This window comes from Pecten maximus, chromosome 6 (assembly GCF_902652985.1).
Source record: "Pecten maximus chromosome 6, xPecMax1.1, whole genome shotgun sequence".
Classification (NCBI taxonomy): Eukaryota; Metazoa; Mollusca; class Bivalvia; order Pectinida; family Pectinidae; genus Pecten; species Pecten maximus.
Genome location: NC_047020.1, coordinates 17,777,303 through 18,025,509, shown reverse-complemented (window position 1 = coordinate 18,025,509; position 248,207 = coordinate 17,777,303). Strand labels below are relative to the sequence as shown.

Below are 248,207 nucleotides of genomic sequence, written 5' to 3'. Positions count from 1 at the left end.
TACACAGTACATTCTAGAACAAAAACGTAAATACTAAAAAAAATTTAATGCATTCTTCACAAGGGTAGCCACAATTAATACAATTTGAGTTCTGAACCAGGTTTGCACACTAAAGATCATGTTTGAAAGCACTGCAATTGTGTCTCAAGTTAGTATGGATAATATTTAGCTTTCGTTCTCTACTTAAATAGTAAGTGGGGACTGAATGATGTACGTTTAAAATTACAGCGGACTTGCAAGACGAGAAGGACAAGGATCTAATATCGTCGCCAAGATAGAAAAGATTATTTTATAAGAGATCATTTGAAATTGGGAATTCCATAATTTTCACTATCTCTAAGACCGCGTCTGTTTTCTCCAACGATAATTGAAATTAGATTTGTTATGAAATTTAGAGTATGATTTATAAGTATCCATTTTATCAATCAATTGTAGTTTTCGTCTTTTCTTCTATCTGAGAGTAATTATTAACCCGTTTCTATATATAATGACTCATTTCTAGCATATGACGGTAACCCAGTAATTATTCTAGCAGCTTCACGCTGAGCCTTCTCCAACTTTTTCTGAATCACATAAAGTACACCCATCCCAAACTTCACATGCATATTCTTAAACTGGTAATATGTAAGTTTTGTATATTCTTAAAAGAGCATTCCGCTTCCGCACTAATTTTCTTCATTATCGACTTATAGATTTCATTCATATGATCAACCCATTTTGCATCTGAATTTAAAGTGACTCCGAGGTGCCTGTGCATGCTACTAAAGTTTAAGAAGTGGCCATCAAAATTAATTCAAGATCTTCATCAATATCATTTGAATTTTGATATGAAAATAGCTTGTTTTATTTGGATTGAAAGTAACAAGCCATGTGTTAGCCCATCTATTTAAAGATTCCAGGTCCCTATTTAAAAGCGATTGTATTTCTAGACAGGAAGATGAAGAGACTTTAAGAGAGGCGTCATCAGCAAAGAGACGTGTTGTAGATACATATTGGGGAAAATAGAGGTCCAAGAATTGACCCTTGAGGAACACCGGCATGTATCCAGCAAACATCAGAAGAACAATTATTGATAAAAATTTTCAATCCAAGATAGAAAGTTTCCGGAGATACCAAATGATTTGAATTTGACTAGTAAACGTTTGTGCCAGGCTCTGTCTAAAGCTGTGGAAATATCACAAAGAACTAAGCAAGTATGTTTTTTTTTCTTCTAGGTCAAGACAAATATTGTGGTGTACATGTAGTTCGATTAATTGGTACACAGCTTCCGGTATCGTCAAATTTGTGTTTAACACCGTTGGTTTACCGTTTCCGTTGCCTGTTACTGACGTGCGGTTTCCTACGGTGGCAAATCGTCAAAAATATTATTGCGTTCGGACGAAATGTCATTGCGTGTGATCGAAATATTTTTTCGTGCGAACGAAATATTTTGCGTGGGAACGAAATATTATTGCGTAATCACTTCTTCATAGTATTTGAAGATCATATCATTCAAGAACGTTTGACAGGATGGATGTGTATGGTGTTATTAGATACTTATTTGAAATGGACTTGAAACAAAGGGAAATGGTGTCGTTATTAAAAGGCATGGGCTTTATGATATCAGAAAGACACCTTAGGCGTATACTTGCTCAAAGTCTCCTTTGGAGAAGGAAAAACTATTTGGATTGTGTTTAAGTAACAGACTTTATTCGTATGAAATTACAAGCGTCAGGTAAACTTCACGGGTATCGCTTAAAACGGTTAAGGACAATGATTTCCCAAACGTTTCTGTTATACTCACAAAACTAAACACAAACGACAAGTAAACTTAATCGTTAAATAAATTGAACTGTCGTCACTTCTGTATATACGACGGAATTTATACTCATTCGTTTCGATATTGCTGTCACTGAATGCAAACTAAATATTCGTAAAGTAACACTGTGTTAATACCTAAAACTTGTGTTAGATTTGAAAGTTATTACAACCATGAAACATAAAAAATATTCATTTTATTTTGATGATATTTCCCTACATTAACATTTACCTGTTCCTGCAGTAGTCGAATGATGGTCTGTTCAGTCAGGATTTGCTAAAGCCGTGTAATAATGTTACAAAAAACAGCGTTTAATTTGAAGGACATGTCCGATACCCGATATATACAAAGTCCGTTTATCAGTTCAACAGTTTAAAATGTTTAATTGTGTATTCTGTTTGTAGGCAATCTTAAGTTCGCACGCAATAATATTTCGTTCCCACGCAATAATCTTTTTTTTATATGATGTCCGTTCCCAGTCACCGTAGTTTCCTTTTGATGTTTTCTAGAAATATTTAAATGCAGAAACAACTAAAATATCTGAAAATGTACCTGCCGCTTAAGATTATAAAGGAAACACTTCGTACTATGTAGACATACCCAATATCGATAATACTATTAGAATCATTCACCTGATGTTTGATATTCCTCAGTCTCACTACCATCGGGATGAATAATTTTACCCTATTTACCCTCTTATGTATATAATATGGACGTTACATCAATACAAGGAAATGTTGACGTGACGTGATTGAATTCACAATGTAACGGTTTGACTGCAATCTGTTTTGAACGAAATATCCTTGGAATATCGTTTTCACCTACTGTCAAGACGACTTTCATTTATAATTTAAGAGCTGATATTCTTCTGATCATAACGTAAATCCAGTCGATAGAAACATAAGTATTTCCGAGGAATCGAGTCTGTCCTGTGCAGTACCCGTTCAACGCCGCGTCACTTCTAAATGTTAACCGTATATCATTGCGCAGAAAAACGGCTTTGATTTTAAATAATCAGAAATTATGACCATTTTATGTGTTTGCTATTAATAACGTCATGAGGGACTATTATTCCTTCTGAAATTTCGGCTGTTCCGGTATTTGAACTTGATGACGTCAGTGATAGGGTAAGCGGCAAATTTAAACGCGTCATAAAAATTTGGGTGACAGATACTTATTTCATAACGCCCGAACGGGCGAATTCTATTTAACTGTCACCCAGATTGTGTTCATATCGACTGTACTATCATTTGGTAACAGTTCAATGCTTAACTAATCAACGACCGCATCTATTTTTTGTTCTTTGTGTATAGGCACATTGAGCGTGCGACACAGGGACCAGGCTCAGTAAGTTTATTATATAGCATATTTTTGTAAGGTCTTCCACTGTTCGCTGTTGGTCGCCCCAAATCGCTTGTATGTTGATTTGTTAATTTGAATATCGCATTGCAGAAATCATTTTACAGCCAAATTACTCCACAACGTGTGCGGTATGTACTCGATGCATCGAAACATCAATTATATGCACAAATATGATCGCCTACTTTGAATATTCCACGAAAAAGTCAACGCGACAGGTCATTCATATCGGACTATATTAGATAAGATATCAAAATCCTATCTAAGCAAATTCCATTCTGTATGTACAAAACAGCTAGGGTATGGATGACAAAATTTGGGTATCGTTCAGTAACCGATATACGCAGCCCTTTAAATTATGTTTTCTCTCGGGTTACGTAACACGCAATTTGTAATATAAAATGTTTCTCCAATAAATACTTACCACATGTACGGTGATACCTGAGAGGTTCCTCTTTGTCCAAGTTTGTGTTGATGACATTACACCAGTACAACTAAGTTCGGGTGTATAGGGGTCTACATACCACTATTGAGATCTGCTCAGAAACAAACAAAAAATTAAAAAAACAAAAGTCGTGTATGACGTCGGAACACGGAAAACAATGTCTGGGTGAGTAAAACGCTATATTTCTGTAACAAAAATAATTACATTACTACTTTACTGTGATATGATTAACAGATTTCAGAGACTGATATCAAAACTTTTGTTAGATGTAAGTGAATATATCGAGACCAATACAAAGAAGGATGTAATCAAACATGAAATCCTAAAAAATGTGTTAAACTTAAAAAATAATCGAGATGTAAATATAAATCTAATATTCTTCAAACCTAATTTAAGTGCGTATAATTATTACTTCATGTTTTATCTATGCATCGTTTAGATTTATACTCGTTAACATATAAAGAAGCGGCTAATATTAGTTATTTGGTCTGTTCACCTATTTCCGCGGTATCTCATTCATTTTCAAATGGCGGTAAATGTTAAAATGAAATTAAAACAATGGGCTTTGCTGTAGGTTTTATTTACTTGTGTACGTATCTTTATGCTATGCTATAGTATAGGGTATAATATATCATGGCATATTATACATAAAGGATAAAGATCTGACAATAAAGCCGCCGTGATAAATAATGCCAAAATATTCACGCTTCAGGTCAAACCCTCAAGTATGAAAAGCGGTCACAAGATGGCAACAAGTTTTGTCCATATCTAAATTTTTCAAAATATGGTATGAGAAAATTCAATGAACATTTAAGGTTAAACAAAATGTTGACCTCAAGGAAAATAAACGTTTATACTATCATATACATGTCATTTACTTGAATGTAATAAATATTGATAAATAATGTAATAAATAAAAACAAAATGCTTTTTTTATTACCCAAACAGTATGAAATATTTGTGAACATTATAAAATCGTTAATAAGCAATGAAGTTGTGATCGAAGCAGAAATAATGTGTACCCAATGCTTGCATGAATTCGATCACCTAGTGAGCCTTCAGTCCCGCATCTCCAAATGTGCTTTATTTAGTCGGTCAGTGAAATTTTTACTCGTGTTAAGTGTCCTCGTCAAACTTTGGGTTAATCTGACCTCCCCTGAGTCTGGCTCCTTTTAAGAGGGTTACCTTTGTGTCAACCTGAAATTAGATGAGGGCACTACACGTACATGGATTAAATGTACACAGGCAGGCGAATGAGTGGTCACCTATCTTTCAATCACACTAGTATTAATTATATAACATATTTTTCTTTCCCGTGATAAACCGGGCAAATTAAAACGACATTTAAACAGTATTCAAATCTGAATTATAAATGATAACATCAAAAAATTGCATCGTCAAGTGTTTATAGTAAGTTACGAGGGCTGATTGGTATGTTCTGAGCCTCATATTGAAGGTTTTCGAATTTTGCCGGAAATTTTGTATCATTTTTCAACAAAATCCATTTCAGTATCTATACACTTTTGCAAGCGGTGTTTAAGGGCCTCAATGCCACTTTTATAGGACGCCTTTCCTTGGCTATTCAGAAAGTCATCCACTGCATATATGACGTCATCATCGGACTGAACGTGGGTGCCTGAAATAGCTGCATTCAGTTTTGGAAATAGATGAAAGTCTGATGGAGCGAGATCTGGTGAATAAGGCGGATGTTCAATCAATTTAAAGCCACAATCATGAAATGACAGACTTGTGAACAGGAGCATTGTCCTGATGTGATAACTCACTTTCAGTGAGCTTTCCGCGGCGCTTAAGTTTAATATTTTTCTATAACTGCCTCAGAAATGAAGCATAATATGTGCCATTAATTGTTTGTGCCTTTTGGAGATAATCTATCTGCATCACAGAAAACCGAGGCCATAACCTTCCCAGCTGATGGAACAGTCTTTGCCTTCTTTGGCGGGGGAGAGCCAGGATGCTTCCATTGTTTCGATTATTATTTTGCATCTTGAGTAAAATGATGGACCCATGTTTCATCCATAGTGACAAATCTCTGAAGAAAGTTGGCAAGACCTTCCTCAAAAAGGTTCAGATTAGCACGCGATAATGTGCGCCTGGTGTGCTTCTGATCAACTGTCAGAAAGTACCCATTGGGCCGAAAGCTTTCTCATGGCAAGATCCTCGGTCATAATAGAATGTACTCTTTCCTGTGAAATGCCAACTTTCCTGGCTGTTTATTTTGCTGTGACTTGTCTGTAAATCATAACAATATGGTGAACTTTATTGACCATTTCTGGGGTCGCAACATTGACAGGCCTTCCAGGCTCTGTCAATCGCGCTAAAATTCCGCCACCCACCTTTTCACTGTATCATATGGAGGGACATCTTTCCATAGTCTTGCTACCATATCATTATGGTTATCCTTTTTTAAATCTTTTTTTGTGCAAAAATTAGATCACTGTTCTTTCACTGATTTTGTCTTATTTACTTGAGAGAGCTACCTCGTCGATATAAACTAACCAAATGAGACCAGTCCTTGGGTACACGGCCCTTTATAGTCAGAGAATAGTAGGACTTAAACAGAAACATACTTGAGTACCTATAGAGACCAACCAACCAATTGTTTTCCCATAGACTTTAGTGTTAACGTTTTGGAGTATTTCATTCAAATTCATGAATTCAATATGACAATTATGGTTTATAACAAAAGTTTAGGGTCTGATATAACACCTAATCAAAAAAAAAAGTTGAGTCCTTCGGCTCAAATTTTCTCCAGGGTAGCCATTTTGAAAATGGGCGAATTTCGCAGTAAACATTCTTAAAAATCTTAAATGTTTACCTGTTAATTGTTATTACGTGAACTTTTGGGAAAAAAATCAATCGGACTTACGAAATTAATATCAACATTTCTTATTGATAGCTACCTATCAGGCTACATATCTATATTCTCGCTTCATAACATACTGGCCAATCAGTGGCTGTCAGATATTTTATCCTTGGCTCAACGTTCTATACACAGGGGCTGTTTCAAAAATCTATTTTTTCAATTGGTTGGTTGTTCCCTATAGCTTTACTTTCATGTACTCTCCAACTCTGTATAATGTCTACTTCAGAAAGACGCTAATGTCCGTACATGATGTCAACCAACTGACGTCCGATGATTTCATTGCTGTGTTTGGTAACATGGTGGAGCACTTTTCACTGTGTGCGGCCGTTGTGTGGCAGCACCGCCCATTCACGGACGTTCATCACATGCACCGAGGCGTGTGTGACTTTCTTGACCATCTCTCACACGACAGTAAGTCATAGCAAAAAAGTACTTATTCGTTTTCCACACATTAAACTATAAATCGGATCACGGAAAATGATGACAAGTACGTGACATCGATAAATCCAGCCCAAATCGATAAAAGGTCAAATATGAACAAAACATTGATAAACATGGAGACAGTTAAGTCAAACGAATTCATGTGATCCTTGAGCGTTTTCTGCTTCATCGATAACACATGCCATCTTGAATATGGTATATCAACAAATAATGAAATAATGACAAATTCTATCATTATCTCTCCCACTAAAGCTTGGTTATGGTATTCACCAACTTGACGTGGACATAAAAGGAACTAAACTGAGAAGGGAAAAGTGTGACTTATCAATAAAGATGACGTAATAGAAGATAGTGTAAGGAGGGAAAAAGTGTGACGTATCAGTAAAGATGACGTAATAGAAAATAGTGTAAGGAAGGAGAAAGTGTGACGTAGCAGGTAAGAATGTAAGGAGGGATGACGAAGTAGGAAAGCATGTGAGAAAGCAAAACGTAGCAGGAAAGGAAAGTGTTGAGGGATCACGGTATCGAAGAGAGTGTGAGGAGGGAGAAAGTGTGGATGGATGAACTAATCGAAAAGAGTGTGAGGAGGGAATGTCTATAACGGTTTGTTTGGAGGGGTAATGCAATAGACAGAATATGAGAAGGGAAATATTTCATCTAACGCAATCTGTGGAGGAAAAATGTCATTATGTACAGAGATGTGTGAGGGGATGGCGCAATGATGCTTTATTTAAACAGCGGAAGATATGGAGCGTGACCTACAAAGGTATATAAACAAACTTGAAAACCACACTTAAAGCCGACATCGAGTATATAATAAAGTTGAGTCTGCGAATGTGTTTAACGCTTTCTTCAAAGGTGTGTTCTGTACGGAAAATGATTGCAGTCTTCCTGAAGTAAATGTAAATAAAAAAAATATGACTGTCCACTAAATAAAATTGTTTAAAAATGCATTGATATTCAAAAAGCGCTCAAACAATCAAATGTTAAAAAAGCTTGTGGTTACGACAACATTTCTGGTATCGTTTTTAAAGAGTACGCTGAAGAGCTACTCAGTATGTGTTCCACTGTATAATATTTTAAGCGTTCTTTGAAGGATGGTATCTTTCCAAATATTTTTAAAAGAACGAATGTCATTCCAATTTTTAAATCTGGGAAACGTAGTTTCTAATTACAGACAAGTGCCTTTACTGCCCATTTTATCTAAAGTTTTCGAAAAACTTGTAGACGCTCATTTCTCAAATTTCATAAACACGCTTATCTGCGATGAGCAACATGGTTTTATGCCAAGAAGGTCTACGGTTTCCAACCATGCATGTTTTACTGATCAAATGTCCAAAGCCTTTGATATTAAAGCAGAATTGCATGCTAAATATATACTGACTTTTCAAAGGCCTTTGATAAAGTAAACCATAGATTGTTATTGCATAAGTTGAAATCGTATGATGTAGCAGGCAGCCTTTTTAAATGGTTTTCTTCTTATCTGCAAGACAGATTCCAACGTGTTACTGTCAATGGGGCAACATCCGGTTGGTGTGATGTAACTTCCGGTGTGCCCCAAGGCTCGATTCTTGGACCAAAACTTTTTCTTGTCTTTATAAATGAATTGCCAAGTCTTGCAAAATGTTCTAATACCCTAATGATTGCAGACGACAGTAAGTTTTTTTAAGTGTGTAAGAACGTTGTCCGAGTGTGAGCAGTTACAGAGTGATATAGATATAGTGGATGAATGGTGTAAGTTGTGGAAAATGGAGGTAAATGTGAAAAAGTGCTGCCAGGTCATTTTTACAAACAAACAGAAATGTATCGATTTTAGTTATAGTATGAATGGAGAGAACCTGAAGAATGAAACGTGCGTGAAAGATCTTGGTGTATGGTTGTTCTCTACAATGAGTTTTAACACACATATTAGGCATACTGTTGCCAAGTCCATGCGAATGCTCGGTTTTATCAATCGTACATGTAAACATTAAACTCAAGTGTCTGTTTTAAGGTCTTTATATATAAGTCTCGTGAGGAGCCAGCTAGAATATTGTTGTCAGATCTGGTCTCCTCACCAAACCTCTCTTATCCACCAGATCGCAGCTGTTCAGCGCAAATTTTTGAAATTTGTTTGTTTTAAGTCACACGTCGATTTTAATTATATGTCTTACGCTGAAACTTGTAAGTATTTTAAACTTCCAAGCCTCGAACAAAGGCGAGCATATTTAGACTGTGTTTTTCTTTTCAAATGTGTAAATAGTGTATTTGACTGTCCTTATTTAGTTGAGCAAATGTGTCTTTTAGTACCCGGTCGTAATCTACGATCATCCCGTTTTATTCAGTTTTACTGTCAGAAAAGTTGCATTAATATTATAAAGCATAATGTTTTAAACATGATTCAATGTAATTTTAATACTTTTGATCTTGTCACAGACTGTGATATGTTTTATTTGTCTCTCACTGGGTTCAAAGTTCGATTACAGCATATTTTTTCTACTAGTTCAATACTTGTGTACATATATGTCTGTGTTACAGTCATAACGAACTGTGATATTTTATACTTATGTTGTATTTGTTATCCATTCTGTAAGTGGACCCCCGGGTCTGTTGAATTGGAAATAAATAGATATATTTACTTCACTCTTACAAGCATATTACACAGAAAGCAAACTTTCATCTTGATAGATCTGTTGGTAGATTTTCTTTTCCACTATTATTTTTTATTCTTTAACTGTATTTAAATGAAACTTTGGCAAAACTATTATCATATCAATTTTTTTCCTAAAAATGTTCAACGAACTATGGTTTTTATTGTAATTAAATAAAGTATGAGAACTGTTTTACTATCTCATATTCCGTACACCATAAGGAAATATTTGAAACAGCATTTTGGCATCACATAACTTGTGTCATATCATTTTAAGTAAATAAAGTGTGAGAACTGTTTTAAACTTCTACCTCGCTTTTTTAATATCTTGTGAATAAAACTCATATATGTTCATTGCATTATCTAACAGATGATTTGTTGTAAATAAATAGCATAGGTCACTTTCCTATCTAAACAGATGTGTGTATACATATTGTTTTTGCTTCACGGTATAGTTTAATGATTCTTTTTTTTCTTTAAAAGATGTAATTTTGAAAATATTATAAGATGTGTGTCAGATATCTATTGAAATAATGTAAGTTTGTTGAACACTGTCACTATATCTCACGAAAAAAAAATATATATTTGTGAAATGTTTAAAAAAAATCTCCTATAAAGAAAAACACAACACCATATATGCGATTGCCTGCATCGCAGCAGCACTGCTAGAAATAGCAAAAAACGGAAGGTAGTTTGAAGAGTAAAGTGTTGATCAAAATTTATAAAGCTGAACTCAATTAATCAATCAAAGACAGTATATATATATATATATATATATATATATATGTATATGTATATGTGTGTATATATATATAGGTCTATTTCAAATAAGTGAAAACTACATAATCGCGTGTAAAAGCCAAAGCTTTGGTAACCTCCAAGCGCTTCTCCAGACTGTCTTCTACGTAGCCATCTTTAGATCGATGGCTTCCCCAGCGACTATGTCTCCTCCAACACCTCTCATTGACCGATGATCTTGTTACGGTAGAAGCGCCTGAGGCTCTCATTGTATGCAGGCCCAAATTTGCCAGTGAACCACACACTACGCTGAGTTTTGCGAGGATTGTCTCCCTTGCTCTGGTATAACTCTTGTTCCTGACCTGTAAGTGTGAGGAGGTGACACCCCTATTTCACCCCTTTTAACCCGAATCTCTTAAAACCCTATGCTATGCTCGTCTGATATTTTTTATGAGGAAATGGTATTATTTAAATCATTTTTAAAACACATGTTAACGCCAAAGGTAGGGAAATTTACCACCAAACATCATATAGTTCAGCTGCAAGCTGCCCATTTGGTCACGTTTTAGGTTATCATCGAGGTAAAATATTAATGTTTAAGAACCCCCAATGGTCTGGATAAACGTTTTTATGGTAAAAATTCCATGGAAAATAAACTGTTAATGTGAAATTGAAGAACAGAGGGACACAGTTTGTTCCCATGGGTATGTCAATAATCTGTTGATAGAGCGTGTACCAAATATCAAAAAAGGTTTCGTTGCTATTTCATTGCGTTTCATGCTATATTTTCAATTATTCTCCCGATTCCATCATTGGTGTACTTAGTATTGGCCTAATCACAACCATATACTTGAAACATCGATCGTTTCCTTTGAAGAGGAAACGAAAGCGTTCGAAGCGGGTATAATTTCTTTAAAGAGTGGAAATATAAAATATTTTGATAAAAAGAGAAGGAGGTTTTGTGGACTTGCATTCTTATATAAGCCCATGCTAATACGAAATCTTCTATCTTTAACAATGGTAGTGATTTCAATATTCCATGAAAACACAGTAGACAAATGCGAAGACAGAGAGTAGCATAATAATACCTTTATATTTTTGATATAAAGCATTTCGGTACTTTCAGGTAAGCAAGGGGTACTCCGCTTGTTTCGTGACCTTGCCTGGGAGGTCGAATGGGGCCTATCTTTGGAGTCACAGATTTAGCAGAAGGCTGCTGGGATAGATAGTCTAACTCCGGCTGAAAAAGAGACCATCCGAGAGAGAAATAAAAGATACAGAGACAAGTTTGGTTTTCCGTTTGTCATCTGTGCCCGTAAAAACAAAAAGGAAGCCATTTTAGATGGACTGAGTCTTCGATTACAAAACGACGTTACAGAAGAAGTGACGAATGGGTTGGAGCAAGTGAAACAGATAGCGTTGTTGAGACTGTTAGATATTGTGGAGGAATGAGTTCGTTACGGACCTACATGAGCATTGCTTTGACATGACGTATCCAATCGCTATTTAGATTTCAAATGTGGCATGCCGTGTAAATAAAAAAAAAGTCCTAACGGCAGAGCTTATCAATTTAAAGATCAAGTTAGCTTTGATATTAAAAGAATACGTTTTATGTATATCAAAATATAAATGTTGTGTTACAAGCACCCAGGCAATATATGCCTTGAAACATCAAACAGATACATGTTCTTTTTTTAACAACTGCACGAAAACAACAAAAACACAATTAAATAAATATTTATTATCTATGCGATAAAATTAACCACCTTGTCGTCCTTCTACGTCTACTTAACGGTTGCGTCGTCCTTCTACGTCTACTTAACGGTTGCGTCGTCCTTTTACGCCTACTTAACGGTTGTGTCGTTCTTTTACGCCAACTTAACGGTTGGGTCGTCCTTGTACGCCTACTTAACGGTTGTGTCGTTCTTTTACGCCAACTTAACGGTTGTGTCGTTTAGGTTAACCTAGCAGTTATATCGTTCTTCTATGCCAACCATGCGTTTGTGTCGTCCTTCTAGGCCTCCCTAGCGGTTGTGTCGTAATTCTAGACCTACCTAGCGGTTGTGTCGTCCTTCAATGTCAAACATGCGGTTGTAACGTCCTTCTAGGCCTACCTAGCGGTTGTAACGTCCTTCTAAGCCTACCTAGCGGTTATGTCGTCCTTCTATGCCTACCTAGCGGTTATGTAGTACTTATAGGCCTACCTAGCGGTTGTGTCGTCCTTCTAGGCCTACCTAGCGGTTGTGTCGTCCTTCTAGGCCAACTTAGCGGTTGTGTCGTCCTTCTTGGCCTACCTAGCGGTTGTGTCGTCCTTTAAGACATAGCTAACGGTTGTGTCGTCCTTCTATGCCTACCTAGCGGTTATGTGGTACTTATAGGCCTACCTAGCGGTTGTGTCGTCCTTCTAGGCCTACTTAGCGGTTGTGTCGTCCTTCTAGGCCAACTTAGCGGTTGTGTCGTCCTTCTTGGCCTACCTAGCGGTTGTGTCGTCCTTTAAGACATAGCTAACGGTTATGTCGTCCTTCTAGGCCTACCTAGCGGTTGTGTCGTCCTTCAATGTCAAACATGCGGTTGTAACGTCCTTCTAGGCCTACCTAGCGGTTGTAACGTCCTTCTAAGCCTACCTAGCGGTTATGTCGTCCTTGTAGGCCTACCTAGCGGTTATGTAGTACTTTTAGGCCTACCTAGCGGTTGTGTCGTCCTTCTAGGCCTACCTAGCGGTTGTGTCGTCCTTCTAGGCCAACTTAGCGGTTGTGTCGTCCTTCTTGGCCTACCTAGCGGTTGTGTCGTCCTTTAAGACATAGCTAACGGTTGTGTCGTCCTTCTAGGTCTACCTAGCGGTTGTGTCGTCCTTCTAGGTCTACCTAGCGGTTGTGTCGTCCTTCTAGGCCTACCTAGCGGTTTTGTCGTCCTTCTGTGCCTACCTAACGGCTGTGTTGTCCTTCTAAGCCTACCTAGCAGTACGGTTGTCCGTAAAACCTAACGTGAAGAAGTCCTGAAGGGAAAAATCGCTGAATATGGCTAATAAGGAAAATGTTCTCTAGATGACAATGGTAAATTATGTACACAAAGCACTTTTTTCAGAACACCAAGCATAGATTATACATGTACCTCTAGAAACTCGATTTTTTATTTAGCAATAGGAAGATTTGGGTTATAAAATCAATGTTTTAAAATTTGAACAAAATATGAATTTCAGCGGTATTTTATGATATTACATCATTACGTAATTCTCAACATATGTAAAAAAAACAAAACAAAAAAACAAAAAAACTGCACGCTGCATTCGCATTTACTACAAGTGGAATGGGTGTGACCTCCACCCACTTATCAAGGTGAAATTGTATAAGAGAATTATCTCTCGATTCTCTACAGCTGTAAACACTGGTCCCAGTTGACTTTTTTCGGACATCAAGTCTATTCGACAGTTTTAACACTGTGTAGTGAAACATATACCAACGTCTATAAATCTACACGCTCGATATGGTTGAAAGTAATCTTGGCCTCGCAAGAATTGATGTTGAAATTTCCAAAAAAGAGCTTATTTCCCTACAGAAGCTGATATCACTTGATAGAAAGTACGCTGTAAGGCACTTATTTCCTCCGCGTTCGTATCAATATTTTTGCACCCGAAGGCTTAAGAATGAAACAACTAAAAGGACGTATTCCCGATATTGCTACTATTCTGAACAAATACAAACTTACAAGCCACCTTGAAAAGTATATTTTTGGCATCAGATGATTCCGAAAAAGATAGAATTGACCATTTCGTGGTGCTTCCCAATATGGGTAGTGAAGATTTCGTACAGACTACCCTTGGCGCTGATTGGCTCCAGTTTGACAGCTCAACCAGTAAGCATGACTACCCTTGGCGCTGATTGGCTCCAGTTTGACAGCTAAACCAGTAAGCGTGACTACCCTTGGCGCTGATTGGCTCCAGTTTGACAGCTCAACCAGTAAGCGTGACTACCCTTGGCGCTGATTGGCTCCAGTTTGACAGCTCAACCAGTAAGCGTGAGTTTCTGCTCATGTGCGTAGCTTTTCTCGGTAAAGCTTCTCGTGTCTCACAAGAGCTGGTAACTTTTGATCACATGTAACATGTTTCTCTGAAATAACTATACATGAACTGACATCCAGGCGGGCAGAAACAAACAAGATTGTTAATTACCAGTTATTGACTAGTAATTATGTACTCGCGTCGCTTGTGTCGAATTCGTAATCTGTATACAGGCTGTGCTAACAAAATCTCAAATTGCTAGTAAATATATTGCCAATGTCCATGTAACATTAAATTCCGTGAAATAAAGATTGATGATGAGTATAGGTACATGGGTACCATGCTGGTATAATAGTATATCTATACCGCGGTAAAGCATCACTAAATATCACGCATATATATTACTCTCTGTCCTAGATAGTGGCGTTCTCGGGCGTCACCCGTGTACAGACGACAGTGCGTAGCTAGGTCAAGGTGTATCGGGGCTAACCCACGATCTGACGTATTAGAGATCTGTACAGTATCAAAACGATCTCGTATAGGACGTCGGGACACGGAAAACAATGTCCGAGTGAGTACTATAACATTCTGTGTAACTTTACCGAGGTTAAACTGGCCGGACACACCGCCTTAGTACTGTGATAAAATATACCTTACAGTTGATGAGATAGGTCGGTCTACCCGGTGAATATATGTAAGCCATATCATGAGTGAGTGTTGAATAGGGTATTGCCGAGTACAATGGCCGACACCGTCAGGTGAAACTTATTATTTAGAAAACATCCATAAAAAACGTTTTCACACAAAATTAGTTATTCACTGACGTTAATAGATGATAAAATAATGGCGGACTGTTGGCAAAAGTGTTTGTCCTTTTCATTTTAAGTTATTACACATTTAGTCAATGTTCATGGGGCTGCTTCCTAACCATTTCCCCAATATTTTATCTTCTATGACGTTTGTGAATTTTTTCACCTGATGGTGTCGGTCATTGCGCTCGGCAAAAATCCTTAAAGTCAATAAGTTAAATAGAGAAGGTCCAATCTATAGAATTGGAAATGATTTAATGACATGTATGTTTACAGGGTATATCATTGCTACCATGCTAGTATATTTACGCAATGTTTCAATGCATACTCGTTTACATAAATGAAATGTAATAACACACATTCACCACACGCACGTATCTCGTACATACAGGATAGGTCGTCCTTAAATAACCTTGGCTGTTGATAGAAGTAAACAATGCAAAACAAAACCTGTATAAGGGTAATTTCAAAACCGAATAGATACCACAAGATTTGCACAGTCATGTAATATACCTTAATGTTTGTCTGGACATGTAGTTTCTCAGAATTACAAATACCTTGCTGTGCATGCTAACAGTTTCTTCTATAGAGTTACTTTGTGGTAAGATGGAATAAGTTAGACAAATGATCAAACCCGAAAAATAACCATGCCGTTATGCTCACAAGTGTCTATCGCACAGAATAGGAGCATTTTTTCTACAGAATTATGTTGTTCTGACCTTGAAATGCAAATGGCGTCTGTGAGTAATGTTACATAAATATGACCTAAAGAGCGGCATTTCAAACAATACAAATATACTCTATTTGGTACTATTAAGACATCTGATTGTAGTAAGAAGGATGTTTACAAGGCAAATAGTTCAACTGTGGCGTTTAGGACCTATTCAAAAATTTGCATCTTTCACTTCAAACTCAGAGGTTGATCAATATTTCCTAAAAAAAAAACAGTCTGCTTGCCATGTTCACAGTTGTAAATAGAGTCTAATAAGATTTGTAATGTTGATAATGCCTCCTTACGGCTATATTTGAGAGATATCTATATATAGCTACATATTATCCACAACCGCCATTTGCATTTCAATGTCAAAATAGATTCAGTGTTTATACCATCGTCAAACCAGGTCAAGCCTATTGTGTGCTTGTGAGCAAATCGGCAAAGCTATTTTGTACAGTACACATACAAGCTAACTGTGTTACCTGAAACATGTGTGAGGTTCTTATTTTCATTTATTTGGATTTTTCTGTTTCCTATTTTTAAGGTGAGTAAAAAGTAAGAGGTTAATTGTAGATGGTCAGTTTAGTGGTAATATGGAAATGGCCTCTAATTGGCCTTGACGACTGTCGAGATCAGAGATAAGGTTTTAAGTAGTAATTAATAGAGTTAAAACCAGTGGAGGTTGTTTAGAGTCATGGTGTAATTATTAGGTCTTAAGTATATTAGATGTGAATAGTTGTCGGCCCCTTCTGGGGATGATATATTTTACCTTGGTGGTCATTCTCAGAGGCTGGTGTATATATGTTATCAGAGGCTGGGTTAGGTCCATATGGGTGGTTTATAAATAGACATGTGGTCATTCTCCAGAACTGGTTTATGCATAGCCGCCTGGTCAGTCTGGTCAGTCTGGGAGACTGGTTTATAAATAGGTATGCGATCATCCAGGGGGCTGCATTGAAATAGATTCTCAGCTCTGGTATAAATAGGTATGTGGTCATTGGGTGGACTGCCTTAAAATAACTTCCCAGGCTGTGGTATACATAGGTATGTGGTCATTGGATGGGCGTCCTTAATATGGAGTTAGTTTTAGAGAGTGTTTAGGGTTAGTGTTTGGAGTTGGTCTTATTAACAGGGAGACTTTGGATTTTATTATATTTACTTTCTAGGCCTACCTAGCGGTTGTCTCGTCCTTCTATGTCAACCATGCGGTGGTGTCGTCCTTCTACGTCTACCTAGCAGGTCTGTTATATGCTGTCACTAACGTTCTTACCCGTCAACCAGTTACTTCCTCTGAACAGTGCTAAAAAACCCTATAAAGAAAAACACAACACCATATCTGTGATTGCCTGTCTCGCAGCAGCACTGCTAGAAATATCAAAGAACGGGAAGTTGTTTGAAGAATAAAGTGTTGATACAAATGAATCAATCCAAGACCTTATATGTATATATATAGGTATATTTCAAATGTGTGAAACTACATAATCGCGTGAAAAATTCAAAGCTTTGGTAACCTCCAAGCGCTTCTCCAGACTGTCTTCTACGAAGCCATCTTCAGATCGATCGCTTCCCCAGCGACTATGTCTCCTCCAACACCTCTCATTGACCGATGATCTTGTTACGGCAGAAGCGCCTGAGACTTGACATTTTTCAAGGATATCCAAAGCAATATCATGTAAACTTGGCTTTTTACTGCCTTTCTGTATAATCTTGACAACATTCTAGTTGTCCATGTGCCACTGTACCCTATGGTCTTCCAGGCATACTCCTTTAGAGTTCAACGTTCGCCTAACTGCCACCAGTTCTCTCCAGGTTGAGCTTTCCAAGCTCTCGGTCGCTGTCCAATCGCAAAAAAAATGAAGGAATTTGCTTCCTTGACAATATATCCCCAATATCCTTCACCTGAAGCGTCTGTGAAAGCACTCAAACTTGACTCAAAAACACAACTGATGTCCCTGCCATAAACATCCCAAATTTTCCTTTTCCAAAATCTTAATTCCTTTTTGCAATCTCACTCAATATCACTGGATCCTTCCAGCTGGCGTTACTGTTTATACACTTGAATATTTTCTTGGTTTTAAATTCTACCAGATTACCTACTGCAGGTTTCATTGAAATCACCTGCCCTGCAACGCCTGTCAACTCTTTAACTCTTTAACTGCAACAAAATTCCCATTACATGCTTTGACCTCTAAATGCGCAATGCTGTATACCAATGTCCTCATGCTTTTTTCTGTGATATAAAATACTTTACCTTCAATATTGGCCATCTTAATCCTAACCAAATTAATTCTTTTTGAGGTTCCCACTTACACTTTTCCTGAGCACTTGAAAATCCAGCACTCTCTAAATCATGTTTGCTTTCTCTCTAGTACTTGCGCCCCGAGCCTATCTTTAAAAACATTACAATGCTCACCCCTTGAGTTCTTCATATCTTACTATCGCTTTTGTCACTTTTGTAAAAATGTATCCTGCCGTTGATATTCCAAATGATAAAACATTGAAACAAAAATATTTCCTCCTTGTCGTAAAATCCTATGCAAACCCCAGAAAAGATCTGTGCTCCCTAAACATCTCTATGTGGTGGTAGGCGGCTTTGAAATTGAAACCAAAAACAAAATCCCCTTTTGAAAAATACGTCTTTAGCAACCACGTTTTTCGTACTTGAATTTTGACAGTCCAAAACCAATTTTAGTTTCTCTTTATTATCTGCAACTGTTAAAGGATTCACAACGTGCGGTTTCTCTTTGTTAGCTAGCCCAAAAACACATCCTTGCGGTTGTGTCGTCCTTCTATGTCAACCATGCGGTTGTGTCGTCCTTCTATGCCTACCTAACGGTTATATCGTCCTTCTAGGCCTACCTAGCGGTTGTGTCGTCCTTCTAGTCTTAACTAGCGGTTGTGTCGTTTAGGGCTACCTAGCGGTTGTGTCGTCCTTCTAGTCTTACCTAGCGGTTGTGTTATCCTTCTATACCTATCTAGCGGTTGTGTCGTCCTTCTAGACCTACTTAGCGGTTGTGTCGTCCTTCTCCACCTACCTGGCGGTTGTGTAGTCCTTCTAGGCCTACCTAGCAGTTGTGTTGTCCTTCTAGGCCTACCTAGCAGTACAGTCGTCCTCTTGACGACCGTAAAACCTAACGTGGAGAAGTCTTGAAGGGAAAGTCGGAAAATTAAAATGTATATAAACAAATGTTAAAATGGGTGATACGTACTACCCCAATAATTTTTTAAATAGAATTTCAAGGAACATGAATTTATTTTGCATAATGTCTGATTTGATAGATTACCTCCTGCATAACGGACACGACATTGCGATATGCACGAGCTAACCTACCAAATCAGACATTTTACGAAAGAAATAAGATGATACATGTATGTAGCTGCAGTATGTTTTTTTCTGGGTCCCGTGAAGTCTGTCTTTTCACACCAATTATCGCTGAATATGACTAATATGGAAAACTTCCTCTAGATGACAATGGTAAATTATGTACACAAAGCACTTTTTTTCAGAACGCCAAGCATAGACTATACATGTACCTCTTGAAGATTTGGGTTATAAAATAAATGTTTTAAAATTTGAAAAAAATTTAAATTTCAGCGGTAATTTATGATATTACATCATTACGTAATTCTCAACACATGTAAAAAAAGAAGTCAAAGTTTACTGCACGCTGCATTCGCATTTACTGGAATGCGCGTGACCTCCACAGGTTTTTCTGTGTTTAATTCCGTTTCCTCGACCCATTAAGGAGGTCTGTCCGTGAATTAATTGTAACGTATTGCATAAATGCAAAACATACATCAACAAAAATCATCAAAAGGCCAACTCTGGTAATTTTTACATCACTACCATGTCAGCAAATTGCGGCGCCCGGGTGTAAAGCTCAAGAGCGTCTTGCCACATGTATAAAATACGGAAATGTTTAATTTTCCTATTTAACTATTACCAATCAATCCAATATGACTTGATGATGTCAAAATAATGAATTCCGATAAACTGTGAGATTGACAGTCATTTCGATCGCGGAATTGGCTGTATATGTTGCATAAGTCGTGGATTGCGGCATAATTTGGTCATACCCGCCTACACTGTTGGCGAATTAGCAAAAAATGAGAGGTGTTTTTCCTGTCCCTTATCCTTGCAAGTTATAGCCAATTTATCATTTTGTTCCGTGGTCGGGTTATTTTTCTTGGAGGACAGCATTATCACATCAAAAACGAGCAAAAATATCTCAACCGTTCTTCCGATCCCGTCTTCGGCGTTCATTTTCTACAGAAATTATCGTTGCCCGGGTGTAAAATTCATCGACGCCCAGGTGTAAGCACCAGCGCCCGGTCAGTACGATTGAACCCGGTGTTGATAGTAAGTACGCTGTAAAGCACTTATTTCTCACGCGTATGTATCAATATTTTTTTTGTACCTGAAGGTTTAATGAAACCACAACAAAAAGATTTATTCCCGATAGTGTAACTATTTTGACTAAATTCAGACTTATTGGCCATCTTTTGAAAATTATCTTAGGTATCAGAGGTTTCCGAAAAATGGAAAAGACTGGTCAATAGAGCGATTCTTTCCGTTGAAAATAACTTTCTTTGAGAGAGAATAGATAGTGACCTGGATTTAAGTCGGTTTAAACAAATCCATGATAGCTACCGCGTCATTGACATTCTTAAGATCCCTGTAAATGTAAAGCAGTTACAGAATGGATACCTTGTCATCAAGCACTTAACTGTTATTCTATAATAGTATTGTGGACATACTGTGTCATGTAATGATGACACATTGCATTATATTTACAGTTTCACTTCGCTCCGCCTCAATGAACATAGTTCACTCAGATCACTTCATTTCCCGTTGAAGATTTTGGGTCGCGTGCTTCTGTTCTGAGAGACGAATCACTTTCTTGTCGGCGTGTGACTTTACAATGGCGATCGAGTTTTGTACCGCCTCAGACCTGAATGCACTTTCACTTTGTGAATTGTGTAACATTGTTATAAATGTATATGAACACAAGTGGAATAGCCGCTTTATGTGCTAATAAAAATGCCAGTATAATGCAGACAGTTTAGAAAACAGGATCTGACAGAACACTGACACTCCCGATAGCACCGAGCTCAAGACCTACGTAGCGCAGTAGGTCTAACGTTAGCTGTATCTCGAATGCCATGCCTGATACCATTTCAGTGGTCACAGAAAATAAACCTTAATTTAAACACTATTTAACAACACAAAACAGACTGGTAGCAGAAGTATGCTATATCGAGAACAGGGACACATTATTGTCGTAATTTGACTCAATCTAAACATATGGAGGACACAAGTTTCCGGGAGTCGAATACCGCCAATTTTCAAATCAATGTTTCTTTATTTATTATTATCAGAATTTACATCCCAAAACGCCAGTGCGACAATGAAATCAAATATTTCAAGAACACCATGTACATCATCAGCTAACCTGCTACTAAAATCCACATTGTTACACTTTTTCTCGAGCTCTGAATATCCCGGCTATTAGACTGCATCACAGGGTTCGGCGTTATGAGTAAACATATAACATCTATAAATAATCGAAAGACTGAAAATCCATCCATCATTTAAATTATAAAACAAAATCTATTTTTTTCAAGGCTTTAGAGAGTATATAAACACTGTTTTTAATGTTGTGATATTTCACTGAACTGTCGTCACGTTAACCTTTTTTTCTAGCTCACTTTTTTAACCGAGTCCCTGTGGTCGCGAGTGACCAAATCACACACATACTATACTGTCAACACTGCACTTTAAATTCGTATTTATATGGGTATTGCATACAATATCATAAATATTTGTTATAAATGAATATTTTACCTTGAAAATATCGTATTTATGTGTATCAACATCGTAATAATCAAAACGTGTATGGCACTATATTTTGTGTTGCCTTGGCGACGAGAATAGCTGACTGTCTGCTGTTCCACTACTGTGCACACATGTACGATAAGTATAACAATGTTACAAAATGACGCATTTACGTCACACTGCCTGCGACCGAATTTTGAAATCAGTGGCGAAGTTTTTAATTTGGTTAACGTAAATATAAGGATTGATTGTCAATTTTGTTGCTTGCATGGACTGATGAAGGGAAGTGAATCTCGTACAAATGGTACATGAACTGCTTACATGAACTGCTTCGCAGTTCACTTCATTTGCACGAGGTTCACTTCCCTTCATCAGTCCATGCAAGCAACAAAATTGACAATCAATTATTAAGTATAGCTACTCGGATGGACTTTATTAGTAGTGTAATGGCAACATATGGCATTGACCATTTCATGGTGCTTCCCAATATGGGTAGTGAGGATTTCGTACAGACTACCATTGGCGCTGATTGGCTCCAGTTTGACAGCTCAACCAGTAAGCGTGAGTTTCTGCTGATGTGCGTAGCTTTTCTCGGTAAAGCTTCTCGTGTCTCACAAGAGCTGGTAACTTGTGATCACATGTAACAAGTCGGGAAGAAACAAACAAGATTGTTAATTACCAGTTATTGACTAGTAATTCAATACTCACGTCGCTTGTATCGAATTGGTAATCTGTATACAGGCTGTGCTAACAAAATCTCAAATTGCTAATAAATCAATATGTTTTAAGAAAATTTCAATATAGTAAATATATTGCCAATTTTCATGTAACATTAAATTCCGTGAAATAAAGATTGATGATGAGTATAGGTACATGGGTACCATGCTGGTATAATAGTATATCTATACCGCGGTAAAGCATCACTAAATATCACGCATATATATTACTCTCTGTCCTAGATAGTGGCGTTCTCGGGCGTCACCCGTGTACAGACGACAGTGCATAGCTAGGTCAAGGTGTATCGGGGCTAACCCACGATCTGACTTATTAGAGATCTGTACAGTAACAAAACGATCTCGTATAGGACGTCGGGACACGGAAAACAATGTCTGAGTGAGTACTATAACATTCTGTGTAACTTTACCGATGTTAAACTGGCCGGACACACCGCCTTAGTACTGTGATAAAATATACCTTACAGTTGATGAGATAGGTCGGTCTACCCGGTGTATATATGTAAGCCATATCATGAGTGAGTGTTAAATAGGGTATTGCCGAGTACAATGGCCGACACCGTCAGGTGAAACTTATTATTTAGAAAACATCCATAAAAATGTTTTCACAGAAAATTAGTTATTCACTGACGTTAATAGATGATAAAATAATGGCGGACTGTTGGCAAAAGTGTTTGTCCTTTTCATTTTAAGTTATTACACATTTAGTCAATGTTCATGGGGCTGCTTATCTTCTATGACGTTTGTGAATTTTTTCACCTGATGGTGTCGGTCATTGCGCTCGGCAAAAATCCTTAAAGTCAATAAGTTAAATAGAGAAGGTGCAATCTATAGAATTAGAAATAATGTAATGACATGTATGTGTACATGGTATATCATTGCTACCATGCTAGTATAATGACGCAATGTTTCAATGCATACTCGTTTACATAAATGAAATGTAATAACACACATACATCACACGCACGTATCTCGTACATACAGGATAGGTCATCCTTAAATAACCTTAGCTGTTGATAGAAGTAAACAATGCAAAACAAAACCTGTATAAGGGTAATTTCAAAACCGAATAGATACCACAAGATTTGCACAAAACCAGTCATGTAATATACCTTAATGTTTGTCTGGACATGTAGTTTCTCAGAATTACAAATACCTTGCTGTGCATGCTAACAGTTTCTTCTATAGAGTTACTTTGTGGTAAGATGGAATAATTTTAAGTCAGACAAATGATCAAACCCGAAAAATAACCATGCCGTTATGCTCACAAGTGTCTATCGCACAGATTAGGAGCATTGTTTCTACAGAATTATGTTGTTTTGACCTTGAAATGCAAATGGCGTCTGTGAGTAATGTTACATAAATATGACCTAAAGAGCGGCATTTCAAACAATACAAATATACTCCTATTTGGTACTATTTAAGACATTTAAGACAAGGCGTTTGGGACCTATTCAAAAATTTGCATCTTTCACTTCAAACTCAGAGGTTGATCAATATTTCCTTAAAAAAACAGTCTGCTTGCCATGTTCACAGTTATAAATAGAGTCTAATAAGATTTGTGATGTTTATAATGTCTCCTTACGACTATATTTGAGATATATTATCTACATATTATCCACAGCCGCCATTTGCATTTCAATGTCAAAATAGATTCAGTGTTTATACCATCGTCAAACCAGGTCTAACCTATTGTGTGCTTGTGAGCAAATCGGCAAAGCTATTTTGTACAGTACACATACAAGCTAACTGTGTTACCTGAAACATGCATTTCCCCCATGGTTTGTTGAAATTTTCAAACAGCTTAACAAATAACATTTCAACAGCATTGCCCATGGTTATCCATAATGCATACTAACAATTGCTAAAGCTACTTTTATTAAATAGCACCATGGAAGTTGTGTATGCTTGTAAAATACCACTGATATCAATGCATTTTTAACTGCATTTAAGACGTAGTGTATAATCTATTAGATTTTACCTGTGTTGTCCCACGGCTTGTTATCATCGGTGTCTTTATTGATTGTAAAGAGAGCAGAAATGATATTCTGCGTCATGCAAGATATCTATATAGATATGTAATTGTGAGCATTCGCATAGTGCAATATAATGATTTTCTATATAATTGATATAATTGTAAACTTCTCCAAAGTAAAAGTAACTGAACATAAAAGTGTATATCTATGTAAATTTCGCCCTTAGGTTCATTTGTATCTCAATCTTGTGTTTTAGATTTTGTAAGTGGTTGACCAATACAAATTAATTAGATTATCGTGTGTGAGGTTACATACGGGGTTACGGCTTACATTGATTATATATCATCCTGTTTACCTACTTTCTGCGGTATCTCTCTTATTATTTGTCTTCAAATGACGTAAATGTTAAAATGACATCCAAAACAGGTTTGGTTTACTTGTGTATCATCTTCCTCGTCCCCGGTACATGTACATTGTCCTTGAGTTGATATAGAACACACTGGCTTATTAAGGTATCCATGTCTTATAATTGTCAACAACGACACCTCCTCTAAGCTACAGACTCGTCATCGCCGACACCCCCTCTAAGTCTTAAGGATGCTACCGACTCGTCAACATTAGTCTATAATCTTAATCTTTAGTCAAAGGTAATCAATAGGAACAGCTAATCATCAAAATATATGATAAATGTAATGTATGCAATTGTCCTATTGTTTTATTGTCATTTTCTGATACGAACATCGCTGCTTCCCCATTTTTATATATTCAATCTACGTCATGGATTCCGTAAACGACGCCGATCTACTGATGGAGATATAATGTTGGGCATCACTGGACACTATGATAGACATTCTAATTCAAATTACGAAGTGGGGTTCAGTGTGTTAGACTCTCGTTAGTGTCCTTGCTGCCGCAGTTCTCAATTTGAGAATGTGACATTTCTCTGACTTGACATAGAGCAGAACATTTTATTTCAAAATAGTTATACAAAATTGATAGTGTTTAATGGGCGTTTGGCCAAAGGCTATATGATTACAAGCTACCGTATCAACCTTTCGTTAACAATTCCTCTTTACATGGCACCGTATTAACGAAACCATACTTGATATCTGAATTATTATTTTTTCAAAAATTTGAATAAATTTTGGAAAGGCTTCAAGTGAGATATTATTTTCGCGTATAAGTTTTGCTATTTCTTGATTTAAGCGAGTTTACAGAAAGTTGGATTAAGCACAGATATGATGTTTGAACACGAGTTTCACCGCGTTTGAGTAAGATTACAATTTTGTTTACTTGGTGTTCTGTTCTTATTTTTGTGTCACTATATATTAATAAAGTATCTTAATAACAATCTTGATAATGCAAATAAGAAGCACATTACCAAAGCCTTTATAGTTCACTTATAACCTATAAAAATGCATTTGTAATCTGCAATAAAGCTTGTATTGCGACTGTATTTGTGCAGTCGTTATGAAACTATCTCGACTAAGTCTGTTGATTGGGCTAGGTACGGAGGTTGGGGTTTTGGAATGGAGGTTGGGGGTCGGGTATGGAGGTTGGGGTTTTGGTACGGAGGTTGGGGTTTTGGTATGGAGGTTTGGGTATGGAGGTTGGGGTCGGGTTTGGAGGTTGGGGTTTTGGTACGGAGGTTGGGGTTTGGGTATGGAGGTTGGGGTCGGGTATTGAGGTTGGAGTTTTGGTATGGAGGTTGGGGTCGGGTATTGAGGTTGGAGTTTTGGTATTGAGGTTGGAGTTTTGGTATGGAGGTTGGGGTCGGGTTTGGAGGTTGGGGGTCGGGTTTGGAGGTTGGGGTTTGTGTATGGAGGTTGGGGGTCGGGTTTGGACGTTGGGGTTTGTATATGGAGGTTGAGTTTATTAACGGAGATTTGGGTTTCGGGGTTTGGTGTTGAGTTTGGAGGCTGTGTATAGAGGTTGGGGTTCGGGGTTTGAGGTTCGCGATTAGGAATGGAGGCTGGGAGTTGGTATGTAGGATGAGGTTTGTATATGGAGGTTGAGATTTGGATATGGGGATTCCGGTTTCGGGGTTGGGTATTGATTTTGGGGTTCGGGTATGGAGGTTGGGGTTCGGGGTTCGGGTTCGGGGTTGGGTTTGGAGGTTGGGGTTGGTATGGAGGTTGAGGTTTGTATATGGAGGTTGATGTTTGGGTATGGAGTTTGGGGGTTCGGGTTTGGTATGGAGGTTGAGGGTTGGTATGGAGGTTGAGGGTTGGTATGGAGGTTGGGTTGGTATGGAGGGTGGGGTTTGGGTGTGAAGGTTGGGGGTTCGGGTTTGGTATGGAGGTTGAGGGTTGGTATGGAGGTTGGGGTTGGTATGGAGGTTGGGGTTGGTATGGAGGTTGAGGTTTGTATATGGAGGTTGGGGTTTGGGTGTGAAGGTTGGGATTTCGGGGTTCGGGGTTGGATATGGGGTTGGGGTTTGGGTATAGATGTTGGGGTTTGAGCGAGAGTGGCGGGCAGGGGTAAGTCCTATCTTACACATATGTTACTGAAGAGTGATTGCATCAACATATGTACTATTTCACTCCGTATAACTTCTATTTCAGAAAGACGTTACTGTCCGTACATGACGTCAACCAATTGACGTCCGATGATTTCATTGATGTGTTTGGTAACGTGGTGGAACACTGTTCACTGTGTGCGGCCGCTGTGTGGCAGCACCGTCCGTTCACGGACGTACATCACATACACAAGCTCGTGTGTGACTTCCTAGATAATATTCCTTATGATGGTAAGTCATGGTGGAAATATTGATGTTTTGATAACTTTATGTCAAACATTTGTGTCATTTAGGTAAGGCGAACTCATCATTATCCAGATAACCCTGAGTTAAAGAGAAAAGTATGTATGCTCGTCATCCATGTTACCCATAAAACATTACAAACCACGATCCCGCCATGTAATTCTAGGTGACATCAGACCACGTAAGGTTCTCTTAATGGCAGAATAGATGTGGTGGCATCGGACCACTAGGGACAAACACCTATTACTTCATGTCACACAAAAAATACGGATAATTTCAAATAGATAATTTTGTCCACCATTAAATATCCACGTGGTATTTATCAACCCGCATCTCACGAATCCCTTTGTTAGTTTTCTCTGCCATCTGTTGAGGAATCAAATGACAGATGTAAACACCACTGAAAGTTGATATTACTTTCTCTCATCACTCACAGATTTGTCTACCGTTTTACTTGTCAAATATTTCTCTGTCAGCCCCTAGGGTGTGATATCTCTGCCATCCCCTAGGGTGTGATTTCTCTGTCAACCCATAGTGTGTGATTTCTCTGTCACCCCCTAGGTTAGGATATCGCTGTCATTCCCTAGGGTGTGATTTCTCTGTCATCCCTAGGTGTGATATCTCTGTCACCCCCTAGGGTGTGATTTCTCTGTCACCCCTAGGGTATGAAGAATAGCACGTGCTAGCAATAACACAATGAAGTCACGTCGACAATTCAATGATATCAAGTCAACAATGGTTTTCATTACATTTATTCATTTTTACATTTAGACAACTGAACCATATGAAAATAAAACAGTATGACGGGAGGAAAGTAATCATCCCTTGCCTTGAGGACGTGGCAGAAAGCGCTGGCTATCTCTCTGTCACTTCCTCAAGGAAGGGGAAGATTTGTATTAATTTAGAAATTGAAAATTAACAATAAAGAATTTAATAAATTGTTAAACTTATCTGACATTTTAGTTGTACTCCGTCTCTCCGGGTTATCGAATAAGATCGAGGTAACAGGGTGGTGTTTGTAGTGTCCTTGATTTGAATATCCGATCAACATACCTGTAATTAATAAATTCATTTAAAGACAATGCGTCGCCAATACATTCTACAGGTAAAATTAGAGAATCTGCAACGGTCGTGTTATCTACTCTCTGATATGAAGCATCGAGTGAAACAAAAACAAGTCGGCAAAGAGGTGGCACTGTTCTCGTGGTCATACTAATAGTCGATCTAGTCACAAAAGTCAACAAAGATTCCAACGATTTCATCCTCTTTGTATTTTAAGTCATATGCTTAACGAAGTACATTTAAGCATTGAACGGCTTTCAGTAGCGCGCTTCATGGAATTTGCCTCTGTCCAGTTGGCATTCATATTGACTATGAATGCCAACTGAAAGCCGTTCAATGCTTATATTTACCATCTGCAATTTTTTATTTGTCGTGCGATTTTTTTTTGAAATTTTCAAATTCAAATTTCAGTTGGCAGTTCATAAGCTGGTGAACTCGCAACTGAATTGGTAGGGTTATATAGTGGCAGTGCCATACAATGGTAAATATTCCAATATAATTCACAACCATGTATTAGAAACGGCGTTCGTATTTCTTGGAAAAGAAAGCTCTCGTCACAAGAAAACGAATACGTTCCTTGAACATGCAACAACGCTGACAAAAGAGTGTTTTTTATTGATTAAAAACAAGAATTGAATGTTGTGTACTTTTATAATATACCAAAGGTTAAATAAATTTAGATATTAGGCCTCTTTGAGATCGTTTTTTAATAAGAACAAATTGCGTCTCGAAGAAAAGTGATCATTTTAGGACGCCTTTATTTCCGGTTTATTTATTTGTTTGTGTTCATTAGATATTTGCATATACCATGGGTGTCATTTTAAGCATTTCAGTAGCGAGCAATGCTATCGTCTTCATGTTAAAATGGAGTAGCGTAGTGTAAAGAGTGGAGAAGGTTAGTGTAAACAGTGTAAAGGGTGGAGAGTGTAAAGAATGGAGAGTGTAAAGAGTGTAAAGAATGGAGAATGTAGAGAAAAGGGAGTCACAGAATGGAAAGAGTAAAGAGGGGAGAGTGTAAATAGTGTAAAGACTTGAGAGTGTAAAGAGTGGAGAGTGTAAAGAGTGGAGAGTGTAAAGAGTGGAGAGTGTAAAGAATTGAGAGTGTAAAGAGTGGAGAGTGTAAAGAGTGTAAAGAGTGGGGAGTGTAAATAGTGTAAAGAGTGGGGAGTGTAAATAGTGGAGAGTGTAAAGAATTGAGAGTGTAAAGACTTGAAAGTGTAAAGAGTGGAGAGTGTAAAGGGTGGAGAGTGTAAAGAGTGGAGAATGTAGAGAGTGTAAAGAGTGGGGAGTGTAAATAGTGTAAAGAGTGGGGAGTGTAAATAGTGGAGAGTGTAAAGAATTGAGAGTGTAAAGACTTGAAAGTGTAAAGAGTGGAGAGTGTAAAGGGTGGAGAGTGTAAATAGTGGAGAGTGTAAAGGGTGGAGAGTGTAAAGAGTAGACAGTGTAAATAGTGGAGAGTGTAAAGACTTGAGAGTGTAAAGAGTGGAGAGTGTAAAGAGTAGACAGTGTAAATAGTGGAGAGTGTAAAGGGTGGAGAGTGTAAAGAGTGGAGAGTGTAAAGAGTGTAAAGAGTGGGGAGTGTAAATAGTGTAAAGAGTGGGGAGTGTAAATAGTGGAGAGTGTAAAGAATTGAGAGTGTAAAGACTTGAAAGTGTAAAGAGTGGAGAGTGTAAATAGTGGAGAGTGTAAAGAGTAGACAGTGTAAATAGTGGAGAGTGTAAAGGGTGGAGAGTGTAAAGAGTGGAGAATGTAAAGAGTGGAGAGTGTAAAGAGTGGAGAATATATAGAGTGGAGAGTGTAAAGACTTGAGAGTGTAAAGACTTGAGAGTGTAAAGAGTGGAGAGTGTAAAGAGTGGAGAAGAATAGTGTAAAGAATGAAGAGTGTGAATAGTGTAAAAAAACGGAGAGTGTATAGAATAAAGAGTGTGAAGAGTAAAGAGTGCAAAGACCGGAAAGTGTATAGAAGGAAGAGTGTATAGAATAAAGAGTGTAAAGACCGGAGAGTGTATAGAATAAAGAGTGTGAAGAGTAAAGAGTGTAAAAACGGAGAGTGTTAAGAGTGTAGAGTTGAAAGCGTAATAAATGGAGAGTATAAAGAGTAGAGAGTGTAAAAAGTAGAGTGGAGAGTGTAAAGAGTGGATAGTGTAAAAAGTAGAGTGGAGAGTGTAAAGAGTGGATAGTGTAAAAGTAGAGTGGAGAGTAGAGAGTGTAAAGTGTAAAGAATGAAGAGTGTAAAGAGTGGAGAATGTAAAGAATGAAGAGTGTAAAGAGTGGAGAGTGTAAAGAGTGGAGAGTGTAAATAGTGTAAAGAGTGTAAATAGTGTAAAGAGTGGAGAGTGTAAAGAGTGGAGAGTGTAAAGATTTGAGATTGTAAAGAGTGGAGAGTGTAAATAGTGTAAAGAGTGGAGAGTGTAAAGAGTGGAGAGTGTAAAGATTTGAGATTGTAAAGAGTGGAGAGTGTAAATAGTGGAGAGTGTAAATAGTGTAAAGAGTGGAGAGTGTAAAGAGTGGAGAGTGTAAATAGTGGAGAGTGTAAAGAGTGGAGAGTGTAAAGAGTGGAGAGTGTAAAGATTTGAGATTGTAAAGAGTGGAGAGTGTAAATAGTGTAAAGAGTGGAGAGTGTAAAGAGTGCAGAGTGTAAAGATTTGAGATTGTAAAGAGTGGAGAGTGTAAATAGTGGAGAGTGTAAATAGTGTAAAGAGTGGAGAGTGTAAAGAGTGGAGAGTGTAAATAGTGTAAAGAGTGGAGAGTGTAAAGAATTGAGAGTGTAAGGAGTGGAGAGTGTAAATAGTGTAAAGAGTGGAGAGTGTAAAGAGTGGAGAGTGTAAAGAGTGGAGAGTGTAAATAGCGGAGAGTGTAAAGAGTGGAGAGTGTAAAGAGTGGAGAGTGTAAATAGTGTAAAGAGTGGAGAGTGTAAATAGCGGAGAGTGTAAAGAGTGGAGAGTGTAAAGAGTGGAGAGTGTAAAGAGTGGAGAGTGTAAAGATTTGAGATTGTAAAGAGTGGAGAGTGTAAATAGTGGAGAGTGTAAATAGTGTAAAGAGTGGAGAGTGTAAGAGTGGAGAGTGTAAATAGTGTAAAGAGTGGAGAGTGTAAAGAGTAGAGAGTGTAAAGAGTGGAGAGTGTAAATAGCGGAGAGTGTAAAGAGTGGAGAGTGTAAAGAGTGGAGAGTGTAAATAGTGTAAAGAGTGGAGAGTGTAAAGAGTGGAGAGTGTAAAGAGTGGAGAGTGTAAAGAGTGGAGAGTGTAAAGAGTGGAGAGTGTAAAGAGTGGAGAGTGTAAAGAGTGGAGAGTGTAAAGAGTGGAGAGTGTAAATAGTGGAGAGTGTAAATAGTGTAAAGAGTGGAGAGTGTAAAGAGTGGAGAGTGTAGAGAGTGTAAAGAGTGGAGAGTGTAAAGAGTGGAGAGTGTAAAGAGTGGAGAGTGTAAAGAGTGGAGAGTGTAAAGAGTGGAGAGTGTAAATAGTGGAGAGTGTAAATAGTGTAAAGAGTGGAGAGTGTAAAGAGTGGAGAGTGTAAAGAGTGGAGAGTGTAAATAGTGTAAAGAGTGGAGAGTGTAAATAGTGTAAAGAGTGGAGAGTGTAAATAGTGGAGAGTGTAAATAGTGTAAAGAGTGGAGAGTGTAAAGAGTGGAGAGTGTAAATAGTGTAAAGAGTGGAGAGTGTAAAGAGTGGAGAGTGTAGAGATTTGAGAGTGTAAATAGTGGAGAGTGTAAAGAGTGGAGAGTGTAAAGAATGAAGAGCGTAAAGACTTGAGAGTTTAAAGAGTGGAGAATGTAAAGGGTGTAAAGTGAAATGTTTTGATACATATAAATCAGAACAAACACACACTTGAATTACGGACTTAATCCTATTATTAGTCCGTGTTCAAATAGAATACTTCTAACTTGTAGACAAATAAGAAGATATAGAGAAAAAAACAACTTACATTAGTGATGAAATATTCCGTACTTTCAGGTAAACAAGGGGTCCTCCGCTTGCATCCAGATCTTGCCGGGAAGGTCGCAGGCCTAGGAGGCCTAACGGTGGAATCACAGAACGAGCAGAAGGCTGCTGGGATTGATAGTCTAACTCCGGCTGAAAAAGAAACCATCCGAGAGAGAAACAAAAGCTACAGGAACAAATTTGGTTTCCCGTTTGTCATATGTGCTCGTAAAAACAAAAAGGAGGCCATTTTGGGTGGTCTGAAGCTTCGGTTGCAGAATGATATTACAGAAGAAGTGCTGAACGGGGTGGAACAAGTAAAACTGATTGCGTTGTTGAGGCTGTTGAGCATTGTGGAGGAATGAGTTTGTTACGGTCATTGTTGAACATTGATAACATTACGGAAACAATTACCATTAATATAGAAGTCAAACGTAGGATGTATGGTTACGACAAAATTGTTCCATAGTTAGAGTTTACCAATTAAAAAGCCAGCTTACTAACAACTGATCGTGACCTAAATGTATGTTGTCGATGATATATTTTAACAAGGGTCTTATAACAGGAGGTCGGATAACACAAAAGTAACACGCTTACCTATATGGCCGGGGTTAGATTTCCCGATCAATATGGACAAGTATTGGTCATCTATCTCATCGCTTGGGTTGTCTCCGGGTACCTGATTTCTTCCCAATGAAAGGACCCTCATGTGCTTACAGCCGGGCCAATCAGGGTGATCAATATACGTTGATGTAACTTGTTCCGCAATTGAATAAAGTTTACAGTTATAAAAGTAAACTATATTGTTTGGCGAGACTTCCTGTCAATATTAAATTCAAATTCCTAAAGATTGGTTTGGTTTGTTTTTGTTTAACGTCCTATTATAACAGCCAGGGTCATTTAAGGATGTGCCAGGTTTGGAGGTGGAGGAAAGCCGGAGTACCCGGAGAAAAAACACCGGCCTACGGTCAGTACCTGGCAACTGCCCCACGTAGGTTTCGAACTCGCAGCCCAGAGGTGGAGGGCTAGTGATAAAGTATTGGGACTCATTAACCACTCGGCCACCGCGGTCCCTGAAATTTCCTAAGGAGGTTGTTTTAAATTCGTAAGGAGATTCAGTTGTATGGGGTGTCTGGGGCCCTGACTTCCGTTATCGAAATGTTGTTCTTAAACAAAGCGGGATGAATCCCATTCATTGTTACAGGTTTGTTATAGGGTTAACAAGCCATGTTATTAATAGTTCTCTACGGTTATCATTCCTCACGTTCAGATTCGGCGACTCTATCGAGATATACATGTATACATGTACAGGAACATGTATATGTAATTTATAGAGTAATGTACATTTTATATGTACCTAAACGCGACCCCTGGTGAATTCCTGCTGTGAGGCTAAATGAGAACCAGATGAACAGACTTACTGTAAGAAAGCCTCAATGCCCTATCCGGTCAAACCTCTTGCTGATATCACGGAAGACCATTCTAATTTCTTTATCTTTACCAGAGCAGAGAACATGTCATAAGAAGTCGATATTAGTTGATTTATAGTGGAATCGCCCGATCTGAAGCGAGACAAACACTGATGCAGATGGTTTCTGCAAAGGACGTTAATGAAACTCCTATATTTACATGTAACAGTCGACGGGAAAAGACCCCAATATCTTGTTTACAATGCCAATACACTTTGAAAGCTGTCCGTCTTCATTTTAATCAACCTCGATTAGATTTAGATACATCTTTTTTTTTTTTTTTAAATTTAAAATCAAACCATGTTCATTTTCAAACCATACTGAACTGGGAAGATATTCTCTTAGAGCCAGTAGAGTAGGCATTTCACATGAAAGAGTACATTCTATTCTGACCGAGGATCTTGCAATGAGAAAACTTTCGGCCTGATGGGTGCCAAGACTTCCGACAGTTGATCAGAAGCACATCAGCCGCACATCAGCCGCACATCATCGCGTGCTAATCTTAACCTTTTTGAGGAAGATCCTACCAACGTTCTTTTGTCACTATGGATCAAACATGGGTCCATTATTTTACCCCGGAGGCCAAACAACAATCGATACAATAGAAGCACCATTGCTCTCCACGCCAAAGAAGGCAAAGACTGTTCCATCAGCTGGGAAGGTTATGGCCTCGGTATTCTTGGATGCAGATGGTATTCTGCTGACAGATTATCTCCAAAAGGGACAAACAATTAATGGCACATATTATGCTTCTTTTCTGAGGCAGTAACGGGAAAATATTAAACTTAAGCGCCGCGATAAGCTCAATAAAGGTGTGTTATTTCATCAGGACAATGCTCCTGTTCACAAGTCTCTCATTGCCACCATGGCTACCATTCACGATTGTGGCTTTAAATTGATTGAGCATCAGTCTTATTCACTGATTTCGATCCATCAGACTTTCATCTATTTCCAAAACTGAAAACAGCTATTTCAGGCACCCGCTTTCAGTCTGATGATGACGTCATACATGCAGTGGTTGACTTTCTGAAGAGCCAAGAAAAGGAGTTCTATAAAAGTGGCATTGAGGCCCTTAAACACCGCTGGTAAAAGTGTATAGATAATGCAGGGGATTATGTTGAAAAATAATACAATATGTTCGGCAAAATTAAAATTCTTCAATATGAGGCTCACAACGTATCAATCAGCCCTCGTATATTCAACTAAACGAAATGTCACTAAGAAATATACAACTATTTAAGGACATATTACAATGTGTAAATAAAAGATGTCAATGTGTGGATTTGAGCTAAATTAAATTAATATCTAATATATGTAAAAAATCGATTCACATCTTACCTTCTAAAACATCCCTTCAGTCCACTTAGAAACAAATTATTCTACTGATGGTAGTTGTTGTCTCCAGGACAACTCCTTAAAGTTCTGCGATTTCCTCATCCTTTGGTTAACAAAACTTGACCCTTCCTAAACTTTAGAAGGGAATCTTAAAATATAAACCTTGGTATGGTGTGGTGTTATGAATTTTCTCACAGTGAATAGCACAGGGACCTGAGAATGTGTTACAGTCTGTGTAATTGGGTCTACCTTAGTGTGCATCAAACATTTTGAGAAGTTTTTGAGAGGCTAGATTAAATTCTGGTAAAAATGACACACTTGGTGTTTAGAAGATATAATTGGACAATATTATACACCTATATACAACTATACACAGGAGGGTAAGGCCTAAATACACTGACTGCAACAAAATTCTCTGGACTCTGTAGTGGTGAATGACTGGACATTTTTCCAGTGTGAGATTCCCTTGTCATGTCATGGTTAAAATTAAAAGATTTCCCAGTCACAAAACAACTCCAGGTATTGGCCCAAGAGGGAATGTTAAAATTGATTTAGTAAAATCATTATTCCAGACATTGTGATGACATCTCGACCCTATGGGGCCAAAGTTAATACATTCATCCTTAATTTGAACATCTGTTTTTAACAAACCTTGATTGGATATCTGAATTTAGTTGTGGATATTCCTGTCGCAATTCATAATTTCTTTCATATATTTTCCTTCTAATATTCAAAACCTTATTCTTCCTTCAATCATTCCAGACATCAACTAATCAAAATTAGTGTTTTCTTCTTTCTAACATCTTCAGTGATTTTTTTTTGATTTTTTTTATAGTTCTCAAAATCACATTTCCTAATTAGTTTGAGTTTTCATGATAACAAAGACAAGATATATATTTGAGAGCATATTTATTAAGTCAATATATAGAGTTGTTTAGTAAATGAATCAATGACGTTTATGTCACCATAATAATAGCATACAATAACATGGTACAAGGAATTATGTAGAGCCGACACTGAGGTACACACCAATATTACATCTGGCAACAATATATATATATATATAAGTAATGAATGTAGATAACATCAATATCAGTGACTATATACTGGCAATATATAACACATAAACAGGGTGTACCATATCCAACCTACTTAGCGCCCATGTCATTACACATAACTCTCCTTTTCACTCCTCTCATGTGTAAAATAACTGCTCAGATGTGTGGAAATAAATGCTCGAGTCAAATTTGTATTTAAACTTTGAATCCAAATACATGCATTTCATATCAAACTCCGTCCCTTCAATATGAGTTTATTAAATGTGAAGCGTGACCAACTAACAAAACTGCAGTTAATTTAAATGTCCACCTTTGTTGAATGATCCAAAGATTCCTGGTAGGAGTAGCTTTAGTGAGAAGAAAACCCAATGAATCTTCAAGCTTCAAAAATGCAGAGTAAAAGTTTCATATTCGAAACATGGACTATGGCTTTAATATTTTGATAATGCTCAATTAACAATCCATCTAAAGCAATAACATTTACATCCTAAAGGTACAGTATTTTGGGTTTTTTTTATGGATTTTGCTATGTAATGACATAGGTGCTAGTGCAGTAGGACAGGTACAGGGATTACTTTCTATACTTCCAGATCTTGGTAAGTCTCCACCTTTTAATATTATAGCCCAACTTAATAAACATGGTTGGTTGCCTCAGATGCTGTGTAATACACTGGATATCACCTGGTAATCACTTTATACTCTAGCTTGTAATGGATAAAGAGACACGGACAGGAACAGGACTTTTTTCACCTAAAATTATTTAATTTTGTATTCGTAAATTGACAGGTTCCCACTTTTTCTCTTTCTTGAAATTTCAAAGTTTCATTGAAGAAAATTCTACAGAATAAACCTCTTTTTTGGCCCACTTAGAAAATGCACGTTAAACCACAGAAGAGGTGTTTTAAAATATCAGATTGACGTTTTTTTTGTGCGTTGTGAAACATCAGATCCAAACTATTTCGGTTTTCGCTCATATTTCCAGAAAGGTTCTCCTGTATGTTAATATGATATCCCTAAAAAGATTGAAAAATATTCCAAACGAAATTGCTTGGAACCGGGAAAACAGCACATGACAATTCAAGGACTGGGACTAAGGAAATTACACAATGCTCCGACATCATACCACACAATACACAGATACATAAACAAACTGTGACTAGCACCAAAGTTCAAAGGAAAAACAAATCTCCACCAAGTGGAAATCTGAGCTGCTGAACTGAAAATAAAAATAACTAGTAATGCTAATTTCACCTCCTCACTCAAACCCAGCACTATATTGCATGAGCTAAGATTCTCCACAATAGGCTGTACATCTCTGATATACATACAAACATACAAACTCTGACAGAATCTCCCACTTCTCTCAGAATCAATTCTTGGTCCCCCAATAATCATACAGAATACATATCTCTATAAAATACCTTTAATATCTCCTTTAGTTTTGTTTTGGTCCCAGCCCCTCTCAAGTTGTTAAATTCAACTGTCAGAGCTATGTATACCAATATCTTTAACCAAGCAAGACCATAATCTCTTGATCCGAGTTATCTAACTAACCACAGTTATTTCCCCTTGTACTCAATATTATTCTACAATACTAATATCTAATTACACCTGAGTGTTCCCTTTCTGATAAATTTCAGACAAAATATCGAAGACAATTTTCTACATTGGCAGTGATCATTACTAAATCTTCACTTTGTACAGTCTTTAACAAGTGATTTGTGGATGTATATTTTTTGGCAAGTTAAGGGACTCTCTTGTATGCTACAAAAACATGTTTCAATTTTACACTAAAACTTCAATACTTGTTTAAATATTCTGCTGATATCGAAGTAAAGACATCTCGCACAGTACTTGCCATTTCATTTAAACCTGAGGTTTTCATTACATTGAAAATAAATAAATGAAATGCTACAAGTTCTACAAAAAAGTAGCTTTTCTAAACAATTACCTATAAAAAAGGGGAAAAAACAATGAAAAAAAAATATCACTGTGTCCACTGCAAACTGTTTATATCCCAATCTGTTCCAATTTCTGATCCCTACGGATCTATGAGTATATGTTTAAGTCTGGCCCCTAACTGAGCCATTGGACTATACCATGTGAAACTTGTCAGGGGTAGACAGGATGGTAATGCAGACCGTTCCATCTACTGGGTACGATCATTAGAATGCTACTCTGGTTATTGGTACACCATTTTACCTCTCAGTTCAGGGTTAAACTTCTTTTGACATTAAATGCAAATTCTTTTGAGCTCCTCTTCTACACAATATTAATGATGGATAAAAAGACAAAAAGACACTGTTTTAACAATATTTGGAGAAAAAAATACACAATTACAGAAAAAATATGTTCATGAAAAATGAAAGAGAAAGTGGCACATTACAATATTTAAATAATGGATCTCATAAAATATTTTGTAGATCTTATTTCCAGTAGATTTGATTGTACATTTAAATAACATCCCTAAATGTTACATACTATGCTGCTGTTTTGTTAAAACCTTTTGTAGTGTAGATGTTTGAATACTTCACATCACACATGAATCACCATGATGGTATCATGTGAACATTTATTTATGACAATAAGTGAAAATCTAATTCTTTTGAAAACAAATATAGAACAGCTAGTTTTTAGATTTGATTTAACACATAAAAAAGCTGTCTTGTGGACTTATCAAAATACATGACTTCCTAGTTGAATTAAATTTCATTTTCTTTGGTCTGTTACTAAAGGTACAATGAAAACTACTGTACACTTTGTAGATGTACAAGCCAATCTTCTTCCAGAAAAAACAACATATCCTGTGTATAGTAAACCTAAGTTCCCCCTATACTCACAACATATACTCTGTATTAGAATTTCTGTTTCTGTATCTTCAATATTTGAATATGTCTTTTTTTTTTCTCGAATTCCTGGTTAAAATGTACCATACAACTTATTGAGATAACATCCAATTCAACAACCGAGTATATTTCTAAAATATCTCTTGCTCAGCTTAAAGATTTTTAATATTTTGAACAATCTTTAATATATTCCTGAACAGATGTTCACTTTGTAATAAAACGCCCTTGTTCCATATTTTAACAACTTCAGATAAAAGATATATCTGTCATAAAATAACAACACAGACATATCTGTGACCTAATATCATAAATGCAATGACTTAAAAATATCATAATACAACAAATGAGGATTATCAGATTTTCACCTGCTTTCAGACCCGTCCCCCGCTACGCTCTGTCCATATGGTCAGTCTGTTACCATGAAAACCACTTAAAGTGATTTGATTTAAATAGTACACACTTTTTATTGAGGCAGTCTTTGTGCCAGCACCTTGAATGCCAACAGATGTAAAATTTACCCTCACTGTATAGATTATATTACAAGCTTTGTTTGAACCTCCTTCACAAAGAACCTGTCTTTCATCTCACTCTGTGATGATTCCAGATAAGCACTAATTGAATTTCCTTGAGATTGACATCACTTCACCAGAGATCTGCCATCCTCTTCATGGCCCCAGGCTATAGCAGATAATAGTGTGAAACTGCTCTGAAGGAATGTGTGAAGATCTCCAATGAAATGGTAACTCAAGTGTGTTGGCATCAATGTGGTATGTCACCATGGCAATCACTTCTAGTCCATCACAATTTGGTCATGTGATCTGTTGCCATGGTGATCTTGCTACACCGTTGACTCACGGTCAGGTCCTTCTGAAGTCTGTTTAAATGAGTCTCTTATTCTTTCTAACATCCCACAAGTGATGTGACCGAAAGACCTCTTGTACCACTCGGACGTTCGCCCTCTGTCAACATAAGGATTCAATATTAATATAAAGCATATAGACCACAACACAGAGTTACAGAGAACAAGTCATCTGGTACAAGGTTCAGTTCCATCACACTGACACTACAGTACTATCAGCTGATAATGACTATTTCAGTGAAGTATGAACCCCACAGGAGGACTACAAAACTAACGAATGTATATAATGCCTTGTGGGTTCTGGCGAAAATGCAGCTTAATATGAATCACTTATTTTGGTAGTTCCTGTTTGGTAAATCTGGAGTCCTCCCATTAGGTAAACTTTTACTGGAATAGCCCCAGGTTATAGGTTTTCATCATTAATTCTTAGCCTTGAAAATGAGCTACACTTGTATCAGGACCATTTTCCGAATAATTCATCAACTGAATTAGCTATGCTTTAATTTGAGGTAGATATGACCAAGATAATAATAATGAAATTCAGATTTGTGACTAAAGACGTTAAAAAAGAAAGTGAGATCCTGTCCTCAAATGTAACAAGATAACTGTCTGCTATACACACCTGAGGTCGACCCTGGTGATGTGGGTTATACGTGATTTGCCGGTGCCGCATGGTTCCATTAGGAAATGTGAAGCCAGCTCCACTGACCGAACACCTCCAAGCAGCTCTGCTTTTGGATGTTCCACAGAAAACGACACCAGACAGCATGCACCCTTGGGAAGATCTGTTCTCCACGACCTTTGTAATCAAAATAATTATTCTGATTAATCATTTTGTTTAGACGTTTTCAAATGAGGTTAATTTGCAATATCAAAGTACTTCCTTGTTTTCATTAATAATAAGAATGAATTTAATACTTGAATACTCAATTATCAGAATTTGATTCATCATAATAAAACATTCAATGAAAATACAAAAGAACACCTCTTTATTCTAAAATCCTATTTACAACTCATCCAAAGAGTATTAGATTAGACTTTATTTTGAAAAAAAAAACCAAAAAAAAACAACTCATTATCAATGAATATCTATAATATCACTAAAGGTATGTTTCATACTATTAGTAACAGTAATTCTATGAGCCATCTAAGGGGAGATAACTAACCTAAGGACAACAATGTCCCGACTGGGATGTGGCGGCATGGAATTACGAGAGCATTGGAACACATCAGTCTGTTGGTCGAGTTTCTCAATACATCGCCACTTCAGTAGATCTTCATCCCATTGTTGTCTGAGGAAATAGAGAGTACAAATGTTAAAGCTACCCTTCAATCATTTTCAAAATTATCTATTTAGAATTACTTTTACTAGGAAAAACTGAAATTTTGTGCCATTGATATTGAAGATTTTCCTTAAATGCAGTGAACAAAACCCTGGAGCACTGTTTAAGTGACCCTTACCTCTCATTCTTGAGCTTGTCCAGAACAACATCTGGGGGAGCTTCCACATCTACTTGGAACTTCCACAGACGTAGTGGATGACCATCCGCTACTTTCTTGTAGGACACGTCAATGCTATGACTACAAGATGTGGAAACCCAGCCACGGAACTTATCATGAGATTCCTGAACAGACAAAATGAAATCCTATTTCAAAATTCAGCACTTAACAGCAGTTGTATGAACTAGTTTGTTTGAGTATAATATAAAGAATAAATTGAATTATACAACACTTTGGATAATCAAATTTGAAACCAATTTAATGTCCTGTTTTAGAAATTGGTGAAAGTGGTATCAGTACCGTAACCATAACATCTCAAAAATATCTATTTAATGTAATCGAAGCGAAATATGAAAAGGCATGAGAGAAGTTTAACTTAGTGGTTTATTCCTAGGTGAATTTTTTTGTCTAATGAATCTGCTGTGATTACCTTCTGTAAGCCCTGTATACAGGTCTCTACGTCAGATTGATACCCGGGGACGTCCTCAGTCGATCTCATTTTGTACTCCTCCATAGTTACAGGGTTGCCCTGTTCTATGTAGGAGAACCGACACTTGCTCAAGGTGCTTGTAGATATCTGTAAAATAAGGACAAATTCTGTTACTGAAATAGATACTATAAATCTCTTCAGCAACTGTCATCAGGCAAATACAGAAATACTTTAACTGAATTTATCATTAGAGTACTTTTTGAATGATGCACTTAATTAGTGTTTACACAATGACTTTTCCACAGTTAACACAATGTTTTTATTCACTTTACATATGTCAAACACAGTAACTTGCAGATATTTTTAACTTTCACTTTACATATGTTTAACACAGTAACCTGTAGACATTTTAAACTTTCACTTTACATATGTTTAACACACACCTGTAGACATTTGTAACTTTCATGTATCTGTACTTACTGTGAAGATCTTTTTACATTCCACAATCATCATGGTGAGACACTCGTGGGCAGCTTTCTGTTCCAACAGTTCACGGGTATCAGGAACACCAAGGTTTTTCCTTGGGCGGCGAGGGCTGGGACTCTGGCTCCCAATCTTATAGCCACCCATCATGAACAGTGAAGGTGCAAGGCATACTGCCAAGTTACTTGCTGTCATCTGTTCCGATCATCAAGATAATAAGTTAGTTGTGACAATAATGAAGATGAAATAAAACAACAAAAAAAACCAAAAAGATTCCCTTGTATAATCATGAATTCTTAAAATTTATCTCATTTCATAAAGTAACTATATAGTCTGGAATCTTACCTGGTGTTCTGATGCATGCTGGGAGATATCAGACAAGAAGAGGAGGAGAGATTCTAGCACCTCACGATTCTCGTCAGGGAGAAGGAGTACAGATGACTGCAGAGCTTCCACCCTCTGCTCAGCTGGTAAGTCTATAGATAGGAGAAAACCGATATCCGATTAAAAAGGAGAAAACCGATATCCCATTAAAAAGGGGAAAACCGATATCCGATTAAAAAGGAGAAAACCGATATCCCATTAAAAAGGAGAAAACTGATATCCCATTAAAAATAATTACAAAGGTTATATTATTTATACCTCATTGACATCAATATTTTTTTTTTCCTTTTTTATTTTTTTTACCTAGAAAGGATTTTTTTTGTTTGTTGGTAAAACTAAGTACAAAGATCATAAATTTATAATTGTCTTACATCAATTCAATAAGCAGAGCAACAAGAATTCACACATTCACAAAGAAAACTAAATTTGTTTTGTTCATGTTTCAATTGCTTCAAGCAGCTTGTGAATGGAGTATTTGTGATATTTTCTAGTATAAATACTATAAATTATTTGACATTTCATAAAACAATAATACTAAAACCAGAAAAGTGATATTGACTTACAGATGAAGATGTTTATGAAGATCTCGGAGAGTTTGTTGGTGAGTAAACACTCAGGGAGGTCTCGGAAATACTGTTTTAGGAGATCAGCAACATCAAAGTCCTGTACATCCTCAAAACACACCATTTCTGTGAGAAAAGAAAGATCATCTATCAATATGGAAGGCAAATCAAATATACATATTAACTTAATCTCCCTAACAAGTCTTTATTTTGACAGGTCCTGTTTTTTATAACACGATATATACATATATATATATATAGCTACTACACTGTACATCTATCATCCTTCTCTTTGTGTTAAATAGATAAATGGGAGTTGCTTCCCCTTGATTGGTTTTCAAACACTACAATTCGTCACACCTAGTCTCTATAAATCAGACTGACCCTCCAGTAAAGTTTGAAAAAAAATATTTCAAAAGAGGAACAATAATTTTATGTCTAGGATTGGTTGACAAGCTGACTTTGTATACTGGCTGTGAGGCAATCACAGTTATTCTAAAGTACTGGTCACAGATGTGTATAACAGCTTGTTGGAAGGAAGTCCACACCCATTGTATATGTAGAATCACACATTTACCTACAACTTATCCTTATTGATCAGTGTGGTTATGTGGGGGAAATCAATATCTTCCTGAACCAAAGAGAACATATTGAGGTTGTTCACACTGGATTATTGTTAAACAGAAACAAAAACAGATTTAAAATAGATTTCTGTAAAACAACTGTACCACCACTTTAAACACTAGCAGTTACTGCCAAATTGAGTACAGAGACATTTCCCTTGCCAACAAGAAATGACGACCACATTTAACAAAATATATATATCTTAAGCCCTACTGCTATACAATGCATGTTTCATGTAGAGGAGAATTAATGTTGGTTTCTTTCTTTGAATTTGACTCAGATACCTTTTTAACTTTTTCAAACATACCTGGATTTGCCTCAAGTTCATTCTTCAGCTTCTGTATACGGGACCTGACACCAGGTTTACGGAAGATACCAATAGCTTCCGGAGATGTTTTGCGGAGGTAGCGCATTGCATGGAGTATACATTGGGGAAGGGGCTGCCCTGTTCTCTGTAGAGTCACTAACAGGGGCACGCCGAAAACCACCTTGTCCTTGTAGTCGGGCACTTTGTGCCTCTTCATGAAGCGAGGGACCGTCCAGTTCCAGCCGGGCCGGTTGGGAGAGTATTTTTCTATGAGTGCTGTGAGCTTGATGAGTGAAAGTTTCTGTAGGACCATCAGTTGACAGATTGACAGACACGTTAGCTGAATGTTTTCATTTCCATAGCTCGGTCGATGTGACTTTTGGAAACTATGCCAGCGTATCCGATATCGTCTTCTGTCACTGTGATGAAAATAAAGAAAGGATTCAATCAGAAGTGAATTTTACATTCAGGCACATTGTCTGATATGAAAATTTAACATTATTATAAAACTTGTCAAAGAGGATCCTAAATAATGATAGCAGGTCTTAGATCAGTTGAAAACTGCAAGAAGAGACCTCTTAACAAACCAATGTGATTCAATATTTTTTTTTTACATTCCTGCCAAAGAAGATAGGATTATAATTAGTCACATGAACTAATAGTATAGCAATATATCTTACCTGGGGGTTCGGGTGAGGGAAGATCCAACCCCAGAGTCCCGCCTCTCTCGGTAGATGACCTGTTCTGTGGAATCGTCGTGGGACATATCTTCACCTGGAATGTCATGGTCGCTGCTCTCGGGGGAGGACACTGTTCCACCAGTGACATCATTATCGGGATCAAAGTCACTGGAATTGATGCCACTAATCACCTGGCCATCCTCAATGTCAAGGCTATTCAGATTTAAACTATTTTGGAGTGAAGGAGGGAGTTCTACATCAGCTGCAATTCAAAGGTCAAAAGGTTACAATTGGAAGTTTTTTTAGGTCAGGGGTCAGGAGGTCATCAAGAATAAATATTTGTCTTGTTATCACACCTACAATATGGAAATAGATGATTTTGCCAAAATGTAGCATAGATATACTGAATTCAGTATTAATAATGAAAACTTTTACCTCGATACCTACAATTGTTTAAATTTACCAATCACATGAGAAAGAACATTAAGAACAATATCTGACAATACAACTATTTTATACGGAGGTCATATGGGTGCAAACAGATTGCATGATAATAAAACATGACATTCATACATTTTTTCCACACCAAGGAAATTTTCAACACTCTCTTGAACTGTGACCTCTGTGAACCGATTAAAGAACAGGTTAACTTGGTGCTTAAACTAGTTGTTTGAAATTTAACCTATAAACAGCATCTTAACACCCGACAGGGTTACATGTAACTCCCTAAAATAGTGCCAAGGGGACCTTTGTGAGCAGATGTTTTATCGAATATAACTTGATGGTCATAGACGACTGGATTTATGGACAACGCCCAGTAACATAGGCATGTATTGGATGACAAGGGTCCAGGACATGCAGGAAGGAGGGGTCACATATCCTGTACATAGAACATTACAGCTATTAGGGCCATTACCGTGTCCACTTGGTGATTTTAATGATGTCTCTCTTTGATATAATGTTTTCTCTAACATGTACCATTAGGTAAACAAATATATATATCACTGTAGATATTTTTTATATAATTTCTGGCATTTTCCCCGTAGTATTCTGACTATCTATCTCACTGAAAAACTCTTTTTATCTTGAAATATCATTTATTCCTAAATATGAAAAAAAATGTCTAACAGTTAAAATGAAAGTACATGTATCCACAAACCGTCACTGAGAGACAAAATTAAGAGAGTGTATCAGTTTCAGGACAAAACAACTATTACCCGATACAAATACTTTCTGAAGATATGTTTGTCATGGCTAAGAATTTTATACCCAGTTTGTTATAAACAGCTATCAACTTATCTGATCATTTCCGATAATACTAGAACAAGTGGCCACTCTCCCCTTCAGACGTCTGACAAAAATGTTTTGTATGTCTTCTTGGAGAAGCCAGCTAACATTACGAGGAACTGGAGACATTTCGAGTGGGTTTCGAGTGCCCCTCTATACATATATGTGACTAAACAGTTTGTGATACATCACGACATATTTACTTGTATTTCATTCCTCACTATCTATTTTTGTCTGCTATAAAAAAAATGTCGTTAACATTTTAATTAGGATATAGTATTCTGAACATGACCGTAATCTCTTCCAAAGAATTTAATCAAATATTGAGTTTGTGATGTCAAAAAAGATTTCCTAAGGACAGTGTATAAGGTGCCTCTACCATTTTGAAAGGCCGTTGGGGTCAACCTGATGATGATTTACACCTGGTTTTATTGCAGTTCTTATCTACATAAGAAGTAGGTCCCTTTCATGTGTGTCTTATCTAGCAAAACAATATGTGATCAAAGATATGTTGAAGGATTCAAGATAAATTCCATCAACATAACTTAGAAACAGGTCAACTTGAAATCTGCCAAATACACAAGTAAAAAACTCGAAACAATTTTAATTGATAAATTCTACAAGAAATTATGGGGTAAAAAGGGTCAAGAAAAAGTCGTGACAAAAATTGTAAATCAACTGGAAAACACATGTTGTTAAAATGTGTGTATACCATAGAGTAAGTATAGTACGACACTGAAGTATGTCTAACGTGACATAATACAATACACTAAATCCAACAAGTCCACATACTACAAGGGCTCTATAGTTATCAACCACCATATTTACTTAAACAGCTAAACACCTCAGCTCATGCAAAATACAGATTAAAATTTCCGGTGAATGGTTCACACCAGGACTATATCCTGACTTTTCTACCTAGTTTTTAAAAGAGGCTAGCCTGTGAATGGCTGATAAATCACATTAGCTTTCACACATATAATTTGTCAGGATTTTCTAAACACTTTCCATTCTATAATATGGTTAAAAAAAATTGACGACCTAACTAAAATTGACAACCTGTCTGCCATATTTCTTTCAATTCAGGATTTTTTTTTACATTGCTAACCTATAATATGGTTAACGTTATGGTATATCAATAGAGAAATTTGAGTTATAAATGCCATCACTGATATTTATCATATTTACAGATCATTTTTGATGTATTTACATTTATGAGGTTACAACAATGGATAATCTCTAACATTTCATTTTAATAATTTATGAAAATAGCTTATAATGGTCACCAAAAGTAGGTTGCAGATTAAGAAAAAGAAATAAAGCAGATACCATTTGTAACTTTGAATATTAGAAGGCGACCCACACAACTATTTTACATTATAACATATCAATGCAGCAAAAAAACAACATCAACTTTTAATTGGGGTGTAATGTCAATCCATATATCAGACCTACAGAAATGGAGTAAGTTGGCATGCCCTTCAAACTGGGATTCATTTTTGTTTGTTTGTATCAACAACAATTTTTTTGAAAATATAAACAAAGTGAATGTAGGCTGATACAGATAGTATGATCTTGACTGGTGACAAATAAAATGTATGATACCAAACAATAGTATCAATATAAATAATCTGTTGTATTATAACCAATATTGACAGGTACTACATATATACTACCATCTACAGGTGATGGTGAGGGAACATGGGAGTTGGAGGAAGTTTTGATTTTGGTCTGAACTCTCCTAATCCTATTAAAACTTTAACGATGATGATATTTAGATACTTTAAGATTATAAAACAGTTTGAACAGAATTGGCTGCTTGATCTAAAAGAAACTTAAATGATGTATATTGAGAATAAAATTCTTTTCAAGGGACTTGCATACATTTCAAACAAGGGGGTTATAAATCATAAACAGCTACAAAAATGATAAAAACAACCAAAAAAGCCAGCCATGCGACTGTTGAGCTTACAAAAATGTCACATTTGTCTCATATTAATTGCCTAGAAAACGAAAAAAGAAAAAAACTAAAACAAAAGTGTAGTCTACACATAAAATAGTGATCTTATAAATCAATTAAAAATAAATCAATCCACATCAACTGAAGTAAACTTGAACTGATATTCCAAAGAAATGAAAATACATTGTAGTTAGAGATATGATATATGCATATAATTGTGAGAAACAAAATACAAAATAAATTCTGTCTAAAATTTGAATTTTTGAATTATTGGTTGTAAATTATCTTAAGAATTATTTCATTCATATGTAGTCAACAAACATAATATCGATAATAATCATAAATGATAATGAAAGAATGTAAATTGAGTTTATTCAGAAAATATTTTTTGAAATACATACCAGCATCTTCTCCATAGATGGCTTTGTTCAAGCCATTAATATCTTGAAACAGACGATGGAGAATCAAATCAAGCTCCTTTTGTGTTGATTGCAGATCCTCCTCCTCCTTCACGTTGTCATAGTAACTGGTCCGGTGTCCGGCCAGTCTCGGATCAGCTGACCCCCGTCGACGTCTGACCATTGGAGTACAAGAGTCTGAGTTACTTAACTTATCACTACCCAAATTACAACTACCTGTCCGGTGCTTTACACCATGTCCACTATAACTAGAGCTCAACTCTTTAGGAAATCGTCCAGGTCGACTTGGCGGTAAATCATAATTATTACCCTCCGTTAAATTATTTTCACTGTGATTTCTCCGTACTGAGAAATGTTTCCTGGGCGAACTCCCAAGCAAAGGTTCATCACTGTCTGTACTAGATGTTGAAAATGTTGATGTTGTCTGTAAGACACTTTCAATGTCTGAGAGTTCCTGCAGTGACAAGGACCCAGAGGGAGATTTAGTATTTACATTTGGCACCTTGTAGTTTGTCGTTTCATCTGACCATGGTTCTGGTGATGTTGGAGTTACATCACCTGAATTTAGTATTGCCGTTTCCCGGTCTAACCCACTTTCTGGGGAACTTGGTCCATTTTCTGAAGAAGGACTCAAGTCCTTACAATTCAAATGCCTTATTTTTTCCTTCATATTAGCACTGTCCATGATAACAGGTTCACTAATTTCTACAGCGGTTCCATTCTTGTTTCCGATCCGTTTTGTTTTCCGGTTATTTTTCAAGCTCTCAACTCGCTTGAGGAAGTTTTTAGCACCTTTAATTCTTTCACTGGCTGCTCGTCTCAAACTTGGACTCGTCACTGACGATGACATATTGTCCCTGTTGTTTACCGGGGTTGACGTCTTTACACCAAAATAGTCGTCATTGGTCTGACCTTTGGTGTGGTAGACTTTGGTGTCCAGAACTGGACTGTTGTCTGTTTCACTATTACTATTTTGATCAGTCAGTAGACTGTCATTACTAGAACTAGACTTTACCAGTGTGTTCTGGTCTTCTGAGGTCGGGCTGTTAAAGTCCTTCCTTGACCATCGTCGAATATTGTATTGGTACTTCCATTTATCACTCAAGGCACATTGGTCCTCGTCGTCAGAATCTTCACCCTGAAATCAACAAACAAAAGTTGTATGTTCCTGAATTAAATATTAATTAAAACATTTCTTTCCACCTAATGTTCTTAAGAATACAATCCCATTGGAATAAACCTGCCAAGAAAAAAAAAGAAGATTTTTCAGGTACATACACAGAACCTGTTACTTCTACTGACAAAATTTGCTGAACTTATTGTACAAATTATTTTTTCATGATCAGACAACTTGATGATTCAGACTTGCACAAAAAAGGCCTTAAATCCCTCAAATTAAATTTGCAAGCCATTCACTCAGTTAGTTAAGACCCTTCGTAAACTCTGCACGCTTCCGAGGATTTTGGCAGAAGTCTTGTAACGGAAGGTCAGATTTATTTCCCAACAGGGGTGCCCCATGAACAAATATGATAGTCTTCACATTTCCTGTGGTATAAACTGGTATCTTGTTCGAGGATACCTGAAGGCTATACATCTAATGTGTAAACAATAACATTAATTAACTTGACCTGGAGATCGGATGATACCAGAGGAAGGAGGCAATATCCAATGGAAATAGACTAATATAGTTTTTACAGGTGTCACTACACATCAAGATACACTAAACAGAGGTCAAGAGGATTTTTTTATTTTGTAAATGATTTTATCTGTCTCCGCATGGTCTAGCATCCCACGAAGCTCTAGAAGGGGAGATAAATAGTAGGTGTTGATCAAGGTTTAAAAAACTGATAAAAACTGCTGTAATAGGTGGATGTTTCCGCTGCTGAGTGGCAGATAAGGTACCTCCCACATCTATACCCTCACAACCACTGTAAGTCATGTGGAAGAAAATCGTAACTGTTTCCGCTGTTTGTGGTTCTCAGTTGTGGTCCTCCTACCCCTCAAATATCAGCTCATACTTGTGGTTGACCTGGGTATATAACTAGGGTTTACCGCTATATTTCACCGATATTATAATCTCGTTTGCCAAACCTTCATCCATCACACAGTTAGTATCCTACTCCGACAGGTTGTGTCTGTGATTACAGACAGAAATCCATCATAAAGCTTAGTACATCCACATCCATAACCGTAATATAAATATCATCAATATCACCATTGCTGACCTTTACAATTTGTATATATATTTGATAAACCACATTGCTCCTGTTTTGGAAAGTGTCACAATCCGTTTTATAATAACAATGGATAATTTATGTATAAAATATCATTCATACTCTTCATGTATACATGTTGAGCCGTTCATGATGAAACCATGGTAAAATATTCAAACAATTTTGTTTGAATCCCAATACCTTCAAATTACACATATCTGTATATTCAATCCACAATGATTGAGAGAGAAATCCATATAAAATAAAGTCCAGATTGCCATGGAAACTGGTGCAGAATACGGAGGACATATCTCACCTTGACATGACGACATTGCAGATAAATTACGACATCTGCTGGTCCTGAGGGAAACTGAATCCTTCAGTCATGTATCTTACACATAATATCTATTACTGATGTTTTGGTCAGAATCTGTTAATATTTTTCAAAAGGTGTGATCACACACAGGAATACTGTGCCACGATTCATCACAATATTATTGATCCTCCCTTACATCTGGGTGCGCTAATCCCTCAAAGTGATTCAGCCAGATTAGATCCCGAAGAATAAGCCAGTCGTTCACCTTAACGCAACATGTATATCACACTAACAGATACTCTAGTCATCTTTTGTAGATATTGCTTCAAACCATGAACAGTAACACCCGCAATAATTTTGCGGATTTTTTTCCTTCTGTTTGAAAGGTAATGGGGTTGACTGGAGACCTGAAGACCTACAATGTAGGAAGGTCATAGCCCCTGGAAAATATGTTATTTATGTCTATACTGTCGAGGTAAACAGAAAATTCAATAATGTGACAGAGCAGGCCTAACAACATTCATATAAAATGTAAATGTAATTCTGCGACAATTATTGACTGTAGTGAAAATGACTAGCTGCTTGCAGGTTACGTGGTCGGAGTATGTTTTCCAGTTCAGTCAGGGCGCTGCATTGTTACACACCACCTTACTTTGTACACAGTGACAAATAAAACCTGTCGGGGACGGTTTTTTTCCTCGGGAAATTGTAAGATAGAGATAGCCTAAAGTAAACATGTGTGTCACTTCAGAAAGCATTTAACAGTTAAATATCCTTAAAAATATATAAAGAGTCACCTTCACTGTAACATTCTCCAGCTTACCAAGGCCATACAATTATGTACATAATAATTTCTGTATGACAGGCTTTGACTAAAGTTCTCATCAAAAGTTAATTTAAATAAGTAGAAAAAAGTAATACTGTCTTGCTCCAACAACTTAGAATTGTTATATACAATCCTATTTTAAGGCTCTTTGCATATACAATAGCAATAAATATGTTTACATATAGAAACTTTAGATTAAAATAACTTCAAACTTTTAAACATAAAACCTACGGTATTTAACCTCCCAAGGACCCCAATATCGTACCCATATATTATGTTATTCTATTCAAATTTCAAGATAACAAATCAGAGTAAATTAATCCAATGAATTGTGAAGTTGTGAACTTGTTCTCCACAGTATGTCTGGTCAAGCAAGATACAAACTTTCTTTTTAAACCCCAATAAAGGTACTTTTACAAGTACAGAGATCTTCAAATTGGTAGGTCCCTATATTTTACCTGTATAACAAGCCTGAAGAGCTAAGTCCATAGAACCAAGGACTAATTGCTTGTAATTCAGCCAAGACACAGAAATGTCTTTTTCCAGTAATTTTGTCTTTTTGTCCAATTTCTACAGCATTGGCTTATTACAGGGCATACTGTGTTTACAGAACTCCATGTTGTGTTCTATAGAAACCACTGTCATATTGACACGAGTCCAACCACAACCACCATCACAGGTCAAAACATAGAGAATTAATTATTGTCACATTTATAGTGAATCTTTCCAGGTTTCACACCTGACATCCTCTCACTGGGCCTCCTTGACAAATTTGGAAGAGATTCAGAGCCACCTGACATTTTACTTCCAATACTAATGAGGTCCTTCACCTTTTGTAGCACACAGCCTCAACAATGGTTAGAAACCTGTCAAAGTGAACCTGTTGACAAAATTCATATCGAAAACATCCATGTCAAAGATTCTCTGGAATGACACGACAAACCACATATAATGAATTTCAAATCCTATCATGATCAAAAACCAGGTGTATGGTCAGTGTATACCTGTTGACTATAACGACCTGGGAACTTTCTTACCTGTAGACACAGATACAGAACGAGGTGTACCATCACTCCAACTTCAGAAACAACTTTCAAAGTATTTCCTTTTAAAACATGTATACACAAAAGTCTTCTGAGAAAATTCTTTATAAATCCACTGTGGTATCAAAAGGGAAGTCAAAAGTCGTGGACATCCATTAGCATGGTGTTATCACTGGACATGTTCTGATCAGTAATTTATACAGAGGCAAGGTGAGTGACTTCTGCTTCACAGCAGTAGTTCTGTCCGTCTCCACCCACACGTCAGATAACTATTATTTTCACATAAAGTTCACTGCCCGAAATTACAAGACACTATAACTGTCCTTATACATCTAATCAACAATTAGTTTGATATGGAGACCCCATGTTTTCAATGAATCAAACAAAAAGTTCAAATATTGTCCTATCTATCTCTGTGTACAGTGAACGAGAGGTGATGTCTTTGTGGTCTGACAGGTCTGTACCATCGAACAATCGGGGTTCATCAGAGACATGAACATTAGGTCAGAACCTCCTCTCTTGAGTTTTTCTAACTTTTCTAACATTTCAACCGTGACTTAATTTGTTGAAGTCACACTCATATTAACGACAACTGCCTTCTTGCACGCGTGTCAAATCAGCCAATAGAATGACTCCTATTCACAGTCGGTGATTTCCGCAGTAAACAAATAACTTGAATGGTTGAAAATTGAAATAGACATGTCCATTTTTTTTTGGTGTATACGTATAGGGCTGACAAGGTCATACAATACGGGGTAAAAATGGAAAAAAGTTTTATTTTTTCAACACCACTGACCCATGACTCTAAATTGTAAACCTCATTCATTCATAACTATCTTTGTATTTTGTGAATGAAAGCATTTCATCAATGGATTTCGGGACGTAAACATTAAAAGAAAGTTTCCAATTGGGCCTACCATTATTATGGCTATCTCTCTTACCCATTAGACAGATACTGCCATAATTAAGCTATCTGTTACAGGGTCCCAAACCAATTTACAACAGTTCTACAAAGTTCAATTGGTGTGGTCATGCAAAGCACCGATTTTGTGAAACATAAGTTGAGTACATTGGCTGGTCATATAAATACCTACCACTGGGTATATCACCAATGATAATGTATACCTACCGCTGGGTACATGAAATTATAATGTATACTTTTAGTAACTTACCCCTTTTTTAGTAGTTGGGGTGCTCACTCGCATTATTGCACACTTGTTCAAGGTATTCAGCCTCCTGCAAAGACATACAAAATTTCAAGCATTATTAAAAAAATATAAGGAACTTAATATGCTTTGACCTTATTTGGTCGTTAAACTGATACCAATAGTGATCTTTGATTCACTATACCTAGTTACAAATATCATATACTTTGTATGAAAAGTTTTCCTGTGGCCAAATGTTTAAATACAGAACCTATTGGAAAGGAATGTTTTTGATTTGGCCCTGATTTGAACCTGGGACCTCCAAGCACTAGACTAATTATATAACCAAACTACCCACACCATCGGTAGTCATCCTTCTCTCCTGCAGCTCCTTCATTTCCATCAATGTTTGAAAATTAAACTGTCACAATATCCTTTAGATTATTCTCACAAACAAGTGATAATCCTACTGTCCCATTCAACCACTGTCATACATATGGTTAATTAATTTCCTCTAGAATGACAGAGTGACCTCTAACAACACTCATAAGGTCTTCATCAATGTCACACCTCATGTCACTGGTATGTATCTTAAATAAAAATATTAACAAAAAATTAATGCAATTTACATGCAATGTGCACTGAATTACCATACATATTGGCATGTTAACGTAAGTGTACTGTGACATACCCACAAGCGCTTCTACCTAGGTGTTACCTTTTCACAAAACATCAACATGAGATTAAAAGGTCTGGGACATACACTTAGAATTGTACAGTACACCAGACATCAGTTCTATTTTAAATCTGGTTCTTTACCATGAGGTCGTAATTATATATCTGTACATTGTCAAAAGTTAATTGTCACAAGATTAAGGAGAATGCATCTTGATATCAGTGTGTTGAATCAGACCTTGATATCAGTGTGTTGAATCAGACCTTGATATCAGTGTGTTGAATCAGACCTTGATATCAGTGTGTTGAATCAGATCTTGATATCAGTGTGTTGAATCAGATCTTGATATCAGTGTGTTGAATCAGACCTTGATATCAGTGTGTTGAATCATATCTTGATATATAAGTGTGTTGAATCAGAAAGTCATAAATACCACGAATCTGTAAAATTAGTCATTTCTTAAGTGTCGACCATGACATAATTGACCAATGAAAACAGAAATGTAAGTCCCAAGCATGAATTTCCTGATCAATAACACCAAGTCACAGCTAGAGCCTGATATGTGCCACTTCTTCAATGCATTCCTTACATTTCTTATGCTTTTATTGAACTTTTGGTTAACCTTTGAACTTAAGATATTTTTTTACATCTCAGATGAAATCCAGGATAATCTAACAAGCAATTACTCAAAATGCCAAGGCTGTTCTGCTTTTAAAAGGCAGATAAATGTTCTAAATCATTTTCTAATGGATTTTAAATGTTATCAAAACAGTTCTGCAAGTATCCATTACACGCTAGTTAAAATCACATTAGCATAAGGTAAAATACTCGGTATGATATAATTACGTCTTTATTTAACATTTGTGACCCGTTAAGTCATTATAAGTGAAAACTTTAGGGTGATAAATTATAGGGATAGATGCTATTGGCTTCAACAAATGAAACTTATCTGAATCTTGTAATGTAAAAAAAAAAGAACAATGCTAAAAACACTTTCCCAAAATACTTTAAACTGCATCATTGGTTTGATTGTAAAATGAAATCAATAATCATCTATTATCAATTATAACATGTAATTAAGTTGTACTATGAAGCTACCTGTATTGAAGATTTAAGAGGGTAATTAAGTCAATAATTATTTGAAATGATATATATATGTCAAACATATACATTATACTGGGTGAAAATAATCAAACCTTGGAATGATACCTTGGTAAAGTAATTCGAAAAATTAAATTATCTGAATCATGCAACACAAATTAAGAAAACATACAAAACCTGCTTCATTATCAACTTACAGCTTGTTAACACAAGAAAACAGAATGTCCAGCATGCTGACGTGCCTTTTCTCCATCAGTGTTCACAGTCTCTTCTAAATTACTTATATACAAGTCTAGATCGAGAATACCATCTGTCCAGCTTATAACCCAAGCTGATAGATGTTCTCTAACATGTCACAAATATGATGATTTCTCAGGACTTAAATCTCCAAACCACTCCATCTGCCAGTGTTTTTATAAATCCAGGTATATAAGCTTGTGATGACAGTCTTGGTATGGGATATCACTGCTATCCCTGATACACTCTGGTCACTCTAATTGACCATATAGATGGACACCAGGTATCAATTTTTTACCTGAGCAAGGTGAAAACAAAACCTGTCTATCATACCACAATAGAGTGTGGGGATGCATCATTAGACCTATTGTTGAGGGTGTGATAAGGCTTTGTTGTGGCCCAGGGGGACTGGCCTAATCCTTACTGCCAGCTTTAGAGATTAATGGATCCCTTTGACCTCTTAACAAAGGCAGCTGAAACTGTACAGTTTTACAGGTAAACTATGTAGTTTCACACCTGGGAATGGACAGTGGTCAAACAGGTAGGGCCTACTAAATCTTTCATCCATTGGACAGGGGGTTAAAATTCACAGGACATCAAAAGACATGGATATGATGATGGTCATGAGATCCAATATGTTTGTATACACTTACCTGATGGGAAGGTCTAACTGACCTCACACCTGTCAGACCACACTCGTCACAGGTAACATATCAAGCCAAACACCTCTGTACATGCACCCATATCAAAATATTTCCATCTCAATTTTAGATGGCTGAATAGGAGATCAAAACAATGGCTTCATGAAAATTAATTCTTATCCCAACATTAATCCAGCATTTAGACAAATTCTTCGGTCTACATGCATATATACACTGAGAAACCCTATATAGATATCACTACAAAAAGTATCTGTCAATCTGAAGAACAAAGATCAAATTAATATCTCTTCATATAAATGTGATAAATCCAAACATTTTTCATAAACAATAATTGTTTTGATTATGATTTTTATACCTATAGCTATAATTCAATAACAGTAACTTGACGATCAGTCAGAAATCCCTGCCTTTTGAATCAAGAAGTTTCGATCATCACAGCTATGTTCTTGACCAACATCTTCCATCCAAACCACAGAAGGTAATAAATATGTAACAATATTTCTACTACAGGAAGATATTTATAATCAAAATAGGGTTGTATCCAATGAACTAATGAAACGTACCAGACCACCTATGAAGACACTTACCCAAGTTTATAGCGACCTACTCAAGCTTTACAGTGACAATGATTACTACATCCTCCGATTTACACAAGTACGACCAAGTACACAACCTGGTGGTAAGGGTGATTCAGCAGGGACAAAAACAGAATCCCCAAAGTGTCTGTGTGTATACAAGACACTCGTGATCATTACTTCCTATATCTAGTTTCCGATTTCTAGTTGTCCTCTCGACAATGAAGAGACAGGTGCCCCCTCAATGTACCTGGAACCGCTAATAACTGTTGCGTGTTAGGAATTTACCAGAAATCACTCATACGCACTTAATAACACATAATTTACATACATAGAATTATCCTCAAGCATTGGTCTAAATATCAAATATCTACGACTGATTTGCATAATGACGATGCAGTATTAACCTTGTCCTTACATACAGGAAATATTGTTCTTTCGTAAAATTTGATTGATGTGTGGTATTTTGGTGATTTTATTAACAGTTTTGTGTGAATTCAGTATGTATCAATTCCTCCCCTTCCTCCCTACACCTTCAAAACCAGAATGACTCATGCAGAAAATAATGAAGGTTAATTATCAATGAACCGATTAATGATTCATCAGTATTCAAAAAGATTAATTCAATTTTTTTTTTTTATTCAATCATATTGATTTGTTCAAAAGTATCAAAAGAAACTAACAGGCCTAACAAAATAATTTTTATTCCTATGATTAAACATTTAATTTAAAATTTGATTGATGAAAAAAATACCTTCCACAAAGGGGAAAACTAATACAAGAATTACTTTTGATCAATTTGGCCTCTTAAAAAGAGATGGGAATGTTTGATAATAAGCCTGCTGTCATAGCAACAGGGTTCTGGTACTTGTAGAAAATGTCATCCCCATTACTGAAACTACAGCTAGGGACCCATATCAGATTGAGTTACCATGGCAATCCATCATCCACACTACACCAGATATTATTTATGAAAATGAAAGGAAATATTGGTGTTATACTGTCCCAGTTCTGATAACCTGCCATTTCCACAGAACTTGTAGTAAATCACAATTCCATAATAATGTCTATGTGTGAAAAACTATAGGACTGACACCTTCCCACCTGTAGATTTATTCTGCCTTGTTACTACAGAACTACTTCAATTTTAATTCTCTCAATGGTAGAAGACATTTTCATTAAGTACCGGAATATATATCCAATTAACTTTCTAGAAATAGAAAGATAAACATATTATGTTATATACTGTTTATATACAGAAAACCTGTCTAATACGACCACTTGACCATGTAGCGCCATGATAACAGTGGTATATGATATCTACCATGGTTGTGGTCTAATTAAGTGACCATCCAGAAAGACCACAGTCTATAATCAAGTTAAACATACCTGTCTATAAAGTAAGATCTCACACATCAAGGAGATCTACAGACATGATAACCACATGCTGGGTATTGTATCTTCTGCACTGATTAAGTGAAGTAAATTTTCATCCTAAATACTTAATATTCTTAGACAAGCTGGTATCATTCAATATACAATGGCCAATATGACACAGATAATGACAATGGATTTCTTATATGTTTACCCTTTTTATGCAAGTTCACTATGAGTAACGATAAGTGAGTACATTGAAGATTTTTGAGTTTCACCACAAAAATGTCTGATCTAGAATTAATGGTCGAGTTATGTCACAGTACAAAACCACAGGAGGGGGAGGTAACCCCTAGCCACAAATGTTTTCATACATTGTTATGAATTTGAAAAAGAGAAGTTTAAATGTATACAAAAACTCAACAAAACCTCACTAAATATCATGTGACTCACGTAAAAATCCACCTCCAACTAGGTATACCTTCTTTTGATGCACAGGTTACACTACAAAAGTAAAGCTTTCAGCTTTCCACTGGAACGTTTGTCAACAAATCTCGGCAATGCAGCGTACAGATATACACACACGCATGCCAAAAAAACACACCAGTTACATGATCCAGAAAACCATTTCATGCTCAATTAAACAAGGAAAATATAAAATCTTATTGTCAAAACAGAAATTCTGATTCAAGTCTGAATGATTTTTATTTGAAAATGTAGATAGCCAATCTGATTGAAGATAAAGTGATATTATCACAACCAATCGGAATATATACCCAACAGACCACTCCTTCTGTTGAAATGGATAGGTGCCGCATTATACAGAGGACATAATATTGTCAACATGAGAGTTGACAATCCCCTAAGTAGGTCAATGTGGGTTTTTATAACAGCAAGACCAGAAAATTATAAAGAGCTATAGACTGCTGGGGCCATCCAATCTTGAATTTAAATAGCACATGCACCCTGTTGATTACTTAAATGAATTGCATTCAACGGAGTCTAGATATGATAAATTTTGCTTCTTTTTCTAAATTTTCCATTCAAGATGAAATTCAAATTTACATTCAGAAATCCCTTGCAAAATGTGCAATCTTTGTAATAAGAATATCATTTCTTTAAATCTTGCAATCCAATTCTACTGATTTTGTCCTGAAAATAACTGTCAAAACCAGAAAAATAATAGGTTGTTTAGTTTTGATTATTACAAGTAATCCTAACTGTGACCTTAACAGAACATTGTAATAAAAGTGTAGTTTTTGCCGATGAGAACAATAATTCATTGACAACATCTGAATCACACAGAAAATGGTCTACACTGGCATTAAAGAGGCTATTGTGTAAGTTAAACTCATGTAAATAAAGCTTCAAAGTTGATGAATGTCACATCACCAAATATGGGCATTTGCTCAATTAAACAAGATTTCCGGTAATATTCTCAAATGAAAGCAAACACTTTTAGATTGAAGGTGTGTCTGCATTCGACTGATTTCCTAAATACAATGTCTGTCTATTACAGGACGATATATTGCCATCGTATTCATTGTTAATACAACCTTAATCTTATTAAAACACATCCATGACCTGAACCAAATCTGGCATTAAATATCAACTAAAAATTCAAAAGGTCCAGGATTAAATATCAACTTAAAATTCAGAAGATTTACTGTCAGTTTCTCACAATTTGCGTTTTAGTTATGAAATGACAGGTTTCCTTCTGAGTAATTTGATTCAAGTACTCTGACTAATCATGCTTCAGTCTCGTCAACATTTTAAATATGTGCAAAGTACATGGGTGAAAGTGTCAGATTCTTAAAATACTGAAATACACAGCTGTTTTAACAAAAAAATAACACATACATTTAAATAGGGAAAAACAATTTTTTTTACAAAAAACTGAATCCAGTATTAGTACAGAGAGCTTTAGCCATGAATGTATATAAGGATCAATATCAGTAAGCTTTTCATAAGAAATATCCAGTAAAACACCAAAACCACATCATTAATTTCCTCATACATCTTAGTTCAAAAAATTCAAACAGTTTTTCCGCTGTTAAATGGACATTCCTATTATACTATTTTTTATGGTGTTTACCATGGCAGTGTCAAATAGTCTTAGCATCATAATAACCCTAGTTGTCACTAAATGTCATATAACCCTAGTTGTCACTAAATGTCATATAACCCTAGTTGTTACTAAATGTCATATAACCCTAGTTGTCACTGAATGTCATATAACCCTAGTTGTCACTAAACGTCATATAACCCTAGTTGTCACTAAACGTCATATAACCCTAGTTGTCACTAAACGTCATATAACCCTAGTTGTCACTAAATGTCATATAACCCTAGTTGTCACTAAATGTCATATAACCCTAGTTGTCACTGAGCACTCATCAAAAAGATACAATGATGCTTCATCAACCATTTTATAAGGATATTATATTCTGTTTAGAAATTGAAAGCAGTTTTACAATATTCAATATATAGAATATAAATAGATATCAATGCACTTCACTTTAATAGTGGAGAGTATAGGCCATCTTACTAGGTGAGTCTTGGGTCGGCTGTTGAATGAGAGGTTACAGGTTCGAGCCCCAGCTCAGGCAAGGCATCATCCACGACTCCTTCCTATTACACAATCACATGTTTAACACTCACCTTACTAGAGGCTGCAGTGAGTCCTTCTCCAGGAAATCATGTTCCTTCTCAACTGAAGCAATGTTCACAGGATAATGACCATCTACAAACGAAACAAAGTACAAAATTAATATACAAACATCTGTTCAAACAGAAATCTATCATCAGGTGAACCTGAATCAAGCTCAAAACACCTCAAATAATTACCATAGGAGACATTTTATACAAAAAAAAAAATTCTGTAAAGAGGCTTAATAAAATGAAATGAATGAATAAGAGGTGATAAATGATCTATTCCCCCCTCAGACACATAATTCATAGTTACCTACTTGATCAATGTATATGTACTGTATAATTCATCAACATTTCTTACATTAACATGGCATTGTGAATGAGTACTCTCAATTAATATTTTCCCCCAAAAATCTGTGAAATTCAAAACAACTCCTCCCATCCTTTATCAACTTTCCAGTATATAGATATTATGCAGCAAAGAACACGCCTATTTGTAATTAGATGAATTGGACATGCAAACATGCAAACAACCTCACCAATAACCTGCTAGTTTAATCATCTACTCATTCTATAAGAGTTTTTATACATTTTCTACAAACCATGTTGTACTACATCATCCTTTCCTCCCACTCTATCATAAATGGGTTCCATTTCAGTAAGTTTCCATACTCATTCATTCTAGATATTTATGAATCAAAATGTAAAGTCTCATTATGTAAAATCGGTGGTAATATTGTGATTCAGTTTTCAATTGGTTTTTATCACACATTTAGTAATATGTTGTATTTTCCTACATTGAGTTACCCAAGAATTGGTAGAAATAGTTGCTGTCTTTTTTGAAGTTCCAATACATCAGCTGGCTGTAACATGTCACATTAACCTGAATACCATGCAAACTATTCCAAAGTTCACAATGCTGTGTGCTTGTTAAGAATTCCAAATCCTAAGAAATAGTAAACTGAGTTCCTCCTTTGTTTGAACAACGCAACTGGATAAAAGTTTGAATTGTAAAACAAATTCAGTCTGTTCAGAATTCCTGATCAGAGAACTTAGCGAGCTAGTTCAGCCTGCATATTTTTCAAAGGTACCAATTAGAAGACGTCATACGTCAGCAAGTTCTCAAACGTACGATCAGGTGAGCTGGATTTTAGTTCAGCAACCTCAACACCAACTGATGAGTTGCTGGGTATCCTAATGTACAGTGTATTAGTAGGTCTATATATAAATGACTGAAGTAATACTAGGGGTGTTGACATGACCTGGGTGGAGTGCTGGTTGATCCTAAAGTCAAGACAGTAATCCCCGGGTCATTTAGTGATGCCTCTCCTATCAACTATGTCCATCTAAAGGCTTAGAAACAAGCCTATAATGAACTAAATACCGGTATAATTCTTAATATAATCATAGGTTTTCATGTAATAAATACAATCTGTTAATGGATTAATTTTTCTTCAATGTAAACACACCAACCATCAATGATCTCTATTATTGCTTGGCAAATACAAAATCTAAGGTGAGTATACTGTATTGTCTGCTTTTACCCCCAAAATAATTTAGATTCTACAAGGTTGGCATAACACCATATTAACCTTACTAAAAGTCCATAACTGACAATCATCTGCCTTTACAAAGATAAATAGTTTATTGTATCATCTCCTTTTTAACGGAAATCAATATATTATATTACTTCAATCTAGAAAGAAAGTCAGAATAATGTATTATCTCCCTTTACAAAGAATTCAGAATACTTATTATCTCCCTTTACAAAAATTCAGAATACTATATTATCTCCCTTTACAAAAATTCAGAATACTATATTATCTCCCTTTACAAAAATTCAGAATACATATTATCTCCCTTTACAAAGAATTCAGAATACTTATTATCTCCCTTTACAAGGAAAGTCTGTATACTGTATCACAATTATTATCTCCCTTTACAAAGTCAGAATACATGATCTCCTTTATATTAAGTACACTGTACCCAAATATTTCACACACATATACCTCATGAACTTGTTTTCATTCTGGTCAAATATTGTTCATTGTTATAGATACCATTTCTTTTCCATTATACATTCTAGCATTAAAATGCATCCTAGCATTAAATCACTGACAAGTGTTTAAATATACCAATGTTATACCACCCACTTACATTAATCTAAAGGACAATATGTGCTTTTAGTGGTAATTTTAAAACTGTCTCGATGTATCCTCACACCAGTCATTCCATACACAGATCGTATCTAAGCTGATATCCTTCCAAAATATTGATGCATTGTGATAACTTTTTATTCTCAATGTCACAACCAAATGACATATACTATTGTATAATGTGTGACAGACATATAAAGATGGTGACACTTGGATTATATACACAGTCTTATTGTAACAAAAGTGTACTTAAAAGCCATTTCATATTCATAACTGTCATAAAATGTAGATTTATTATTGTCTCTGTTATGTAAAGTATATAAATGTTGGTTCAATGGGTGTATATATATATAGTGACAAACTTCATGCAAAATTTACCTACTTGTAAGTCCTTCTAACAATTACGGAATTATTTTATTGTGAGAAAATCAATTTGTTTCTAATATCCAGTAATAATAATCTAATACATACATTTCATTCTAGTAATTAATTACAGCTTTATCCAAGTATTGTTTTTAAATATCAGACATACTGGAATATCAATTTAATCCATTGCTTTTATATCTGAAAGTATCAGTTTGTCATTTGCACTACTTTCAATTTATGTAATTTGGTAAATGCGTTTTTATTATCAGGTCAAGATCTCTTGTCATTTTTTGCTGTAACTTATTTATATCATAGTGTCTTCATTTCTAAACATAATCAGTTCAAATACAAGATTTGAATAAAGGGTAAAGGTAAACCCTTACAAATTGACAGTATATTGTTACGTGTGTGATTTCTCCCGTCACACTTTATAACCTAACCCTAAATTTAACAACAAGTGTAAGACCTCATTACTGACATATATCGCTTTTTGTCGTTTGCAAACTAAAACTTTTTCACAGTAATAGGTCTTTTTATCCGATCTGTTTTCTTGTTAGCGCCAATGCCGAGACATTGGAATCCGATTTAAACCTTGTAACGACTGTGTTACATGCGAAGTGATAGTAACATCCTCTCCCTTCACACTGTATCAAAGTCGCCAGTCAGACATGAAAGGTAACAAGAGGTAACCAGATCACTGTCCATTGGAGTTTATATACTTCCCACAGAAATCTAACATGTTTCTTACACAAAACGGTTAAATTACCAATTTCACAGTATTGTATATTCATGTAAGTCATCTTATCTGATAATTTGTATAAAACACCGAACTGCCACAGCTGACTTTAGAATGAGTCTAAGACTGTGTTATCACATTGAAAAGGACCACCCTGAAATCTAATATAAAACTGCAGAATCACAAATCATAAAGTCATTATTAACCTTTGCAGATTGAGATATGTAGAAATATACATTGCCACCAAGAAGTCAATGCAATCTCTACTAAATATATAGTCCTCTAAAATTTCAGCTCTTTTATGTCGATGAGGCCTTGGCCAGCTATGTGTATTAGTGTCAAGAAGTTTGTGTTTATTATATATACATGAAAAGTTGCACTACTTAAGTCTTCCAATTTAAACACATATCCATTTTCAAAATTTGCATATAATTCTAACATTAAGAGAAAAGTTATCTTACACAATGAGAGCATTTATCTAAGTGAATTTAATTCCGATGTGAAATTGGTACAGAGAAATTTGACACTGAATTGATTGTGACAAGATTATCTATTTTACATAATCTTATGTCATTGTTTGCATTTCTTAAGACTATTAAGTGGATATTTTTTTCAGTAGCAGAAATTACTTGTGCATATATTTTGTGCCAAGATTAATGACACACAATTAATCACTCACCATCATACATTTGGGCGTACTGTGGAAAACCAGCCTCCTTCAGCCATCTGCACGCTTGGACAGCTTCAATTTCTGAAAAACAGGACAAAAATCCAATCTGAACTATTGTACTGAGCATCACACTGTAATCCCAAAGGACTTTAACCCCGAAACAATATAGAAATAATGAACATAATTAAACCTAATTACATTAGTAATGTTATAGATGTAAAGAGATGAGACGATGCTGACTCAAGGATGGCTCATGTACCCTAGGGCAACCTTCTGTTGCTGCACAGGACAAAAAACCTAAACTTTTTGATATATTTCTCTTAATAAATAAAGCAGAAAAAGATGCTGAAAACATCATAGCTCTGTGGTAATAGGAAAGTTTGTGAACACTGAAAATCGACCTCTTCTCTTTTTGAAATAAACCTAGAAATTATTGGATGCCTTATAAAAAAACATTCGAGACAAGAACAAGTTTAACCACACACCCTTCCCAAGCACTTACCCCTCAACTCTCTCCTGTAAGCCAATCAATAGATTTCAATAATTACACTTATTTTATCAATAGATCGTGTCACACCCAATTCAAAAACCCATTCAACTATCCACGGTAGTGTTTCTGTCCCTTTTTGTTTCTCCATTCAGTATTTATTCACACTTACACATAATTAAAATGGCAATTCTATCATGATATTACAGAACATCATGATCATCCATACCGTTTTCTTAATCTGAAATTGCACATAAAAGTACGAGAGGATGATTTTATTTGGAATCGCTTTGGTATTTGAATCAGATATACTTGTATTAAAACTATTTAAAAAGTAACATGTAAAACTTTCTACTGGTTAATCAAACAGTATTCCTAAAGTTGTACAAATATTCAAGTCTTCTTATGCCATTTAAAAACCTAAGAATATATTTAACGAGTAGTGCGTACCTAGGAACGAGTTTAGATGCCTGTATATAGCACTATCCCTACACTCTAAGTAGGCTATGCTAACAGCGCATTCCTCTACACTGACAACACTGTTAGCGACAAAACATTTCATTTTTACGCGCAATCTTAGCGTGGGATCAAGATTGGACATTTAATTCGCCTCACTGACAGAATTTTAAAATAGAAGCGATATTAATAGACAATCAGTAGTAGTAATTTCCCATATATGTCTTTCTTATCAGGTTTTAAAATGCAGGTAAATGGTATATATATTGTAGCATCACTTTTTGATGTAAGAGAATCTTCAACCGGCTTCTTATCAACTTCACAAATTTCAAAAGAATGTTCTTGAAATATCAGAGCAGTTAGCTAACATATTAAAAATTTCTATCAAAATTTCTAAAAATTTGTCAATTACAAATTTTGACAAAATAAGACCAACAAATTTTCATTTAAACATTCAATACACATGTATACAATGAAATAATGCAGTGAACAATGCTTATATCTCCTTTAAAAGAAACGGTCTAAAATATTCAACTCACTAGCTAGCAAAACGATAAAGATTTCTTGTAAAGTGAAAACAAAGTCTGGTAAGATTTGAGTAAATCTGCCCCTTACCTTGAGCTCGAACCTCACGACATGCCCCTAAGCAGCCAACCTTGGCAAACATACTTCGGCTACACTTATGGCAAGTAGTGCCATTAGCCTTTCTTTGGGATTCTTTACCAAAGGAAAATTTCAGATGAAGACAATCTGAAATCAACTTTACAGATGTCATTCTAGAAAACTCCATTTAGACTCCAGGCCACAGAAGTTTAATATCCTCACTTAAAATCGATGTTTTACATGTATGTAAAATATCCAATTGATTCTGTGTTCATCAAGGCACTTTATGGCTTGAAAACACCTGTGATGTCAAAGAGTCTCCAGTGAAAACATTATCTCACACTTTTTAATTATCACTTTTTTTTTTTGATGAAACACCGAGCAAACCTACGTACGTACGACACCATGTTGTTATCGACAACCAAACAGCAATAAGGGACACACACTCAAGAGATCTTACTACAAAATTAGTTCTCACTGTGTAAATCCTGAGAGGATCAAGCAAATATGCCCAGGCCTATTTAACTTGTCACCCTGTAGTTCAATAACATGGACCAATATGTCTGTTACGTTGTCATTCTCACCAGGCAGGGCTGGTTTGACTGAATCTCTGAAGTTTGATTCTATAAAACTTCAGTATTTGACGAAAGCACCCGCAAGGAAAATGCAGAAAATCTAGTCCAAGTTTCATATCCTTAATATTGGAATTATGTCTGAATTTGTTGAAAGACAGCTCCACCTTTAAATCCACACTTCCTGTCTGTGTATGCATGGTGACTGCTACTAACACAGAGGGTATAACCATTCTAAGTATGTACGCCAACAAAAGTCAACTAAAGCTATGATAATATTTGCTGAGGATAAAACTCACAAAAATGTTCCAATATTTAAATCGCCTGACAAAGGAAGGAAAGTGATTCTCCAACAAATTCAGACGACTGGACACTTGTTCGTTTGTGGACCAGAGAAGCTAATGCGTTAGGTCAACCCTGTTGATGACTTTGCTGTGGCCGTGTTCAATTGACCAGCTGAATACTATCGTTGCCCTCCACCAGATACTGCGATACATTTGTTATGGTGTAATCTGGAGTCCGATAAATGCAAACAATGACGCATTTCCCGTCCAGTTTTAAAACCGTCTTCATTGATTTTGACCAACGGCCAACATTTCCTGTAGTATCCGTTGCTCTATATGAATACATTAACCGCCAGAAATTGACAATTTAAACTTTTCCAATTTCGAAATGAGGGCTATCAAAGCCGAACATCAAACGCTGACTGAATTGCGAGACGTTATGACACGGTGAGAGTCGGTGTGAAGGGAACGCTATCACTGTTTATCAACAATGTCCTGGATGTAATCACTAGGTTAGGACTCCCCACCCAATATCTCCAGCTAGCCAATCTACCTGTTCTCTTCATACCTACACACAACCAGCCGCATATCATATCCATTAAAGTTGACTTGTGCAGGTATTTATGTTATAATGAAATTCTATTTCTTATTTTTGTAAATGCTAGGAGACAAGCAGCTGAAAAGACAAAAATGCAAATGTGTTGCGTCATAACACTTGTAAAGAATACTGAATAAAATAACAAAATCATTCTCCCTATTTCCAAGTAGAAGAAGCCACATCAAAGTTTGGGAGAAGACTATTTAACTTTTATAGGGTGACCAGGATGTTTGAACTGTCATATTTACCTATAATTTATTACTTGACTATGTACACACCTGTATATATACATACTCATCATCTATTAAGAGATGTAATTTTTATGTGTGATCTATCACTTTAGTATAGTACACCTGTATAATTATACATATATTCCTCCTCACCTAGGTGAGAGAAACATGTAACAGATAGATATTATATACCTACTCCACATATTCACATTTAACCTGCTTCCTACCACAACATTGCCTAATATTTATAGTGACATTTTTGTTCCCCAAAACTTCAATTAAGGAACAAGGCGTTGTTATATACTACCATTATACCTCTTTAATCGAAAACTGAAATAATTTGTTCAAAAGGCTGCATCTTCCTCGTTTTTATCAATCAGTTTGAACATCATTGGCCATTCCTGATAATTTTGTGTAAGATAACATCTACAGGTTGCATATTTGGTAAGGGAGATAACTCCTAACACAAACCACATACCCAATAGCAGGGCCATATCATGAAGTGGCTTGTACTCTTATATTGAATCTGGCACATCTCCCAGTATCAGATATATTAATGATTTCTTCAGTGAAATAAAACCAAAATAATGTCTTCATTTTATCCAGAAATAATTGCCAAAGTCAAGTTTATAGATATGGTTATTCCTATTCCATGTGTTTTTCATTCTTCTCTATTCACTTTCAAACACTGATATTAGGTGGGCATCATAAGAAGAGTGATCATTAATGCCTACCTGTACTTTAATGTATAGTGTAATCTATTCTGTAGGATTTTGATTGGACAATATTTCCGGTATATTAGTATATTAGCATTGCTAACATGATGCTATAGAAATAAAGGCATGGAGTCTCATATGCTGCGAAGTAGAAGTAAAAAAGAAAAAAAATAAGACGCTTTTATGGAAAGTTGAGAATAGTTCTACAGAACCAATATTTTGTAAACTTAATGGCTCCTTTGCAGACAAGAAACTATATAAAATATAATTTGTCACAGAATAACATCAGGTGTGTATACAATTTCTTATACAGAACCTAGACATGTTTATAATCTGTACGGTGAGATACCTAAATCGTATGTGAATATCAACTTAATACCCTTTTTATTACAGAAGAATTTTTTGGAAAATTGTGAAAAAATGGAATGATATTTTGAAATGTAAAATTCTGCTAGCTCTGTGTCTGACTCCATTGTTGTAGTTTGGGAATGTGTAACATTTGATTATCACTTTATGATGTCACAATATTTATAGGTTATGTAATGTAAATGCAAGTTTATACGAAAGTTATGACAAGGATGTCAAAATATCAACACAGCTATCATTTGATTGACCTGAACTTGACCCATATACATGTATTTAAGACATATCTTACTTGTTTTTCTGGAGTGAATGTTCCCAACAATGAGTTGTAGGACAAATACATTATCCATATGGACAGATATCTCTGGTGTCCAAATCTTAAGGTACTAATCCAGTAATACTTCTCCAATGACATCCTCTGACTAAGGTAACTATAATTAAAATTTAGCCTTCTACATTCTAAATGAATTACAATGTTAATCATGTGCAATGCCATTGATTTGAATGGTGACGGATCACCTGGTAAAAATGTAACCTGCCCTCTTCTATAATTTCACAGTGGACTGATCCTTACCATTTTTAACAACCTTTTGAATCTGTCACATGTTGTACCTGAGGGGATGGCAGGGTTGAGATATTTTTCTAATTAGTTATAGTGGACCAGAAATATCAGGTAATCAACCACTGTTGGATGAACACATGACATGTGTATCATACTAAAATCCTTATCTCATTTAAATATTCTTCTTAGCTGATAACCATCAATACACAAGTCTCTGTTTATGTAAAATTCCTATCTGATCTAAGATAATCGATTGTCCAAACCCTTCGAGCTCCGATCTAATATGACCCACAGTTCACAAGGTATGTCGAATGTCACCAAACACTAGTCTTCGTCTTTGATCCAATAATTTTACAATGATTACCGTAGGTGTAGCGTTTCAGTCGGTCACCCGGACATACAGACAACCCGATACAGTGTGAATCAGGAATGTTTTCCACTGCTGTCTTGTCATCCGATAGTTTACATTGTGTTTGAACGATTCTGTCATTATCATCTAATCGCTGTAATCATATTTATCTGTAATAATATTTTCATGTACATTATACCATCCTACCGAATCTGTTATAGAGTATAAAACATTAGATCTACTTACTCTACAAGATTAATTGTTGACAGTAATTTTTAGTTTATTGTCTATTCTATTACCTGTCTTACTCGTCATTAATCACAGGTAAAAACTTACCTGCCTGCCATTATTGTACCCATATTATCAACAATGGACTAATTTACAAGATAACGCATTATTTAATCTTCTGATATTCAGACTTTGATTACAATCTAGTCCAAGTCCATGAACAGGGTAAACAATTTTTTTCTTGCACACATTTTCTTAAAATAATCGGCAAGTTATATATTCATGATAATATTTAATGATTCAGTTTTGAAAAAAAAGAAGACAACAGCTCACTTGAACAATGATGTCAGCTAGCAAACAAATACTGAGGATAGCAATCTGTCTGAAGATGCTTAGAGCTATACCTAGGTATGGACCACCACATGTGGCATTAAAACACCAAATAATCTGCTCCAAAGACCTAGCCATGGTTTATGTTAAATCTGCACATTAAATTGATAAGTAGCATTTCCTTATTCTGACAGACACAACTAAACATTTCCTTTAAGGCTAAGGCAATAAAGTGTCTAGATGAATACCTAATCTGTTTTTATAGAGATTTGTCACTGTGCCAGACCTGGAGTTAAGGTGTGATAGACTGAAACACAAGGAATCTGTGAGATCATATGCTGTACCAGACACCGCTATGTGCCTGGGGTAGGGGTGGTCAGAATTAATACAAGTTTTAGAGATTTTAGATGGAAATAACCTACAGTAAAATAAAATAAATTCACAGAAGCAAATTTATTTATGAAGCAAAACGTTCGTGTTGTTTTTAGGAAGTTGGAATTTATATATTACCCCCCCCACAAAATACAACTGAGGTTGGGGGTTATTGGATGACAGGGGTTTCATTGTAGACAATTTTTTGGTGAAATACATTTTCAGAGAAATTTATACAAAGCCAATGACCTATTCTGGTTTTCTATATGGAAGCTTTCAATGATTACTATTTTATTAAAATCTTTTGCAGGTGTGTAAAAATTGTTGTTAGGAAAACAAAGGTATATAGTGTTATTAGATGTGTGAGAGGTATGTTTATCAGGTGTGGGAGCCACAAATAGGGTCAATGTCTCATTGTTTACAATCTAAACAGGTGTTGCAAAGTTCAGGGGTAGGCCTATTTGCGGACATAAATTACCACCTTCAGCACCCATATGCGAGAATTTTAACAGTGAAAAGATAAAGTACTTCTTCTAGCAAATGCAGGAATTTTAATAGTCAAATACATCAACATTATAAAAATCCTTCTCTAATCCATGTCATTTACTAGCCATTAAAACCAATTACATAGTGACAGTCTAATATTGCCCTGCTGTCAGTGTAAGTAAATGTATGATGATCCCTTCCTGATCAAAACCAGCTCGTTACACACCTGTACGGGCAGGTAAGGATACAGGTTATAGCTCAATACATCAGTATAAAGGTGGGAATAGCTGATCAGTATCGCTCCTAACTCCCATAAAATAAAGTGACCATAAAGTAGCGGGTCTAGGTGTGGATGTGTGTCTATTACACCTGTATGGCAGGTATATTGACAATTTATACCAGGCACTGGTGAAGTTACATTATCCTATGATGAGCAAAAACACTAAGAGATCATTGTCACCATTATCTCAGTACCCTCCAGTCAGTGACCGATATCAACCAATCACATCATTATAATACTGAATACCTGTGGTCAGCAGGTATTTTTGGCCATAACCTTATATGACCTCTAATCAATGTTACTTAAAAGATGCCTGTTTGTGATGGAAGTCAGTGTTAATTTCAAGTGATCATCGTGTTAAAAGAGGTGAAAGACTTCAAAAGAACAAAGGAAAATTGACCATGCTTCTTAAAATATGACACTTATTGGGATTATAACCTTTGACCCTGAAGAATTATACATCCCTCTGTTCACAAACATGTCAGGGCATTTATTTATCACTGTTTACCAGGAAGGGCCAGCACTGGATTGGTCGTCCACATGTACATATCTCGTAAATCAGGGAACATGCTGTCCAACAACTATAATGTAAATAATACTGGTCATTTATCTAACCAGACACATGGGACAAATTCAACTTCTTTTCAGAAATAATTATCAAATTATAAACTTCATTTGAACCTGAGAATAAGAACTGATAAATTTCTGTCCAAATTTATTTCAATTTGTAAAATTGAAAAACCTGTATGTACATGTAAATATTTTACCCATTACCGTGCCCCCCCCCCCCCCCTTCTCTCTCTAATAGTATTTAAGTAAGTAGATTTGTAAAAACAGATTTATAAACATGGAATGCTTGTTATTTAGTGTTTGTTCTTATACATACCCTTACAAGTGCACGTTACACATACACGTATACATAGGGCAAGACTATTTAAGGTTTAGATGACACCGTAATAGGTTTTAATGAAGGGCACCTGCTGATGGTGGCCTAGCTAGAAAACCATCAGTAACATTAAAACCTACAAAACATGGTGATAAGGTTTCACTGGTCAGTATGGTGGGATAACTCAGGAAGCATACAGAGGATGTTTGGTTTAAGTTACAAACTAGGGCCATCACATGTTGACCAATAACTGACCATTACCCATTGATAATAGGACCATCTGAATTTGTTCAAGTCTACATATTTACTTTGATGTGTGTACTATCTTTACAGGATCTGAGGGAATCTGGTCCAATTGGCTGTGTTTGGCTAAGCTGGTGTGAACATGACCTTTGGAAAGACTTATGTCCATTTAATAGTACAACATGACCTTGAGAAGGTCTGTGTGTCCAGTTAATAGTACAACATGACATTGAGAAAGTCTGTATGTCCAGTTAATTGTACAACATGACCTTGAGAAAGACTGTATGTTTAGTTAATAGTACAACATGACCTTGAGAAAGTCTGTATGTTTAGTTAATAGTACAACATGACCTTGAGAAAGTGTGTATGTCCAGTTAATTGTACAACATGACCTTGAGAAAGTCTGTATGTTTAGTTAATAGTACAACATGACCTTGAGAAGGTCTGTATGTCCGGTTTACAGTACAACATGACCTTGAGAAAGTGTGTATGTCCAGTTAATTGTACAACATGACCTTGAGAAGGTCTGTATGTCCAGTTAATTGTACAACATGACCTTGAGAAGGTCTGTATGTCCAGTTTACAGTACAACATGACCTTGAGAAAGTGTGTATGTCCAGTTAATTGTACAACATGACCTTGAGAAAGTCTGTGTGTCCAGTTAATAGTACAACATGACTTTGAGAAAGTCTGTGTGTCCAGTTAATAGTACAACATGACCTTGAGAAAGTCTGTATGTCTAGTTAATAGTACAACATGACCTTGAGAAAGTCATGTCCAGCCTATTACATAGTCATCAGGCAATCAGACCAGTCTGTGAGGTAACCATTTCCTCTTTGACCTCTGATCAAGTGTGCATCATCAGCTGATGATGAATCTACATATATATATATATATATATATACCTCAACACATGCAGTTATTAACTACATATAATTCTATAAATAACTAAACTATTTAGTCCATCACCAGGCGCATTAAATGTAGTGGTCAGCTTGACTGCTAGCCATAAAGCCTACTGCTGCAAGTGTAGACTGACCACTGCCACATCAACCCTTAGCTAATTGTCCACTGACTGCCAAATCAACTGAATACTACAAGACATATTAACCATCCACATATCCAAGTGACCAGAACATCCAAAAATATATTCAACCAAACATCTGAAAATTAATAACTAACTGTCATAATACCAGAAATATAAAATATTGCTATGACACAGAACTAACTTTGACACAGATACATCCAGACAAGCAGGTGCCCTTCAGAACATTACTCCTTGCAGAACAGCACTAGTTGGGCAGTTGAATGTAAGACTTTTGACAAGAACAAACTGAATGTCCATTTTGACCACTAATGAGAATGTGTTTCTTGGCTCCCTAATGACCCTTAGTTCTAAGCTAATGTAGGTGTTTCTATACATTTACTGGTATCAGTTACCTGACTGCTGGATTCCAGTGTTATTAATGACCCCATTTACACTGTATAATTCCTGGACACTGCAGGAGATCAGTTCCTGGCCACTGTCCACAGGAAAATGTTCCTGAACACTCTCCACAGGAGATATATCTATATACCCTCCACAGGAAATGTTCCTGGACACTGTCCCAGGTGATGTTTCCGTCTACCCGTCCACAGGAGATGTTCCTGGACACTTCCCACAGGGGATATTCCTAGCCACCATCCACAGGAAAATGTTCCTGAACACTCTCCACAGGAGATGTTCCTAGCCACCGTCCACAGGAAATGTTCCAGCTGACCAGGCTAAATGGCCAGCAGAATCAACACACAGCTAATACACTGACAAATTGTACCTCTTCTATTTCATAACAGTCCATTACATCAAGAAAATCTCAATAACCAATTCATATATAATATACTAGTAGACATTTAAAACTAGATAGCTAATAGCAAAGTTTGACCTATGACCTAACATTTGTCAATCTGTCAATGTTTGACATGGTAATCATTAGTGTGTATCCTTTGTGTGCTGGCACTAATACCCAGTTGACCCTTGACTCCTGTTAACACCTGGGAATGGTCACTACAGGTAGGACCTAGTGGTGGTCAGTTATTTAACCATTATGTATGTGAGGTACTTAGTACTACAAGGTATGTTACATCAGACCCTGATCCTATCATAGTGTTGATCAGCTCTGAACTTTCCACTTCAGCCATTGTATAGAATAACTTAAATCAGAAAACTTTTAAAAATCTAGATTCTTGTCCCAACTACTATACTAATACATATACCTCCTTCAAAATAATATCAATTGCGAGATCAATATGTGACAAAAATACCTGTAACAACAAAACTCATTCTATACTTCTATAGTCCTCATTAATTGAAGATTATATTGAAGTTTTTCTGCACTACACTAACAATATTTTACATTTGTTTGAACACCACTGGAACATCAAAAGCAGAATTTGCTGTTTGTATAAACATTTATCCAAGTTTAATCGTATCAGACTCTTCAGAGTCACTTGAAGTTACGTCCATTATATCATGTATATAGGTGGACAGCTAGAACATCATAATTATACCAAATTCAAGATCGTTATGACATCCACTACACCACAGATGTTTATAAATATTTTCAAAACTGAAGTATGTTGTGGTTTGAAACACCTTTGTACTTTACTTAATCTGATGTCTCTACATGGAAATAGGCCAGAAACACAGGTAAATATTTCTAGAAAATCAAAGCGTGTTAACAGGTTGTATAACACCATCACAGTACATGTAATAACATGATGACTGACTGAAGCAACGTTGCCAAGCTCACCCATATCGTCCACATGTACTGAGTAATGACTGAGTGAGGTACGATCATTATTGGCATTAGTTGAGAAAACATTTAGATAGATAGACAAATTGACCAGTGACTTGGTGTTTTAAGACACTTATAGACCAATATTTAGAGCTAGACCTCAAGGACCTCAACACTTGCTGCAAAATAGCAACCTCTCTTTCGAAAACATCCTTTGAAAAATTAATGTTCTGTTAACTAACTTACTTTAGTACATTCAAATTTTAGTGCAACTTTAAACAGATAAGTGCAATGATGAGTACTAGTGTGAAAACGGCTAAAACACTTGTAAAATTTCTGTATGGTTGTCGACTATAATTTCAAGCTCCCTCTTCCCACTGTCAAATAGACTAGGCTCAGACGTTATTGAAGTATTTGTAACAGAATCCGACAAATACAATTATCCAAAAAAATGACATATAAAAAAGGTTTAAGACTTTTGAAACAAACATTTGGTAGCTAAATTCATGTTTATTTTTGTTCAGGTTTCTATTCGAGTAACAGACAGTACTTTCTCCATAGGTTGTGAATGCATGTAAACAATGATAATGGCGGCGTGCTACATTTTCATTTTAAAATGTTCAATGTGACATCTCGATCTAATTTAGTTAAGTATTTCTCAATAAATGTACAAAGATGACACTAATTATTGTGTTTCTATATGAATAATGAAATACAACATACCAAAAATGCATATGAAGTCTGCCATTTTGTTTAATCTTCTGTTGGTGAGCTGAATAACTACTTCTGGTACAGAAACAGGAAAGGCTTTAAGTTTTGATTAACTATGAGATTATATGTTTTGGAGTGGAGGGGCTGATGTATGGAATACAGAAATGTATGAAGGGATCTTATCTAATTGATGATAAACAGACTCCCAGAAATTTGACTTATAGGAGATTCCAACCAAGTGGCAAGTTCATGTCCTGTAGCACTGACCATGAGGAGCACCTAAATGAGGACACTCACACCACTCGCACTGATAAAACCGCATACATTTATCATTGATGTTTTTTAAAATAATTAACCCCAAAACAGTTTTTATATTATATTTCATATATAGACTGAACAAATATAATTATTGAAGACACATTTCCTAGTATTTTACTGATATCTCTCGATTTATCTTTTGACTGACACTAACGGATGTATTTATATCTTGGATATGGATAATTTTAACCCTATCATTTTAACCACACCTTTCATATCTCCATAATTTTGGTCTGTGTACTGATAAATACGACCTTTGACCTTCGTAACATTCATCACTTATCTGATTGTGTCACTATATAGAGTATACTTCCAGATCAAATCTATTTTTTCCTTTTAAATTTATGAATGAATTCAAGGCCATAAATTGTGCTAATTTTATACATAATTATATAAGCTCAGACATAAATCATTTGCGGAATCATAAGTCATGGAGCACTCTGGCACCATAACACCCTGTCATATTATGCCCACAACCTTAGCCATCATGTAGATCGATATGGTGTATACAGACTTTCCTCCTACAGGTATAGGAAAGTCATATTATCAGATTTTATGGATCAAAACAAGTTTATGAAGAAAAAGACTTTATAAATTTCCAAACAGAATTAAAGAATTATTTCAAAGTTTACATTCGGTCACTCTGACTTCGTAGATGACTAACAAGAGGTCACACAAATTACAAACATGATGTAGTACTTCAGGAAACACGACGATGACATCTGGAAAAATGTCTTAGATGAATGTACTACATGTACATTGTGTTTATATGGACGTTGACACCTATAGGTTAATGAAATATACACCTGTTGACATGTTTACCTCGCTTACACTCTGGTATCACAGTACCGAGACTTTTAAGTACCACCAATCAAAGCAATCAATCATGTTTTTACCTACCACAGTCTATATTTAACTGACCAAAGATTAATATCCAGATGGTCACAGAATCCACAAGGTGCTTCAGAAATACAGCTGGAATTGTTGAAAAATATCCTCTGTGTGTATAGGAACCCATGCATCATTATGTATATATATGCTATCTTGAAACATTTATAAATCTGTGATTTTGTTGTAGGAGTTTTCTCCCTTACTTAATTATTTTTTAAATCACTATTAACTATCAATTCCTTAATATCCACCAATTAAGACATTCTTCAGACCACTACACATTTCCAGTCACCAAAATGATCATGCAGAAAAAAAAATCCAGGCATTTAACACTTTTCCCAGTTTGTAACTCTTTTGGGAAAAAAGGTGCTATTTAAAGTACCTGTGAATACACAGCATCCAATAATATTGTTAGATTATCCTACCTGTTTCAGAAATCCAGGAGGCGCTCTGTTGGATACCTAATTACTATACAGAGAGAAATGGACACAACCCATTGTACTACCTATAGTTGGTGGACTGCTGTAATATATGTGTGCCAGTCCATCATCATTAAACATTTACATCCCTAATGGACACCCAACCTAGGTCAGACATATATTCCCCCCTGGTATCAGATTACTATATAGATAATGCCAACAAAATGTTTAATTGTAATTAAGTATGAACCACTGACATTTGGTCCCATATCACTCTTGACACAGGAAATATAAGTACAGTTTAGTCCCTTATGGATATACCTACACGGCTATTTAGCTTATCTTCAAGTAATTATTTAGATGTTTGTATATCTACATATATCCATAAACAAAGAGAGAATTATTGGATAAATGTACACTAATAACAAAACTATTTGTTAAATATTTAGGGACAAAAATTCATGAAGTTTTTAGGGATAATTAATCAAGAAGTAAAGGAAATGGAAGGAAATCAGAGGATTTCAACACAAAGAGAAAAGATCAGATTTGGATGGGTGCGGTGGGGTGGGGTGGAGGGCACAACCTTAAAAATCTGTGAAATCCTGACGAACCTGCCGCGGATAAGTTAGTATACAAGAGGTCTCTGTAAAAAATCCAGGCTATATTAAGCTATAAGGATTGAGCCCAACATGGTTGTTTGTCTATGTCCAGAGACGCGTGCCTCTAAATTGAGCAAAGCCATAGAAAAAGAATGGAAAAGACAAGGACTATTAGAAAAAGAATCTTGTCATTTGATTTTTGCTGAGGCTACAAAAAAGAGTTTTTGATAATGTAGGGGAGGAGGGGGAACAGAGTGAACGAGAGAGACATAAATATGCTAGATTGAAGGGCAAAAAGAAAGGAAAGGTAGAATAGGCATACAGGAATGCCAGGAATAACAAGGATTATAAGCTAAATTTAACTGTGAAAGAATGAGGGGGGGGGGGGGTGAGGTTTGCTTCAGATATATCTGCTATCATGTTCCAGAACAAACACATCCTTACTGGAGATAGGGGGATTAACTGGAGATTAAATCAATTGGTTTCTCTGGTCTGTAAGTAGGATGTCCTGTATCTATGGAGTGGGTGTAGAATCAGCAGGCCTGTTTATATGGCTATCACCTTGACAACAGATCAGGTCAGTATACTCAAAAGTATTCATAGATATCTCTCTTTACATTTAATTCAACACAGTCAACAAATCAGAATGCTTTGATGCTTATACTTTTAAATTCAAAATACATCCCGTCTCGTTTATAAAAAATTGAAATCCTGCATATATAGTCTACCGTGCTCCCCCTTCTTTGTGATATCTAATATCAAGTTCCCTCTTTACATGAATCTGGAGTCCAGTTTAGAAATTCATTATTAGTTTTTGTTCTCAACAAGTACAAATGGTCAGTCTCCGTCTTATTACACTGTAATACACAACCAGACCTATACACTGGTCATTTCATGGTCAATGGTCAACATTAACATCAGATGGAGCAGCAAAGTGCCATTATGTAGGTGTTACATGGGATGACTAAGGCCAAAATTATCTACTTGTCTGTGTCCTGACTACCTGTACAGTATAGAAGTCAGCAGGTTTTATCAGGATCATTAATTTACTGCCCTAAATGACAAGCCATACAGTCAGTAAAGGTGCAACATTCTACTGTAGGAAGATTTCTCAGACTTGTCCAAAACAAAACTAGAAATTAACATTATGTGATAATTTATCAAAATAAATGTATCACATGTTCTGTTAAAACTATTCAATTGGCACATTTACAATTAAATAATGTCGTCTCTGTTTGTCAGCGTTTTATAAAATCCTGGTAACACCCAAGATAGTATTTCAGTAAAAGACAAACATGCTGACATAATGTCAATGACACATACTGGTAATGTGAATGATGTAAATGCCTTTTATTAGTGATAATTTTGACTTCGTAAACAAACCACAGATGCTCGATTAAGTAACAAAATATGAAGGACAGGGTATATATCTCTTAATTATCACTGGGCCAATCACTGACCTTTGACCTATCACCCACTGGACATCCAATAGTGTATTGATTATTATCTATACCAATCTTATTTGCCCCAAGGCTTTAGTTGGTTACTTCATCCTTCATTAACAAGTTCACCAAAGACATTTCTCCCGCCAAATCCCAAGCTTTCATAAACCTAATCCCCGATGAATTTCCTAGTATTGTGTTTACTGGGGTGATTTTGTGTAAAACACCTGCTTGGACTGTACACAAATTAATCAGAGATCAGGTCACTTAAGGGATTACGTCCTGCTGGTATACTCTGAAGATCTGGACAGCTAGGTATCAGGTGATGTTGTCCGACAGATGGTGAAGCTATCCACAATGACTAGTAAACAGTCTATATTTAGCCCCTAATTGGTTTATGAATACTGTTACATATAGGTACTCTACCATCCCCCAGTACAAATGATGTGCTGCTGTTAATTAAAGACTTCATAATGGACAGATAAGATCAGAATATGTTCTTCCTTAAATTTACACTCGTTCTATGATGAATCGGTGTAGAGAAATCCTGATAGTTTATAACTTTAAAATAAATATTAAAGTCTATACAAAACTATCTAATTTACAAGAACACTATTCATTATACTGATCCCAAGATACACACTGAACTCTTTGATCTCATACAGATATTAATATCCTGCTATAGAACGAAATATGGAGTACAAATGGATAAAATGTAGATGATACAGACAAGAAAACACCAAACAAGATTATACAACCACAAAAAAAATAAAAATAAATAAAAATCCACATAAACATATTTTTAGCTGCATAATAGTGTTTACGTCACGCTAGGAAATTGTATAGAAATTCACACCTCTACAGTGTATCTACAAAAAGACAAGTTTGCATACTTGTGTGTTGACCCATGACAACACAGATAATCTGAAGAGCAGTGTTATCCACCAAACTGCCAATAAAATGCACACACATGCCCACACATCTTTGTACCCTGTAGTATCACAGAATGCACAAAGTCCTTCGCAATCTAACAACAAATTAAATCTTCTTTGTAGCTGAAAGCACCTGCATAGGAAATAATCCCAATCATTCTTAGTGTCCTGTAACTAAATGCTTCAGTTTTGAAAACATTGGTGTAAGAATCTAGCAATGTGTTTACACAACACCTGATATATGAAGATGGCCTTTCATTGAGAAACAGGGTATGGGGGTGTCTAGTTATAAGCAAGCACCTGTCCCCAGGAAAATAGCTCCCATCATCATAAAGAACATACAATTGGAAACCAGTATCAAATTTGATTTGATGCACATAAAAGTAAATAAAGGAAATTGTGCTGACGAACCAAGTGACAGAGCAGATTTATAGTGACACAATAGCCACTGTGCCTGAATTGAATGTGACTATTTAGTATCCCGAGGGTTACCTCAGGTGATGACAGACTTTTGTGGGCTTACCCCTGAATCAGGTGTCTATAAAACCAATTTATCTTTGAATTTCTTGTTCACTGTAACAATTAATGAACCTGCAATTATCACACAATTAAATGTTGATGGGATACGAAAAAGTGGAATAACAATATAATATCAAAGTTGAAATGAGAATTAAGAAACTCCAAAAATAATTCTAGGACAAATGCCGGTGGCTGGATTTGATCTACACTTTTAATGTTTTCTTGTATGATTCAGGACTTGGCTTTGTTATGGAGTAACTTTTTCAAGGTGATCTTGCATATTAACCCATAATTTTGATTAGCCATTGCCTGATGACACCAAATCATTGTTTTCTCCAGTCTCAATGGCATGCAACTTACCTTCATCATGAAGATACACCTTTGCTATCAGCATCTCCACCTAACATACCATTATTTACTCAAACATCAAGCCATGCACAATATCAGGATTACATGCACCTGTGTTCAGATAATCCAACAACTTTAAATGCAGTGACACAAAATCTTCATCTCCAATAAACTGTCCAACTGAATGATCCATTTTTTCTTTCCTACAGTAACTCCTGGTTTTCAGAATCCAATGTAAATAAATGAGATGAAACGAGAATGTCTTCTCAATGATACCCTATATATACATAGATCCAACAGGACTGAACAGGCCATTAAATATTATCTTGTAACATGGATAACAACATCTCTCAATAAAATTAACTCTTCAAATTAACATAAATCTGATGAAAATATTGAATGATGACATGTACCTAGAGACACCTGATATAACTAACCTTGTAGTCAGAGTTCTATCAAGTCCAGGATCTGAATCTTCACTTCAATGCTTCTGAATTAAAACCTCATTACCCACAGTCAAGTCTCATTGTTTATAGATGTGGAGGGTGGTCGGAGTTAGATTTTATGACCAGTTGTTGGCCGTGAACTCATCAAATTCACCTTATGGCCAATCAGTGGAAGCATAGCTTAACCATTGATGTTCAAACGTAACACAGAAACTTGTCTTCTGATAGATTATTGTGAAGTAATGGCCTCTCTCTTTTCTGGTTTAAGAAACATCACATCCCGTTTTTCACAAATTCACTTTAATCACAATGTGAAAGTGCTGTGTCAGAATCCAACATCCAAAGACCCATGCACAGCAGTAATACTACAATCAACACAGTATCACACCTTTTTTCCCAGTGTATCTTCCCTCCCTTTGGGTCAATGATTCCAAGGATAACTTCAAGGATTCTATTAAAATAGTGCCTTAACCATCCTTGTAATTCTTCAAATTTCCATTTTTTTGCAAGAATTCAATCAGATGGCAGTGAAATCCTTAATCAACATCATATTGAATTGACTCACCATCTGAGAATATGTTCAACATATTTCCATTTCAAAAGTTTTCAATGCAAGAATACCACAAATTCAAATGTCACACTGAAACATGTGTGAATGATAGAGTTTCCTGCAGACTGAAAGAGAAGATGTCAAGCCAGCCAGTAGGACATATGCTGCAGTACTTTCTGTTCTACACCAACACAAGAAATCTAGCAGGTCACTGCCATCACTGTAGCACCAAGTTTTGGAGAAAGATAAACCACTCTAGATAAGGACAGGAAAATGATAACCTTTCCCATGTGTTTGACCTTCACCACATATACCTTAACATTCTTATTGATGGCTCAGCCTCAGATTGTTTGAAGTGGGCAGTACAGTCTGTATCCTAGATTGATATATATCTTATATACAGTATATAAATCTTCAAATTAATTTAAACAGGAAGTTCAGACACTTATTCTTATTTTCCTTTTATTCTTTCAATTTTGTTTCTAAAGAACACATTATCTACAGGAAATTCATGTTTTGCAAGTGTTTTTTTCACAATGGAAACAAACTTTAATCACCTTGTAGTGTAAAAGCCTTTTTTCGTATAAAACAAGTAAATGTTGTTGTCATATTACCAAGTTCGGAGTTTAGTAGGACACCTGTACCTGCAAGGGGCGGATGTCACAGCCTTTTTTTAAGTGGAAGCTAAAGTAAAATTATCTGATAGCGTAAATTCTTGGTTTTTGTACAAATCACAAAAAAAAGGTATGAATGAATGTAAAACTTACTTAATTGTGGTTTAATTTCAATCAGCAAAGAGCACCTGTTGCTGAACCAGATGCCACAGGGCAAGTCACAGATCAATGCTCTAACATTAGGGAGCTACAGGATAGGAGATATTGAAACATGTGTACAACCACTTAGGAAACATTTAAAATTTCAGATTCCAATTGAAGATAACAGATGTAAAAATAAGGTCCTGGGACTATACGATAGGGAGGAGGGGGGAGGGGGAGGGGAGGAGGGGGCATGAAGCACTTCTCATTAACATAGGAGAGGAAGATCTGAAACTTTCACTGTGGTGAAATATAAAGAGTGTCTTGTATTTTCAGTGTACATCACCCCCCTAATGTTACAGTTACTGTTTAATCATACAGAAAATCTCTACAAAGGTGGACAAGGACAAATTTGTTTCATTTTTCGTGTACAAAGGACATAGTGTGTATAGCATATACAAGAGTTTTTTCATTGTGTGAATTTACTTTCATCAGCCTTCAAGTCTGCTACATAACACACAATGTTTAAACTGATATACAGTCAGGGAATAAAAGGTCAAATCTAAGAGACAGAACCCTGGAGACTTCAAAATTAATCATATGAATTTCTTATTATTGAGAAAATCAGAAATCATAATGATGATGAAGTAATCACTGAATGAAATCACTCGTGAAATCGGTCAAGAAAGCTGATACTACTCAGCCTTGTTGATATAGTACGGCTTTGTCCATGTCCTAGGTTTGATTTTAGCTGAAGCAGTTTTTATTTCTAAAGCCTCCTTTACCCTGATCTTATCAGATCATACAGAAATTAGAAAATTCTGCACACCCTTCTGATCGCCCCACCAACATCAATAGGTAGGTCTAGATTAATTAAAAGATCAGCCTATTGCAGATTACAGGGTGGTAAAGGAGAGTTTTAGAAATGAAATATGTCAGACCCTATAACACAAGTTTATGCATTATAAATAATTACGGTACTGTTTTAGGCTCGAGAAGTCAGATCAAATCAAAAATACCCAATCACAGCAAAGTCATTAATCGTGATCAAACTGGGTGGGTACCACGTTTTGACATAACTTAGAGACAGGTTTGACTTATGACACCATTACACACATATATACATGTCCACCCATATCTCAAATTCATGAAAACTGAATATTGCGCTAAATTCAAATGCATATTATTACTTTATACACAATCAAAAATCCACAGAAAGGCATCTTGTTTGACATCTGAATACTGTGAAGCACTAAGGACAGACAAATTCACTTTATTTTAATTTTTCTTGTTATTCCTGTTGTAGTTGCTACTTACATTTACATATCATTTTGTAAAATGAGCTGGGCAGGCCCATATTTCAAATTTTGCAAAGAGTTGACAAAAAAAAAGAGAGAAAAATTGTTGGGTAATTTGTGACCTGAACTGAACACTTCCCAACATTTGACAGACTTGATGCCTATATGACGCGACATCTTATATATAATGTATGGGAGGTGAATTACCATCAGAACTCAGCTCCACCCACTACAGGGGCATGCTAGAAAACCTGACTTATAGTTTGATTATTATCAGTCAAGCTCTATAAAAATATTATCTATATGCATTGTTTTACATAACAATTCTATTTGTGTTAATTTCACGTATGAAATACGCCATCAATAACCAAGTAATGAAAAAAAGGGAAAAGAAAAAAAAAGAAGATTTTCAGCAATAGAGAGTTTTGATTGGTAGATCATTTTTTATCATATTATTGCAATATGCTTGTCTGGTAATATCGTTTAATGAATCAGTTAAAACACTACCACAGATGTTTATAAAGAGATTCAGTCTTGCTAACATCTGTCGGTACCTTTTGGGTCAAACTCTATTATAAAAGTATTAATCCAACTGAAACATATATTTCTGATGAATAATACTGGAAGGGAGTCATTTTAAATCTAACAGATACAGTGGTTTTAACAAGATTTTGAAGGGAGATAACTCCATATAAATGCATACTTTGAGATTCACAATGTAAGAAAGTGTAAGTTGTGAGATCAGTAATGATAAGTTTTGTTGTTTAAGAGAGACGCCCTGACTGATCCATTGTGTCAGTCTATGGGGGGTAGTGACATCTAAACCCACACAGAAAGGCCTTCATTTTCTGCTGGTATTTGGTAATTATGGCTATCATTTATATCTAACAACATTCTAATACACTCTGTACAACATTATCGCATGCTTGGAATATTTTCCATAATATCCAACATTTGATGTCGCTTTGCACTACAACCAAACAAGTATTACAATATTAAGCATACAAGGATATAATTATAAGTAGCCTGTGTATAGTGGAAAGCCCTAGTTTTTAGTCCTATGATAAATACAGGAGAATGATATGACAAATGACAGGATGTATAGAGCTGTACCACACAATTGTAAGCTTGACGTAGGACACATTACAAGCATGACTTACATCCTGTGTCAGCTCTAATAAGGATGTGATGGTTGGCCTGATCTACTAAGATAAATGTAATACTGCTTTAACATTTTTAATCCAGGTTGACAATGAAGAAAATTAAAAAAAAAACCCGAAAAATTCATCATTGAATGATAAAAGAAACCAGATTCAAAATAAAATTCTATGTGAAAAAATCCCATATACTTTATTCCTTGGCCGTTTTACCAATTGTTTTTCAACTCTTCAAGATGTGCCTTATCATTATGATTTAATTGATTAAACATTTATATATCTGTCCATTTCTATTTTTTTGGTATATCTCCTACAAATAAAAAACCTGTTCCTTGAAAAAAAAATCTTTTTGCATAAAGTCCACAACTTATAATGTCTTCCTACAACAGGTATGACCGTTACTACTACAGGACAGTTTATCAGATTATATATATATATATAATTTCCCCTTGTATGACCGTTACTATACTACAGGACAGTTTATCAGATTATATATATATATATAATTTCCCCTTGTATGACCGTTACTACTACAGGACAGTTTATCACATTATATATATATATATAATTTCCCCTTGTATGACCGTTACTACTACAGGACAGTTTATCAGATTATATATATATATATAGTTATAATTTCCCCTTGTATGACCGTTACTACTACAGGGCAGTTTATCAGATTATATATATATATATATAATTTCCCCTTGCCGAATGTTATATCACCATAACCTCTCCCTGCCTCAGGTCCTACACAACAATTTGAAATATTTCATGCTATTCTATACCTGTAGTGTCTGGTGTTTATATCATCCACAATCTACATTTCAAATCTAAATGATGTATACAACATTTTATATTTCAGCACTTATTCCTTACACTGTTTAACATGTATATATTTTACTGTAATAAATATTTTATACATTTCTAACAGCAAAAACTATCTTCTTCATAAACAATAGTGTTTGGTGTATTTGTTTTTTATTTCTTAGGATATAAGATGTTGATTTCGTGTTCTGGGTCATGTTGAAATAACTTGCATAAAAACCTCTTAACGACAGGTAGAAACAGGTGGAAACTTCTCCTTTATCCAGGCTGCCCGACCTCACATTCTATGGTGTCAATGACAGGGCCTTTATCTGCTAATATTACACCATACAAATCACAATGGTCTCACTTCAGAATTTTTTCATATTATTATTTTTTTTAAATCATGAATAATTATGTCAAGTATGAAGAAAATGGGCTCTATTTGGGATTAACAATGATCTTCCCATGCTAAGTAATGTTAAGGATCTCCCCCTGAGGGCAAGCTATTAGCAAAGATTATATTTCAACCCATCCTGTCCTTCTCAGTCTTTCTCCCATATCTTTGGACAGTCACCCTGACCTGGGATAGGACTCAGGAGGGTTGATCGATTGTCTGAGGGTGATTTCACTCCATCTAATTTGAAATAGTTTTAAACAATATTTTTTTTTGTAATATGATGTTGGGATATCAAGTTTCTTCTCTAAGGCAGGGTGTGTTTTAACAGGATAGTAATACAGACACCTAGACTAGACACATACATTTTCTACCAAATGCCAAACACCCTCTGGCCCAAAATTCGTCACATATCTTTTTTATATCTTTTCAGTAAAATAGCTCAACAATCTTGACATTGAAGTCTATATACAGAAGAAAACCTGAAATATTATTGAAAACATTTTGTGATTTTTTTTATCATTTTTTTTTTTTATAAAAAGTTAATATGAAGTAGATGCAGGACAATAATCTACCCTCAAAATGTAGACATTCAAAAATACGGACAAAATTTAAATGAGTGTCTTCAAAGAGACGTTTAACATAATAAACTAATTTACAGTATTCTCATTCATACATATACCTTCAACAGGTGGGACATATTGGATCTATGTCAATGAATGAATTACAGATATTTCCATTCATGTTTGAAGACAAGCCATTTCAACAGTAGACAGGCACAACCAATGACTTCATATTCAGTCACAAAATATTGTATTCTTAAAATCAGCATTGATTGCCAAGCTGTGGAGTTATAAAGCCTTAAGGTATATAACACTATAATGAACAATAGCTGAATTCAGTCACAGCTCTGTTTTAACCATATAACAGAGGTGGATTCATTTTAATCACTTATCTACATCATGCAGGCAGCTTGATATACTTTCAAATCTGTTTCTAGCTAAACTATGTTTCTTCCAAGATTATTGTGTCCTTTAAGACCTGATATTATATTAGGATCAAGATGTGATAATGAAATTGATACAGAAAATATTACATAATAGCATTAAAGGACCCCTTCCACTTCTCTCTACATAATTGATGACACAGGTCCCACTATCAAGTACATTTTACTGTAAAACACATGCTGCAGCACCTGTTACCAGTGACCATCACATGAGTTTCAATTCAGACTGGACAGAGGTCAGCGAAGGCCACACACACTGGACACAGTAGCATACACTATACTTACCACACAATGTTCCAAGGGCTGTTTCCACAGCATAATGAATATCAGACATGACAAGGGACAGTGGTCAAGTGGAAAAACATCTACAGCAGTAACCTTGTAAATAATCCCATATTGTTATTAAATCACTAGAATCCGGAGGTGGTGGTCAGCCCTAAACACATGATGTCCAGTTTATCTGTAGGGATGATAGGACAGGAGACAAGGTGTATCTGACCAAGTGTGACTGGTCTGTACACACTATCATCTGTGTATTCTATTTCACCTTGTCCCACTCGGTCATGTGGTGGTGGTAGTTGTGGTGGCCCATGGATGTAGGTATATACTTCCCAATGTATACAGGCTAGAGAATAACTTGGTAGTATTTTGATTGAGCGCCAGACCAATGTTTTGAGTGTCCTACTATGGGTAGCAGTGTATCACACACTTCTGTCACCGATTTCTTAAGTAGAACACAGACAATAATCTTCACACTGTTAACATTTTACCATCCGATGAATTCAGTTATAAAAATTCCACTCCTGTTTAAAAACAGAACATTTCTGCAACAGAAGCCCTGTGAATACTACACATTATGTTGACAGGGCGAGGGAAAAAAATACTCAGTTCTCTGATAAAGTAAGATAGCGTCATGCATCGACGACTTTCATTCATAACCACAAAATCAGCACACCTTCCATGGCGAGATATATCTATTTATTATCCCATAGAGGAGAATGTCATTCCTCAAAAGGAATCCCTTGGTCATTATGTTAATATAAAATGTTGGTATATACTGAGGATAGTACATTCATTATTTTACGACTAAAACTGTGAACACTTGCCACACGTAAGTGAAGGTTTCTGGGTAATGACACGGTAACCCCGGTACAATAGCTGCCATTGTCACCTGCCGATAAGATTACTACCTAGTTTTGTCCATGAATTGTCATTCTGAACAGGACAGATTCAACAAATTAACTCTGCGCCTTTAACAACTTTAATAGTGACATAGGACCCTCAAATTGCATCCGTCCTATAAAATACATAACTACACCGCATTATATTTATTTACTGCATACAGCACAAAATGTGTAAGGAATTTTCTTTAACATGCATGTAATTTATACAAAATTAAAAGCAAAGTGAGCAGAGGCTCACATACATTGTAGGTATACCCCCACCTCCCTCATCAATACAATAAATCTGTCCAGGAGTCCATGAGACAGTATATACATAAGGTTATTACAGATGGACAGACACACTTCCTGTAGATATAGAGGCATAGAAGTGATTAATATCCCCCTTCTATATTCATGCTTTCAGGTAATTGAAGTCTGATCTTAAACAATATTTTTCAAAATACATATCATTTTTGATCTTAAACAATATTTTTGAAAATACATATTATTTTTGATCTTAAACAATATTTTTGAAAATACATAATATCTTTTATCTTAAACAAAATTTTTTCAAAACACATTATGTTTTGTTTACATGGGAAGCTTCAATGATTTTCCTCTAAAGTGTTCCAGTTAGCTCTTCTCTATAAGACCAGCTGCTCCTAGGAGCCATCTGCCTGTGAGTCCTTCTATCAGTCCTTTGTTACTTTATCAATTTAACCCCTATCATGTCTCCACATAGACCATTGATCTCACAATGGAAGTTATGTACTTCATTTTGTCTAGAACTGATACAAACTCTCAAAAAACATTTAGTCTAAAGGTAAGTCACTATATCATAAAATTATAATAGATGAATAGCAATGCTCTCCCCAAATCATACTGAAAAATGGTAAAGGGATAGAATAAAAGGGGGGATAACTCAAAAAGATATCATCCAAAAAGTTATTTTCAAAGAAAGTACCTTTAAATTTTTTGAAAAAATATAGGACCTTGAAAAAAGGGGCATAACTGTGTTTGTTGTATGGGAGTTTAAAAAATATCACATGGTATCATATACAAAGATACTACCCTAACTCATGTTAATTAAATACACACATTACAGGCAACAGTCTTAATTCATCGTTATAATGACCTTCGGTGGAAAAGAGCAACAGGAATAGTTGGTAGCAGATATTTCTATCTTGATCATCACAATGACTGAAAACAATTTAATTATAGACCTACCTCGCAATAATCTTGCTTTGTGTTTGAGTCCGATACCAAACTGTCTATCCAACATGACGTCACAGCAGTAAAGAGTAGGCATGGTCAGTTTGTTTTGCACTTGCAGTTAACGTTCACAATCCACAATTTTGATTTCCAATAATTCCAAAAAAGACAGGATACCATCAAAACCCTCAATCTACACAGTTTCTCTTGCCATTATCTGCCTTTTCCTCAACACATATGCTAAAATACAATATGTACCTATTCTATCTTATAAAAGCAATCTTTAACAAGCAATAATATTTATGCATGTAAATCATACTCTTGTATCAACCTAGATGCCAGCACAACAACTACAGATGTTGCTACTAAGAAATGCCATCACACATTTCATATCTGAAAAACCCCTTTCACATCATGAAGCTGAGAAAATGTACACAAGTCTCCTAAACGGTTGAATTCAATCTAGTAGAAGCAGTGCCAATGAAGAGTGAATTACATTCGTCATTGCACTCATCCACAAGACGGCTTTGTATCCGTAAAAATTGTCATTTTACACAGTTAATGTTCATATCCAATGAAAGCAGAATATACCAGAGAAGATGCGCTTAGAATCAGCGATTCTTTGGCATTTGTCTGCATGCCACACTAAAAAAGAAAACAAGTTCTGACGGTGGTCTTGTGTGGCGTAGGTGTAATCCGTGAACAATATACCACAACTCAGGTGGTTGTGTTTCTCATCAGGTCCGCAGTCTTCCCGAAAATCCTGTTTCAGCATCAATGATGAAAGGGAAGCAGTTTTAGTGAATATAGTACCAGAATATGGTACAGTGTACACTCATCACCACTTAATACCACATGTCAGGAGCTTTCTACAGACACAACTTGTTATCATTGTACAGAGTCTGTTTATGTAATGGCAACCGAGATCATCTCTGGAAGTGTGTATAGTGTACTAATGTACCCTATAATATTGGCTCCAGCAAAATTAGCCAGACAGCCTCCAAAAACCACCTGTGAATAGTATCTGTGTACATCATACTAATGTTATCATATTTATAGTATTCCATCACATTTCCTATTGCCATACTCACAAAACTAAATATTTACATAATTTACGAGGATGCGTTAATGGGGAAGAATAATTGTAACTACAAACAAATTTTTTGTGGAGGAATGCTGAGAAAATTGTTACTTTTCTGTCATTAGTTCAGGTACTTCATTGAATACTGACATACCGCTTTGTTCAGCATAGCGTTTGATGTCAGTGGAAATTGTCCCCAATATAAAGAATGCACTGAATCTGGGTCTTCAATGGAGCTTGGAAGTGAGAAGACAGCAGATGACACCTAGCATGCCTAGGTATGGATGCTTTATATTTAGATTTACACACCATCTCCTATAGAATTTGATGATTTTTTTTCTTGTCCTGAACTCTACCTTGGCAATTACAATCAGCAATCTAACATGAAAGTACCAAAAGGCACTAGAGCATTGCAGGAAAACTAACTCAAATATTGGCTGAGTATATCATGTGATGAATGTATCTCAGAATATCACAATGAAGGAAGAGGGTGTCAGTTTTCTACTCCAAATTCTAGTATATAAGTATTCATTTAAAAAGAAGTTCCCCAGCAATAACTTCCCACCAATAATTTGGTTTGTCATTACTAAAAGCAAGAACGGTTTGATGGTGCATTAATTTGACCATGTGCCTTACTCTACATTATCATATCACATTTGAAATGCTAGGTCCTAGCAGATTTAACTACAGCAGGGTAAGATAACATTCACAAGGTGGTGATCCTTGTAGCAGTCAATAGCTGAACTACTGAAATAATTATTAATGTTTTACCCTTTATTAACAGTTTGAAGAACTCTAGCTCTCAAAATGTTTGTACCAACTTCTCAGTAGAGACAGTAGTATATTTCCTGTACAGAATATCATATGTGCTGACTACTGTATAGAACTTGTAACTATAAGTATGCGAACAACAAAATCATAAGTTTATTTTGTAAATATTCATAAACCTTGGCATTGTCCTTGAACCAAAATGCCCATCCCCTGAAAGTGTCAATGAACACATAGATACTAAAATTAATGATATGAAATTGGTTGAATTCATCCATCATAAAATGTCAACTGAGGTACTTAGAGGGAGACTATCACTGACTGGCCATCTAATCAACGTCTAGCATGGATCAGTAACACATGGTCACTTCTCACCAGGCCCAAGGACATACAGACATAAGTGGATGTCCAGTTCACTGACCAATCATAACAATAATAGGCTTGGACATACAAGTTTCATTTAAAAGTTGCCCGGTGATATCTCTATCAAAATAACTCCATGAAGTCTTCATTTGGCAAGGAAATAGTGTCTACAAGGTTAGATCTACCCATTCACTAACTGTTGTTACATAAACCCATGTCCATATGAATAATTGGTCTAATCATATATTTGTACTGCAATATCAGTAGCAACTCATTACATGTACAAAAGAAAAAGAAGAATATTTCAACATCTGGTCACCCATTGACTTCTTTTCTCTGATAGTTCAGTTTTTTTAGTTATACCAAAATATTTATCCAGAAAATCCATTTTTGGGCAGAAAATATATGTGTCTGAATTACTTTTCAAACAAAAACATTCAAAGTATGCTATTCATAATTTTGTTCTTGCCTTGAAAATAGCAAAAAGATTATACCTCTTTAAAATAACAATCTTCAGCATAATTCTGACTTTGCACCTCAACGTTTAACTTGTAAATTGCCTTTAATAAGTAAGGATATTTTCATTTCCTTCTCCCCCCCCCCCCCCCCCCCCCCCCCCCCCCCCCTTTTTTTTAGTTTAAAAGAGCAAACCAAGCTGTAGACATCATTTAGGTCGTCAGCAAATGGAACTATTTCAGAAAATTCTATTCCTTCTGAAAATGGGAAATTCCCAAACATATTTCTTGAATCCAATGGGAAACTCCCAAACATATTTCTCGAATCCAGAATCCCTGGGACTCCCTATCTTGTATGTCGAATAGTGTGAATCTGGAGTCCCCACTCCCTATCTTTGTGTAGCAGTAATGTATTCAGTTGGATTTGCTTGTTAATCCCTTCACTATAAGGTGACCACAGATGACCACTCCAGGTGGTCAGTTGTCCTGTCATGAGTTATCTAATCACCCAAAATCTCAGACCAAACAATGATGGAGCAAATCATCAAGGAAACTTACTATGTCAAAATTCTTTACATATTTTCCAAACAATGCTTTTCTTAAATTTTCAATGGTCTGAACAAATAGTGGATTAAAGGGCATGTATTATTATAAAACATCAGTATTTGAACTTGTCCTGAAAGCCAGCAAGGAATTTGACACGCATAATTACCTCCCTTACTTTCTTCTCACTACACAGTAACACAAAACTGAAATGAAATATATTTTGACATATAATACACGGATTTTTATTATCTGACAATATTTAAATTCACTTTATACTTCTCTCAAGATTAATGTGGGCTGATCAAATTTATCATATAGCAATAAATTATATATAGCTTAAGCTGTCTATCTTCTGTAATGAAATTTGCCTTTTATTGCTTTCCTTTTCAATTGATGTACTTTTTAACAGCCGTATGGATACTTCCTTTCTTACATTTACAGGTTTCCAGAGAATTTTATTGTCATTTTCAGATGATTAATCCTTACCATCAATAATGGTGAAAAAATACATTCATTGCATCAAAGATATAGATGTAACATTTTACTGATCAACAACAGGAAGACTGATCGAAATTCTGACTCGGTTAAGGATTCTATTAGGTCCTAACATTTATGCAAGGACTGTACAATATCAATACTCTCCAGCTGTAACACTTATTTCTGCTGTGCCAAATGTCCCTACCTCATCCATCTACATCCATTCTATTACTGAAATATATTTCATAATCAGTGTTTTTCTGATTTATAAAACAAGGTCTTATAACTGTTTATAGCAGTATTTATCCACAAATAAGCCCCTCCTTATTCTTCAGAATCAACAATTCTAAAACAGTAAGGTAAAAGTGGTTCACAAATGAGCCCTCCCCGAACTTTTATATTAAACTTTTACACTAAGGGAGGGGTCTTTTCTAGGAAAAATTGGTACTAAACATTCAAACAATGGGAAGGGGCTTATTTGAGGGTAAATAAGGTACTAATCTTTTACATTTGGGAAGTGGGCTAATTTGAGGACAAATATAATACTAGTATTAAGTTATGAGGCCTTGGCTTTCGCGAAGATGAGCTGCAATATGATCAGTTAATATTTTGGATTACATTATTGAGTGTATCTATTACACGATTCATAGTCAAATGTGCTAAAATTCTAAAATGATTTCGACAAATTTTATTCTAAAAAAAAAGATTATCATGATAAAGGTCTTTGTCCTCAAAAGAATCTTTCATCACTTAAAGCACAGGGAGCCTTCATTCTAGGTCCTATTTCCACACCTCCCCACTCCAATTATGTAACACTTTACGCCTCACTTATCTCACCACTTAAACCATGGTTGTGCACATTTTATCTCAAACATCTGCTCAATTTAAACAATTCTTAAAAAGATATTTATTCATGGAAATTTCTTCCTTTCATGGATTTTCACCCCAATTTACATTTATTAAGCATTGCTACTTGGAAATTTCTGAATTGTTGACATTTTAAAGAACTGAATGTTCAAGGATGCTGCTATCGAAAATTTTCAGATATGTTTGCATAATCAGATAATAGTAAGGATTTCTAACACAAAAACAAACCATGCAGATTTGTTAATCATTTATCACTGATCCTTTTTTACCTGTCAATAATCTTTGTAATATGAATATGCCAAATGGATCCAGAATGGCAGATAAATATTTCATCAGATCATTGAACAAAAATCCTGTAAAAATGAAATCCTTAGATAATAATAATAATATTTTTTTTATTACATTTTACTTTCAGTGTAAATCCATAGTTCATTACTTGCTTAAACTGTGATAAGTATCCTTAACTTCACATGAATATTTGCATTTATAATAAATTGCATTTAAAACTCAGATATATACAAATTCTTGTAATGTGAACCTGTGTGATAACCTCAATACCATCTAAATTTAGCTTCTTTGTATTCACAAAACAACCCATTAAAGTTTCTTTTTCACATGCACAAACAGATTCGATACTTGAAACATTTTAAATTACCCAAAAACTCAACAAGACTTCACTTTGTGGGTTGTTTTTGTATTGTATGAGTATTTAAGTGTAACCTGACTCTAAGTAAGATAGACAATAATTAGTAAGGTTTAAAGTAGCTGTTTGAGAGCACCTGCTCAAGGGTTCCAAAAAAACTCATTAATCTCAATTTACAAATGATGTCAAAATTAGTGAACAGTTATAAATAGACTTGTTAACTCAGGCAACATGACACAGCACACAGATATACAATCCAAAACTCTCTTTGTCATCATTGTGTCATGAATAAATTTCAATGCAGCAAATAAACTTAGTAATTTACAGAATTAAGTGCCAGTTGAAATGCTGTTTTGACCTTCACCTTGTGGCAATAATCTTTACAAAGTGAAATGGATTTTAAGTTGACCATGACCTTTACCAGACTCCAGGCTGTGGTAACCCCTGACCTCCATGACCTTGACCTTCACATAATGGACATAAACCTTGAAATATGCATGCCTGTGTATTACCTGTGTATAAACACACCTTTTTCAGACAGATGAAGCCCGAGGTATGAGTTGTAAATGGATTGTTTCCTGTTTACAGGAAGAGAGATGGATACTTGTATTTTTTCTTTATCTTTTTAATGTTCACACGTGAAGCAAAAGACTTCAAGGTCTAGTTATTTAAATATGTCAGCTTGTTGTAGTTTAAGCTTCTACAAATCAACTCTTGTGTCTCAAAAGCATTCCGCTTTTTCAGAATAGCTGTCTTCTTCAAACAACCTACTGAACTTCTTAACACATTATAGAGTAAAGGTATCAATTGGAAGATTTTAAAATGCAATTCCAGTCAGTAACATTGAATTGTCATTAAGCTGATCAGTATTACATTTACATTTTCTCAATGAAAACACTCTTGTGCTATTTGTAAATACATCAAACCAAGTCCCAAGGTCAAATAATGTTTTTAGTGTGTTCAATCTACAGCCTTGTATATGTATCATATAATTCCTTGAGCCTTGTAGATATATCATGTTAAGAGTATATATATAATTCCTACAGTATTGTTATGTTTCAAAGCAGAATTATCTCAGCTTTTTGTTATAATTGAGATGTTTGTAAGAACTTTCAAGCATATAAAGTTAAAGGCTTTATGGTCCACGATATTACATGGTAGATATGTTTTGGCCAATGGCATGCTGCCATTTGGACACTAGACATAAATGTAAATTTATGGAAACAACAGCTCTATGTCAACAAAACAATACTCAAAGAACCTGATACAAGTAGCCAATGACCTATCATATAGGTCATTGTTCTCAGAACCAACATAAAATCTGTGTTTTTAATACATGTCTTCAGCACATGCATTGACAGATTTCACAGGAACATCACAGTGCCATGAGAGATGAATGAATGACCTTGAACTATCCCTGAATTTGATGATTGCTGGTACTAAGGGTTAACAACAAAATGCCCCTATAAGGTACATTGTCTCATGTACATTTAGAGTGGTGATCATTTACTGTCATTTAAAACAGGACTATCTACCCCACACTACCAGTATTGGGTTACAGGTGAACTCTGTGTGACATGAATTTGTTGTTTATAGACCTGGACATGTACACTGTCCCTTTCCAGATAGACCCATCAACCACTCCCTCAGCCATCACATTTTTCCTGAGGATGGGATAGTGGGGAGCATGGCACTTTGATACTGTAGGTTAACTTTGTCCATCTCTTCTATGATCTAGTTAGTAATAACGGACAACAAGACGAAACCTAGTAATATGGGGTGATAGACAAGGACGAAACCTAGTAATAGGGTGACAGACAAGGACCAAACCTAGTAATAGGGTGATAGACAAGGACCAAACCCAGTAATAGGGTGATAGACAAGGACCAAACCTAGTAATAGGGTGATAGACAAGAACTAAACCTAGTAATATAGGGTGATAGACAAGGACCAAACCTAGTAATAGGATGATTAGACAAGGACTTAACCTAGTAATAGGGTGATAGACAAGGACCAAACCCAGTAATAGGGTGATAGACAAGGACTTAACCTAGTAATAGGGTGATAGACAAGAACCAAACCTAGTAATAGGATGATTAGACAAGGACCAAACCTAGTAATAGGCTGATAGACAAGGACCAAACCCAGTAATAGGGCGATAGACAAGAACCAAACCTAGTAATAGGGTGATAGACAAGGACCAAATCTAGTAATAGGGTGATAGACAAGGACCAAACCTAGTAATATAGGGTGATAGACAAGGACCAAACCTAGTAATATAGGGTGATAGACAAGGACCAAACCTAGTAATAGGGCGATAGACAAGGACCAAACCTAGTAATATGGGGTGATAGACAAGGACCAAACCTAGTAATATAGGGTGATAGACAAGGACCAAACCTAGTAATATAGGGTGATAGACAAGGACCAAATCTAGTAATAGGGTGATAGACAAGGACCAAACCTAGTAATAGGGTGATAGACAAGAACCAAACCTAGTAATATAGGGTGATAGACAAGGACCAAACCTAGTAATATAGGGTGATAGACAAGGACCAAACCTAGTAATAGGGCGATAGACAAGGACCAAACCCAGTAATAGGGTGATAGACAAGGACCAAACCTAGTAATAGGGCGATAGACAAGGACCAAACCTAGTAATAGGTGATAGACAAGGACCAAATCTAGTAATAGGGTGATAGACAAGGACCAAACCTAGTAATAGGGTGATAGACAAGGACCAAACCCAGTAATAGGGTGATAGACAAGGACCAAACCTAGTAATAGGGTGATAGACAAGGACCAAACCTAGTAATAGGGTGATAGACAAGAACCAAACCTAGTAATATAGGGTGATAGACAAGGACCAAACCTAGTAATAGGGTGATAGACAAGGACCAAACCTAGTAATATAGGGTGATAGACAAGGACCAAACCTAGTAATAGGGTGATAGACAAGGACCAAACCTAGTAATAGGGCGATAGACAAGGACCAAACCTGGTAATAGGGCGATAGACAAGGACCAAACCTAGTAATATAGGGTGATAGACAAGGACCAAACCTAGTAATAGGGTGATAGACAAGGACCAAACCTAGTAATAGGGCGATAGACAAGGACCAAACCTGGTAATAGGGCGATAGACAAGGACCAAACCTAGTAATAGGGTGATAGACAAGGACCAAACCTAGTAATATAGGGCGATAGACAAGGACCAAACCTGGTAATAGGGCGATAGACAAGGACCAAACCTAGTAATATAGGGTGATAGACAAGGACCAAACCTAGTAATAGGGTGATAGACAAGGACCAAACCTAGTAATAGGGCGATAGACAAGGACCAAACCTGGTAATAGGGCGATAGACAAGGACCAAACCTAGTAATAGGGTGATAGACAAGGACCAAACCTAGTAATATAGGGTGATAGACAAGTTATGACCTAGGAATCTTAATCTGATCAAAACCATGTCAATAAAATAAATATTACTAAGATATAAGATCAAGACTTTATAACACACAGTAATAGATTATTATTATTCTGACAAATTCCTTTATCTACACAATTAAGTATTACTTAATAGTTTTTCTATTCATAATTTTATGAATGAGACTATAATAACATTATCAGTTTGCTTTTTTGCGTATTTATTATTAAGTTTAGTACCCCTCATCATCATCAGACTTACAATATGCCTGGTCAGTTTTAGGTCATTCATCAGGCTTGTCATTTAGAATATCTTTCAGTACAATGGACCCCTTTTGTACTAGCTGTAACCCACTTTCCTACATGACATTCAGAGCATGGCCGATTTATCTCATTTGTATACATCTGCTACCATAAACCGCCATCACTCATTAAAGCTTTGATGTCAGGTCAAGCTGGTTATCAGCTAAAATTTAATTTACTTGCTAATGCGAAAAAAGAAACAAACCATTTGACAGTTTTTATTGTACAAAAAAAAAGGAATGCAATCATTTAAAAAGATGTTGATCAATTGTTATGTGGTTGATAAAACCTTCATCATTCATTTTAAAAAGCTGTTTACAAAATAAGAGACAATATGATAAATGACAAATGATTAATTCAGATACAGGCTATGTGCTGAAAATGTATTTTCAAAAAAAAAAAAAAGGTATAGGCTTTGAATACAGTATATATATGCCTTAGGAGCACTAGAATGCAACATGTTGTGTGAAGGTAAAAACACGCCGGAGGTTATACACAATGATTTATACAAAACAGAAAAATAAAACTAATATTCAGGTCACTGACTCGGATTTACATAAAAATTTGAAAGATCTTTCAAGGGGTTTCAACAGACTTTGTCTTATATTCAACCACAACATCCAAAAAACACAATAGACTTGCACATGTCCCATATTAGTGCATTCATTTACCCCCTTCACTTGATGTGTAAGCGATACTCTGCCACAGATCTTTCTCTTGTATACTATTGATATTGAAATTCAATGTGTTTATATTCACTTGGATCAAATGTATCATGTGGATAACCATTTAAAATGCTAGGGCCTGTCTGGTTAGTACAGCGACATTAATGCCAAGACCTCGACAGGCAAACTCCAAAATGTAGACACTGCTGCTGTCCGAAATTGGATATCATGATTTTAATTTGATTTGATTTGGCAAATTAAAAACCTTCATCAACCCCATTTTTTTTACCCCTTGCCAGGAGACTCAAGAAATATAAACTCCAAGTGTTAATGCTATAGACATGAGTATGACAGGAATAAGCTCTCAAAAATACTGATGACAATGAAATATCAGACGTATCCAAGATATATTATGTAAGTAAACAATTAAGAAAGATGACATAATTATACACTATTATCTGTGTATGTCTCCAGGAGACATTGAAGTACATAAGTCCACAAGAAACAGTAAACATGTATCCATGTCCCTCTCCCTAGCGACAGTTAAGTACATACATTTATAAGTACGGTGAAATATCTAACACTGTCCTATACTATAAAGTACACACGAAATAGTATTTACTGGTATCTTGTGTCACCAGGCCTTGTAATTAACTGTAGCCCCTCCACACCGGCCTTATCAGGGCTAATAGTAGTGTACCTATATAATCAGGTTATTAAGTCCTGGTCTATTTGTGCCCACGTCGTTATGTAACACCCTGTAGACCCAACTTTTATCACAGCCAGTCCCTACATACTTCTAACATTCCCCAGTCCCACTCTTTCTGATAACGCTTGAACCGGGGATTAATAAATTAGATAAAACTCTTGTATACAAATTAGAAATGAGATTAGCTTGCTGGTGTTAAATGCAATAAAAACTATACTATATAACATAAGGGCCCAGGTTTTTTTTTATCAGTCTAATGCCAGGTTTTTTATTATCAGTTTAATGCTAAATGTCTTCCAAGGTTCCCACATACCACCTAACTTAACGGATAATGTTACATCATTTAATGACATATATTCAATATTTCAGTATCAAATCTTTCAATAAAGAAAATAAAACTAAACCACAGAGTTATCCTGATAATGCATGTCTTGAAAATTAAAGATTTAAATTTCATAGTTGGGTTGATTACTAGACGATGAGAGAATTAAAGTGACAAAAAAATCCTCAATAAATTCCTTCATTACCTGCGATTTTTCTCTGTCGCTGACGTCCAAGTACCTCTTCAAGTCCTGTACACCTCAACCCCCGCACTCGATCACTAAAGCTCCGCGTCCACTTATGACTCCCAAATGCCATGCTTATCGTCCCAAAAGACTGGAGTTTGGCTCCACAAATCATCTCAGAATTATTTCAGGTAAACTCAATATTCCATAATTGTTTAAAAGTGTATGAACATATATCCACAATTTTTTCCATTACTGAAGATACTTCCTTCCAAAGAATAATAGCGTTAATTATGAAAGATAAAAAGCCCATGAAATAACATTTTGCATGTGTAACACAAATTCAGCCACAACATCTTCTGTCCATTTCAAAACTAAATCAATCTGTGAATTTACATAAGTATGCATCCTTCAATATTCTCAAATAACCTCACATTTTTTTTCACGTTGTTAAAAAACACCATCCAATTTGTTGTGATGAAAATGTGTGTGGTAATATATATAATCGTAGTGTAGAGTTACACTGGCTGTCTCGAGTTACTCTGGTCACACTGTCCTTCTCATAGACGTAATAAACGCCAGACAGGAACCAAGTATTCAACCTGTTTCATCTGTCAAAAAATCATCAGGTGTGACAAAGCCTTGTTTCAGATGACAATCATGTTAACGATTTTCAACCCAAGGTAACACAGATATAGACACAATATATAATGCCACACACAGGATCAGGCTGCTAAAATATCCTCCAATCAGAAAATAAAAATAAACTTTTTTTTGTTCTTGTTCGCTAGTAAGGATCCAGACTGTGTTCCGATTATTGCATGATTGAAAGAGTAGCTGGTGTTTATGGCCATGGCTATTGAGCATGCCTACTCACTAATGACCACCAGCCTGACACTAGAACAGGCTATACCCATCTCACGCTTGGTTTCTTCTATCAGGTGAATGAAGGGAATGAAGATAGGCTGATCTCTGCTGAGCCTAGACAATGGTTCAGGACAAGCCTTATGAGGCTTGGCTCGAGAACTTAGCCAGATAGTGAGTTTCTACAAACAAACACCTGTGCAAAATTGTTCCAGGGTTGAACAGTTCCGTACTTATTACCATCACCAATTAAACACTTGATGTGAGAATACCACTATAACATGGCACATTGCTCAGAAAAAGCTTCTTATTTGCTGACCAAAAATGTGTACAAATCCACTTATTTTACTTTAACACACAAACACTTGTCCAAGTTTCTCTGTTGCCAAAATATGAATGAGCGTAATTCAGCGCAGTGTTCCGATACCTGAGCTCAACTCTGTAGGAGGAGATTTCATCACAGCCAGCACTTTTGAAACTTCATTGATATAGAAATCACACGGAGGGATGTAGAAAAATAAATATGGCCATTCAGTAACCTAGGCCACTTAACCTTCCTTTATAAGTTTTCCTACTATAAAGTTTACATCTGTCCAAACTTTTATGACTTGAGGTTGGGATTCGGCCAACTGCTTGACTCTGTTGACTGTAGAGAACACTTGTTGAGAATTTTACAGGGCCAGAATGGGTCACTCTAGAGCAGTGTGTGACCTGTAACCTAAGAAAGTCTATCATTTATACATTGAAATCATCTGTACATTGGGAAGGAGGCCAACCTCCATCCAGCTCTCCATTCAATTGCACACTTGTTGAAAATGCACTTATCTTGCCCCAAGCTTTACAGGAAAAGTAAACCCAAAAGTGTTGTGGATAGACATATCAGTGTTCAACACTGATCATATCTTGGTCAGGTTTTGGGTAGAACACCCATACATACTATCACGGCTCCTATCATTCATAAACACTTCTCCTGGATACATAAACTACAACACACTGGAAAAAGCTCTACAGGAAATCCTTCTTCTCTTGGCCAGTGCTTTCCTCCACATCTAGACACGCCCAGGTATTTACCTGCACATGACCTTGTATAATTTGTTTCATATCTACATAATGGCCTTCAATTTTTGTGAGAGTGTTCATGGGAAACTGCTTATGTTACAAATTATATTAAGGCACTGATTCTATGATGGTCTGCTGAATTATCATATGATACACGAATGTTCTTTCAATCCAAACTCCAAAGAAGATCAATTAACTTATGATCACAAGGGTCTACATGAAAAACCATTACTGTGAGATTATTCAAACTCAAACCTACTAAAATCCACGATAAAGAATTTAATATCAGAAAATTGCAAAAATTGTGTTTTTAAATTCTAAGATTCCACTTTGGAAATGAATACAATTTCTAGTTCCAGGTAGACCATTTGGGCAACCTGTTGATGATTCCTGCATCTCTCCACATCAACACTGGGATACTGATCAGCTGTAACAACAGGTTCCCGAGAAAAATACGCACAAATTTCCTTAGCTTTCGACAAACGACTCCATTATAGAGAGATGCTAATGTACCAATCCTCTGGTAGCTCAGGCCTATTCCTTTTAATTAAGATGTATATCAGGTATATTCTGTGTACAATTCCCCTATATAACTATACCAAGCATGTAAACCAAGCAATATCTAGATTCCCTTTCAATTCAAAGAGGCTGATATTTTTTTTTATTTCCATAGAAGCATAATCAAGCTCAAACAATGTTCTCAATAAACATCAGAGTTGAACCTCTAATCCAGCATGCCCATACATGTGTTTTGATATACGTCATACTGCTGACAAGTTGCCAAATTGCTTCATCAGGAATTCAGTTAATGTAATGATGTAAAAGCAATTTTGATTACAGAAAATTACTAAGTAAGCTCGTCATTCCTGAAACATAAAACAGACTGATGAACGAGAGGAACATTAAAATTCGGTGAAATGTTCAGAGACATACATTGATTTCAAGGTTTCTGGATCTAAATACCTCACTGGCATCTCTTTCTATTTACAATTAACCAACTCCTCGATATCAAAGACGATTACATGACCCGCTGACAGACCTATTAAGTTGTGGATAATAAAAACAGTATCTATGTGTCTGAATACATGCCTGGTACCACACGTAGGTGAGCTGTAGTAGGTATAATGTGTAGATGTATCTAATGCTATAGTGTCTGTATGTTAGATACATTATCAGTTTAGTTATTACAGAGGCACTGGGAGGTCAGGCCATACATAGATCTCAGATAGACACCTGTATGAAATGTGTAATTACAGGTGCGATGTAAAAATAATCTATTGTTGTTCATAGTCTTATAAACACATCTGTCTTGCATTATCCGTACAAATGATTTACATTCAAGAAACCAGACCTTCAAAACAGTCCCTGCACGTTGTTGTTTTGGTAATTTCACAAAAACTCTTAAACGGTTAACAGTAATTGCCAACAGGTGTTTAGCATTCGAATATCAGCTAATGTATTACATCTGATATTTATCATGTTTCCTCGTTGGTGTTTTACAAAATATCATCAGTACTCTTAGGCAAAGATGGTCTACGATTTGTTCATACAGATTAAACACACAAAGTGGTGATCCCAATTCCTTCTGTAAAAACAGGATGAAGGTTTATAGCATATTACACAGTGAAATGACTTCCTCACTTACACAGTTTCAGTTACAGGTTTATTACCTGATAATAAAGATTTTCCATGACTTGTGCTTCTGATACTTTAAAGGTGAATCCTAGACAATTAAGTCATGAAACTTAAAAATAAAAGTGATCAAATTAAATTTGATCTGTATCATAAGAAATCTTAAACAAAAATATATATACAATACAATAGGCTGGTAGCTTTAGAGCTTCAAAGTGAGCTTTATGTAAAAATTTGTCAGTCCAAAAAGAGATTAGACTTTCAAACAAGAGGCCCATGGGGCCTGTATCGCTCACCTGGTTGGATTAGACCAAATGTCAAAATAATGTTCATATTCAATTTGTTTTATTTGTAAATCTCTAACAACGCTATATATGGTTATAGTGTGGGAATCCGAACTGCTTTAAAGATTAATGAAGTCCAGACTCTCTTAGGTCTCAAAGACCTCAAGAATTGTTTTTAGAACATGCATGCATTCATCACTTTATGACTAGTAGCAATTTAAAGGAATTACCTCTATTTCCCATATTAGGCCCCGCTCCTTTGGCCCCTCGAGGGTCAGAGTCACCAATTATGCAAAATCTGTTCGCCTTACCCCAAGGATGTTTCTGACCAAATTGGGTTCAAATCCATTCATAACTTTATGACTAGTAGTGATTTAAAGGAATTACCTCTATTTCCCCTATTAGGCCCCGCTCCTTTGGCCCCTCGAGGGTCAGAGTCACCATTTATGCAAAATCTGTTCCCCTTCCCCCAAGGACATTTCTGACTAAATTTGGTTCAAATCCATTCATAACTTTATGACTAGTAGCGACTCAAAGGAATTACCTCTATTTCCCCTATTGGGCCCAGCCCCTTTGGCCCCTCGGGGGTCAGAGTCACCATTTATGCAAAATCTGTTCCACTTCCCCCAAGGATGTTTCTGACCAAATTGGGTTCAAATCCATTCATAACTTTATGACTAGTAGCGATTTAAAGGAATTACCTCTATTTCCTGTATTGGGCCCCGCTCCTTTGGCCCCTAGAGGGTCAGAGTCACCATTTATGCAAAATCTGTTCCCCTTCCCCCAAGGATGTTTCAGACCAAATTAGGTTCAAATCCATTCATAACTTTATGACTAGTAGCGATTTAAAGGAATTACCTCTATTTCCCATATTGGGCCCCGCTCCTTTGGCCCCTCGGGGGTCAGAGTCACCATTTATGCAAAATCTGTTCCCCTTCCCCCAAGGACATTTCTGACTAAATTTGGTTCAAATCCATTCATAACTTTATGACTAGTAGCGATTCAAAGGAATTACCTCTATTTCCCCTATTGGGCCCCGCCCCTTTGGCCCCTCGGGGGTCAGAGTCACCATTTATGCAAAATCTGTTCCACTTCCCCCAAGGATGTTTCTGACCAAATTGGGTTCAAATCCATTCATATCTTTATGACTAGTAGCGATTTAAAGGAATTACCTCTATTTCCCCTATTGGGCCCCGCTCCTTTGGCCCCTCGAGGGTCAGAGTCACCATTTATGCAAAATCTGTTCCCCATCTCCCAAGGATGTTTCAGACCAAATTAGGTTCAAATCCATTCATAACTTTATGACTAGTAGCGATTTAAAGATATTACCTCTATTTCCCCTATTGGGCCCAGCCCCTTTGGCCCCTCGGGGGTCAGAGCCACCATTTATGCAAAATCTGTTCCACTTCCCCCAAGGATGTTTCTGACCAAATTGGGTTCAAATCCATTCATAACTTTATGAATAGTAGCGATTTAAAGGAATTACCTCTATTTCCCCTATTGGGCCCCACTCCTTTGGCCCCTCGGGGGTCAGAGTCACCATTTATGCAAAATCTGTTCCCCTTCCCCCAAGGACATTTCTGACTAAATTTGGTTCAAATCCATTCATAACTTTATGACTAGTAGCGATTCAAAGGAATTACCTCTATTTCCCCTATTGGGCCCCGCCCCTTTGGCCCCTCGGGGGTCAGAGTCACCATTTATGCAAAATCTGTTCCCCTTCCCCCAAGGATGTTTCAGACCAAATTGGGTTCAAATCCATTCATAACTTTATGACTAGTAGTGATTTAAAGGAATTACCTCTATTTCCCCTATTGGGCCCAGCCCCTTTGGCCCCTCGGGGGTCAGAGTCACCATTTATGCAAAATCTGTTCCCCTTCTCCCAAGGATGTTTCTGACTAAATTGGGTTCAAATCCATTCATAACTTTATGACTAGTAGCGATTTAAAGGAATTACCTCTATTTCCTGTATTGGGCCCCGCCCCTTTGGCCCCTTGGGGGTCAGAGTCACCATTTATGCAAAATCTGTTCCCCTTCCCCCAAGGATGTTTCTGACTAAATTGGGTTCAAATCCATTCATAACTTTATGACTAGTAGCGATTTAAAGGAATTACCTCTATTTCCCCTATTGGGCCCCGCCCCTTTGGCCCCTCGGGGGTCAGAGTCACCATTTATGCAAAATCTGTTCCCCTTCCCCCAAGGATGTTTCAGACCAAATTGGGTTCAAATCCATTCATAACTTTATGACTAGTAGTGATTTAAAGGAATTACCTCTATTTCCCCTATTGGGCCCAGCCCCTTTGGCCCCTCGGGGGTCAGAGTCACCATTTATGCAAAATCTGTTCCCCTTCTCCCAAGGATGTTTCTGACTAAATTGGGTTCAAATCCATTCATAACTTTATGACTAGTAGCGATTTAAAGGAATTACCTCTATTTCCTGTATTGGGCCCCGCCCCTTTGGCCCCTTGGGGGTCAGAGTCACCATTTATGCAAAATCTGTTCCCCTTCCCCCAAGGATGTTTCTGACTAAATTGGGTTCAAATCCATTCATAACTTTATGACTAGTAGCGATTTAAAGGAATTACCTCTATTTCCTGTATTGGGCCCCGCCCCTTTGACCCCTTGGGGGTCAGAGTCACCATTTATGCAAAATCTGTTCCCCTTCTGCCAAGGATGTTTCTGGCCAAATTTGGTCAAAATCCAATAAGAACTTTTTGACTAGTAGCGATTTGAAGCAAATGTTGACGGACGACGGACGGACGGACGGACGGACGACGGACGGACGACGGACGCTGCTCCATGACATAAGCTCACCGGACCTTCGGTCCAGGTGAGCTAAAAATGGGGAAAAAATCATTATAAAAAGTCAAAGTATCATTAAATAACACCAATAGGTGGATAATAAAAACAGTATCTATGTGTCTGAATACATGCCTGGTACCACACGTAGGTGAGCTGTAGTAGGTATAATGTGTAGATGTATCTAATACTATAGTGTCTGTATGTTAGATACATTATCAGTTCAGTTATTACAGAGGCACTGGGAGGTCAGGCCATACATAGATCTAAGATAGACACCTGTATGAAATGTGTAATTACAGGTGCAATGTAAAAATAATCTATTGTTGTTCATAGTCTTATAAACACATCTGTCTTGCATTATCCGTACAAATGATTTACATTCAAGAAACCAGACCTTCAAAACAGTCCCTGCACGTTGTTGTTTTGGTAATTTCACAAAAACTCTTAAACGGTTAACAGTAATTGCCAACAGGTGTTTAGCATTCGAATATCAGCTAATGTATTACATCTGATATTTATCATGTTTCCTCGTTGGTGTTTTACAAAATATTATCAGTACTCTTAGGCAAAGATGGTCTACGATTTATTCATACAGATTTAACACACAAAGCTTTGTATGTATCATAAGAAATCGTAAACAAAAATATATATACAATACAATAGGCTTGGGTGGAAATCAATCAACTGGTAGCTTTAGAGCTTCAAAGTGAGCTTTATGTAAAAATTTGTCAGTCCAAAAAGAGATTAAACTTTGAAAAAATCATTATAAAAAGTCAGTGTCGTTAAATAACACCAAATAGGACGCTTGTGAGATGTAAAGTTTGGAATTATAAACATTTCAAAAATAAACTCAACAACATATGTATGCAAATTCTGTCATACATCAATTACCTACATTACATTTCTTAGCTGATCTGTGTGGAGTCAGTGAGAAGGGAGGTAAATCTGACATCTCCTTCAGTGATTATGTTGATTCCCTTATGTAAACATGAGTATTAACCTATATCTGGTCCTGAGGACACCTATATAATATACATCCCCTCAAAGTCTCATTCCAAGGTCAGTAGGCGAAAAGAATGTTTTTTGATGACAAGTTTAATACTTTTATCAAAACATTTTAATCCATACTCAAGAATAGAATACCTCTATGGATACCGAGTAATGTTACTCTGTGTTAAAATCAAACTTTCAAATGGTCAAGACTGACCGGAGGTGTGGTGATTGTGTATGTAGGACAATCAATGTTGACCTTTATCTGATGTTGAGTTACACTCTATTTGCCTAGCCATGAATCACACCTGGAGATTGGCTTGTAATTTCTCGGCCAAGGTTTAGGGTTTGTAAACATCCACATCAACTTTGTGTTTAGAATTTCTAATCAAATATAGACGGTGTTTAAATTTTCTACTTCAAATACATGACCTATCTATTGAGGTTTCTGAGTCACACAGGAAAAAGATAAACATGAGTATATTCATTTTTGGGTCATCTTCACCGAAATAATTGCAAAAATGTTGTTTATAATCTTCAAGTCAAAATGTCTCTTATGCATACAGATATGCATACAGATATTTACCTATGGCATAAACACCTACTTTTTTTTACAACGAAACTGCTTAGAAAAGAAAGATGTTCACTGAAACAAATTAATTGCTGAATGGATTCCAATATTAGGGGTTATTTTTAGATGCATGCATGCAACTCACAAAATATGTTTTATTGGGTTAATCTGCTATATCTGAATATTAAAACAAATTTAAAAGCAGTTGGTGAAATTAAAGTAGGAATCATAGAAAAATATATTCGCTAGTAAAGGGCCATAACTCTGTATCTAAACGAACACAACAAAGGGCTGTAACTCTGTATCTAAAGGGACGCAATAAAGGACCATAACTCTATATTTAAAGGGACACAACACTCATTCTGCCACTCCCTAAATCTGGCAAATGAAGACTTATCGTGACAGGCTATTATAAGTCACTATGACAAAGTTTCATTAGAAAGAAAACATTTGGCCCCATCCAACAGTAGGGAATTAATTATCATCATTGTACCACTAAACATTACTACTGATTTTCATGGTAACCTGTGACAATTGTGTTATGGTATGCAACTGACATAGTTGACAGTAAAACTACCTGCCCTCCTTATATGGCAATTTCAGCATCATCTACATTCCTTGTATGGTAGTCAGCATCATCTCATCCCTTTTTGGTATTAGTAAATAACTTACCTGTATCTGTCAATAACGTGCAGCATTTGTTGTGTTATTTTCACATTAATTTTGTAAGACAACATTTCAATTATACCAACATTTTCAAAATAATTGAAATCTTATAGAATTTCAGTCTTAAATAATATAATTTTATGAAAAGAAAAACTAGAAAATGTTTCTGCACAATGTATTATATAGATATATATATTCTATATTTTTATAACAATTTTACTATTCCGTCTTTTGTAATGCAAGCACAGTTATCTGCTCTTGTGAGCAAGTATTATAGCTACATCATTAGTAATGTGAGAAAATTATGCCATTTTTTCAGAATTTTTTTAAGTTACTCTATCAAACAAATGACATACAAATGTAACAATCAATACCTGTTCACAAGAGCACATAACTCTGAAAAAAAAACCAGAATACATATCTATTAATGATATTTGAAGTGATATATACAATATAAAAAAAAATCCCTTACCTGCATCTCCTTTTGCAGGTTGTAGTTTCTGAAAAAGAAAAGAAAAACAAGTTTTGAATGAGAATACTTATTACAAATCAATTTCTTTAATGATAAAGCAAAAACCATTCTGCTAGTATGTATAGACATTTTCCTATTCATAGTTTCAAAAATCATAACATAACTGAATATTTGCAGGGTGGGGCACAGAAATGATACTATAAATTAATAATTCGCAATATTGTTTAAAGTATTTTGAAAATTGTGATTTTATATGTAAAATGACACTTCATTGTATATGATAAACTGGGGCAACAGAAACTCTGACAGGGAAAGAGGAGACAGAGCGATGAGTCTGGAGAGTCTGACTGACAATAGTGGACAAAGGTATTAACAGTATCACCTGGCCCAGTGACTGTTGGGGTTCACAGGTAAACCTGTACCTGTAAAAACATCTACAACATTGGTAAGGTTAATTTATAACCTTTATATCTACAATGTACAGGTATCGACCTAGGTCAGGCACTTTGTTTAAAGAAGTTCAAACTTCTAACACATGTTTGTAATAAATCATTCCTGTTCTCCAAACACCGTACAATAACATCTGCCAGCTTAGAAGCTGTATGTGTCTTTTATATATGATGAAATCCCCTTTTAAATTGCATTATACGCAAAATTCTGGTACACAGTATAAAGCCGAGTTTGTTAAACACACAAAAAGCACACATCTCAGTTTATTGATGAATGTAAATGTGTGTTTGTCTTCCTAATTTTTGAACTTGATAAAAAATGTTTGAAATTCACACAGAGCCTTTCTTGTGCTACATTAAAATACATGGACAAGCAAGTTTCTTTGCATAACAGTTTACAGTAAATATATCAAGAAAGCTTTGTCAATATCCTACAGGGTTGGAAAATGGACCTTTACAGAACAAGAATTCCTTCGTTAGTAAAATATATGTCTAAAAGACTTTGTAAACATTCTAAGCAAACTGGTGGTACTCTAGTACATTTTTATTGGTATACTTAACTTATCACTCAAGAATCGTAGGTATATGTATGGGTATATATGAGATGAAAATCATATTCAAAAGCTTAGTAATGTTGAAGATCATTTATAGTAGTATAGTTCATACAGTTCCAACTGAGTCGGTAGTATTTAACATGAAACAAAAACGATAAATCCTCCCGACAAACACCCCAGGTCATACCCTGGTTATTTATGCATTCATAACTTCACAGAATAATGTTCTATTGCTGTGATTTCCTTAAGCTTTAACATGAGTCTTGGTCTCCTAAATGTCCTCAAGAGTTACAATGTTCTAAGATGTCCTTTCGTGACTGTCATTATAGTGGAGCTTAAGAAGACAGGCAGAACCACGCACCATTATTTTGTATGCTGCCCTATCTAGGCGGGCTGGATTAAAATTCCTATGATAAATACTTTTACATTCTCTGGGGAGTGCTAGTTTTAAAATTCACCCTAAGAAGATTGTGGATATGATTTTTTTAACTGTCATGCCTTAAATCTGAATTATTTCCAATAGCTCAAGAGGTTAAGTTTTACTGGGGCAAACATTAAGCTTAAGAAAGTTTATTACAGGCAGGTATTATTAAGAGACGGATCAATCTACCTAAACGAGAGGTTTTAACATATAGTTATTATCATACAGCCTACAAAAGCCTTACGTTTAGGATTATAATCCCACCCCTGGATTTTCATAACTTGAATTGCAGAAAAAAGTATTTAGGCCAGACAAAATCTAACATGTATTACTTAAATGTGTTTTTGAAAACAATTTTGAACTTTTTCTTTTAAATTTAATGAGCTGGATTCCCAGAGAAAACATCAGGACTGTTGTGTGTCTGTAAACAGGATGTTATGTCGACCCTTTAGTTGACTGGGCGGTTATCGGGCCATGTGTGATGCTTGTGAGGATGACAGAAGTTAGGGTGTGGTATAGTTACCGTAATCTATCAGTTAGTCTACCAGGGGAGGACAAAGATGGATTTAATATACTTACCTCCACATGAAAATTACGAATTTATAACATGAATGTCATAAACGAGCAGAAATCTTTGAATGTACTATGCTATGAATAACAGCAGTATGATGGAGGTATATTGTGAGGCAGATACCCTCCGATTTCAGTATTATACCCTATCTTCAGTAGCGATGGGGAAGGTTGGGAGTATATATATATGTTATTCTTATCTAAAACAAAAGTCTTCCATACTATAAATTATTTCATTATGAAAATAACTAGAACAATCAGCATAATAATGTTCCCTATTGAGGAAACCTATAGTCAGTGCCCGACCCTGGTAGAGGACTAAATAAGGACCAAGGTTAGGTCGTCCTGTTAGAGGACTAAATAAGGACCAAGGTTAGGTCGTCCTGTTAGAGGACTAAATAAGGACCAAGGTTAGGTCGTCCTGTTAGAGGACTAAATAAGGACCAAGGTTAGGTCGTCCTGGTAGAGGACTATAATAAGGACCAAGGTTAGGTCGTCCTGGTAGAGGACTAAATAAGGGCCAAGGTTAGGTCGTCCTGGTAGAGGACTAAATAAGGGCCAAGGTTAGGTCGTCCTGGTAGAGGACTAAATAAGGGCCAAGGTTAGGTCGTCCTGGTAGAGGACTAAATAAGGGCCAAGGTTAGGTCGTCCTGGTAGAGGACTAAATAAGGACCAAGGTTAGGTCGTCCTGGTAGAGGACTATAATAAGGACCAAGGTTAGGTCGTCCTGGTAGAGGACTAAATAACGACCAAGGTTAGGTCGTCCTGTTAGAGAACTAAATAAGGACCAAGGTTAGGTCGTCCTGGTAGAGGACTAAATAAGGGCCAAGGTTAGGTCGTCCTGGTAGAGGACTATAATAAGGACCAAGGTTAGGTCGTCCTAGTAGAGGACTAAATAAGGACCAAGGTTAGGTCGTCCTGGTAGAGGACTAAATAAGGACCAAGGTTAGGTCGTCCTGGTAGAGGACTATAATAAGGACCAAGGTTAGGTCGTACTGGTAGAGGACTAAATAACGACCAAGGTTAGGTCGTCCTAGTAGAGGACTAAATAAGGACCAAGGTTAGGTCGTCCTAGTAGAGGACTAAATAAGGGCCAAGGTTAGGTCGTCCTGGTAGAGGACTATAATAAGGACCAAGGTTAGGTCGTCCTGGTAGAGGACTAAATAAGGACCAAGGTTAGGTCGTCCTAGTAGAGGACTAAATAAGGACCAAGGTTAGGTCGTCCTGGTAGAGGACTAAATAAGGACCAAGGTTAGGTCGTCCTAGTAGAGGACTAAATAAGGACCAAGGTTAGGTCGTCCTGGTAGAGGACTATAATAAGGACCAAGGTTAGGTCGTCCTGGTAGAGGACTAAATAAGGACCAAGGCTAGGTCGTCCTGGTAGAGGACTAAATAAGGACCAAGGTTAGGTCGTCCTGGGCCTATTATGGCAAAGATACGGTAACTTCAGTATCTCTCAAATGAATGTACTATATCTAATTGATGTAAACCATACTTAACCTATCCAAACTTAAAAATACACAAAACAGCCACATATATTGTAATGCATATGTAACAGCACCTAGTTCATATCACAAAACGACCGTGGGAAATTGATAGCACACCTTAAAAGTATTAACCATGAATTTATGCAAAATATTTTTAATACAAACTTTTTAATTTCATTCTCTGAATTGGAATTAGTTTGATGGTTTTTTTCTGGTTTGTAGGTGTTTTAATTTATTCTTTTTTGTTTTTTTTATCGTAATTAAAATCTTTTCTGACAATGAAACATAATAGTTTTGGGCACCTGTTACTTACAATGTGTGAAGCACCTGGATAGATATATTTGCTGAACCAACAAAATACCACAAAGTGAGGGATTGTGTTTCTGATGTCATATATACCTCCCACATTTTACAACATGTACGAAATGGCTTTCCCCCCCCCCAAAAAGAGATTTAAATGTATAGAATTAATGTAAAAACTGTGACCAATTAATGTATTAAAGCACTGATTATTTATACACAAGTTAAAGTGTTAACGATAAAAGTATGAATTAGTTTTAATGGGATAAGGAAAACATCCAGTTACTGAAAAAGAAAATCTGCTAAATATCCAATATTCTTTAAAAGCGTAAATTTTTGCTATTATTTGTACAAAATACTGACTCATATTATGATAATATGTTGTTTTGTAATTTCTATTTATTATATAATATATGGCCATATGCAATAATTTTCAAAATGATGATCATGAATTATTTCCATTTTCGGCTGTTGAAATCATCTTAGTTATTACAAAGCATAAATAAATAAAAAAAGGACTATGATAAAAATTATACTGAATATATTAGAAATCATATTTACAGAGAGTAGCAGATCTAGAGGTCATTGCCATGCACACAGAAATGGCCATAATTACTGCTGACCCGTACATTATTTATTCATCTTTATGACATTAACATCCTGTGGAGGCAGAGATCAAAGGTGACCAGAGTAAGGAAGTGACCAGAGGGGTCATTAATTACACCCACACCAGGTGAGAGGATGACCACTCTAATCAGGTGTTAACCAAGGTCAGCCAGGTAAAAATGACAGGCCTATGGTACAGGTGTCAAAGTGTTACCTGTGATTAACACATAACAGGCACCCCTCATCAGGTACTGGACATGTGGATGTGACTGGTCAGGTGTGAACTGGTCAGGTGTGAACTGCTCACCCAGGGTAATGTTAGACAGCTTTTACTGACAGGCATGTGGCTGCTTCCTTAATTCTCAAAGCTAATAATTCTGTCAGAATCTGATCTCACAACCTATAATCACAGCTGCATTTGGAAGTAGCTCCATACTTGTAATGAAAATGGTAGTAAGTTCGAAAGGTAGTTGTTAACATGGCTATATGATTAAAATTAATGTCAAATCCAATTTTATGAAGCTTTTAAAATTGTATGTTTATTTTTCTTCTTTAAAGAATTATTAAATGACCTTGATTCTTGATATTTTTTCATCATATATTTCATGCATTATACATTACAAGCTTTCATTTTTCTCCATAATCACAGTACACTATATATATATAATGACCAATATGTTTTGCTGAAGTTTTATTGGTAGGATTTGGCCACTATCCATGAGACAACTGTTTACCCTTGTGTCTTTGAACCAAAACATTAACCACAATTACATGTATATACTAATTATAGCTAGCACATATAAAAGTAGGATTCTGAAGCTCCTGGGATTAAAATAATTCCTCTTATGCGACTTAGAATTAAACACAATGGTTTCATTTATATGTCTACATGTGCAACAGCAAATCATTTCTATGTACAACACGTCAGCAACAGGTGAAGGTCAACATATACAACGAATTCTACGCATTGTCACATCTAATAAATCATTAATGAGACAGTAGAACTCTTCAGAAGAAGAAATCCTAAACTATTAAGTTTCCAAATGATACCTTTGATCGCAGAATTAATGCTTGTGGATGTTTTGTGAATGTGTTCAACAGAAAATTGTATGGTATCCAATTCAAATTCTCTAGATAAGATTTAAGTAAGGGCATTTCAATTTGAATGTCACCTTCATTTAAACAAGAAATGTATTTGACATGCATTGCAAAGATTCCTGCTTCAATCATTATAGACAAATATGTTGTGTGCCAATTTGAAATTGTCTAATTTCTTCTCCTAAAACTCTTGCCATTCACAAAAAAGAATACAATATTAATCAATTTAAATGTGAAACTTACATCTTATTGAATTAAAATTATCATAAAATTGTTGCCAAGATACAAATCTTGTTTCTGTCACATTGTGCATTCGTTTTATCAACTTTAAAGTTAATCAATGATTCAGTTCTCATGTCAGTAACCAACACTTATCTCACTTACATGTACAGTATCCTCATATTATTTTTCAATAATATTTAATCCTTTTATATATATACACACTGAGCTCGATCTCCCCATTTAAAGCTGATTTTGATTACCTTCAAAATAAAATTATCCTAAATCCATGAGAAACTCCAAGCATCAGTTCATTGTACCTATACAAACACTAACTTATTTTGTTTAAACTTTACGTTTTCCCCAGAAATATGATTTCACAGATGTACAGTTTAAAGAAGTACGTTTGATTTTCAAGGATCGATTTGGCTAGATAACACTTCACCTTACCTTTTTCTAGATGACATATAAATCATTACAGCTACCACTGGACATATTAAAAGGCCATAACAGTGGTCTTTTCTTATCTCCTAACCCACAATGACCACTAACTGACCATCCCATATAGGAAGGAGAGGTCAAGAATTCACACTTGTATGGGAAATTCACTGTCTGTAATATTTAGCTAGGTACTCTATAGTTATACTAGAAAGACACTAATGACTTTCCTTCCAATAAGGTTTGACCATATTAGTGAGGGCACCAAAGATATAGGACAATGTCATGACACTGAAAAACACACATACGTTTATTTAAATAATGACTCAACGAATAAGAGATGTTTTCTTAAATTCACATTTACAATAGCTTAATATTGACTGAAGCAAAATATTCAAAACGTTTAATGCTTTGTCAAACGAATAATCTTTAGATAAATATCTAGAAACAAAACAAACACTATTTTCAAAGTTACACAATATATAGTACCCCTGAAAAAATATCACAAAGATTTTTTGGAAGTGGTACAATTTTTTTTCAGGTCAGGTAAATGGCTAAGAATGACTACATATATATGTATCTGCTTTCAATAAAAGCTCACAATAAGAATAAGTTCAAGTGGTACCTAAGGTTCTCACAGAAAATCCACAAAGAAAGGACAGCTCTTAAGTCTAAACTATTAGGCTATGTGGAGCCATGTTATGAATTTGTAGATCTAGAAACCTATGTTATGATGTCTTATGGACTAAACGTTCTCAGTTTGTTTTGGAAACATTGTATAAAATATATATTTACTTAGCCTCCTGCCAACTGGCACCGACAGACATATTCAGGTCACCGTAAGGATAGATTTTAGAAGAAATATGCTGACCTCCAATATATTTCAATGCAAATAAATAGCTCTCGGCTTTAAAGAGGGTAAGATGGTATATACATGTAGTTTTTATCATTACCTGTGTAATCCTTTGATAAAAGCTACAGGGGGTACAAGGTTTTATCCGGATAAAATCAAATTTGGTATCAACATTTCTATGATGTTACTGGTGGAAACAAAGGGGTTTTTGTTAGGACCACTTAGCATGTTAAGGAATAAGACTTGTAACAGGCCGGCACACCTGGATGTGATATTTGTCAACTGTGATGTAGGTTTGAACCTTTTCGGAATCTCTGACCTTCCAGCTTAATGATCGTTGAAGTCTGTTCAGATGTAAAACATCATATTGTCCAATACTGGGTTGTAATGGACCGTATATCATTGGAACATGTCAGTTACTTTCAGTCAGTATCTTGAGACACATAATGGTTACTTCCAAAAAACATTAACAACAAATGACTCCCGACAATATCATGGTAGTATCCATTGACAATATGTTATGGGGAACCATGGTCAAGAGTTGTACTGTAGAATGCTATGATAGCACCTTTGGACAGGATCATAGGAAACTACGGTAGCGACTTGGACAATATCATAGGGAACTACGGTAGCGACTTAGACAATATCATAGGGAACTATGGTAGTGACTTGGACAATATCATAGGGAACTACGGTAGTGACTTGGGACAATATCATAGGGAACTACGGTAGTGACTTGGGACAATATCATAGGGAACTATGGTAGCGACTAAGGCAATATCATAGCTAGGGAACTATGTAGCGTCTTTGGACAATATCATAGGGAACTATGGTAGCGACTTAGACAATATCATAGGGAACTATGGTAGCGACTTGGACAATATCATAGGGAACTATGGTAGTGACTTGGACAATATCGTAGGGAACTACGGTAGTGACTTAGACAATATCATAGGGAACTATGGTAGTGACTTGGGACAATATCATAGGGAACTATGTAGCGTCTTTGGACAAAATCATAGGGAACTACGGTAGTGACTTGGGACAATATCATAGGGAACTATGGTAGCGACTAAGGCAATATCATAGCTAGGGAACTATGTAGCGTCTTTGGACAATATCATAGGGAACTACGGTAGTGACTTGGGACAATATCATAGGGAACTATGGTAGCGACTTGGACAATATCATAGGGAACTATGTAGCGTCTTTGGACAAAATCATAGGGAACTATGGTAGCGACTTAGACAATATCATAGGGAATTATGGTAGCGACTTAGACAATATCATAGGGAATTATGGTAGCGACTTAGACAATATCATAGGGAACCATGGTAGCGACTTAGACAATATCATAGGGAACTATGGTAGCGACTTGGACAATATCAGAGAACTATAGTAGTCACCCCTGACAACAATGAGGCCCACATAAATATAGTTATTATAGCATTTTATTACATTTTTACCAGTGAAATATCAAAAATTATTCATTTTATAAAAGTGATATTTTTCACTAGTGAAGAATATCATATTTTTCACTAGTGAAAAATATCACTTTTTGCTGATTTGACCAATCAAATTAATGATTAGAAAATACCACAATAATTGACCAATCAGAAAGCCCGACATATATGTCAGGACCTGGACAGGGGAAACTACTTTTTTTGTTTACAAATTATCGCTGTAGTCCTAGTTAGCATACGGGGTAGGGTTTTCGTTGATGAAAAATGTAATAAACAGAATATCTAACAGTGTCTTCAGTAATACCAAATATATTTCACTCGTGTGGCTAATATTTCGATATTTTTCACTCGTGCTGCGCACTCGTGAAAAATATCGAAATATTAGCCACACGAGTGAAATATATTTGGTATTACTGAAGACACTGTTAGATATCCTCTATGTCATGGCATCAGAACATTAGTCATCTGGAAACCATTATTACCATTAAAACGCTAGTTTAGAGAATTATGACTAGAGCAATGTCAGGACATCCTTAAATATGCCAAACAATAAGGGTGAAACTGACTAAATAATTACAAAGGCAGTCAATCAACTTTTTAAAGCATTTTGGTATCAATATCCTTCTCATTGAAAAAAATCCTCAGATCTTTATCAACGTAGAAAAATATGACACCAGAAAAAAATCCTAGAAAGATCTTTATTAATAATGTTATCATAGTAATCAATAGTGATGATTTCTATCTCCAAAGGCTATCACATCCTTAGACATTTCTGTAGGGAATCTGTTAGTGATATCTACTACTGATTTATGGAGGTAGATAATTGAGCATTGTCACATTATAGTGATAATAAATGTCTATAGCTTGAGGTCAGGTTGGGTCGAACCTGTCCAGAACTCCACACCTATTATATCCTTGTTACCACCAATGATTAATAAAACAGCTGACCTCTTCTGAAGTTATATTTCCAACACACAGGTTTATTAATTCTTAACTATATCAATTAGCTACAATTATTTTTCAATAGAAATAACTTTCAATCATAGTTTTTTTTAAAGCCGTTATGTTATAACATTATAATAATTATCAAATTTCAATTTTTTTCAATAGAAATATTTCAATGCATACAAAGATATCAAATATGATGATGAGTTTTAGGAAGACGTTTTGTTTTTGCTAATTTTAGCTTAGCTTTTGGAATTACCAAGAACTTGCCTATGAATTAAAAGTTATGTTGTCAATTAACATCTTAATTGTGTACACCATGTAGATGGTAATGCTTGTTTTTAATTAAAGATAAAGGAAAATATGAAAATATTTAATCTATAGTTGATAATCATATCATTTAAACAATAAAAACATAAATGTCATCAGACTGTCATCCTATCACTATAAATGACAGATTTCTAATGATTTTTAAAACATATTTTACAATTGAAATGATGATTTATGTCTGATCTGTATTGTTTTAACGGTAAACTCTGTTTACCAACAATATAATTTTACTACTGGTATGATTTATTGTTCCATTCAATGCTAGGTATAAAGTGAGTGTTACCTTATAAATAACCAACCAACATCGAGAGTCAATTAGAACACAAACTTCTTCCTATTTACGACATATACCTGTCAAATATCAACGTGGAGCTAATAGCTGGCGTGTGACATTCATTTCACTTAAATTACAGGTAAATTGACAGAGTAATCTTACCTGGATTTTTTTACCATTTGGCCTGAACAGCATTGAAAGTGATTTAAAAACATCACACAAATCAGCCATTATTGTTAAGTAATAACAACAGATCCTGGAATGTTCTTTAGCAGGTTTGTCCCACACACAATGTCAACAAACAAACTATACTTTTACACATGCACTGTTGGTATACGTGCTACATGTCATACCATGTCATACCGCATGTACCCAAAGTACCAGATAATATTATTGTCCACTGATGAAATGAGAGCATAATCCGTGGCCATGCTTCCTGTAAATTAAGTCTTGCCTTGACCACGTTTTCCCTCCTCAGTCTACGTAGGGTAAGGGTGTACAGGTAAAGGGTTACGAGTAATCAAGCATGGGATCTTATCCGCCAACCTATCTCTGGACCCCAGGTACCGATCAGGCCATTTACCAAAGCATGACACTACCTCATACTTCACATGGGAAGGGACAGTCCATTGTGGCCTACAGGGGCAGTCAGGTGATGGATCAATAAACATTAACAGAGATTTAAAGATTAAATATAAAAGATTTACTTTCGTAATAAATTGGTGACCAATTGTCGACTTGCCTGATCTTTATCTATAGGTTTTGACTTGTCCACTGAGAGGCTGTAATAGCGGACATTAAACCCGTTTATAATAACGTAAAATAATCAAGAAGTAAACATAAGTCAGGTCTATAAAAGTTCAATTACAGAACAGGTAACAAGGAAAAGTTCATATTAATCTTAACTCCTTAACTATACAGCATAATATTTAATGTAACAAAAAAAAAAAAAAACTATCAAGGTAAGCATGTCTGCAAGAGAGGATTTGACTGAACACAAGGCAGATTATCAAATATTACCTGATTTTTAAATAAAAACTTTAACGCTCTTGGAATCTGTATAATACCTTAATAGAACCAAACTAGCACAGATTGTTTTCCCTACCACAATGCCAATGTGTTATATGTGCTTGTAAGCTTTTAGGAACTTCTATACCTGGTTTAGGTTTGTTTACAAACTTAAATGATCTGATTATCTGAGCGGGATTACCAAACACAAGAAAACCCCTGTGGCCAGCATTACCCAGTGTCTAGCTAACTTTTGCTACTTCAACAGGTTTATATTTCCTAATGTTCATTGGCAGCTTAACACAGTCAAACAATACCACTCTAATCACATATCGCCTCAAGTTAGTATTGATGAAAGTCATTTTTCATCCATGATAATCTAGTCCTGCTTCAACACATTTCACAAGTCATCAGATTAGAGGTGTAATTAATTTGTTCACCTCAAAGAATAAGGGGCCTAGTGAATTACAATGTGTATGGTTTATTTACAGGAAATTTGATTTTAACATCTACTTCATTTGATTTTTTATTAAATTTCCAATCTTCAATTTTCTGTTCTAACTATTAAATATCTCAAGATACACAATCTGACTTAGTAACTACACATAATCACATACTATATAAAAACCTTGTCATTTAATTTTGACCTTTGTACAATTTCAATAAAATAATAAGGTTAACATTATAACTTATTGAAGAAAGATATCTAGGCCTTATGGCAGCATTGAGGAATTTTAATTGAATTTATGCAATGTCATGAGTTATATGCTCTATTTGGGTTTTTCAGCAACATTTAAAAAAGAAAAAAAAAGAAAGAAGTAAAAAACAAAATTTGAATAAATTAAAACATAATCTAAATGCAGAATAATCTTTCTATTTTTTCTACCTGTAAAAATCACTTTACAACTGTCTGTTGATGGGAATAGTAAAATATATTTTGGAGTTAATTATGATACAACCGACAACTCACACCTTTTAACAGACAAAGGGAGGTAAATCTTATTACTTACCAGGTCGCCATCAGATTCTGGAGTGGTTGGAGACAGCTGAGCTGTAGGAGTTGTGTCCCTTGAACTGTCTGTGGAATATGTTTGGTGGTCATCTGATTTCTGCCTTTTGAGTGTCCCGTCTCTGGAGGGTGGCAGTGTAGGTGAGCCGGGTATTGAACTGCTTTTGGTGGAATCGGCCTTTGAACCATTTGTGGTGTCTGGCTTTGGGCCACCAGCGGAATTTGGTTTGGAGCCACCTGCGGGATCTGGTAGGGTGATTGCGTAGTTTTTGAGTAGCCATGATCTTGATCTCATTCTATCAGGAGGTGGAGGACTGGGTTTGAGTACAAGAGGTTGGGGGACCAGACAAGGGATTTCCAACCCCTTTTCATACTGGTATGCACAATACTTTTTATGCATCTGATCTAAAAGAGTTCTTTGTTGGAGACTCTGTGACCCAAATTTCACATTGCAATTTTCATCAGTCGTAGCCCCATTTTGAAGCATGGATTGCATTATGGGTGCGTAGTACTGTTTCCATTTTTTTCGCGACACTCCATCCCATGTTTTAGACATGTCTTTATCCATGAACTTTGACTCGTTCTTCACTTTTGAATATTCATTATCGTTAGCATACATCTCCAGTTCCTTTCTGGCTATGTCACGCTGTTTGTTTCTACTGCTGGCTGGCTTTCGCCTTAGTAACACAGGACTAGTAGCATTAACAACAACTTGCATTTCAGGAGATTCGTCATGAATCATATATCCTTGCTGTGATTTTGGCTGGAAATTTTCAGGAAAGTTGGATGGCTTAGGGACAGATGACATGGCAGGAGAGGTAACTGATGATGTAGTGACAGGTTCCATTGTTGGTAACTTTGGTTTTGGTGTAATATGACTCGCATGCTTGGTCGTGTTTTGGGTTAGAGCTTGGTTAACAGTCACATGACTTGAGGGAATCACAGGAACTTGATTTGCAGTGGAAACTTTTGTCAACTGATTAAATGGTAGGACAGTCACTTGATTTGCTGAAAGACCAGTCACATGATTCGTAGGTGTTACATTATCATCAACAACATGATTTGTGGAAACACTGTTCATGTTTTTCACTGGTATATGGTTGGGTAGAGTTGTCATGTGATTAGCAGGCAAAGACGTCACATGACCTACAGGATTAACTTTGACCTTGCTGGTATCAAAGAAGATTTCTGTAGTGGCAGTGTTAGAGATCTCTGCTTGTTGGAGTCTCTCGAGTCGCTTAGCTCGAGTCTTCGGTCTTTCCAATGAGTCGGTAGTGTTAGTGCCTATGCTGATTTGCTCCGACAACATTGCGACATGCTTAGGACTCGAAGGATTACTGCTGTCATCAAACGACGTCTGTACAGCCGTGGTTGACAGTGCATGTTTCTGGACTTTGAACACTGGTGTTGGGTCATCAATATCAGTGACTAGTAGACCTCCGGGGGAGGAGCTTGTAGAGCCTCGTAAATAACTGTCTCTGAACACATAATTATCTCCCTTGTATGGTGTGTTAACATGGTCGTCTACCACTACAGAATTGTTCAATTTCTTCTGCTTCTTTGATGGAGAAAAGTTTGGAAGCGTTTTTGACCGTCGTAGTATTCGGTGCTGATTCAAAGTGAGGCTAATGATTTGTTCTGTTCGGTCAACAGAAGGAACGAAAGTTGGGGTGCTACATCTGCCTACATCCCCTGGAGTCTGATCGAAGGAAGCAGTAGCTGAGGGTGAATGTTTCACCTCTCCTATGTAGACATTATCATACACTTTCCTGTCCACATGATTATCTACCTTCTGTAAGTCATATTCATCTGCTGACACTGAGATATCAGTGGGTAGCAAGGAGTCAGCGACATGCTTTATGGAATCATCAAGAAGTACATCTGGAGAACACAATTCCGATACACTATTGTCTTCCTCGACAGGAGACAACACACTTTCTGCAATAATTCCTGATCTCGTCTTGCTATAGTCTACCAACACAGTGTTTGATATTGGCCTAATGTCTTGAATAGTTTTGGTATCTTTTAGTTCATTTCCATGCCTAATTACAGGTAAACCAATAGATTCTACTTTGAAATGATCTGTGACAGGAATATTCATTAGTGGTTTATCCACGGGTGGAAAATGATCTAAATCCACAGTCGAGCTGTTGGTCTGCAGACAAGGTGAACATACAGGATGTGGAGTCGAAATTTTAATCTGTTGACCAGGTGAACACACAGAATTTAGGGTAGAGTTGTCCTGTTTTTCAGTTGAGCACTCAAGACTAGTTGAACACACAGTATCGTTAATACAGTTATCCTTCAGTCGAGGTGAACAAACAGGATCCTGAGTAGAACTGTTAATCTCTTGACCAGGTGAATGCACAGTATCCACAATAGAGCTGTACTGTAGACCAGGATTTACAGTAGAACTGTCCTTCAGACCAGGTGGAAACACAGTATCCTGAACAGAACTGTTCTGTAGATTGGTTGAACACACAGGATCTTGAATAGAACTGTTCTGTAGATCAGCTGAACACACAGGATCTTGAATGGAACTGTTCTGTAGATCTGTTGAACACACAGGGTCTAGAACAGAATTGTTCTGAAGATCAGCTGAATACAAAGGATCTACTATAGAATGTTCTACTGATATTGTTCTGTCTAAAGGCCTGGAATCATCAGTATTCTGAGCAGAATCACTGTCTTCTTTTGTTGTACATGTGCATGGTTCTGATGTCAAAGGTAGTGATTCCTCAGTTGATTTCTCTATTATGGGTATATCTTTTTCTATCTCAGAAGAGTCACTACAATCGTCAATGCTTGTTTCTCTAATATACGGACTTGAGTATAAATTTATAGAATTTTCAGCTGTTTTTGCGTTTGGAATATTTTCGTCTTCTATAGAAATTTCATTTTCACATTTAGGAGTGAATGTTTCTTCTGAAAGAACACAAACATCGTTAGAACGGTTTTTATCCTGTTGAACCTGTTTAACTGATAGTGTATTGTGTCCCACTACCTCAGCTTGACATTCAGTTAAACTTTGTAACCTTAGATGTTTAGCACTTGGTGACCTTTGATCAAATTCTGAGGTCTCTACGGAAACTGCATCAGAACTGGCATCACTTAGCAATGACACAGAATCCTCCAAATTACATGTTATATTGGGAACAGTATCATCTTCTAATGACGAAGAATCATTCAAAGCATCATTCCATTCTCCAAGTATGACCTTTAACTTTTCAGAATCTGTTGTTTTATCACCATTTTGTTTTTTTCTGTCAGCATCGGGGACCCGTATTTCCTCTGCTATAGCTGCAGTTAATTCCTGAAAATAGAGAGAGTAGAATAGTTTTAATGCAATTCCAATGATACCTTGCCCATATTGCATAATTTCTTACAAAGCTTAACAGGATCAATATGATGCTAGAATGAGAAGCAGGACCCAAGATCATTAAAACTTTTGGCATCCTTTAATACAACTGGGAGACAGAACATTTCTATCATTTTAACTAAACCTATAAAAGCCAAGCTGGAAATATACAGTAACAGCTCTCAAGATCGATTTTAGTTTCTTGGAATTACGAGAGCTAACTATTTGAGATTTTTGGTACCATAAATCATATGAAGAAGTGTTTCTGTGTAGCTTAAGGAAGGAATAATAATGCCTCATTTACAGTTTTTTACAATATGGCTTGTTTCAGGATTCTCCAATGATGTATGATCAAATAATTTTAAGATACAATGGTTTATAGACAACATTTTGAATATTTTCATAAAAAATGTACTGTATATAGTTGTATGATTGCTACATTATTTAGTGAGTATATTCATTTTTATATGAGTATGTAGTAATGCATAGCTCATTGTGATATCAATTTTCTAAATACATTTCCTAGTATATGTTTCAAGTAGTCATCTCATTTCCAAAAAAACTTAATGATAAATGATGGATATATAAAATACCAAACACCCATTTACACCTCAAATAATACACTACTGCCAGTCTATTACACCCTTACCATTTCACAGAATTTCTTAACACCAAATATTTTCCACAAATTAAACGGCTAATTCTGCTCCGTCACTTTGCCAATCACAATGACAGCAAAGCAAGCATTACAGACACATTGCATAACAAAGGTTTTAAAACAGGGGCAAACAAAACGTATAGTTATTCAATATATTCTACAAAAACAGTCATACCTTTAAAGGGATCCCCCCCCCCCTTATTTCAAACCAAACCAATTTTTGAAACTGTATTGTTTCCTTTGTTCCCAATTTGAATTATTTAAAGGCATATGGATATCAACCAATCAAAATCTAGAGACAGGAAAGCCATTTTCAATATTGAAACAATAAGACAATTAACAGCATCACATTATTCAGATCAAGTTTTTAACCAATGATATAGTGGAGAAAATGTCTGGATTAAAAAACCCAATAAAAACAGAAGTTTCAAAAGACAATCAATGATATGTTTACAGTAGCAAGTGTTATTTATTTATAGATGGCTGACATATTATATTGTAACATTACTCCGCTGTTTACACAGTATGAAATATATACATTGACATTCAAATATACAATTCAATACAGCAAACTTCGGGGACAGCTGTATCCAAATCTGTACATGCTTAAACAGCTGGTAATGATTTTATTATGAAAATTAAAACACCAGGTTCTGCATACATAAATTTGGTGTCATGGAATATAAATTAGATAAATATTAACATATATTGCCCAATGTTCTATCTTACGATACATTCTGTGTTTTACAAGAAGTTCCAGGAAGCTGTCAACCATGTACACCTTCTGTATTAAGTACGTCGGGCATGTGTCAGCCAAGTACACCCTTTCTCTGTAAGTGTGCATTACCTGGACACCAGCCAGGAGGAATACAGATTGCAGTGCAATGCATCATCTGATTGTTCGTGTCACATACTAATGTATATACAACACTTTAAAAATGGAATTAAGTTTTCTTTCAACACCTAAATTTAACTCTAATGGGATTTTGAGTAAAACAGGTATATCTACATGATCACCAAACACATAAAGTTAAATAGATATCAAATTTTCTTTTGTAGATGATTTTTTGTCTACATTATCCTTGTGCAGAACAGAAAGCAAATAACAGATGTTCTGATGGTATGATCAATGTGTGATAGATAATGGGAATGGAAGTAGAAGACATCATATATCAATTTATCTTGGAATTCCACAGATTCTTAGTTGCACAAAGCACTCTATAATCCTTCTGCTCTTGATGACATTTGAAACGGTATTAAATATGTTTGCTGAAGGTAGTTTACCAGAAAACTTTGACATTTTCCCCTTATTTTTACCCGCTCATGTTCAATATTGATAAACAGCAAATCATAATAAGTATGCGAGAGAGTGCTAGATTCAAAGGCCTTCAATTTGTACAACAACCATTCAGCTCTAGTACAAAATGACAGGGAAAAAGACTCATTTAAAATCCTCGTTAAGCTGATCACCTGCTCTAAATGCAAATAATACATTAGGGGAGTTAAACGTGAACTTAGATTCTCTTTCTCTGAAACATCCACACCACATAAGATAATGCAAAGGTAGCCCAGTAGCACTCTATTTCAACGTCAAATCAAACTAAATACTGGAAACGATTACTACTAGATACAGCAACTCCTTACCATGACACCACTAGGGTGCAATGTCCAAGGGTAATTGTTGTATCAAACTCTCCACCATGACACCACTAGGGAGCAATGTCCAAGGGTAATTGTTGTATCCTACTAGATACACCAACTCTTTACCATGACACCACTAGGGAGCAATGTCCAAGGGTAATTGTTGTATCAAACTCTCCACCATGACACCACTAGGGAGCAATGTCCAAGGGTAGTTGTTGTATCCTACTAGATACACAAACTCTTGACCATGACACCACTAGGGGGTAATATGCCAAAGGGTAATTGTTGTATCCTACTAGATAGAACAACTCTTTACCATGACACCACTAGGGAGCAATGTCCAAGGGTAATTGTTGTATCCTACTAGATACACCAACTCTTTACCATGACACCACTAGGAAGCAATGTCCAAGGGTAATTGTTATATCCTACTAGATACACCAACTCTTTACCATGACACCACTAGGGAGCAATGTCCAAGGGTAATTGTTGTATCCTACTAGATATACCAACTCTTTACCATGACACCACTAGGGAGCAATGTCCAAGGGTAATTGTTGTATCCTACTAGATACACCATCTCTTTACCATCATGACACCATTAGGGAGAAATGTCCAAGGGTAATTGTTGTATCAAACTCTCCACCATTACACCACTAGGGAGCAATGTCTAAGGGTAATTGTTGTATCCTACTAGATAGACCAACTCTTTACCATCATGACACCATTAGGGAGCAATGTCCAAGGGTAATTGTTTTATCCTACTAGATAGACCAACTCTTTACCATGACACCACAAGGGAGCAATGTCCAAGGGTAATTGTTGCATCCTACTACTAGATACAATAACTCTTTATCACGACACCAATACCGAGCAATGTCCAAGGGTAATTGTTGTATCCTACTAGATACACCAACTCTTTACCATGACACCACTAGGGAGCAATGTCCAAGGGTAATTGTTGTATCCTACTAGATATACCAACTCTTTACCATGACACCACTAGGGAGCAATGTCCAAGGGTAATTGTTGTATCCTACTAGATACACCATCTCTTTACCATCATGACACCATTAGGGAGAAATGTCCAAGGGCAATTGTTGTATCCTACTAGATATACCAATTCTTTACCATGACACCTGAAGGGAGCAATGTCCAAGGGTAATTGTTGTATCAAACTCTCCACCATGACACCACTAGGGAGCAATGTCGAAGGGTAATTGTTGTATCCTACTAGATAGACCAACTCTTTACCATCATGACACCATTAGGGAGCAATGTCCAAGGGTAATTGTTTTATCCTACTAGATAGACCAACTCTTTACCATGACACCACAAGGGAGCAATGTCCAAGGGTAATTGTTGCATCCTACTACTAGATACAATAACTCTTTATCACAACACCAATACCGAGCAATGTCCAAGGGTAATTGTTGTATCTTTCTAAGTAAACAAATTCTTTAACCATGACACCACTAGGGAACAATGTCCAAGGGTAATTGTTGTATCCTACTAGATATACCAACTCTTTACCATGACACCACTAGGGAGCAATGCCTAAGGGTAATTGTTGTATCCTACTAGATACACCAACTCTTTACCATGACACCACTAGGGAGCAATGTCCAAGGGTAATTGTTGCATCCTATTATAGATACAATATCTCTTTTTCATGACACCACTAGGGAGCAATGTCCAAGGGTAATTGTTGTATCCTACTAGATAGACCAACTCTTTACCATGACACCATTAGGGAGAAATGTCCAAGGGTAATTGTTGTATCCTACTAGATACACAAACTCTTTACCATGACACCATTAGGGAGCAATGTCCAAGGGTATTTGTTGTATCCTACTAGATACACAAACTCTTTACCGTGACACCATTAGGGAGCAATGTCCAAGGGTAATTGTTGCATCCTACTACTAGATACAATAACTCTTTATCACGACACCAATACCGAGCAATGTCCAAGGGTAATTGTTGTATCTTGCTAAGTAAACAAATTCTTTAACCATGACACCACTAGGGAGCAATGTCCAAGGGTAATTGTTGCATCCTCAGTCATATAATTTACCATTAAGTTCTCGTCTGATTCTGAATTTTTGTTTTTTTGCTTCCATATCAAACTGCATTCTTACATTTATACGCATTATCCTTTTCATCAAATTTTGAATTATTCTGATACAATTATCAACCTTATTGGCATTTAGATTGGCAGGTTTCCGGATTCTGAAATGTGAACAGTGGACAAAATGTTCACTCTTCATTTAGAAAAGTTTTCCAATTTCAGGATGAAAGAAAACTAAAGTGTTAAGTTCTCAATGAGATATTAACAGCACTTGTGCACCAAGTAATTACCTCACAATAGATATAAACAAGGCAGACAAATGAGAGTACAATGAGTCTATATCGAGCCAAATGAGAGTACAATGAGTATACAATGAGAGCCAAATGAGAGTACAATGAGAGCCAAATGAGAGTACAATGTCATAGAACATAAATGAGAACTGGAATGCTAAACATTATACACCTATAGCACGAATTTAAAAAGAAAGAAAAAAGAAAACCCCTTTTTTTCAATATTTATTTTCCCCCTTTAGCATACAGAAATTCTTGATCACAATAAATGATTGAAAAGGCGTTGTTTTAAAATGGTTGCCAATGTTGTTGTCTGTTGCATTTCTTATCAACAAGAAGAATTCAAATAAGAAAACAACAGCTCATTAAGTGTCCAAACAAAAAGCATTCTTCAGACCGACTCATTACATCAAATTCAAACAATTCCAAAAATGTTTCATAATTTTTAAACAGACGAGCTCTCAAACAATATATATCAACATTCAAACAGAGATTCAGTTGCTGATAGCTGGCAGTGTATAGCTATTACATAATGTTCTATGACAGGTTGATGCACAACATATTGCATTAGCAGCGCCCCCCTCCTTTTTCTTCAATCTCATTCATAGACAAAATGTCTCAGTGCTTTTGAAGTCGGCTCCAGAGTAATTTGTGGCGGATGATCTGAACATATATTTTCTGGTAAGACTATACACACAAGACTGTCCCCAACATTAATGCAAAACAATTTAGTGTTCCTTTTCATGTAAACGCAAGGGCAAGTTTTTTCTTGTTTTCAATCAAAATGACAATTACACAAACAAATGCAGTCATTTCTTTTCTAAAGAATCAAATGGCTGAGATTTCTCTTATCTAACACACGATTCCCTGAAGATTAGAAAATACCCCAAGCAGACATAACAGCAGCTGGATCATGGTTTAAAAAGAAGAGGTCATTTCAAAATAGGCCTGTATCACACAAAATGATCAATGACACAAGTCTCGTTGAAATATTGCCCTTATCATTGTTTGGCTCTGCTGATCAGCAGCTCCTACCTGATAGATGTTTGTTTTTTTTGTTTTTTTATTTTTTTTTAAAGTCCTATTAACAGCCAGGGTCATTTAAGGACGTGCCAGGTTTTGGAGGTGGAGGAAAGCCGGAGTACCCGGAGAAAAACCACAGGCCTACGGTCAGTAGCTGGCAACTGCCCCACATAGGTTTCAAACTCGCAACCCAGAGGTGGAGGGCTAGTGATAGAGTGTCGGGACACCTTAACCACTCGGCCACCGCGGCCCCTTGAGATGTTTGGGGATAAATTATATGGTTGGCTTATAATCAACTGTACAGATGATCAGATTCAAATGCCCACATAATACCTTTTTGGACCCAATCAACGACAACAAGCATTCTTCATGTATAAATTGATATCAAGGTCCGTCAGGAATATAAAGATGCTTTATTGTTTTGGTAAAGATCTGTATAAACAAAGGGAAAGGAGCCCAATCATTTGTATCTTAAATTAAGATCCAAGAGCTTTAAGTTTCCAGGAGAGTCTTATCTTGGTTGATAGCATAATTGCATGTGTTATTTGTTGAAATGTCGTCTGCAAATGGGTTACATGGTTATATTTTCAGGGGTGACTAAATCACATTTGACCCATTGTGACCTTGAAAGCAAGTAAAGGTAATTCTTTTGAACAACTTTGGTAGCCTTTCATCCCAGTATGCTTTAAGCCCAATATCATCACTCTGGGCTTTTTTGTTATTGAGAAGAACTTGTTGTATAAAGATTTGAACATTTTGACCGATGTGACCTTGAAAGTTAAAGGTCAAGATAATTAATTTGAGCAAACGATGTAGCTCTTCCTCACAGCATGTATAATTGGCCCAATATCATGACCCTGTGCTTCTTGGTTATTGAGAAGGAGTTGAAATTGTAAACTGTATATGATGCATGCTGGACAATGAAGGACACTGGACATTAGGCAATCAAAATAGGTCACTTACGACTTTGTCTCAGGTGACCAGAGCTAATAACCGGACAGGATAGGGTGAAGACCCCAGTGCAGGACCATAAATATGGTATCTAATGAATTCGCCTTTACAGAGCAGATCTTGACTGGTTTTTTTTCATGCACATGTTTAGAAGAAACTGCCTAATTCTTGGCTCAATGTTAAGCCTACCCTGCTGGATGACCTCATTGGTAACACCAGTTTCATTATAATCTAAGTATTTTGTTTTAGTTTTAGAGGAAGCATGCTAAAAATCTGTGCTATTGGGGTAAGGCTTTTGATGATTAAAATGCCTAATTTTGCAATGAACATCCAGCCCTCTCTCACTTGACTTCTGATTTGTAATGTTTTACAATCAATTAATTGGTAATCTAGTCCACGCAGCTCTACAACAGTAGCTTCTGAAGGCTATAAATTTGCCAATTGGAAAATCAACCATCTTGCATCAGGCCTTAAATTTTACATGCATTATCATAGCTTGTCAGCAATACTTTGTGATTTGTAAAATAGATATCTTCCTAAGGCATGCTCATGTACGTGTTAGTGATTTCTAAACATTAAGGTAGTAGACAGGGGACAGAGACTTTACTGATTCAGCAAGAATTTTGTAAGCATCTATTAGATACAGAAGAAATGTCTACTGCCTAAGACGAAAAAAAAACCTCATCAAATTTCTCGCACAACATCATCAATATTATATGGTTACCATAGAAACTGACCTATGTGGACGGTAGCATGGGACCAAATTGATAGTCTAGTGGCAATGTAACTGAACAAGACATATTTGCCCTAGACAGTTTCACTGACGCAATAATGTCTGATTTGCCATGACTTCTCGAAAAGGCCAGACAAAATCTGAGAAATTCTATCACAGTTACCTTATAAGGCAATAATCATAAGTTACCATGACAACCCATCATTTATTGTACAATGTATCTATGAGTATTAAGACAATATACCCTAAGGTGAATGGACAGCTTCAACTCATTCACCCCTAAACACACATTTAATCTCTTCCAATTCATAGGTAGGAATAGTTCATTAGGAAAGTTCTGGGGTAAATGAGTTGAAGGTGTCTCGGTATCAGTTATATTAGCCATGCCCAGATCTCTTGAAAAGCATTTGCAGGAATGGCCAAATGCAGTCAAGCATGATCCCCTGTATCCCCTTCAGTTAGAGGTTCTACTCCTCCTCTGGGCGATTTCTGTTGAGTTTGCTGTACCCATGAAGGAACGGGACTTTAAAACATGGGTGGATAACAGAAAATAACAGAAAATAAACAGTGTGTGGATTAGGCAGTGTAAAAAAAGGAATTGTTTGGGACTAAATTATTTGACAGGCTTGGACATAGATCCCAATTTGACAGAGTCGGTTTAGACATAGTCCATTGTGGAGTGTATATGACTTCATCATCCATACGGACCGCTCCAGTATGTTGGAGGGCTCTATTTAATACATTCATTATATCCTAATGTACTGTAGAGTGCAAGTGACAATTGGGTACAAAGATATTCTACTAGTCTGGAGATTCAGGGGAGAACTATGTACATAATTATGGGCCTCCAATTATCTGGTTTTACTTTAGGGTGTCCTACACAATGTTCCTGGTTCAGTTTTATGACAATAAATCTATTTTTCAGTTACTTTAGATATTCATTTAGTGCAAAATAATCCCAAAAATAAAATGCCATGCATAGACAGTACAACAGTTTAACGTGTAGTCAAGGGAGATAACCTTAGCTATCTGTGTACGCTAGGTGGCGTGCTACACGCCACCTTATAATCAGTTCTTGCTATTGTATTTTTAGAACATTACCTGAAAATGGGGAGCAATTTTCTACATGAACTGGCCGACAAACTTTCTCCATATTTTTTGTCTGCATTTGTTAGACACCCTGTACATGTACCATGCCCATTCCCTAAGTAATAGTGCCTGTCAATTTATTTAATACCCAATAAATGCCACCTTATCAATCATATCAGCCCACCAAAACGTCAAAAGCTGTTCTTCATCAATTTTTGAATTCATCATTAGAGATAACTCTCGCATGTAATTTATACAAATACCATAAACAATCTGTCCTGTTATTGCCAGGATGAGCTATTGTGAGATTTCTGTCTGTATTTCCCAATGTATGAAACACCAATACCGTGTAACATTTTCTCCATACTGCCCATTACTATAATTGACAGTAATGAACATGTTCATCATTTCTAAACTTCCTGTCAGGAAACTGCATCACCATGCTTTTCAGTAACAGTGGGAACTCAGTGTCCAGTGGGATCACATTGTATTGATTTTCTGTCTAGTTCTCGACACCTCAAATATAATCATTTGATATATTTCATTTTGTAATGGATGAAAAAAAAAATGGTGGGAGACTGTTCAGGAGTTTGAACAGACTAGATGCAAGCTGTATTTTATCTTTTAACAGTGACAACAAAACCTAATGCTTTGCTTTAACACCTCTATACATGTGGGATCAGACAAAGCTCTACATACATAGGGTTATTTATACCAATAGGAGGATCAGAATTCCACCAGTCTACAATATTGATCGTCCATACATATATCATATCCTCTAGCCTGTTCATAAATTCCAACATGACATTAGAATGAAGAGCATGCAGGAGACCAATGTTTCAATACTATTATACAGTGCAATCTTCATGAAATAGCTCATGACCAATGGAGCATGGGTAAGATCGGAGGTTCTATCTTAATCTGGAGTATTTTGTGTTCCATTGGGAAGATGTAGTTTACCCCAAGTTGTTCTGAATGGCCTGTGGTGGGCCTCCCATATGCATGTGTCATTCCGTGAAGTAGCCACCAGCTACTACATAGAGCCTCTGCCTAAAAAGGATCCACAAATAGTAATAAAATGAAATAGATTTCTATCTGTTTCCCCTCTTTATCCCAGCTCGTGCTGTCGGTCACTATCATTATTTTTGGAGAAACCAAATTCAGACCCAGAGCTAGCCCTAGATATCAGCTGACAACTGGTATAACTGCAGTTTAGTGCTATCAATTTTCAATTGGGGAACTTATTGTATAATTCCAATAATTTCAGTATAATCAACAACAGTTTTTCTGTGATTTCCTGAATGTTATGAGGTTGTTACAACACCGATCATAGAGTGTACTTTAGGTCATGAACATAATGGATAGACAAAAGGATAAGCACCTGACAAGTTTTTAAGCTTGTTCCAGTCCAGGGGAGGTAAAATCTGACAGAAATTCAGGAGACTTCAAACTACCACAGATTTGCTTGTGAAGATTATGTCAGTGACAGGAAACCCTGAGTTACGTTTATGTCAGAATGTATTCATTTCTACGTCCATCCTGTGACAATCGCCTACGAGGCTTTGTTAGGTAAAGGATAAAGAGATCAAAATTTTGAATTCCATATTTGAATAGGACCAGGAAAGGTGTAAATTTAGACAGGTATTTAACTGATGGTAATCCTCGGCAAGAGCATAATCAATACTCCAATGAAGAGTATCAACCCCTGTGGATTATAGTCCTTTGATTTCAATTTTGAAGGTAGAGGGCACCAACGACAAGTCATTAAGGGATGAGATAACAATTCAAATGTACAGGTCAAGGGCAATAATCCAGTGGTTTTCATTATACTCAGAAATGATTAGGTTGCCTTTACTACCGCCCTTTGATTACAAACATTCTGGAGAACATGTCTCAGCTGGAGTCTTCAACAGTGACTGGTACAAACACCTTGAAGGATGATTTCACAAGGGCAAGATCAGCTCAGAGTAAAGCATTTCTGAAAAAAACACTTTCAAGAATGTTTAAGCTAACAATGAACATACAGAAAAAATCTTTAATAAAATTTTTAACTGAACATTATTGCACCTGCTAATTTGATTTATGATCGACAAGATTTTAAACTTTCAGGTCCATGGGACAATTTGAACTTGATGTGAACAGGTATCATGAGTCTTAACTCAATGTAATACAGGTGTACTGACATATAGGGAAAGGGTCAAGGACACTAATAGGCCCTCAGCAGAGCCTTAGAGCAGAACTCCTGTCATAGTATTACCCCATCATGGTCTACAACCTCAGCTATCAGGACCTCCTTGTATACGGTAGTCACAATGGTAATACAATGGTTACATGGTAGATTATATTAGTTAGGCAGTCACATTGGTAATACCATGGTTACATGGTAGGTTATATTAGTTAGAGCTGTACTGCTTTAAATGCATTTCATATAATGTACCTCACATAAGTGAACTTCCTTCAGTTCACAAGATTCATTCATGTTTCCCCACACTCATCATTTCATTTAAGTTATATACACTGTTAACACCAGCAGTTAAATGTTCCAACATTTAGTAAGTTCTATGGTTAATACAATAAAGTTAATATTACTTAATAACCACCTCTTAGCTCTCCTGTTCAATGGATTATACACTCTACAGTTAGTACATGTCCATTGAAAAGCAAAACTAATCTACATTCCAGTTACATCATCTAGTGAATTCAATTATGATGACAGACTGAGTTCAGTGGTTCAAGAAGTTTCTGCCACCAACTACTACAAAAAGACAACCCCTCCCCCTCCTTCAAATGACTCTATCTGCTCATGAGAAATGAACAGAAATCCAAACATTTCTATATTTTGTGGCTGTATGATTATGACACAAAGTTCATCTAGAGTTTCAACTTTGTATGCATTCCAGTCATATTGTCAATTATATGTTTTTCAAGCCTCATAACTTTCTGGTAATGTACTAAAACAGCGGGTTTCTCATGCACTGCAGTGATTTTTCGCACTGAAAGAATTCCCTAAATTTTAACTGTGCTAATGTTAGTTTATCTTCATTGTTTTAAAAGACATGCATTGTCGGTGTGCTAATGTATCACTGCGCTATTCGGTTTTAACAAGTATTGTGCTAAAATTTGAGCACTCTACATTACATCTAAGTAAATTAATTGAAAGTGTAAACAGACTATCAAGGTCCTACTTCAACTTACTACTGTACATGTATTTTCAGGCAGAATAACTTTCATGGTAGAATTAAAAGAATTCAATCAAGATGAAAGCAATTTGGTCTTACATACATACTCTTTAATTTAACTATCTGATAAAAACCTGATAAAAAAGCGAAGTACAATGCAAGGAATTAAGGCTTGTTAATTCATAGAACTGCTTATTACAAGGTCACTGGATAACTACAGGAATCTACCAGGATGTAGACATTTTCTGGGGAAATTACAATGTTCTTTAACTTTGTCATGTCGAGCTTTCATTTTATTAGTTTAAGTGAAGTGTAATACAGTCAAACTTTGTAGACTCAAAATGCTTCCTATATCAAGTTAACAGAATATTGCAAACAACCCAATTATTTTGGATATTTGATTTTGGTCCATTGTTAGTTTACTTACTTCTGGTAAATTATAAAACATCCTGAAAAATTGATTTTAAGACCCTAATTACTGTGAATTAAAATACACCATTAAGAAGACATCAAACGTGTACCATTGAGACCAAGAATTGACTTTAAGACATGTATAACGTAACAGATAAATTTAAAACTCAGTTTGTGTTACAAATGTAAGAAGGTTGACTGTATGATTTCTAAACAAGAAGGAAGTTTAATCAAATTTCCAGAGTATTATATTAGAGAGGAGAAACAACATACTATATTATAACCCTACCCGAAGGCTGTTGTAGATACCAGTAACCATTCCAGTCACGCTGGAGTAAATTACATTTTCTGACGCCATCCAAACGACATTGACACTTTAGCCTCTATATTGGTTTCAAGAGTTGACAGGATCAATATATATATATAGTGTCCCTCAGGAGCTTGAGACTGTATCTTGTATTACAGCTGAAGAATCTCCAACATGAGCCAGCAATTGATCTCCTTCAAATCATTTAAGATGTGTTTCCTCGAAGTGTCCAGGTCTAATCCACCTCTGATAGAGATTCCCTCCAGATTACGTCATATATCATCCTACGTTATATTGAGATGTCTCCGGATACAAATCCATCAAGTCTCTTATTTGTTCTCCACAAAATCACACAAAAATATTCGATGACATAAAAACCTTCACTGACAAGGGAAGGAATTCCACCACAACATCACTTCATGTCAGTAGAAGTTCTACCAACACAATCACAAAACAGTAATTCCATGAGAAGTAAACTCTCGAAAACGCCTTCCAACATTTCCTGTTACTGTCTCTATATGAAATGAACCAACATCTAAGACCTTTAAGTATAAAACCAAAAACCTGATATTCAATTTCTTTTATATTTGCATAAAAATGAACACATGATACCACAAATTCTTTCATTCAATAAATGCCGAAATTTGAATTTTCCAAGGTCGTTTTGACCTTCATATCGTTGATAGGCAGCGAAGGGTATCGAGGAACACACAATGTAAGTAGAGGTTAGCAAGAATAAGACATTGGTAGTTTTCACTGATCAGTTTATTTCCTTAAGACAATAAGTTTGTGAGAATTAAAGCTAAATTAGATTTTGTTTTTTTGTTAAAAGTACCAAAATGCCTAAGCATGAGCTCTTCCATACTTAATTATTTACAAAACCTTCCAATACTATATGCTGACAAAGTCAGTATTGTTTTTTCTGGATATCTTACCAAAAGATGAAACTACAAGCACTGGAGCTTAAACATCCTCCTGTTAGATGAGATGTAGCTTTTTAAACATAAGGAAATAATTGGCAGTACTTTTTCACAAGAGATTCAGTCGGAACTATGATATTAACATGTAGGCTATAAAACATATCAATTAAGATTTACCATTTCACTTAATGAAGTGTAAAGATGAAGATATATTTCTGTGATTTTAAATTTCATTTTTAATTTTTTAAGTTAACAGGGCACTACCTGACCTTTGGACGATATTTGACATACCAGGTATAATATTCTAGTTTTTTAACAACGCATTGACATAGAAATCCTAAATGTGTTCGTAAAAACTGTATGGTACAGACCAGTAGGTGACTAGTGATAGCTGTCACTTTGAAATGCTCTACTGAACAAAGGATAAATTTTCAGGTAACTTAATATATACATTTTTTTAAAAGTCATCCACGGAATGTCACAATCAGACACACTACCTGACCTTCAGACTGGTGTTGTAGGTGTGTTCAAATAAATCTGTAATTGACAGATATCAAATAGTTCATTTTCACCCGATTAGATTTATGAATGGCCGTATAATGAGATGTTGGTTACGATGACCTGATCCGTTGAGTTTGGATCTTTATATGGACAGTGTTGAGTATATACACAAACTCAGGTCAAGTATACTGAACATTCCTGACAGACCCCAGCAGAGAAATTAGTTCAACGACTCTTCCTTAGATGGACTATAGGTTCCCTGAACCAATAATACACACACTTACATTTATAAGTAAGTACAATATATATATCTATAGGTGGTATACTAAATATTAACCCAATACACTATAGTGAACTGAGACATATACACAACATTTCACAGAACACTATCACACCCTTTCCCTCACAGTATTTTTTATCCTCTCTGGCATTCAAGATTAGACACTAAAAACAATTCCTTTTTGAGAATAGCCAGCAATGTGTCTGCCAAAAAAAACCAAAAAAACAAATGAAATTGACCTTTATGCTCTAGTCTTTACCAGGAAAATATGACCGAGTACCAGCAGACCTCCTTCTCTGTCACTGGAATCATGCTATAAAGGAATTGGATAAAAATCTGCCTATTAAGGCATGGTAAATTTGAAGGCTAATTAGTCATTTTACCTCATAACTTAGCATCCTTTCCAAGGACAGATTAAAGGCCCCAGGAAATGGTTTCAGACTGTACAGACCCTGGTGAGTGTATCACACATTAAAATATAATGTATTTATATGATACTCAGAACATTAGGCTGCCCAGACAAAGGGGAAACAATTCAAGGGGAGATAACTGTACAGTCATTAAAGACAAAATTCCTCAGACATTCCAAGTAGACTTGATATGTATTTGGATGAAACCTAAGGATGACCGCCCAGACAAAGGGGAGACAATATAAGGGGAGACAATGGTACGGTCGTTAGGGGCAGGATTCTCTCAGGCTGTCAAAATAGACTTAGGGTGCTTATCACTTTAACGACTATTTATCCAATCCAATCTCCCTCCAACACACTACTACAGAAATGATAACCAGTCATTTAGCTTTCAAGACTGGCCATAAAAACTGGTCGTGAAGAAACCCAACACTGTTGTATTATCTACTGTAAAAACTGTGGATCAATCATCACATTAGGGCTACAATTACTGTGACCCCTACCGAAAATGACAGCCGTTCTAGCCCTCTTCCAAAACATTATACATTTCTGTCTTCACTGCATAGCTTATACTTTCAAAACCACTAGAGCTGAACAACATGTCCCCCCTAGGTAGACATTCAAGCACTCAAGTTAATGTCATGACCTCACCCTATTTCAAAATTCTTTTACCGATTTGAAATATATTCTTTTTTACTTTAAAAGGAAATTGGTTATTTGATAACTGTAGAATTTACAATTTATTTTCAAATAACTTCACACCTGGTTGGTGCTGAAATTTTACAAGTGTAGGATGAGGAGATGATTTTACAGCATAAAGTTTTATTTGCTGCAGATTATATGTTTTCATTTGGCGCCAAATAGTTCAAGCATCTTACCTAAGGTACACAAAATATTAACTAGTTGACATTTGTGAAAACAAAACCACAACTGTTTTAATGAGATCCGTCATCCTGTGTTGATGGTTGACATCACACTTTGATGTTTTGGACAATAAATAACGGGTTTCTCCCTGGGGGGATTCAGCCAACTTTAGCCCTTTTAAGTTGTGAATTCTAACACTTTATCAAAGCATTAATGTTTTAGGTTAGACTTACTCAACAAAGATAAAATCATCCATCTTCCCAATCTACTAAGATGTTTTTGTGTACTTCGTGTATTGCGTATGTATATTCAAAGTATTAGAAGTGGAAACCTTATCGACTGGAAAACCTAAAAGCTTAAATGTTGTGATTTTTTTTTATTGTTGAAGACCTAAATATTAGACCAAACTATTATATAGATATCCTTTATTTATTCATAAAATCCACATTTCTTCTACCTGATGAAAAGTACTTAAGAAACTTAAAGCTGCCTCTAGGTTTTTTTTTTATATTAAATATGATAATGATCACAGAGCAATTTTTGCATACCTATTTTTTCAGAAGCTGAAATAATTTGCTTGGATATATCTTAATATTAATCAAAATTTAGAATCAGCCTTCAAGGATATGTGTTTTTTAACCAGGATATGGTTTACATATTTTATTTAATTGCACTCACATACTGTTTAGACATTTAACCCATAAATGCCCCGATAACTTTTCAAGCTCCATTCCCATGCTCAGCTGAATTTTCTTTACATGAATCTTATAAACAAAAAAAACCAACATTTGAATTTGAGAATTTTTACTTGGTTGACAATAATTTGAAACTCAGGTATCTGCTAATACTTAGAACAAGTATAATAAGGAGAGGAACCACTTAAATGTATATGCTAGCAAAATTGACCTTTGAAAGTATATTACTAAAGAATTAGAACAACTGATCAATATATGATGTAGTCACCTCAAATGATCATCACTATACAATTGGTTCGTAAGGATTTTTCTTACCAAATTTCAAGCACTTTTTTCTTAATTTTCCAGGTGTATTTTTTGTCCAGACTTGTAGGAAACTGAGGTATTTTTTATCTCATAAACTGATTAAAATAACATTGCATTTAATTACTCATTATGTTTATCAACTGTGAGCTTGTGTACCAGAATCGGATGTGAAAATCCATTTGTTTCAAGTCAATGGTTCAAGCATTAATCAAATGACATGCAATTATATTTCTGTAGCCAATATTTCTTTAATATATTCTGAAATGCCAAATATACACATGCATGCTGTATTTTTTCCTATAAGAATTCTTAACTAACTAACTAACTAACTAACATAAGTTGTTACCTGAGGACACACCCTAAGTTGTTACCTGAGGACATACCCTAAGTTATTACCTGAGGACATACCCCAAGTTGTTATATGATGACATACCTGTAATAATCAACAAGATTCATATCTGAGCAAGCCATGGTAAAATACAGCAAGCCGTGGTAAAATACAGCAAGCCATGGTAAAATACAGCAAGCCATGGTAAAATACAGCAAGATATATAGATGTCATTGAGCATACAAAGACTGAAATTTTTCAAGCAATTTGAAAAAATGGGTTTCACCCTCCCCAGGTGTTAAACAAGACATGTTATAAATGATGTCAGTATCTCCATCAGATGTGCACCGGAAGGATACCTTATACAGGCACTTTTAACCTGTAAAGTTTTCCCTCACACATACCATGATCACCCCCTTCCTTCTCCACCAAAACTGCTACCGGGCAACATGATGATGCTTTGATGAATTTTTTGTTGACTTGCGGCAAACATTGGTGTTATACAGGCCCTAAAACATGATACCTCTCATAACAAAACGTGACAAGTTCATGTGTTAATGAAATTATTTACTCATGAACCCAAGATGTAATGCATTTATCAACCCAGCAACCAAACAAGTAACAGAGAACCCTATGACCAAGGGGATTAACCCTCTTTTGAATTCATAATCTATTTTTATCTCGACTTGCTTCAGACAAATGTAATGCCTTTCATGGTTTAAGTCCTATATGCCTATAAATAACTGCCAGATTGTTATGCGAGGGTTTTTACTCCAATGTCCCAACACTTCAGGCATCAAATACATTTTTGTCCTTGTCCTTTCATTCTGCAACAACATGTTTTTATGCTGCATAATAGATAATGTATAAACATTTACAACAATTACGATACAAGTTATATCATCTAATATTAATCAGTCTTATAGGTGGAGATAGAAGAGGGATAGATCTTATTGCGGGAGGAGACAAGAGCACCTCGAGTAAAACCCACAGTCGAGTAAAACGCACAGTCGAGTAAAACCCACAGTCGGGCAGATGACCCTGTACCTTTTCACATCCGAATGGTGAATCAAACCCTGGCCACTTAGGTGAAAGGTGAGTGTGCTACCAATGTGCTACCAGACTAAGGAAACATTTACATGTACAACATTCCCTTCACCGCCCACGCTTTTGAAGCTATTTTTGTTTCAAATCATGAACAACCGAACAATAACAGGAAAGTCACAGTTTAGAAAATGCACAAAAATGGCAGGTTAACTTTAATCAAAAAGCTACTGGGTATTGCTTAAAGCAATAGATGTCCCCTACCAGCCCCTACTAACAATATTTATAGTGACCTTGACCCAAAAACTGAAACTAAACTGATCTGTAGCTACTCATACCATCTTTATATTTCACCAACATGACTGAAAAAGTGGGAAAACTAAGTGGACAGACTGACAGAGAGGAAACCTCTACACTACCACATAAACAGGTACAGCACCACATAAACAAAATGTACAGCACCACAGAAACAGGTACATTACCACATTAACAACAGCTACAACACAACAGAAACAACATGCACAGCACTATACCACAGAAACAACAGATATATCAATACACCACAGAAACAGCATGTACATTACCACGGAAACATCAGACACAGTACAACAGAAACAACAGGTACAACATCACAGCAACAGATACTGCACCACAAAAACAGCAGCTACAGCACCACATAAACTGTGCATATATATGTCACAACAGAAACAACAAGTACACTACCACAGAAACAGCAGGTACAGCACCACAGAAACAACAGGTACAGCACCACAGAAACAACAGGTACACTACCACAGAAACAACAGGTACACTAGCTACCACAAAAACAACAGGTACAGCACCACAGAAACAACAGGTACACTACCACGGAAACAGCAGGTACAGCACCACAGAAACAACTGTGCATATATATCACAACAGAAACAACAGGTAAAGCATCACAGAAACAACAGGTACAGCACCACAGAAACAGCAGGTACACTACCGCAGAAACAGCAGGTACAGCACCACAGAAACAACAGGTGCACTACCACAGAAACAATAGGTACACTTCCACAGAAACAACAGGTACACTACCACAGAAACAGGTACACTATCATAGAAACAACAAGTACAGCAACACAGAAACAGCAGGTACAGCACCACAGAAACAACAGGTACAGCACCACAGAAACAACAGGTACACTAGCTACCACAGAAACAACAGGTACACTACCACAGAAACAGGTACACTACCACAGAAACAGTAGGTACAGCACCACAGAAACAGCAGGTACACTACCACAGAAACAACAGGTACACTAGCTACCACAGAAACAACAGGTACACTAGCTACCACAGAAACAACAGGTACAGCACCACAGAAACAACAAGTACACTACCACAGAAACAGCAGGTACAGCACCACAGAAACAACTGTTCATATATATCACAACAGAAACAACAGGTACACTACTACAGAAACAACGGGTACACTACCACAGAAACAGCAGGTACAGCACCACAGAAACAGCACGTACAGCACCACAGAAACAACAGGTACACTACCACAGAAACAGCAGGTACACTACCACAAAAACAACAGGTACACCACCACAGAAACAACATGTACACTACCAAAGAAACAGGAGAATGCCAGACTAATTTCACAGTAGTCCCTTATAACTATTGAACAGAAGGATAGGGAGGAGTCTTCAGTGCCTTTTACAAGTACAACATACCTGGAAACACAGACCGTGAAATTATACCTGTCTACACCTTAACACACAATATTGAGCATATCACCACTATAATTGTACTGCCCATACATATGGCATTACTGCATCTCACAACACTGTTACACAAGGAACATGTTCACAACTACACTCAACTCAGACATTATATTAACTATCTTCCTTAAAAACAGATAACATGCCAGGAATTTAGTAAATTAGGTCATACCCACTCCCTATGTCAGCTGTTAGAGGGTAGAGTATGTCACAGAGAATATATACATATCTATAATATTCTGTGGCCAACATATTAACTCTCTCAGGTGTCAGTATCCATGAATAACTTACCAGGTGTCTGTCTCAGATAGCCACACGGCAAGTGTATAAAATGATGAGATGTTTTCTAAAGATATTACTCTAAGTCACATACAATATTACCTTGGTTAATTAGAGTTTCTTACCTGTAGCACGCTGGATAAGTAGCGTTGAGGCTGTCCTAATATATCATCTGTCCCTATCAGGTATTCCCTAGGAATATGTAGCACACGCAAATCAAGTAAAAATCCAGTGCTGATTTCAAAACAGTATATTTTAGATCCTGTATTTTGAATTTAATTGGCACCTAGGATCACACTACACCTTTCACGTGTCCAGGTATTTTAATTTAAGTGTGCACGCCTTTACTTTCTCCATTTACATGCAGGTAAACAAATGTTCCATACATGTGGGTCAAACTTTAGGTATTAAACTAGGCCAATTATCCCTAATTAGTATGCTTCTAGACTCATATTTCACCTGAAGTAACAATAAGTTATAAGATAAACCATAAAAGAATCCAGGAATGTCTGTGTACAAGTAAGTTCTTTGTGACCGACGTACTGCTTCTATGATATTGCTTGGTCACTATACAGCTACTAGTACTTATAACGTGACACACACCACATTTACCTGTAATTGTGCTGACAGAGACCCCCTGCCTAACCCTTTACGTAACAAGACACTAACTATCTCCCTATTTTATCTTGTAATCCCTATTCAACCAGGGTTCCTTCAATAAAGATTTTCCAAAATAGCACACGTAATATCCAACGTGGATAGTTCTTGTTGACAAATATTATATCAAATACAAAGTGTAGCATTACTGTACAAGAGAATACCTTTAAATACAGGTATTGTGATGGCATTACCAGGTAAATTAGACTCAGTAAGGTCAATTGCCTACACGATATCTAGATGCCTTCTTAGGTAGATAAAGAGCTAATGCTGTGGATTGTAACACAGTGCTATATTGGTTGGGCCAGGAACTCAGGATTTAAAGTAAACACTAGCCCTTGTGCCAAACTCTACAACTTCAAGTAATACTTGTGATAAGTCACCTGGCCAGGAAATGGAATACCTGTGGTCAGGTAAATAAAATCTCGTCAAGCCCAATGAACTTTTACGATGGGATGACTGGCTGTCAGGTTGAAAATGTGTGGGGTGGATACCTCAGGGGGGGTTCATCCTCCTTAAGTATTGTCAACCGTGTACAATTACAAAAGCTCTGGTGTCTTAGCAAGCACACACACAAACATCAACACTGTATTTTAATTCATGAAAGACTTGTATATAAATAGAAGGTACTTTCAATGGAATCTTCATGAATTGTGTGTCAGGCAATTAAGAAAACGAGGTCACGATTTCTTAAGAAAATAAAACTTGCTTGAACTTAAACTGATTTTCGTACTAGATAGTCATCATGAAATATACATCTCGTTACTGAATTGTAACAAAAAGTAAGGGTCTCCTCTGGGTTCATGTTTTCATTTTAAAAATTACATATGATTTCTGACAATAATGCTAATTACCTTATACATCTTGTCATATGGTATATTTAAATTCGTTCTAATCTCTAATGCTGTAGCTTTAAATTTAAAGCAACAGAAAATAAAATCTTTACCTTATAGCTCTGCCATAAAAACCTTATACAACATCTTCTTGTAACTAGGTATTCAACAAATCAATACTAGAACTATTCTGACTTTTGAATGAGGAACTGACATCGTGATCCAAACGGTAAAAAAGTTGACGGCAAGCTCTACAGCAAAACACTGTTAAACCAGTAATTATACTCTAGTTATGGCCCAGACAGACATCTCCCCAGTCATAACTCAGGAACTGAGCTGCTGGACTTGTTATTCAAGACATTTTAATGTCGTGAATATTTCAAGGTTTTAAATGTACTAGTTGTGACAGGATATCATTATATTTATAGCTAGGTTGAATGGTCTATATTAATACAGATATCATCCTGGTACACAGAGTGATGGTAGATCAAGGATATGCATAATACAGACATTCAAAGATTTCGGTGGTAATGGTTTTTCGACTACGTCATCTGATCTATAATATAATTGCTTATTTCTTATATGAAACTAACAATTTGTACAGAAAAAGAATTGGCCAAAATTTGACAATAACTTTCAAAGAATCAAAACTTAACTAATTCGATCAATACCAGAATTTGTTTTCCTGAACTGATTTGATCAACATCAGAATTTGTGTTTCAAAGAACCAAAATTTAACAATATCAAGAGTTACACATTAGAAGTAAGTTATATTTAACATCTGAGGACTCAATTAGTGCTAACGATGAGTAGTATTCTTTATTTTCATCACGTCGATCACATATAACTATATATACTGGGCCAGAAATGTTGATATACCTACTAACTCTCTGTATTATCGTGTTTATGTATATATTATGTTGTTTATGTATATATAAGTGACCTTAAGCATATAAGAATCAATGAAATGAAAAATTACCTGAGTTTTCAACTACAATGTCCTTTATACATCATGTAACATCTGGCTGTCACATAAAGGTATTACCGATCCTAAGGTGAGATTTAACCCCATCTACACTATCATAAAAAACACAAGTCTCTGTTGGTTAACACATCTGATATACGATCATCTGATAAAGACAGAAAGTACAACATATTTACCCATATTTGCTTAACTGAATTTTTATAGTTTTACAGAAGTATATCAATTTGAGCAGGTCAACATTGTTATGTATCATACATATCGTAAGAAGGCTTCGGAAGATTCACCTGTCATATAAGGGTACCATCGTCCATGACCTACGATTTAAAACGATAGTGGGCTATATCGACAAACATTCCATATCCAACAACATACCTTGTATTTTGACTATTTTCCCACTATTTTCCCACTACATCCGTCAATCAGTTTACCAGATAATACTCTTATACAGCATGTTTTTTATTTAAGCTTATATTATACAGCACCATTTTTGGTGGTGCAACCCTTTCAGTTGACGTTAACGAATGATGAAATCCGCAAAATAAAAAAGATAAAAAAAGGTAGAAAAAAAGGGTTATGATAAACATTTGATTTACCGTATTTATCCTATAAAACCACCAGAGCCAATGTATCAACTTTGACCTCAAATAAGAGTGGGATATTGCCGGACTGTGAAACATATAATTAGTTAGCATCTACAGAGTTACCTACAACATAGATGGGTGTATTGTTAATTACAGCTGGGTAAGTCCAATGATAATACCCAGAAGTGCACTAATTATTACATGATATATGGTAAACCCTTTTATCCTAATGTACGGTAGCGTCTTCTAGTGACTGCTTTCAAACTGGTTATGATATGATCAAAAACACAATATTGGCGTTGCACCAAGGCACACCATTCAATTACATGATATATATTCATGAATGAATAGATTTTAAAAACGTAAAAAAAAAATCTTTATGTATGCAGGTGTATATGCTATACAAGTTGAGAGGTTTAGTCAAAAGTCTAATGCAATTGTTAAAAGAACTAGACCCTAGGGAATTTCAGCCAGAGGCAAACTTGACTAAAATGTTCAAAACAGCCCCATTAACAATGTCCGACAGCTCAGTATACAACCCAATCATCCCTTCCACATTTTTAGAATGATATTGTTTTTGTGCCAGGCCATACTGAACAATGAACAGCAACAATTCTTCTCTGCAAAGCTTATAACATACTAAATATGTATAAGAACATTATATATTTCTCGTCAGAATAAAAAAAAAAAAATGTATGATCGTACAAATCCAAATTATAGTAAAGAGGAAAATATAACAGAATAAAACTAAATTTTATACAAATTGAATATATAATCAGGCCTGACATGTTTTCCTTATAATACAACTGTTTATTGCCAGGCACTTTGTTGGATTTTTTCACTCATTCATACAGATTTCAGGTCAGCCAGGTAATCCCATTTCAAGTTAAGATTCATCAAATCCTTTTCATATCTCCCACTTTATGATATTCAAATCAACAGTGCTTTCAATGACCAGGCAGGAAACTGTCAGGGTTAAAAGGCTCCTATATAGGGCCCATCTCGAGCTCCCCACTGGTACATATTAGGCTCCTATATAGGGCCCATCCCCCCACAGTTACATATTAGGCTCCTATATAGGGCCCATCCCCCCACAGTTACATATTAGGCTCCTATATAGGGCCCATCTCTCCACTGCAGTTACATATTAGGCTCCTATATAGGGCCCATCTCTCCACTGCAGTTACATATTAGGCTCCTATATAGGGCCCATCTCTCCACTGCAGTTACATATTAGGCTCCTATATAGGGCCCATCCCCCCACAGTTACATATTAGGCTCCTATATAGGGCCCATATCTCCACTGCAGTTACATATTAGGCTCCTATATAGGGCCCATCTCTCCACTGCAGTTACATATTAGGCTCCTATATAGGGCCCATCTCTCCACTGCAGTTACATATTAGGCTCCTATATAGGGTCCATCTCCCCACAGTTACATATTAGGCTCCTATATAGGGCCCATCTCCCCACAGTTACATATTAGGCTCCTATATAGGGTCCATCTCCCCACAGTTACATATTAGACTCCTATATAGGGCCCACCTCCCCACAGTTACATATTAGGCTCCTATATAGGGTCCATCTCCCCACAGTTACATATTAGACTCCTATATAGGGCCCACCTCCCCACAGTTACATATTAGGCTCCTATATAGGGCCCATCTCCCCACAGTTACATATTAGGCTCCTATATAGGGCCCACCTCCCCACAGTTACATATTAGGCTCCTATATAGGGTCCATCTCCCCACAGTTACATATTAGGCTCCTATATAGGGCCCACCTCCCCACAGTTACATATTAGACTCCTATATAGGGCCCATCTCTCCACAGTTACATATTAGGCTCCTATATAGGGTCCATCTCCCCACAGTTACATATTAGGCTCCTATATAGGGCCCACCTCCCCACAGTTACATATTAGACTCCTATATAGGGCCCACCTCCCCACAGTTACATATTAGGCTCCTATATAGGGCCCACCTCCCCACAGTTACATATTAGACTCCTATATAGGGCCCACCTCCCCACAGTTACATATTAGACTCCTATATAGGGCCCACCTCCCCACAGATACATATTAGGCTCCTATATAGGGCCCACCTCCCCGGTTACATATTAGGCTCCTATATAGGGCCCACCTCGAGCTCCCCACTGGTACATATTAGGCTCCTATATAGGGCCCAATCTCGAGCTCCCCACAGCTACATATTAGGCTCATATATAGCAGAGATAATCTAATATAGGTGAAGGTTAATTGGGACGGTCCGCCAGATTCTAACTAATTTAGTAATCTTGTACATTAGTAATAAAACCTTCAGTGCTTATGGCCCTATATTGATAAGAGTATAATAAAATAGTTACATGACCTTGAAACCTTACACTATTTGATATGTGATAGAGTAATACTTTAATGTATTACAGCTATTGGAAAGAAGATTCAAGATGAACACTCATGTAATTTAAAGGACCATGTTAAATTAGTTTGGTTTCAATCTTTTTTTTTTTTTTTGAGTGTTTCTGTCAAAGAAATATTTGTCATCTCAAAATTTACAATTCCATATATAAACACTGCGTAAAGATCTCAGAAATTTATCATTTTTTAATCAATCATCAGATTGGATGTGAATTCTGATAGATTTTATTCTGTAGAAGGATCAACAGTGTCCTAATTTCAATAAATTTTATTCCATAAACAGCTTCCACTGTGTTTATTTTCTCCGATAGGGACAGTGCTCTGTCCTTAATTCACCCATCTCCTATCAGGACAAAACAATGGAATCATTCACAATACAAACCACCCTTAACACCTCACATTATATCATTATACAGGTCTAGACTCAACACCCTTGAATTAACTATGACAGTAGTTAATTACTCATGCATGAAATTACATTACATAAAAGTATAATTTATGTACATACAGACAAGTTCTATATATAGTAAATGATTAATGGGTGGGGCATTCATCAGGCTGTGATTATATGCAGTCAAGTTTAGCGCTGTGTATAAAGTGTGCTGAGCCTATTAACTGAAATCTTGTGCATGACACCTTTTGGAATTAAATCCAAATACTTTAATATCCCCAGATTAAAATCTAATATGTATACTGAACAACTATGTTTATCTTTCAATCAAGTGACGTTAATATACATCTCTAGTTTATTGAAGTATTCTTTCATGTTTCAAAAGTTGAAAAGATTGAAAATTCTGAGAGAAGAAAAAAAAAAGTGAAAAATATTCATGCTATAATTTGTGACCCCTAACACTGCCTCAAATTAATCCCATCTCCAACAAAGTCATAAATAAATCTGACACAAGATATTGCATACCAGTTGTTTGGAGAACTGGACATCCTTCCTGCGCTGAAGTTCCAGGAAGATTTGGTATGATGTATCTTTGTACCTGTATCCAGGCTCCTTGTATCGTAGATTGGATGTCATGATGAGAACTCTCCACAGAAGAATTAGGAAAAACACATTACAGTAGATCCCATATACAGTGGCCACAACATATTTTGTTGTGTATATATCAATATAATAGATCCTGAGTATTATAAATTTTCACCAAGTGTAGGTTTCCTCATTAGCACATGGTCAAACTATAAGCACACACAGTTATGAATAAGCTAACAGCAAACTCCGTCAATTGAGGTCAAGTTGATAGTGTGTTGGAAGTAACATTGATAACCCTAGTCAGTAACTGACCACAGAGTTTGGTTTATTGGGTAGTAAAAATCTCCTCCTGGTTTGGTTTATGTAAATCTGCATGCCACATAACACTCCCCTAGGGTTTATATAGTCCAATAAGTCCTTATTGGGACAGGACAAATTTTGACTCTCACTTGAAATCAGGAGTAGTTACCTTACCCATGTGAGCTGGCCTGGCCACTATCACAGATTATAGCCAGAGCACTTTTGTACTACATTGACAACTAGCGGTCACCGATATAGTTCCTGTCAAGGATAATGCATTCCACCACAGCTTCATCTCTTGATTTTTTGTTTGTTACGTACTGAATTCTCCATTCATCACCATCGGGTGTAATCTACCTAGGTATATCAGTATAGATTAGTTCACCACCAGAATACACTGAAGTTGTACAGAGCTCACATCACAGACAATGGAACAGTCGATATCTCGTGAAAACTCGCAGGTTAATTCTCTGTGACAATTGGATAGGATACCTGACGTTTCCCTAATTGTTCCTGTGTAGCCACTACAGAGGCCTTGAGCACATGTTGTTGGTATCTTCTTTAAATCCTTGTATATCAGCCAGGTAGGCTAAAGGCCGTCACTGCACGTTGGTATGACAGCGGGATCCCCCATCCTGTACTAAACCATGTTAGGCTACAGTAAAAATCACTCTGCCGTATGATGAACTTTAATGCTCAGTAAACTCAGTTGACACAAAATAATACTGCATTGGCATTCGGAAATTATTTTTTTTGTTACGTTGAATTAAATCCTTTATTGTATAACAAAAACAATTGCATATTTGTGTACATTATATTCTGCTATTACAATAGTTAATTGTTCTGCAAATATGCTGACTAAAAGAGTTAAAATGATTTCAAATACAAATTGTGTCCAATTTTATTGTAATTGTCACGGAGCAATAGAAAGGCAGATAAACCATGAATGATCTGTGATAACAGTGGTTAGAACATAAACATTACTTCTGATACAAGATTTGACAGTTGAGGAAATTAAATGTTCAATGAAATGAAAGTCTAGAGAGCCAGCTAAAGAGATAATCCTATGCAGTATTCGAGATAGCTAATGAGATTATCTGATATGTGGGATAACAATAGCTGAGTATATAATCTGTTGTGGTCCACGTTGACATCTTATGTGGGACATGACAACTGAGGAGGTTATCTTATGTGAGACATGACAACTGAGGATATTATCTGATGTGAGACATGACAACTGAGGATATTATCTTATGTGGGACATGACAACTGAGGAGATTATCTTATGTGGGACATGACAACTGAGGATATTATCTTATGTGGGACATGACAACTGAGGATATTATCTTATGTGGGACATGACAACTGAATATATTATCTTATGTGGGACATGACAACTGATGATATTATCTTATGTGGGACATGACAACTGAGGAGATTATCTTATGTGGGACATGACAACTGAAGAGATTATCTTATGTGGGACATGACAACTGGGGAGATTATCTTATGTGGGACATGACAACTGAAGATATTATCATATGTAGGACATGGCAACTGAAGAGATTATCTGATGTGGGACATGACAACTGAGGAGATTATCTTATGTGCGACATGCCAACTGAGGAGATTATCTGATGTGGGACATGACAACTGAAGATATTATCTTATGTGGGACATGACAACTGAGGAGATTATCTTATGTGAGACATGACAACTGAGGAGATTATCTTATGTGGGACATGAAAACTGAGGAGATTATCTTATGTGGGACATGACAACTGAGGAGATTATCTTATGTGGGACATGACAACTGAGGAGATTATCTTATGTGGGACATGACAACTGAGGATATTATCTTATGTGGGACATGACAACTGAATATATTATCTTATGTGGGACATGACAACTGACGATATTATCTTATGTGGGACATGACAACTGACGAGATTATCTTATGTGGGACATGACAACTGAGGAGATTATCTTATGTGGGACATGACAACTGAAGATATTATCTTATGTGGGACATGACAACTGAGGAGATTATCTTATGTGGGACATGACAACTGAAGATATTATCGTATGTGGGACATGACAACTGAGGAGATTATCGTATGTGGGACATGACAACTGAAGAGATACAATGATTTGGGAGTTGATAATTGAGGAGATTTTGGTATGTGGTCCAAGTTGATAGCTGAAGAGATACAATGATTTGGGAGTTGATAATTGAGGAGATTTTGGTATGTGGTCCAAGTTGATAGCTGAAGAGATAAAATGATTTGGGAGTTGATAATTGAGGAGATTTTGGTATGTGGTCCAAGTTGATAGCTGAAGAGATACAATGATTTGGGAGTTGATAATTGAGGAGATTTTGGTATGTGGTCCAAGTTGATAGCTGAAGAGATAAAATGATTTGGGAGTTGATAATTGAGGAGATTTTGGTATGTGGTCCAAGTTGATAGCTGAAGAGATACAATGATTTGGGAGTTGATAATTGAGGAGATTTTGGTATGTGGTCCAAGTTGATAGCTGAAGAGATAAAATGATTTGGGAGTTGATAATTGAGGAGATTTTGGTATGTGGTCCAAGTTGATAGCTGAAGAGATAAAATGATTTGGGAGTTGATCACTGAGGAGAATATTTTTGTTTGTGGTCTGAGATACTATCTGAGGAGATAATCTGATGTGGGAGTAATATCTGAAGAGATTCTTACATTAGAGTTGATACAGCACAAGGATTATCAGTAGATAATGGATACCCTAAAAACTCGAAAATAAGATGTAGCCTATTTTCTTTAATAGTAAGCAAACACAGGCTTATTTCTTGGAAAGGCTTAATTTTATTATTACAACCCTATATTATTCCAAAATGCTGAAAATTATTATTACAAATCTGGAGCTCCTACAATTCATAAGTAACAATCATACAGACAGACAATAAAGATGTCTTCATACACATAATTTTGATAAAATAGAGTAGAAACAAATGAATACCAATAATGTGTACATTATTTTTGTGAATCACACCTTATATAATGCCTCTAGATATTATTGGATACTTAATAAGCTGAACATCATATAAATTTTCAAGAAAGGCTAATTTTCAAAAAAAGATGTATTTTCAAGTTAGTTTTGCTTGTAAGAAACTTTTCACAGGCTTATTTTTAGTATAAGCATAGATTTTTTGTTTTGAGGTCAGCTTCTTTTCGAGTTTTTGAGGTACAAGCATTAAACAGTTGGAAGATATATAATGATAGCAATGGAGGTTAAGGAGAGAGGTATGTTGTCATCTATCACTTTTACATATGTAACATGTGCTTATGACCTTAACATATCTTTTCCCTCAAAGTGACAACCTACATATCTATAGCTATATCTATAGACATCTTAATTTCCTTCTCCGCTGTATACGTTTGAATCCTGTAGTAACAACACTGACACATACCTTGGCTGGCCACCTTTACCTGTACAGGTACGTGTTAAAGGTACACATTCGTTTAACACTGCAGCACCTCTCTGTGATAGGAACAATGTAATTGCTACCCTTCAGACACATCTCTAACTCATCCCAACAATTCTCATATTCCATCCGGAATTTTTTTGGTCACAAAACACATTTACCACACATGGAGTCATGACAGAGAGGTTATTTTTACAGGTAGAGTATATCTTTCTGTACACTTAAAGTGGCTATAGCTATCCCTTATTAGAGTCGTTCTGCTCCATCGAATCCAAGTACCTTTAAATTAACTTTTATTTGATTCCGACATTTAATGTCGGTCATCCTTTTCCCCAACATATGAATCCTACATGTACCTGATCATGCTTTACCATCACATATAAACCCTAGGTGTACAAAGGTGTACATGTTCCATCCCTAGACAGGTATACTATCTCTAATGGTCAGTTGTAAACTGCCCGATGGAGTGTAAAACTGACCGCTGACGTGTGTAGTATAATCAGGTGAATGATCTGTAATTATGTATATGACCTGGTCTTCCTCTCCCATTATAATGTCTATAGAACTCACATTAGTAATGCTCTACTCCACTTCTATCCAGGACAATACATATATACCGTCTGTCTTCCTATTTCAATCAGCTTTCCATCAGGGTTATTCTACTATTTACAATTATTATAGAGTCAAAGTCTTTCAATTTCTATAACTTGGACAATTCCTAAGCATAGTATATATGGTTTTTATTGGATAAAATTCTATTGGTTACAATGCACTGATCTTAAATAATGAAGATACGAAATATGTAGAGACATTGCATTCTACAGATTACAGATCATACTATACAGTAGAAGTGTACCATAAGTTACTTTCTACCGACAATACGCTGTGATATTCCACTCTCAGGCAATCGTATCAATGACGTGACTGTTGGATATATATATGTTATATTCCACTAGTTCCAAGAATTTGAACTTTGACTCAAACTGCCATTGTTATTAACGTCATCAATAATCGAAATGATGTCACATCGCCAGGTTCGGCTGTCACTTGCGAAATTAGACTTGGCCACGTTGTCCTAATTTTTTATTCGATCAAGCCGATATTGTGGCTAGAAACAGGTCACATATGACTCATGATTTTTGGATATGGAATTTATCTAACTTAAGTTATTTTTTAAAAGTTACTTGAGTGAAATAAATTCCATATCCAACAACTACTCGCTATGTAGTGTAACCTCTATATATTCTGTCATGCTAATGGTTTCAATATTGAATTATCATTTATTATTGTAACAACTCCAAAGGCAGGCCGAAATGTTGTATCAGCAATTTCTATTTCAATGATGTCAACAAATGTCAAAAAAAAAAAGAAAAAAAGTGGTGTTTGCAATCTAATCCATAGCATTGGCCTCAAATGTCCAGACAGTTAATGGTCGTTTGAACTTATCCCCCACTGTTAATTTATAAATGTACTTTCCCAGTACATAAATGTCAGAATTTATAGGACACTTTCTATTAAGTATCCAATGATATTTGTGTTAATGTATGCATATCGTTATCATACACTTTCAGTCTTTCAAACAACATCAGAAAACTAACCTTATTTTTGTTTTGTAGACACTGCCATTTACTGTGTCTTACAAGCTTTCCTTATCAGAAATAAACAGCACAATTTTATTAGACAATATATATTTCCATTTGTAAATTGTCAACAAAGATTCCACAACACCCTTAAATCTTATATAATCTTTCCTGTACACCAGAGCTAGGACATTTACTGTACATCAGAACTAGGACATTTACTGTACATCAGAACTAGGACATTTACTGTACATCAGAGCTAGGACATACTGTACACCAGAGCTAGGACATACTGTACACCAGAGCTAGGACATTTACTGTACATCAGAACTAGGACATACTGTACACCAGAACTAGGACATACTGTACACCAGAACTAGGACATACTGTACACCAGAACTAGGACATACTGTACACCAGAGCTAGGACATTTACTGTACACCAGAGCTAGGACATTTACTGTACATCAGAACTAGGACATTTACTGTACATCAGAACTAGGACATTTACTGTACATCAGAACTAGGACATTTACTGTACACCAGAACTAGGACATTTACTGTACACCAGAACTAGGACATTTACTGTACATCAGAACTAGGACATTTACTGTACACCAGAGCTAGGACATTTACTGTACACCAGAGCTAGGACATTTACTGTACACCAGAGCTAGGACATTTACTGTACATCAGAACTAGGACATTTACTGTACATCAGAACTAGGACATTTACTGTACATCAGAACTAGGACATTTACTGTACACCAGAACTAGGACATACTGTACACCAGAACTAGGACATTTACTGTATACCAGAACTAGGACATTTACTGTACACCAGAACTAGGACATACTGTACACCAGAACTAGGACATTTACTGTATACCAGAACAAGGACATTTACTGTACACCAGAGCTAGGACATTTACTGTACACCAGAGCTAGGACATACTGTACACCAGAACTAGGACATTTACTGTACATCAGAACTAGGACATTTACTGTACACCAGAACTAGGACATTTACTGTACACCAGAGCTAGGACATTTACTGTACACCAGAGCTAGGACATTTACTGTACACCAGAGCTAGGACATTTACTGTACACCAGAGCTAGGACATACTGTACACCAGAACTAGGACATTTACTGTACACCAGAGCTAGGACATACTGTACACCAGAACTAGGACATTTACTGTACACCAGAGCTAGGACATTTACTGTACATCAGAACTAGGACATACTGTACACCAGAACTAGGACATTTACTGTACACCAGAGCTAGGACATACTGTACACCAGAACTAGGACATTTACTGTACACCAGAGCTAGGACATTTACTGTACATCAGAACTAGGACATACTGTACACCAGAGCTAGGACATTTACTGTACATCAGAACTAGGACATACTGTACACCAGAACTAGGACATTTACCGTACACCAGAGCTACGGACATTTACTGTACACCAGAGCTAGGACATTTACTGTACACCAGAGCTAGGACATTTACTGTACATCAGAACTAGGACATTTACTGTACATCAGAGCTAGGACATTTACTGTACATCAGAACTAGGACATTTACTGTACATCAGAACTAGGACATTTACTGTACACCAGAACTAGGACATTTACTGTAAACCAGAACTAGGACATTTACTGTACACCAGAACTAGGACATTTACTGTACACCAGAACTAGGACATTTACTGTACACCAGAACTAGGACATTTACTGTACACCAGAGCCAGGACATTTACTGTACACCAGAACTAGGACATTTACTGTACACCAGAGCCAGGACATTTACTGTACACCAGAACTAGGACATTTACTGTACACCAGAGCTAGGACATTTACTGTACATCAGAACTAGGACATTTACTGTACACCAGAACTAGGACATTTACTGTACACCAGAACTAGGACATTTACTGTACACCAGAACTAGGACATTTACTGTACACCAGAACTAGGACATTTACTGTACACCAGAACTAGGACATACTGTACACCAGAACTAGGACATTTACTGTATACCAGAACAAGGACATTTACTGTACACCAGAGCTAGGACATTTACTGTACACCAGAACTAGGACATTTACTGTACACCAGAACTAGGACATTTACTGTACACCAGAACTAGGACATTTACTGTACACCAGAACTAGGACATTTACTGTACACCAGAACTAGGACATTTACTGTACACCAGAACTAGGACATTTACTGTACACCAGAACTAGGACATTTACTGTACACCAGAACTAGGACATTTACTGTACATCAGAGCTAGGACATTTACTGTACACCAGAACTAGGACATTTACTGTACATCAGAGCTAGGACATTCACTGTACACCAGAACTAGGACATTTACTGTACATCAGAGCTAGGACATTTACTGTACACCAGAACTAGGACATTTACTGTACACCAGAACTAGGACATTTACTGTACACCAGAGCCAGGACATTTACTGTACACCAGAACTAGGACATTTACTGTACACCAGAGCCAGGACATTTACTGTACACCAGAACTAGGACATTTACTGTACACCAGAGCTAGGACATTTACTGTACATCAGAACTAGGACATTTACTGTACACCAGAACTAGGACATTTACTGTACACCAGAACTAGGACATTTACTGTACACCAGAACTAGGACATTTACTGTACACCAGAACTAGAACATTTACTGTACACCAGAACTAGGACATACTGTACACCAGAACTAGGACATTTACTGTATACCAGAACAAGGACATTTACTGTACACCAGAGCTAGGACATTTACTGTACACCAGAACTAGGACATTTACTGTACACCAGAACTAGGACATTTACTGTACACCAGAACTAGGACATTTACTGTACACCAGAACTAGGACATTTACTGTACACCAGAACTAGGACATTTACTGTACACCAGAACTAGGACATTTACTGTACATCAGAGCTAGGACATTTACTGTACACCAGAACTAGGACATTTACTGTACATCAGAGCTAGGACATTCACTGTACACCAGAACTAGGACATTTACTGTACACCAGAACTAGGACATACTGTACACCAGAACTAGGACATTTACTGTATACCAGAACTAGGACATTTACTGTACACCAGAACTAGGACATACTGTACACCAGAACTAGGACATTTACTGTATACCAGAACAAGGACATTTACTGTACACCAGAGCTAGGACATTTACTGTACACCAGAGCTAGGACATTTACTGTACACCAGAACTAGGACATTTACTGTACACCAGAACTAGGACATTTACCGTACACCAGAGCTACGACATTTACTGTACACCAGAACTAGGACATACTGTACACCAGAACTAGGACATTTACTGTACACCAGAGCTAGGACATTTACTGTACATCAGAACTAGGACATTTACTGTACACCAGAACTAGGACATACTGTACACCAGAACTAGGACATTTACTGTATACCAGAACTAGGACATTTACTGTACACCAGAACTAGGACATACTGTACACCAGAACTAGGACATTTACTGTATACCAGAACAAGGACATTTACTGTACACCAGAGCTAGGACATTTACTGTACACCAGAACTAGGACATTTACTGTACACCAGAACTAGGACATTTACCGTACACCAGAGCTACGACATTTACTGTACACCAGAGCTACGACATTTAATGTACATCAGAGCTACGACATTTACTGAACACCAGAACTAGGACATTTACTGTACACCAGAACTAGGACATTTACTGTACACCAGAACTAGGACATTTACTGTACACCAGAACTAGGACAATTACTGTACACCAGAACTAGGACATTTACTGTAGACCAGAACTAGGACATTTATTGTACACCAGAACTAGGACATTTACAGTACACCAGAGCTACGACATTTACTGTACACCAGAACTAGGACATTTACTGTACACCAGAACTAGGACATTTACTGTAGACCAGAACTAGGACATTTACTGTACACCAGAACAAGGACATTTACTGTACACCAGAACTAGGACATTTACTGTACACCAGAACTAGGACATTTATTGTACACCAGAACTAGGACATTTACTGTACACCAGAACTAGGACATTTACTGTACACCAGAACTAGGACATTTATTGTACACCAGAGCTACGACATTTACTGAACACCAGAACTAGGACATTTACTGTACACCAGAACTAGGACATTTACTGTACACCAGAACTAGGACATTTACTGTACACCAGAACTAGGACAATTACTGTACACCAGAACTAGGACATTTACTGTACACCAGAACTAGGACATTTACTGTACACCAGAACTAGGACATTTATTGTACACCAGAACTAGGACATTTACAGTACACCAGAGCTACGACATTTACTGTACACCAGAACTAGGACATTTACTGTACACCAGAACTAGGACATTTACTGTAGACCAGAACTAGGACATTTACTGTACACCAGAACAAGGACATTTACTGTACACCAGAACTAGGACATTTATCACACATCAGAGCTAGACTATTCACTGTTCATCAAAACTAGGACATTTATCACACATCAGAGCTAGAATATTCACTGTACACCAGAACTAAGACATTCAGTCTAAGATTAAAATATTTTATCAGCTACGGTTTTTTCAATTTTTGCGATACCAGTGCATCGGAGGACCACTTTTTAAGAATAGGATATTAAATGTCTTTTGGTACATAGAATAAAATCAGTCGTTGTAAAAGTTGGTCTTCCGATGCGCTCTATGTCAAAAAATGATACGAATGCGAGAAAAGCCCCCTCGAAAGATGCAAATAGTCCGATGATGCAACTTTACAGTCATTTGATGAAATATCAATTGCAATGAACAAATAAAATTTTCCGCAAATAAGAATTTCAATATGTTACAGATTTAAGGTTTGTATTTTTAACATTTATTTGTTTGATTTTGAAAACTGTCATCGTTAGGTCGAAACAGGCCAATGTGCGCCATACCTCTTTATTGTTGGTACCTATAGAGTTGAAACATTTACTGTACTACAACAGAGTTGAAACAGTTACCATACTATAAAAGAGCTGGAACACTTACTATAGTATAACAGCTAGCTAGACCTGGAATGTTTACCGTAACACAACAGGCTAGAACATTTACTGTACTACAACAGACCTGGGACATTTACCGTACTACAACAGATCTGGGACATTTACCGTAACACAACAGGCTAGAACATTTACTGTACTACAACAGACCTGGGACATTTACCGTTCTACAACAGATCTGGAACATTTACCGTACTACAACAGATCTGGGACATTTACCGTATTACAACAGATCTGGGACATTTACCGTACTACAACAGATCTGGGACATTTACCGTATTACAACAGATCTGGGACATTTACCGTACTACAACAGATCTGGGACATTTACCGTACTACAACAGATCTGGGACATTTACCGTACTACAACAGATCTGGGACATTTACCGTACTACAACAGACCTGGGACATTTACCGTACTACAACAGATCTGGGACATTTACCGTACTACAACAGATCTGGGACATTTACCGTACTACAACAGATCTGGGACATTTACCGTACTAAAACAGATCTGGGACATTTACCGTACTACAACAGATCTTGAACATTTACCGTACTACAACAGATCTGGGACCATTATATACCGTTCTACAACAGATCTTGAACATTTACCGTACTACAACAGATCTGGGACCATTATATACCGTTCTACAACAGATCTGGAACATTTACCGTACTACAACAGATCTGGGACATTTACCGTATTACAACAGATCTGGGACATTTACCGTACTACAACAGATCTGGGACATTAACCGTATTACAACAGATCTGGGACATTTACCGTACTACAACAGATCTGGGACATTTACCGTACTACAACAGATCTGGGACATTTACCGTACTACAACAGATCTGGGACATTTACCGTACTACAACAGACCTGGGACATTTACCGTACTACAACAGACCTGGGACATTTACCGTACTACAACAGATCTGGGACATTTACCGTACTACAACAGATCTGGGACATTTACCGTACTACAACAGATCTGGGACATTTACCGTACTAAAACAGATCTGGGACATTTACCGTACTACAACAGATCTGGGACCATTATATACCGTTCTACAACAGATCTGGGACATTTACCGTACTACAACAGATCTGGAACATTTACCGTACTACAACAGATCTGGAACATTTACCGTACTACAACAGATCTGGAACATTTACCGTACTACAACAGATCTGGGACATTTACCGTACTACAACAGATCTGGGACATTTACCGTACTAAAACAGATCTGGGACATTTACCGTACTAAAACAGATCTGGGACATTTACCTTACTACAACAGATCTGGAACATTTACCGTACTACAACAGATCTGGAACATTTACCGTACTACAACAGATCTGGGACATTTACCGTACTACAACAGATCTGGGACATTTACCGTATTACAACAGGTCTGAAACATTTACCGTACTACAACAGGTCTGGAACATTTACCGTACTACAACATATCTGGGACACTTACCGTATTACAACAGATCTGGGACATTTACCGTACATAGGTATCAGACCTAAATCTACTGGACACACCTGCTCACCTGTAGTTTCTCCCTAATGAAGTCACAATCATGAATTCCTCATGAATAATTTATTACAATATATATACAAATGTAAATGTTATCTCCGTTAACATATTTTTTGTAGCTATGTGCTCCTTTCTGGAATGTTCAGAACAAAATGAATTCCCCCCCCCCCCCCCCCCCCCCGTGTGAAACAACAATGAAATACGGATCTGTTCAATTTCAATTACATCTAAATCTAATTTCGACCTTATTAATAAGTTTAATATATTTCTAACAATTAACCCAATATTTTCTCTCTGATATCTAATGGTATTCCTGATTTGATTCTGATGGAGAAAATCCTTTAAATAGAAACAGGTATCCCTTGGTATAGCATTAAACCTTCTGTATGTAAACAGTTTAAGTTTTACCAAAAAAACTTTAGTTGAGCTATAATTGTCTAAGAATGCAAGTAAAGCCCTCAGAGAAATGATTACAAAGGATTTTTTTTTCTGTAATGTGACTTCAGCAGTTGTATTGATTTCACATTAAGCCACACCACACCTACCATTTGTTACACCTAGTGTCAATCACTTCCTTAGCTCGTCTTTATCATTGTTTTATTTCATTGCATGGAATCTGTTTTATTTCCTGTGTGATTTGTGGATGTAGGTGTTTTGTCCTTCAAATAAAGATAAGGAAATGTGTTGGGATATTTTACACAGTTTTTATAAACATGGGAATAGGTTCAGTTTCTAGACATTTCAACAAACACTAACCTAAGAATGTGGAAGTCTCGGACAAAACTCTCAACAGAGCCGGAGGGATGAATGGGTGGAGACATTGTCATTTTACATTCAAGTTAATTCTCAATTAGTGATAGTACCATGCCAGATGAATAGTATTCAGTTCTGTGACACTTTTTGTCTATATCTATAGAATAATTCCTACATCAGCATAAATCTCATCTCAAGGTCATTTGCGACTTGCTCTTTCCACGGAAGTTATTTTTCTGAAATGCAGCCCTTTTTTGTTGGGGGAGATACTGCACCAACACAGAAAAGTTTGGTTAGAATTGAAAGTCAAGCTGCTGTCTCATTGATGTCATGATGCTGGCACATTCTGCTGTACTGTGCTGGCTGCAATGCAGCAATGAAAAATCTGAATAAATTCATCAAATATCCATGGAAGGTTTTTGCTGCCAAACAGGAAAAATATGAATATTCAGAGAAAGTAAACTTGGCTGATCTGATCATGACTGGCCCCCAAACAAAATTTAGCAAAATGTTCTCGTCATTTTGAGTACAGAAAACCCACGGAGATGTGTCCCAACTCAACAGTGTTCCCTTACATTAACTGGAGGTTACCATGTACATGGTATTTAGGAAGATTTCATATTTGCGAATTATTTAGTTAATTGTTTCGTGTACTGGGTTTTCATGTCATAAGTAGTTGTTATTGTTTAGTTCTCTGTATGAAAGACACATGTAACAAAATTTCAAGTAAAATTGAGATGTACGGTTATGCAAGTCTGAAACGCATCAAGCCAATGCTTTTACATCTACTCAGGGTCTCTTCATCAAGTATTCACAGTATATTATATTATTCTGGCCCTGCCAAGCAGAAATTCAGGCATGTATTGTATCTCCTATTTGAAGAGTTCGCAAGGGGAGACAAACTTGGATATTGTGTATTGTAATGGATACCCTTACCAGCAAACGACCCCCGCAGTCGAAATAAATAAAGGAACTGATAACCCAATAGTGTAACGAAAATACTCGTACACACCACTGGTCATACAAGGACTCTTGTAAAGTTTCATTGAGGTCCACCCAAAGGTTTTTGAAAGACATGTCAGAAATCTCATCCATGGAAGAAAGTTGAAGAATGCTGTTAAGGCGTATAACTCTTGACATAAATTATAGATAGAAAGTGTAATGTATTAGCCTTATATGAATTTATAAGACAAAATCTGATGTAAGCTCATTTTCTTTTTCAAATGCTTGTAAAAAATGTCTAAACATGAATAATATATTTACACCTAACATCATCACATGTCTCAGCTCTCTGTGGCACATACTTCTAACAAAATATACAGAGTACGCCAGTGATTGATTTAGAGCCAGTCTGTTGTATTTAACTCAGAGATATTATAAATGATAGCATATATATGATAGTAAATTATGAACTCTTCATAAAAGTTATTCTGAGGGATATATTAATATTTTATAATATACATGTAGGGAATTGTTAACAAGTATTTTGAATTTTAATTTGTTTCGCTTATAAGCAAATATCTCAGTTCATTTTATGTGAATACATCAATGCTTCATTTTCATCATAAATTACACCTAAAATACTACGTATACTCCATTTTCAATACCATTATCTGTCATATTTTATTTTTTTATTTTCATTTTTTATGCAAAACATTTATCACAAAGGGTGCATCATGGTATGTCAATTATGTACATAGAATTTAAAAGTCAGTCTTATTATGTTACATGAGAACTTCAACAAGTATGCCTCCTCTTCAATAAACATAGATAGGTATTAGATCTATTCAAGTAGGTCAACAGAGGTTCTTGTTTGATGATTTCTCTTTTTTCATAAGTATTACAATTTGTTGGTTTTCAAATGACTTTTAACCTAATTATTTCCAGCACATCCTTGAAAGGTGAAACATAATATGACTTCAGTAACCACTAACACTGGTTCTATCACCTATCAAGACACAGTCAAGTGGAGACTTTCTTTTACGATCAGGTAAAAGACTGTCTCTTACTGTGTACGATTTTCTAAACACTCCTACCTATATTTTTCTTAAAGCTCAAGTGCTAAGGTATGGTAATCTATGCTAACATCAGGAGTACTTCAGGAAACCACACATACCAAGTCATTTTTCCAGCTTAATGATGCATTAAGGTAACAAATGAGAAATTAATATTTTCATTATTTTATAAGCATGTCACTGCTAGGTATTGTGCCCTACAATTAGTCCCTTATATTTCGTCAAAATTATTGTATAAAACACAGAGGGCCAAATAGCTGATGTATGTGGTCAGGTAAATAATAACCAAGTTATAGATACTACCACTTTATTGTCACTGTTTAAAACTGTCACCACACATTTTACCTATAGCTTCGGACATTGCCAACCGAGTAACACAAAATCCAAAACTTCAAATGTAAATTAAAAGCTGGATTATTTCCCCCCCGACAAAGTTGTATATTCCAACTCAGAAATAAAATTTGCCACAGGCCCGATATATGAAATTCATTACACCAAAGAATTTAAAAAACATTTACAACTGCGACAACACAGAAGCACAACATGGTAAATTTCTTCCTGTGAAAGTCTTTAAAACTTGGCATGAGGTGAATTGATTTGTTTGTAACCATCCTTCCATTAATTCCTTGTGTTATATTTCCCAGTTGATCCATTTTTAGGTCAATCTCAGGTAATTGTGACAGTATACGGCCATTACAATCTGTATGGTTGACATACACACAACGTCCATTTAAAACACCCCACAATTATAGGTCTCTATATAAGGACTAGTGACCTTGACACCTTACATTACCAATGTACAAAGGTAGGTCCCATTCCTGAACATATCAGTACTCAAGGTAGGTCCCATTCCTGAACATACTGAGTACCCAAGGTAGGTCCCATTCCTGAACATATCAGTACCCAAGGTAGGTCCCATTCCTGACAATATCAGTACCCAAGGTAGGTCCCATTCCTGAACATACCAGTACCCAAGGTAGGTCCCATTCCTGAACATACCAGTACCCAAGGTAGGTCCCATTCCTGAACATACCAGTACCCAAGGTAGGTCCCATTCCTGAACATACCAGTACCCAAGGTAGGTCCCATTCCTGACAATATCAGTACCCAAGGTAGGTCCCATTCCTGACAATATCAGTACCCAAGGTAGGTCCCATTCCTGACAATATCAGTACCCAAGGTAGGTCCCATTCCTGAACATACCAGTACCCAAGGTAGGTCCCATTCCTGAACATACCAGTACCCAAGGTAGGTCCCATTCCTGAACATACCAGTACCCAAGGTAGGTCCCATTCCTGAACATACCAGTACCCAAGGTAGGTACCATTCCTGAACATACCAGTACCCAAGGTAGGTACCATTCCTGAACATATCATTCTGCTGAGAAATGAAGTTTAGGTAACACAAAGACATCTTTGATCTCTTTCCTCTCCCAAAAAATTTAAATTACATGAACATAAATGGAAGTTTAAACATTCTTAATTTCTGGAGTGGGGAATTGTTTATTTTGTTTCGAACTTCAAGTCACGCAAAACCTTCACCAGCATCCTTAGACAGCAAATTCAACAGTTTTAAATTGTTTCCACACAAATCAAAATTCTATTACACAAAGTTGAGCTTAGCAAACCTGATATCAATTCATTCTGGTCACGATGCAACATGATTATTTCAAATATCATATTTCAGATGTTTCATCAGCTGACATCCTTAATATAGCCTTGTTTTTATCCTTTTTTACAATGATGTGTGTAAAATATTCATACAAAATGATTTTTTATTGATCCTTAATAATCGGAGATAATACTGACACTATACCTTCCTTTTACGTCTTTTTCAGAGGCCATTGATCCGCAAATGTTCCCACATTGATTTTTTTTACCTACAGTCAGTCTAACATTATAGGAAGCCTTTCAGTATTCTTATGTAGATTTATTTTCTGATTTGGCAAAGTTGTTAGACACATCTTGATTCCCGAACCCTTTATGATTGTTTTTCAAATTGAAGTTTTTGGGAGTTGTGATCAATTATGTACTTATTTAAAGACTGACAAAACATATATATCAAATATTGTTCAAATTTTACGCTGGATTACAGAAATTTGAAACAATCTATTTTGAACATTATTTGAACATGTCATAGGCTTTTTAAGATAGTTCATGCCTTCTTGCTTAATTCATATTACATCTCATAATTATGGCTAACAATCTACATATTCCAATTTTAAATTAAATTTAATAATTGACATCTTTCTAATAATATATTACGTGTTGGAGTAAAGTAACAAAAAGCCTTGAAGTGGTAAAAAAAAAATCATTTAAAGATATCAGTATCCTTAAACTTACCAGCATAAAAGGGCTGAAAAGCTTATGTGGAGTCAAAATTCTAATACTCTACAATAACCAAAGCTTTTATGATTAACCAGTCCAAGCTGGAGTCATCCTATTGGTTTTAGTCGAGATATAAAAGATATCCGTAAAGCCTCTATACAAATCTTTATATCACAACAAATTATCTAAACAGATTATAACATAATCTTCCACTTGAACCTGACATTCCTTTCCAAAGGAGAAATCTCAAGTCATATCTGTATACATCCGTATACAGTAAAACCATAATCCGGTATTTTTGCAAAATTTAGAATGTAAAAGCAAACAATACAACAACACCCACAGATTATCTATATAAAAATGTTCAAAATAACTTTAAGAGTGCAAAGAAGATGATGGAACCAGCTTTCATTAAATTTTGCATCAAGTTTTTTGTGAAGAACAAAACCTGGAACCTACCTCTAGATTACCCCTTGGCTCGATATCCATCCTGACAGTTTACAGACAGCCAAACGACAAGACAAATAATAGGATTATCTTACATATCTACTCTAATACAGCAGTACCAACCTGGAGATTCCAGTTGTTATCGTGTATGGACCTGCCACGCCCACTTAGTATTCCTAAGTCTTGGTTATCACCGACATCCACGCTGCTGCACACCAGGTCCTTGTCCCCGAAACAGCAGTTGTCCACATCGCTTATCTCAGGTATGTAGTGATAACCATCCAGGGACGTCTTGTTTGTGTGATAATCAACAGCTCGTGTTTTGTTTCTGTGTTTATCAACAGTACGCGTCTGTTCGCCCTGACCATTGAGTGGATTGGAGTCCACTGGCAACCCTGCCAGGTCATGTTTACCATCACAGGTTATCTCCCCTTGGTATTGATAAATTATAGGAGCTGTAGTACTGGTAATACTGAGGTCATTTTCAAGGTCATTGCTATGTTGACTTGAGTACCCAGAGTCTACTGTTAGCCCAGGTAAATCAAGTTTGGTAACATCAGTTATCTCCCCTTTTTCCTGATAACTGATTGATGAACTGTTTGACCCAATGTCAAGGTGACTGCCAGTTGAGGATCCTGTGAGACTGCTAGTACACATGTCATTGTTGTTGTTTCCATGGTGATCCTGATCGGATGGCTGTCCACTAAAATCCTGTGGACTGAATGTACCTGATAGGGTCAAACCTATTTCTTCCTGGAACAAAGTAAACAAGATCACATTACCTATAGATAAAGAAAATGACCTTTAAACTTTCAGAAATTCTATTTACAAAGAAATCTTACCGGTTGATCTTCCAAATACATCTTTCACTATATTATATATTCTACAAACATGCCAGTGTGTTTTGTTGTCTTGGTAATATATATGAAAGATGTACAATGTCTGGAAGAAAAATCTATCAGTTTGTCTATGTAATGTACTCAGATAGAGGAGTCATGCTCCATGACCTTGAATTTGACAGGGAATTATTCGGGTGACAATAATGATGTGCTCTATGTGAACTCATCATGACTCCCTCAGTCCCCAGTAACAATAGAGCAGTGTTAGAGAACTCTAACAACCAGCATTGTTTTCTACGGTAACATTATCCTCTTGAGCTGGACAGGACATAATTCAGGTGTCTATATAATTGAGGTATAGGTGTTTTAGGTGTAATGTTCAGAAGATTATATTTTGTGGTGATGATCTGGTAGTACCTAAGCATGTATCTACATTCCATGTGTTCTGCATTTCCTGTCTATCACAATTTTTCTCAAACATCCAAAAATGGCATTTGTTCCCTTATGAGTGTTGTGTTAAAAGATCTACAGAGCTTGTTTTGATTGCTGACTTTGTAAAAGACATTAATAAGGTTATTTTCAAATATTTTCATTTTGATCTATATTAAAATGGTCAACATTTTAATGAGATCTATATCAAGTACAGGGAGCCTTTGAATTAATTTGTCTGTATGAGGTAGTTGGGATGTAGATTCAAACATTCCAATATATACCTGCACTTGTATGAGAAAGTTGGGGTGGGTGTTCCACCTGTATTCGATAAAAAAGGTTACCTATCCTCAGCCTGTATTGGCTAAGAGAGGGTACCTAACCTAATCCTGTATCAGGTAAGAGAGGGTACCTAACCTCATCTTGTATCAGGTAAGAGAGGGTACCTAACCTCAGCCTGTATTGGGTAAGAGAGTGTACCTAACCTCATCCTGTATCAGGTAAGAGAGGATACCTAACCTCATCCTGTATCAGGTAAGAGAGGATACCTAACCTCATCCTGTATCAGGTAGGAGAGGGTGCCTAACCTCATCCTGTATCAGGTAGGGAGGATACCTAACCTCATCCTGTATCAGGTAAGAGAGTGTACCTAACCTCATCCTGTATTGGGTAAGAGAGTGTACCTAACCTCATCCTGTATCGGGTAAGAGAGGGTACCTAACCTCATCCTGTATCAGGTAAGAGAGGGTACCTAACCTCATCCTGTATCAGGTAAGAGAGTGTACCTAACCTCATCCTGTATCAGGTAAGAGAGTGTACCTAACCTCATCCTGTATCAGGTAAGAGAGGGTACCTAACCTCATCCTGTATCAGGTAAGAGAGGGTACCTAACCTCATCCTGTATCAGGTAAGAGAGGATACCTAACCTCATCCTGTATCAGGTAAGAGAGGATACCTAACCTCATCCTGTATCAGGTAAGAGAGGGTACCTAACCTCATCCTGTATCAGGTAAGAGAGTGTACCTAACCTCATCCTGTATTGGGTAAGAGAGGGTACCTAACCTCATCCTGTATCAGGTAAGAGAGTGTACCTAACCTCATCCTGTATCAGGTAAGAGAGGGTACCTAACCTCATCCTGTATCAGGTAAGAGAGGGTACCTAACCTCATCCTGTATCAGGTAAGAGAGGGTACCTAACCTCATCCTGTATCAGGTAAGAGAGGGTACCTAACCTCATCCTGTATCAGGTAAGAGAGGATACCTAACCTCATCCTGTATCAGGTAAGAGAGGGTACCTAAGCTCATCCTGTATCAGGTACAAAATGTAAGAGAGGATACCTATCCTCATCCTGTATTGGGTAAGAGAGGGTACCTAACCTCATCCTGTATCAGGTAAGAGAGGATACCTAACCTCATCCTGTATGTAGTAAGAGAGGGTACCTAACCTCATCCTGTATCAGGTAAGAGCGGGTAACTAACCTCATCCTGTATCAGGTAAGAGAGGGTACCTAACCTCATCCTGTATTGGGTAAGAGAGGGTACCTAACCTCATCCTGTATCAGGTAAGAGAGTGTACCTAACCTCATCCTGTATTGGGTAAGAGAGTGTACCTAACCTCATCCTGTATCAGGTAAGAGAGGGTACCTAACCTCATCCTGTATCGGGTAAGAGAGGGTACCTAACCTCATCCTGTATCGGGTAAGAGAGGGTACCTAACCTCATCCTGTATCAGGTAAGAGAGGGTACCTAACCTCATCCTGTATCAGGTAAGAGAGTGTACCTAACCTCATCCTGTATCAGGTAAGAGAGTGTACCTAACCTCATCCTGTATCAGGTAAGAGAGGGTACCTAACCTCATCCTGTATCAGGTAAGAGAGGGTACCTAACCTCATCCTGTATCAGGTAAGAGAGGATACCTAACCTCATCCTGTATCAGGTAAGAGAGGATACCTAACCTCATCCTGTATCAGGTAAGAGAGGGTACCTAACCTCATCCTGTATCAGGTAAGAGAGTGTACCTAACCTCATCCTGTATTGGGTAAGAGAGGGTACCTAACCTCATCCTGTATCAGGTAAGAGAGTGTACCTAACCTCATCCTGTATCAGGTAAGAGAGGGTACCTAACCTCATCCTGTATCAGGTAAGAGAGGGTACCTAACCTCATCCTGTATCAGGTAAGAGAGGGTACCTAACCTCATCCTGTATCAGGTAAGAGAGGATACCTAACCTCATCCTGTATCAGGTAAGAGAGGGTACCTAAGCTCATCCTGTATCAGGTACAAAATGTAAGAGAGGATACCTATCCTCATCCTGTATTGGGTAAGAGAGGGTACCTAACCTCATCCTGTATCAGGTAAGAGAGGATACCTAACCTCATCCTGTATGTAGTAAGAGAGGGTACCTAACCTCATCCTGTATCAGGTAAGAGCGGGTAACTAACCTCATCCTGTATCAGGTAAGAGAGGGTACCTAACCTCATCCTGTATTGGGTAAGAGAGGGTACCTAACCTCATCCTGTATCAGGTAAGAGAGGGTACCTAACCTCATCCTGTATCAGGTAAGAGAGGGTACCTAACCTCATCCTGTATCAGGTAAGAGAGGGTACCTAACCTCATCCTGTATCAGGTAAGAGAGGGTACCTAACCTCATCCTGTATCAGGTAAGAGAGGGTACCTAACCTCATCCTGTATCAGGCAAGAGAGGGTACCTAACCTCATCCTGTATTGGGTAAGAGAGGGTACCTAACCTCATCCTGTATCGGGTAAGAGAGGGTACCTAACCTCATCCTGTATCAGGTAAGAGAGGGTACCTAACCTCAGCCTGTATTGGGTAAGAGAGGGTACCTAACCTCATCCTGTATCAGGTAACAGAGGGTACCTAACCTCATCCTGTATCAGGTAAGACAGGGTACCTAACCTCATCCTGTATCAGGTAAGAGAGGGTACCTAACCTCATCCTGTATTGGGTAAGAGAGGGTACCTAACCTCATTCTGTATTGGGTAAGAGAGTGTACCTAACCTCATCCTGTATCAGGTAAGACAGGGTACCTAACCTCATCCTGTATCAGGTAAGAGAGGGTACCTAACCTCATCCTGTATTGGGTAAGAGAGGGTACCTAACCTCATCCTGTATTGGGTAAGAGAGTGTACCTAACCTCATCCTGTATCAGGTAAGACAGGGTACCTAACCTCATCCTGTATCAGGTAAGAGAGGGTACCTAACCTCATCCTGTATTGGGTAAGAGAGGGTACCTAACCTCATCCTGTATCAGGCAAGAGAGGGTACCTAACCTCATCCTGTATCAGGTAAGAGAGGGTACCTAACCTCATCCTGTATTGGGTAAGAGAGGGTACCTAACCTCATCCTGTATCAGGTAAGAGAGGGTACCTAACCTCATCCTGTATTGGGTAAGAGAGGGTACCTAACCTCATCCTGTATTGGGTAAGAGAGGGTACCTAACCTCATCCTGTATCAGGTAAGAGAGGGTACCTAACCTCATCCTGTATCAGGTAAGAGAGGGTACCTAACCTCATCCTGTATCAGGTAAGAGAGGGTACCTAACCTCATCCTGTATCAGGCAAGAGAGGATACCTAACCTCATCCTGTATTGGGTAAGAGAGGGTACCTAACCTCATCCTGTATCAGGTAAGAAAGTGTACCTAACCTCATCCTGTATCAGGTAAGAGAGGGTACCTAACCTCATCCTGTATCAGGTAAGAGAGGGTACCTAACCTCATCCTGTATCAGGTAAGAGAGGGTACCTAACCTCATCCTGTATTGGGTAAAAGAGGGTACCTAACCTCATCCTGTATCAGGTAAGAGAGGATACCTAACCTCATCCTGTATCAGGTAAGTACCTAACCTCATCCTGTATCAGGTAAGAGAGGGTACCTAACCTCATCCTGTATCAGGTAAGAGAGGGTACCTAACCTCATCCTGTATCAGGTAAGAGAGTGTACCTAACCTCATCCTGTATCAGGTAAGAGAGGGTACCTAACCTCATCCTGTATCAGGTAATAGAGGGTACCTAACCTCATCCTGTATCAGGTAAGAGAGGGTACCTAACCTCATCCTGTATCAGGAAAGAGAGGGTACCTAACCTCATCCTGTATCAGGTAAGAGAGTGTACCTAACCTCATCCTGTATCGGGTAAGAGAGGGTACCTAACCTCATCCTGTATGAGGTAAGAGAGGGTACCTAACCTCATCCTGTATCAGGTAAGAGAGTGTACCTAACCTCATCCTGTATCAGGTAAGAGAGGGTACCTAACCTCATCCTGTATCAGGTAAGAGAGGGTACCTAACCTCATCCTGTATCAGGTAAGAGAGGGTACCTAACCTCATCCTGTATTGGGTAAGAGAGGGTACCTAACCTCATGCTGTATTGGGTAAGAGAGGGTACCTAACCTCATCCTGTATCAGGTAAGAGAGGGTACCTAACCTCATCCTGTATCAGGTAAGAGAGGGTACCTAACCTCATCCTGTATCAGGTAAGAGAGTGTACCTAACCTCATCCTGTATCAGGTAAGTACCTAACCTCATCCTGTATTGGGTAAGAGAGGGTACCTAACCTCATCCTGTATCAGGTAAGAGAGGATACCTAACCTCATCCTGTATCAGGTAAGAGAGGGTTTTGTTGAGGTAAGGATACCAACCTCTGCCTGTATAAGGGAGTTGGGGTGGGGATTATACCTACCTCTGCCTGTATGAGGGAGTTGGGATGGGGATTATACCTACCTCTGCCTGTATAAGGGAGTTGGGGTGGGGATTATACCTACCTCCGCCTGTATAAGGGAGTTGGGGTGGGGATTATACCTACCTCTGCCTGTATGAGGGAGCTGGGGTGGGGATTATACCTACCTCTGCCTGTATAAGGGAGTTGGGGTGGGGATCATACCTACCTCTGCCTGTATAATGGAGTTGGGGTGGGGATTATACCTACCTCTGCCTGTATAAGGGAGCTGGGGTGGGGATTATACCTACCTCTGCCTGTATAAGGGAGTTGGGGTGGAGATTATACCTACCTTCGCCTGTATAAGGGAGTTGGGGTGGGGATAATACCTACCTCCGCCTGTATGAGGGACCTAGGGTGGGGATTATACCTACCTCTGCCTGTATGAGGGAGTTGGGGTGGGGATTAAACCTACCTCTGCCTGTATAAGAGAGTTGGGGTGGGGATTATACCTACCTCTGCCTGTATGAGGTACAGCTCCAAGGCTCTGTAATCCTCCTCAGCCTGTTTACTCATCTCATCTTAACATCGAACACATTGGATGCTACCTTCATCTGAAATGGAGAAACATTTTCCAATTAATTCACAACCAGACAGACCATCAAACTTAGCAATTGTCTGTCTGTTAATGTTTTTGGAAACCAAGCACTAGGTCCAATAGCGTTGATCTCCAAGACAGCGTAAGTGCTCCCTCAGTTCCTCTGTGGTCAACATCCGATACAAAACGATATCAACACTGAAAACAGTGAAATCCTTTCTTTGTTGGTTAGAAAGCAATCAACGTCAATAACGGACATTATATCAATACGATTACCAATAGTCTAGTGTGTGGTTCTCAGCAAGCTCACTTTAATCCATACCTACATACCTAAGTGATGCAATACACACATACAATTTAGGAACCATTATACTACATTCCAGGTAGTGACTGCTGTTTTACCTGGCACCAATACCTGACAGGTAGGCCAAGGACTGCTGAGGGAACATCTTATACTCAGCACTCGACTATATTCCCCACTGGAACATTCACAACTTTCCATGAAGTCCCTGAACAGACATGACACCTGCCTGGAAAAATTCATTAAGCAAGTCTACCTGTTAATATACCTGTAATTGATCCAAAGTTGCCAGCATCATTAGGGCCATACTATTGGCAGTCTTCTGAAGCAGTCATATACTGTACACAATGGAATACCAACCGATTTCTCTTGTGTGAGTATAACATTTCACAAGGCACCATACATAACTATATAGATCTTCACACAGCTGACGTAACAGAGCCAATATTCCATTGTGATTATAGACTTGTCAATATTTGTCATAATTTTAGGTAGCGTGAGCTAAAGGATATTTTGCATGTACAGTTCTTAATATAGATCAAAGAAAACACCTGGTTAGAATTTAAGGACATTAAAGGTATATAATAATATGAAATACAAGCTAATCACCTGAAACTCTAACATAAACAAATCTGACCTTTGAACTAAACCCTTTATCAGGTAGACATCTACCTGTGTGAGTTAATTAACACCTTTGATAGGTAGGTCACCTACACAATAATTCCTATTCCTTGTGTCCTAGAGCTAGTGATGCCAGACAATTTCTTACAAGATTATATCTCAACATGCAAAGTTCAGATCAATTCTCACAAACATTCCTTTCATGTTTAAGTTCTGAAATAAATAAAGAGTAGGAAAATCATACTATATCAGTAACGGCATGTTTATCCTTATAGTTTAAAACACATTATCAAAAAAAAAACTTTGTACAAAGCACAGATGACTTTGATTTTACAATACACAGAGGAACCAAATCCATGTTAATCGAGAATTTTCTTCCTTACTGTTCTAATTTAATTGTGTCAACACATGGTAAAGACTGCATGGGTATTTAAACTTTCCAGGACTTTAACATTACCTGATTACTGAATCAACAAAGAAATTTCAGAACACGATACAGCTGTATTTATTTTAACGGAAGGAATACAACCTTTCAACCAGATGCAAAATATATGTGTTCATAAGCACAATAAAATGAAAATCTCAAAATAACTTCAATATATACAAAATAAATTATCAAAAGATATCACCCTTCTTGTAGGTATAGAGATAGTAAGGAGACACACAGACTACAACATATGATGTAAAATGCCAATTTCATAATCATGCAACATTCTGCAAGAGATTAGATATGACCCAAACATATCAAAGAGTTGAAAAATGATAGCTTGTGAAATTTTATGACTACTGAATAAGAATAAAACAAGTAATAATTGTAACAGGCGCCGTTGTGTATGTCCCCAAAATTACCCCTGCTGTCATAAAAACTTTATATTGAAACAGTGTTTACAGTGCATAATGCACACGTATCTATAACACACAGATTTAAAGGAACTGTTGTTTATAAGTCACTAAACAAATGTAACACCTAGTAACAGAATATCGACCAAGGAGCAAAAACTGTAACACAAAATTATTCAGAGATAATTTTGCAGAAAAGCTAAAAGTTGCATGGCCCATTTTCACCAAGGATTTTGATAACAATACATTAATTTTAATTTCTCTGGTCTTATTTCAATCCTAATTACACAAACTGTGTTATTACGAGACAGATATTGATGGAAATGCTTTTTTCAGCATTAATAGAATTTCTATTTTTATACAATGCAGAATGACCTTAACCTTTGTTTTAATTCAGTCATCCCTTTTCAGATAAAAAATGAATTACAGAGGCAAGCTCTTTTTTTTTTCTTAGATCATATCAAATTTGAGAATCTTCAGCCATCTTTTCACATGAGTATTTCTTTTTCTGTGGGGCCTCCAAAAAAGTCATCACTCTAGAGAACCTTGTGTGAAGATGTCACTATGAGAGTTCTGGTTGTTCTATATTAATTGTGACATATATGTCTGTATGACAATGTCACTGGACACTGCTGCATAGGATCTGGTATTCAGAACAACAAAATCTGTATTGTATAAACTGATCTTGGGAGTAACAAATGACAAGGTTTATTACTATAGCGTCATGTAGTTACACGGTATTTAACAGCCCTTAATTACTCTAAAATATTCAGAAATAATTTGGTTAAAAGTATCTGTACTGAAGATCTGGTAGACAAGGGAGCAGAAACATCTATTTTATGGGTAAGGTATAACTGTTCTTAAACATGCAAAAAAAAGTGTTACCCCTCAATAGAAATCCTCCGTAACTTAAAGAATTGAAATAAAGGAAGAACAGATCAATTAAGTGGAAGTTCAGGGAAGACAGAGCAATCAATAAAAAGTGGAAGTGAGTTTTATTAGATGTATAATTACTGCTGTACTTGCTGTTCTCTAACCTAATGTTGTAAGACCATAATTAGATAGAAAGGTTAGGGAAGGGTTTCTATTATCTTAATGTAGGGGGTTCTCTGTAACAACCAGCAAGACTTTAATGTCAGAGAGCATGGTTCAGTTTTATCAGTGACATAATTACTTTAATGGAAAAATCATTTAATTGGTGATTACATTAAAGTAAAATGGATTAATATATTTCTACAGCCAAAACATTGATATTACAGTGTTGTTTTCCTCCACACATGTGAACAGGAAAATTATTTGCAATGTTCTCTATCTGTTGGGAAAAGGTTTATGTTTAAATACTGCGTTTTAACACATTCTCTGCATAAAAACCAGGAATATATTCTTTATAACATACATATTTAAAGCAGTTCATCTTCATGATCAATTATGAAATGATACATTTAAAAAAGGTGTGTTTAAAGTTGATGTTCATATTCATTTTCATATAAATAAAGGTTGACCTTTTCATTGCAATTTTCACAAGTTCAATCAATGATTGCGAAAGCTCACCGGCGGCAGCAATCACACTATGCATTCATTTTTTATGTATGTATAAGCATGTCATTTTGAAATTGTATGTCACATAATATCGCTCCTAAACCTCCAATGGATGTATAAACCAAATAAGAAGGGTGTGGACTTACAAGCTTTCCAAAACTAACCCCCAAAATCTTTAATGTGTGTCAAAAAAAGTAAGTCCACTAAATGGTAAAATGCCAAAATAAAATAAAAAATTTTCTGCATGATTTTGCCACAGCATCACTCCTAGACCTCTAATTAATGTATAAACCAATTTAGAAGGGCATGAGGTGTATCCTTTTGGACTTACAAACTTTCCAAAAACTGACCCCAAAAACTTTAAAGTGGGTTTTGGTGCCAAAAAAATTAAGTCCACAAAATGGTAAAATGCGAAAAAATCACAATTTTTTTCTGCATGATTTTGCCATAACATCACTCCTAGACCTCTAATTAATGTATAAACCAATTTAGAAGGGCATGAGATGTATACTTTTGGACTTACAAACTTTCCAAAAACTTACCCCAAAAACGTGGACCCCGGGGTGACAGCATTTAAAGCTCTCTGTTACACGTAACCGGTGAGCTAAAAATGGTACACATCTTCAAAACAAACTTATGGTAATTCCTACTTTGTTCAGAATTATGAAAATGTTCTGCAAAATCTCATGAAAAAACACACTTGACTGTTCATGCATTCAACACTTACAAAGATTACAACTTCCTCACATAAGATATATTTCCCTTTTCTTGTCTTTATCTTCAAGTCCAGAACTCATGTCAGGGATTATGTGTGATAGAAAGAAGCAATTTTATTATTTGTGAGCTTAAATTCTGATCTTGAAAACGAGGTCTTATGAGAAAAGGGAGATATTCCCTTGAGTAACTTTATATGAGGTTTAAAGATATTTGTTGGAGACGTAACCGAGATGTTGTTTGGTGAAGATTATATTCAAAATGGCAAAAAAATATTAACATCAAATTATAACCTATTACCAGCAAACTGCCGGAACAATATGGCACCAGATAATTTAATTCTACTGACAATAACAAAAACTCGAGTGAAATTGTTTTCAGTAATAGGATTTTCCTCACCACATTCAGGGAAGTAATTTAATGAAAGTATTCAGTCTTGCTTCCCACTGGAAAATGTTTCTGCATCATCCTTGTGTGAGAAGTATGAAATATTTAGATTTATTCAAATTTAATTAAAATATTTCCTCCTCTATGAAATACATAATAAAGTACTGCATATTTATGAGTAAGGGCTGTCAATTAAATCTGTTGCTACAGAAACAGAAATCAAATTGCAGAAGCATTTGATCCATGTATGAAATATCAGAGCCATTATATATACATCAACATTGTGCATTTCTTACAGGAACGACAAGAAAACCTGTTCTATAATAGTTGAATATCATACATGTACATTTTTCTCCTCATAGTTTTATGACCCTGGCTGTTAATAGGATGTTAAACAAAAACAAACCAAATCATAGTTTTCATTATGAGTTACTTCCCTTGAATGATATCCCCTACCTCTATTGGGGCTGGTCTTTTTGAGAACAACTAGTCAACTATTGTGATAGCTCAATTTCATTAATTTACTGACTAGTGTTCTAAGTTCAAATGTTGAAGACCAGTTGATGAATTCTACAGCTATATACACATCCCCTCCTTGACCCTTTCAACTGATCAAATACTGAAACACACATAAGAATCAGAGTTTTAACCGAGAGAATTTTAACTGTTTTATTAATTGAAGTGCATTATCTATTATAAAATGTACAAAATTCTAAAGAAAATGAAAATTATAAAAGATGTATGTTTTTTACCAAACCTCAAAATATACTTGAATTTCATCTTTAAATTTACCTTAAAATTGTATTAAAAATAAATCTTTATTTCTATCCTCAAATGTATTCTACCATTCGGTTGATTGAATTAAAGAAATGGAGAACACAACAAATTCAATCATTGATGCAGACATATCAATATATCTCCATTTTGGAAAGATTTAACTCCCAATATTTACCCTAATTCAAATATAAATTATTAGTGAAACTTATTTTCTATATTTTCAAACCCCTATTATTTTTAAGTCATTGTATTTAGATGATTGTATGTCAAAAGGAAACTTCATTTTTCTGTAGATTTTGCACAATCGCGAGATTTCGTTATGGAAATTCCAAAAATGTTTGGCAAATGTGAAGGATGCTTCAGATATACATGACACTGAAATTAAAATATAAACTGGAATTACAAGTAATTACTCTTGTTACAGTGACTTTTGCCCTCAACAAAGCCTCCGAAATATCACTTGTGTAAGAATTTTGTAGGATGTCATTAAAAGAATTTCAATGATGTGATAATAGAACACACGGGTTGTGTAAAGAGATACGAAAGCCAGATAACAGATAAAGAGGATACAAGATGGCTATCATCTACTGCCTTAATTATCACCAGCTTCAGCAACCACCTTCAACACATTTCTTTTGAACTTGGTATTAGTTGCTCCTACAGGCAATAGCTGATTCAAGTGATATACCTTAGCCCTAGAACTGATAATGCTGATTACTAAGACAACGCCAGGACATTAATTTCTCTTATAAAAGTGTGGGTTAATTTACAAGGTTTAGTATTACTTAGGTCCTTTACCACACCGCTATGGTCGTTTAGTGACACTATAAGGTAGAGGACATTATACTAGGCAATATTGCATTTTCCCTCCAAGTGTCCTGTTTTCATTCTGTGCGCTTTTTCTAAATTTATCTTAAATCTTTAGATTTGCCATTTTTGTATGTATTCATGCATGTGTGTGCCGGCATGAATGTGTTTTCGCTATGCTTTTATATGGCATTTAAGGGGCCGCCCCAGCATTTTATCACCAGCTCTAGGCCTCCACCTCTGGGTTGCGAGTTCGAAACCCAAGTGGAGCAGTTGCCTGTTATTGACCCTAGGTCGGTGGTTTGTCTCCAAGTACTCAGACTTTCCTCCACCTCCAAAACCAGGCACGTCCTTAAATTACCCCGGCTGTTAATAGAACGTTCAACAAAAATAAACCAAAGCAAGGATGTGCATACTTATATATGTATGCTGTATCATATGTCCAGAATACAGGGTATAGTACTGTTATCTCACAGTCGTAAGTTTTACCACATACCGTACTATATCTTACGTGATTCATGCCTTATTTTGTGATTACCCAAGGGTGTTCACTCTCCACAATGTTATCCTCGGTATGTTGTAAAATCTGATTGGCCAAAAGGCCAAAGGAATAAATGATTTTAATTTAAATGAGATTTGCCATTTTTACATATTAAAAAAATCTGAGGGACCTAAAGCCTTTAAAAAATACCCATTAACTTAGATAAACTGAAAAAGGTCCAAAAGACTTATATCTAATATGACAAGGTTACCAGAGTGTAACTTCAAGGTTATTAATGTTGACAATCCTCCACCCCTGGAAGCTTAGTGACTGCTCAAATATGATCAGAAAAGTTACACATGCACACTACAATTCCTGCCAAACTTAGGACATGAGAACCTTTAAATCACATTGACATTGACCTAATAGATCTTCAGTAATCATTTGAAGATTTTACATATTTGATATGTCACTTTGGGAACATGACAACTTCATTTACATAAAAGATACATTTCCTCCCAAGACCTTATAGATCATTACAATAGATCTACACCTGAGAAAGATTCCACATCAATTAAGATTTAATTAAATGTCTTTGAGATTTTAAGCAGAAAGTGAAAACTGGCGTATCGATGGTATGGGTTATAAGCTAATGTAACACGTGATACCGACTACAGAAACTGCTTCAATGCAGTTAAATGCCATATAAAAGTGAAAAACACATTCCTGTAGAGTGTCCACTGGAATTGAACCTGGTTTATATGGCATGACAGTCACTGAAGCTCTATAGCCATTCAGCCAAAGAAGCAATGCTCCGTCAGCTGAGTGGCAGAGACTATTTAACACTATGTTCAAGCCACACACGATTCCTTTTACATAAATCAACACACTTGCAAAGATACCAAACTAAAGGCATAATTGAAGTGATAGATGAAATACGCATATTATGAAAACTGACCTGCACTATTTACACCACATTTAGTTTCACACCCAGTAACTGTATTAATTATGATTTTAGAACAGATTTTGTGACCCTTCAGTACAAGGTCAAAACTCCTTTATGCTGTAATGCAATAAAATATTCAGAAATAAAAAGGTTAAGACTTTTCTATGTAATTTCAACCATTAAACACATCAAGTAAACCATATCGGAAATCAACAAATTCAAGATGAAATGAAAATATTTCTATGTTGGTAAAATATTTAAACAATATCATTTGAAAAACCTTGAATATATATACACAACAATGTTTAATGTGATCATAAAGTAAGTTAAACACCTGTATCTGATTACCGCATTACAATGTTACATAACTATAGCAGGTGTTTACTTAATATCATGATACAAATGTTTTGTAAATGACTTTTGTCCAGCAACACAATAGCGTTATGATTCAGATTTAATTACAAAGTTTTTAATCACTAATACCACTGATAAGCATTACATTGTTTGTCAATTATTTCCTGGCAAAAGTACATGTACTTCCCATGACTGTCAGCTTGCCTATTTTTAATTATGAAGAATTTAATTACTTCCTTTAACAATGGACTAGAATGTTTAAAACTTTGTAATAAAATTAAAATTATTCTGTTATTTAAACGATAAGTGATATCAGTGTCTGACCCACCATGACATTTACACTGTAAGTGGCTATATACTGAAACTAAAATCTTTATATATTAAGATTGTTTCACGAAATAAACTGTATTTGAGGTTTGTTGATGGATGCCTCCCAATTCTGTTATCACTACCCTAGTTCTCACTTTGAGGATGTGACATAACCATCATTTGACCTTAGACTTGACCCTGATTTAACCTAGATTTTCATGACAAGTGGCTGAAGCTATCATCAATGAAGCACAGACAATTTTTCCTTCCAGAACACCTGGTTTTATTCTCCTTGCATTTTTTAATCGATTTTAAGTTCAAATTACGACTTCATTTGCATGTGGTTAATATGTACGGACAGGACAATGATTGAAGTTAGTAACATTAATTGTTAATTGCATGTTCTATTGAATACATAATTCAGTAGCCAAAAACAAGGCATGTCCATGACCACAATAACAGCCTTTGATACCCTTCTAATGACTTTTCATTAGTACATTTGTACATCTAACATCTAGTGGTGTGCAATATTACCGGCAATACCGGTTATTGCGGTATTATTGTCGGCGATGATATATCGCGATATTTTTTTTAAATACCGGTATTTTCACTTTATTTTTAAACACTTACATAACGAAAGTACATCGTAAAAGGACATCGTTTTTTTCACTTGGCATGTTCGCGTCAACCGGAAAAAAACATAACAGGAAGTATCTTAACCTATACTAAATTTAAAACCAGCTGAAGACTATAATGCTACGTTCCGGTAGGATTAAAAAAGATATTATCTCCCCGAAAATTATTTAATAAATGTAGTTTAAAATCTAATTATTTCTTCTTCTAAAAGATCGTTTCACGGTTTGTAAAAAATAATGATCCGGCCGTGAACTGTTCGTGAGAGAAATATTCATCTATAGCACAATTTTACGAAATCCGGAATTTTGTCCGCCATTTTTTCTACCTTTATTATATGCTTTCAAACATCCGTCAAGCATGGCGGAGAAAAACAAGTTTGATATTGTGACCAACCGAAAAGCAAAATCAACGGTTTGGGAACATTTTGGACTGAAAAAAATTGAAGGCAAGCTTGTTGAAAATGTTGCCGTTTGTAGGATGTGCATGGCATCTGTTAAATACTCAGGTGGAACGACAAATCTGTCGTCCCATATCAGAGCCCGTCATCCAAATCTACGTGAGCGTAGTAATGACGACACTGACAGTAAAAATACACAACAATCTGGTTCCAGTGGCTTAGCTTCTACTACAAAGGAAACTCAAGTTCACGACAGAAAGACGTCTCAGTGTACCTTGCCAACAGTAATAGCAAATAAAACGCCATATCCTCCAGGCTCAAGACGTGCAACAGAAATAACGGAAACCATTACCAATTTCCTTATTAATGACATGAGGCCATTTAAAACAGTTGACACAGACTGTTTCAGGAAGATGCTACACACATTAGATCCAAGGTACAAAGTTCCAGGTCGGAAGCATTTTTCACAAATTGCAATTCCAAAAAAATACGAACAAGTAAAGGGTGTTGTGAAAGGAGAACTCCAAAGGGCTGATCAGGTGAAATTATTTTTTAAAATGGAAATTACATGATCATAAATATTTAATTCCAGATTTTAATTTTTGAAAATAAAATTAAAAGTATTTGATGAATTATGGAATATAATAAATTAATAATGTATATTGTATCAAAATAAAATGTGATCTAGTGTTAAATTTATATTATTTTAAATTGTTTTTATTTCATTCAAATTAAAGAAGAAACTAATCAAATTACTTGATTTTCAAAAAGAAATTAACAAAATTTTAGGTTGCCATCACAACTGATGGGTGGACATCAAGAGCCACAGAAAGTTACATTACCATAACCTCAACCCATATAAACAATGAATGGCAGATGGTGAACTATGTGTTGATGACAAGATGTATGCCAGAAAGCCACACAGGTAAGTTGAATAAAAACATTTCAGTAGAAATTTAGAATACATCATATTAGAAATTAATAAATTTAAAAATGTGAATCTTCTAAAATTGAAACTTTGATAATTTAAGTCTAAAATGTAAAAAAGTAAAAATTATTAAAAATATAAATATAATATACTGTAAAACATGTGATGGTCAGATAAAGCTAAAAGGAGGCATTGCACATTTCCATATTTATTATTAAAAATTAAAATAAAAACTATTGCTCAGATGTTATTTGAAGGTTGACTTACAAATAATGTAGGTCTTAACTGTTTGTTGACCTTTTTGTTGTAGGAGTAAACATTGCAGAATTTTTGAAGGAAGCTATTGCAGAATGGGGTATCAAAGAAGAGCCATTGTACCTAGTGTCTGACAATGCCAGTAATATGAAGAAGGCAGCTGAAGTGCTTGGTTGTGATCTTCACCTTGGATGCTTTGCTCACACACTGAACTTAGCAGCCCAAAAAGGGCTTAGAGTTAAAGCTGTTTCAAACCTGTTAGCAAAAATTAGGAAAATTGTTGGCTTTTTTCATCGCAGCACAGTGGCAGCTGCTCGCTTGCAAACTCAAGCTACAAATCTAAATCTGCCAAATCACAAATTGGTCATTGATGTTCCAACCAGATGGAACAGTGCATTTGACATGCTAGAACGTTATCTCGAAATGCAGGTTGCAGTTGTAGCAACTCTCATGTCTCTGGCAAACAAAGACAAAGACTTAAAGTTTCTGTCTGATGAAGAAATAAGCCTTGCTGAAAAAGTAATGGAGGCAATGAAACCACTAAAACAGGCTACCACCATGCTGTGCAATGAAAAAAGTCCAACAATTTCAATAATTCTGCCCCTTCACCACAAACTTGTAAGTGTCTATAAAACATCAGTGACTGGGGAAACTACTGCCATTGTCTCTTTAAAGGCAGCTATAGTTGGTGACCTAGAAAATAGGTATGATGAGAAAGCTCATCCATCTGCAAACAGCTTGTTAATGAAAGCCACTGTGCTTGATCCCAGGTTTAAGGCACTGCCTTATCTTGAGGAAGAAAGAAGATTCACTGTTTACAATGATCTTGTGAAAGATCTTGCTTCCCTGAACCCTCAGTGTCTGAATATGATGATAAAAAAAGAGCCAGGGGCACTTTCAGAGTCTATAGTCCCTAATGTTGAAATTCAAGGTGAAAGACATGTAGACACTCTTCCCCCTTTACCCTCTTTACCTAAACAGGAAAATCAGTCAGCAGTTGAATCTGTTCCTTCCACCATCGATATACCATCAACCCCCAAAAAGGCAAAACAAGAATCATTTTTAAATGATTTACTTGGAGATGTGTTTGTCACCAAAGTGGAAAATGTAAAAAGTCCATTACAAAGGGCTGAAATTGAAGTGCAGAAATATAAAGATCTGCCTTCTCCAACCCTTGAAAGTAGCCCACTGCAATGGTGGAAGGAAAATCAGAATCTGTTTCCTCTTCTCTCTTGTGCTGCAAAACAACTACTATGTATCCCAAGTACAAGTGTTCCCTCAGAAAGGGTATTTAGTACTGCTGGGGATATAGTTTCAAGCCAAAGGGCAAATCTAAAAGCAAGCACTGTTGACATGCTGATATTTCTTAAAAAAAACTGCCAGTTGTAAATTCTACTTGTGTTGGCACAGTTAGTCACTTTACTCATTTTAAAATAAACAATATACATCAGTGGACTTACTTATGATGATGTAGGCCATAAGTAAATAAATATGTATACATACTTGTGTGATACTACAAAAGTATGATTCTATGGACATTGGTCAGTTGTGATTTATAAACAAACCGAGATTTGTTAGGTTTTTTTTTAGAATCTAGTCCATTTTGTACTTACCTGTGATCTCAAAATTTATTTTTTTCAAAGCATAATATGCTATGTTTACCCTTGTTTTGTTTTGTTTAATGACTTGTGGAAGTCTATTAAAGTTATTGCTACATACCCTTGTCTTCTGTTTTTATATTCAGGCTAGCAAATAATTTCTGCAATATATCGCAATATATTGCAATATCAGGTCAAATATTGCAATATATCGCAATATTGAAAAAGGTGGCAATACCCATCCCTACTAACATCACAAAATCCAAGGTCAGTATTCACCATAGACTACTCCGAAATTTTTAATCATTGCCAACAAAAGAAATTTCTAGCACATTACTGCATGTAATGAGATTGTATCTTTCAGTATAATGATGAGGACACTGAGATTGTTGAAACAAAGATCTATAAACTGTCAGAATGCTGTGGTGGAAAATCAACGAGCAAAAATCCATGATAATTTGTCGCTAATATTGACCATAAAATGCTAGAAAACAGCTGTCACTTGATCTTATGTCTTCCATCATTGGCGTTGTCCTCAAACAAACGACACCCAGGGAGACACAGGATTGTCCGGTAATCTAATGTGGAATTGATAGACCACACTAATCACTATAGTAATCAGTCACAGTCCCCTAGGGGGTCAGGCAAGGGTTACAGTCTCCTAGGGGGTCAGGCTAGGGGGACATGGTAAGATGACCCTGCATGAACCCAAGTAAAGGAGAGATGATTGTCACCAAAGGAGACAAGAGGAGGAGGGGTGTATAGGAGCATGGGAGATAGGGAGAGGGTGAGAGGGCAGAGGATAGATGAGGGAAATAGAGGAAAGCATGTGGAAGGATGGATTAGAGGAGCCTGGGATTAAGTAGATTTTATAATGAGTATAGGTGAGAGCTTGATGAAATAGGAGGCTGAGAGTCTTACAGAAGAAAGGACAGTATTGGACGGGATGAAGGAGTATTAGGCAGACAGAATGAAGGAAGGCCACAGAGATTTGATTGTATGTGAAAGAGGGAAAAATAATGGAAAGCAAAGTGAGATGTTTAAATCATTTTAGCAACAAGTTTGAGGATGTGACAGTGATCATACTAGGATATGGTGGAATATGAGCTGTAGGGGTAACACCCAGATCATGTCCGGAGAAATATAACGAGCTGGAGACTACAGCATCAGTCTCCATAATTTACATAACTGTAAAGCTTCAAATCTGTTATCAATCAGATCAAAATACAATGTACAACAGAGTTTTGATGTAATGCAACAGATAGAGAGGCAACAGATGGCTGCATCATCATAATACATAACATACATGTAGATATGTCATCCAAGCCGCATCCACAAATAGCTCTTCAAATGATACGCATATACACTACCGTCAAAATATGGTTGGACTGTATCAAGATCAGCTAGTGTCCGGACATTTTTGTCAGTATTTTTCTGAAGAATATGGTTTAATATTTGAAGATATCAAATAAAAAAAAAAAAAAAATACACACACACAGGTTAAACACATCTGTAGATATCAACAGGTATATTATTTAATTCACCACTTTTAATTCTATATGAAAGGCAGCATTGTCATAACGTCTTTCATACATACTAACTCCATATGCACAGAACATTTAATATATACAGTATATAACCTTTTAAGTGTCACCTTTCTGCAAATGTATGCGTAAAAATTTCCATCAGAAATGAAAATGTAACCTTACCTTGTAAATAGCTGGAGCTACCTGTAACATTGAGGTGAGAAGACAGTGTACCTGTTGATTACTTTTGTCACCTGTTACAGATACACCTACATCATGCTCTGTTTAATAAACACATCTACTAGCTATCTGTCTGCAAAAAACATCAAACATTCTGTGGGGGAGATTTAAAGGTTGAATAGTATGTACACCTTACAGTGAAAATCAAAAGTTTTGAAGCAATTTTGACCTACTTTTTAAAATTTACCTCAGGATACATTTGCATATGCAAATTGATTTTTTGATTATATAATATATATATCATATGATATCCTGTTCATATTACAAATTCATACAATTATACTAAATTTAATAAACAAAAACAAAATCCCCACAGAAGTGGGCATATTTCTTATACGGCCATTTAAGTACAGACATGGCAGGAACACCTTTAAGAAATATAATTTAAATTGACCAAAAAATTAAATTCATCTAAAAGCAATCCCAATCTAATTCTTTTTCAGTAAGATTGAAATGTAGTTAGTTTGTTGAAGTTACTTGTCCAAAAGGATATCAAATCTATGTAAAGGTGGCTTAATTCATTATTATTGAAAAAAAAAACCAATAACAAAAAGGCCCTTTCAAAAAAAGAAATTTCACTTTGAACTCCATGCTTGGCACTGAACACTCGACCACATTTTGACCAGTTCATACCAAACATATTTGAACGTCAAGCAGAAAGCAGCAACTTGACCATTTTAGGGATTTGGTATTTCTTGCTCAAGGACGTAGCCCATTGCCTTCCTGGCCTGCATATAAAAAATTGATAATACCCACCAAAATCAAATGCATAGCTGTCAAGCAAGCCATAAAGAAACAAAAACAAAAATTTGGATTTATTTTAGTCATGATGGACATAGTTTCCAAAGAAAGTGAAAATTATTTGAAAACCAGAAACTTAATGATTTGTTCTGCATTAATTAAATCAGAGTGTGTAACTGACAAAATGGGAAAAAAAACAATGAGATACCAACTAACCAGGATTTGAACCATGAACATTTGAACTCTCGACTCTTATTTTCTCAATCATATAATAACTACAGATCTGATTCCGTCTCATCTGCTAAAAGTGCAACCCAATAGAAAAACTTATAGCCGCTTTTGGTAATAATCGGTATCTTTAAATAGTGTAAGAAGTCACTCGTCTATGGATGGTCATAATGTAGGCCTAACATTTATATAAAATTACACTTCCCTTCAGGTATGATATAGATATACCTGAAATGTATACCTTTAGGTAAGTCCATCAGATCTAGTTGTTAGATCTATAGATGGTGTATCTATAGGGCCCAGGTGTGAATTCTGATCCCTTAATACACCCAAACATTTTCCTGATACAGAATTCTAAGGTCTCTATAAACAGTCACATGTCACATTTGTCGACCAACATCTCAAATTGCAGTCGATTGCAGTCCTTGATATTCGTGATAACAATCAATATCATGATGTTGGGTATTAGGTTTCTAAGCTTTGCTTTGAATCAGAGGAGTATAAACTACCCCCAAAAACCCCCAAATCAGACTTTAACTAAAAACCCCCCTTTTTTACAAATACTAAAAAGCTCACCCAAAAGTAAAATTTAAAAAAGCCCAAATTTTCCTTATCTAAAAACTCCCATTTTCATATAAAAAAGTCCCCCAAATAATTACAAAACCCCCCCTTTAAAAAAAAAGGCCCCAATAACTTATTACACCCCCCCGGGATGTACTTAACAAAACCCCAAAAAGAATTAATTAAAAACCCCCCATGTTCCATTTTCGACCACCTAAAGTAGCCCCTTATCGGAAAAAACTAAATTTGCCCAAATTTCTCCCCCCTTTTACCCAAAAAAATTCCCTTTATCAACGGCCCCCCAAAACACACATTTTTCAAGCAAAAAATTTTTTAATTTTAAACCCCCATTTTCCCCAAATTTATAACACCCCAAATTTTTTTTAATAAGCCCCCTCCCAAAAAATATACAAACAATTAAATGTTCAATTTTAAAACAACCTCACCGATCATTAATTGCCAACCTTTAAACCCCCTTCATTTTAACTAAAAGGGGGCCCCCCCTTTTCCCCTTTTCCCTACAAAGGTCAAAATCAAAACATTAAAAAAACCCAAAATCACTTATACGCAACCCCCCAATACAGTAAAATAAACCCTCACCCTGTACATACGAAGGGGGAAACCCCCCAAAGACATTAACTACAAACTCACAAATTTTTCCTTTAACTACAACAGCTCACCAAAAGTAAAATTAACTGACACCTCCCAAAATTTCACTTTACTGACCAACAGCCCACCAGATAGTCACTTATACTGACAACGGCTCCCCAGATATAAATTATAAAAACAGCCACCACGCTCCTTTACTGAAACAGGCCCCCTTACCATTAAATTCCCCAAACCCCAGTAAAATTAGCAACGGGGGCCCCCCCCCCCACGTTCCAAATAAAAACCCCCCCCAAAATTCCTTACGACAACTCCCCTAAAAATTTTTTTAAAACACAACGCCCCCCAAAACGTACAAACTAAAACCCCCCAAAATTTCCAATTAACGCAAAAACCCCCCCACAAAAGTTTACGCCCCAAAAACCCCAAAAAGGGTCCTTATACTGACAACCCCACCATGATGTACTTATACGACAACTCACCCATAAAAACTGACAACAGTCACCAGTTTCACTTAAAATGACAACGCTCCCCCCGATACACTTATACGACAACGCCCCCATTTTTTCCCTTTATACTGAAAAGGCCACCACATATTCACTTAAACCCAAACGGCCCCCAACATAAGTTTAACTACAACAGGCCCCAATAGTCACTTATACTGACAAAACTCACCAAAAAAAAAAAAACCCCCAATTTCCCCCCAAAACACCTCCCAAATCCCTTTAACCCCCCCAAAAAAAATTTAATCACAAACTCCCCCCCAAACAGTTACCCAACCCCCAAAACTGCCAAAACCCACCAAAAAAATTACTGAAACGGCTCCCAGATAAACTTATACCAAAGTGTATCCAACTGCCAGATCATATTCAAAACACCAGCAAGTATATCTGGCAAGCAGAGTCCAGGGGGGCCCCCCCCCCCAAATTTACTTTTCCCCCCCAAAACCCCTTATACGACAACAGCTCACCACATATCAAAAAAAAACCCAAACCCAAAAAAATTTTTTTAAAAAACCCCATACCCAAACCCCACGACAAAACAAAAAACTGAAAACCCCCCCTCCCCCTTTACCCCTCCCCAACCCCCCGGGCCCAAAAATAAAAAGGCCACCCGAACAGTCACAATACGCACCCCACCTTTTACGAAACTGAACCCTACCTGAAACCCTTTATAATAAAAGGACCAGCCCCCCCCAAACTTTTAACCCCCCCCCAATCGTTATACTAAAAATCCCCAAAAAATAAAAAAAACAAGGGCAAATAAATTAACTGAAACAGCTCCCCAGTTTCCACTTAAAAAACCCAAAGAAAAAATTAAACCCACCAAGAATCCTTTAACTGAAAAACCCCCCCCAAAAAAATCCATTTTTTAAACCCAACAGTCCCTTAATTATACAAAGCTCCCCCCAAAAACCCCCAAATACGAAAACCCCCCAAAAGAATTTAAAATTACCCCAAACCCCCATTTTTTCCCCCCACCCCAAAACCATTTAACTGACAAACGCCCCCCCCCTTTTTTTAATACAACCCCCCCTAAAATTTTAACAAACCCCCAAAATCACTTAAAAAAACCTCACCAATACCCCTTAACTGACAACAGCTCCCCCATAACACCCTTTACAAAAACCCCCAGGGGGTTTTACAAAACCCCCAAAGGCAAAAACCCAAACTTCCCAACAGCCAACTAAAAATTTAAACGAAGGTAACCGCCAAAACCACCTCACCCATAAGTAAATTAACTGAAAACGGCCCCCCAAAAAATTTTTACGACAACGGCTCCCCCTTTAGTCACTTTAACTGAAAACGGGCTCCCACCATAAAACCTTTAATAAACCCTAAGCCACCCCAATCGCACTTTCAAAACACTCCCAAATTTAATTTCCAGGCCCCAAATTTCCCAAAACCAACACCCCCATAACCCCCCCCCCCCCAAAACCCCAAATGAAAACCCCCCCAATACGCCAATTTCCAAACCACTTTCCCCAAAATCTCCCAAAATCACCATTACCCCAAAAGCCCCCCCATACAATTTTTAAAAAAACCCCAAAATTTTTCCTTATACTGACACACTCCCCAAATTTTCCCACATTAACAAACACCCACCAGAAAAGCCCCAAAAAAACCACCAAACCCCCATTACTTAAAAACCCCAAATAGTAAATTATAGAAACCTCCCGAAAAGTACTTACCCCAAACCCCCCCCAAAAAAACCCCCCCAAACGGAAAAACCCAAAACCAAACCCCCCAAACACTTAAAAAAGTTTAAAAGAAATTTTACCCCCCCTAATCACATTATACGCAAAGGCTCACCATGATAGCCCATTTACTGACAAAGGCCCCCCCCAAACAGTCATTAAATTTGACAAATCCCACACTACATCCTTTAACTGCAACAGCTCACCATAAAGTCACTTTAACCCAAAGGCTCCCATATCTCACTTATACTGAAACAGCTCCCATGATACCCATTTTTAAAAAATCCACCAAAACCCACATTATACTGACAACGCCCAATATCCATTATACTGACACAGCCACCAATCAGTCACATTATATCCAGCCCAAAAGGAATTAATAAATCTCAAAAAACCAATTAACAAACCAAAATTACCAAACGAAAAATACCAATGTCAAAAAAAACTAAAACTCCAAAAACCCAAAAAAAAATTTTAAAAATCCCCTTTAAAAAATCGCACGCCCCATAAACCAATAAAAACTCAAAAGCACAACTCCCAAACCCCAATTTTTTTTAACGCCCCAAAATTTAACACTTTACAAAAAAGGCTCCCCACGATACAGCCCCCTTATACTGAAACGGCTCCCCCGATATCACTTAAACTGAAAACGTCCACCATGATAGTCACTTTTCCCCCCAAAGAAAAAAACATTTACTGAACAAATTTAACGAACAGCACATTACGACAAAACCCACCAGTACAGTCCATTATTAAAACAGCCACCAAAAAATAAATTTAAACCCCCAAACCCCAAACACAAAACCCCCACATAAAACTTAACTGACAAAAAACCACCAAACCCATTAACTAAACAACCCCCCTTTCATTTTTCCCCAAAAACTCACCATAATATTTAGAAAACTCCCACAAGAAAAACACGCTAAGGGGCCAAAAAACGCACTTTAAAAGAAATAAATTTAAAACAACTCCCCAAAAGTAAAATTTGGGAAAAACCCCGGGGAAAAATTTTTTAAAAAAACCCCCAACAAGGGACTTAAAAAGAAAAAGGACCAAAAAAAACCAAAACTGAAACAGCTAAGATCACCAAAAACCAACGCAAACCTTCCCCAAAATTTTTTCAACAACCATTTTATTTTTCTAAACGACCCCACCACGAAAACCCTTTTAAGACAACAACTCCCCATAACCTTAACTAAAAAACAAAAAAAGTAAAATTTTAACCCAAAAGTCACCACGTAAGCCCTTACAACGCCAGGGGTTTTTTTTGCAAAGGCTCACCGATCTCAGTTTAATACAACGACCACCACGAGTACTTATCGCAAAACTAAAACCCCTTTACTGACAAAGCTCACCATGAAAAGTCACATTATACTGCCCAACAGGCTCACATGATACCCACATTATACTGACAACAGCTCCCCATATAGCCCACATTTTTGACAACAACTCACCATGATAGTCACTTATACTGACAACAGGCTCCCATGATACGCCCACTTTTATACTGCCCACATACTCACCATATTCACATTAAAACTGACAACACGCCACCATAAGTCACTTATACTGACACCAGCTCACCATGATAGTCACATTATCGACAACAGACTCACCATGAAAGTCACATTATACTGACAACCAGCTCACCATGAAGTCACATTATACTGACAAAAAGACTCACCACGAAGTCACATTAAAATACTGACAACAGACTCACCATGATAGTCACATTATACTGACAACAGGCTCACCATGATAGTCACATTATACTGACAACAGGCTCACCACGATACAGTCACATTATACTGACAACAGACTCACCATAATAGTCACATTATACTGACAACAGGCTCACCATGATAGTCACATTATACTGACAACAGACTCACCATGATACAGTCACGTTATACTGACAACAGACTCACCATGATAGTCACGTTATACTGACAACAGGCTCACCATGATAGTCACATTATACTGACAACAGGCTCACCATGATAGTCACATTATACTGACAACAGACTCACCATGATACAGTCACATTATACTGACAACAGGCTCACCACGATACAGTCACATTATACTGACAACAGGCTCACCATGATAGTCACATTATACTGACAACAGGCTCACCATGATAGTCACATTATACTGACAACAGGCTCACCATGATACGGTCACATTATACTGACAACAGGCTCACCACGATACAGTCACATTATACTGACAACAGGCTCACCATGATACAGTCACATTATACTGACAACAGGCTCACCATGATACAGTTACATTATACTGACAATAGGCTCACCACGATACAGTTACATTATACTGACAACAGACTCACCATGATAGTCACATTATACTGACAACAGACTCACCATGATACAGTCACATTATACTGACAACAGGCTCACCACGATAGTCACATTATACTGACAACAGACTCACCACGATAGTCACATTATACTGACAACAGACTCACCATGATAGTCACATTATACTGACAACAGACTCACCACGATAGTCACATTATACTGACAACAGACTCACCATGATAGTCACATTATACTGACAACAGACTCACCACGATAGTCACATTATACTGACAACAGACTCACCACGATAGTCACATTATACTGACAACAGGCTCACCATGATACAGTCACATTATACTGACAACAGACTCACCATGATACAGTCACATTATACTGACAACAGACTCACCATGTTAGTCCTTATACTGAAAAACAGACTCACCACTATTACGTTATACTAAACACGGGTACTTTAGAAGTCTTATCAAACGGGCCACCATGATCCGTCCTTATCTGACAACGCTCACCATGATAGTCACATTATACTGAACAGCTCACCAATATCACTTACTGACAACAGGCTCACCATTACAGTCACTTAACTGACAACAGGCTCCCCAAAGATACTCACATTATCTCCAACATGCTCACCAATAAGTCACTTTACTACAACAGCTCCATGATACCCTTATCTGCACAGGCTAAACCATATCAGTCACATTATACTCACACGGCTCACCATGATACATCACTTTACTGCAACAGGCGCACCATGATTCCACTTATACTGCAACTGCTCACCATGATCCGTCACATTTACTGACCGGCCCCACCATGATCCGTCCCTTATACTGACAACCTCCCCGATGTCCTTATACTGACACGGCTCACCACGAAGGTACATTATACTGACAACAGGCTCACCACGATACAGTCACGTTATACTGACAACAGACTCACCATGATACAGTCACATTATACTGACAACAGGCTCACCACGATAGTCACATTATACTGACAACAGACTCACCACGATAGTCACATTATACTGACAACAGGCTCACCACGATACAGTCACATTATACTGACAACAGGCTCACCATGGCCACCATACAGTCAAATTATACTGACAACAGGCTCACCATGATAGTCACATTATACTGACAACAGGCTCACCATGATACAGTCACATTATACTGACAACAGGCTCACCATGATACAGTCACATTATACTGACAACAGGCTCACCATGATACAGTCACATTATACTGACAACAGGCTCACCACGATACAGTCACATTATACTGACAACAGGCTCACCACGATACAGTCACGTTATACTGACAACAGACTCACCATGATACAGTCACATTATACTGACAACAGACTCACCATGATACAGTCACATTATACTGACAACAGACTCACCACGATACAGTCACATTATACTGACAACAGGCTCACCATGATAGTCACATTATACTGACAACAGGCTCACCATGATACAGTCACATTATACTGACAACAGGCTCACCACGATACAGTCACATTATACTGACAACAGGCTCACCATGATACAGTTACATTATACTGACAATAGGCTCACCATGATACAGTCACATTATACTGACAACAGGCTCACCATGATAGTCACATTATACTGACAACAGACTCACCACGATAGTCACATTATACTGACAACAGACTCACCATGATAGTCACATTATACTGACAACAGACTCACCACGATAGTCACATTATACTGACAACAGGCTCACCATGATAGTCACATTATACTGACAACAGACTCACCACGATAGTCACATTATACTGACAACAGACTCACCATGATAGTCACATTATACTGACAACAGACTCACCACGATAGTCACATTATACTGACAACAGGCTCACCACGATACAGTCACGTTATACTGACAACAGACTCACCATGATAGTCACATTATACTGACAACAGGCTCACCATGATAGTCACATTATACTGACAACAGGCTCACCACGATACAGTCACATTATACTGACAACAGGCTCACCATGATACAGTTACATTATACTGACAATAGGCTCACCATGATACAGTCACATTATACTGACAACAGGCTCACCATAATAGTCGCATTATACTGACAACAGACTCACCACGATACAGTTACATTATACTGACAACAGGCTCACCATGATACAGTCACATTATACTGACAACAGACTCACCATGATACAGTCACATTATACTGACAACAGGCTCACCACGATACAGTCACATTATACTGACAACAGGCTTACCACGATACAGTCACATTATACTGACAACAGGCTCACCACGATAGTCACATTATACTGACAACAGGCTCACCACGATACAGTCACATTATACTGACAACAGGCTCACCATGATACAGTCACATTATACTGACAACAGACTCACCACGATAGTCACATTATACTGACAACAGACTCACCACGATAGTCACATTATACTGACAACAGGCTCACCACGATAGTCACATTATACTGACAACAGACTCACCATGATACAGTCACATTATACTGACAACAGGCTCACCACGATAGTCACATTATACTGACAACAGACTCACCATGATACAGTCACATTATACTGACAACAGACTCACCACGATAGTCACATTATACTGACAACAGGCTCACCATGATAGTCACATTATACTGACAACAGACTCACCATGATACAGTCACATTATACTGACAACAGGCTCACCACGATAGTCACATTATACTGACAACAGACTCACCATGATAGTCACATTATACTGACAACAGGCTCACCATGATACAGTCACGTTATACTGACAACAGGCTCACCATGATACAGTCACATTATACTGACAACAGACTCACCATGATACAGTTACATTATACTGACAACAGGCTCACCACGATAGTCACATTATACTGACAACAGGCTCACCATGATACAGTTACATTATACTGACAACAGGCTCACCACGATAGTCACATTATACTGACAACAGGCTCACCACGATACAGTCACGTTATACTGAAAACAGACTCACCATGATACAGTCACATTATACTGACAACAGGCTCACCACGATACAGTCACGTTATACTGACAACAGGCTCACCATGATACAGTCACATTATACTGACAACAGACTCACCACGATAGTCACATTATACTGACAACAGGCTCACCATGATACAGTCACATTATACTGACAACAGACTCACCACGATACAGTCACATTATACTGACAACAGGCTCACCACGATACAGTCACATTATACTGACAACAGACTCACCACGATACAGTCACGTTATACTGACAACAGGCTCACCATGATACAGTCACATTATACTGACAACAGGCTCACCACGATACAGTCACATTATACTGACAACAGGCTCACCAGTTCTAATATCACCAAATCATTTAATTAGAGCTGAACTTTAAGCAGAGCAATTAAGGAGTAGAAAGTGTCAATATGGAAGTATGGATATTACAGACTTTGGTTAGTGTGGGTCAGATTGAGGACAGAACCAATAACACAGTAATGAGAACAGTTGGGTTTGTTAACCACAAATTAATGGCCAGGATTTGACAATAAATTAAGGCTGACGAGAGGCATACAAGCATTAGTTTAGCTGAAAATGATTCTGAAGTATTAAACTGATACAGGGAAACATGCCAAACAGACCTATAAGGCCATTACATTAACTTGCAAGAGACTGCACATTCTTGGGGTGTAATTGGATAGGTGATGATAAAACATTGATCATATATATATACATACCTTAAGTCTGTTAAAATCTCAAATTGGTAGACTTTATAACCTTACAGGTATCACCCCCTTCAACATTAACTCAGCCCTCTGATTTCTGGTAAACACACTACTGTATCAGCAATCACATTCACAGACAGAGAAAATGAGACGGCAGAATCTTGTTGTAAGAACAAGTACAATGACTTCAACCGACACAAATTTGTCTTTGATGCCCAAGTAGCCGAATCCTGTTTACATTAACAAAACTAATGGACCAACAGTGTACAAAACCTTTGGGAGAATGATGAAACAGATGAAAGAAAAAAATTGAACATTTCAAAACCAACACGACACTATGAGGTCCTAGAACAATTTACAAAGCCAGTGTTAAAAACAACTTGCAGTTTTTGCAAGCGTAATTAAAATGTTATATTGTAGATGTTGTAATTATTTGCACCGTCCCCCTTGCTACAGGAGGCAGCTGGGATTCCCACAATTTTTGTGGGCGGTAGTTAGAATGGTGAGAAACTGATAAATTGTTGCTTGGTGCAAACAGATTTTTTTTAATGAGCAGTGAAATTGCTCTGTAATAAGGCGAGATGTGCGAGCATTTCTGCTGGAGAAAATTACATTAAAATATGTAAGTCCAATACATTACCGAGGAGTTTTTGTTTCTCTCCTTCATCATGAATTTCTTACTGAATGAACTGTAAACTAAATGATATTTCTAATCAAAATTACATGTCTCTATCTCCTAATCATTTTCAACTCGGCAAATATACATATTTTCTTTGCATTTGCTTGTCATTTAATTTGCTGTAAAGGTGAAGGCTGAAGAAAAATAAACACAGGGTAATGCAAAGCTACATAGATAATAAAGTTAACCTCAAATTTCATCAACTTATCTTTAACTTTTAAACATTTATATTCCATAAGAAATTCCTTGAACATATCATGTCAGTAATATTACATGTACTTCTATTTTGACCTTAATGTGATTTTAAGTAAGTGTGGCCTATTAACATGTGTATAATTGGGCTTATCATTCTGTTAACAGCAAGGGTCATTTTGAGGCAGTAGCTGCTTGTAGTAGCTGGTGGCTCCTTGAGTTGTCATGGTTACATTATTTCATTCCTATTAAACAAGATTATCATTGGTTCATTCCACCACTATTCCCATTGGTAAGGGTTGCACCTAGAAACATCAGATGGCCGTTACAAATTCAGAATTATACAAGAGTTATTAATAAACTAATATAAAGTTTTGATTTTCAATGAGTTAAACAAGAATATGAATTTAAAACCACTCAATTATCAGTTGATCCTTATTACATCACACTTCAAATTATCTGTAAAGTATTCAGCTTTCAGGGAGATCAAATTGTTCACCCCAAAAATCAGTGTCTACAGTTAATATAGCTTCAGCATCCATTAAAATCTAAATTGATGGAAAAACATTTTGCACACAACAGTGAAGATCTGATATATAGAGTAACAAATTTGTTAGTCTCATATCTCCTTTTTTATCATAAGCTCATGTGAAATGTTCTGTAATGATATTGGTTTTTAAGGAAACAGTTAACTATAGTACAGAAATACTGAATGGTGAAATGCTGGTGAAATGCTGGCCCAGATACAGACAGTCAGCACACCGCTCTACTTGGGTAATCCATCATTCGCTTGTCAGCCTAAAGAAGATAATTACATGTGATAGTTTCTGAATAAACATTGCACTTCAGACTTTTAGAGAACACACTTGGTCAATTTTAATGTGATTTCTGGCAAGATAGTGTGTAATGGTACTGTTTTATCTTATCAGGCCAGTCTTTTTACTTCTGAGGAATAATAACTACACTATATAATGGGATGTATGATGTTTCTGAACTGTTATTAGTGCTAAGAATACTTTACTTAGTACCTGAACAGTACAAATGTAATCTAACGATGAAGTGCAGATTTCTTTGAGGGTAGCAACAGAGATGTGGCCTGAAAAATTACATCAAATTTTCATATACATGTATCTACTGGGGAATCAGACCCTGCTGCCTTTGTGAAAGGTGAGAGCACTAACCACTGAGCCACCCCAACCACCAATGTTAATCATCCCTATATCTACTGCTGTGGAGACTGCCTACTAAGGTATACCAATGTTAGTGGAATATTACACATTGACACTTGCCACACTGATGAACCCTATATGCCTTGCAGGGTGTCTTAATCTTATACTAAATTTTTTGGCTACAAATGTTTATGAACCGCTTCTATTTCTAGGAAAATATCCATTTGAAGCCTTCGATTATGTCTCAGACTGTGTCCTTTATTAATTTAGCAGTCTTGACTTTTACTTCACCTCTCCTACTTGCACAAACAGCAGATGTAATTACAGCTGTCTGCTGTGACAATTACAGATATATACTGGCTTCAGGTCGCACCAGTTGTACCAGGATGTCGTCATCACAACGATGTGGCATGTGGCACTGACAGTATGATCACCTTACATAGACAATTAATACATGTCAGTAAGGAAGACTATGAATGAGATAATATACCATCAGTTGGATAAAGGGACAACAGTGTTCTCCAGTAGGAATTACTTAAGCTTCCACAATGTGGTGATGTTAGTAAAATTGAGATGACAGTACTAGTGTGATGATGATGGCAGTGTGATGATGATGACAGTGTGATGATGATGACAGTGTGAGGATGATGACAGTGTGAGGATGATGACAGTGTGAGGATGATGACAGTGACTGATGATGATGACAGTGTGAGGATGATGACAGTGTGATGAGGATGACAGTGTGATGATGATGACAGTGTGATGATGATGGCAGTGTGATGATGATGACAGTGTGAGGATGATGGCAGTGTGATGATGATGACAGTGTGATGACGATGACAAAGATGATGATGACAGTGTGATGATGGTGGCAGTGTGATGATGATGTCAGTGTGATGATGATGACAGTGTGACGACGATGACGACGATGATGATGACAGTGTGATGATGATGGCAGTGTGATGATGATGGCAGTGTGATGATGATGGCAGTGTGATGATGGCAGTGTGATGATGATGACATTGTGAGGATGATGACAGTGTGAGGATGACAGTGACTGATGACGACGATGATGATGACGATGACGACGATGATCAACAAGTGTGATGATGTGAGGATGGCAGCGTCATGATAGTTTGATGATGACGACTTTGGGATAAGGTCTAGCTATGATATGTATAATGATTGCTGATGGATGATTATAAGATGATAATGAATGATATTGTATGATGTCTTCACACATTCTGTTGTATGCACATGTGTATGTGTCTCACTAGAGTGGAAGTGTGTTTAATCTTCATGTATTTTCGATGCATTTAAATTTTTTTAAATGTTTTAAAAAATTAAAAAAAAAAAACAACCAGTGCTAACTATTTCATCAATGCACAGTTTAAGTTTTACTCAGTTACTTCATTCAATGTTGGCTGTCGTTTGAGAATTGGTTTTTACAATGGATTTCTGATATATTGGATTTTATCATATTTATCATATTGCACTCAATATATCTTAATCAACCGTCATCCGTGATAAACAACTATATCCTCTTAAAAGCCTGATATAAATCTCCCTGTTAATACATTTTTATTCTAACAGCTTAATGCCTGTATGAAAATAATGCATGCAATACCATCTAGTGACAATGTCTATTTTGTATCTTGCATGCATATTTTGTCCTGATTTTACAATTCATCAGAAAGAGATAAAATGGACTGTCATATATAATCTTTTTTCAGTTTCACAGCCTGAGTAGCTATTCTGTAACTGTATATATAACAATTCATTTGAAGCTGCCGGAATCAAACAGAAGCATGTACTATGCGGTACGTATACGTTCTACAAATGCTCAGGGAATACACACTTGACATGTAGCCATGGTGACAAACAAATTACCCAATATTTATTTCCATTCTAAGACAAGCCCATGAAACCAAACCTCCATGTAAAGTCCCTGAAGAGATATATTTTACAAGGCACTGCCAGGACTTAATATACAGTGACAATCCCTATGGAAAAGGAAACTTCCAACATCTAGTTTATTTAATTGGCTACTGACAACTTCAGTATAATGCAATCAGCCCATGCTTGAAATGACACAAAATAAGTCAATGTATCTAGAGTAGAGGTCCTACTCCTCTTCAAATATTGATTTTCACATTAAATATAAGTTTCCAAAGTTATATAAGATCTGTCACCCAATTGTTAACAACAACAACAAAAAAGTATAACTTGATGCTTATTTTTTTAATGATTGTTTTATGCTACTTTTACTTTACATGATAAAATACATTTTAATAATTGTTATATGATACTATACATTTCAATGAATTAAAAATATTTGTCGTTTGCTGCTTTTGTTTTCATTGAAATAAAACCAATTCTTTTTCATGCATATAAAATGAACTTGGCTTGTCCCCAATGACCAAATGAAAGTTGATTGAAAATAAATTCAAACTCATGTTGAATGAATCCTTATGAAGTATGGCCTAGCTTACAGGAAAGAATACAATTTTTGGTTTGGTGTTGCCCCCAATATAAACATTATGATAATTTTTTTTCCCTATTTTTTGGCGCCCCTACTAAAGTTATACATGCACCACACTACATGTTACTTTAAAAATGTTATTTATAACTATACTGAGTAAGTAATTTAAGAGGACACCCTCTATATATATATGCATTTGATTTAATTCTTCAAAGATTTAAATATACACATGTGTAAATAGCTAGTTTTTTTTCACTTTGAACTGGAAGTGCATCTGTTTATCATTTCTGTTTAATTCAAACTATTAAAACTACTTTGACCTAAATAATTCCTTATCATCTGCCTAATATATCTTTGGCAATACCAGTGGAGTTATATGAATGAAAATTTTATTTTTAGTGTCTACTTCTATATAGTATGACCTAGATTTAAATGATAGCTGCAATGCTGTGCAATTAAAACCCTCTGAATGGCAGCACAGCCTGTAACCTACCATGCAAATATATATAATTTTACTCAATAAGTTGTATTGTAAAGAAAAAGGAACGGAAAGAGGATTTAAAACCAAGCATTAAACTTTTGATCATGACACGATATCCTGTTCTTATAAAACTCTCAGTTTGTCTATTGAAATCTCAAATATCTAGATTCCTTTTATCATGACACCAATTCCACAAAAAAACAGTATGAAAGCGTTGAGCTTTTGGCGTAATACTCAGTCAATGTATCTGATGGTGCATGAAATTATATATCCTGTCTTTATACTTTATAACCACAACTAAATCAATCTAATATCAATTCCTATATCTAGTTCATCGGTATATTTTTAAGCCGCTGTTTAAAATACTTACAACAATACTACAAAAATCAGCTGACAGGAAGCAAGTTCAGCAATATATTGGCAAATAAAATAAACAGTTTTGGCATTTTGTTCATTTCTAAAGAGCCTATATGGCACAACATGAGAAACTTGGCTAATGGACTCCAGGCTTTTGACTGCAAGGTTGATTTTCTAATACTGCTGCAGTCAGCAGGCTATTGTGTCATTGAACATGACTGATTTTGCTTCCCTAGCTGTGCCTAGAGTGAAAGGGGTATTCTATGATCTAGGTTAAATATTACGGTTCTGTTCTCTTAATTAAAGTATTACAAGTGGTATAACAGTCACCAGTAAATGTATTAAAGAATGGTTGGATACAGTACAACAACAGACATAAGCTCGTACACGCAATGACACTACAATTCATAGCTAGGCATCACTGATCATGAATCTCGTCTCGAATAGCACAGAAAAATAACAATTCATTTGATACAAGATTTTTCTTATTCTATCTGTTTTTTATTCTAACTTTATTTATTCTATCTGTTTTTTATTTTAACTTTATTTATTCTATCTGGTTTTTTTTCTAACTTTATAAGACAACAGGATGATTAAATTAACCACCATTTAAATATAAAAAGAATATGTCACACCGAAACAGCCATTTTAGATTTGACAAACTTTATGATGCCTACTTAATTATTAATTACACCATTATCTTAGAACAGGGAGAAATTGAATATCCTTCTACAATAATTCAATGGCATTTGAAACATTATTTCATCAGATATACATCCAAAATGGCTGACCTTATATATATATATATATATAGTTACTGCCCTCATGATAAGTAACCACTGAATTAATTAATGGTTCCGTGTCTGGATCATGTTTATGTTGGTAAGTTCACATCATGGAGAATCAAGTGATGTACAGTACTAAATTCACAATTAACATCTTATCATTTCATGTAGAGCACAAATGAATCTCCAGGCAGTATGCCAAAACAGACTTTTTACAGATAGTGATATTGCACCATTATCACAAGAGTTCTGTTTTTACCAATTGATCATAATGACAGTTTTAAAATAAATATGTTTACCATTATTTCAGTGACCCATATTCTTTCAGTCATCAAAATGTTTCTAGATAAAACATTTGAAGTTTTTCATTCAGAGATGTTTTAATTCAGTCAATGTGATTGCAGGATCATGATATTAACTTGACACATACAACTAACAAGAATAACTGATTTAAATGAAAGTCAGTTTTAATAATGTAATAATGTACTTCCGATGTTTCATAATATGCTTAATAAGCCTTAAAATTAATTTGCATTATTTGTTTGATTTGTTCAGAGTTTTACGCCCTTTGATCAACTAAAGTCTTACACGTATATATATGAGCATTATGGCACTGGTGGCCGACAGATGCTTTGATAGTGCCATCATACCGAAATATACACCAACAAAGTACAGCATTTCAGAGGATACTAAATATCAATTTAGGAGACTTTTGTTCTGAGGATAGAATCCCAATATTTGTAACCACAAAAACAATGAAAGCTAACCAAACGTGTTGATGGGATTCTCGAATCTTAAGATTAATTCCAGTCTGTAGAAAGAATACCAATCATCAGTTATATGTGTATGACCAGTCCCCATCATTCCTCCATGCCTTGAGGTATAATGCTTGGTCGGCAGCACAAACTAACTCCACCAACACATAATTACTGGAAACTTCAGACAACTGTTAAAAGCATTGAAAGAAATGTTTCTGGCAGGCTAGAGACGTCACTTCACATTTTTACACTTACCGACAGAAAAATATTACCAGTATTATACCTTCAGACTTCAGAATATATTTCCATACACACTCAGAAGCGTAATTTTCCCTCCATTAGCCGACTCCTTCAGTATATATAACAACCACTATTTTCAACATGCAATTTCATGTTATTTCCTTTTTTTTTGTAATATATGAGGAAGAGAACTGGTGTTATTACAAAAGTCTAATTGATAAACAGATCTAACATACCTACCATAACCAATGATACAGATGGACATATCCCAAAATATAATTGTCTGGCCATGTATTTCATTACTCTCTCCCCCTCAGTCCTAAATTCAATTATAGTTGTTTTTTTATAATCAGAAAGAAACCATAACACTTCTACAAGTGTTTAACTATGGGCTGGAAGATGTGTTATATGCGGTTGCTTAAACAAGTGTTCTGCCAAACAGACTATCTGGGTAACAGTTTTTCATATATACCGTATTTGATCTACAATGCTGATCAACTTACCCATATGATATCAGTGCACTCCCACCTTATTTTCTGGGAAAGAGGATGGGTACAGTAAGTGTTGAAAATGTCAATCGATCACCTCACTGATTTGTCAGTATGATATAATCTTTTTAACTCACCTCACTGATTTGTCAGTACAATATAGTCTTTTTAACTCACCTCACTGATTTGTCAGTATAATATAGTCTTTTTAACTCACCTCACTGATTTGTCAGTATAATACAGTCTTTTTAACTCTAAGCCCTTGTTTTAGTATTCTAACTTGTCTATGTAGTTACCTTTAACCTGGTTTTAGTATTCTAACTTGTCTATGTAGTTACCTTTAACCTGGTTTTAGTATTTTAACTTGTCTATGTAGTTACCTTTAACCTAGTTTTAGTATTCTAACTTGTCTATGTAGTTACCTTTAACCTAGTTTTAGTATTCTAACTTGTCTATGTAGTTACCTTTAACCTGGTTTTAGTATTCTAACTTGTCTATGTAGTAACCTTTAACCTAGTTTTAGTATTCTAACTTGTCTATGTAGTTACCTTTAACCTAGTTTTAGTATTCTAACTTGTCTATGTAGTTTCCTTTAACCTAGTTTTAGTATTCTAACTTGTCTATGTAGTTACCTCTAACCTAGTTTTAGTATTCTAACTTGTCTATGTAGTAACTTTTAACCTAGTTTTAGTATTCTAACTTGTCTATGTAGTAACCTTTAACCTAGTTTTAGTATTCTAACTTGTCTATGTAGTTTCCTTTAACCTAGTTTTAGTATTCTAACTTGTCTATGTAGTTACCTCTAACCTAGTTTTAGTATTCTAACTTGTCTATGTAGTAACTTTTAACCTAGTTTTAGTATTCTAACTTGTCTATGTAGTAACCTTTAACCTAGTTTTAGTATTCTAACTTGTCTATGTAGTTACCTTTAACCTAGTTTTAGTATTCTAACTTGTCTATGTAGTTTCCTTTAACCTAGTTTTAGTATTCTAACTTGTCTATGTAGTTACCTCTAACCTAGTTTTAGTATTCTAACTTGTCTATGTAGTTACCTCTAACCTAGTTTTAGTATTCTAACTTGTCTATGTAGTAACCTTTAACCTAGTTTTAGTATTCCAACTTGTCTATGTAGTAACCTTTAACCTAGTTTTAGTATTCTAACTTGTCTATGTAGTAACCTTTAACCTAGTTTTAGTATTCTACCTCCTCTAGTTACCTTTAACCTTGTTTTAACTAGTATTCTAACTAGTCTATAGTTACCTTTAACCTTGTTTTAACTAGCATTCTAACTCGTCTAGTTACCTTTAACCTTGTTTTAACTAGTATTCTAACTCGTCTAGTTACTTTTAACCTTGTTTTAACTAGTATTCTAACTCGTCTAGTTACTTTTAACCTTGTTTTAACTAGTATTCTAACTCGTCTAGTTACTTTTAATCTTGTTTTAACTAGTATTCTAACTCGTCTAGTTACTTTTAACCTTGTTTTAACTAGTATTCTAACTGGTTTAGTTATACCACATATTCTAGTTACCTGATCATGAGCCAGCACTATAATCAGGCCTTATAGTTTAATATCTGCTGTGCCCCGACATCCTCTCCTCCCACATGTAGCACCTATACACATCTGTTCCTGCCAGTATATAACGAGGCTTTGATCTTATATATAGCCTGGCCATAATGGATAATTAAACCTCACTTGTCTGTGGCCAATCACACAATTAACACTATCAGCTAGGCAATCACTCTGCTTTGTCTTCATTACGTACTGTTATAGCAGATAATTATGATATAAGGACATTACACCAGTCTCCAATTCTTACGTACATGCACAATTTATAAAACAACTATTCTATTTTTCATTGTTGGGACTGAGCCTATTGCTATCACAGGCAAACTAAAATGAAATGTGTCTCAGAATTGTCCTTATAAGTTAACGTGAAACAAACTAAGGTCCCTATATTCATAATTCTATTAATCCACTCATGATTCATTTACAATAACAACTATACATACACATATTGTGTTTTCTTTCAATCTATTGTGTAACAATCTTACTGTTGTCTGTAAGCTATAGAGGTCACAGTGAATGACTTCCCATGTCTATGATAACAGAAGTCATTCATTGTCAAAATCTTCCTACCAGGACATAAAATGAACAACAGTGATGTATGAGTCTGGGTTAAAATTGGCTGACCACTGTATATGACAAAGGACTGACCATCAGATATATGAATATACTGCTGGACAATGAGTTGACCACCAGGTATAAATTCTGACCATCAGGCGAGAAGTAGCACATTACTGGGGTGTGAACAGAGTACCTCCTTCACACCCCATTTATACCTCTTTTATTGGCTATTGTATTTTAATCACCTTCCAACTCTTCACCGAATGACCTTTGTGTGGTCAGTCTAGCTTGAGTGGCCAGTCTGATTTGTACCACATTGTCAGTTATGGTCAGTTTTATATGTACAAGTGAATGATGACCACATCTGAGTTCTGCATATGACACGTACATTAGTTCAATTGCATTTTAATATACTTGAAAGGAAAAAATAAGGAATGGAACCATATATCATAATGAGGGTTAAGTTGATCAATTCAATGCACACAAGAGTCTGGTGTACAACTGTAACAGGAGAGGAGAAAATGTAGCGGCCAGACCGGGATTCGAACCGGGGACCTCCGAACAATAGCCGGATGCTCTACCAATTGAGCTACCTGGTCACCGATGATCGACCCTAGTCCAGTCCCGCTACACACCTCCCTCCTTTTTTCCAAGTCTTCGCCCGCGAAGACACATGAGACCCTTAATTATAACTATACCAACACTGTGGGTATTTTAGCATGGGCGCCAATTTTGTAACAGGACAGGAGAAAATGAAGCTGCCAGACTGGGGTTCAAATCCAGGACCTCCAAACAATAGCCGGATGCCCTACCAATTGTGTTGCCTGGTCACTGATGTTTGACCCAGTCCTGTCCTGCCACACAACCACTGCAGCTTATGGGTGGGGTGGGGGAGGGGTACCCTTGGATCAACATGAAATTTGATATGGGTACTAAACGTACATGGATGAAATTTTCACAGATGACGAATCTAGAGTGGTTCCCTAACTTTCAACTAGACCTGATTATTATATTCTATAACACCTTTTTATTTCCCGTAGTAAACCAGGCAATTTCTAATTACGGTTCTGTTTCCTTTCAGTATATATCCAATGATAATACACTGTAAATACCTCCATTGAGATTACCGTTTACTGTTCCCTATTTGTGCTAATTCAACAAAATCAATATAGCTATCCAAATTGTCTCCATTTAATAATTTTCTGATCCGATACAATATCCAATATAAAAGTTCCATCGGTGACAGCAGAATTTCTCTCTCTATTATTTTTCACAGTTGTTAAGCTAATCAACTAAACATATTTCCATCCTTCAAAATAATTACTGAATATTGCTACACTGCAAATGTAAAAGTAGAAATATTAAACCACATTCTGAAAGCCACAGCCTTAATTTCTTTTAATTGGTACACTGAAAATTTAACTTTTTTAATTTGAACTATGTACAGTCGAACCGGTTATATTGAAATGCTCGGGGAATGGAAAAGTACTTCAAATTAACCGGTTTTCAATATAACCGGGATCCAGCCTCTGCCGACATATTTCAGTATCGCGCTGCGTCAAACAACACACCATTGTTCAATATAGTTAATCGACATTTTACTTTGTCAGTATTTACACTTGATTCCAAAATGATAGTAGTTTCATAGTTTATTAGAAAAAAATGTTAAATTCGACGGGAGAAGTCTTCGACTTGCTTGTTTTTGTTTATGTTGAGTTCGCGGACACACGTGAGAACAATTTCCAAGAACTACCGTCTGAAATCGGACCTGTGCGTCGGTGATGGATGGATTTTCATGAAAGTCACAATTTATTTGTATTGTGTAAATCAGAATTTTATTTTTACCTGTCTTTTGATCGGACGCACGTACCGTAATGGCCGTTAATCGAAGCCTGTCGTGGCGATTTTCAATTTAAGCGATACATAAACAATGGTTTAGGATTGCTGGGGGCAATAATTTCCTTTCAAATAAGGCGATATTTCAAATAAACCGATTTCAAAATAACCGATAAAACAATACAAAGACAAAGAAGGCATTCGGACGGGGATTTCATTTCACTTCAAATTAAACGATATTTCAATATATCCGATTTCAAATTAAGTGGGTTCGACTGTATATGACTCAAAAGACCATCTTTCCTCCAGATGATACTGGCTACTACATATACTGTTAAAAATTTGGCAATCATAAAATGATGAAATATTTTCAAGATCGTTAAAATCAATATTAAAATCCACTTTTACAAAATGATTTTTTGTACCTGGTATGTTTGGACACATTTCTTCAAATGTTAGGATCAAACATTCTTTGTTAAAGATTACTTAGGGTGGATTAATTATTGAAATTGCAGTCCTTCCCCAAATTCACCCATTTGCATTAGCTATGAATTAAAATAATGCTAATTTGTTGCATGAAGACTAAACCTTGAGCAGCATAGTCAGAATTCAGTCATTATTAGGCCAACATGTACCTTAAACACCTTGTCATCTTAATTTGGAACAACTTTCTGTCTGTAAGCATGTGATTTTTAATCAAATACTACATAAAAATTCAACCAATTGTGTATCTAGAAACACTCAACCCAGATAATTTTATCATATAACTGGCTCATTCTGTTGTGTCATTATACGACCATTTCATATATATATTGTAAGACACATGTGCATGTGTAATAACACTATTGTGACATCATAATACATATGTAATGATTGTCTGGGTAGACGAAAACATCCTGTCCAAGCCGTATTTCGCCTGTCATAAAGAAACAGAAACAGAAAGTATTTTGCTTATATTCTCATAAATAGTAGTTATATGTGATCAATAGAATCTTAACACTCGTGGCTTTGTGATATTAAATTTATTGAACTCGTTCAATCAATTAAATCACTGTAATTTAATTGTCAAGAAACTTACCACATATTTTGCAATGCAATATTTCATAGACTTTATATGTATAGGTTTTCTCAGTCACAATTAACTAATGCAAAATCAAAATGTCATTAAGTTTTTTTAATTAGCTATGTGGTAATATCTAAGGAGTTTCAATAGTGATGTTTTCAGAATGTTTAGGAGATTTAAGAATTCATATCAATTTAGCCACAATGTCAAGAATACTCTGATGGTGTTACGATACAAATCCCTATGGGGTACAATATCTGTGCAAGCTAACAATACTTTGGGAGCCCAGTTTACAATCCTACTTTACAACACTCCTCCACTTGTGTGTATGAGGTAATTTGTTAAGAACTGATAGCTTACCACATTACTGCACACTAAAAGTACACAGTGTAGCTTCTCCACATCTGAAGCAATTCCGCTCTGCTCATAACTACTCTCCTATAGACATAACGAAAGTTCCTCATTCACTGAAGCAGATTTCCAACATGCACATCTTCATTTTACAATGCACATTACGACACATTTCAATTTGTCTTCTATGCTTTTGCTGGTTTTCTTATGTTCCAAAAGTAAAATTAGTTTCTTATATTAGTTCCCTTGTTATAATTAAATGTCCTTCAAGTTAACATACCTTTATATAATTAGTGTACACAAATTCTATAGCACAGTGCTTGACATAACTAGACTGTCAGATATTATCCCAGCATTCACCTCTGCTGGAGAGCAGTCTACCGTATAGCTGGTAATATACGCAGGGATTTAATTTAACAAGGTAAAGCTGCACAAAATGTACTACAATGTACCTGCAAACAGACAGACTAGGACAATCATGAAACTTAACAAAAATGCAACTATACTAGCACTTGCAGGCAGCAAGTGCTGAACTTTGTATGTTCCCGAGTTAGAACATCGATTTGTAGGCAGCACTGCTGATCATTAGCTTTGTGCATTCCTGATTCAGTAAACTGATTTGTAGACAGCACTGCTGAACTTTGTTTGTTCCTGAATCAGTACACTGATTTGTAGACAGCACTGCTGAACTTTGTTTGTTCCTGAATCAGTAAACTGATTTGTAGACAGCACTGCTGAACTCTGTTTGTTCCTGAATCAGTAAACTGATTTGTAGACAGCACTGCTGAACTTTGTTTGTTCCTGAATCAGTAAACTGATTTGATGACAGCACTGCTGAACTTTATATGTTCCCAACTTAGTAAACTGATTTAAAGACAGCACTGCTGAACTTCGTACATTCCTGAATTAGTATACTGAATTAGTGCACCATATGACTTACAGCAAACTAAATAAGTATACATTGTATATACTTATAGTAACTCAAACTTGGCAGTGCTGAAGTAACCGTTCCTTAATTGGTACACCAGTGCCGTGCAGGCAGCACTCCTGGATTTATTGTGTACACACAACTCCCGATAGTGTTTCGCGCTACACAGAAGCCATAATATCTGAATAAAACATTGCCAGAGTTTGTTCTGACCAGAACTCTACGGACTACACAGCATTTAGTTGATTCTGACATTATAATTGGATAGCAGGGGCAAACCAGGTCAACAAAGACCAGGTCAAAAGTCCCGGTTAACCTTTCACATTCAGTGATTTCAACCAGATTGATTTTAATTTCTCTTTCATCCAGTGTTCTGTTACCCCTACTTCAGGTTAAATATAGATATGAAGACAAAACAGATCCCAGATAGCAAAGTAAACAATTAAATGTCCATTCATCTCTATGTATTTGTGACACTTTTACCAGCTGATAATCTTTTTGGAACAGGCATGCTGTAAGCTAGTAGGATTTGACTTGTGAGAATTAAGTATATGTGAATTTGATGTCCAGTTTAAACTTTAAACTTCTGGTGAAAGAATACATTTATGAAGTATGTATCATTTACAGTAATGCCATTTTTTTATACTTTATACATGCTGGACCGACCTTTATATAAAGAACACAATTGTCATCAAATCTGTAAAAGAGAAGTCTGCACGAAGGAGATGATGAACCTCAAAATTGCTTAAAGAGTGCTGAACCTCTATATAAAGGAACCTTTCTACAAAGGTTTATCTATAATATTAATGTTGAACTCTTACGATATTAAGTGTTTAAGCGTATGTTGGACCTGCTGAAAAAGAGCTTCTCTATAAAGGAAACACTGAACCTCCATAAAACAAGCACCTGTCTATAACATTTGAATACATTGAACCTTTTAAGAAAGACATGCATTTAAAAGGGCAAATATGTTAACCTCTATAAAAGAGTCACACATCTATAAAGGACACTTATACAGATTCTAAAAGTCACAAGTTCAACATATAAATAATATAAAGTCCTGATGTGTCAATTAAAATAAATCATAACTGAACCTGTGTAAATCTACAAGTACTCATTCATCATCAGTAAGGTCAGGTTTTAGCATTCAGCTAGATACTGACACATTCAGCTAGGTTCTGACAATGTTCACAGTATTTCAGTGATCAATCAAGTCTCCAACTAGAGTTGCATGCACAAGGCACATCAACAATTTAATGTTTTCACAAAAAAAACCTTTGATTTCTTCTTTGAGCTTTGACATCAATAAAACGTTAAACAGTCATACAAGTAATCAAACTGACAGCCATTAAATCTATCTGACATCAGAAAAAACCCACAACCAATTCAAGTGCTTCCTTATAATTGTGATGATGCTGAGAGGAAGATGATAAATCTATCTCGAAGGCAGAAATGATCGAAACCCGTGCTTCCACTAGATGAATTGGTATTTCCTGTACCCCTAGAGGTAGTCATCCTGTCTCCTCGACAAATCCAGAAAAGTACAGTGTATACTTGGTGTTGTTCTTGTATATCTGGTTGAAATGGCAAGGTTGACTAATGGCAAGGTTGACTATGTAAGACTAACAAACATGCTGCCTTCCAATTGCGAAATGTAGGATGCTGCAGCAGCACACGTGTTCTGTCAATCATTAGGGGCATGTCACCAGCAACAGAGAGGCTACAGAGTGTACTTTGCTCTTTGAGTCGTTTGTTGAAAGGCTCACTCCGTCAATAAAATGTCAGCATAATCAAACACATGAAATTGATTAAAACATTCAATTAGACTGGGAAAATCAATAATAGTTTGACCACTGGGAAATGGAAGTTGCCCTTTGCCATGCCCAACTTATAGGGATCTGACATGAAAAGTATCGTAAAGACTAAATCTAGTCATAATCTATCATATTAGATATAATAATTAGGGAGTTTGTTTAATAAGTGCTCTCAGTGGGGTTTTAAAAATAATGTAAAAGCTTTTTGCTTGTTTCATGCAGATTTGATATTTTCCAGTAGTTTCTCAGTTGGCTCCTTTATATTTTCTGCCACCAAAATGGTTCTGTATATGTACAAATATATTAGACAAAGCAGCCGGGGAAACAATCTCTGCTAAGATCTTCTTGTCTCTAATGCAGACATGAACAGAACATAGTCAAAATATCAACCAGGTGTGCTGTTGTTGAGAAAAAAAATGTTTCTCGGATACCTAAGTTTCCCGAATCCGCCTTTATCTACAACTGGTAACCTTATTATGATGATTATGGTTAATCTAATATAATTGGGATACAAGCTATGAAGTCGGTATTTTAGAAGGCAGAATAACCAACAGGCTATCAAAAACATCTCTGTCAGGTTTTCCTACAAGCTTTGTTAGATTATCATAACTAGAGATTAATCTACCATATTAAACATTTGTCACAACAGTGCTTCTTCCAGATTTTAACATTTGTAACCTATCAATTCTTTAAAATCACCATGTGAAACCTGCAGCTATAAAGTAGGAGCTGACAAAATCACTACAACCTCCAATATATACAGGTCATGCCTACTGTTTCCAATCCAAGACCCCAATGTCAGCCACAATCAAGTCCAACATGTTGCAGCACTGGTGTTTATCACATAATATACCTAAATATTCTTATCTACAATAAAAAACTAATGCATGTTGCATGCTACACACAGCATGTCTCTTATAATGGTTTCCATTCTCTACACGGTCACAGTATTCACTCGCGGCAGTCACCACAATCATAAAATATTCATACAAACATAAACATAGGCAACAATTATCAGATGCTTTTTCACATATTATTCTGCAAATGTTCTTAATTAATAAATATAATACTATCTAGGTAATATTTACTATATGTCTATGATAATTAATATATCAGATCTAAAGTGCCAGTTACTGTATGTCACATTTCAAACATCTTATACAATAGCTAGCATTTATATTGGCAGTGTTAATGGTTATGTAAAACATCGTTCACAGGACAATTAAATGTTGAATGAAGGCAACAAGGTGTAACTAAATCAAATTTTATAGCAATTTCATAATTTAAAACAGATTGTTTCATTATTAAACCAATTTCTACTGACTTCCCTCCAAAATGGTGATTTCCCTCGGACACAGCAATTTAACTTGCTCATTGATGTTGATAACTTCTAGCAGTGTTAGGAACTATATATGCTATAAGAATGAACATTTTATAGACATATCATACTCAAGATTCATTTAAGTGAAAAACAAAAGCTATTAATAGACTTACCAGAAGAAAACCGTTGAAAAAAGGAAGTTGGTGTAAGTAAAATTAAATCCAAGTCACATCCTGTGTGAAATTTTAAGTTAATCACTTTCAGCATCTGTATCCTCGGTTATTAGACTAGGTAGCTGCACAGCACGCCACAGTTTTAAAAACTAACAAAACACAAATTCTTGAGAAAGTAATTATTTCCCATCAACAACTCTGGTTTCATTTCGGCTGCTGATGATGAAGAAGAAAAGTGAACACAAAGATCTCCATGTCTGACTGGCATCCTGATGGGGTTTTAGTTTCTGGAGGAGAAAAATACAGTGAATGGTTAGTGAAAGCCTGCATGGAAATCAATGGACGTGAAAGTCACTCTACACCAGTGTCTCTGTACGTACAGAATTCTCCTATGTTATAGTTGCTGCAGCAAGCAGAGAGACAGACGAGAGAGCACTCAAAAATCAAGTCCTCTACTCGGTATGTCAGCACAGAGCTTCGGGCCCATTCAAAGCTCGCTGACAAGCTAACTCTTTGATGCTTGCTCCGAAGATTCAATATCGTTGTAGGCAGGGTTATCAATATCATGTAAATGACAAAACAGAGAAGAATTGATGGGATCTGATAAGCGATACAAGAAAGAAATGACACAAAAGTTATAGAACTTGATTTGGGCAAGATCTGGCAATTCTAACAGTAATCTGAGTATGGAATATCTCGTGTATAAAAAGAGAAACCTGTAAACAATTCTCTGGATTTTAATCAAAATACTTGAACCCTTGTTTTCACATGCTTTCACTCTGTCATAAAATTCTTAATTCATTACAGATGCTATGATTCCCATGTGTGAACTATAACTCAAAACCGTGATCAATTGAATAATATAATGGCTAAAAACTGGGATGGGAAAGCATTGCGGGATATCAGAGCTGACTTCAAATAATCCACTTAAGGTTTTCAGGCTATAAAATAAAGGAAAGCATTGTTATATAGATGACAGTAATGTACTTTTTTCCATTTCCATATAGACACTGTCAAGATACAATAGTCTATGGTATTACTACGTCCTGTTTATAGACAATCCAAAAGATTTTAGTAGATGCATAATTCATAATGTCACTCAAAGCTATTCCACCACACATGCAGCTTTGGAGTTTTATGATTATATTACATATACGACAATAACAACCTATGCCAGCATCAAAAGGCTCATCCTATAAACCTGTTATTGTTACATGTGATTTTAGATTCTTAGTCAAGTTTAAATTAATTTCTAAGTTGTGTATAAACTTTCAATATTGCAAATATTACAACTGCATTGCGAAAGTTGTATATGTTTTTGGGGGTTTTTTTTATGAAAACTTTCACCATATCAATATACTGAATTTTGAAAATCAAATTTTTTTTTAAGTGCGAGAGCTAGCTAGCATGCAATTGTCCGATATGACACAAAAATACTTTTTACACGATAATAAAATATCTTCACATGACATTGTTTCATTAATTATAATTAAGTATGTTAAGACTAATCCCAGTGTATATATTGCTGTCTTTTCTTATAAAAACATGCTGTATATTTATATGGAACATCAAAATTTAATGCCTGCTAATATTTTTGGACCGAAATAATATCTATGTTGGTTCTGTGGCCTTACAATGTAAGTTGTGGACTCTGAGGGTTGAACATAACCTTAAATCAGCACATTGTTGGATCTGGTGTTTCTACACTGTTAAATGTTCCAGGTGTATGTCTGGAATGGTACTGAATATTGGTGACATTATGACTCCAATTTTACCGACTACTTGCACAATCAATGTCTGCCACCATATTTCAAAATCTTCTGATGTTAAAAATATACTGCTATCATAGAGATATAAATATCCATCAATGGTCATGTTGTTTTTCATCTACTCTGATTGAGGGATATTGAGATTTTAAACAATTCCAATCCTGGTAAATATGCTGGCATCTAACAGAGTTAGTCGTCCCATTCCAGGTATAGCAGGATTCAGTAGTGATAAAGTAGGTTGTGAACATTTCAGGTACATGTCAACCCCTTGCTAATGCTGGTATAATCCCTTCCTACAGATTTTACAGTTTGTCTCCAGCATTGAGATCCCATCCCACATTAACAGACCGAAATTACTCTAGTTTCCTATATAATCGGATTACATCACTGCAAACAAATTGTAAGGATGTTTATGGTAGCATCCATGCTGGAAATGGCCCAACAACATATAAGGATAATGACATTTTCACAAGGAGTCTTTTAAAGCAAAATTACCCTTTACAACATTTTCAGTACAGCTACCATTTATCCAGGATGGGCCGAACTCTTACAGGATTTATAGACAATATTAAAGAAAAGAACACAATTCAATATAAAATTGATTATAGCGATGTTAGACTTTAGAAAATGATCAACTTTAAATTTGAAATTAAGTTGTTAATATTCTGTAGTATGGCTTAGACTGTTGGTTCAAGTACATTGGAGAAAACTACATAACAAGGTGAACAAATTCTAGTCAGAAAATGATGATAATCTGTTGTAACTCTGTATTTTGTGGGCGAGTTATAATAAGTTCTCCTCAGCAGAAGTGTAGGACTGTCATGTTAACAGTGGATCACTATCTATTTCAAAACAAATTACAGCCAAAGAAAATTACTTTTTTAAAACAATATAAACAAAGAAAATTACTTTTTTAAAACAATATAAAGAAAGAAAATTACTTTTTCAAAACAATATACCCAAAGAAAATTAATTACTTTTTCAAAACAATATACCCAAAGAAAATTAATTACTTTTTCAAAACAATATATCCAAAGAAAATTACTTTTCAAAACAATATGCACAAAGAATATTGCTGTTATATCATCCACTACATGCAAAAGTGTTGCATCATTATCTTACATCCTCGAAAATTATTGAAACCTAAACAGCTGTTGTAATTGGTGTTAGGATGATCTGCTGAACACACCTTGTCAAGTTCCTTAATTTTATGTACAATGATCAGGTGTTGGAATGGAGATTTAAGATAATTAAGCATACCTGTACCTACGTCATACATGTACTATTCCAGGTGATTTTTTGTACCATAAAACCAAACAGAAGGAGAGATCTCATTTATTATAGATGGACCAACCCATAAACACGCTCCTGCTAATTTAGAAATAATCAAAAACTGCCCTTCTATACACTAGATATTCGATAGTATCAGATGTTTTCATCTTCCAATATTTGTATGTGTATCTTTTCGTGGCCATGGATACAATAAACACAATGGAAGATATCCAAGTATCAAACGACGATGAACAGGTAGGTCATTTTACATCACGTTATACTTTTTGAAACAGCTACCTGATTTATTTCAATCTGCAACCTTTTTTTGTGACCATGGATACAATGAACACATCAGATGGTGTCCAGGTATCAAACAGCATGGAAAATGGACAGGTAAGACATTTAACATCATTTGATACCTATAACAATTGAAACATTCAGTTATTAATAACAATATATAATATAAATAGAGCTTGTTAGAATTTTGATGATGTTGTAAGATCAATGGAATTCTACTGTTTTTGATGAGCTATTTCAGTTGAGATAACCTGAAAAGGTTCTTTTTAACTTAACAGTGATTAATTGATAAATTATTTATGAAATATTTTCCATCATAACCAGTCACTACTACCTACACTATGTGTATTGGTATGATTACCATTTAAATAACGAATTGTTGCCATAACATAATTTCAGTTGTGAAAGTTCTTTATTCATTTAACCTGAAAAAAAAAAAAAAAAATACTGATGAAATGATGCTGTTGCTTCACTATCGGTTTTGTGCTGAAATATTCTAAATTTGATAGAGGTGATTACCAATAAAACTATCTTTCCCTTGATGGAACAAGCTAAAGAGAACTTAATTATAAGTATGTGTGTAATCGAGCTGAAGGTTAGCTGATAGATGGTCATGTGTATATACATTATAAAAGAGCTAGCTCAAATTTCAAAATAACATTCTTTTGAAGTAACACAGAACTCAAGAAATTGAAAATAAATTGAGCCAAACAAATTCCAGCTATCAAAGTGCTGTAATAGTGATGGAGATGTTCCAACCTTTATATTTCTCACTTAGATAACAGGTAATCAAATACGAAAGAAGGCTTGTAAATGTTCTGTTTCATTTCAGCAGCCCAGGGAAACCTTGCCATTTCTTCTGGCACTTCTGCCTTTTATTTCTTCACCAACAATAAAATTTAAATCAGGCTTCCATTTGAAAAATTTGCAAAAACATTTACATGGCACATGAAATTGTAAGATATGTTCACAACATCAAATCTTTTCTCCTAAAACTGTGACAGAAAAGAAACTTCCCCTGGCACCATCTTTGCCAAGATCACAAATTATTTGATGCTACAAAAATACAATAAAAAAAATAAAAAGCAAAAATAAAAAAACAAAAAGCATGCAGACTGAGAGGAAATTGGACAATGATTATATCCAATCTGACAAGTTTGAGTTGAGAAAGGACAGAAAAAGTGTTTGTTTCCATGGTGATAAGTTAATATAGAAATTTAGGGCAGATTTACCAATTTCTCAATCAAAAGACATGTATACCTTGAATTGCTTGAGGATTTTTATTCATAAAAACAATGATAGCAATCAACCTCATGTAAGATAATTTATAAGAAACTTATCTGTACTGATAGTCAATAAGCCCATGCCTGGTAATACAGCCACTCCTGTCTATGAAGCCCATGCCTGGTAATACGGCCACAATGAAGCCCATGCCTGGTAATAAGCCCACCAGTGTCTATGAAGCTCATGCTTGGTAATAAGCCCACCAGTGTCTATGAAGTTCATGCTTGGTAATACAGCCCACCAGTGTCTATGAAGCTCATGCTTGGTAATAAGCCCACCAGTGTCTATGAAGCTCATGCTTGGTAATACAGCCCACCAGTGTCTATGAAGCTCATGCCTGGTAATAAGCCCACCAGTGTCTATGAAGCTCATGCTTGGTAATAAGCCCACCCTTTTCTATGAAGCCCAGGCCCAGTATTATACACCCACCCATGTCTATGAAGCCAATGCCTGTTAAAGCCTACCCAGGTCTATGAGTAGTTCAATAGATCTACTATTGAATGCAATTTCCATGTCTTACAGTAAGTCTAATCTACACCTTCAGTTACAAAAGTTTTTGTGTTGGCACCCAATGTTATAATTATTACAGAAATATGGTATATGATTGAAACTTTTTGAAACTAAAGAGGCCTATTTCTTGGAACTGTGTTCTACTTTTATTCTAACCAAGCTCCTGACACAATCTAATGTGTGTAACCATGACAATCATCCAATCTCTAAATCAGCCTAACCAGCCCTTTTAGTTTGAATATTTCTGTCCAACTGTTGATTGACAGTACTTTAAGGAACCATACATTTTATTGGACCAACATGCTTGAAATGTTGATTGGTGGCTGACCAGGCACATGTTATAGCAATAACAATAATTTTAACTCCCATTATTTACAGCAGATGTCTGTCTCTCAATCAACAACCTTGTATACAGAACAGGTGCTTTTTACCACTCAAGCTGGCCTGGCTCTTGGTGTATGCGTAGGCAATGCTATTTCTAGACATATACAATGTATAGAATCAAATATCTGTTAGGAAATGTACAAGTTCCAGCAATAATCCAGCCAACCTTCAATTATTCAGATCTGAGTGCTGGCCACATAAGATCTGAGGTGCATGGTACGACACCCCCTGTCCAGTGTCCATCTGTGTTTCTCAGGTCCAACTGAAAAGTTGTGTCCTTGGGAAAGACACTTTACCCTGCTCTGGATGGTATGTGACAGGCCTCTTATATATTGTTCAGTGAGGTAGTCACCAACTACTACAAAGAGACTCCTCCTTAAAATGACCCTGGCTGTTCACAGGGCAATAAGACTCAATAAACACTGATCTGACAGACATTTTTTTTTCTTAACTCATCAATAAAGTCACTTTAGACTACCATTAAATTTAATTCACAGCAAGAGAGTACTCCCTAAATTCACAGGAAAATTGAGATTTTTTTCTAGGTACAATAATCTGTTCCCCCTGAAAATAAGATCAAACTGTTGTTCTTCATGATTTTTCACATATACACCATAATATTAGTCATAATCGACACTTTCAAAAGTGAACAATGAAACAGAAGTCTATTCGATTTGTGAACAAAATGTGCTGAAACATGACTCACTTGTCATCGCTGTCCTTAATGGTCATCACTGTCCTTAATGGTCATCACTGTTGATAGCAGATTGAGTAATTCAGAATGATATGACTTACCATATTTATTCTTAAGTACCATATTTCTTCTCAAATACCCCTACCCTTAGTGTAAACATTTAGTACAGTATTTATCCTCAAATAGCCCCCTCCCCTAGTGTAAACGTTTAGCATTGTATTTATCCTCAAATAAGTCCGGTTCCCCTCCCTTAGTGTAAATGTTAAGATTTAAAAGTTTAATTTGGGGAGGTCTTACTTGTGAACCTCACTTAGCTTACTCTCTCAAAATTGGCAGTTCTCAAAAATCAAAAACAAAAAAAAAAGGTTTGTTTGAGGACAGAGGTTTATTTGTAGAAAATACAGCATAAGAGAATGGCCAAGGGAGATAACTCTTTATGGATATCGGTGTTATGCCTACGGACATTTATAGCCTTTATATCAGTAGTATGTCTAATTGAAAAAACATCTAAAACACATGTTAGTGAGGTTATAAATAAATCAGGATTGTATCTTCTCCTTCAACACCTTATGGTATACTCCCCCAAAAATTAAATGGCATTCCCACAGAAGGCTGACAGGCATCACTATGGTGTAACCACTTCAGCCAACTTGTTTGTTTATCTTCACATTTCTTTCTCTATAGCAATGCCAAGAAATGAATGAAATGTTCAGTGTACCAGGAAATCCACAGAATTCATGCATGTAAATAGAATTCTATAACGATATACTTTAGGATGGTGTGTTTACATTCCAGTCTGATCAGAGTGTAAGTCGAGGTGCATCACTATCAACTAATCCTATATGGAGTCTATCACCAATCAGACAGTGATTAGCGTAGTTATGTAAGAGGGTGGCACAGTTAATTACCACCTACTCAAACACAATAGATAACATGTCTCACATTGTCGGCATACCAATACCTAAATTAGTAGTTATAATCCACAATTTTAGTTTCCTATCAATCTATAAAAAAGTATTTCCAAGGCCACTACTATACCTTACCAGTAAAACAGTTATTAATCACAATTGCAATTTATGATGGGGAAAAAAACACGAGTATATAGAAGTGAGAAAATCTAGAGCTCCCGATCCAAGAAACGGACATATTCTAGCGAAAATGTAACTACAATAAAAGACTTTCTAGCTTTCTCATTTACAAAATTAGCCAAACAGTAACACAAACGGAAAGAAGCACATCAAGATTGATTCTTAACAGTTTGTCACCACTTTCAGGCTGCTGCATCTTCTGTACAATATATGGTCCTCCATTAAATGAAGACATCGTCCAGCCAAACAAATACATTCTCTTCTCATATGCCACTGCTTCCAGACAGTACTTTCTCATGTTGAGTTGTGAGACAAATCCTTTCTACGAATATACATATAAATCCTGGTTTAGAGTTTGCCTTGTAATTAGTGTAGTTTACATTACCAGATGACCCCCCCCCCCCCAAATACTTTCCTGGTATAAATAAAAATCATCTACCTATCCCCTACCCCCAATGTTTTACTGATGAAAGGTATAAATAATCTACCTAATATCCCCCCCCCCCCCCCCCCCCAATGTTTTACTGATGAATGGTATAAATAATCTACCTAACCCCTACCCCAATGTTTTACTGATGAATGGTATAAATAATCTACCTAACATCTCCCCCCCCCCCCCCCCCCCCCCCCCCCCCAATGTTTTACTGATGAAAGGTATAAATAATCTACCTAACTTCTCCCCCAATGTTTTACTGTTTTTCTCTAGGAATCTGGACAACCTGTCCTCTTTCCATTCAGTAAACTGGACCAGATATGGGTGGGCTTATTACAAGGCAAGGATTACAGCTAGGAAAATATGTTAAATCCTTGTAGAATGCTTTGTCGTGTATTGTATGATGTCATTCAATCCTCTTGACTTGCTATAAGTTGCATATAAACCATGAATTCTCTTCTTCTTTTTTTGTGTGTTGATGGTAAGAAGCTACAGCATTTATTTTCTATTTTGCTCTAATGAAATAAACATCATGCCATTTGGTCTGAATCGTCTTGACTTGAACATTATAATCCCTGTTTTGTGTGGAGCTAATTGTATTTTGGGAGAGCCAACAAGTCTGTGTGTATGTGGGCCATGGATTCATTTTCGGAGATCAGGCAGGAAATGCCAAGTTGTGCCAAAAACTCTAATTTCGATGAAAATCAAAATCTATTTTGAGGAAATTTTATTTTAGTCAGTGAATTAAAGTGGTTTAGTACATCCCAGAGTTAAGGAAAACACAATTATGTGTTATACTGACAACAGCAGAAGTTATCCTGATACCACCATTGTGATGGGGCAGTGTACATGTATACAACGCTGATGCTTACTACTGACAGCAGTAGTATACTTCTACACCAAAGTTCTCCTTAAATGGTTGACCCACTTCTTGAAAATCAATAGCTAGTTCCCATATTTATGTTTTTATTGTATATATTTGCTATTCAGATGTTGTAACATATCAAAAATGCACCAAGGAGGATGCATCATTTCCACAGAAGCAATGTCCAAAGTCAAATTTGAAATATCAAATACCAATCAAATACGTCGGATTATAGCATCCCATCATGTTCAGCTTGTAAAATGCTCCATGCATATATTAAACTATATATCAAACTGAACTTGTAGCAGAGGAAAATTATAATCTGTGATTTATATGGCGATGTCTACAGTTTTACTTAGCAAAATCAGATTATTCATGTACAAAATGAATATCCGATTGGTAACCATGTAACAAGAATGCTTAGCAACCTAACCATATAATAACTATATGATTAAAGTTCGACCTGTGGATAGCACCAACCTAATATTCTATAATGTCAAATATATCCTAAAGTACTGAAAATAATTATTTTCCAGCAGACAAGCAAATTTTAAACTAGACCATAAATAAAATGCACATACAAGGTGATTACCTCCCCTTGTATTTAATGTTCTAGATATATCATAAGGAATACTCCCCACAGTCAATCTGTCTGTGAAACATCTGCCTATATATACCACCTTACTATCATACCGTATATGACCTAATAAGGGTGCAGAGTGCGGGTAATTGACAGTAGGGGCTCCCTTATTAGGTCATATACGGTACATAGAATAATTTTCTTAATAATAAGATATACCACTTATGATGATCTACATAACGATCACCTGCCAATATCTATAAGATACCATCTTAATAAACGATACACATAAATGTATAACTTCATAATATTAAATTAATCACTATGATAAAATCTGCCTATCTCTCAAACTACATTTGCTCAATATAAAAAAAAAATCTGAAATATATACTATAAAGACCGCCTGTCTATTCAGGAGGCTGTTAAAACCCATCCATAAAAAAAATGTCTATTCAGGAGGCCCTTTTAACCCATCTATAAAGACCACCTGTCTATTCAGGAGGCTGTGATAACCCATCTATAAAGACCAACTGTCTATTGAGGCTTTGATAACCCATCCATAAAGACCACCTGTCTATTGAGGTCATGATAATCCATCTATAAAGACCACCTGTCTATTGAGGCTGTGATAACCCATCTATAAAGACCACCTGTCTATTGAGGTTGTGATAACCCATCTATAAAGACCACCTGTCTATTGAGGCTGTGATAACCCATCTATAAAGACCATCTGTCTACATAGGAGGCTGTGAAAACCCATCTATAAAGACCACCTGTCTATTGAGGTTGTGATAAGCCATCTATAAAGACCGCCTGTCCATTCAGGAGGCTGTGATAACCCATCTATAAAGACCACCTGTCTATTCAGGAGACTATGATAACCCAGCTATAAAGACCACCTGTCTATTGAGGCTGTGATAACCCATCTATAAAGACCACCTGTCTATTCAGGAGGCTGTGATAACTTATCTATAAAGACCACCTGTCTATTGAGGCTGTGATAACTTATCTATAAAGACCACCTGTCTATTCACTATATCAATATACTGTCATGTCCTTTAACAAGACATGGTCTACCCAGCCTGAGTGTAGACCAGTACCTTGTAAAGTACGTAACCTGTGAAAAGTTACAATCACTAACTGTTCCAGACACAAAATATCACAAGTGACCTTAAAGCTAGTCCCACAGATGATGGAGCAAGATCCATACATGGCTCAGAATCCCTTACTATTATAGAAACACTGATGTAAGGTGATGATTGACAATTTAATCCGTCAAATACAACTGACAGGGCAGGTGAGGATGGGGTGTGGATTTAAAGTCGCATCCATACATGAGAGAAAGGGTTCCAGTCTTGAAATACCAAAAAAGCTGGTTTTGATAAAACTTACAGACATATATGGGGTAAGCATTTCCAAAATATTGAATTCAGTATTGATACTGAAAACTTTCACCTGATCATATTAACAGCAACCATTTACATTTTGAGTGACATGTACATCTGTAATTTTCCCCTTCAATTTCATCCATTTACATTCTAGAAAAGTGAAAACTGACATAAGTTTACCTGGTCAAGTATGCATCAACCTTTTGACTGGGGATGACAATTTATGAATGAGTTATGAGAGGATTATATAAACTAGGTTTACCTTTGCTGGCTTGGTATCAGAGAGTAGCCGGAACCTGTCCTCTCTCCTGTTTAATTAGCACTCATACACTCCACTTATTGTCCACATCTAGTAGTAACTTCAGGTCGATCCTACTGTCACTGTTGTTTATCAACAGTTTAGTACACAAGCTTTTCTCAAGAGTGGAATCTGTAAATCAAAATGATGCCATCTTCAGACACACAAATTCTCTATCATCCATTTAAAAATCTCTGGAGAGAAAAAATATAATCCCTATATATACACGCAGACCCCTCTTCAACAGGGTGGAGGAACAATGGCATGGCGATCCAGACAGCAACGTCTTCAGACAGCAATAATACATTAACACTTTAAACCAGTCTGTCCCCAAATCCATCTTCAGACACCCTCTTTAAAATTGTGGAGGGGACAGAAAAGTCATTAAGATTAATGGTCCCATGACACACCCAGACAATGATGATATGTAAACTATAAGCATTAAAACCTCATCAACACTGGCCGTATTGTTAAAGGAGAAATGGACATCTGTGGTCAGTGTCCTGATAATTAATCACCATCACAAAAGAATATAATACCCTCACATTGAATTTCACAACCCAAAAAAATATTGATTCTCCGTTACATTTAACCCATTAAAATATCAAAACCTTTTCAAGCTGAATGAAAACCACAATATTTACATATAATTTTTCCACAATGAGATTTCATCTTCAAATTCATTCAGCCAACAAACACTAAATGACAATATAAGTATCTATTTTCATAAGAATTCAAATTCATTCAAAGATATCCATGTGCAATGTGTACTAATGCCGTCAGTATTTCAGAGCTTATATATATACCTCAACCCACAACATTACAGCATATGGTTTCTACAGTCCTACTTAGTACTGAAAGATCAGAAACTATTCAGGTTAATACAACTATATCTCCATGGTGACGGTAAATATTGAACTCTCATGCTATCCTTCATTGAGAATTCTGGTCAATGCCAGTGTGGTATGGCCATCTGTCGGTTATATGCTGTCAGGCAATAACATTTCTGGACATCTATTGAGGATAATTAACAAAATACAAAATTGTGATCGCAAAAAATACCAATGATTCTTTTTAATTCAGGATGGTCAATCAAGGAAAATTGCCACTTATACACTCATTCATCCACTGATGTAGTATTGCCTAGCGTATCATTATATGGTAAGGTATGATTACACAGCTCTTCATATAACATTAAAACATGTGTATTATCAGAGAATATACGTGTACTAAAAACCTGCTGACACATTCATCCCAGCAATGGAAGCTGAAATCAATTATTTCCACAATATTATCTCCAATGTAAAAAAAAAAAAAATTCATGCATGCATTAAATTGAGTTTACAAATATAGATCCCATATTCTGCATCACGGTACTCCAAATAGAATTTGACATTTCGTTTTCATGCCCACATCCATTTGAAATGACCTTGCAACATTTGCACAAAGATCAATTCTGATTTTCAAAACAAAGTTCCAACATTAAAATATACATAATACCATTATAATGTTTATACTCAACAAGGTGCCGAGATGGTATATTGTAGAAAGTGCCTGTTTCTAAGACCTCCAGTACACCACATTAGAAGTTATATGGTGATCAATGGTTGGTCTTTTTTAATTTTATTTCCACTTTCTTTCAATGACTCCGATTTGTCCTTCCACACATTTTTGTAATAACAAATTTTGCATTTTACAAAAAGTTAGATTAATACTTTGTGCGATAGGCAAGCCTCTTACAAAATATTTAATGAACAGTTTTAGAAATGAGTGTACAAATTGACTGCCCTAACACCAACAGCCTCAGAGGTAGCACTTTATTTACCATTGTGGCTGTGAATGGTACCTTATGGCCAAATGGAAGTATTTACATTAACTTGATGACTATTTGTGTAAGACCCTGCCTATAACAAATCTGTCTGGAGTCATGCACAGGTCAGTTTATAATCTGTAAAGAAAACGACTTCGGGGAGGACTTCCATTCAAAACATGTTTGTACCTCAGAGGATTTTCATTTAGAACTCACCTACTCTGACAAAACACACATTGTACCCCTACTTCCAAGCTACATACTACCAGACAGCCTTAACACAACAGAACAGGAGTTATGATGATAGCAGATTGTCCTTGTTCACACAATATCATAAAGGTTGTCAAATATTTATTTGCATTTGTTTACATGTTTACCAATAACTTTTTAACAGTTTACAAATCATATTGTTTCAATATGCAATAACATCCTGATTTCTGCATTGTTTATAAATGATTTATCATCTTTGTATCTTTGGAATTTCTCATGTTACAGAATCAATGTTCATGAAAATGATAATTTGACTGCTACTTTGTAAATGTGTGCCCAACTGTCAAGATTAATTGTTTTTAAATGTAACAACTTAACAAGAGTAGCGCATTTCTACAATACCAACATTGTTTTGATTCAAATTTATTTGAAGTGATATGCAATTTCTTTAACTTACTCAAGTTTTTTCCCCATTTTTTCATATTTTTGTAAATACATTTTATATACCATATGAACAGTATGGTTACTAAATTAAAAACTGGATTCCTTTATCAGTCTGATGACAGATTCTAGATATTTTATTTTGTTTAGACAGATCTTTACAAAGCCACCACAATTAAGTCACCCAATTTCAGGATCCCATTGACTAAGGAAGCCTTCCTCAAGCCCCACCCCCTTAAAATGTAAACATTAAAGCCATGTGCTAATACCACTGCCTAGTACTGGCATACTCCAAAATATGGATTGGACAAGTAAAACAGAATCTAGTGTTCAAAATTATCACAGCAAGCCCTATTCATGACATCTTTCACCAGTTTTCATTGGCTTATATTTGAAGCTCAAAGGTCATGCTGACATGATCCTCCAATGTGGTATTGTTAAATCTTGTATTGCAGTGTATCGTAGAGTATCGTGGAGGAGTGGAAATTACAAGTCCGATTAGATTGACCTTGCAATCTGGCCATAACTTATTGTAGGCATCTATCTATCGATCCATAGTCAATTAATTGAGTATTAACATGCAAACATAATACTCGAAGTTGATAGAATGCTTTATTCATTAAAGAGAGAAATCTATTATTCATTTTTTATTTTATCAATATTAAAATAAACTTTTTACGTCACAAGATTTTCTGGACAAGAACAAATCAGAGAGTGGGCTTATTACCGAATGTTGGCCTGGTTCCAAAAGACTTGATAGAAAAGGGAAGGGGCTTATTGCCAAGCATGAAGCTTATAGTCGCAGGAGTATGCTTGGACATCTTTTGTATCATCCTTCTAGAAAATCTAGACCACATGTTACAGCAGGACGCTATCCCACAGCTATTAGTGGTTGTATCTGTGAGAAGTGACACACATCTTGGCACCATCTCCACCTCAATGATAACACACCACAATCTACTACTCACACTGAGAATGTCTGGTAAGTATATACTTCTGGTGGGTACCAATAAATTAGGGGGAGAAGGGGGCAGTTATCACAGGGAACCATAGCTTAAAGGTGCGAGGCTGGGGATCCCAAGCCCAAAGGTTAGGATACCATATAGCTATGTATCTGCAGGTGGAGGAAGTTGTCAGATTCCATGGGTATATAATACAATTAACACTTAGAAAACAATTAATATAATCAATTAGTGGGATATTGGCACAGTAGTCACCCAATGGTACATAATGCTTACAGCTAAACAGTTATCACAGCATACAGGGTACCAAAGAACTTGAGATTTGTAGGCAGAAATGGGGTAGGAAGGGAACTTTTAGCTATTCTAAGATGTCATAGCAGGCTCAATGAAGAAAGGAAGCCAAAGAACTATTGAAAGGTAAACCAAGTGAGGAAGATCAGGCCACAAGTCATCAAAATTATCTAAGGGCTCAATGAAGAAGACAGCAACTTGCACATGTCATATAGAGAACTCAGTGAAGAAGGAAAGCAACTTGCCTTGTGTCATATAGAGAACTCAGTGAAGAAGGAAATCCAGTCATCAAAAGGTGTCTACATTACATCAGGTGGGGTGTAGGCAGGGTTGACTGAGGACAACATTATAGGCTGATCACAGGGGACCTAGGCAGAGATGGAGTAGGAAGGGAACTTGTATTGCTATCCCAAGATGTCACCGGCCCAAACGTAAGTTGAATACACAGCTCAGCCATCAAGAAAGGTGTCCAAAGCAAGCAACTTATATCATAGGACTCGGTGAGGAAATCAAGAAGTCCTGTATGAAAAGGTATATAAGTTACTAGAGGGATCAGTGAGGACAGGAAGCCATGCAGTCACCACGAGTTATCATTGGTCTCCGAGGGAGGGGTCTATCAATACATCAAGCCATTTATAAAGATGTATAGAAAAAGCCAGGCACCCTCCCCCGCCTGACGACCTAGTTACTGGCTTTATAGCTCCCCGCCAAAAACCACCTGTCGGGAGGGGAAGCAGACATGTGTCCCTGTCCATAACATGAACAGGAAACTTCAGGATGTGAGGAGGCAGCTCAGCCATGTGATTACAAGCCTCAGCAGGCAGTGCTTGTTACAGGGCTTCTATATCATGATGTTTCTAAAAACATTATCAAATTAATAATCTGGTGAAACAATCTTTAAAGATATCTAAAGAAATTATAAATTATTAAAATCATAGTGGACACAAAATAACGATGATGTCCGGCATATAGTCTTAGAATATATGTTGTATTAAGTTTACCAAATAAAAGATCTAATGAAACAAATATCTAAATATATAACCTATAGAAACTAATTAGGAAACATTAAAATCTTGGTGGACACAAAATTTTAATGATGATGAATGCCACTGGCATACATGGATATATAAAGAGAGATTATGGAGTTCCTTAGAAATTGTCTTTAGGAAATGCTTCATTGCTAAAACATCAAAGGGTCTCTTATGGAGTTTCTATACCAACAGTGGAAATTAATGTCCCCTAGCTCATCCATTGCGAGAGGACTTTATTGTGCTACAATAATGGCGGTAATAAGTGAGCCGATGTTTGATGATTATAATGGTCCTCCATCAACCAAACCTTACAAACACTAACTCTAATTAATGATAACTGACCTACAATGATGACCCGTGTAATCCAGTCTGAAGACCTGTGTAATCCAGTCTGAAGATGGCCTTCTTTAATGCCACCACCAGCCTGGCCTACTGATGGATACTTCTCCTGGCATTACAGCTCATTACTTCTTTCTGGAGAACATTGGTTATTTTATACATCTGATAACATTTATATCCTAAATTGAATCTCAGAACTTTATTGTTTCAAGGACCTTAGAGATCTGGACATTTGAACCTTGTGATCGATATAGAGCCTATAGGGAAGCATTTCTACATTTCCAAATGAAGGCTAAAGGCGAAATGTTTTAACTTCTACTATTAGATAATGTAATGTTGCAGGAACACGATGCTGCCTTAAATGAATTTTATGAATTCCAAAAAGTTGAAATATAATTATTCCATTTTAAATTTGGATATTTTAATAACTACATTTTCCAATTTCAACTCCAAATTCAATATTTGTGTAAATTGATTTATAAATTTCTTTGGTATGCGACCAAACCAGTGGAGTGACATTAAGATTTCACTTGACAAACGCTCTAGTGCACACTAATATTATACATAATGGCTATGCTTTCTTTATCTTAAATTGTTAACAGCCATTTTTATGATCTGTCAGAACAATCATGATACATAATCAATCCTTTTATCTGTTCATGCTTGATTCAGGAACCATAACTATCGGAACACTGACTTGATATATATGGTAATTACTGTCCGGGGATTGGCCAGTCCATCAATATCACATCAAATTTTTACATTGTCCGACTCAATATGACTTTTACATGAAGAGTAAATTGGTATCTTATCAGTCACTATGAATTCTTTAATGACACACTGTACATCTCCAGTATAGTTGTGTCTATATGCTAATTTCCACCACGTTTCTTACATTTATAGCTCTTTTATCATTCTCGTCAATAAACTAAATCCTCAATACACTAAATCCATACACTTTATATACTAATCAACCTGGGTGCAACCATCTCTGACAAAGTAAAAGAAATATATGTCAGGTTTTTTTTATTGTTATTATTAAACTTGTTTGTGGAAGTCAAGACTTTTATATCAAAGTTATTTTACTTCTATTCAAGTTTTTATTTTTATCAAGTTTAAAAAAAAATTCCTGGCTTTTTATTTTAATTTTTTCTTTTTTTTTTACATTTTTATAATGACTATCCTAACAGTCTACCTGTGACTTTATACTGAAGAATGGTCAATTCAAAGTATTAGACATCATGGACAGTTTTGGAACTATTCTCTTGGTAATCATGGTAAAAGAAAATAAAGTAATTAAACCAGAACATTTACAGTAAAACCTTTTGTTAAAGACATTTGAAATCTGACCAAACTGGTTTAGTTGTTAAAGAATGCCATTGAATTCAGGGGTAATACAGCTTAGTGCCATAAAAGTAATCTATTAATAACTTAATTTTTTGAGAGTATTTTTGTGCTTGTTAAAATATAGCCAATCAACTAGAAGAGGTCTTTACACAAAACTATCAGAAGAGCCTAGCTGTAACAGGAAACTAACACAAATTATAGTTTTGTTGGCCTCATGGACCATACAATTTATCTATGCCACAATTCATATCCAACCATCATTTGTACACTAAGTTTAACAGAAAAGTTTGTTACAAGAAACGCACAAACATTCAACTTGGCCTCACCGACCATAGACCATTTAATTCATGCTACAATCCATCTTCATTGTGTATGCTAAAGTTTTACAGAAAAGTTGGTTACAAGATTTGTTTGTTTTTGTTTAACGTCCTAAAACAGCAAGGGTAATTTAAGGATGTGCCAGGTTTTTGGAGGTGGAGGAAATTAAGCCGGAGTACCCGGAGAAATATTTGGCCTGACAACCATAGACAATTATATATACAATGTATGTTACAATCCATACCCATTTTGTACACTTAAGTTTAACAGAAAAGCTTCGTTGTTACAAGAAATACATGTACACTGTATAATTATTTGGCCTCATGACCATAGACAATTTATCTAGGATACAATCCATCCTCATTTTGTACACTTAAGTTATTGCATTGATCATGTCTTATCCTGGAATCCAAAGATAAATTAACCAAAATTGACTGATGACCAGACACTGTTTTATAGTATCAATTTGTACAGGGATATCTATATTGATTTACACAGCTTTGTTATCTATTGTCCACAAGGGACCGTTATAATGTTCTTACTGAAACATAGACATTCTTTATATTCACCAGAAAATTTAATGTACACAAATGTACTTAAAGATAATTTCAGATTTTTGTCAAAACTATTTTGTTTTTAACTTCTGTAATATTTTCCACTAGATAGTACAGCCACAATTAATCAATTTGATGCAATAATCCTAAATCAAGTAATAGAACGTGTGTGTCCGTAAATGGCCTTATGTAACCCTGGTGTAAACACTTGCCTCAATATACCAATCTTCTGTTTAGCTCCATCGGTTGAGTGTAAGACCTGTAAGCCAGGGGTTCCATGTTCAATCCCTAGCTGAGGCAGTGATTTAAATTTAAGTAATCGTGTGATCTGTTACACTTAAATATTTTATATCCAATCAGGACATCACATTATTAGGCTTGGTGTGACTGACCAGTCATATATAGCCTAAGTGCTAGGAATAATTTTATAATAATCCCATCACATAGATATCATTCGAGACAAAGTATGGTCAACATACATAGTCATACAGTACAGAACACGGAATCAGTATGGACAGTATATACACTCAAACAGAAATTCTTAGTAGTGACTTACTAATTAAGTCACAAGCTAGTTGATGAAATATTACCTTGTCACAAGATAGTCACGTGCTAGCATTAGCTAGTCATATAGCATACTACCCGTATATGTATCAGTTAACTATAGTCATGAACTACCGATATACCTATATGTAATATACTACCAGGTACTTATACTCACAAGCTAATTAAAAGCTGCAACTTGAATGGACTGCCTTATATAGTCTAGACAAATTTTGCTAGAGTATATGACCTAAGAAAATTAAAATTGTTGAATTAAATTAGAATATTTTTGCTTTAGCCTCTTGTATTTTTAAATTTCCTATGTTTGATGGAAGCACATCCTGATTAGAATACACCAATTAGGACCCTGATAATTATAGAAATCTATAACAAATTAGTGTTATAGCAAATGGCATAATAAGCTTGGTAACCATGGATAATAATATTAATGTCAATTATATCTGAACTTTCAAAAAATTCCAAAATAATTCAAAATTCAATATTGTTATGTGGTTGTTTTTCATCTACACATGTTCTGGATGAAAAATAACACTTGGAATGATCAAACATGTTTTTTTCTCCTCATAGATTGATATTTATTTTCACCTTTGGAGTAAAAATTGACTTTAAAACTGACTGAAGCTGCCATGGAACTGTGGAGGTTATATTTCTGTTGAAACCAACAGTCATGTCTTTTAGCTATTGTACTGGGACAGTGATGACCTTTCACAAGTGGCTGGCTACAGTGGTGAGTCTGTATGGGGACAGTGGCAACCTTTCACAAGTGGCTGGCTACAGTATTGCTTATATTCATCATCGAGAGGTGCTAGTTAATTCTTGTCACATTGGGAAGGACTGGAAGTCCATCATTGATCATAAAAGGGCAGCAGCCGTATCATTAAGTCAGTGAGGAGATGTTCTCATCTACAGACTAGACTGAAAATGGCTCTTAATTACAATAAATATATAGTATTGTATATACAATGAGAGAGATTATTCCATGAACCTATTTTCTGTTAAGTATAATATTGATTATTATTCAACTCCTCTTGGTATTTAATGTTCTTGTCTATGGAATCTATTGTCTGGATTTAATCTATCTCGAAACTAAAATCCAATTAAGATTTGATATTAACTATATAATTCCATTCATCCATATGAGTTAATTATAATGAAAATATTTCTTTTCATCAGATTCATTGATAATTCGCTGAAGTGGTGAAACAACAAAACTCACACCTCAAATTTTCTCAAATTTTACATGATCAGGGCACGATCAGGGCACGAACCTATGTGTGACAGTTGCCAGGTACTGACCATAGGCCCATAGTTTTTCTCCAGGTACTCCGGGTACTCCGGCTTTATTCCACCACCAAAACCTGGCACATCCTTAAATGACCCTGGCTGTTAATAGGACGTTAAACAATTAAAACAAACCAAACCAAACCAAAAGGGCACGAACACCACAAGTCAAATTCTACATGATCACACCAAAGTCTGTAAAATTGGCAGTTAATTATTGCATTGCTCTCTACTTGATGGTCACAAGTGGCAGGGAAGACTGGTTATATTAATGTGTAGTCAGTATAATGTAACAGTGGAATGTTAAACTGGGTCCAGGCTATGGCATTCCAGTGTGATTGCACTTTAAAACTGCTTAAGTGACTATACTCATCCATCAAAACAATGTCTTTAAATTACCTTCGCTGTTGTGCATGCATGTGGATGTAAATTAAATACCACAGACAAATCAAAATTTAGGGACAGTAGAGAGATTCCTAATAAAACATCAATGATTGTATATACAGGTAAATAATTATCTATATACACAATTGTGTTTTAAATATTAATACATTTTGAGAAAACTAGAAACAATGGTTATATCAGTAATCAAACCTTTTAGATTTATCCATGTCTGATGTTATATTACAATAAAGTATACATATGTGTTGTTTACTTGTATACTTGTGATTGGTTTTTTATTTCCATCAGCTCATTTCATGATGCCACTTCATAGTACAACATGAATATGGAGATCCACCCAATACATGCAGTACCATCCCCAAGATTTTGAATTCTTCTATTGCTTTAATTATCTTGTCTTAATTTGAAACCAAAGAATAAGACATTAAAGTTCTCAGATAAAAGTACATATTATTTATATGTGTATAAGATCAACATTCTTAGAGACGAGGACCAAACAATAAGTATTGAAGTATCTTAATTGACATCCTGAGTGAGTGGAAATTGAACCTATGACCTTTTGCTTGCTTCATTACTTTATATCCATGCAATGGGTCACTTGTAAATGTCAGTCAAAAATCAACCTAACACCTTACCTATATGTATAGGAATATTCCAGTCACTTCCATTTTCAAAGCCACATTCTTCTAATACAATTGTAAGCCCATCAACCAGTGGTTAATATTCTCCATCCGTTAGCAGTCCTGGAAACTGATGGTCTCGACAGATAAACAGGGAGCAGATGCTGGACTCCAGTATTTACACCTCTTGCTGAAGTGCTTATATCCTGGGGCAGTAGAAATACATGCCAGTCTCTCTTAAACAATTAACTCCATTTCCTATACATTTTCAGCCAAAAACTCTGAGAGAACATCAACACTGCACACATATATATGCCAGGTTTCTTGAAACAAGGCAACTTAAATTTAACAATTTTTAAGAAATTATCTCTGTTTTGTGAGAGCATTGACAGACACAATGTGCATAAAAATGTTGGCACCGACTCATAATTATTAAATATATAAACTACTATATTGTAATATTCCCAAAACTTCTCTTCTGAAGTGGAATTACATTAAAAGATGCATGCTAGTCTCCTGAAAACAAGTTAACTCTCCTGTAATATCATATCACCACCAAAGACTATATGTCAAGCCGTATAAAAATGTAACTAACAAACCTGGCACTATATACTAGTAGTGGTATCCTCTGCTATACCTTATGTATACATAGTGTTATCCTCGGAATGCTCCCTCCAATATTTTTTCTCCATGCACTTCTCAGTCGAAATTTGTTTGGAGTATGTTGGCAAATAGAATCTGTACACTATAATATCAGCACCATAGGTATATCCAAATACTCCCCTACCTTAAAACCTCAGGCAAATAATATGTAGTGTGTCGAGATGATTTACTCAAGACAGGTGATCTGCCTCAATTTGACTCCCAGTACTTTAAATCTGATGATTACCATTGAATTGGCCAAGGATTGGAGAATATATTTACATGGCCGGGGATATGGAGAGTATTTACATGGCCATGTTGGACCTTTATGAGATGTAATTGGCACACATCTTTATCTCTCTGACCTTTATATTAGAGGTTACAGTGCAACTTATAGTGAAATGAAATCTGGAAACGTTTGCACTTACTCAGAGTTGCCCTGGCTACCTGTACAAGGAAGATAAGTGAGGTAAATGTGTTTATAGAGCCTGGATGTATGCAGAAGATAGCATTTCAATATGTATGTAATTAGTACCAGTCTGATAGTGTTTCTCACTCCTACTACTTAATCATTGAAGCTTGTAAAAAAGAATAGGAAGAAGTGGCATGCTGATATATACAGATCCTGAAATTTTAGGAATTTGAGGCTCTGCATTCTGAGATAATATCTGGAAATGAAAGTGAACAGACGGATTGGTTGGACACTATTAATTGGTGACTAAATGACTCACAGATTTGAGGGCTATAATTAACATTTTTGTCCTGATAAATATGTCACATATACCAGGTAACGCATAAAGTACCAAATTTTGTACTCATGAGATCAAAAGGATTTATTTTGATTTATCTAAACATCCTGAAGTAAATGTTCAAATATTTCAATAATATTTTAAAACCTGTTAAATATGAACAAGTACCTCAAATAATGTCAGGGGTTAACAGTAAATATATCATGCATATTGTTTATGCTGCATGACGAGCCTGCAGATAGCACTGTAGTTAGAAACAGAATACAAGTGTACATGATTTCTCTATGAACTATACAAACCGTACATAACAGAAAATTGCAAGAAGCCTAGAAACTTTTTCGCCAATCAAACATATATTTTTTGGTAAACATCCCTCTAAAATGTCACTGAGTGACACTAAATATACATACGGTATGTATTGTGTATATTTACAGCCACAGGGATGATCAATACCACCCTTATCCTTTCTGCTATGCAACTCTGCCGCATTTGACACAAGACTACCAAGCTTTAAATGATGCATAACTTGAAAGGAGACGTTTTCAATTACCTGTTAAAAGTCTCGACTGTGTACGAGCACCCAGCTTCCTGCATAGATCATTATTTACATAGATGGATTACAGTCGTAATGGTACAGGACAACCATATGCACGGAGACAACTTCCGAAGAAGGTGCCATCTAACGGCATGAATATTGCATGAGACTCTCCATCTCAAAGTGGTCATGTGACCTGTACATGCTGACCCTGAAGACCAATCCGACATGTGTGACACTGCGGTCTGTCAGGATTAAAATCACATATGAACTTTCGGTTGACATAATTTAATAAGGAACCATTTTATATGCAAGGAATGGAGCCATAATATGTGATTCAGTTAAGAGATTGATTATATGTTACAACAGACAATTAAGGAATAATGGAGTCATTTAAAACAGGACTAATGTATGATATATTACAGGACTTAAACAGTTGTGATTACGATACAAAATACTGCACAATTGGTGTTCGTTCCCGTAGGAACCAGTAAGCGGGTTTTTATTTACTGAAGTATATTTATGGCCATGGATATACTGTAGGGAAATTGAACACCCCATGAATATACACAAACTTTACAGTACTTAAGATAATTATATAACAGATTCTCTTATAATATAGATATATACTAGATTTAAATTACTGGGTAATACATCATAAAGGAAGCCGACAACTCCATTATCATCCTTACATCCCAAGTCACACCATTCATATTAAATCAATCTTAACTCACACATTTAGTTGATAATTGTGTAGCGTAACTCTCCAGTCTTAAAAAACAAGAAACTATATAGCCTCAGTTAACGACTGCCCATTATCCAATTGTAACACGACCCAACACCATATCACTTCAAACAACTTCTCCTCACCATTTTCATGGTTTATGAAATTTACTGTTTTGTTAGAACATTCAACATGATACGAGTGTCTATGACTCACTTCTCGAAAGTTGTGTAATTTAACTGTCCCTAGTAAAATTAGCCGATGTTTTACAAAAGATTTTGAGGGAAAAAAATAATAAATGAAAAGTAATTTTGCATCAGGTTACCAGTATATCAGCTTCCATTATCTAGTACTCATATTTTTTCATTGAAAATTTACAACACTACAGTATAATTTGTCATGTTATTGCTGTAGGAGAATGACTGTGTCTAGTACCAAACCATGGAAAGAGAGTTCAAAGATAAAATCTGGATGAAAAAAAAGTTGTTTTTTTCTCTCATTTAAATACCTTTATATAGTGAAACCTATCCAGAGTCTGGTCATAAGTTACCAGATCAGTGAGGTAAAGAACATTTTTAATTGTTTCAATTAGCATACACATCCTCTTTCCCTAAAAAAAACACAAAAGGGGAGTGTGCTTGTAGGGGCACTGGTACTTCTGCTTTCGAGTATTATGTTAAAACCCAGTACCACAGGTGCTTGTCAACTGATAATTTGTAGGACCTATGAGCAAATTTAATATCCTTAAAATGTCTGCTAATCCCTGTGCCATATCAAAGCAAAGCAAAAATTTGATGCTATGCCTCTGCAGTTCATCTTTACCTATGTTCCCATATAAAAGGGGTCATTAATCTGTAATTTATCTTGAACAGTTATCATTGCCTTACTTTTATCATTTTCAATTATTTGAGACTCAAGTTAATTGTTTTCTTATAATAAAATCAAGTCTATGAATTATATTGATCACAAATCAAATATTTTAATCAGAGACCTCATATATATTATATCTATGGCTATATATATATCCAAAGTGGAAAGTCTTACCTTGTTTATGTAGAATTATCTGTGTATAATTTACTGAGATTTATTTGTCATCAAACCAGTCAGGACCAGTGCCTCATAAGGAATACAGCACTACAAGGCATCTAGGTACTTTGACCCTCTATATTAGCTTGATCATTAATTGGTTGTCTGCACACAAAAGACCAGGTGCCCCTTTTAACCAGGCTCCTTTATGGGTCTTTCACCACTTTGGGATCGAGACCATTATAATCCGGGTAGCAGAGGTACTGTACAGCTGGGAGGAAAACAACCCATTAATTATCTTCCGGGTATTCATATACCAGACAGGGTAAACACCTCCTACTTCTGATGACCACTGTACAACTTCAGAGGAGCGTCTAAATCAACAGAAACCTCAAGGACAATTGATTAAGTGGCAAGATATTCTGTCCAATTATGATTTAGTGGTGTAGATTTCTGTCCAATCATGATTTAGTGGTAAAAATATATTCTGTCCAATCATGATTGAATGTTGTAAATATACCGTCCAATCATGATTTAGTGGTAAATGTCCAATCATGATTTAGTGGTGAAGATATTCTGTCCAATCATGATCATGATTTAGTGGTGAAGATATTCTGTCCAATCATGATTTAGTGGTAAAGATATTCTGTCCAATCATGATTTAGTAGTGAAGATATAATATGTCCAATCATGATTTAGTGGTGAAGATATTCTGTCCAATCATGATTTAGTGGTGAAGATATTCTGTCCAATCATGATTTAATGTTGTAAATATACCGTCCAATCATGATTTAGTGGTAAAGATATTCTGTCCAATCATGATTTAGTGGTGTAGATAGTCTGTCCAATCATGTTTCAACTGTGTAGATAGTCTGCCAATCATCATTTAGTGGTGTATATATATAGTCTGTCCAATCATCATTTAGTGGTGTAGTTTTTCTGTCCAATCATCATTTAGTGGTGTAGATTTCTGTCCAATCATCATTTAGTGGTGTAGATTTCTGTCCAATCATGATTTAGCTGTGTTGATTTCTGTCCAATGATTTAGCGGTGTAGATTTCTGTCCAATGATTTAGCGGTGTAGATAGTGGTGTAGATTTCTGTCCAATCATGATTTAGCGGTGTAGATTTTTGTCCAAAGATTTAGCGGTGTAGATTTTTGTCCAATGATTTAGCTGTGTAGATTTCTGTCCAATCAAGATTTAGCGGTGTAGATTTCTGTCCAATGATTTAGTGATGTAGATGTTCTGTCCAAACATTATTTAGTGGTCTATATAATATGTCCAATCATGATTTCATGGTGTAGAATGCCTGTCAAATAATGATTTAGTGGCGAAGATAGTCTGTCTTATCATTAACCATTATTGTGGTGATGTCCTTGTAGTAGCAGCTGACTGCCTCACTATCAACATACTGGCTCAAAGCCCATCGTATGCCAGGCTTGCTAGTCTGATCATGGTCGAACAAGAACAGGTTTTTGATTTCAGATAGAAACTGAACCAAACACCTCTGACCTTTGCTCAAGATTGCACATTAATGTGATGCTCTGAGAATTGAGGTTGACACAAGTCCTTGAAAAAGTATTGTAAGGAAAATAAGATGAAGATGGACGCATGATCTTCTGCATCATTGACGAACCCTGCCAAGTCTTTCTTGGTCAAATCCATGTAATGTCATGTTTTCAATTTGAGAACCTGAGGTGTGTGATACCACAATGTTTGGTCATGAGCATCACCCTTCGTGTGGCACAACCTAACATTTACTACCATTAACTGGACTATCCCGGTTTATTGACAAAATGCTTTTCTCACTATCAGACATGTGAGATATGATGGATGGAGACTAAAGCTAAAGGTACCAATGCATCTTCTAATGAATATTTATACACCTGACCTTAAGTGTGGCCCAAATAAATGATCCCAAATTAGTAAAAAAATTCAATTCAAAACACTTTCTAAAACTCACTTTTTAAAGAATTCTAAAAGTGCAATTAATTGTTCAATTTTTGTTGACATTTACGGTAATTATCAAAATTTGATTTACGAGGTGTATTAAATAATTTTGGCAATATTTCAATCAAAACAATGTCGGATTATATATGACAACTATGTCTAGAGGATGGGTAGATATAGCATGACAGACAATTGGTGACCCGAGCATGTTAACACCACCACAGTTCATTGATGTTTAATTGTATACACAGACCAAGGCCTGGTTATTCAAAATATCTAAAATCAAAACAGAACCAACACATGCCTCGACAGGATACAGAATAATAATCTTAACACAATACAAAAAGCACAAATTGATTGTAAATTTTAAAATGTTTTTCAATTAGTATTTTGAAAGTCTAATTAATGACTTGTTAATAAATCAAGTGAACCAGGCACTTGATTTTTTTTTCAATGTTCAAGTTATCTCCCTTCATTTTTTTAAACAGGTGTTTCAAATGATTGTTTCCTACTATTTAAACAATTATGCATTGTGTACTTACCCATTCCTCACATTAGCATGGTAAGGTCCATTTGTCAATTTTTAACTGCAGTCATACTATAGTTACACCTAAAAGCTAACACCTAACAAAACTTAGCACAACCCTGAAGATCAGAACAAGGAGTATTTTGGATCTGTGGCGTAATGATACTAGCATTGTTTGGGTGTCCTTTTAATTATGCCATGATGGACATCAATACCATTGTCCCAATATATTTATTCACCTTGGAATAGATAAAAGGTTTTAGGAATACTGTGGTATTAGATTAAGGTTTTAGGGAATTAACTAATTAAATGTTTATATACACTTCTAGGTTTAAACTGAATGTAATTACAGTCAACTTTTAGCTGCCAATGATGTTTTAAATAAGCTCATGAAGAACCAATAGAACTAAATGTATCATTTTACTAAATGTCTAATTAAATGTCACACGAAATTATAATAATCGATAAAGGTTTCAAATATAAAGATAACGATGGATATACATCATAAGGTAGCACACCACAGTAAGACAGCCTGGCCATGGGCAATTTTTTTGTTAAGCAAATAACTCCTGTATTATGATATGCATAAAAAATGAAAAAATAAATGTACACTATAATTGGTATATTCAGTATGAAGTAGTACATACAGGCTTCACATTTATTAAAACAAAAATCAATAAATTGGTTCCGGATTTTAAATATCCGGATTTTCCGAACATGTGTTTACACAGGAAATTTAGTTTTGCCTACAGTGCAAAATGGAAGCCCACAGAAAAGGTAAGATAGCGGAAAAACTTAATTTACAACATATGTCCAAACAAGATTAATTCTGTCTTTGGGATAGAGATATTTAATTTTAAATAGGTTTCAGAAAAAAAATTGTGTAGAGAATTGTGCCATTTTGGGTCAAATATCATAATATTTTGCAATTTTTGAGAATTTTTTAAGCTGTTACCATGGTATTCACAGCTCTAAAAATCACAGAAAATATCAGTTTACTTATCCTTCAGAGCTCTATTAAAATTGCAAATGTTGTACAGATTTCAAATATATATACTTTATTAGAGGTTATATGTAAGGTTAACTGGCAATGTTTACATATCTAAAACATGTGCCATATTTTTCAGAATTTGGCATTTTTACTGTACACTGCTACCTAAAAATGTATCATAATGCACAATTCATGTTTTATATCAATACACTGCCTTAGAATTAGGCATTATAATTTATAGAAATGAAAGAGAAACTTGATTATTATTGAATCAAGTTGAGGTTAAGGTTGATATAGTTGATAAACTACAGTACATACATAATGAATTTAAGAATCTGAGGCACATAATCCAAAATCAAATCAGAGGCAAGGATGTCCTGGAGTAGAAGATTGTATGTCAAGAGTTACAGGGCGAAGTATCACTTAAAAATATTTACCAGTTAAATGTGGTAATCCTGAAATTACCTCCTAGATTGCAATTGGCTACTATAATGCAACATATACCTGTTGACTATAGTTTTCAAACCACACAATCATTTACAAGTCTGTATGTAAAGCAATTAAGGTAAATTTAGGGACTCATAGAAAATGAAAGTACATATTTTGTGGGTTTTAAATTGAATATGTTTACCCTAAAACAGTTAAGTGATTTATTTCCTCCAAGTAAATTAAATACTTTTTACTCTAACACAGTTTAATGGTTGATTTCCTCCAATTAAATTAAATACTTTACCCTAAAACATTTAAGTGGTTGATTTCCTCCAATTATATGAGATACTTTAATTCACCCTTAAACAGTTAAGTCATTGATTTCCTCCATAAAAATCAAATACTTTTTACTCTAAAACAATTCAGTGGTTGATTCCTCAAATTAAATAGTTTTACCCTAAAACAGTTTAGTGTTTGATTTCCTATTATTAAATTAAATACTTTTTACAATTAAGTGATTGATTTCCTCCATGTTGAGATTAATGTACAATGTATGTGATAATTTCACACTCCTCTGTCTGAAACAGTCGTCAACTCCGCCTGAACCCCTGATCACACCTCGAATCACAACATTGACAACAATGTTCCTGTTAGTAATTCAACATCTGAACACAACACTATGGGCGTGAAAACATGGTTCATACATTATTTAGAAGGTTTCAATTTCTGTTGATATTGGTCCACAACAAACTCTATAGTCATACAGAAGCACCCATATATTTTTCTTAAATGGTGTCTGTATCATGTTTTTACATTCTGTATTTTGAATGAAAATATTTTTGGGGGAAAACCATTCATGCTTGGTTTACTATCTACCCTGTGGATATTCAGCTTGTAATTGATTTCCCAGTGTAACAAAGGATTATGTGGCTACAGCAGCTGCAAGTACTGATTGTATACCTCTTAATAGGGCCTTGAGAAAAACAATAGAGCAGAGGAGGGATTTCTTTGGCAGTCTGATGACCTTAATGATCCAATCAATTAGACCATTAACTATAGACCCTTGTAATCCTTAGGTTTACAGCCAATCAATTTCATTCTACAGTAGATCAGTAATATATACTGTAATATAACCATATACGGTAAATGTCCTTCACCAAGGCTGGTAGGGAAAGGATAAATAGATTGCACCATGCACCCACACAGGTATTGAAAGTTAGAACAGACATACTGTATATATAATCATCTATGGTAAATGTGCAACAAACATGCATGAAGTGAAAAGATAGAGACATATATGTTATTATCTACAGTAAATATCCAACATCCACGCAGCCACAGGTATAGATAGAATGTATCATCTATTATAAATGCCCAACACCCGTGTAGGTAGTGAAAGAATAAGAGAAAAATATACTCCATCATCTAATGTAAATGTCTAATATCCACCCATGTAGTGAAAGGATAGAGACAGTTATCATCTACGGTAAATGTCCAACACCTACGCATGTAGTGAAAGGATAGAGACAGTTATCATCTACAGTAAATGCCCAACACCAACGTAGGCAGTAAAAG

The 248,207-nt window shown here is 36.1% G+C and overlaps 3 protein-coding genes, 1 long non-coding RNA gene and 1 other non-coding gene across 9 annotated transcripts; 2 read left to right on the top strand and 3 right to left on the bottom strand.

The window, feature by feature from the left end:
* The first annotated feature begins 14,739 nt into the window (after positions 1–14,739).
* LOC117329120 (2-oxo-4-hydroxy-4-carboxy-5-ureidoimidazoline decarboxylase-like) lies at positions 14,740–32,953 on the top strand. 3 transcript variants are annotated; one of them, XR_004533107.1, is made up of 4 exons: positions 22,617–22,764; positions 25,568–25,632; positions 26,926–27,110; positions 32,136–32,953. XR_004533107.1 is itself a non-coding variant. In XM_033886863.1 (3 exons), exons 1-3 carry the CDS (start codon positions 14,855–14,857, stop codon positions 32,465–32,467), a joined length of 525 nt encoding a protein of 174 aa, XP_033742754.1. In that variant the 5' UTR covers positions 14,740–14,854; the 3' UTR covers positions 32,468–32,953. The 3 variants fall into 3 exon arrangements, 2 of the variants coding, with proteins under 2 accessions (XP_033742754.1, XP_033742753.1); XM_033886863.1 differs by lacking the exons at positions 22,617–22,764; positions 25,568–25,632 and adding an exon at positions 14,740–14,862; XM_033886862.1 differs by lacking the exon at positions 25,568–25,632 and having other exon boundaries at positions 22,628–22,764.
* Positions 32,954–35,798: 2,845 nt separating this feature from the next.
* On the bottom strand, positions 35,799–176,687 carry LOC117329118 (rho GTPase-activating protein 7-like). Of its 3 annotated transcripts, XM_033886858.1 has the most exons (18): positions 176,587–176,687; positions 170,255–170,884; positions 123,016–126,327; positions 110,991–111,018; positions 65,064–65,135; positions 61,136–61,217; positions 53,877–53,940; positions 48,289–49,444; positions 44,641–44,902; positions 43,961–44,379; positions 43,030–43,155; positions 42,428–42,558; positions 42,080–42,277; positions 41,600–41,746; positions 41,131–41,294; positions 40,836–40,961; positions 40,292–40,468; positions 35,799–39,769 (listed from the first exon to the last, which is right to left on the bottom strand). In XM_033886858.1, exons 1-18 carry the CDS (start codon positions 176,644–176,646, stop codon positions 39,649–39,651), a joined length of 7,275 nt encoding a protein of 2,424 aa, XP_033742749.1. In that variant the 5' UTR covers positions 176,647–176,687; the 3' UTR covers positions 35,799–39,648. The 3 variants fall into 3 exon arrangements, with proteins under 3 accessions (XP_033742749.1, XP_033742751.1, XP_033742752.1); XM_033886860.1 differs by lacking the exons at positions 170,255–170,884; positions 176,587–176,687 and adding an exon at positions 152,515–153,238; XM_033886861.1 differs by lacking the exons at positions 170,255–170,884; positions 176,587–176,687 and adding an exon at positions 146,250–146,399.
* On the bottom strand, positions 172,089–174,069 carry LOC117329119. Its single transcript, XR_004533106.1, has 3 exons — positions 174,039–174,069; positions 173,010–173,655; positions 172,089–172,694 (listed from the first exon to the last, which is right to left on the bottom strand). It is a non-coding gene; the product is annotated as an uncharacterized LOC117329119 (long non-coding RNA).
* Positions 176,688–185,264: 8,577 nt separating the features above from the next.
* LOC117329117 (zinc finger BED domain-containing protein 1-like) lies at positions 185,265–188,678 on the top strand. The gene is made up of 3 exons (XM_033886857.1): positions 185,265–186,316; positions 186,567–186,702; positions 187,016–188,678. The coding sequence occupies exons 1-3, from the start codon at positions 185,738–185,740 to the stop codon at positions 188,347–188,349; spliced, it is 2,049 nt and encodes a 682-aa protein (XP_033742748.1). The 5' UTR covers positions 185,265–185,737; the 3' UTR covers positions 188,350–188,678.
* A 22,389-nt stretch (positions 188,679–211,067) lies between these two features.
* On the bottom strand, positions 211,068–211,139 carry Trnan-auu. Its single transcript has one exon. It is a non-coding gene; the product is annotated as a tRNA-Asn (tRNA).
* Positions 211,140–248,207: the final 37,068 nt, after the last annotated feature.

Coding starts and splice junctions, on each gene's coding strand:
- LOC117329120 (XM_033886863.1), top strand. Junction 27,111..32,135: donor AGATAATATTCCTTATGATG/GTAAGTCATGGT, acceptor CCGTACTTTCAG/GTAAACAAGGGGTCCTCCGC.
- LOC117329118 (XM_033886858.1), bottom strand. CDS start 176,646: ATGAGTAAACAGGCTGAGGAGGATTACAGAGCCTTGGAGCTGTACCTC. Junction 61,218..65,063: donor GTACGCCCAAATGTATGATG/GTGAGTGATTAA, acceptor TTTCGTTTGTAG/ATGGTCATTATCCTGTGAAC. Junction 40,962..41,130: donor GACAAGCTCAAGAATGAGAG/GTAAGGGTCACT, acceptor CTATTTCCTCAG/ACAACAATGGGATGAAGATC.
- LOC117329117 (XM_033886857.1), top strand. CDS start 185,738: ATGGCGGAGAAAAACAAGTTTGATATTGTGACCAACCGAAAAGCAAAA. Junction 186,317..186,566: donor AACTCCAAAGGGCTGATCAG/GTGAAATTATTT, acceptor ACAAAATTTTAG/GTTGCCATCACAACTGATGG. Junction 186,703..187,015: donor TATGCCAGAAAGCCACACAG/GTAAGTTGAATA, acceptor TTTTTGTTGTAG/GAGTAAACATTGCAGAATTT.